The sequence below is a fragment of the Lissotriton helveticus genome, chromosome 3_1, assembly GCF_964261635.1.
Source record: "Lissotriton helveticus chromosome 3_1, aLisHel1.1, whole genome shotgun sequence".
Lineage (NCBI taxonomy): Eukaryota > Metazoa > Chordata > Amphibia > Caudata > Salamandridae > Lissotriton > Lissotriton helveticus.
Genome location: NC_136061.1, coordinates 684179462 through 684467819, shown reverse-complemented (window position 1 = coordinate 684467819; position 288358 = coordinate 684179462). Strand labels below are relative to the sequence as shown.

At 43.7% G+C, this 288358-nt stretch overlaps 1 pseudogene; it reads left to right on the top strand.

Moving 5' to 3' along the window:
- The first annotated feature begins 134520 nt into the window (after positions 1-134520).
- On the top strand, positions 134521-269463 carry LOC144823635 (uncharacterized; annotated as a pseudogene).
- The last annotated feature ends 18895 nt before the right edge of the window (positions 269464-288358 follow it).

Here is a 288358-nt window from a genome sequence, read left to right as displayed (position 1 = left end):
ATAGTACTCGTTTTGCCATGAAAAATAACTGTTCAATAAACAGAATTCCAACAATTGTATTATCAAGATTTTCAACTCATCAGGTTTGTCCGTTCTCAGAAGAGCCCACTCCATGGCTTCTATCCCTTGTTTGTGCGGTATTGATGTATATAACGCCGTTACATCTATTGTACACAATAACCATTCCATGCATTCGGTGGTATCCAACTCTACCAGACTTCTGAGGAAGTCTGATGTGTCCTGTAGGTAAGTAGACCAATTTTGGATGAACGGTTGCATATGTGTATCGATAAAGATGCCTGGGTTTTCAAATACTGATGAACAACCGGATACTATCGGCCTGAAAGGGGGATCATTGATGCTTTTGTGTATTTTCGGGAGAAAATAGATCTTTGGTCTCCTTGGGTATATTTGCCTGAGGTATCGCTTTGTGGTGTTGTCAATCCATTGCAATTCTTCTGCCTTATCCAAAATCTCATCCAAACTTTGGGTGATCATGGCTGTTGGATCTTGTCCTAATTTAACATAAGTGTTGCTGTCATTTACATGTTCGTCTCCCTTACTTATGTAGAACATAGAGTCCATGATTACAAGGCCTCCACCCTTGTCCGCTTTTTGTATCGTTATGTCTTTGTTCATTGATAGTCGTTTCAAAGTACTCTGTTCTGCTCTGGTCAAATTGTTCAATTTCCGTTTATAGTTGATTTTGTTTAAATCAGCTTTCACCAAAACTTCAAACGTATCCAGGATTTTATGTGATACTGGTGCCATAAACTGACTCTTAGGTTTAAAAAGTCTGTCTGTTTCTTCTGTTCTTTCAACGGGATTTACTATTGTGAAAAAATATTTCAATCTGAGCATTCTCATGAATTTAAAGAAAGAGATTTCCGTTTCTAGCTCATTCGATTGATATGTCTTGACAAATGAGATACCTTTGTTAAGAAGTTTTTCTTCAAAATCAGAGAGTGGGTAGTTTGAAATGTTCACGACAAGTTTTTCGTTTGACTCCGCAGTCCGGTTTTTTTCAATTGCTCCCTCTCTTTCTCTCTCTCTCCTTCCTTCTCCATCTCCCTTTCTTTTTCCTTTGCCTCTTCTTGTCTTATTTCTTGTTGTACTAAGTATATATCCGGTGGTTTGTGTGATGCTTGCTCCTTTGCTAAAAAAGAAGAAGAAGACGAAGCAAGTGGCGTTCCTGATGTACTTTCTATGATACTCAATGATGGAGCTATTAATTGCGATGATTGCGGTACTATCGTTTTACGGGCTATGTTCACATCACTGTCAGATACGACACTCTCTTCTGAAGAAGTTGGTTGTTGTTTTCTGCCTGTGAACCTTCTTTTTGCATAAACTTCTGCCCACGTGTATGTTTCATTAAGTTTATAATCGATAGTATCGCGTTTAAACTTTCTCAATTTTGTTTCTTGTAATTCTTTGCCGTACTTGTCTAACCGTATGTTTATATCTTCCAAAATTCTTTTCCATTGATCTTCGTCCAATCTTTCTGATAGTTCTTGTTTAGTAGTAAGAATTTCTTCCTCTAGCTCTCGTATCGTTTTTGCTAATTCCTCGACCAATAGTAGAATCAAATCCAAAGAACATTTGTTCAGGATCTCAAACCATTTTTCCATGAATTTTGGATTGCTGTTGAGTCTATATAACATGGGCCTGATGGCCAGTCGAAGCCCTCTGGGAATTCTTTTGACCCTATGATATTGGATCAAGGTTGTCGCATGCAGGCGTTGGTTCAATTCTCGTCTAGTTAGATATTCCAACTGTTTTAATTTTTGTTCAACTGATCCTCCTTGTGTATCGACTTTGGCACGTTATTTGATGAACGACCACTATTTGCATATAAAAGAGCACAAAACCTTAAGGAATTACTGAACCAACCTACGTTGTCGCAACGTGAATCTGCTTATAAAGGGACAACGAGGTGTTTTAATTGCAAGAACTGCAATAATGTAATTACTGGCAACATCTTATTGCACCCTAGAACTGGTGAAAAGATTCCGCTTAGACACTCCACCAATTGTGACTCAGAACACGTTGTATACTCAATAAAATGCCCATGTGGGCTGCTATATATCGGGAAAACCGATAGAAAAATGAAAATCAGGCTCAGTGAGCATAAAAGTCGGATTCGCAACAAAAATTTAACATCACCTTTAGCACAACATTGGATTGAAAAAAATCATAATATCGCGCAACTTCGATTCCAAATTATCGAGATAATACCCCAGAGATTGGGTATGAACAATGCAAAGATACTTCTACAGAGAGAAGCTTTCTGGATTCGAAAATTGCAAACGTTGGCCCCGACAGGATTGAATGACAAAATGGAGATGTCATGTTTCATATCAAATTTAACACACAAAACACTAGATTGGTAAAGCAAATTTCGCTCAGCTTAGATATATGAATCTGTTTAAGTAAATCACATTTTTTCAATACATGTCATAAAGTTCCATAATTGGTTCATAGCCAGATCAAGTGAGTGTCTAAACAGGTATTGTGTTTCAATTCAGACAAATTCATGCTGTTGATTATTTGGTTCAAAAAGATGTGTATTTAGATTGTAAATAGGCAGAAAAATATTGTATGCTAGTATTATGTTGTAAATAATTGGTTTTGAAGTAAGAGCGAAATGCAATATTCCATGTCGATCTAAACAAAATTTACAATAAGCTTCTATAATTCCTATGCACTGCTTAAGCTCATCCACGAGACTATCGTTTTTTACGTCTTCTTTTTTGTAAAAAACTTTATTGATTGAAAGTACATATAATATGTGTAAAGCGCACGGGCACTAATTCTATTAATTTTGCGTTCGGAATATTTTGCTTATTAAGTGTTCACCTTAAATACATTTATCCGTGCACTTGATGCACAAATACATAATCGTGCACAAATACATTCGCTTCTTGAGTAAGTTGAGGATAGGCTTTCCTTTCGAACATATCACCACGGGCTAAATTCAATAGTCTGTTGGCCATTTCTACTTTTCACTAATGTGAAAATTTAAAAAGTGAGGTAGGACGATAGTACCCGTTGGAAGTTTCCGCTTACGAACGAGGACGCAGAAAAGATACCGTGATAAGAATCACACGTTTTACAAACGGTAAGCCTTGAATTGGCGCATGTTGAAAGCACTACCTTTGGGTGCTTGCTTGAAAATTACGAACGGTATTGATTGGGCTTATTGTCTGTTCCGCCCGCAGTTTACGTGCACGAAAATGACAGCGAGGTCGACGCCTGCAATTTAGACCTGCAGGTAAACGCGCTCTAATTTTCCTATTATCTTATTGTGCTAATACACTGACACATACGTGTATTGATGGCAATCATTTATTCAACTTCAGGTTGTTTTCTTGTGGCAACCGGCTCGACACAACCCACGGGTGAGATCTTTATTCTTTTTCCCTTCAAAGATTAGACATGCATTAAAATATTGTTTGGGCATACGCAACGCATTGGCGTTTTTTTGATTATCGTTTCTTCAATTATTTTTTTGTCTCCTGTTAAACGCAGAATCATTGCCTCGAGCGAGCTTGAAGGTAACACTTTATTATCTTGTGTATATATACCCAAACAGTCGACAATGAATAAATCAGCATCGCTTTAAAAGATCAGATTATATGACATATTTACTTTGATTCTTCCACAGATAACTATTAGAAATAGTATAAGACATACCACAGGTTACACGTCTTTTCTTATGATTTAGGTAAGAATGGATAAAATATGGTTTTGAAAATCAGCAAGATGTCACATTGTTCACAATTTAATATTCTCCTTGTTTGTATTCCTTTTTTCACAGACCCCTGACGAAGGGGCAATTACGCCCCGAAATGCATTGGGTTTTCATTATATTTTGTGTTTGTAATCTTGTGTTTGGAGAAATTTGAGTCATGTATGATTTCATACAACTGTGAGAATTACAACATTGTTAAACAATGATATAGTTGATGACTACTTAAGAATTTTTGATATAAAGATATGTTGAAATAAACGAAATGGTTTAAAGGATTATTGTTCTACGTAGTGCGTACCAGAGTCCCAGTGGTTCACAACACTGGGCCACATACACATTTTAATAGTGGGCAGGCACTAATCTGGTACTGCACACCTACCGTCCAAACGTACAAAATAACACATAAACACGAGTGCAGAACCCTTCATTCATTCATACTTTTAGAAAGTTAACATTTTCATGTCCTAACCATTTGATGCCTGCAGCCTGTATCCTGGGTCCCATGAATAGGTGCAGCTGGCGGTTGGTCGTTGTGTATTGCTCCCAGACAGTAAGGTAAAGGGTGAATAGGTGTTATCAGTATAGGCCATCCTTTACAGGATGGGGGGCAGAGCTCTCACCTACCACACTAGCACATCACACAGACTCTGCTGCAGCACACTCACAAAGGGTTTCACAATAGTCTTTTTTGCCCCAGACAAACTGGGGATGGTGCCAGTGTAGGAAGGAAGCTTATTCCATGTACCTTTGTAGTGGGAAAAGTTCTAGAGGAATCCCCCTTCAAAGTGGGTACCACGTATAAATAATGGACCATCAAACCGTACTCTTACGTACACTTCTGGACCTGTGGAAGACTCAGAAAGACAGCTGTGCTGCTCTGCTGCAAGAAGGGCTGCTACTCTGTAGCTCCGTTACCCTGCTGTCTTAGTGGGAAGGACCTTACCTTGAACTCAGGATCATTAAGAGTGACTCCAAGGGCTAGTTAGCTGGCCTCCTGACCAGAGCTCAGGGACAGAAAAAGCTCCAACTACCTTGAATCCTGCACCTAACTCTGTCTGCTGTGAAAACCCCCCAGCAAATGATACTACGCCAATCCTGGACCCTCAGAAGTAGGCCTGAAGGTGCCCTGCCAGCCCAGCTGTGGTCATAGCAGATCTGATACAGCATGGTGCATCACCTTGCAGCTATGCATTGGAACTGCCGCTGTGTGACACATCCCCGACGCAGGACCCCGTAGCTACTTGGAACCGCCACTACGTGGTTCATCATCGATACAGAACCTCATATCACAGCCCTCCAGCATTTTGGACCCACAGCTGCACAGCACTCCCTCAATGCAGAACCTTGCATCGCAGCCGCAGCTCATCAGAACTGCTGATGAGGGACACATCCTTGACACGGTACCTCACAACGCTCCGCAACCAGGATTTATGGTACTTTGTTCAGCGGGCCTGACTTAATCCCTGTATCCGGCCCATGCTCCAACCCCCGTTGGCCTGAACTTGTGACTTTTTTCTGGTTTAGTGTGAACAGATAACCACAGTTTGTGCTTTGTTTTTTTAGGTACAATTTTTACCTAAACCTTTAAAATTGCATAACGGTTTAGGTAATACTAATTGGATTTTTGTCATTTTGGTGTCAAATAATTGATTCCATTTTACTACATTTTTTTTTATTGGTGTTGGATTTTTTTGGTCTTGTGTTTTTTCTTTATTACTGTGTCAGCAGGAACCTGTTATAAAAGAGAGATTAGAGAGAGAAGATTTACCGGAAATCAGATGATGGTCCCCATACTCCGCGCCACATGTAAGAGAAGCAAAAAGAGAAGAAGAACATAGAAAGAGAAGAAGTACAGGTAATACTACAAAGGTGACTACAACAGAATGTAGGTGGTAGAGAGATAAAGAAAGTAAAGAAGCAAGAACGAAGGAAGAAGGCAAAGTTGCGCTGCTGAGCGTGGCAGAGAAACGCAAAAGGAAATACCAGACTCAGCACTTTTCTGTCACACGGTTTGAGCAAACCAGAGGAAGAAACCCAGAGACCCTACAGCAGGCCAGTTTAATTGAACCATGTAGTACTGCCGCTGATGCAATTCTGGAAGAATGGGACCCCACAAACAGAAGACCGGAGACATCTACAGAACCCCACTGGTTTAACGCCATTACCGACCACATTCTAAGAGGAGCATGGCTTTCGCAGGTGTGTGCGAGGGTTCGAATTTGGAAGGGGGGATAGAAAAGGAGATAGGAGGTGGGAAAGCAGAAAAGGGTAAAATGGTACTGGGTTTGAGAAAAGCTTGCCTTGTACCACATATTGAAAGGATATCGTGGACTGGGAAAGGAGTTTGAGTGACCTCTTAAGCCTTACCTGCCAACTCACACGATATCGGATCCCATCACACGGTCTCCCGGTAAGGAGCCGATATCACACGGTGGAAGAGAAATGAGCTGAAAACCTCTGAGGTTTTGAACTGCTGATGTCCTTAGGGGGTGTGAAAACACACCAGGACATCGGCGCAAGCCTCAACAAGTTTTTTTTTATCAGGAGGAGGGGGCTTGCAGGCAGGGTGCGGTTCAAAAGTCCCTCAAAGGTACCCTGCCCCTTTATCACAAGGTGAGATTATTCTTCAAGTTGGCAGGTTTGGTAAACTATAATTTTAGAATGAGACAATGTTGAAACCTGAGATATTTTCGAGATGCTTTGTAATGCCTTAATTAAATTTTGTATACAATAATTTCATGAAAAGTACTTGCCGTTTTAGAACTCTTTACTAATAGCATTACTGCTTATATAGTGGCCCTGGGATATAAAAGGTATGAGCAGGATAATCCCAGGCAAGATAGCCAGAAAGGGGAACTCTGAGAAAGAGATAATGAAGGTCAACTAGAAAAGAAAAGTAGGCACAACTAGAAAATAATAATAGGAAGTGAAATAGACAATAGAGGGCAAGTAGGATAATATAAAGCTTTATGGAAGGAAATGCCTTAATGTGGGAATAGTTACCTATCCTTTGTTCTTTCAGAGGGCACCAGTGGGAGGACCAGAAGCCGTAAATAAAGAAGAGAGAAACAACACATACAATCAACGGAAGTATAATCTACTCCACGGCACATAAAAATACTAGGGCTGAGTCACAGAACTAATTTATGACAAATTCCTAAACTTACTACTTTTGGTATTCACAGAAGGCATTTAGTAGTCCTAAATTAGGATTTTGTCTTAAATTAGGAGTTTGTCCTAAATTAGGATTTTGTCCTAAATTAGGATTTTGTCTTAAATTATGATCTTGTCTTAAATTAGGATTTTGTCCTCAGTTAGGATTTTCTCTTAAATTAAATTTAAGAGTAACTTAAATTAAACTTAAATTTAACTTAAAACAAAAGCCTAATTTAAGACAAAATCCTAATTTAGGACAAAATCCTTATTTAGGACAAAATCCTAACTTAAAATCCTAATTTAGGACAAAATCCTAATTTAAGACAAAATCCTAATTTAGGACAAAATCCTAATTTAAGACAAAATCCTAATTTAGGACAAAATCATAATTTACGACTACTAAATGCCTTATGTGATTACCAAAAGTAGTACGTTTAGGATTGTGTCTTAAGGTAGTTCTGTGAATCGGGTCCATTATATCTACAAGAGAACTCATTCAAAGTTATATTCTTAACGTTAAACGCTAAAACCAGTAATACAAATAAAAGACTTCATAAGTACGGTGCAGCCAATGTTGTGGAACTCATCCGCTCACATATATGACATACTATTTGAAGTGCTGCATAAATATTTTACACATTGCCTCTAAGTTAAGCCTGACTGCTTCGTGTCAATCTACCAGAGAGTGGAGCACAAGTTAATTTGGTGCTTGGTTGTGTTTCACACTGACAAGAATGATGTTTCTGCTTGAGTACGGTTTTGCCCCTCAACCAGTAACCTAATATCCTACCCTTTGTTTTGTCCCACTCAAGTAATGCAAATTTACGCTAATTTGAGTTTTTCTTGTGAGTGGTAATTATTGTGCAGATAGAGCATGTGTAGTATCATCAGAAAGCAGGGGGATTTTACTGTTTTTTGTGTTAAATATTGAAGGACCAGCATAGGTGTGTGTGTGTGTGTGTATGTGTGCGTCTGTGTGTCTGTCTGACTGCATGTTTGTGTGTGAAGCAGTTAGAGAGGGCAAGAATAGAAGCAGTTGAAGCTTATTGAACCTGATTTCAGAAGACATGCTCCAAAGAATATTTTAGAACTCCGATAGCCAGATGTACAACCAATGTAAATTGCGACTCGCAATTTGCTCTCGATTGCGAGTCACAATTTACAATGTACAACAGTGTCAAAGACACTGATTGCGGTTCCCAATGGGGTTGCAAAATACGAGCCTCATGAATATTAATGAGGCACTCACAATTTGCGACCCTATTGGGAATAGCTGACCGACCCTGGGATGGTGGCCTGCTGGGCTCAGCAGAGCTGCATGTCTGGGATTGCTTTTCAATAAAGCTGTTTTTTTTTAAAATGCATCCTGTTTTCTGATAAAGGAAAACGGGATGCATTTAAAAAAAAAAAAGTAACATTTTGTAAGGGCAGGCAGTGGTCCCTGGGACCACTGCCTGCCCCTAAAAAATATTTTCCCCTGGGGACCCCTTCCCATTTGTGACTGCATTACTTTCCTCTTGAAGAGGGCAGTAAATTGTGAGTGTTTTGCGCATGCAATTTTCCATCATACACCTGAGTCTCCCTGGAGCCCCGTCTTTGCTAGATATATTGAGGACCTCCTAGGTTACTAACCTTTCAGATAAAATGGGTGCCAAACATTACTGTAACATTGTTTGCTTTGAACACTGCCTTAGTTAAACATCTCATGCAGAGCATCTCAGTGCCTGGATACCCTCGGGGATGATTAGTCGCCCTATACAAATACTGATTAATTGAGTTTTTGATGCTCTTTCCAGGAGATTGAGGGCTCAAGGCTAGGGTACGTGTAAAATTTGCAAAATTTCCTTTTATGTAGTGCAATTTTTATTTTTAAATTAAGTTAATTCATTAAAATGCTCATCTACCATTTAACACTATGGGCCATATTATCAAGAATGGCGATAACATTATCGCTGCTTTAGCGGCAGTAAACTGCCTCTAAAGCAACGAGAAGGGGCTTGATAATATGCCCTAGTGAATTCCCATAGAAGCCCAGGTTTTATGTCCTGAACACCAGAACCTGGTGTTCTATGGAAATTAAGAAGGGCATATTCTCAAGCCCCTTATCGCCGCTTTTGCGGCAGCTTCCTGCCACTAAAGCGGCGATAATGTTATCGCCGTTCTTGATAATATGGCCCTATATTTTGGCACAAAATTCGTCCTTGCTTCCATTTTGTACACAAAGAATGTATTTTGCACAAAAAATGGAAAAACTCAAATACCGCTGTAACACAGCGGGGTCACCTCGAAGTAATGAATATAAAGGAGTTAAAACTAGTAAAATGTTAAACACTACCTCTTCCTCTCCACAGAACGTTGAAACAGAGGTAGACACGCAATCCACACACTGGCCCTTTAATTCCGAATGGACTTCGGAGTGGGAGGAGTCTCTACAGGACACGGAAACCTCATATGCCGGGATGGACGAATCAAGGGTGTGCTTGTTCACCCAGAGCGAGGAAGGAGACGAGGAGGAAGACGGAAGCAGAGCGGAGCTAAAGAAGGACGTGTATCCCGAGGACGAGCGGAGAGACGGGAGAGAAGCAAGAAGAGGAGCGGTGCGACGGAAGACCGGGCCCGAGGAAAGACAGCCAGAGGACCGAACGGAGAACGGCAAGGAAGGAACGCCAGGAGGCCAACGACACCACGAGTCGCCCAGCCATACACCCGGGGGAGGTGTATGGCTTAACCAGGTGCGTGACAAGCTACGGGGTTGGGTCACTCGTAAAACCATAGCGTCGGACTAAACCCGGGATCCCATTCTCCCTGGTGGTTTTCCCCTACCCTGAGCACAAGAACCCTCACCTCGGCAATTAGTAACAGAGTATATCACGTGTGTTTGGTCCCTCACTCCCCTCCCTGTGAGCCACAACACAGAACGGATATTGATGCACCGTTTTCTTGCCTTTTGTTTTCCCGGTTACGGCCACTAAAGAACACCACGGAAGTAGACGGAGACCTTCCTCGGCGGGCACCCGACCGAGGACGAAGAGCCGACTCCACAGCTTCCGGCATCAGGAAAGCAGCAAGGAGCCGTTCTCCCAGACCGGCCCGAACCAATAGACAGAAAAGCTCAGATACACTATATTCTAAAATAAAGCCCAGAACTACTAGAATCAGCGTATTGCCTATTATTCCCGTAACCGCTACAGTGGTGGAGAATGCGGGCCTAGGCACCATCTGCGGAGTCAAGATGGAGACAGTTGTAGATCAGTTAGTAAAGGGGCAAGGACGAATTGAGTGGGTGTTAGAACAACATCTAGTATCCGCACAAGCCGACAGAGAAATACTAAGGAAAGCCATTGAAGAGAAACAGCCCTGGGTGGACCCAGTATCGAGGGGTGGAACAACGGAAAGAACCGTAACCCATGGGGCGCCGACAGTGTCTCTACAAAAGTATAGACAGGGAGAGGATCCCGACGCATTTTTGTTAAATTTTGAGAGGGCAGCAAGGGCCTGTGGCTGGCCCGTCGCAAAATGGCCATTCTTTTTGGCACCTCTCTTAGGCGGAGAAGCCCAGGCTGCTTACCAAGTAGCAAATCCAAGAGGAGACACCACCTATGTTGAAATCAAGAAAATAATCCTAGATCATTTGGGGTTAGATCCCGAGGCATATCGCCTAAAGTTCAGAAAAGAGAGAGGATCTGTAGGGGAAAATCCCAAGACTTTATTTGTGAGATTAAAAATGGCGGCAGACAAATGGCTAACACCTACCACCAGCACGAAAGAAGAAATACTCGACCGAATATACCTGGAACAATTTCTTGAGGCACTTCCCTATGCGACGCAAAAGTGGCTTCGACAACATAACAACTTAACAACCACTGAAGCAGTGGAGATGGCCTCATCATTTACCCGGGCTCAACCTAGGAATTTTCCGTGTGAGTTGGAAAGGAAGGGAGCTGTACGAATTGAGAAACCGGTGGCGCGAGGAAGAGATACCGTCCGCCCCCGTACATGGAGGAGTGAAAACACGGCAAATACTGGGCCGCAATGTTTCGATTGTGGCCAATGGGGACACATTGCCCGGATGTGTCCCAAGAGAAAGAATGAGGAAGAACCAATGGAGGTCGGGTACCTCCCTAGAGCTGTACTATTTTCCGCAGAGATGGGAGGCTCTTTTAGAGTAAGTGTGAAAGTCAATGGTCATGTATTGTCAGCTTTATTAGATTCGGGCTGCCGACAGTCGGTCATCCAAACTCCCTATGTCAGAACAGGACAATATATTTCACAAGGGTTAGTAAACATCAAATGTGTTCATGGGGACATTCGGCCATACCCTATTGCTGACATTGTAATTGAACAGACTGGGGAACCCCCGCAAACTGTTAGAGTAGGAGTAATGTCCAACCTACCCGAAGACCTCATAATTGGGACCGATAACCCTAGCTTCCTGAACATGTTCAAGGATAAACTCAACACAGTCTGTCATACAGGGAAGGAGGGTAACACCCTAATTGATCCTCCGCCTAGACACAGCCTCCAAGTTAGGTGCTTGACTAGTAACGCGACATCCCCCACTAAAGGTTCAGCGAAAGCAGCCGGTTATGATCTATACAGTGCATATGACTATGTGGTCCCTGCAAAAGGGAAGTCTCTTGTCAAAACTGACCTGCAAATTGCCGTCCCCCCCGGATGCTATGGTAGAATTGCTCCGCGATCAGGGCTAGCAGCTAAGCATTTTATTGACGTAGGGGCTGGGGTCATTGACGAGGATTATAGAGGGAACGTTGGAATCCTCCTGTTTAATTTTGGTACCGAACCCTTCCAAATACAAAAAGGAGATAGAGTGGCCCAATTGATTTGTGAGTGTATAGCTGAGACTAGGCTGGAAATACTCCACCAGCTGGAAGACACAGAAAGGGGCTCTGGTGGTTTTGGCTCTTCAGGCATACGTCCACAGCCAGTGGCCTCGCTCTTAAAACAGGACCCTTGGGTTATGGATAGAGGATTTAAATTTGCGCAAATCAGTGATCCCACTCTGTTCAACGCGTGGGAACAGGCGCATCAGAGGGCGGTGGACTCAAAAATTTTTCCTGGGTTTATTATCGATAATGACCTATTGTACAGAATAGGTGGCGAGGGACAGCCTGCCCAACTATTGGTACCTGCCTCATTCAGGGAGCAGGTCCTTTTCTTTGCTCACAGCCATCTCGTCGCCGGTCACTCCGGCGCCGAGAAAACTACGCAGAATATCCTCAGGCAATTTTTTTGGCCCGGTATTTACAGGGATACCGAATCTTACTGCAGGTCCTGTGAGATTTGCCAGAAGATGAATATGGTTAGACCACAGGCAGTCCCTTTGCAGCCATTGCCGGTCATTGGCAAACCTTTTGAGAGGGTCGGCATGGACCTCATCGGACCACTGCCTAAAACTAAAAAGGGGTTCCAACACATCTTGGTTGTGGTTGACTATGCCACGCGGTTCCCCGAGGCTTTTCCATTGTCTGTGGCCAATTCCAGACAGGTCGGTGACAAAATGATTGAGTTGTTTAGTAGGGTCGGTTTTCCGAAGGAGATTTTGACTGACCAAGGCACGCCATTTGTGTCTAAATTGATGAAGGAAATTTGTGAGACGTTGAACGTCCACCAGATCCGTACCTCGGTTTACCACCCACAGACGGACGGACTGGTGGAGCGCTACAATCGGACCCTGAAATCCACACTGCGTAAAATGATGGAGGTTAGTGGGGAAGATTGGGATAGGATGTTACCATTAGCACTATACGCCATTAGGGCTCAGAGACAGAGTAGTCTGGGGGTGTCGGCCTTCGAATTGCTTTATGGTCGGCAACCTCGCTCACTGCTGGAAATGACCAGGGATGCCTGGATTAATGAACAGGGGGAGGAAGCAAAGGCTACTCTTGAGTACGCCAGGGACCTGAAAGCCAAATTGGGTAAACTAAGGGAATTGGCGTTGGACCATCTAGAGCTTAATCAGCATAGACAGCGGACTAATTACGATAAAGGAAAAAAATGGAGACACCTTGTTGTTGGGGACTGGGCTTTGGTTCTCCTGCCATCTTCGTCCCATAAATTCAAGGCTGAGTGGATGGGCCCCTTTAAAGTGGTAGGGGTCATTGGGAGTACTAGTTATAGATTACAGGTGACACCACGGAAACAGCAATCCTATCATATAAATTTGCTAAAGAAGTGGTTGGGTCCTCCTCCTACGACCGTCCATGTGGCTACTACTCCTGGATTGGAAGGCTCTACTATTGACATGCTTGTTCATAATGACGAACTAAAGGCCCAACAACAAGTAGAGCTGAGGGGGACTTTAGAACTTTACGGGGATGTTTTTTCCAACAGACCTGGAAAGACCTCCCTGGCGGAACATTGTATTCACACTCCACCCAACAAAAAGGTTAGGATTAAACCTTACAGAATCCCCGAAGCCAGAAGAAATGCGATTAAGGCTGAAGTTGACGAAATGCTGAGATTGGGGGTGATTCGCCCATCAAAAAGCGATTGGTCGAGTCCCATTGTGATGGTCCCTAAACCTGATGGCAGTCGAAGGTTTTGCATGGACTTTAGGGCTCTTAATGAAATTTCACTCTTCGACGCTTATCCCATCCCAAGAGTGGACGAGTTAATTGAGCGACTAGGACAGGCCAAATACATCTCTACCCTAGACTTAACGAAAGGGTATTGGCAGGTGCCTCTGCGACCCGAAGACATCCCAAAAACGGCTTTCTCAACAGCGGAGGGTCATTTTGAATTCACGGTCCTTCCATTTGGACTTCATGGGGCGCCGGCTACATTTCAGCGCCTAATGAATAATGTTCTCGCAGGGTTGTCAGATTTTACATCGGCTTACCTGGATGACATTGTGATTTACAGTCCAGATTGGCAGTCTCACCTCCGACACCTATCTGTGGTTCTGCAAGCACTAAGAAAAGCTGGCCTCACTGTCAATGCTAAGAAATGCAAACTAGCTTTTAATAAAGTTAAATACCTTGGTTATGTCTTGGGGCATGGCTTGATCGAACCACAAATTGAGAAGGTCAGGGCCATTGCGGACACTCCATTCCCATCCACAAGACGGGAGTTGCGTTCCTTTCTGGGACTAGTGGGTTACTATAGACGCTTTATCCCACAGTTTGCGGACATTGCGGCCCCTCTCACTGACGCCCTGAAAAACGCTGGACGAGCGTCTTCACCGGTACGTCCCACAGTACCGATGCAGGAGGCATTTAGAGTTCTGAAGTCCGTAATTACTTCCACACCAGTTTTGGTTTCCCCTGATTTCACCCGACCGTTCTCATTACACACTGATGCTTCGGACTACGGGATTGGAGCAGTGCTCTCCCAAACTGGTCAGGATGGCCTCGATCACCCAATTTTATATGTCAGCCGGAAGTTGTTCCCTAGGGAATTGAAATATGCTACTGTCGAGAAAGAATGCTTGGCCATTAAATGGGCCATTGAAAAACTGGCGTATTACCTGGAAGGCCGCCGTTTTGAACTGTTCACTGATCACGCTCCCTTGCTCTGGATGGCACGCAATAAAGCCAATAATGCGAGAGTTTTGAGGTGGTTCCTCTCACTGCAACCATACTCCTTTTCTATACATCACCGCAAGGGCTGTGAGAATGTCGGGGCGGACTTCCTATCACGTCATCCACTCCCCGATCGTGAGTGTCCGGAGGGGGAGGTGTGTAACACAGCGGGGTCACCTCGAAGTAATGAATATAAAGGAGTTAAAACTAGTAAAATGTTAAACACTACCTCTTCCTCTCCACAGAACGTTGAAACAGAGGTAGACACGCAATCCACACACTGGCCCTTTAATTCCGAATGGACTTCGGAGTGGGAGGAGTCTCTACAGGACACGGAAACCTCATATGCCGGGATGGACGAATCAAGGGTGTGCTTGTTCACCCAGAGCGAGGAAGGAGACGAGGAGGAAGACGGAAGCAGAGCGGAGCTAAAGAAGGACGTGTATCCCGAGGACGAGCGGAGAGACGGGAGAGAAGCAAGAAGAGGAGCGGTGCGACGGAAGACCGGGCCCGAGGAAAGACAGCCAGAGGACCGAACGGAGAACGGCAAGGAAGGAACGCCAGGAGGCCAACGACACCACGAGTCGCCCAGCCATACACCCGGGGGAGGTGTATGGCTTAACCAGGTGCGTGACAAGCTACGGGGTTGGGTCACTCGTAAAACCATAGCGTCGGACTAAACCCGGGATCCCATTCTCCCTGGTGGTTTTCCCCTACCCTGAGCACAAGAACCCTCACCTCGGCAATTAGTAACAGAGTATATCACGTGTGTTTGGTCCCTCACTCCCCTCCCTGTGAGCCACAACACAGAACGGATATTGATGCACCGTTTTCTTGCCTTTTGTTTTCCCGGTTACGGCCACTAAAGAACACCACGGAAGTAGACGGAGACCTTCCTCGGCGGGCACCCGACCGAGGACGAAGAGCCGACTCCACAGCTTCCGGCATCAGGAAAGCAGCAAGGAGCCGTTCTCCCAGACCGGCCCGAACCAATAGACAGAAAAGCTCAGATACACTATATTCTAAAATAAAGCCCAGAACTACTAGAATCAGCGTATTGCCTATTATTCCCGTAACCGCTACAACCGCACACAACAGTCGCTAGCGTTTGTACCTAAATAGATTTGAAATTACACGATGTGACATAATGGCATATGCTTGAGAATTTTGCATCAAAAATATAATGCACAATGCCGGAAATTATGTAGCAAAAATACAGTCTAGGCCTATTTATTGCCAAGATTGCAACTGTGGAATCAGGAGAAACGGGTTGTAATTTCCGCTTTCCCACTTCTGCAAACTGTGTGATCCTAGGAAAATCTGTCGCCCTATGATTCAGTTAATCCGATTGAGAGATCTGTGACTGTTTAGAAACAGGATTAATACAGCCTCCGTAACTGGAATTTACAGTCATATGCTGTAGGTGAGGAAGTGGAATGGAACTTGGAAGAAATAACCTTATAGTGCTATTGTTTGAAAAGAGTTACTCTCCATCTTGCCTTGAAGGTTTTACAAGGCTCTACTTTAGCAGTCTACCACATCCTGTGTTTGGAAATGCATCCTAAGCTATTTTTATTACATTTGCTTTTAGGCAGCGAATACATGCATTTATAAGCAGCTCTAGAGTCAAAACAATTGTTATTGAGTTTACACAATGCTGGCAGTTGTCACCACTTATGATGCTGATGTCACTATTTATACATGGCTGAACATAAGCCCACCCCGCTCTACCTGGCTTGCTGCAACTTCTAACAGCCCACAGCATGCGCAGAAAAACGTTTGCAGATAAGTATGCGAGTTGCGAGTCTGCTTTTGATGCAAAAGATCCGTTTTTCAGGTTGTAATGCAGACCGCATTCTACTACACAGCCAAAGGAATGTATGTTCTGGACTTTTTTTTAATCTTGTCTCTTGTTTGCACAAAGCAGATCCGGATTTAAATTATTTGGAAGCAGGCTGGGCTAACATTAGATAGTAGTCTGGGCTGGTTGTCAGGTCTCCCGTCGGACACAGCTTCTCAGCGAGAGAATTCCCACACCTGCATCATTTCACTTGCTGTTGTTTCCGTTCATTACTGGCTCAGGTGTATCTCAAGGCTTGCTCATTTGACCACCTTTCTTCAAATTCAACCTCATCCCACTATCATACATCTCCAAATTCTTCAACCCAACGTGCTCCAACTCAAAGATAACACACAGATCATCCTAACACTGTAATAGCAAAAGGATCTAGATATCTCAGGACTTCTGAGCCATGGACAAATTAATGCTGAGTAAATCCTTTAAATATAATACTTCCAAAACTGAAATTCTTACCCTCTGGAAAACATAACATAGGTATTTGTAAAGCACACGTTCACCACTATGGGTATCTTGGCGCTGAATAACAGATGTTTGTCATTACTCGACGGTACTCATTTTATCGACCTCAGATGGATGAAAGGCTGAGTGAACCCACCGGGATTTGAACCTGTGACCATGAGGTCGAACACCTGCCCCTGCAGTAGAGGCAGTAGTCCACTGAGTCATCAGACCCTACAGTTTCCTGTCTCCCACAACTCAACTCCTCACTCGGGGCTTTAAGTGGGCCAGGTCCTAAAAGCAGGTGCCGAGACAGGTCACTATGGGGCTCTCCACTTTCACCCACTACTCTCAGAATGGATACAAAATCTTAACTCTGCAGCAGTTTACTATTTTTGATGTAACTTTTAATTGTTTGCAGATCTTTATTACAAAACTCAAAGTGCTTTACAGGACATCTTCATTTATTTTTTGGTATGCACGGATGATTAAGTGATTTGCCTAGAAACACAGGATGTTGAGCCGACGCTGAGACTCAAACTTACTTCCTCAGCTCCAAAGTTTGCAGCTCTAGCCATTAGGCCACAACCTCTCGTGCAAGAACTAAAGCATTTTCAATATTATATACAACAAAGCCATAGTTGTAAGTATGCATGTAGTATATCTATATTGTGCAGCTAACAACCTTTGACAAAGCTTATAGTCCTGGCTTGTTGTAGGTGTAATGCCACTTCTTGTGTTATATATGTGGCGGCAATAACAGAAGCAGCAAATACCAGCCGGGCGGCACAGTATGCTACGCACAGATTTTTAGCATACATGTTGTAAGCCACGCCCATAATTAGATCGGCCATGCCCCTTTGAGAGACCCCCCAGTTTTTTTTATCCCACTTAAGGCCCTGTCCTCACTGATAACATCAACTTAAGTAAGACATCTAGAAGTGATCGTGAATTTGAGCTTTTCTGTCGTCCTTAAAGTGAACCAAGCCACAAGAAGATGTTCACACCATCAAACTCTTTAACGCATCTCACCTCATCTAGGGTTCCCACAGAAGCAGCAGGCAAAAATAACCTTTTATCATATTTCATCTAAGATACAGAAATGGTCTCTAGCAGGTTATCCTACGCTACCTACTCCAATGACTGAAAAGGATATAAAATGTGCCCTGAAACCATATCCCCTGGTAGCATTATATCAATTGTCAAAGTATTTGTCTGGCTCCCTCTGGCCAGACCCTCCACTTTCAAAGCATCGTGTAGGACCATGATTCATCCAAGCAAATCTTAAAATATACTCACAGACCAGAACCTTCATTGCTAGATTAGTAACTCAGCTAATCAAATCCCTATAAGAGGCGCACATAAATAAAACATCATTTTCACTACAAGCACCAAAATTAGGGGATTCCATCCTGACAAAGACATGAAATATCCATGATCACTTGGAATTCAGTAAGGAGGTAAAGAGCTAGCTCTTTCTAAACAAATAATGCATAACTATACCAACCAAGAGATACATCCGGTCACCCACACTAGTAAAGTATAGACATCAGATATTTTTAGGCTAATCCACCCAATAACGGGTACCTAGTCTCCCCGTTTGATCACAACCTTAAATATCTCTCGCTCTATTTCATTCCACTCCATGCATAAGTGCAGATGCATGAGCACCTTGACATATCAAATACAACACCAAAATACTCCCTACATAAAACATGCTGACACCCATATCATTCCAAACAGACACACAGTAATATAAAGCTAAAGAATGTATATCCCTCTCTCCTAGTCTCTCTACTACATCCTTATGATCAGCAATAGATGACAGGATAAGAGCATCACTCTAGTCTTAACACAAAACAAAAACCTTTCCCCAAATGCAATACTGCAATCCATCATCTTTTCTAAGATATACAATCCATGATATAGCATGCTACCCATGAACTTTAGTTCCTTCCCAGGAATATGAAGCACTATATAAATACAACTGAGATCAAATAAAATGCATCCCAATATGCAGGAAAGCAGGGCATTGCCTGGATTGAAAACAAAAAGTGCAAAGGGAAAACATTTAGGGCCCGATGTAGGTAATTCTTATTTTCCACTTCTTAAATACCGAATTTTACCGATTCGGTATTTAAGAAGTGGTAAATATGAAGGGGGGAGATGTAGGTATTTCCAGATGTGTAAATACCGAATCTTTAAGATTCGGTATTTACCGAATCTGGAAATACCGAATCGGTATTTCCTATTGATTCCTATGGGCTGTGAAGCCCATAGGAATCAATGGGCAATACCGATTCTGTAATTACAGAATCGGTAATTACCGATTTTAGCAGGGGTGCAGGGGGTGTCACTTTTACACCCTCTGGCCCCCCAAAACAGGCTCGGGTGCCATGTGGCAGGCATACATGCCCCAAGGGCAGGTCTGCCTGTCATATGGCAGAGGTGTGCATGCACACATGTGCATGCACACCGGAATCGGTATTTTACCATCAAATAGGATTTGATGGTAAAATACCGATTTTGTAAGGCTTGTGGGACTCAGAAGAGTCCCATCTACATCTCAAATTTACCGAATCGGTAAAAATACCGATTCGGTATTTTACAGAATCGGTAAATTTACCGATCGGTAAATTTACCGATTCTGTAAAATTAAGGGCCCTACATACCATTTCTGGAATACCAGTCGGTAACGGCCGAAAATACCGATTTTCGGCCGTTACCCACCGACCTACATCTGGCCCTTAGAAACCAAAACGTGTCCATTAAAGTACCAACAGCTTGCAACAACTCCCTCAATGTTGCAGACAGATTCTGATTGATAAGGGGTAGACCGTCCCTGTCTCGAAGCCCTTATAGAAAAGCTCTATTTCCTCTCTTTGGGGTGCCAACTATTGTAAGCTGGGTTCTGGTATGGATAAGTAAACCTTTCTTTTTAAAGCTCCTTTGATATGAACCCTTGTGTTGCACTGCTGCCAGTGTGCAGCCTGATGTCAGCGGCTGAGGGTATCTCGGGCTGGTAATATTCATGGTAACTGCATAGCTGGGAAGCCTGTGAGAGTGCTGGTGGGCTGCCAAGCTTTCAACCTAAAGTTACCTTCAGCCGACCAGCCTTCTGCTGTTGTTCTCTACATTACATTTCGTCTCCCTGAGGGGTGTCTGTATCAGGAGATGCAATTGGTGCCTCTGTATTTCCAGTTCTTTCTCTCGCTCTCTCCCAGAAACCCTTGTGAGGATTTCCAAGGAATACTAGTTTACCAAATTTAAGGTAGCCATCACAGTATTGAAGTCTCTAAAAAATTTTCACAATCTGCTATGGACTCGTAGGTATTTCCTGTTCCTTTGACCTATATAACGAAGGGAGATTTGTTCATTGTTTTCTTCGCAATGCTTCATACAGACCTGTCATCTTTTTCCAGCGCTCCTGATTGAATAGCAGTTTTTCTCCTGGGGCTTTGTCAGTTATCACCTTATCCTTGTTCCTTCTGGTTGTTCTGCTCCTCAAGCCCCCTTATTTTTGTGGAAGCATCTCTGAAGTTTTTTTTCCTTCAGGCTTTTTCCTTCATTTGGGGCATTTCCAGGGAGACACCTTCTGTTTAGGCACTACTTAGTGTCAGCAGCAAGGTGGCTACTGTAAGGGGTCACCTATACCTCTGGCTAAGACTGCAAAGATCTGGGCTACTGGATTGAGATGCAGTCAAAGACTCTCCAGGCGTCAGCTTCATGACACCCTTGATGTGTCTGCCATCTTTGGGGGATAGCCATTTATCCCAGAAATACACACCAAAGACCCATTTGCCTTATATGCTCTGTCACTCTCTGTTTACAGAGTAACAGCTTAAAGGGCAAGGAACAACACTGAAAACATCTTCTGTGAGGTGTGCTTAGAAGCGATGAGCTACACAACTGAAAGAGGAGCTTAGATTTCAATGCAACTTTTGATCAGGTATCCTGGCGTGGTCTGAGCTACAGTTACGAGCAGTGAGCAATATATATATATATATATATATTTTTGGTCCTCATTTTCCACCATGGTTACAAGTGTAAAGGTCAAGAAGAAGCGACTTGCTCTCACAGTAAATGACTGGCAGGGGTTGTAATAGCTACGGTTCTGTCTCCCCACAGCAAGAAAAAAGCATTCTTCCAAAGACCCACACCACAAAAACCAAATAAGAGTGAATTGTGCTGCCATCATGCTCGGGAATCTAGCCAGAGTACCGGCAAGGGCGGAGGATAGAACCACAGCAGCGTAATCATTGGACCAGGGGGAAAGAAAAAGAAAAAAAACCCCGGTCACATTATTGGTCCCATTTCAGCAGATGCCAGAAAGATCTTTTATCTCGGTTCCCAGCCCTTACCAGATCAATTCTTTGATACTTGCAGAACCGAAGCTTGCCAGTCCATAAGGGAAGGTGGTAGTGGATCCTTCCATCTTTTACATATCTCCCTTCTTGCCAATAAGATTGAATAAAAGAGAAGATTTTTGGCAGGGCTCCGAGCTCCATCCATTACTCCAAAAATTACAAGAGGGAAATCAATCGAAATTTGTAGACCCAGAGATGACGCAAGTAGGTTACTGATGGCGCCCCAAAATGCTGTCATGAGAGGACATTCAAAGAACATATGAGCATCAGAGGCAGCTATTAAGCCACATCTGGCACATGCCACTGTGGTGCCTTGTACACATTTTGACAACCTCTGTGGGGAATAATATGCTCTATGAAGGGTAAAAAGGTGGTTTCTTCGCAGCCAGGCGGGCTTTACAATGTCCCACAAAACCTTGAATGATGTAAACTATAGATCTTGCAGATTGGGACAAACAAGTAAGGGACCCCACAACAGCTCAGGTTGATGAAATTCACTGTCAGATTCTTCTTGGATCAATTTGTACCATAGAGATATCTCCTTTTAGCTGGGTGGTTTTTCAAGTAGGAGTGATTCCAGCCGGCTGCCACCACCTACTGGAACTCTACTCCGGGGGGAGGCTTGTGAGACATAAGAGTGTGCCCAGCTAGTGATCTGAATATATTTGAATTTAGAAAAATTTGGCCCAATTCTTTCTTTTAGAACTTCCCATGGCAATAGGCTTCCCTCGACAAATAAATCTCCCCAAACCTCCAACCCTGCCTCCCTCAAAGGAACTGCCAAACTATCTTCCAGCCACCCAGGATTCCCGGGTGCCCCCTACAACGGGACCCTACTAGAGAAATATCCCAGCTTTATTGAAGTCCTCACCTTAAACCATATTTTTGCCATCCCCTGCAAAACCTTTAGTTTGATTTTCTTAAAAAACTTAGGATCTCCAAATCTAAACAAAAAACCAGCCTGAGCTACTTCTTCCCCTTCAAGTTAGGCTGAAAACATACTTCCAATACCAGAATCTGTAGGCCTCTTTAGCAACATACGAGCATGGGAAAGTTGGAACGCCCATGCGTACATTTGCAAATCTGGAGCTGCTAGACCACCTTTCTCCCTACTACGCCTACTGTTTTTCCATGCGGCGATCCTTGGGATATGTTTATCCCAGATAAAAGAAGTAATCTCTCCCTGTAATTTAGCTATGGATAACGGATCAAAAAAAAGTGGGATAGTATTAAATAAAAAAGAAACTTTCAGCAAAATAGTCATCTTAATTAAGTTGACTCTACCAACAAAGATAGAGGGAGTTGCGACCATGATCGCATGAGTCTGCGACAATCCTTTGCAACAGCAGTAAAGTTAGTTATGGCAATTTTGTTAATGTCTTTAACAATATTGAGACCTAAATAGCGCAGGCTCGAGCTGGGCTGTATTTCTGCACTACCGTCTACATCATTCCAAACAATCACCTCGGTCTTAGAGGCGTTGACCTCATACCCAGAAATTTCCCCAAACTCCAAAGCCAGCTTGATAGCTGCTGGGAAGGCTGTACGTATGTCCGAGGAGAAAATCAAGATGTCATCAGCGTACAGAGCCACTTTCCTTTCCCATCCCCTATACACAAACGATATGATGGATTTATCCTCCCTCAAAAGCTGAGCGAAGGGTTCTATGTATAAATCAAATAGGAGAGGGGAAAGGGGTCTGACCTGCCGCGTTCCCCTTGTGATGGAAAAAGGATCAGATAGTTCTCCATTCACCAGCACACTAGCTGTCGGATTTAGATATAGGAGTCTGACTGCTCGACGAAAGCTGTCACCAATATTAAACTTAGCCAAGACCCCCGACAGGTATGACCAATTCACCCTGTCGAAGGCCTTGGTTGCGTCGTGCGTCAGAACAGCCAGTGGAAGGGAGTCAGTTGTTGCCATATCGATAGCCCCTATCAAATCATAGGTCAATTCATATCATTGACGGCCCTTGACGAACCCCTTATGATCATGATGTAAAATATCAGGTGCAACTACACTCAACCTCCTTGCCAGGACAGTAGCAAAAACTTTATAATCTACATTCAAGATAGAAATAGGCCTATATGACCCACAGCACGATGCTGGCTTCCCCGGTTTTAAGATTAAAGTGATTGAAGCACTATCCCAGGATACTGGGGGAGATAGACCCTCTTGCAGTATTTGATTGAATAAGATAGTGAGAAATGGTACAATAGCATGTTCCAGGGCCCTGTAGATTTCAGCCGGGAGGCCGTCCGGTCCAGCAGCCTTCCCCTTCTTACTGCTCTGAATAGCAGCCCTGACTTCCTCCTCCGTAATAATGCTATCAAGGGAGGTCCGTTGCTCCGCGGCTAATGAAGGGAGAGAAACATCTCTCAACCAGTTTTTGATCTGTTCTTGGTCAAGCTTTTTATCTTCCTGATAGATGGCCTGAAAAAATTCTCTAAAAATTCTTCTAATGTCACCATCTGAAGAAAAAAGTACATTATTACACGTTATGGACTCAATGTTATTACGGACCTGGTCAGTTTTAGCCTTTCAGGCCAAAAGTTTCCCAGCTCCCTCACCGAATTGGAAATGGGCTATTTTGCTGACTTCCCATTTCTCAAGAAGTTGCTGATTTAAAACTGAGCCTAGCTGACCTTTTAGGGAAAGTAGCTTATTACATAGTGATTGTGTGGCATTACCAGATAAAGCCATATCCCAATCGATCTCAGCTTGCGTTTTCAGCATTTCAGCTTCTATTGAAGCTACTTCTTCTTTATATTGTTTCCTCCGGTATGAGACCTTGTTAGTAATAAGTCCTCTTAACCCCTTCGCTGCTAGGCCTTTTCCCCTCCTGTGCTAAGGCTTTTTTTGGCGTTTTGGGGTAGTGCGCGCTTAGGCCCTTGTAACTTTTTGACCACATAAGGTATCCACGCCAAATTTGCGTCCTTTTCTTCCAACATCATGTGGATTCTAAAGGCGCCCAGGGTTTGTGGATTCACTTGGAGGGGTCCCAGAAATTACCCAAAATATAGTGATTTGTTTGTTTTTTTCAGAAAAATGGGAAAAACGGGTTGCAAATGAAAGCCTCTGGGTTTTTCCCTGAAAATGTTATCAAAAAAGGGTTTGTGGGGCTGAAATCTCCATTTTCCCAGCTTTTAGGGAATGACAGTCTTTTGTCAGAGAACCGAAGTTTTTCACACAGTTTTGGCATTTGTCTGGGACATAGCCTATTTTTGCTATTTTTAGAGCTTTCCACTTCCTTCCAGTTAATGGTAGAAATGAGTTTGAAAGCAATAATGCATCCTGGAAAGCTGTACATTTTCGTAAAGTAGATAACATTCTGAATTCAGAAAGGGGTCATTTGTCTAAATCCATGAAGGTTTCTTTATAGAAACTAACAGTTAAATATTGGAATAATTGAAAATTTGTTGAAAAAAACAGCCTTTTGTCTCAACGTTTTCACCTATAACTTTTTCTAATTTTTACAGCTCTTGGAAAGCAATATACCATTACATCCGTTAGAATTTCCTGGTTGTGGGTATATATAGGACCAGTAGTTTCACCAAGAACCCGACGAACCCAGATCCAAAAACTGAGCAGCAACTTGCAATGGTATTTTTTCATTTACTGGGTATAGAGCACTTTGTCCTGGAAAATGTATACATGGAAAAATCTGTATGAAAGACACCTATGTATTTATGAATTGGGTACAAATTATAGAGTTCAGAAACAGTATATAATTGCACATTTTCAAAATTGGTAATACTCGTACTAGCATGAGAATTATTGGTCATTTTTCAAAAAGATTTTTTTTTTTACACAATGTCTTTTATTGAAAGGGAGAAATGCATGAAAGCTCAATTGGTAATAACAGTTGATTTACAAATCTGAACTACCCCAAGTCTCCCGATAAAAACGGTACCTCACTTGTGTGGGTCGGCCTTGTGCCTGCGACAGGAAACGGCACAAAATGCAACATTGTCACACCTAAATTTTGCAGTTACAAATTGACCCTTTTTTGGCAAAGTGCCTACCTATAGTTTTTGCACCCTAGCTCTGTCGGCACCTAGGGAAACCTAGCAAACCTATACGTTTTTGAAAAGTGGACACCCAGGGGAATTCAGGATGGGGTGAATCGACTGCCTACCACCAGGTTTTGTTACCCAGAATCCCTTGCAAAGCTAAGATTTTGACAAAAAAAACACATTTTCCTCACATTTCTGTGGTGGAAAGTTCAGGAATCTGCGTGGATCAACACATTTCCACCCACCCAGCGTTTCCCCAGGTCTCCCGAAAAAAATGGTACCTCACTTGCGTGGGTAGGCATAGTGGCTGCGACATGAAACAGCGCAAAACGCAACATGGTCGCACCTCAATTTCCCAGTGAAATCTAGCACGTTTTGGACAAAAAGACTACCTTTTGTTTTTGCGCCCTAGCTCTGCCAGCACCTAAGGAAACCTAGCAAACCTATACATTTCTGAAAAGTAGACACCCAGGGGAATTCAGGATGGGGTGACTCGTCTGCCTACACCCAGGTTTTGTTACCCAGAATCCCTTGCAAACCTAAAAATTGGACAAAAAAACACATTTTCCTCATATTTCTGTGGTGGAAAGTTCTGGAATCTGCGTGGATCAACACATTTCCACCCACCCAGCGTTCCCCCAGGTCTCCCGAAAAAAATGGTACCTCACTTGCGCAAGTGAAGTACCATTTTTATCGGGAGACCTTGGGGAACGCTGGGTGGGAGGTAATTTGTGTGAGCCCAGTGATGCCACGCTTTCCCACACTAAAAAGTGTGAAAAAAATGAATTTTTCCAGCTAAAATTGAGGTTTGCAAGGGATTCTGGGTAAAGGAACGTTGGAGGATCCACGCAAGCCATATCTCCCTGGACTCCCCCGGGTGTCTAGTTTTCAGAACTGTTTGGGTTTGGTAGTTTCCAAAGATGGCCACCGAGCCCCGGGCCAAAAACTTAGGTGCCCCCCCCCATAAAAATCAAGGGTTTATTGCTTCAGGGTATTTTAAATTCACCACCATACGATTTGGACCTTTTCCTGTTGTAGCCACTATGCCTACCTATGCAAGTGAGGTTCCGTTTTTATCGGGAGACCTGGGGGAACGCTGGGTGGGAAGTAATTTGTGTGAGCCCAGTGATGCCACGCTTTCCCACACTAAAACGTGTGAAAAAACGATTTTTTTTCTGCTAAAATTGAGGTTTGCAAGGGATTCTGGGTAAAGGAATGTTGGAGGATCCACGCAAGCCATACCTCCTTGGAAGCCCCCGGGTGTCTACTTTTCAGAAATGTGTGGGTTTGGTAGGTGTCCCTAGATGGCCGTCTAGCACGGGGCCAGAAACACCAAAAGCTGGTGGATTTGACGTCAAGTCCACCAGCTTTTGCAAGAGGGGTTACCTGGGTTTTTGGCCCCGTGCTAGACGGCCATCTAGGGAAACCTACCAAACCCACACATTTCTGAAAAGTAGACACCCGGGGGCTTCCAAGGAGGTATGGCTTGCGTGGATCCTCCAACGTTCCTTTACCCAGAATCCCTTGCAAACCTCAATTTTAGCAGAAAAAAATTAGTTTTTTCACACGTTTTAGTGTGGGAAAGCGTGGCATCACTGGGCTCACACAAATTACCTCCCACCCAGTGTTCCCCCAGGTCTCCCGATAAAAACGGTACCTCACTTGCGTAGGTAGGCATAGTGGCTACAACAGGAAAAGGTCCAAATCGTACGGTGGTGAATTTAAAATACCCTGAAGCAATAAAACCTTGATTTTTGGGGGGGGCACCTGAGTTTTTGGCCCGGGGCTCGGTGGCCATGTTTGGAAACTACCAAACCCAAACAGTTCTGAAAACTAGACACCCGGGGGAGTCCAGGGAGGTATGGCATGCGTGGGTCCCCCAATGTTTTCCTACCCAGAACTCCTTGCAAACCTTAAAATTAGGTAAAAATAGCAGGTTTCCAAACTTTTTTGCGTGGGATCGCCGTGCCGGCAAAAATGTCCTACCACCCAGCGTTCCCCTTGTTCTCCCGAGTAAAAGGATACCTCACTTGTGTGGGTGCCCCAAAGCAGAACAGGCCAAAAATGAATTTTAAAAAAAGTAGCATTTAAGGTTTACAAATTAAGCCCCTCTGCCTTAGTCACAGGCCTTTGGCCCACCCACACAAGTGAGGTATCATTTTACTCGGTAGAACAAGGGAAACGCTGGGTGGTAGGACATTTGTGCCGGCAGCGAGATCCCACCCAAAAAAGTACGGAAAAGTGGGCTTTTTGACCTAAATTGAAGGTTTGCAGAGGTTTCTGGGTAGGAAAACATTTGGGGACCCACGCATGCCATACCTCCCTGGACTCCCCCGGGTGTCTAGTTCTCAGAACTGTTTGGGTTTGGTAGTTTCCAAAGATGCCTGCCAAGCCCCGGGCCAAAAACTCATGGGAACCCCCTTGCAAAACAAAATTGTTTTGAATCAATTAAGTTTTCAGATGGAGAACGTGCGATTCAGGGGACAATATCGCATGAAAATTGTGACAGGCAATTTCAAGTTTGCAAGAGATTGTGCACAAAAAACAACAATAGAATTCACCAACAAGACATGACCATATACTGCCATGAATTGCCAATAATATCTAAATTTAGAAAGTTATTTATAGCTATAATATACACCATAACTGAGTTACTCAAAAGACAAAGAATCAAGCACGGCTATCTATTCATCAAAGACACACACATACAGGTTGGATTTGGCACGAGGGCGAGTGATGGTTCAGTACATAAAATTTTATTAACATGATATTTCAAAAAAATGAAATGCTCTGTTAATAAATAAATGCATAAAAACCGAACCAGTGACTCGCAACTCGTGAGCTGTAAAGCCACGACAAGGCACCAACCGTTTTACAGGCCAATCACGCACCTTTCATACCTGATACAAACAAGACCACTGACACCATCTGGAAGAAAAGCAACACATTACAACAATCACAATAAGGGACAAGGTACACCCTACTGCAGAAAGAGAATTTTTTTTTTTACTGCACAGCCATCTAATCCGCAAGCACACACACATACTGGTTGGATTTGGCACGAGGGTGAGTGATGATTCAGTACATACAATTGTAATCGCAAGTAATTTCTCAAAAAATGAAATACACTGCGTATAATTGAAAGTATGATTAACTGAACCACTGACTCACAGCTCGTGAGCTGTAAAGCCACGTCAAGGCACCAACCTCTTTACAGGCCATTCATACACCTTTCGTACGTGTGACACATTCAAAACATTCACACCGCCAGCCACGGACCCATCACATTTCAACACTCACACCAGCAAACAGCGCCATTCAAGGGCCCATCACTTTCACACGCCCACATTTCTGACACTGCAACTACACAAATTGATGGACTGCGTGGAGTGTCACTCAACTAGCAGTGTGTGTAGTGACCAACAGAAAGTAACTACTCACACACCGCCAGCCCAGCGCCAGTCCACCCACACCACCATCCAAGCACCAGACCATGCACACCGCCAGCCAAACACCACTCAGCGCACACCGGCAGCCAAGCACAACTCCGTGCACAGACAGCCAAGTACCACTCCACACACACCACCAGCCAAGCGCCACTCCACGCACACCGTCAGCCAAGCACCACTCCGTGCACAGACAGCTAAGCACCGCTCCACGCACACCCTCCAGCCAAGTACCACTCCACACACACCGCCAGCCAAACACCACTCCACACACACCACCAGCCAAACACCACTCCATGCACAGACAGCCAAGTACCACTCCACAAACACCACCAGCCAAGCGCCACTCCACACACACCGCCAGCCAAGCACCACTCCGTGCACAGACAGCCAAGTACTACTCCACAAACACCATCAGCCAAGCGCAACTCCACACACACCGCCAGCCAAGCACCACTCAACACACCGCCAGCCAAGCACCACTCCACACACACCGCCAGCCAAGCACTACTCCACACACACCGCCAGCCAAGCACCACTCCACACACACCGCCAGCCAAGCACCACTCCACACACACCACCAGCCAAGCACCACTCCACACACACACCGCCAGCCAAGCACCACTCCACACACACCGCCAGCCAAGCACCACTCCGTGCACAGACAGCCAAGTACCACTCCACGCACACCACCAGCCAAGCGCAACTCCACACACACCGCCAGCCAAGCACCAGCCGGCACACACCACAAACACATTTAGAATTCTTTTTTTGAAAATAACACTAAACAAATGGAAATACCTACAAATCAGCTAACACAAATTCTTAAAATAAAAACTTTGCACTAATGCCAATCCTTGAAACAAACTAAAAATATTTTACAGAATTCAGACCAGGCAATTCACTTTACAGCTCATTAAAACTCCCAAAAATTATTTTGCGTGTTGTACGATTTAAAACAAGCTGACAGACACAATGCAGGCTTAGAAGGACAGTCAGGACAGTATATACGAGACTCCTTCCGCACGCCTCTTAGCCAACAGACTCTACATCTTCTAGTCGGAAACTCTCTTGCGGTAGTGGAAGGAATACATTCAGGAAAGTGGCGATCTTTCAATCTAGCCACTTCCTCCACCACTCCAAATCTAGGAACACTTGCCTGCTCCACAAGTACAAGGCTGCCTATTATAGACTCCTGAAACTTAACAAAAGGCATCTTCTTCTCAGGACAAGACTTCTGGTACACAACAAAAGCATTAAAGGATGCCAAGTGGAACAGATGGATAGCCAACTTCTCGTACCAAACGTAAGCCTTTCGAAGAGCAACATAAGGTTCCAACCTCTGATCTACTCTGTCAACACCACCCATGAACTTATTGTAAGCTAAAATGCACACAGGTTTACGCACTTCAGCACCCTGACCCCAAACAGGCACAGGTTCTGTACTTTCATCGTGGATAGTAGTCAGCATGTACACATCTCTCTTGTCTGAAAACTTCACAGCTAGAAGCTCCCCACATCGCAATGCCGTAGACTGTCCCCGCACAAGCCTTTTGCAAACAAGTTCCTTTGGGAAACCTTTACGATTACTGCGCATTGTGCCACAAGCAACAGTGCCCACTTTGGCCAACTCCTGGAACAACCGCACACCAGTGTAGAAGTTATCTACATGTAAATGATGGCCTTTGTTAAATAATCCTCTACCTAGTTCCCACACAATTTTCTCATTCACTCCAAAAGTAGAAGGACAACCAGGAGGGTAAATGCTGGACTCCTTACCAGTATACACCCTGAAATTGTAGACATATCCAGTCTCACTGTCACACAGCATATACAGTTTGATTCCATAGCGTGCCCTCTTACTAGGAATGTATTGCCTAAAAACCAAGCGGCCCTTGAACAACACCAAAGACTCATCCACTGCAATTTCTTTACCAGGGACAAAGATCTCAGAAAAACGATCAACAAAGTGATCAAGGACAGGCCGAATTTTAAACAAACGGTCACAATCAGGGTGATCGCGTGACAACGCTAAACTATTATCAACAAAATGCATCATCCGAAGGAGAAGCATATACCGATCACGACTTATGACTGCTGGAAATATAGCTGTTGCCATCAACGGACTAGTGGACCAATATGAACTAATTGATGGCTTCCTTAGCAAGCCCATCAAAAAATGTAATCCCAAAAACTTCTTCATCTCTTCAACATTTGTTGGAGTCCACCGGATTGCTCTAGAATAGGGCTTAAGGCTGGCACTGTTGGCCCTCAAAAATTGTTCTGCATACAAATTGGTTTGCTCAACAATCTCTTGCAAAAACACATCGTCAAAAAACAACTGAAAAAAATTAATTGGCAGAAAATTCTCAGTATTCACTCTACACCCAGGAACACTAGTGAACTCTGGCAATGCCGGCTGCACCAAGCCAGGGGGAACCCAGAGGCCATCCCTATCAATGGGGGGAGCAGCCTCCCCAGCCTGCAGCCCAGAAGCCTCTTGCTGCTGTTCACCAACGGGAAGCCTAACAGCCACAGATACTTCTGGCTGCACAACACCAACAGAAGACATAGCATCCCCAGAGTGCTCTTCCTGCACTACACCAACGGGAAGCCCAGCAGCCTGAGATGCTTCTTGCTGCACTACACCACCGGGAAACCAAGCAGACCCAGATGCCTCTTGCCGCTCTACACCAATGGGAATCCTACCAGCCACAGATACTTCTGGCTGCACAACACCAACAGAAGACATAGCATCCCCAGAGGGCTCTTCCTGCACTACACCAACGGGAAGCCCAGCAGCCTGAGATGCTTCTTGCTTCTTGCTGCACTACACCACCGGGAAACCAAGCAGGCCCAGATGCCTCTTGCCGCTCTACACCAATGGGAAGCCTAACAGCCCCAGATGCCTCTTGCTGCACTACACCAGCAGGAAGATGAAAAGCACCAGATGCCCCTTTGCGCACCACAGCAATGTGAAGCCTTTTCGGTGCAGGCTCCAGCCCAGATGCCTCTTGCCGACGTAAAAAGAAAGGAAACCTTGCGGCCCTAGGCAGCAGCACAGGTGCCTCTTGGCCCACTACTGGCCCCTTAATGTCCTCCTCTACCATAGGCCCTTCATCAGCATTAGAAGAAGATTCATCATCCGATGATGATGATTCCATGCGAAGAGAAAACTCACCGCCTGAATCTTCTGCCCCTACCTGGGAGTCCGAATCGGACTCAGACTCTGAACCATGGTCAGAGGAAGACTCAAAAAGCAAACCAAGAACCTGCTGAGCAGTAATCCTGCGACTAGCCATTATCCTTACAAAGCAAGAAGACAAGTGAACAACAACCTACACTGTGCAAAGTAAGAAGTAAACAAGGTAAGGCTTTCACAAAAAGATAAATACAATCCAAAACAATTTCACTCTTACCAAATATAGCTACACTCACCAGCACCTACTCTGTTGAGACACAGCAAAAATAAATTATATCCCACTAGAAAGAAAAAAAATGACAGATTAGAAATGCCGAAAAAAAAAAAAAAACACAGAGCCACACAAACTGCTAGAAGTACAACCTTTTTCAATAAGACAAACATCAAGGGAAAGTAGTACAAAATACATTCACTTACCAAGCACAACCTGCAAACAGACACGCAACCTACATCAATCCAAACAGCAAAAGCCTGGAACAAGACAAAAATAGAGAAGAAAAAAAAATTACTACCACATTTCACAAGAAATATAACAATTAAAACAAAAACACACAAATTTGCCCCCCAAATTTAAATTCGGCCAGATGGGCCATCAAATAGGGCTTAGACCAATTGGGATTAGATGAGGTTTAACATCAAGACACTGGTTAATTTTTTGAATTTTTTTTACTGCCAGACCCCTTTGGTGCCAGTCAGTCTTTTGCTCCTACCAGTACCCCCATCACACAGGGACAGTAAGGACATTCATACACCTTTTGTACGTGTGACACATACAAATAAATTAACACCGCCAACCGCCAGCGCCATTCAAGGGCCCATCACTTTCACACGCCCACATATCTGACACAGCAACTACAGAAAATTATGGACTGCGTAGAGTGTCACTCAACTAGCAGTGTGTGTAGTGACCAACAGAAAGTAACTACTCACACACCGCCAGCCGAGTGCCAGTCCACCCACACCACCGTCCAAGCACCAGACCATGCACACCACCAGCCAAACACCACTCAGCACACACAGACAGCCAAGTACCACTCCACGCACACCACCAGCCAAGCGCCACTCCACGCACACCGCCAGCCAAGCACCACTCCGTGCACAGACAGCAAAGTAGCACTCCACGCACACCACCAGCCAAGCGCCACTCCACACACACCGCCAGCCAAGCACCACTCCGTGCATAGATAGCCAAGTACCCCTCCACGCACACCGCCAGCCAAACACCACTCAGCACACACCGACAGCCAAGTACCACTCCACACACACCGCCAGCCAAGCACCACTGCACGCACACCGCATGCCAAGCGCCACTCACCGCCAGCCAAGCACCGCTCCACGCACACCATCCAGCCAAGTACCACTCCCCACACACCGCCAGCCAAACACCACTCCACACACACCGCCAGCCAAGCACCACTCCGTTCATAGATAGCCAAGTACCCCTCCACGCACACCGCCAGCCAAACACCACTCAGCACACACCGACAGCAAAGTAGCACTCCACGCACACCACCAGCCAAGCGCCACTCCACACACACCGCCAGCCAAGCACCACTCCGTGCACAGACAGCACAGACAGCAAAGTAGCACTCCACACACACCACCAGCCAAGCGCCACTCCACACACACCGCCAGCCAAGCACCACTTCGTGCATAGATAGACAAGTACCCCTCCACGCAAACCGCCAGCCAAACACCACTCAGCGCACACCGACAGCCAAGTACCACTCCACACACACCGCCAGCCAAGCACCACTCCACGCACACCGCTAGCCAAGCGCCACTCACCGCCAGCCAAGCACCGCTCCACGCACACCATCCAGCCAAGTACCACTCCCCACACACACCACCAGCAAACACCACTCCGTGCACAGACAACCAAGTACCACTCCACGCACACCACCAGCCAAGCGCCACTCCACACACACCGCCAGCCAAGCAGCACTCCGTGCACAGACAGTAAAGTAGCACTCCACGCACACCACCAGCCAAGCGCCACTCCACACACACCGCCAGCCAAGCACTACTCCTTGCCCAAGGGGTCGCTCCCTAAAAACAAAATATTCCCTGGTGCTAGTGGGCATTTTCTGCCCCCCCCCCTGGGGGCAAAACGGCAAAAAAACGGGCCGATTTGCCCCCAGGGTGGACAGAAAAACAAAAACACAAGCATGGCCACCTGGAAGCGACCCTTAACCAAGGGGTCGCCTCCCAAAACAAACACATTGCCCCAACAAAAATCCCTGGTGCTAGTGGGTAATTTCTGCTCCCCCCTGGGGGCAAAATGGCCGAAAAATGGGCCGATTTCCCCCCAGGGGGGGCAGAAAAACATAAACATATTTGCTGACCGCCTGGAAGCGACCCTTGCCCAAGGGGTCGCTTCCTAAAAACTAAAATGAAATCCCTGGTGTCTAGTGGGCATTTTCTGTCCCCCCTGGGGGCAAAACGGCAAAAAAACCAGGCTGATTTGCCCCCAGGGGGGGCAGAAAAACGAAAACATATTTGCTGCCCGACTGGAAGCGACCCTTGCCCAAGGGGTCGCTTCCTAAAAACTAAAATGAAATCCCTGGTGTCTAGTGGGCATTTTCTGTCCCCCCTGGGGGCAAAACGGCAAAATAATTGGTCCGATTTGCCCCCAAGGGGGACAGAAAAATGTAAACAATAGCCATTGCCGCCATCTTGGCTATAAAAAATAACCCTGGTGCTAGTGGGGAATTTCTGCCCCCCCTGGGGGCAAAACGGCCGGAAAAACGGGCCGATTTCCCCCCAGGGGGGGCAGAAAAACAAAAACTTATTGGCAGCCCACCTGGAAGCAACCCTTGCCCAAGGGGTCGCTTCCTAAAAACTAAAATGAAATCCCTCGTGTCTAGTGGGGGCATTTCCGCCGCACGATCGCTACGCTGTGCGCGATCGTGAGGCAGAAATGCCCTGCAAAGAGACATCAGGGGAGAGGAAAATCTCTTTCCTCTCCCCTGATGCCTCTTCGCTGCCCCAAACCCCCGCCAGCCACGGAAAACCTACCTTTCTCTCCAGCGCTCGGGAAGCAAATGGCTTCCCGAGCGCTGGGAATCCCTGATGATGTCAGCGCGCGCTGTGCGCGCTGACGTCATCAGGGATTCCCATGGGGGGGCGGGGGCGGCAGCGGAAGCTCTTCCGCTGCCGCCCCCAGGGAAAAAACAAAGATCAGAGACCCTCGGGGGGAGCGCCAGCGCTTCCCCCGAGGGTGGGGCTGATGACGAGCTGGCCTTGTCATCAGCGCACCACAGGTAAGCGCGATGACGAGCCCAGCTCGTCATTAGCCCCGAAGGGGTTAAGAAGGCCTTAAAAGAGACCCACACAGTCCCAGGTGCTGCAGAACCAATATTATTCTGCATAAAGCACTGGGCTTCAGTTATAAGGAAGGAAATATCATCCGCTGCCGCTAATAGTGAACGATCGAAAGTCCAGGTTCTAAGAGAGACTTTGGAAAACCCAGTAAGTTCCATAAATACTGCAGAGTGGTCTGATAAATGAGATGGAAGGTAACAAATACTTTTAACAGAATCCGTCAGTCTACGACTGATTAACATAAAGTCGACCCAAGGGGTTTCTTTTCGTAACCAAAAATATCATCACCAGTCAAGAATCGACTTTATGAGCAGTGAGCAATATTACACAAGGGCTATCTCAACAGGTAGCATGAACATTCGGTAACTCTACCACAGAGCAGTGTGAACTTTCAAAACAAGCTGTGAGAAACTTTGCTTAAGAGCTGGGTCATGGGCTGATTACTGTATCAAGCGGCCACAAACAAGAATATCTAAAAATAGAATGAGCTTAGAAACAAGAATTGAGCAGACTTATTCATGATCTAAGCAATGATCATCTCTACATCAGGTGTCAGGAATCAACAACTCTGAGGAAGTAACCAGTATTGGCATGCACAATAAGATACAAAATCGGAAGACCACTGTTAGTCAGGTTTCCATTTTTAGATTATCTGTGTGTGGTCATGATCAATCAATCAATCAAGAATTTGTATAGTGCACTACTTACCCGTGAGGGTATCAATGCGCTGAGGGAAAAAAGAGGGGGGCACTACTTGTCGAACAGCCAGGTCTTGAGTAGCTTCCTGAAGGTCAGCAGGTCTTGGGTCTGTCATAGGCTCAGTGTGAGGGTGTTCTAGTTCTTGGCGGCGAGGTGGGAGAAGGATCTGGTGCCGGTGGTTGTTCTTCGGGTGCGAGGGACGGTGGAAAGGGCGAGGTCAGCGGAGCGGAACTGGCGGTTGGGGATGTAGAAGAAAAGTCATCTGTTGAGGTATGCTGGGCCGGTCTTGTGGAGTGCCTTGTGTGCGTGGATGACGAGCTCGAAGGAAATCCTCTTGTTGACGGGGAGCCAGTGCAGGTTTCTCAGGTGGGGGGTGATGTGGCTGTGGCATAGTACGTCAAGGATCAGGCGTGCAGAGGCTTTTTTAATGTGTTGCAGTCGTTTGATGAGCTTGGCCGGGGCTCCCACGTAGAGGGTGTTTCCATAGTCGAGTCCGCTACTGACGAGGGCCTGGGTGACTTTTCTTCTTGTATCTGTCGGGATCCACCTGTAGATCTTGCGGAGCATGCGGAGGGTGTTGAAGCAGGAGGAGGAGACTGCGTTGACCTGCTTGGTCATGAAGAGCATTGAGTCGAGGATGACTCCCAGGTTGCTTGCGTGGTCAGTGGATGTTGGAGCTGCCCCCAGTGCCGTAGGCCACCAGGAGTCGTCCCAGGCTAATATTGTTCTGACTGTTTAAAAATCTTATTTTGTTATTGCCACTTACGTGCACTTTGCTCCAGCTCTCACTCCCGGTCCACCGCAGCTTCTTTGTAGCTGTTTGAGTGTAGGAGAGGAGCGGAGGCATCTCCTTGAGATACTCACTTCCGGCAGTATTGAGGTAGGCATTCTAGTGGTTGGCCTCTTCTGCGCCAGGCTTCCCGCCTCTTACTCTATTTATTGCCGATATGGAGGCGTCGCGCAGCGGGCGCGCCAAAGGCAAAACCGTCTGCGCCCGTCCGCGCTTGGACGGGGCCCAGGGCCAGGACCCCTATCCTAGGACAATTAGAGCAAGCAGTGGAACAGGGGAAGATTAGATCAAGCTCGAGTAACCAGCTAAGGACCATTCAAAGTAATGTTAGCAACGGCAAGCAGGTCTGTCCTTATTTTAATTTGGAGATCCCCTTCAGTAAAGAGACAAATTCATGCACGATCAGTGGGTTCAGGTTAGAGGCCTATGACAAATTACCTAGACATCCTGCTGATCAATTCATGCATGATCAGTGGGTTCAGGTTAGATGCCTATGACAAATTACCTAGACATCCTGCTGATCATAGAAATAATATTATAATTTCAAAAACCTTCAAGAAGAAGGATAAGATTCACTCTGCTCTGATCAATGCACGCTCTCTCCCCAAACATAAATATGAGATTGCAAATTTGTTGGGTAACAATGATCTTGACGTACTGTTCATTACGGAAACTTGGGCTGATTCCTCATCTGGCCCACATTTCTGTATTGCCACTCCTGAGGGTTACTCTACGCATAGATGTGATAGAATTTTGGGGGATTTAAACTTCCATTTGGAAGCTCTCCCGGACAGAGACTCGGCAGCTCTCATCTCTAATTTAGAGGCCTTAGGTTTTTCTCAAAAAGTGGAAACACCCACTCACCTAGCTGGGCACACATTAGATGGTCTGTTCAAAAATAGTGATCACATTGCAATAAGAATGGTTCTCCCTTTGACATGGTTGGACCATTGTGCTGTACTATTTGACATCAGGATACTACAGCCTGTCTCTAGTCAGACCAATCCCATTCCCTCGACACAATTCAGAGCCTGGAGTAGCATAAATCAAACCCATCTTAGACAAGATTTAGTAGACTCTCAATCAGAGGTTGTTCTAGACCCGGAATTAGCCACAACTAACTATACATAATGGCTCCTAAATGCATTTACCAAATTGGTACTCTACAAGGCAGTCTCTAGAAATAGGAGGACCACCTCAGCGCCATAGTTTAACGAGGCACTTAGATTAGAGAAACAAAATTGCAGGAACCAGGAAAGACACTGGCGTCAAGAATACAACGACTTGGAGAAGACACGCTATAAAGCAGCACTGTTAAAGTATAAACGTCTCATAGTTACAGAAAAAAGCAATTACTATACCAGAACAATAGAAAGAGCACAAAACTCCACTAAACAACTGCTTCATGTAGTCTCCACTCTATCAGGGCCAGTGGTCAATACTATCAAAGAAGCCTCTCAATCACTTTGTGATTCAATAGCCACTTTTTTCCAAGACAAGGTGAGCCAAATCTATTAAAATTGTAATACTTCTACAGAGGACGTGAACCAGTTAGATGACAATAACATGATCAGAGAGTTTCCCAGTTTCATGGAATTTAAACCAGTGTCAGTGGAACTGGTCACTGATCTGATTAAAACCGTCAAATCAGGATCCTCGTCTGACCCATGCCCCCGTCAGTCTTAAAAACCATTCCGAACATAATAGGTACTAATTTAATGAGCATCTGCAACGCAATGTTTTACTCAGGCATTTACCATTCAATATGGAAAAAGCCATTATTCAACCGTTGCTAAAGAAAAACAATCTTGATCCAGGAGAAACTTAAAACTACAGATCAATTGCACGTTTACCTTTTCCACCAAAGATCTTTGAGAAAATTATGAATACCCAGTTAACGCAGTTTATAGAAGAGAATAAACTGTTAGCTGACACTCAATTCTGATTTAGGAAAGGACATGGCACGGAGATTGCTCTTATTAAAGCATTCGATGAAATCAGAATGGTGCTAAACAGAGGAGGTGCCGCAGTCCTGGTGCTTCTGGATTTGTCAGCAGCTTTTGACACGGTTGATCATGTCACCTTGATCTACCGTGTCTCAGTCCTAGGTGTCGGACGAAAGGCTAAGGCTCTTCTGTCCTCCTTTCTCTCCGAACAAACTCAGTCAGTCAGCATGGGCGACTATAATTCCTCAGTCTTTGCTCTTCGCTGTGGTGTTCCGCAGGGATCGTTGCTGAGCCCGACCCTGTTTAATGTATATGTGACGGACTTAGCATGAGTAATTAAGACTTTTGGAATGGGTCTCACGTCCTATGCCAATGATACACAACTTGTGTTAGCGGTGCATAAAGACGGCGTGGCAGTGGCGGCTGGCTTTCATGATGGCATGCTGGCCATCAGCTCGTGGATGGCAAACAATTGCCTTAAATTAAACTCGGATAAGATCGAGGTCATGGTTTTTGGCAACCTAACTCCCGGATGGTCTCCGACGTGGTGGGCAGAGGAATTGGGATTACTCCCCACTCCTGTTAAGAAGGCAAGAAACCTAGGCGTCATGTTTGACGAGCCTCACTTTAAAATAGCATATCAATGCGGTGGCCTCTTCGTCTTTTTACGTTCTAAGGAAGACAAAAAAGTTGCTACCCTATCTCCAGATGAGTGCTGGAAAAACTCTCATTAGTGCTCTAGTTATGTCAAGAGCTGATTATTGTAACGGCCTGTTAATTAACGCACAAGAAAATGTGATAAATAAGCTGCAAAGGATACAGAACGCAGCCGCTAGGATATTGTCGGGAACCCCAAAGTTTAAGCCAATTTCCAGTGTCAGGCGTCAACATCATTGGCTGCCCATAAAAAGCAGAACTAAATTTAAGGCGCCATGGATTGCTTATAAAGCAGTCCATGGCACAGGGCCTGAATATCTGAAAAAAGCCCTGCGAGCACATGCACCCAGCAGAGCCTTACGCTCAGCACCCGCTAATCTTCTTATTGTTCCCAGAACAAGCAAAGTTAACCGGGGCGACAGAAGATTTATTGTGGCAATGACTAAACTTTGAAACCTGCTCCCCCTACAAATCAAGACCTGTCAACACTATTATCATTTAGGAAACAAGTGAAAATCTGGCTATTCGAGCAATAAAAGCCTTCCTGCTATCCTTAAAGTCCATAGCGCTGAGACACCCTTCGGTATTTGCGGGCTCTATAAATTGTTAAATAAATAAATAAATAAATAAGGGTTGGAGCCGAGAATGAGGACCACCGTCTTGTCCGTGTTCAGCTTCAGTCAGCTGATCTTCATCCAGCCGGTGACGGCCTTCATTGCTTCGTGGTGGTTGGATGTGGCAGTGTGGGGGTCCTTGGTGAGGGAGAGGATCAGTTGAGTGTCGTTGGCGTAGGAGAATATGTTGAGGTCGTGCTGTCTGGCGACTTGTGCGAGCGGGGCCATATAGATGATCAACAGTGTCGGGCTGAGGGGCAATCACTGGGGTACTCCGCAGATGATCTTGGAGGCTTCGGATCGGAATGGGGGGAGGCGGACACTCTGGGTTCTGCCAGAGAGGAAGGAGGTGGTCCAATCCAGGGCCTTGTCTCAGATCCCTGCGTCATGGAGGTGTGTGCATTGTGTGCAGCGGCAGACAGTGTTGAAGGCGGCGGAGAGGTCCAGGAGGATGAGGGCCGCGGTCTCACCGTTGTCCAGCAGGGTCCTGATGTCGTCGGTGGCGGCGATGAGGGCACTCTTGGTGCTGTGGTTACTGCGTAACCCTGACTGTGATGGGTCTAGGGTGTTGTTTTCTTCGAGGTATCGGGTTAGCTGTCTGTTGACGATCTTCTTGATTACCTTGGCTGGGAATGGAAGCAGGGATATAGGCCGGAAGTTCTTGAGGTCTCTCCGGTCCGCCTTGTGTTTTTTGAGTAGGGTGTTGATCTCGGCGTGTTTCCAGCTCTCCGGGAAGGTCGCGGTCTTGAAGGAGAGATTGATGACGTTGCGAAGGTGGGGTGCAATGGAGCTGCTGGATTTGTTGGAGATGTGGTGCGGGAATGGGTCTGACGGGGAGCCAGAGTGGATTCTGCTCATGGTCTTGATAGTGTCATCGATGTCCACGTTGTCCCAGGCTGGCAGGGGTTCATGGTCGATGATGTGCGGAGGGTCTGGAGTGTCGATGTCTCTTGGAGCTGTCTGGTCGTTGAAGCTGTCGTGGATGTCAGCGATCTTGCGGTGGAAGAAGGTGGCGAGGGAATCGCACAGGGCTTGCGACGGCGGGATGTCGTTGATGTTGGAGTTGGGGTTGGAGAGTTCATTTACGATGTTGAAGAGCTCCTTGCTGTTGTATGCGTTGTTGTCGAAGCGGTCTTTGAAGGGGGTTCTCTTGGAAGACCTGATGAGATGATGGTGTTTGCGGATGGCGTCTATGTGGGCTGCAAGGCTGTCCGGTGTCTTTTCATTGTGTCGTTTCTTCTCTAGTTTCCAGCAGGTTCGCTTGGAGGCTAGGACTTCTGGGGTGAACCAGCTAGCTCTCTTTCTGGTGTCTTTGTGGATGGGTTTCTTCAGCAGGGAGAGGGTGTTGGCACAGTCGTCGATCCAGCGTCTAAGGTTGCGGGCAGCGTCGTCGATGTTGGAGGTGTCGTGGGTGGGCTGAGAGTGAGGTTTGTGTGTAGTTGGTCTTCGGTGATTTTGCTCCAGTAGCGGCAGGGGATCTGTTGGGTGCGGTGGTGTGTGGTGGGTTTTTGGAAGGTGAAGTGGATTGGGTGCGGTGGTGTGTGGTGGGTTTTTGGAAGGTGAAGTGGATGCAGCGGTGGTCGGTCCAGAGGAGTTCGGTGGTGTGGTTGAAGGAGACGTGGGAGCTTGGGGAGAAGACGGGGTCGAGTGTGTGGCCCGCGGAATGGGTAGGTGTTGTGACAAGCTGCCTCAGTCCGAGGTTGGCGAGGTTGTCAATCAGGGTGGTGGAGTTGCTGTCGTTGTTGTTCTCAAGGTGAAAGTTCAGTTCTCCGAGGAGGATGTAGTCGGTGGAGGTCAGGGCGTGCACGCAGATGAAGTCGGTAATGGAGTCGTTCAACTGGGGTCAGGGTCCGGGGGTTTGTAGACGAGGGTGCCTCTGAGGGTGGTGTTGGGGTCTGTGTGGATCGGGAAATGCATGTGTTCGGCGGTGCTCAGAGTGTTGTTGGTGCTGGTCAAGACCATGATGCTGTTCTTGTGGATGATGGCGATTCCTCCTCCGACTCCGTTGGTGCGATCTCTGCGGGTGATCTTGTAGCCGTCTGGGATGGCTATGGCAATATCGGGAGTTGAGGAGTCGTTCATACAGGTCTCTGTCTGGAAGGCGACGTCCAGGGATGATGTTTCGAGCAGGTGCGAGAGCTCGGTGGCGTGTTTGTGTACAGAGCGGGTGTTCAGTAGCATGCATTGGAGATGGTTGAGGTCTTTCTTGGCGGGTGGTTCGGCGGCTCTGAGGCTTGTGTAGCTGCAGTTCCGACAGGACTAATGGCACCTTGTGTTATAGGATTACAGAGGTCACCAGTCAGTGAACTGAAGACAGATGGTCAGTGCCACATGCCTTGTGCTCCCGAGGACAGCGGACCAAGATGTACTAGGTGTTTATTTTCTCTTTAACCCCTTTTTCCTCCTGCACAGTAACTTTAAATTTTGGTGTTCAATCCACATCTTATTTGACTGAAAGGAGAAGGAGTGGAATTAGTGTCAGAGTCCCTGGCTTGAATTTAAGTGAGCTCCTGACACCAGGTTAATCTTTTCTCTCCCAAAAAAGGAAGTGGCAGTGATTCTTGTGTGCATCACACCTTTGCTTGTTCCAGCTATTTACTCACTCCAGAACACACGTTATGTGCATTTCCATTGACGTCTGTTTCTATTCTTTTTCTTGGTTCATCTGTTCCTGTTGCCCTGTAGAAATTCAGGACAGTTTTTCTAAACGGGTAGATTTTCCTCTTTTTGAATATTCTTGCCTTCTCCTTGGGTTCTTCTTTCATCCTGCTCTAACCTGGACAAGGGAGTAAACCTTGGAAGCAGCAGACAGTATTTTCACGTCAAGAAGAAGCCTGCATCTTCATCTTCGCCAAAAAGGCTATTCCTTGACATTTGGACTCTGCAAACTGTAAAGGCAAGAAGTTATAAACCCCATCCAAGAATCTGTGAACTGTAAATGTCAGTATTGAAGAAGGCCTGCCTAGTGACTGTGAGAGTGAAAAGGATTTGTAATCCCACAGAAAACCCACTGAAGGGATATCAGAGCTGTGTTACAGTGTAATAGGATACATTATGTTTTATTCCAATTTCTACAATTGTTGTTAGCGTAGTAGATCATTTATTTTCCTTTCTAAGTTATTTTCTTAACAATATATCCTGTTTTGTGGCGTTCTTCCATCCCATATCCCAAATCCTCTGACGTGGCAGTTGTTTTATGCACAGTCGTACTGTGAGCAGTGCTAGCACAGCAGAACAGAAAGTGTTGTTTGTCTCCTCTTTCACTGAGAGAAAAGGGGACACACCAATGTCACTTTCACTTCTGCTGCACACAACATAAATCCGCCCAGGCATCTTGACAGCAGTGTTTTTGAGGTGAGGTGACGTGGGGGAAGAAACACAACCAACTAGCAAGCTGGACTAGCATTTCCAAAGAGTGCAGCAGGACAAACCGTTCCTTTGCTTTGTTGATTGAGGCTTCTCCTCTGAAAAGCTGGAGCTTTTCCGGGAAACAAATATGCAGCGCTTCAAAGATAGCGCTTGGCGGACAGCTTTAATGCATTTCTACGCTCGTGGTAATAAGAGCCATGGAATAATTTGTTAGAAATAAAGCATCCACAGTGATGTTAACATTACAGTGGCATGCTCCAGGGCACTGGTGAGCCAAACATTTCAACACTGAAATGGTAATGAATCATGCCACATGCCAACTAAAAACATTCAAGAGCACACATTAAACAGGACACCACGAGGATCCAGCATCACAGTTATGCTACATATGAACGTCAACAGGCTCCCGAAAGCACTCTCCGCCACATAACTATAAACACTAACCTAAACAGAGGGTAGACAGAACATCTAACATATAACCGACTGAGAGCAAATACACCAGTCGCCAGTCGCTAGATGCCACGCATTGTGGGGTATCCCGAGTTAGTTTGGGGCCTGGTGCTGACATCTCGTCGCAGCCTTATTGTAGGCCGTGCTTCTGCTGTCTACGATTCTGGATGGGGCGAGGTGGTGAATGCAGCTGTGCAGAGTGTTAGCAGCAGTTTGGACCAGAGTTAACTAAAACGTGTAGCAACTGTGTTTGGTAGACATAGTATGACCCAGCAGCGCTGATAATTCTCGCTGCTCACTGTGTGGACTCCTGGGACCTGGTGTTGTGTGGAGGGCCCTGGGGGTGGCAGCGCGACTTCCACCACGCGCCCCTGCTTGCTGCTGTGAGCTCGTCATATGGCTCTGTCACACGGAACCCATGCCTGATTCTAAGATGGCGCCTACCGCTGTCCCTGCCTGCTCATCAAGTGTGCTGTTACGACTGTTGCTTCGACTGGGGGGGTCTTGTGCTGCGGGCTAATCCTGGAGGGGACAGACATCTTGCACACCATGCTCCCCTGTGCCCTGCCCTAGCCCAGGACCCTCAGCCCTCCCAGACATCGGAGCTCAGGATCGGAGGCCCGAGGCATGACCCCCCAGCTCTCCCAGACATCGGAGCTCAGGTCTTTCTTCCCTGACCCCTGGTCTTCGGATTGATCTCTGCCCCAGCTCCTCATGGATGATAAGGCTGTGACTTTACTGCGGACTGCCTTTCTCCCCCACCCCCGGACTTGCTGGCTATGGCAGCCCTCTTCCTGGACTTTCGGACCTGGACCTCTGTGTTCTGTAATGCTGGCCACACACTGGACGGTATTTTCACCTCATGTCAGTACCTAAATAAAATTGACACTCTCCCGATCCCATGGTCAGACCACAAATTAGTTCAATTTACTCTAGAAATTAAAGAGGACACTGGGAGACCTGTGGAACACATTAAACAAACAACCTACCTTGAATGGTCTAAAATTGACAACCAGGCATTTATAGAAACACTCCAACCATCCCACCCCGTATTTGATGAAAACTGTAATATAGCCTGTTAACAATTCAACGAGTGGTTGGATAATGCAATCAAACTGACAGTCCCACGGAAAAAGGCTACTTTGAAAAGAAAAACCCCTTCAAAACCATGGTTCTCGGAAGCACTGAAAGCTCAAAAACAGACGTGTAGAAGAGCAGAGAAAAAGTGGCGAACCAATTACGATACCCACCTCAGACAAGAATACAAAGCTACCTTAGCCAGCTACAAGAAATTAATAATAACAGAAAAAAGTAAATACTTCATCCATAAAATCAATGAGTCTAAAAACTCTAGCAAAACCCTTTTTGACACTGTTAAAAAATTATCAAAATTTGAGAACAACAACTCAGAAGCACTGTCATCAGATTTCTGCAACGTACTAGGTGAATTCGTTGTCAGTAAAGTTTCATCAGTCTATGACTCCTTTAAAAATCATAACACGGAAACGGCAAAAAAGGATACTTCACACGTAATAAAACTGGTGAAACAACAAGACCAAACTACGACGTTCCTCTTCACCCCCCCTACAGCAGAACAGATCCAGAAAGAGGTTCATACCACTAACTCAGGTAGCCCAACGGACCCCTGTCCACCCAAAATAATGCAAATCTGCTCAGAACAGCTGAGTATAGTGCTAGAAAAACTATTCTCCCAAATTATCAATACCAACATCTTCCCAGATGACTGGAAAATGATATCAATCAGGCCGCTTTTAAAAAAACCCAACCTAGACTGCGAAACTCCAAATAACTATAGACCCATAGCCAGGATCCCTTTCGCCGCAAAAGTGTTGGAGAAACTGTTAAACAAACAGTTATCTCGATACCTGATGGACGGCAACTGGTTGGATCATTCTCAGTTCGGTTTCCGTGAAGGACATGGAATAGAGACTGCACTGATCACAGCAGTGGAAGAACTCAGGCAAATACTGGACAATGGATCGAAGGCCGCCTTGGTACTACTTGACCTAGCGGTGGCCTTCGATACAGTTAGCCACGAGATCCTTATAAAATGCCTGAAAACAGCAAAACTACACGACTCAGCTTGTGCCCTCATTGCTTCCTACTTAGAGAACAGAACTTTCTCAGTAGAATCGGGAGAAGCAAAATCCAACCTATTTAACCTACCATGCGGAGTCCCGCAGGGCTCCTCGATGAGCCCCACGCTTTTTAATCTATATGTGGCACCACTTGCACAAATAATAAGGAATTGTGGCTTCACCCCAATATCCTACACCGACGATACCCAAATCGTGGTGTCAATAAGTAAGGACGTAGAGAACACAGCAGAAAAATTTCAACTCTGCATGGTACAAATCAGCCAATGGATGAGAATGAACTGCCTAAAACTAAATGGGGACAAGAGTGAGATCATGATACTAGGAGGGGACACAAATATATGGTCCCACTCATGGTGGCCAAAAGATTTGGGAAGCTGCCCGAATCGTCAGAAAAGGTGAAAAACCTGGGAATCACTCTAGACACCAACCTCTCATTCAATGCCCAAGCCAGTAAGCTGGCATCATCACTTTGGTACATCCTAAAAATGATCAAGAAAATCCTACCGTACCTACCACATGACTCACGTAAGACAGTGGTAACAGCATTGGCCTTGTCCAGACTGGACTACGGGAACGGCCTATACGCCGGTGCGAGGAAGAAAATTCTACTCAAAGTTCAGCGCCTGCAGAATGCAGCAGCCTGGCTGATACTCGGAATACCAAAGTTTGACACAATTAGCCACAAACTAAAAAATCTGCACTGGCTACCAATTACTAAAAGGATACAATTCAAATCACTATGCCTAGCATACAAAGCAATCAACGGAACTGGATCACAATTTCTAAAAACCCATTTAAAACAATATGAACCAAATAGACTTCTCAGATCCAGCCAAATGAAAATCATCAGGGTCCCGAGCTCCAAGAGAGCTAACTGGGGCGGAAGAAGCTTCCTGGTACACACAGCAAGAATTTGGAACCAATTACCGCTAGACATAAAAATCAGCCCATCCTTGAAATCCTTTAGAAAGGAAGTTAAAACCTGGCTTTTCTCTGCACAGCTCTAATCAACATCTTCAAGAGCCAGTAGTACATCTTAGCGCCAAGACGCCCTCGGGCATTCGCGCACTCTACAAATAGATAAATCAAATCAAATCAAATCAAAATCATTTCCCCACCATTTTCTTTTATGACTCGCTTCTTCTTCTACCTTTCTCCTCCGCCATTTTAGTGATCTCTGACCTCCCCCCTCTGTTCTTGCGACCTTTTTATTGTCTCTCCTGTTGCCTCTGACACACTTCTCACTGTCTCAATCATTACTATCTGCTTCCCTCTCTCGTTTGTCTCGCTCTCCTGCCTTTCTCTGTCCCCCCCGCCCTGGGTGCTGTGACTGCAGCCCCCCTCCGACCCCACTTCATGGAACTGTGCTTTTCTGTATATAGAGATAACTCTAATCACTAGTATATGCAGTAGACCATTGTACTCTCTACCATTCCTATATTACTCTTAGAGTATATCCATTTGTATCCCTTCCCTGTGTATATAGAGATAACTCTAAACACTAGTATATGCAGTAGACCTTTGTATATCTACCATTCCTACGTGACTCTTAGAGTATATCCAGTCATATCCCTTCCCTATGTATATAGAGATAACTCTAATCACTAGTATATGCAGTAGACCGCTGTGCTCTCTACCATTCCTATGTGACTCTTAGAGTATATCCATTTGTATCCCTTCCCTACGTATATAGAGATAACTCTAATCACTAGTATATGCAGTAGACCTTTGTACTCTCTGCCATTCCTATGGGACTCTTAGAGTACATCCATTTGTATACCTTCCCTATGCATATAGAGACAACTCTAATCACTAGTATATGCAGTAGACCTCTGTATTATCTACCATTCCTATGTAACTCTTAGAGTATATCCATGTGTATCTCCTCCTTGTGTGACTTTACATCTTGTACATTTTGCAATTTTTTCTGTTTGTATCCTTTATGTAACGCATGTAATCCTAAGTCCTTATGTTTTTCAACTGGTTCTTAAGTAAAGCGCTCTGACACCTTCGGGTAAAGTTTGCGCTATATAAAATCGCATAAATAAAATAAAATAAATAAAATAAAATATCACTGTACACAGTAGCCCCTCAATCAAAGAATGCCATTCGCAGTTACTCATCTGCCGGGCAATGGCCGTGTCTTCCAGACTGGAAGATGCATAAGTCATCAAAGTCATAAAAAACACAATGAACATGACACAGTCACAGTACTGAGGAATGGTCCTAACCAGCGTACTGGCATTATAGATCACTGAATCAGAAAGCAATAGACTTCCCAGGATCAAGTTTTGAAAGAACCCGATGCTCCGGTAGCACTGTGCGGCCATTGCTCACTGTGCCACTGGATTCAAGCTAGCCTGGCTGAAGAAGGGTGACACACCCTGAAACCGGTCCCAGGATGCTTGTTTCCGGTCCAGGGAGGAACTGGCCTGGCAGTGGATTTAACCCATATCTTTTGACTGGGGGAAAATGTTTGCATTGTCAGCATTCTGTCCATCATTTGTTTGCTGTAACACTTTTTGCCCCAAGCGGGATGGGTATGCCTAAACGGGGGTTCCTTGCTCACTGTGCCACTGTATTCAAGTTAGCCTGGCTGAATACAGGTGACATACCCTGAAACCGGTCCCAGGATGCTTGTTTCCAGTCCAAGGAGGAACTGGCCTGGTAGTTTGGTCTGGACTGTTCCCATGGGGCACGGGGTCAAGACTGATTTGCATATGGCTGGGTCCAAACTGGGGTGGCGTAGTGGGCAAAAGAACGATGGATTTAACCCAGATATTTTGACTTGGCTAGAATGTTTGCATTGTCAGCATTCCGTCCATTATTTGTTTGCTGTAACACTTAACTGTGATAAAGGCACAGATATCCCATGGCAAGGCAAGGTGAGATCTAGTTTAAATGTGGTCACCTATGAGCATATCTTCGATAGCCCACAAAAAATTGAAACTGTAAATAAAAGAGTTCTGCGAGGGGCCTTATTTGCACTTTATAGAAAGGACAGCCTCGATAGGGAGTCCAGGAAGTCTACTGTAGTTTCTTTTATGACCATTGTTTGCTGGCCTGTTATCCTACTAAACCTATGGGACATTGGGAGCGGGGTCTCCATCTACGGGCTGGCACAGTGAAGTATGTATTGTGTTTTCCTATTGGTTTTCATATCAATCTTGATCAAATGCCATCCCCATGTGATGATCACTCAGGTCAAGCCACATAACACTTTTTATTTTTTTGTACATTTTACATGCAATACACAAGATTGTTTTTAACTCCTTTTTTTAAAAGGTACTCACTCATACATTACAGAGATGCATATAGGACTCTACTCAATCTGTTAGATGATGAATTAGTATTCCGTTTAGGTAATTTTCTGACAACTGCTTTTCGTGGACATAACACGATGCTCACTGTATAAACAATATCTTTACAGTTTTGTACTGATGGTTTTTACACATATCAGTTTTTATGGTCATCATAAACGTGTGTGTTTTTATGTATTACTTTATGATTTTGCCCTTTTATAGATACGTTTTATCCGAATAAAGTATTGCATTTAATTGGATTGGAAAGTTGCCTTCAGAGGTGCTAATTTTGCTTTTGGTAGGCCCATGAGGGTTGCACTACCATAATCTAGTTTGCAGATCACTAGTGCTTGAACTGCTGTCTTGAGATCAGCAGTTGGAATAAAAGGCTTTAGTTTCCTTGGAACCTGCAGTTGGTAGTTGGTGCCTCTTGTAGTGGTGCTAATGTGATCCTGCATAGAGAGGTGATTGTCCATGATTAGTCCTAGAGATTTAGCTGAAGTTTTGAGGTGTGGGGTAGAGGTCAAGGCTGTTACATTGCTGAGCCATTCTTTGATGTTCAGAGTGTGATTGGGAGGAGAGATTAGGAGAAATTCAGTTTTGAGGGCGTTACATTTGAGGTTGTTACATGTTAGAAAGCGTTGAGTTTTTGTTAGTGTAATGTTGCTCATGTCCTCTGGAGAGGCAATTTTTAGATTGAGTGGTGTATCATCAGCATAAGTATGGTATGATATGTTAGAGAGTTGAAGGATTTCAGACAGGGGTTCCACGAGCAAGTTGAAGAGGTTGAAGAAGAGAGAGGAGCCTTGAGGGATGCCAACCATCAATGGGGTTTGGATTGATAGAGTGTGATTGAACTTAACTCTTTAGTTCTAATATGTAAGAATGAGGAGAACCATTGTAACACAGTACCAGATAAGCCCATCCTGCATTCTAGGAGGTTCAAAAGATTCTCATGTTTAACGGTGTCAAACACAACTGACAGATCTAGGAGGATTAGTAAGGAGGATTTATTCTGGTCAAAAATGCTGAGGGCATCATCACTGATATGGACTAGGGTCGCTTCAGTACTGTGATTCGGCCTGAAACTAGATTGGTATTCGTCGAGGAGTTGGAATTGTTCTATGTGAATACATAACTGTTGGTGGATGCATTATTCTAGGAGCTTGGCCAAGCTTGAGATATTTGTAATAGGACGGTAGTTGTTGGGTTTTGACTGGTCAGCGTTGTTTTTTTTAGCATGGGGGTCATTTGACTATTTTTTCACAGTTTGGGATGCAGCTTTGTGTTAGAGAAGCATTAATAATCCCGGTTGATAAAAGAAGCAGGGACGGTTTGATCTCGCTGAGAAGTTTTGAAGGTAAGGGGTTGTTGTAGTGGTTAGAGTATTTCAGTGAGGATAATAGATTTGACATGTCAGATTTGTCGAAAGGCTTAAAGATGCACAAGAGGCATTGTTTTTGCTTTGAGGGAGTGACAAATGAAGTGGACACCTTGATAAAGGGGGAAGTGATATGGAGGGGCGACGATGGGTGTTAATTTGCTTCGTTTTCTCATTGAAGAAGGAAGCAAATACCTCACAATTGGGCGGGATTAAGATCGCAGCGAAAAGATGGTTGTATGTCCTATTAGTTTCATTTGTGATCAGCTTAAATAGTTTTATGGGACAGTTTTTGGCCATGTCAAGGTGTTGTGTGAAGAAGGCTGATTTGGATCTTTTGATATGTCTTTTGTAGGCTTTTTTTCTTAGTTTTAGTAGATTGAGATTGGTTGGAGAGGGAGAGAGCCTTGAAGATCTTTCGGCTGCTCTTAGTGAACTGTGTTTGTAGTTAAGGCTGTGATGAAAGCAGGTCTAGATGTTTTATCTTTATTCTTTTTTATTATCGGGGTGCAATGTCATCCATGATGTTGGACATGCAATTGATGTAGTGGTCAGTGAGGTCTTGTATGTCCGAGATGGAATTGGACAGGAATAGAATGTTGCTACTGAGAGTGGCTAGCATGAGTGGGTTGATGTTTCTGGTGTTTTTGGACCAACATTTAGCTTTCACAGGTTGGCCTTTACTGGTAACTATCCTTTAAGCTATGTGGAAGATAAAACTGTGGTGGTCTGTCCTGTCACAAGGTAGGATAGATTCAATTCGGATGGTATGCTCTTTTGCAATTATTAGGTCTAAAGCTGCCCTTTATAATGTGCAAAAACATCAGTTGATGGACAGAATGTAGAACAATGTCATACATTCACCCCAGTACAGAGATCTGGGCCTAAATCCATCGTTTTTTGGCTCACCACACCACCCCAGTTCACACATGGCCATATGCAAATCAGCCTTGACCTTGTGCCTCATGGGAACAGTCCAGCCCGAACTGCCAAGCCATCTCTTCCCTAGACCGGAATCAAGCATCCTAGGACCGGTTTTTGGCTATCAGCCGTCTTCAGCCAGGATTGCTTAACTCCAGTGGCGTGGAGAGCACGGGACTCACGTCTGAGCATACCGGTCTCACTCGGGGTGACAAATGCAAAAACAACAGTTGATGAACGGAATGCAGACCAATGTCATACATTCACCCCAGTACAGAGATCTGGGCCTAAATCCATCGTTTTTTTGCTCAACACACCACCCCAGTTCAGACATGGCCATATGCAAATCAGCCTTGACCCTGTGCCTCATGGGAACAGTCCAGCCCGAACTGCCAAGCCATGTCTTCCCTGGACCGGAATCAAGCATCCTAGGACCGGTTTCTGGCTATTAGCCGTCTTCATCCAGGATAGCTTGACTCCAGTGGCGTGGAGAGCACGAGACTCACGTCTGAGCATACCCGTCCCACTCGGGGTGACAAATGCAAAAACAACAGTTGATGGACAGAATGCACACAACAATGTCATACATTCACCACAGTACAGAGATCTGGGCCTAAATCCATTGTTTTTTTGCTCACCACACAACCCCAGTTCAGACATGGCCATATGCAAATCAGCCTTGACCCTGTACCTCATGGGAATAGTCCAGCCCGAACTGCCAAGCCATGTCTTCCCTGGACCGGAATCAAGCATCCTAGGACCGGTTTCTGGCTATCAGCCGTCTTCAGCCAGGTCCCTTGCTCACTCTACCACTGGATTCAAGATAGCCTGGCTGATGAGGATTATGAATCCGAAACCGGTCCCAGTATGCTTGTTTCCGGTCCAGGGAAGACATGGCTTGGCAGTTCGGGCTGGACTGCTCCCATGAGACACAGGGTCAGACTGATTTGCATATGGCCATGTCTGAACTGGGGTGGTGGAGTGAGCTAAAAAATGATGATGGATTAAACCCAGATCAGTTGACTTGGGGTGAGTGTTTGATTTGCTCAAGCACTCCATCCATCATCCGCTTTGTATCGCTTTGTTCGCCCTGAGTTGGCAGGGTATGCCCAGACGTGGGTCCCTTGCTCACTCTACCACTGTATTCAAGATAGCCTGGCTGATGAGGATTATAAATCCGAAACCGCTCCCAGGACGCCTGTTTCCGGTCTAGGGAAGACATGGCTTGGCAGTTCGGGCTGGACTGTTCCCATGAGGCACAGGGTCAGACTGATTTGCATATGGCCATGTCTGAACTGGGGTGGTGGAGTGAACTAAAAAATGATGATGGATTAAACCCAGATCAGTTGACTGGGGGTGAGTGTTTGATTTGCTCAAGCACTCCGTCCATCATCCCGTTTGTATCCCTTTATCATGTGTCAGGCTGCTGCAAGATTGAATTAGGTAGAGGTCATGGAGGAATGATTTGAACTTATTCAACAAAAGGGTAATTTGTGACGTTCCGTTGGATATTGAAGTCACCAAGAGAAATCTGTTTGTGTCTGACCTGTTGTTGATTGAAATGATCTCCATGATTTCTTCTAAGAATGTGTGATTATCACCAGGAGGGTGGTAGATCACATGCATTGTAAACAAGCTGTTGTCATTAGTTGAGATATTGATCCGCAGCTACTCACAAGAAGACAAAGTTCCTGTGTGAGATTGTTTTATCAGGAGATTGTTCCGATGAATACATGCAATACCCATACAGCCTGAGGGATCCAAATGAATAATGCAATAGCTGGGTGGGACTAGCATGTCCAAATGGGGTATGAGGATTCGTTAAACCTTGTTTCTGTGAGTAGTAAGAGATCCAGGTCATGAGTAAGGATATGTCGTGGGGCTGAACCTTGCATTCATCTGTGTTAAGTTGACATGAGCTTATTAGAAGTTTAAACGCCATTTTTCCTTTCTGCTGCCTTTTTGCACACGGCACACATTATATTAAATGTTTAGAGTCTAGCAGAGTGTTTTGCTTCACACGAGAATAATATGTTTTTCTATATTAGCAGCCTTGCTTGGTAAGCTTTGTCTGAACAGTGAGTGCCGAGGCCTTCAAGGTCATTTCAACACAGCGGTTGTTGTTCGGACTGATCAGAGCTCATTCTAGACATAACATATATGCAGCTGTGGCCACCTCTGATTTTGGCGCGTTCAATAAGGCACTGCATAGGCATGCTCAGACACACTTGGAGAACATTTGCATGCTGAGAGCTGGTGCAGAATCTGATGTGATCCATTTCTGCTAGTACCAGAGGTATGGGGCCGCCTTTGTAATCCCAAGAGACCTTCTGTAGATATAAAATAACCTACTAGCAAGGGAGGGTGAAATATAGGTATATTTTAAACCTGTTTCCATTTAGCATTATAATATGCTTTCTCCCTTTGTATTTTATGGAATAGTAACTATGCTGATAATCTTGTTGCTTATAATATGTCTGCTTGTATTAGCTAAGATACTGCACATGAGAACACGGCATTAGAAATAAATATTTCAAACTTGCACGTGTCTTCTTTTACTTCCCGTTTTGGACTGGTATGAGAGTATAATGAAAGAGTGTTCATGTGTTCCACATTGCATGAGGTAATCTAAGTTCTATGTTCTGGGTTGTCTAATCATTGGTGTTATGGAAGAGCCAATGAGACACTGATGCTAGTCTGGTAGGGGCTGTTGGGTACTAAGGTGAGTTTTGGCACACCCCAATTCGCTGAGGTCCCAAGTCTCTATGCACACTTCTGTGTAGGAGCAGAATCCCTGCTACAGATACGGTCAGAAATGTTGGCAGCATGCTTTGCAGCTGATCGACAATTGAGTAATGCCCATTTTATGTTAGTTTTGATAACAGGTGTAGGTGAATGAGATATGGGGACTAGTTTGAGGTTGGATTTAGTTATAGGGATGGGACCCTATGTGGGTGGGAGATGAATGTCTGGATTTTCCCCATGGGCATAGAGTGGTTGATAGGTGCCTGGTTATCGGAGGCGAGAAGGGAGAGGATGTAATTGTAAGATAAGTCACTAATCAGTCTATTGGGTCTGGGGGAGAGGTCAAGATTCCGGTTGCTTTTCCAAAAAGTAAAATGGGTTCTGGAATTGACCAGACTGACAGGAGTAGGGTGTTTGAGGCAAGGAATTATTATTTTGATTTGTGCTTTTGTGATCCAAATTAGAGGCAATGTGTATTATGTTTTGGATGTTGGTCCTCATCAGGTGTAGTTAATTGTTTAGTTCATATAGAGCGGAACTGATAGTGGAGGAGTTGTGTGTAGAGATTTGGCAGATGGTGGAGATTTTATCAGTTTGGGATGGTCCTGGGATGTAGGGCTGGGTTGTTGGTCAATGACCATGCAAAGTTGGATGTTTGGGGATAAGGTGTATGGAGGATTTTCGCAGTAGAGGAAATGTGGTGAGATCGAAATGGATCCTGTGTGGGGAGAGTATTGTTGCGAAGGGATCTTGTATTGTCTGCAGAAATTGGGGATGAATGATTGGAGACTGTGGTAAGCTACATCACAGTATCATATGCTAGATTGAGTGGGTAGGTGTTACTGTCTTTCCATGGATTGATATTGATGTTAGGTTTGCTTGTATATTGGGAAGGGTAGTTGGTAAGGGGATGGTGGTTCGTAGCATAATTGCACCTCTCCAGAGATGAGGTTGAGTTTATCACTGTAGTGATGAAGTGGCAGGGGTGAGAGTGATCATTCTTGCGGAGAGAGGGGCAGACAGGTTTATAATGTGGCATTGGGTGGGAGGCCAAAGAAGGAAGGAGTGTAAGGTATATGGTGATCACTCTGTAGGGTGGGGGATGGAGGCAGGGATGAAGGTGTGAGGGATGCTTCATTGCAGATCAAAGCTTTGATGAGGGGAAAGAGATCCTCAAAGAGCTCAAGATTGTGGTTGGATGATTTTGTAAGTATAGTGCAGTTGTTGTAGTTGGTAAAGGTGGTTTCCACCTTGTACACAGAAGAGGGTGTGATATTCAGTTTGAGCTGTGCGGTATCTTCCTGGTGGAAGTGACCTTGAGTGCAGAAGATAGGGCTAGGCCTGGGTGGTAAACTCTGCTCCACCAGCAAAGTTCACGGAGTTTTGCCACTCTGCGCTCCGCTTGGGCATGCAGAGTTTGTCAAAACTCCGCAATCCACCTGCAGAGTGAAGTTCACCAGTGCGCTCACCACACCAATGTATGTCGACCGCACACTCGGCCATTGCATTAAAGTGCCAGAGCAGTTTGATGATACTTGATGCACTCGATCCAGGGAAGTATATTCCATTAAGTGCCAAAAACCTTTTTTCCCTCGATCCATAGTGCTCTCTGATTCTCTGGTGTTTGTCCCTCGTGGATACTCAGGTGCTGTTACTGCGGCTGTCATTGCTATTTCTATAAGTCTTAGGGACCTCGTGCAGACCATCACTCCCCTGGGTGACTGGGATGTCATTCAGCTTCATGAAGAGTCAAAGCTGCCCTCCCCCGGATACTCTGGCGCTCTTTGTTACTGCGCTGGGGGCTCCCCTGACTGAGTTATTACATTTCAGCACTCAGCGCCACATGCCCCAACGCGAGAAGTTAGTCCGTGTGTGTATGGGCTGACCTGACTGTTCCGTTAAGTATAAGCAACCCCCAGTAAATAAATAAATAAACAACTCTATTGCACTGGTACTTCGCTGGGTAACTATTCCATTAAATACCAGAGGCCCCGATACTCACTACTCCAGCAAGCTGTCGTGGTAGAGATGTTTGCAGCAAGCCCTTAGCCCTGCCTCGTTTCTCCAGCCACTGCCAGAAGACCCTCCCTGACACTGCCCCCTTGTTATGGTAGTAAAAGTCATACTGGCTGCTGTTAAGGCATATGCTGCAAATAAATGGGTATGCTCGGGGTTACGTGTGTGAATACCTGTGTTGCTGCCTTGGCCAGACATCTTCCCTATATGCATATAATAAGTAACATTCATTTTGAAGAGCACTAAAGTCTGCTATTGAAAACCGCAGGATTTAAGCGCTATATCAAAACAACCAAACTATGCCTGTCATGCGTGCTCACCGCGTGACCGTGGCCAATGACTTCGGATTAGTTATTGATAGAGGACTGAATGTCGGCCACATTGCCCTCCTCCTCCTTGGCGGGGTTGCTGACCTTGATGTAGTTGGGATTCTCCCAAGGGTCCCACTCATCCTTGAAAGGGATCATCTCATCAGTGGCACACAATTCAGGGTCACTTTTGCCCCCTGCCCTGCTAGAAAGCTGTGGCATGCTGCCCCACTTGTGCCCACCCACACCCACTGGCAGAGCGAAGGAGTTAGGGGATGTTTTGGTGGTCCATACTGAGACTGGAATAAGAGAAAGCTGCAGATTTGGATCTGAGTTTTCCTCCCTGAAAACTTCCCTGTCCCTTAACTCATTAGCACTGCCAGCGGGTGTGGGTGGGCTTCAGTGCTGGTCTCCGGACCTCCCATTCTCACGGGGCACAGGGACTGAGCAACGCTTGTGTTGTGATTATGACTAAACGTGCCAGTGACTCAGAGGTGAGTTGTGGTGACCGGATAATTTGTCCTATTTGGACTGATGGTGACTGTTGTCCACCGCCATCTCAGTATATATTCATGAATCCTTTATTTCAGCCTTATGTGTGCCTATTTGTAGAGTTTACCTATTGGCTTTGGCATGATTCTGTGCCTTCTTTGCCTCTTTTCGGGCCTAGAGGCCTAAACTAGAGGGTAGCCATCTTTCCTTTGCAGTATCTACATATTTGCAGTGTTTGCCTATTGGCTTTGGCATGATTCTGTGCCTTCTTTGCCTCTTTTCGGGCCTAGAGGCCTAAACTAGAGAGAAGCCATCTTTGTTCTTGCTGACTGAGGCGCTTACAGGCCAAAGGTAATGCTTTGGTTATGATCTGTTGTTTACTCTTTGCAAACTGGAAGGAACCGGCTTCTATCAGAGGAATGTACTTCTTTTTTGTGCCCCAGACGCAACAACAGCTGGCCACTGGGGGTGCGTAAGGAGCACAGAGCTTGGTGCAGGAATCTGCTGGGAGGAGTCTGCCGGCTGGAAATTTCCAAGGGTAGAGAGCATTCTATATTACTGAAGTGCAAAGAAGTCAGCAGTGAGATGTTTTTTGGAGCTGAAGCAGTCAGATGGTTTTTGGAGCTGAAGCAGTGAGATGGTCTTCGAAGTTGGAGCAGTCAGTTGGTGTTCGGATGGTTCTTGGAGCAGTCAGATGATCTTTGGAGTTGGAACTGTCAGCTGGAGCTGCCAGTTTGTCAGAATGTGTTGAAGCAGTTGCCAGTCAGATGGAAGGGTTGGAGCTGCCAGTTGGAGCTTTTTGAGCAGTTGTACCAGTGGAGTGAAGTTAGCACGTTGGTGATGGTGCAAGAGAGAGAGTCCTGATTCCACCAGAGAGAGAGGAACAGACAGTTGGACCCTTCTTAACAGGGTGAGGTATTCTTAGTTAGTTTGCAACATATAATTAATCATTCACCCCCTTTTTGATTTCTAGGTGAAGTAACTCTTTCCTTTACTTTTCAGGCTATGCTTAGACTGTTAGGTGCTAATATGATTTCATAATGCAATGTTTTCCTTTGTCTTGTCATTCTATCATTGTGTCATAAAGAGCATTAGTTGTTTAGCTTCTCGTCATTTTATCATTGTGTAATAAAGAGACCCCTAATGCATTTGAGTATTATTAATATGATAGAGTTAACCTTTCTTCGAGCCAGATGCTGATGAACAGAAGGATGGGACATTCCCTTCTGAGAAGGTAACTGTTGACGGGGAAGAGTGTGGACCGAATTATAAAATAATTCTTCAATGAGGCTATTTGACCACTTTTGTGTGTGAGGATTGGATCTCCTGTCCTGCATATAATAACGACAATTCATATAAGATAGATACTTCCAGTAGATATGAGGTACTTAGGAAATTCCCCAAGAGAGAGAGAGAGAGAGGTATTAATAGGACCGTGGGGACACGTTAAAGAGAGATCGCTCAAGATAGGGCGTTAATGAGAACACCAATTGTGATTGGTGTGTAATGAGATTGCTCATGATAGGGCATTAGTGAGAACACCAATTGTGGATGGTGTGGTAGAGTGTGCTGCTCCCCGAGAAGCGAGGGGGTAGAGTAGTCCAGTCCGGATTGTTGTGGGGCTACAAGTGGGGACACTATAAAGCAGCTGCTCCCCGACCTGAGAGGGGGTAGACCAACCCGAGCCAGATTGCTGTGGGGTTGTACAGGTAAGATAATAGGATGTAGGATGGAATTCCGTAGTTTCTCTAGGATTTAGTAGTATATTATTGTATAAGTTGTACAGGTAAGATAATAGGATGTAGGATGGAATTCCGTAGTTTCTCTAGGATTTAGTAGTATATTAGTTGTATAAGCTTACATATATATTGTGGGTTCCCCATTCCCAGGTAAGTACCCCAGGTACTGTTGTAAATAGGGACTGGGAAGGGATGGAGTTACGTGATGACTGGGTTTGTGCTGTTTGGGTGAGCTGCTAACTTGGTCAGAAAATCTGGTCATTACATGAGTACAGCACAGGGATGTGTGTGTGAACTGAGAGGCAGCAAAGGTGCACACTCATCACATTCTCTGTTAAGGACTGGAACCAGTTAGGGTTTTTTCCTCTTTTTCCTTGGACAGCACTCTTTTTCTCAACTCGCCTTCTTTGTCCAGGAACAAAGCGCAACGAATGCCTCCGGGCATTCGTTGCGCTTTATAAGTTTTAAAATCAAATCAAATCAAGACAAGCTTTTTCTTTAAAGAAAGGTCCCAACAGAAGTTACGGTAGCTGCAAGGGAGTGATCATAGGTATACCCTATGAGGGGATGCTGCAAGTCCTACAGGGCTAGTGGGCGACCTAAGGGGCAACAGGCAACAACTAAGGGACAGGCATAAGAAAATCACCACCAACACAGTACTATACTGGTTAGGACCGGAAGTCCCGAGCCTCCCCGGCCTGTTTATTTATGCTCTGTGGCCACGCCTGGCCAGAGAGTGATACAAAGAGTGGGAGTGCTTCCTGCCTTCTCTCTGAGGGCAGAAACACTAGACTCTTACATCCCATTCCAACTCAGTTCTTTTAACAAACAAAACGATTAATGTCTTTAGCATACAAAATCAGCAAGTCTTTGATTGGGCCGAGGGTTGGGTCTCAGATTGTATGGTCGTTGACGGCCTCTGCGGTCATGTTCATAACTCACGGTCTCAGGCGATGATAAAGGTGGCACTGAGCTAGCTTCGGACAAACCGCTGAGATCAGCTGCTCCCATGGTGCTCTCCGCCTCCGGGATCAATGAGGGCTCCGACTGCGGCCATGCACCAGTTGTCGGTGGTATCTGTTTGAACCAGAACATGTTGCGTGTAACTACCTCGCCATCTCTCTCTGCAGTGACTGAGGTGCCCTTCGTGGACTTCACAATCCAGGGCTCCACTTCATCGGTGGTGCAGAATTTTCCCCCGGGTCGCCTCATCCGTATCAGCACGGAGTCCCCTGGGGTCAAAACCCAGGAGTGAGCTCTCCGTCGTCGACTGGCTCGGTCATTGTTGTGGCGTCTCCGTTCCTGGGTTGCTTGGGGGTCATATGGCTCTGGAGCCCAGATGTCAGCCATGGGTAGCATGTCTTGCCATGGGCCAGTTAGCATTAGCGACCATGGAGATCGCTGCCTGGTGGAGTGTGGAGTGCTCCTGTATTCTCGCAGGAAATGGTGAAGGGCTGTTTCTGGCTCCTTTTCCTCCACTGTGGCTATGCATAGCACCTTGTTGATGGTTCGCATGAAACGCTCGACTTCTCCGTTTGCTTGCGGCCACTGTGGCATGATTCTGTGGTGCCGGATCCCAAGTCCCTCCAAGAAGTCTTTAAACTCGCTCCCTTGAAACGGCGGTCCGTTATCCGTCTTGATGACGTGGGGCAAACCAAACAACGCAAAAGCTTTGGTCAGTATCGGCTGGACGTTGATGAAACTTGTTGATGGTGCGACTTCCACGATGGGGTACTTGGTGTAGCTGTCAACGAGAACAATGATGATCCGACCGTCAGGGAAACTTCCACAATCGAGGCTGACCCACGACCATGGTGAAGGTGCTGGGTCCTCTGTGATAACAGGGGCTGGGGTTTCCGAACTGCTAGTGAGCTGACAGGATCTGCAGTTGCGAACCAGGGTGTCTTCTCTCTCATCCTAGACTTCATCCTCTTCGTGCCCTGATGGCTTTCGTGGGCAAGGACGGTCGCTTGTTCTTGCAGGTCTTTCAGCATCACGATGCACGATCCTCTCAGTATGACTCCACCGTCAGTGATGCTCAGTTCGCCATGGACTCTCCAGATTTGCCCTAGCCGGGCCCTGTCATTTTCGCTCCAGCCTTGGATGTTTTTGAGGAAGCCATCCCACAACCCACTCGTCAGTGCCTGCACAACTCATTTGAGCACCGGATCGGCATCGATGTGGGCCGTAATCTCGTCGAGCAACATCGCCCGGGGACATGACCACTGGGCAACCCTGCTGACAAATTCTTCGGTCTGTGCCTCTTGCGTAACGTCTGGCTCGCTTGTTGGTGCAGGATGACGGGATAGGAAGTCCGCCGGATTTTTGGCTCCTGGGCGGTACACCAGGTCCATCTGATACTGTTGTATTTGGATGGCCCACCTTTCGATCCGTGGGGGCGGATGTGGGGCCGTACCTTTAAACAGAGGTAGGAGCGGTTGGTGATCAGTCACTACCCGGAACTGGTGTCCACCTATTTACAGGTGAAAGTGGTTACAAGCCCACTTCACGGCCGAAGCCTCCCTCTCGATTTGTGAGTATCGTGATTCTACCGAAGTGAGGGCCTTGCTTGTGAATGCCAATGGGGCCCAGACGCCTGGTTGCATTTCCTGGGTGAGTAGCGCCCCTAGCCCAACAGGGCTGGCATCGACTAGTATCTCGGTGGGTCTGGTAGTATCAAAATAGGCCATTGTGGTGCTATCCAGTAATGCTGTCTTTACTTGAGTGAATGCGTGGTCTTCATTGGCTGTCCATTTCCACGGGGTTTCCTTCTTCATGAGGTTCCGTAGTGGCTCGGCTATGGTTGCCAGGTTCGGAATAAATCTTGCACAGTATGTTGCCATTCCCAGGAAGCTCCTGACTTCAGATGCATTGGTCGGGGCAGGGGCGTCTTGAATGGCTTGCGACTTTCGGGGATCCACCTTGACTCCTTCAGCGCTGAATACGTACCCAAAGAAATCTATCGTCTGTTTGAAAAACTGACATTTTTCTTTCTGTAGGGTTACGCCGTGCTCAACCAACCACTGCAGTGTGGCTCTGAGTCGCCGGTGATGTTCTTCGACGGTTCGCGAATGGATTAAGATATCGTCACCGACGTTAAGGACCCCTTGCAATTCTGACAGGATTTCCTTCACTGCGTTCTGGAAGATTTCGGCCGCTGATGATATGCCGAAGTTGAGTCGCTTGTAGCGGCGGAGCCCTAGGTGAGTCGAGAAAGTTGTGATGTATCTGCTTTCCTCCGCCAATCTCAGCTGGTGATAGCCGGCATTAAGGTCAAGTTTGGAAAACCACTGCGACCCGTTCAGGTCGGCGAGAATGTCGTCGACAGTCGGCGTGTGATGTCTTTCCCGCTTAATGGCTCGATTAGGCATCCTCATGTCGATGCAGATTCTGATTTTGCCCGGTTGCTTCGGTTTTTCAGCTATGACCATGGGCGACACCCATGGAGTGGGGCCTGACACCTTTTCGATGACGCTTTGCTGTTCCAACTTTGATAGTTCCTGTTCCACCAGTGGCCTCAGAAGAAACGGGATTCGCCGATGTCGCAGCACTACGGGCTGCACGGCCTTGTCGATGTGAAGTTTTATAGGTTTCCTCTTGATGGTCCCCAGTCCCGTAAATAGCTGCGGGATCAGCTTGAGGATGTCTTCCGTCTGGAGCATCTTCACTGCATTCACGAACGCTATTAGTTGAAGGTCTTCTGCCGTGTGACACCCCACTAGCAGGTCTGCCTCCCTGTCGACGACATGAAACGTCATGGTCACTTCTTTGTCCTCCGCTTTGACTTGGACGACAATCTTTCCTCGGAGTGGAATAGGTTTTTGGCTCCCATAGGTGAGGATTCGGATCTTGGGTGGGGTGAGCTGTGGCCTCGGGCTTAGGTTGGTATAGTGCTGGATATCCATTACGTTGACTGTGGCTCCTGTGTCGATCAGCCCAGTTACCGAGGATCCATCTATTTCGATATTTTACTTTGGTTGTGGAATACGTCGGCGCTTGAGGTCGCTTGCAAAGGATACGAAATAGCACTCTTCGTCTTCGTCCGTTTAGGAGTCGTCTAGTCGATGGTGGCTGCGGGCTTTTATTTCGGCTGGACGGGAGGTTGTTGGTTCATCCAACGACAGGTGCCTCACTGCGCCGGCCATTGACTTCTTACCGGACGTGCTCTTGTTTCGAAATCCTCCTCTGCACATGCTTGAAAAATGGTTCGGGATTCCGCACTTGGAACATATTTTGCCTCTGGCAGGGCATCCGTCCGGATTGTGTTCTTCTCTCCCGCAGTACCCAAATGGGGCATGTCGTGTTGCTTTGGCGGGCCATTTCCCTCGTCCGCTTCGATTTGACGTGCGGACAGCGTCCACCCGTTCAGCCTTAACTTGTGCATGCGCGTCAGCTTGTGGGTTTAGTGCGTCTTCCATTGCTGTCGCCCTCACATCGGATAGCTCTTGCGAGCGTGCGAGTAGCAGGATTTCATCTAGAGTGATTCGTGGGTGCCGGAGTATGAGTGTCCTCAATGGCTTGTTTGGGCAACCTTGAATGAGCTGTGCTGTGACTTCCTTTGTTTGATCATCCTCCGTGCACGTACTCACTAACTCCCTTAGTCGTGTGTGGAAAGCATCCATGGTCTCACCTTCTCTCTGCCTGGACTGCCGAAATTTGAACCGCTCATAGTGAGGATTGAGCTGGGAGTCAAAATGGGCGTTCAATGCTCTCACCGCAGCGTCATAGTCATTGGGTGTACCTGTGTTCGGGAGGTGCGTAAACAGCTTCTAGATCTCGTCCCCACCAAAATGCAAAAGCAGTGACCTCTTGACTGCTCCATCGGTCTCACGGGTGGCGATAAAATAATTATTTAGGCGCCAGATCCATACTGCCCACCTCGGTGATGCTGTTGATGGTTCAATTAGTTTGCTGAATGGGGGCAGCGCTTGAATCTGAGAGTGTGCAGGCGGTGGGGGCGGTTGCGCTGGCTGCGCCACTTGCTGTTGGGCCGATGTGGCTGCTGGTGGGTTTGACATGCTAAGTGTGTGGAGGGCAAGATTTGTTGTACTTGCAAAGGCTTATTGTCAGCCGTGCACCTTGACCTCTGGCCGCTGGTGACTTGGTCCCTTCTCTCATTATTGCACTTGCCCAGGCTTGGGCGTTGCTTGATGTCCGTGCTTATGTGTGGCTTATCTGCTCTTTCAGTGTTTGTTGCTTTTGCCAATGTTTATTGTTATTTTCTTTTTCTCCCCTTTGCTGGCACAACCTTTGAAACTGCCCTGTTGTCTCTCTGGGCTCGCTGATTATTTTTGGGGTTAGGGGGCCCTGGCGCTGATGCTGCCTCGCAGGGCTCTTCTGTCCAGCACGTTATCCCCTTGAAGGGCCCGGCTCTCGTGTTGTTGGGGATCACGCCGGACGTCCGGTCTCCTCCTGCGCATGCGTGCACCTGATCTTGTGTCGCGGGCGTTGCCGTGCTGTCCGGGCGTCCTCCACGCTGCCAGTGGGTCTGCAATCGCGGCTGCTGGGCTGCGGTGTCGCTCACCTCTTCATGCGCGCGGGTGGGGCCACTTGGAGAGAGCACTCGCTGTCCTCCCTTTTCTCCCGCTTCCAGCTGAGGTGCGACGGTCTTCGCACCGCGAAATACCCAAACACGTCTCGGCTCCGCGCTCGCAGTGGCAGCGCTCAGGGTCGGTCCTTCGCACGGATCCCACTCTCGTCGCCAGTGTGGGGCTGCTGCAAGTCCTACAGGGCTAATGGGCAACCTAAGGGGCAACAGGCAACAACTGAGAGACAGGCATAAGAAAATCACCACCAACACAGTACTACACTGGTTAGGACCGGAAGTCCCGAGCGACCCGACCCGTTTATTTATGCTCTCTGGCCACACCTGGCCAGAGAGTGATACAAAGCGTGGGAGTGCTTCTTGCCTTCTCTCTGAGGGCAGAAACACTAGACTGTTACATCCTACACACAGGAAAAAACAGGAATACACTACCAGAGACAGTCTGATTCCCCTGCTTGCTTCCCCTCTCTCTCCACATAAACCTGAGTGAACCTCAATGATCCCCGTCTTCCCTGTCAGGGGCTTCCTGAAGAGAGGTAAGAGCGATGGCTTTTGTCTTGATGTTTTTGCAATACTGCGCCTGCTTGCAGAACCATGTGGAATTTGGCAGAATTTTTCAGAAACTCTGCGGAATTCGACGGAGTGAAACTCTGTGACTCTACTAAGGCCTAGATAGAGCCTCTCTCCATTGAGCATGGTGGTTTAAGAAAAATATTAGGCGGTTAATTATTGAGCCCCTGCTGATGCAAAAGTAGGAGCCCATGAAAAGAGTTTCTATGTTCATTCTGAGAATTTTGTGTTTGAAATCGTTTGCAGCCATTCTGATTAAGTTAGGTGAATAAACAATTTTGAATGAATTGTGACCGGCAGGTGATTGTAGAGGGGTTGGTGCCTTGATGCACGGTGAAACTTTCATTGTAAAAACATTGATCTGTGAGGGGTTAGTGAATATGGTGGGGAATAGCTGTTTAACAATGGCGAGGGAAAGAGCAGGAGTGGAGAAAAAGGCCATTAGTTAAAGGAAGACTACCATTATAGTGTGTATTGAGTGTGGTTCTAGTTCTAAAGTCCTATTTCTATTACTATGGCTAACTTGGGACAAGAATTTATGTAGCTCTCATTGTAAGCTCTTGGGATCATAGTATACAAGGGGAAATGTGCAGATAGGGATATGGTGCCAGTTAGCATGTGAGGCTTGTGGAAGTAAGGGTAGGTGAGATAACTTGTCTCTATATTAGAAAATATGATTAGATCTCTATGGTGACATTGGTGAGTTCTGTTTCCTTCAATATTGTACCATGGAGTAAGGTCTTCACTAATGTATGTGGGTGTACATCGAGTATTTGAGTTTGTACTGGAGCCAACCTAATTCAAGATAGCTGCAGAGTCTGGAGGTAAAAAGGAGGAGCTTGGAATCCAGTAGTCCTCTTTCAAATATTATGAGGGTGGGATGATGGAGCCGAAGAGAGTGAAGAGGAACTTCCATTTAGAGTTTGAGTGGAGAAATCTAGTGGGCCAGGGAAGCACTTATCCTTTATTAGTCTCTATGTAAGTCGGCGGAGCCCAGGCTCAGGCGAAGACAAGCTGATAATCAAAATGGTGGCCCTAACTTCCCTCTGTGATCAGGGAGAGTGTGACAAGCAAAGGAGAACAAAGCAATTTCTTGCAAAGGGGCAGACAAGGGTGATTAAAGCAACCATGCAGTCAGTTATCTTTGATCTGGTGGGCTTACAACAGGTCTGACTCATTGGGTGGTAAGATTATTGCAGCCCCTCGTCTCGTCATGCAGCACTAGCTCTAGCTTCAGGCACCCTCAGGGAATCCACATCATAGAGCCACAAATGAACAGGAAAAAACAGATGGTGGCCAAGAGCATTGTGCTAGATCATCGCCCAGTGCAATGGAATGATCAGAGTTGTGTCCCCATTATGGTCTGACTCTTAGTGAGCTAGGACTCCAGGGGAAGATTTCTCCACTGGAGTGTGAATCCCAGCGACTATGAGGATATGATACGCCTCCCAACGCCAACAGGGGCCTCCTGTGCCTCACCGTGCAGGGAGACTTGCCTTCTCAGTGGGCTTACTCACAACAAGCCAAGGACCTGGGGAAAACCGGACCAGCTGCGTCACCATTCATTCCATCATCGAACCCCTCCTCACCAGAGTCAAAGCCAGTGCAGTTGGCAGGCTCCCCAATCAAGGGCGGCCGCTTTATGAGTTATGTCTGTGAGGAGAAGTAAAGTTGAAGCGGGATCTCATGGAGCAAGAGTCGGCACCAGGGGGCCCAGTAAATCAGCGGCCAGTCTCAGAACAGGCATAGATCAGATCAGAGTGTGGTGAGCAGCCACCCATGAGGAGAGTCTTCCCCAAAAAAGTGGTCCAATGGCTCAGACAAGGAGGAGGGAGGCAGCTCGGCAGTCACTTTCAATTACCTAAACATACATGACTTATGTGAAAAGGAAAAGCACTGTGAAATATGCGATTTAGTTGATTGAAAAAGTTTGAGCCAGAAAGCATCAATAGATAGAAGGACAGAGAAAGAACATATGCATAAGGTCTGCTTTATAATGATTACATGACCAGAAATTTGTTTCACGATGAACATCAAATTTAGCATGGGTGGTAGGAGCAATTAGCATCATGTTATAGATAAAATATAAAGTCTGTATAGAACCAGCATTTTGTAAAGATTTATGAAGTTTAGACCATAATTTATTCCATAGTACATTTGACCATGTAATATTTAAATCTGATTCCCAAGGTAATTCAGTTTTTGATTTAGAATGGGTAGGCATGTTAGTGGTAAGGCATTTATAAATAAGGGCAGCTTTAGGGTCAGAGATTAATAATGTTGCTAATGTATTGCTTGGTATAGGTTGAGGGAAAACATCAAGAAAAAGAGTAAGAACATTCCCAATAGCAGCACAAAACTGTTGGTATATTTAAAAAAAAAAGGGTGAGGCAAGCTGAATTTTGCTTGGAAATCTGGAAAAAACAGACATAGGTTATTGTGAAACAACTGATGGATGTATAAAAGAATGCCAATCGGCATAGACAGGCATTTTGACCTGAAAATAATTATTTGTAAAATCCTGAATAGACATATTACAGAGTTTGGAAAGACTAGGATAAATAGTAACGAGAAGAGTGGGCATCCTTGTCTAACTACTCTAGATAAAGAAAAGTATGGGGGCATAGGTCACTTAGATATAAAGAGGTCTTGGGGCAGAATATAGTAATTAAATGTACTTTAACAACTGTGGATCAGACTGACACCAGCGAAGAGCCTTTTCTACAGAGATGCTCCTGTATGAGAAATACTCTTGAGTAAGTGGAGTAAGTGGGGTGTGAGTAAGGATGAAAAATTGATATAAAACCCCACAGGGAATCCATCAGGTCCAGGAGATTTGTTGTCTTTTAAAAGGTGAAAAGCATGAGCTATTTCCTGTTTTGTAATATCTCCTTTACACAAGCTGAGATTGATATAACTGGAAACGTTTTTAGGGGTAGAATTTAAGTCACTTTGAATATCTGTTAAATTGGGATCAGTGTCTGAGTGTACACATTTTGATAGAACTGAGTGAAAGCAAACAAAATGTCTGCATCTTTATGCACTAAAGTATTAGAGTCTGTAATGATATATGAAATTCTAGCACAGTTTATCTTATTTTTTAACTAACCAAGCAATAATTCCCCACATTTGTTTTGACCACCATAGTATTTAGTACTAGTTTTAAACAGTAAGGAAGAGGCTAGTTCTGTAGAAGGTTTATTAAATCCAAACTTAGCCTTAATCAGTTTACCCAGGGGTTCAGAGGAATTGGTTGCATAATCAGTGTTCTAGTTTAATTTATTGTGTAGCAAGTTGTAAATGTTTAATGGATGCTAGCGGTTATCTTGACACATAAGTAATGATATGGTCTCCTGCAGATGAGTTAGAGGCATCCTAAATGTATGCAAATGATTGCTGCTCAGATAGGTTAAATCAAAACAATTAATCAATAAAGTATTCAAAGGAAGAAACAAATGTGGGATCAGATAATAGAGCAGTGTTAAAGCACCATCTGTGGTTCTTTTTGTCAACAAAATCCAGATCTAAGGAAACAACAACAGGGCCATCCCTCAATATCAAAATAGCTTCAATCTCAGCATGCTGGAGGGATTGGGATATGGCAGGGTTTAGGAATATATAACCTCTCTCTGATTGTGATTAGTGATTAGTGAGTCGGGTAAAAGAATGTGTATTCCCTGGTTACTGGAGTGCACAACCATCGTTGTATAATGGCATTAGAGAACTGCTTCTGCATGGTGCTGGGAATATACTTGGCAAAGGAATTTCCGTTCAAGAATGGGTAATGAGTTTGGTTACAACCCCCAGCAAAAATGAAATAGTCATCTGAGTATATCATGTGTTTCTAGGTAAAATTCCAACGGAAAACATTATCAGACTATGAAGGACAATAAGCATTAACGATTGTAAGGGGTTTCTGATTAATAATTAATTTAACAATAATCTATCTGCCAGCATCATCTGATCCTTGAGATACAAGGGATATATATATAAATGTTTGTTACAAAGGATGATTGTATCATTATTTTTATTACAAGGAGGGGAAGAGAAAAACCCACCCAAGATTGTTTGATTTTCATAGATTCGTCTAGAGATAGATGCATTTTCTACAGTAAAACAATTTGAGGGTTAAGCTGCACTAAATTGGAGAGGACTTTTCTCTTTATAGGCATACCAAGTCCTTTAACTTGCCAAGTAACAATAGTAAATAGTCAGAACAATGAAATCATTATAAAAATGTAGTTTTTCTTCAAGATCACTAGTAGCAAGTATGCATGACAAAATCATGGCATCAAAAATGGACAAAAATGTAACAGAATGTTGAGACCAGTAGATAGGATTAAAAGAAATGAAAAATCAAAAAAGAATCGATAATAAACAAAAGGAAAAAAAGATGTTAGAGAGAATACAAGAAAACACAACAAAAGAAATAGCATCTTAGAGAAAATAAATAACATATACCTACACTTCCACACCAGTAAGATGGGGATAGTGGACCCATAAACAAACAAACATTTCACTACAAAGGAAGCTCGGACAATGACATTCGATACATAGGGTGTGAGGAAAACATATGGAAGATTAATCTAAAAAATGAGAAAGAAAACATACATACATTAGATACAAAGCAAGAACATGGATCACATTGGCATATTTGCATACATTAGGAATGACGTGAACTATGTAGTGAAAAACTAAGAAAAGTGAGATCCAGCTGTATCCATTGCTTCTCCCTTAAACTCATTGAGACAATTTTGCAGTTTGGCTGTTTTATCATATGTCGTAATCTTATTTTTGTGGGTCAATTTAAACAGACATGGATGAATCAAACCAAAACATTCCTTCTGTGATCTGCTGTGATTCTAGAAACATGCTTCAAAAAGGAACGACTGCTACCAAACCAGACAATCCTTTTCTTAGGTTTGACGACAGAAAGAACTTTAAATAGGTCAGTAAATTCCAAATAATAGGATAACACCTCTAGGTCTATTAGAGTGAGTACATTTATACTTGGACCTAGTCTATGTGCTATCTGTTTGTTGAAAAAAACCACCCTCTATACCAACTCCTTTAGGATGAAAGGAATGAAAGAAATAAACAGGGCCATCACTCTCTGCACCTTTTGGTAATCAATGAATTCTTTAATTTTTGTATCTGTTTCTGTTCTCTAAGTCTCCTGCTTGTCGCTTGAGCAGATCAATCTCTTTCTGCATGAAATCAATGTTAAGAGTTGCATTTTTGATGTCACTAACCTGCTGTTCAACCTCTACCACCCTTTCATCCAAAAAAATACCACTTATTGTCTAAAACGTGAAGGCGCGTTTCAGTCTCTTCCATGTAAGATTTAGGATCTCTAATCTTTTCTAGTAGTAAATAAATGGAGGAAATAGGCAACGTCTTGGTGGGAGACGGTGGATCCTTCTCTGACCTCTTATTGACATTAGAAGAGGGTGTGATCACATGACTAGATTTAGGAATCATCACAGGAGAGATGTCTATGGAAGAAGTAGCAGTGGCTTTCATTATCAAAGATTAAGTGATATGGGTTAATAAATCGTTGGGCAAAACTTGTGAAAAATTGGTAGCCAATTTATGTCTTCTGAGCTTCCCCATAAATAGGCACCAACTATGAAAGATATGAGTAGTTTGGTCGATTTTGCAGCATACAGGACAATATGTAGAGTTAGAATATAAAAGACTTTTAAATGATAAATTCAGTCAAAGACTCCTTAAACACAAAGGTGTAACAGTTTTTTATTTTGACCTAGATATTAGAAAAAACAAGTAAGGGGAGGCCAAAGCTGATCTACACAAGATGAAAGTAAATAAGCAGTCCCCAGGATAGAAGCACAGTGGTATCTAAGATGGCAGGTGCTTTTAAGGAGAAACAGCATGCACAGAGAGTTTCATAGCGACAGGACGCCAAGCCTGAAGAAAACACCACCATGGAGAGAGCATGATAAAGGAAGAGATTTCGCTATCTGTTATTGTTTAGAGGCACTTCTTCTGCTGCATTTTGTAGTGCAAGTCCCTACGTTCACCAGAACCCCGTCAGGCAGTACCCATCTTGTTGCAGCACCAAGCCACGCCCCCTTGAGTTAGACCTTTTATGTTGACTGTATTTTGTAATTTAATTTTGAATCTTGTCTCTACCTCTATGGGACTGTAAGTTTAACACTGTCCCCAACCCCCACAAACCAGGTGAGCAAATAATATGTCGATTTTCTAGACAACACTGTGCCCACAGGGTCATCTGGTATCATTATATGTAAATTACTGCCCACTACAAAATTCAAACAAATGTTAGGTACTCAGAAACCTAATTTTACTGTTCACAACAGATTGACACATAAATTGTAAAGAGGGTGAAAACTTGTCAAGATACTCAGATCATGTCTGGTGAGGCACATAAGAAGTCTACTGAGAGCAAAGAGCAATGTGATGACTGAGAATTTAAATGGAGATCACATCTACTGCAGGCCTCCCTTTGTGAGGTGGTCTGGCATTAGTGTGGAGAAATTAGTACTTTTCGCATTTTTTGTGCCAATGTGATAATAATAATAATAAGGTAGTTTATAAAGTGCCTGATTACGCCATCTCGGCGTGTCCCCGCGCTGTGAAGAGCAAAACCTGCCAAATATCATCCGCAGAAAACCTTTCCATATAAATGCGCCCCTAAATAGTAAACAGATGAGTTTTGAGGCGATTCCTGAACTTGGCCTAGGACCTTTCCAGTCTTAGATCCCTCGGGAGTTTATTCCAGCTGTGAGCGACTATGACTCTAAAAGAGCGTCCCCCCATTCTGGCTTTCTTGATCCGAGGGATTTCAAGCCGCCCTGCCCCACCTGAGCGTAGAGCTCTGCCTGGCACGTACCAAGTAACCAGGTCTCTCAGGTAAGAGGGGGCTTTGTGCCAGAGAGTACGATGGCATATTAGGAGGGATTTGAACAGGAATCTCTTCATGACCGGTAGCCAATGAAGTGCCGCAAGTGCAGGTTTAGAAGCTGTTCTTCTTGGAAGTCTTAAAACTAGCCTGGCAGCCGCATTTTGTAGAACTTGTAAACGTCCCATACTTTTTTCCAATGCACCCAGGTATAAGACATTCCCGTAATCCATTCGGGACGTGATGAGGGCCTGGGTCATTGTGCGACTTGCTTCTAGAGGGAGCAGATCCAAGGTCTTGTTTAGTGTTTTTAAAACACCAAAACATTTTCCCACGACACGCCGGATGTGCCCCTCAAAGGAAAGGGTAGGGTCCACCCATATCCCCAGGTTCTTAGCCTCCTTACAAGGAGTAGGAGTAGGGCCAAGACATTGTGGCCACCAATCATCCGTCCAACTGAGCCTATCTCCTCCGACCACAAGCACCTCGGTCTTTGCTCCATTTAGCTTTAGGCAATGCTTGTTCATCCAAGAGCCCAACGCCTGCATGCAGGCCTTAAAGTTGGACGCCTCAACCGATGGCGCTTGGGAAAGGGTGTCTTATGGGTGTCATCAGCGTAGGAGACTAACTCCACTCCAAACGCTTGCACCACCTCAGCCAAAGGGGCCATGTATAAATTAAATAAGGTGGGACTAAGGGCCGAACCCTGGGGCACCCCCTGTTCTAATGCTACCTCAGTGGACTGAAAGGAGCCCCGTTGGACCTGAAAGCTACGTCCCGTTTAGAAAGATTTCAACCAACCCAGTGCAGATCCTGTTACACCGCCTTTGTTCAGACACTGTAGCAAGGTGACATGAGCTACAGTGTTGAACGCTGCACTGAGGTCTAACATTACCAGTGCCATGGTGTGTCCGGCATCTGCACCTTGTCTTATGGTCTCTGTAGCTCTCAGCAGGGCGGTTTCGGTCGAGTAACCTGTGCGGAAGCCTGATTGCGAGGGATGTAGAAGATTCGCCTTCTCTAAATGAGCCATCAATTGAGTATTAACCACCTCCTCGGCCACATTAGCTAAGTACGGTAGCAGAGAAATCGGCCTAAGGTTCTCTAGGACTTCATGGCTAACATTGGGTTTCTTCCTAATTGGTAGGACTACTGCTTTCTTCCAAGCTACCGCAAGAGTCTGGGAAGCAAAGGAGATCTCAAGAACATGCCTAATATACGGCTCCAGGACCAGCAGGCTGTCTCCCAACATCCTAGGTGGCGCTGGATCCCTAGGGGATCCGGACTTGACACTGAAACATATACTACGCAGAACATCCGGAGGGGGAACTACAAATTGCTCCAAGCTCCTATCCGAACTACTTGACCCTGGCACTTCCTCAAAGGTCAACCCATTTTCAGGGCTGGTCGAGAAGGAGACATAGAAGTTCCTAACCTTCTTTGCAAAGTACTGCGCTACTCAACTGCATCCGATTACCGAGTCGTTGTCCGGTGCATTCGAGCTGGCAACCAAAGAGATCTGCTTAAAAATTTTAAAAAGTTCATTAGAGGAGTTCTCTGCTTCCCCAATTCTATTTTTATAATGGGTGGCCTTAGCTACTCTCAGCATCATTTGATATTTCCTCTGCGCCGCCCTATAGCAGCTCTTTTCCTTCATACAAAAGCACTTACGCCAGCTCCTCTCTAATCTCTTGCAGTCAGACCTGGCCGTCTGCAAGGCAGGTGTAAACCAGGGAGCAGATTTCCTAACTCTACTTCCCGGTCTAGTCGGGAGCAGCGGAGCCACCCCATTGAGGGCCCTAAGGATGCGCTCGTCTAGATTTCCATTAGTGCTATCACTGTCGGAGCCTCCCGGGGGTCCACCTTCCTGCATCAGCTTGTTAAAGGTGTCCTGCGAGAAGCTTTTCCATTTACAATGAGGATTGCTCTTATTTCCTCCCCTCTGTGTCTCTTCCGCCGCAACATTTATTTTAACGGGTACCAGGAAGTGGTCCTACAAGGGGATTGATAAAGGTGCATCCACCTCCAACCCGTCCCAACTGGCAAATACGGGATCTAGCAGATGGCCATGTTTGTGAGCGGGAGTAGTAATTTTCAGCTCCAATTGCATAGCCTGCAAATCCTGCCTTAAATTTACTGCCTCCTTAAGCGAGACATCTTCAAGATGTATATTCAGCTCCCCTAGCACAAGATGCCTGCTCCGCCTAATTGCCATATGGGCAATCCCTCCTGCATACTCATTCTGAAATTGCCAAGCGCCATAGGGGGACGGTAGAGGAGAATCCCTGTAATAGAGGTCTGCGGCCCTAATTTTAATCCCAAATAACCTGCCTCACAGTTATCCATTTCTAGGGATTCTAGAGTGCATTCAAGCGGGGCTTTAATAATTATTGCAATCCCCCCGCCCCTACCCATTGCTCTATCAATTCTAGCTATAGTATAACCGGGATGGAGAGCCTCTATGACATCCGGGTCTGAGTTATTCCCCAGCCATGTCTCCGTTAAAAAAAGTACGTCAAGCTTTTCATCTAAAAGGAGCTCCCAGATCTGGATACTATGCTTACTAAGGGATCTACAGTTCAGCAGTCCTCCACGTAGTATCCCAGTACCTTTTCCATTTGCCGGCTCTATCCTTCCCTTGAAGGAGCAGTTACGGCAGTCACTAAGTTTTATAGCCTCCATGGAGTGCATACACCGCTCAGATGGGAGTGGCCGCAGTAGGAGCAATTCCTGTCTCTCATAGTGTGTGGGACGCCGCTGAGATTGGGCAGGGGTTGTGGCCCCGGGCCCGTTCGGCCGCGGACGGGCGCAGACGGGCTTGCCTTTGGCCTTGCCTTCGGCGCACCGCCGGCGTGCCCACTGCGTGGCCGTTGTCCCACACACATTAAGTAGGGAATGGGGAGAGGCAACTAGAGTGCTGACCTGTCTGCAGTGTGCCCGGAAGTGCTGGGCTCCTCCTCACCCTCCGCATCAATCGTCCACAATGGACGCGGCTGATAGTTCAATTCCCCTTTGGCAGCCACCTGTCCAGAGTCCGACTGTGGTACACCACACAATTCAGTGGCCTCTTGGTTGTAACAGAAGCTGCCAGCATGTTCTAAAGACACCTAACACCATGGGCATGGGGAAGAACATCTTACAAACTATATTTGCCATGGGGCTCTGACATCAACACTCCTGTGTTTGTGAAATGGTCCTGTCTAACGATGACGTGAAGCTACACATTAAGCGAATTTCTCTGAAAATGTGCAGATTGGTAAACCTAAATACAATTTATCTCATATGTCCACTAGATCAAACACCCTTACATGCTGCTCCTCTTAGAATCAATCTCAAGCCACTAGGCTCAGTGACTCAGGTCTATCAGCTTCTTCCCCGAATCCTTACAATCGAATTTAAAGGAGTATATAGGATATCGAATATAAAGGAGCAAGGCGTGCAGAACAGAGAATCTGGCAGAATTCATTTATTACCATGTATTCATTAATGTTACCTGACAAACAAAGCCATGACATTCTCTTACCTTTTTTCTTTATTTCTGTTCTTTATTAACTCATAAATGAATTTGAAGCAAATAGCAATGAAGTGTGAGATGGTAAATGAAACCCTAGTTAGAAGGAATTGATGCTACACAGTGGTTTACCTCAGATGTATCTATCCTCTCAGTTTATTCTAAAGAGATGTGTCAGTAAAGATATCACAAGGAGGATGAAGTAAACAAGGCAGTAGTAGTGGTGCCTTTGAGGTATTTGTATCACATCATAGATTTACTCTTTTGTTTCTTATTAGGTATGGGTGTCAGGTTAGGAGGTGAATTCAAAATGTAGTTTATCTTTCACTTCCATGCCTGGTACTCTTTCAAGTTGAAATGTTTCATGAGTAGTTCTGTGCTAGACATAAGTTGTTTGAGAGGGTGATGAATGCATGTTCAATTGATAAACCTTCTGTCATGATATTGACAGTTAATCATTAGAGTAATTTGTCAAAAAATCTAATTGCAAATTAGGCAAATTTGATTGGTTTAGTTAACTAAAACCATAACAATATTTACAAAAAGAACAAACAAATTACATTTACTCACTTCATTTAAAATAAATCTAAAAGATAAATTCTTGCAAGTCGTTTCTTTAGGGTTAAAAGTTTTAAATGTTTTATATATATTTACAACTTTAATAAGCGTAGGCTAGCCCTCCCCTGCACTGACTATGTCATCCCTGCATCCTAAAGTTTGAGGTTGAAGTGATAACTTTTGAGTACTCAATCCCTAAACATTCAAGTGTGCAGGTAAAAGTGCGTACAAGGGACATTTCCACTCCATCAGGTTGAAATGACAGGGAAAACGGAAATGCATTTGTGAATAGAAATAAATGTCAGGCAGTACAACTAGGATTTTAAATTTGAGCGAATGCATGACGTTACAACGCATACATTTACAACGCATGCCTTTACAACGCAGTTTTTACATCGCAACATCCTTTACAAAACATACATTTACTTTGCATGCCATTACAAAAAAAATGTTTAAACTACATTTACAACGCATTCCATTACATCACATTATACCTTTACAACACATACCATTACATTGGATTTAAGTGTTGGATAGTGTAGGGGTACAATTTACTATTCTAACACCAGTCCCTTGGCAATACTTGGCTTACAAACACAGGCTATTTGTGGGGGTCAAGCACCCTTACAATCTTTCCTTGGCCTTTGCATGGTTTTCTATCAGTTTATGACACCATACACCTCTAAATCAGCGTTTGGTAGTGAGAATATTTAGGGCCTAGTCTTGATGAATGCCCAGGACACTCTAGGGTGATCAGAGGCAGAAACATATAAAAACAACAAAACACATGGGAAAGGTTAGGTTAAGACCTTTTTATTTTAGATTTGTGAATGGGATGTACCTATAATGTCAATAGTAACAATCCCTTACAGTTTTAATCCCTTGGCCCTACATATTTATTAGGAGAGGTGCAAACAAGTAGACTGACCCAGAATGGAGTAGAGAACTAATCCACACTTTGCACTGCAGTGACGAGGGCATACCTACATCTTCTAAAGAGCTCCGCAGATTCTCACTATGGACTGTAATATTCAGCCACGGTGACGTGTAGATCGCGTAATGAAGCATGGCTATTTAAGTGAGCTTTTGTCGTTCTTTTTAGGTTACAGGCTTAATGGCGCTTTTGCCTTCCATAATCAAGGAGCTTTGGTGCAGTCTCCTTCAGCCATTGGCTCCTTTGGCCCAGGAACCTTCGGCCTCTGGATTGAGACATTGTCAGTCACATCTTGGAACAACCCTGAAGAGTATTTTAGTCTCTCATTCTTTTTCTCTTTTGATGTATTCTTCCACCTCGATTAAACTGCATTTTACATCTCAAAAGTACATTCTCACTGAACTTTTAATTCTTTACCTCACCAATGCATTGAATACACAATGCTATCTTTTCTTTTTTATTTGTTTATATTGCAGTGCAGGAGTCATCCTTTTATTGCTGTTATCAGTATTTGAGTGTAAGCGTCAACCCTACTGACTTTTCCTAATGCTAATTATGAATAGTAACAGGCGAAGCTACACAGAATGACTGAAGTGAATGCATTCAGATTTAGACAGGGGAACTTCCTAATTGTGCATATTATAGTATAATTATACATTGTGTTTGCTGTTACCTACAATTAGCTGGATAATTGTAAAAGTAATTTCACTAAAACACATAAGGCAAAATGGCAAAGCTCCCCACTACTTTTGTTCCATGTCAAATTTCAATCTCACATTCATACAGCTTTGCTTTCAAATAGTGCTGTTAGTTGAATTTCCCAATAGGACGCAGTAAGGATTCTGCTTACTAACTATCCGTGTTCCTATGCTTTTTTAAAAACATCTACTTGCCCACACAATTATTGGTATGTTATGTTAAGTTATATTAGGTTAGGTTATGTTAGGTTAGATTATGTTAGGTTAGATTAAGTTATGTTATGTGTATTCGTAAAGCTCACTATCACACATGAGAGTATCCTGACACTGAGTAGGTGTATTTGTCCTTAGTCCTGCCTCTAGTAGTTTGGTTAATTGAAAAGCCAGGGCGTCAGCTTCTTGTGGATTTCAAGAACAGAGGAGGAGGCTCTCAGGTGGAGTTGTAGGCAATTCTATGCTCTAGGAGAGATGTAAGAGAGAACCCATCCTCCTGATCTGGCTAAGTGTATGCATGGAATGCGTGTGAGTAGGAGTCCTGAGGAGTGGACGGGTCTAAGTGGTTGGTCGAAGGAGATGTGACTGTTCAGGTAGGTGGGGCCTGAGTTGTGTAGTGCCTTGAATGTGTGTTTGTGGAGTTTGAATTAAGCATGTTTGTGTAGCACGAGCCAGTGGGATGTGATGTGATGTGAGTTCTATGTGGGAGGTTATGGATGAGTCTGGCTGCTGAGTTCTAGATGGTTTTTGTGGTGTTGCTATGTTCTTTATTGGAATGTGTTGGAGCCATTATGAGGTATGTAGAATGTTAGAGGCAGCAGGGTTCTTGGGGAGGCAGTTGGTTTTGAAGCCTGGATGTTATAGGCCGTGCTTGCTTTCCTGCTAAAGCAGAATTGAGATTAAAGGATACACTTCTTTACATATTTGCTTGGCGTGCTCTTTAACCACAAAGTTGGCGGTGGGCTCAACTCTGCAAGAACCAGCATGCGCGTGAGACATTGGATGTTGTATTCGGAATCAATGTGAAGTCCAATGAGTGTATTATTAAGATTGGATGAAGGGAAATTACCTGTTTTGAAAAGGAAGACGAGCAAATTCAAGGATATTTACAAGTCTGCACTGCGGTAAAGAACGGTCTTGAGAAGTGGTGTGTGGCAGAGCAACCACCTGCAGACTTGTTAATGAAGAGGAGCGCGAGGGGCTCTCTTGAGGCAGAGGAAGACAGCTGTGTGCACACACCGAGTAAAGCGACACACGTAAGGAGCGGCCATTTTGAGTAGGGAGTCGATACAGCTAAGGATGGAGGAAACATGCAAGTGTCACGCCGCAACGTGTCCAACGTGAGGACCAGCCATCATGGGTCGGGAAGGAATTACTAGATGTGGAAAATTCATTACGGTGATACGCACGCCAATCTTTAGTGTAGTGCGTTCACAGGCGGTGACGCGCACACCATTCAGAAGTGTTTTGGCAATAAGTTGACAAGCGGAAGGAGTATTATAACAGTGATGCGCACACCAGAAGGAATTAGGTGTATTCACACCCGGTGATATGCACACCAGTATTGGAGATTTGTGAAGCAGTAAAACACAATAAGGTTCTTTTTGATCAGGGATAATACGTTATTGGAGAAGTTAGACTACGTTGATGTGCACACCTTATTGACTGAGAGAATTCTTTCACCTGTGCACAGTTAATTGGGAGTTTTTGGGAGCTGGAACTATTTTGTTTAATTTTGTTTGGTGATTGTAACAAGTTTTGGGTAGTATAGTTTTGCCATATAGAATAGGAATTCTGTGTATAGAAAATATATTTAGCTGCAGTGATGTATGCAGCACAAATATTTACGTTGACTCCACCAATACCATTTTTGCCGTGTCCAGGGGAGACATGCATAAAGTGGCAACAATGGAAAGATTATATTGAGAATTATATGGTCATTATAAACAATGAAACATTGACACCTGAGTTAAAAAAGGGTATTCTTTTACATGCTTTAGAACTGGAGGGTATTAAGCAATACAATCAAATGGAGAAGAAAGTGAGGGGAGAAGAGGAGACTGATGTCTATGTTAATGCTTTCGATAATTTAGAAAAATATTATGCTCCTACTGTGTGTATTGCTATAGAGAGGTATACGTTTTTTTCGCAGGAAACAAGAACATATCGAAACAATTGATGATTATTTGGCTGTATTTTAAAAAATGGCAATACCATGCAGATTTGGGGCATTGCAGGAGGAATTGATAAGAGATCAAATTATCTTGCTATTTAATAATAAGAGAGCACAAGAGACATTATGGGCCATGGGAGATGGCACATGAAGTAAAATGTTGGCGGTTGTTAGGAAAGCAGAAGTGTTGTTGAGGTGTGCGAAGGCTGCTTTGGATGATAGTAAAGAACGTGATAATTTTTTTTTGTCTATAATAAGAAAAGTGCTATATCTGTTCAAAAGAATGTAGAGGGAAGTAAAGCTCAAGATGTAAAGGAACCAAGGAAATATTTTACTTCAGCAAAAGTGGAGTATAGGAGAGAAGCACAAAAAGGGTTAAGATGCTACAGCTGTGGTAGTCAGGAACACCTTGCAAACAGTAAACAGTGCAGAGCGAAGGATCAGAAGTGTTTGATTTGTGTGTTAATTGGACATTATTATGCACGTGGGTGTAGGAGGAGAGATAGGAGAGAAAGAGTTCAGTGTGTGACGGAGATTAAGAGAGAATATTCATCAGAGGAAGAACGGTATGAAAAATAGGATGATCTTGTAATAATAGTAAATGATGTAGTTTTGGATGTCGAAGATCAACGAAGGAACAAAGCCAAATGGAACAAACCCAAATGTGAAGTGGTGGTGGCAAGAGTTCCTGTAATTCTTGTAGCAGATGCAGGACCAATGTTCACAATCATAAATTTGGAGATGTAGACGAAGAAGTTTGATGGAATGATTGTTGGTGATGTGATTTTTTTTTTAATTAAGCCAGAAAGTTTTACTGGAGCGGCCAATACCTATGGTGGGGTGCAGAGATGTGTCTTTTTCTTTTAAAGGAAGAAAAGCTGAGGGTAGAATGTATGTGGCAGAACATGGACCCTGTGTTTTGGAATGGAGAGACCACCGAAAGGTTTGAGAGAATATCATTCTCAACCCAAAAAGTGTTAGTATTAGATCGAGGAAACACTGTGGGGGAGAAACTATGTGAAGAATTCAAAGGAGTATTTTTCCGGCAAGATTGGATTGGATTGTTAAAAGGGTTTACTCATAGGATTATAGTGAAAGAAAGTGTGGTTCCAGTGAATTTTAAAGTTAGAAATGTTCCTTTTGTGGTATGAGGTGAAATGGAAAAGGAATTGATCAGCTTGAAGGAGGCTGGTGTGATAGAACAAATAGAGACATCAGATTGGATGTTTCCGGTTGTGATGGCCAGGAAGTCCAATGGGAAAATTAGGATTTTGAGGGGTGTGAATCAGTAAATTCAAGTAGAAAAATGTCCCTTGCCAAAAATAGGAGAGTTATTGGCAAATTCAAAGGGAATGTGCTGGTGTTCAATGGTGGACTTATCATCGGCATATCACCAAGTTCAACTTCATGAGGAAAGCAGAAAGATTACAGCATTTGTTACACAGTTTGGATGTTTTCAGTATGTTAGGATGCCATTTGAACTGACTTCGGCAGCCTCAGTGTTCCAGAGGTTGATGAGTGAAATTCTGAAGAATGTCAAAGGAGTTGTGTATTTTCAGGATGATGTACTGATTATGGGGGAAAACAGGAAAGCACATGATCAAAGATTGAAGGAAGTCATGACAATTTTAGAAAAGAAGGGGTTAACAGCTGAATTTTCAAATTGTCTATTTGCACAAAACAAAGTGACTTATCTGGGTCATGTAATCGCAAAGGATGGCATTTCAGCAAAGAAAGAATTGCTAGAGGCTTTAAGGGATGCTCAGGAACCTGGAAATAAGGATGAATTACGCTCATTTCTGGGGCTCTCTGAATTTTATTCAAAATCTGTATGAAATTTTGCTGAAACATCGTATGATTTGAGACAAATTTTGAAAATGCAAAACAAATTTAAATGGACTGAAAAGTGTATGGAAAGTTTTGGCATGATAAAAGAGGAAATTTGTAATGCAGCACCTATTCAAGGTTATGATCCAGATCTACATAGCATACTTATGGTGGATGCAAGTGGGAAAGAATTGGGTGCAGTACTAGCTCAATGTGAGAATAGTGGAAAAGAAGCTGTGATTGGGTTTGCGTCTAGAACACCTGCCGAAGAAGTTTATTCAGTAAATGAGAGAGAGACTTGTGTGTGTGTGAGAGATGAAGCATTTCAGAGAGTTTGTGTGTGGTACAGAATTTGAGATCAGAAGTGATCACAAGCCTTTAGTGAGTTTACTTACCACTGAAGGGCTAGTGAAGGCATCAGCAAGGATTGCAAGGCTATTGATGAGACTGCAGAATTATAACTGTAGGATTAAGTATGTGCCAGGTGTACAGAACAAAGTGGTGGACTGTTTGAGTCGCATGCCATTACCTATTAAGGAGGCACCGAATAGTGAGTGGGATGATGACTAAATTGCATTCAAAGATGATGAAGGCTTGAATTCTATTGGAAGTGAGGAGTGGAAAGCTGAGTATGGAAAGGATGAATTGTTCGAAAAAGTGAAAGAATGTATTTTGAAAGGTTGGGGTGTTAAGAAGCCTGACCAAAGTGAGATGAGAAGTTTGTAGGAAATACATAGTGATTTGGGAGTGGAATCTGGTTTTGTGGTAAGGGCAGGGAAAGTTGTACCCCCCAAAGGTTTGAGAGAGAGAGTGAAGGAGTAATGTCAGTAGGGACATTTTGGAATTGTGAGGACAAAGAGAATAGTTAAATCTTTTTATTGGTGGCCAGGTGTGGATCTTGATGTAGAGAGAAGAGTGAGGGACTGTGAGCAGTGTGTCAATTCTGACAAACGTTTGCATACTTTATGACCTTCATTGATACCTGTGGAATGTCCCTAGATGGTGTGGGATAAGTTAGCAGTAGATTTTATGGGTCCATAAAGTCTGAGTCAGGAGAAAGTAAATACATCATTGTGTTGGTGGATTATTTCAGTAAGTGGGTTGAGTTGGAGGTAGTGGAAAGAGTGCATGCAGACACAGTTGTGAGATTTTTGGAGGAAGTATTTTTAAAGGAAGGGTTGCCAAAACAATTGCTGACTGACAATGGAGCGCATTTTACAGCATTTAATGTGCACGATATTCTGAAAAGGAATGGTGTGCGGCATGTGAAGACATTGGTGTATCATCCAGCTGGAAATGGTGCAGTTGAACGATTTATTTATTTATTTTTATTTATTTATTTGTATACTTATAAAGCGCGATCCTGTCACCCAAAGGGCATCCTGGCGCTTGAACTTCGGTCAACATCACTTTTTGCAGCTCAGACATTTTTTGGAAAGTGATGCGTTTTTAACGCTTTCCTGAACGGAAGGTAATCCCTATGGCTTCTCAGGGAGAGTGGCAGGGAGTTCCAAAGTTTAGCCGCTGCTACACTAAATGAGCGGCCGCCCATCCTAACTCTCTGAAACCTCGGGACCACCAGCAGTTGTGCCGAAGAAGAGCGGAGAGGCCGCGAGGCAGAGTACCAGGCAAAAATGTTCTGCAGTAACACTGGACCCTGTCGGTGTACTGCCTTAAATACCAGACAAGCCGCTTTATACAGTACACGCAAGTGCACCGGAAGCCAGTGAAGATCACTTAAAGCTAGGGTAGAGGAGCTAAAATTGGGGCGAGAGAGAGCCAGCTTAGCGGCCATATTCTGCACCCGTTGTAACTTCCCCACCAGAGTTTTTGGAGCCTCCAGAAGTAGCGCATTACAATAGTCTAAGCGACTTAGTATAGTCCCACGCACTACTTCTGGCCTGGCCTGAGCGGGGAGAAGGGGTAGAACTTTGCGCAGCATACGTAACAGCATCATGCACGTAGAGATGGTCTTGTTAACGTGCATATCAAGCTGTAAATTTGGGCCGAAGATCACCCCCAAGTTACGAGCTGACTCCGCCGCCGACACTGGCTCGGGAAAAGTCACAGGCCAAAAGTTCTCTGGAAGTACTCGCGGGATCCGGTCCATGGAGCAATGAAGCACCTCCGTCTTAGTGCTGTTAAATTGGAGGGAGTTAGCCCGCAACCACTCCGCTGTGGCTGCCATACAGCGATGGAAAGTCTCCAGTGGGACCGCGTTATTTCCTTCCAAAGAAAAGACCAGCTGGGTGTCATCAGCGTAATTAAAAGCTGAGACACCAAAAGATTTTATAAGCTGGACCAAAGGGCGGAGGTATAGATTAAAAAGTATAGGGCTGATGGCCGAGCCCTGAGGGACCCCCTGCCCTACTTTCCGTGGTTCCGATCGAAATGGAGGTAGCGAGACCAGCTGCTGCCGTGTTATTAAAGGTACCATTCAAATTTCATGTGAAAACACAAGTAATTGGGAAGTAGTGTTGAAAAAAATGTTGGGGGATACAGGATGACAGCGAGTTTGACATGTTTTTAGCCTCTTTGTATTGATGCATGGTAGGGAGCCTTTCTCGAAAGATAGCATTGGATGGATGAGTAGTTCACGACAAGTGGGGTGGTCCCCAGAAGAAGTCAAGAAGAATATCTTAAAAGCTCAAGGTGTGTATAAAAAGAATTATACTTGAGGAATTAATTTAAGGAAGAAACATTGTAGGTGAGAGAATGGGTGAAGGTAAGTAAGGTGGGAAGAGTTTCAAAAGGTCAGAGTGCATGTTCAGCGCCATTAAGGGCTGTGGAGTGTTTTATCCTGAGAAATTGCATTGTATATAGTTTTAAGTTTTGTTATTCAAATTGCTATGTTTTCCTCATTGTAGGTGGGAGGGGGATGTGTGGTGTTGCTGTGTTCTTTATTGGAATGTGTTGGTGCCAACATAAAGTATGTGGGGCAGCATGGTTCTTGGGGAGGCAGTTGGTTTTTAAGCCTAGATGTTATGGGAAGTGCTTGCTTTCTTGCTTAAGCGGAGTTGAGATTAAAGGCTATATTTCTTAACATAATTGCTTGGCATGATCTTTCACCACAGTTTATAGTCATCTAATGAGTTGTGAGATGATCTCAGCATCACGCATGTTCCCATAGTCCAACTTGCTGGTGACTAGGGTGTGAATGACAGTTTTCCTGGTGTTGCTTGGGAGACATTTGAAGATGTTCCTTGGCAACTTCAGGGTGTGGAAGCAGGATGCACTGACGAGCTCAGATGTCCACCAGTTGGAGTCCAATGGTGAGGTGTGCTTGCCGATGATCACTACTTCTGTCTTGTCAATATTGAGCTTGAGACAGTTGGCTTTCATCCTGTCAGTGACTTCCATCATGCAGGCAGTGAACTTGTTTCTTGTGTTGGCGGTCTTCTTAGAGAGGAAGAGTATGAGTGGTGTGTTGTTGGCTTGGATGACATTGGCCAGAAGGATCATATATGCATTGAAGAAGGTGGGCTGAGTGATGAACCTTGAGGCACTCCTCTGGTGAGTAAGGTGCCAGTCTAACAGGTAACATAAATTAAATTGACAATTATTCTTCTACAACTGAACCAAATCTGCACTCAATTCTAAAGATTGCCAGTCACACTTACCTCCGTCAATGGATGGCATGAGTATTTGGTCTAATATCTTTCTAGAGTTGCCGACTACCTTCAACTGAATTGTCCTTTGTATTCTGTTTTCATATCTTCCCAATTCATTATTAATTCCTTGCCTTGATCTAATAGTGTTCTTTCATTGCAGGGAAGAAGGCTTGCAAATGGATGCTCCTCTCCCTTTCGACTTAACCCCATAAATATTCTCCTGTGGGGTCCACCCAGGGGCTGATGCTAACACAAACCGTTTTAGGTCTAAAAGTGCACATTTTGCTGGACATTACTATGTCCATAGATTCTATTTTGGGAAAGATGGCAGCCGCTGAGGTGGCCGTGTGAGGTGTTCTGCCTATGACTCCGATTGACTGCCCCCGCCTGTGGTGATTACCTCCGAGATCGGTCCGGTGCTGTTAGCCTTGACGGAGCGGAGTTTTTTGGTATTCTTTCCTGGGCAGGTCGTGCTGGCTACAGCTCCCTGAGGAGTGATTCCCGGCTTGTTTGCAAAAGGCTCTCCGGCAGCCGGCGCCCGGCGCTTAGCGTTCGATTGGAGTGCATACAGCTGGCCGGTGAGGAGGGGCGAGGCAAACGCCGAACGCCAAATGCTCTGACCGCGCTGGGCTCAGCGCGGTCCTTTCACAGTTACAATCCATCGTGTTCTAGGACCTGCCGGAGAACAGACTGCTACAACTCGGCTCGAACGGCGGTATTTCGTGGTGTGTACCGTCTGAGAGCACATAGCATACTCCTGGACTTTCTGTGATTCAATCAATACACGCACCTTCCCGGTAAGAATGGCGCCGAAGGGCAGGGGCACTGCAAGGAACAGAGGGGGTGCACCGGCTGATACACCTACAGGAGGGGGGGCTGAGCATAGTGCTAACACGGACAGTGCTGATAACGCGCCTAAAACGAAAGGGAACACAACGAAAAGTGTAATGAAAAGTAGCATCGCAGGGGCTACTACTAAAACTGTCTTAGCTAGGGCTGATGCTGGTGTTGAAAGATTGGCCTCTGAAAATACCAATATTCAGATTCAGACTGGGTTGACAGCAGCATCATATGTACAAGGAGCCCCCCAGCGCCAGAATCTGAGTCAGAGTCAGTGCCAGGTCCTGGAGACGCCCATAAAGCAAAAGACTGTACCAGCAATCTTTGATAAGAAGAGCGGAGCAAACGTTAAGACGGTTTCTGAGCCAGACTTGGCGCTCGTTGGTGAACACGCGGGGGAAGCTACTGGGGGCCCCCCTAGTGCGCAACATTTGAGCTCTGCCACTGTTATTGCTACTCTTGGAGGGCCCTCGGATAGAGGGAGCTGTCATGATAGAAATGAAAACCCGGCAGTAAGGGGAGAGAATGCAGTGCCAATAATAGTAACAGCAATGGTGTCAGCATGTGGAGGGTGGCAGCTTATTGCAAGGATTTAACAGTGAGCCCCCCCTTCAGGGTATGGATAAGGGCACAGAATCTGAGTACGCTGGGTCAGATGGCAAATTTTACTCAATGTCAGACTTAACGACTGTGTCGGATAAGGAACATGACCTGGATAGCTCCAGTAATTTAGGTGAGTGGGGGGACCTCCCTGATGATAATGATGTGGATGAATACGAGCAATCTTTGTCTCATGATACTGTAAGGAAAACCGGGGAGACTTGCGAAGGCTTGCAGCGTGACCGGGAGCCGCCTTTAGCCCAGCTCAACCTAGATGAGGATTTTGAAGAGGACTCAATCACTCTTGGTCTGATTTATAAAACTATCATGGCTCATCGTAGTGAAACAAAAGCTGAGGGGTTACGCACTCAAGGAGCCGTAAGGAAACTTCAGAACACTGTACGACGCTTGGTGAAGACTTGCGCCGAAGTTACCATTTGGGTGGTTGAAGTAGAAGAAAGAGTGTCCTCTGTGGAGGACTCTCTAGTGAAGCAACAAACAGCTATACAAACTTTGGAAAAATCTAAGTCAGATATAGACTGGAAGCTAACGGACTTAGAGAACCGTGCGCGTCGTAATAATTTACGCGTACTAGGTACAGCTGAAACAAGAGAAGGGTCAGATCCGCGTAAATTCAGCGTTCAGCTGTTCAAAGAAGCCTTCCCAGAATTGAGTGTATGAAACTGGGAAATGGAAGTGATACGTGCACATAGGTTCCCCTTTGTGATGCGCCAACATGGGAAAGAACGGCAAGGTGACCAGAATTCATATCCCAGGGCAATACTAATATGTTTGAACAACTATCTGTTGCGCGAAGCACTCTACAATTTGGCACGCCCAGAAAAAAAACGGAGTGGTATGAGGTGTGAGTTTTTTGTCCACCTTGATTTTTGCCCTGCAACTGTGAATGAACGATGGCAATTGCGGAAATTGATTGCTCCTTTTCAAGCGAAGGGGGGCTCAGGTCTTCTTGCTCAACCCCTCTAAATTAAAGGTCATCTTCAAAGGTCAAACGAGGTATTTTACTTCTGGCAAGGCCGCACAGGACTATTTAATGGACTTGGAGAAGAGCGCCAAAAAGTAAAAGTATAGCACATGACGTAGTTGTAGTGGGCACGCTGCCACTCGGGTGGGGTGCGCTCTGTTTGCTTTATTCTTCAGGGAGGGTTTAATCACCATGTGGTTGCTTGCAGTTTTTTTCTTTTGAATGTTTTCCCTCTTTGAAGTGTGCGCAATGTTTTTTCTGAGATATAGTTGGATACTCTGTCTTTCTTTTTTTTCCCACTAAATAGGCAATGATGAAATTGTGCAAGTATGAAAAGGTGTAACCAGAATAATCAATGAGGGCAAATGTAATGGATTTTATGTAATTACACTTAATATGACGATGTCGGAAATCATGTGAATTTATAGTTCATAATATCATTTGGATAAAGACACGGTAGTAAAGGGTATGTTAATTTTCCCTGTTTTTACAGGGTTCGATGAGATATTCGTAGCCACAATAAGGGAAAGAGGGACACATGAGGGTGGCGGGGAGAGTCAATAGGGGGGGGTCGGTCAAAGCACCTTGACATCGCTGAGGACATGGTCCTTAAGCCTCACTTTGGGTGGGAGGGTCGGGGGAAGGGGGGGAAGGGGGTTTTGGGGTGGAGTTGGGGGCTGCTAATGGGAGGGGTGGGGGAGAAAAATACAAAATAATACATCAATATTGGTCGGAAATGAGTCACTTTGGTAAAAATATTTTTTTGCTTTCAGTTGGTATATGGAGCTAGTTTAGTGAAATATGATACAGTTAAATGGCTGGTAGGGGTATTAGGATAGGTACATTGAATGTTAAGGGGCTGAACTCAATAGATAAAAGACGCCGGGTTGCACAGGAATTACGTGCCCTTTACTGTGATATAATCTGTCTGCAAGAGACTCATATTGTATGGTCAAAACGCTGATTGCTCGAAGAGTTGGGATTTAATCTTATTGCTTGTACTAAGTATTCGGGTACGTCGAGATGGGTGGCAATTTTGGGAAAAAGCATATAGGTAAAATTCTAGTTGATGATTTAGGAAGATGGACAATTGCAGAATGTGTTGTAGGTCGGGTAACTTTTATGGTTTGTGCTGTTTATGGGGCAAATCTTGATGAAGCATCAACCTTAGAGTTTTTGAATGTTGAGTTAGCTACTTGGCCTACACCACTGATTCTTTGTGGAGACTTAAATATAAATCTATGTAATAAAGAAGAAAGATACAGTGGTCGGAAGCCACGGGTGTTCAAGGCATTGCAGGCATTAATGATGGTACATGGGTTGGTGGATGCATGGGCTTTCTTAAGGGGGTGGCTCCGGGGTACACATTTTTTCCTTTCCCCATCGCAAGTTAGTTCGGCTTGATTATTTTTTTATTCCTCAGTCATTGTTGAAATCGGCCGTCATTCAGGTCTACCCTAGAATCACGTCCGATCATGGACCGGTGGTTCTTTCTATAGCGGATATAGTAACCCCTATTAGACCAAGGGCATTCTCTTTTGATCGCAAGTTATTATTAGAGCAGCAATTCATTGAACACATGAAACAGTGGATTTAAAAAAAAAATTATATTAATCGTGGGACTAGCAGTGTGGGTAATGTCTGGGATTGTTTTAAAGCTGCATTTAGGGGGAGGCCCTGAGCTTTGATTTATACAATAAAAAAACAGGCGGCAAAACTTCAACAAGAGCTTTATAAAGAGCTAACAAAGGCTGAGGAATTATTGGTGCAGGGTATACGCTCTGGGTGGATATAGCGGATCAGATGACGGTAGTGGCTAGACTTAAAGCAAGGCTAAACCTTAAATGGTCGCAGGAAAGTGCAAAAAGTTTTTTTATTAAACAACAAATCCAGTATGAGTACGGGGAGGCAAGTGGCAGATGCCTTGCCCAGAAATTAAGGTTAAGGGAAGTAACACAGCAGATAGATAATATAGTAGACTCAAGAGGGAATCTAGCAGATAATGAAACCGGTATATTAGAGGCGTTTAGGCAATTTTATGAATCACTATACCAAGGAGATGAGTATGACACGGATAGGGCTGCTACTCTCATCGGTCAATATTGTACGGCAGATCTTCCTGTAGATGAAAGAGAAAGTCTAGAGGCACCTATTTCATTAGAAGAACTAGAATTGGCAGTGAGCTAGGGGCAAGGCCGCAGGACCAGATAAGTTACCCCTGGAAATTTACAAGACCTTTTTTTTCTGTTCTAAAAACTGATCTCCTTGCGACGATGAGAATTGCTCAGACAGGTGCACCTCCGGGGAGCTGGAGCGAGGCATGTATAGTAGTCTTTTATAAAAAAGGAAAACCTGCGAACCTTCCTGGGTCCTACCGGCCAATTTAGCTTTTGAATGCGGATGGGAAAATTTATTCGAAGATCTTGGCGAATAGGCTGTCTGGTGTGATCACTAATTTAGTCTCTACCAAACAGCATGGGTTTATCCCGCATCATGTCCGCCGGGTGATCACTTTATTTGATTTTGTCAATGTTACTCAGGAGCCATTATGTTTAATCTTATTGGATGCCGAAAAGGCTTTTGACCGGGTCTCATGGTGCTTTTTATGGGACGTAATGAGGCGAAGGGGGTTTGGCCCTGAGTTTATAACATCACTTCAGACGCTTTATTTTCAACCTACTGCCCGTATCAGTACCATGGGACTTGTGTCCGATCTGGTTCAAATACAGAGGGTTACCAGACAAGGTTGCCCCTGTTCTCCTCTTTTATTTTCATTGTATATTGAGCCCTTTTTAAGAATGTTGGAATCTAGTTCTAGGATTTCTCCGGTGGCTATGCAATTCAAGGTATTATACTATTTGCTTATGCGGACGATGTCGCAATTGTTACGCCATGCCCTGCAGCCGCAATGGAGGAGATCGAATGTTTAGCCGCGAATTTCGGTGCAGTTGCCGGCTATAAGTTGAATGCAGCCAAAACCCAATTATTATGTGCCAATCTGCCAAAGTACTCTCATTCGCGGGTTTGTAAAGAGGCTACTAATTTGGGTATTAAGCTAAGGGTGTCTTCAATGGCCCTGGTCAAGTCTAACTGGGAGGATCTAATATTAGGGGTGCGGAAACAGTTGGATCAGGCAAATGTCTACATCTTTCGTTAGTTGGGCGCTGTAGTCTATTAAAAATGATGATATTGCCACAAATATTATATTTTTTCAGGTGTGTCCCTTTAGAAATTTCTATAGCAAGCTTGGCACAGCTTCAGGCTCTTTGTATGCGCTTTATGTGGGCTGGGGGCAAGGCCCGCCGTGCCGGGCACTATATGATCTTACCAAGAAATTTAGGAGGTTGGTCGGTACCAGACTTTACTCTTTATTATTATGCCTGTATGCTTCAAGGCATGAATGTTCTGTTAACAGGGATAGGTCCTTCGAATTTGGCAGAGAGCCCGTCAATCTACCAGATCCTATTGGGCGTGAAGGCTAAAAACTGTTTGTTCTTACACCAGGAATGGAGTTATTATAAACGTACACGTTTTAAGGTCATGATCGCTGCATGCAAGATTTGGAGAACACTAAGGAGAATGTTTGGTATAGAGAAAATCTCTTGGTATACACCATTGACATCTCCTATATTCCTGCCAATCGACCTATGGGATCGGGTGGTGCATGTATGGTGGCAAAAAGGATTAAGGTTGTTGGGGGATTTTTATAGAGATGGCTGCTTTAAATCCTTTGAGCAACTCCGTGAGCAATACCATCTTCCCAGGGAGAATTTTGGAAGTACTTGCAAATCAGGACTTTTCTGTCTCAGAAAGCAACAAATCGTCAAGCTAACCCTTTGATAGAAGACAATATAAAAAATGCAAAAATAGGAGTGTTATATGGCCACATGTTAGGTACTAAGTCGAATGATTTAGATCAACAAAATTCTAAATGGGTGAATAAACTAGGGAGGCAGGATATACGGATAGAAATTTCTCTGGAGATGGCCATGAATTTATTTCTTTCGGCAAAGTTATATGCACAGCATTATAAATCTATCTTTAATTTATATTATACACCCGATAAGATCTCCAAATGGTAGGGCGATATTATAGGGAAATGTTTTCGGTGTGGATGTCCATCTGCGGATGACCTTCATATTTTTTTTGGGTGCCCGCGGCTAACATCTTTATTAACACAGATGGAGAATTATTTATCGGCCATCCTGGGTATGCCATTACAATTAAGTGCTACGCAGATATTATTAGGTGTAGAAATGGGGCCGGTAGCGCCAGATCTATTACAACAACATGCAAAGTTAATATTCTTAGTTACAGCTGTATATCGGCTTGTTATAGCTTCCTGGTGGCTGTATGCCCTTATGGGGCATAGAAAAAAGAAGCTTGGTCAACAAATTTGGGGCAGTGTCACTAACCATTTAGAGTCTGTTATTTGATTGTTTGTTTCATTATTCGCTTTTCCATGCAGTTTTACTGATATTTGTTGAATCTTGGACTATTTTACTGTATGGTTAATTCATTTTTGGCATGCTTATGTATGTACCGCGATTGATTTGCCTGTGTTTCATTTATTTTGCTCCTGGTCTATTTATGCTATGATTGTTAACAGTGTATATGTACTGTGTAAATTATGACTCTCTACCGACTAATTCATGTATTCTGCAAAAATAAATAAAAATAAAAAAAAACTATGTCCATAGATTCAGAATTTAAAACTATATTGGCAAAACCTTACTCTCTTGTAATTCTCTATTATGAATCAAATATTAGCAATGTCAAATTATATAAAAAGTGTATGATTACTGCATCGTTGAAGTCATCGAGATGATTTAAATGTTGCAGACAAGGGTTTATAGTTCTCTTCTGAAAGCAAAAGTCAGACATTATTATACGTTACTGAGTGCACATGATTCAAGGTTTACCTATCAATTCCCCAAATGGCTTACAGAATCATGCCATGCTGCAACATTTAATAGGACACTCAGCAGATACCAATTGGCGCTGAGTGTTGTCTATAGGATCAACAAATCTGAGAATCTAGCCAATACTGAAATAGTAGACACCATTTAAGAGGTTTTTTTTAATTGATGGCACTGCATAGTCACACCATTTGCCTTGTTATTCTCTTTTTTTTTAATTTGGAATTTAAATCAATATGACCACACATAACTATCCATTTCCTGGCTTTCTAGCATTAAGGTAACTTAGTACCGCCCATTACCCTCCTTTCTGTTTACTTGAAAAATGACTATGATGTACTGATTGATGATTCAGACATAATTTAATTACAAGACTGATTCACACAATGGCGTAACTACCACTGGTGCAGCGGCCCTGCCCTGAGGGGCCCATTGAACCTTGATAATGTCTGTATTTTGTTATCCCAATAGCAGCTATATGGGTCATTTTCCTTTTTTGCACTTGGACCCATGGCATCCTTCCCATGCTACTGGCTTCACAGTCTCCTCATCATCAATGTTATAAAACTTTAAAGTAGTGGGCAGAATCAGGGCCAGATTTAGCGCCGGTGGAGGCTGATGCAAAAGTCTTTTTTATCGGCCACCTCTTTCTCCACCAATTCTTTCATTACAGCCCTCCAACAGTGCCCCTCATCTCCCCATAGCACCTCTCTGACATGCATTTCATTTTTGTATAGCATTACTCATAGTACATTCACACTCAGTTCTGTGATCTGCAGGGTGCACATTCTTTGCAGCAGGTATATTAACCCTCTGTGCTACTTTATGGTGAGTCTAATCTGTCACTAGACAAAACTCTGATCTCTTCCCAGCAGGAACATGTATCACCAGAGTTATCTTGACATTTTAATTGTTGCATGTAACTGCTGGACACACACGGAACTCTGCAACATGGATTTTGTATAAGCCATAAGTAATATTTAAAGGCAGCACCCCCAAGGGTAGCCCCTGGTGTGACTGCACCACTCTCACCGCTGTACAGCCAACCCTGGGAGGTATGGCTGAACTAGTCCCACCCCCTTGAAATTACTCTAGGTTGCATTCTCTATATCGTTTTTTGTTGTTGCTCACTGTGCTGTTACAGACAGGGACAGACCCTATTTAAATTAGGATTGGCCCTTCTCCATTAAAAATAGGCTATCTCGAATTGATAGGCTACGTTCCCCTCTGAACATCAACAAAATCAAGGTCAGATTTGTTTTCTTGACAGTAATGCACCAGCAGCGTAAAAATGTGCCTTGTTGCACCATATTTACAAAGTGATGCATCTTGATAGATAGATCACTTTGTAAATGCCTGCGCCACATTATACTTGCGCCAGGTATAATGTATGAGGGGGGTGTTCTGACGCAAGAAAGGGCAGCAGAAGCGTTGCAGTGAAATCTATAAGATTTCACTGCACCACTTCTAGGATGCAAATGCGTCTATATTCTACGCCTGCCTCATGCCAGGCGTAAGACTGACGCAGGCACATTTCACATGGGACTTGCCCAAGTGAAATGACGCATTGCTCAAGTTGCGTCACTTTTGTTTCACACTCCAGTAATGCGTCATTTTTGCGCCTACAGATACGTCAGAAATAGTGATGTATCTGTAACTCCTTGCGACATGATGCGTCATACTGTGGTATCGCAAAGAGGGCGCAATGAAAAGTGCCGCATCGCTGTTTTCTCGCAGCGATGGGTCACTTTTTCTAAATGAGGCCCAAAATATTCATTATTCATCACAATGGGCAGCATTTCTATGTATTTCTGATTGCCTTAGGCTCCGAAATCCATTACACTGAATTTGTCCCATAGTTCAATTTCATTTTAACTTGTTATTAAACAAACCTCATTATGGAAGTAGGGAAAGTAGCACGCACACACACACACACACACCCACGTGCACACAATCACACACACACACACCCTCTTTCTTTCTCTTGATAGATATAGACAAAATATTCATTATTCGTCGCAATGGGCAGCATTTCTATGTATTTCTGATTGCCTGAGACTCCGAAATCCATTACACTGAATTTGTCCCATAGTTCAATTTAATTTTAACTCGTTATTAAACAAACCTCATTACGGAAGTAGGGAAAGTAGTACATTCCTAGAGACCCGACTAGTTTTCTGCTGATTGATGCTGCAGACAAGAAATTAAATTAAAATGCATGCAGAATTGTATATCTAGAACATTAATGTGATATTAAATCACATTTCTATTGCTTTTTAATGGAACATGAGCAGCGTGTTCATGTAATATGGTTTATATTTCAGAATCTTGATTGAGAACATACTGGGAGCACTTGCTCTTGCATTCGCATCCAATCTTGTAAGCTCAATAAAGTAGCTCTGATTGCTTCCTCCATTACAAGTGCTCGGAAGCGACTGTCGTTGAAAAGTGTGCAAGTGCATAAAGTGTACAAGTGGTTCCAGGTAGAGGGAACTAGCATTTTTTTGGGGGGGGGCTGAAGTTTTTTTTCCCCATCCAACTTTGACTCAGACCACGAAAGAAAAAAAAGACAGAAAGAATAGGAAGAAGAGGAAAATATAGGAAAACCAACAATGACAGTGGTAAAATGCAGTGAAGGAAAAGAACCTGAAATAAAGAGACAGGCAAAGAGGGGTGGTAGAAAAAGAGGTATAAAGCAGAATGACAGTGATTCTGCCCCCAACGTGAGAGTCATTTCTGGGGACAATGCAAATAGTAGTGTACTAGCATGCACACCACCATGCCTCAGCGCCTTTGCTCCTAAAAAAAGGATGAGCATGCCTTTTGGTGGCACTCGTAAAAGTCTTCCTTGTTCCTGTCTGCCCCTACATATACCGCTTCACTGGGGGCCAGGTGGCTGGGACCCAGAATGGCATGGCGAGCCTTCCCACACCTACTCATACGAGACTGTCTTGACTGACTTTGTGACTGCTTCAGGATACCCAGAGCAGTCTAGCAGACCTTTGCTCCACCTGTTTTACGAGCAGTAACGCACTTCAACGCCTCGACAGGGGTCGTAATCGTCATATAAAGATAATTACAATGCCCCTCATGCTATCCCCACTTGTACATTCACCTGGCAAGTGTCAACTTTGCAAGACACCCAGGACTCAGTTGGCTCACCCAGCTACCATGCCATCCTGCCATAGTACTGTACACATTAGCGGGTCCCACATACCCCTAAGAGGCCATCTGACCACCACACCACTCTGCTTTCGACAAGTATCGCTGAAGCAATCCACATTATCTTGAATTCCTGTGGCAGCATAAGCTCAAGGCCTAAGAAGGAAGACGCTTAACCGGCCACCCAAGCAGTGTCAGATAACCCAGTGGTGCAGCTAAATGACCAAGAGGTGGGTCATCTACTGAAGGCTTGAGTCTGCCTTAACTGCATGCCTGGCTCTTGCTTAGCTTGAAGTACTCTAAGGGGCAGATTTATGAAGGCCTTGCGCCGCCGGTGCGTCACTTTTAACATGGGAAAAAGTGACGCACCGGCGGCGCAGGGCCTTCATAAATCTGCCCCTAAGAGTCTAAAAACAAACTGAGTCTTCTCCTGACTTTGAAACCCCTTGGTTACTCTCATATCGTTAATCCCCAAACCCTCCTTGGTGAAGCAGGAAAAGAGGATGATCAGCAGCGAGGTGCTTATATTAGTTTACCCCCTACTGGCCCACTATCAACGGTGGAAGGAGCTGTAGGGTGGGGGGAGGAAGGGCTCTGTTAAAGCTGCCCATTCATCATATTGGGAGGGTGCATAACATCATCACTCTCAATGTAAGCAGGGAAAGCGCTGTTCAGAGTTCAGACAGTGTATACTTTAATTAGGGCATGTTTTTTTCGTTTCTGGTCTTAGCAGCAATACCTTCTTTGATTGTAGAAGGACGGGTGCAGGAGGATTTGTAATTGTATTTACATAGCGAGTACTACTTCTGATGAGGTGTCAAAACACTTTTCAGCAAGTAGCATGCTACTCCGGAACCCAAAAGGATTAGTGGAGGATTAGTATAGGGAAATGGGAGTTAATTTGAGCAGTGGACACGCAAGTCTTTTAGTTGTATTGAATGCACTTGTAGATATACTATTCATATCCTTCCTGTTATGCTCTAATTCTTCAACTGCGGCAGCCATCAGCCTGACTAAGTCACCACTTTCTGTTTTAGAGAGGGAATGTTTAGCACCCCTAAGCCTTAGAGACACTGATGGTATTAGAGGAGAAACCACTAAGGATAAAATAAAAATCCTTAGTTGGAATCTTGCGGGCATTCATAGGAAACTGGGCCTGCCTGAGTGGAGTGATCTGGTTGAAGCCCATAAGATCTGTATGTTCCAAGAGACCTGGAGTACAGAACCACTCCACCGGGTTGGGTTTGTTACCTTTTTTGTCCCAGCAGAGAAACCCATGCATGGGAAGGGGCGTCCCTCTGGGGGCCTTATTACTTGGGTAAGCATCTCCCTAAACTGCCGAATAACATCTAAGCAGATAAATAATCCAGATATCTTAGGCATTTCACTATGTAATCCCTGCAGAGGTCTGACTCTAGCTCTTTACAATGTTTATGCTAGAGGCACAAAAAATGGGTGCACCTCACCTGTAGTTTCCGATCTTGAGGTGCAACTTAGGGATTGCAAAGAAGCTGATCACACCCTAGTAGCAGGTGATTTTAATTGCACCTATGAGCCACTTCCTCTGGATGGCATCCCTGATCTGGGTGAAGAAGACAGTAGATGGGGTATCCCTTCACTTTCCATCCCCCCGATAAAGCGCTGGACCCGCAGTGCAGTGCAGTTAAATGCACTGACTCTGGAGTTTGGGCTAAGAGCCACCAATGGTCGTACATCTTCTGACCGGATGGGTGCCTCGACGTTCAACAGGGTTGGTCACACCTCGAGAATTGACTACATCCTGTTGGACTTGGGGCTTTGGAGCAGGGTCGAAGACATGACAGTCATACCGACTGTTGAGAGCGATCATAATTCGCTTTCCCTAATTATCACGAATCCCTGGTCTAATGAAGCATTGGTAGCACCTTCCAAATGCTTGCACAAGGTCACTGTCTCCTCCTGTGGAAGGCGATTAAAGTGGAATAAAGTTGCCAGTAACCCTGACAAACTTTCCAGTATTGAGGTGGTACTTGTGGCCTCACAAACAGAACTTGATACCATTGATTTAGCCACGACAGCGGGCAGGGTAACACCCATTTTTGAAGTGGCTGTCAAGACTATAGGGGAAGTTTTTTGGGTTAAGGGGAATGTAGGGAAGGCCATGTCCCAGAATAAAACCAAGGGGATGCACGGCTGGTATACAGTAGAATGTAGGAAAGCTAAGTCTCGGCTAATTGAGGCCGTTAAGGGTAAATCTCATTCCCAAATACAGTTAGCTAGGAAAGAATATAAGAAAATACTGGGGCTAGCAAAAAAGGAGTGGGAAGAGGCCTACTGGTCTATCCTTAAAGAAGCTAGCTCTAAGAAAGATTCAAAATGTTTTTGGGATACCATTAGAGCTCGTAATAGGCCTGATAGTGATTTCAGAATCAGAATCAGAATCATCTTTATTTCGATAGTTAAAAACTATCATAAAAAGTACATACACAAAACATATAAAATCCGATTCAGCATATACAATTTCAGTAAAAATCAATTTGGTTAAAACTAATCACAGTAAAAAATTTTGTAAAAGAGAAGAAGAATAAGAATTACAAAGATTTAGAAAAGATAGTCCAGGGGGCCTATGTCAATTAAAAAATATTAATTCATTCGTAGTTTCAGCCCCATTGAATTCAATCCCTCGTATTCCTCAGTTTAACAGCAATCTTCAAGAAACTGATAATACAACAAAGAGTCCTTGTGTCCATAGCTTTTTGGAGGAATAACAGAGCAGTTTTGGCTTGGGAGATTTTCGCCTCCTTTAAAATATTTACAATAAATCCTCTGCGGGGTAAACTATAAAAAGGACATAATAATACAAAATGAAGGGTGTCCTGCGGAGACCTATTGTCGCAGCCGCAGGCACCCTTCTGCTCAATTGTCCGGGTAAAACCCGATGGGTAAGCTAGGATATTTGGCAACAAATTGAGCCTAAAACGGGAAATTAAAAATCTCTCTTGCTGATTGTGCATTAAAAACAAATAGGGTTCCATACCCCTCTCATTACAGACAAGAGAGTAGGCTAAAACTGATTTTTTAGCAGAGTTTTCTTGTATTCTGGCCTGCTCATATTTATCATATAACTGCTTTTCGATCTTAAACCTGCAAGAGCTACTAATTTTAGTGGGGTCAGAAAAAACCCATTCTAACCCGATGGATTTTAAGGCATCACTAACATATTTGAGCCAGTCAATTAGCAACCACCTATCTCTCTTTAAACAGTCTGTGATGATCAATCTAGAAAGACCTGCATTCGGGTTTTGCCAAATCCGGAGCCAAGACAGGATAGGTTTGAGCTTAATCAAATCAGCTATAAACTGAAGACCCAGTTCCTTATGTGTGATGAAAGCAGGAACGCTCTGTGGCAATATTAACAGTTTTTTAAAAAACTTATCTTCCTCCACTTGGAGTAAGTGAGCATCCCTGAAACCCCACACCTCCGCCCCATACGTGGCCTTCGAAATACTGACTGCTCTATATAGTGTTACGACTTGTTCCGGAGACCAACGTCCCATCCTGCGGGCAAAATTAAGGATTGAGCCATTTGCCGCAACCAGCTTCCTTGACCTTTCCTCCAATAGTTGATTAAACCCCAATTGACCATCAAAGAGTACACCCAGGTAGGAAAAGGAGTTTACAAAATCAAACACATGTGCTCCTAATGAGAAAGAAAACTTTTTCAGGGGCTTTTTCCCTGCCACCATGATGAAAGATTTACTGAGGTTCACGGAGAGATCCAAACTCTCCATGAAGCTACCGAACCCCTCAATGAGGCACTGAAGACTGACCGCGGTTCTAGCAAGCAGGACGGCGTCATCCGCGTACAAAAGTACAGGTATCTGACGCCGTCCTGCTCTCGGGCAGTCCGTTCCCAGAGTCAGTAGTGCACTCTGCAGTCCATTAATGTAGAGGGAAAATAAAAAGGGAGCCAGGATACACCCCTGCCTCACCCCGCTAGAGCACGGGAAGGGATCAGTACTCGACCCTCCCGCGCTGTAGCGGACCTTGGCCGTGGTGTTCCAATGGAGCTCCCTTAAGATGTCAATCAAGTCTGATTCCATCCCTAACTCCTGCATCAGAGCCCACAGTTTGGATCTGTTCACATTATCAAAGGCTGCTGCTAAGTCCATGAACCCCATAAACAGGGTACCATTTTCGCTTTTAGTGTATTTAGCAGCCAGCAAATATAGATTAAGACATTGGTCACTCGTTGACCTACCCATTCTAAATCCATATTGAGTCTCCACCAGGGTGTTGTGGAGGTCAGTCCACTCAGATAGCCGGTTTAATATAACTCTCCCCAAAAGTTTTGCTGAGACGTCAATTAACAAAATTGGTCTGTAGCATTGTGGATTGTCCCTACAGCCTTTCTTATGAATAGGGACAATCACTGCTGTAGACCAAGAACGTGGGAGTCCTGTTTTAATGGCCGCGTTTAAGACTCTGGTCAAAATAGGTGCCCACAAGTCAGTTTTGCTCAGGAAGAGATCCGGCGGGGTCCCATCCGGCCCCGGAGCTTTATTTCTAGACAGTCCCTGGATGGCCTTCAGGACCTCGAGGAGTGAAAATTCCAGAACCACTTTGCTGCGGGCAAAACATGAGTCCTGCCTTGCCACCAATGTCTCATCATGTTGGTTATAAAGACCTTGGAAGTGGGTTATCCAGTCACCTGGGAGAATATTAGTGCCGATAGTTAATGCACTCGAGTCTTGGAGACCTGGTCTATTTATAATTCTCCAAAACTGAGTAAAGTCTCTGTTCTCCCCCGCTTCTCTAAGGTCTGCCCACACCTCCTTGTGTAGTTCCAACTTCCTTACCTTAACCTGGGCCTTATAGTTTTGCCTGCAGAGAGCTATTACCGTCTTATCTCTCGGGGAGTCCTTTAGGGCTTGTTTTAGCTCTCTAAGAGCCAAAGAGCACTTTGAATTAAACCATCTGGGAGAGGAATGTACTTTGAGGGGCTTTTTAGTTTTCAAAAGTCCCTCTGCCACCTTTGTTAGTGATTCAAACGCTACGACCACCTCCCTGTCTCCCATTTCTAAATCCAGACATACATCAATATAATTTTTACCATTCTTTATTAGGGAGCTATAAAAATCTAATGGGTTGATCGTGGACCATCTCAACCGCCTCCCTTGGTCTATAGGATAAATTACTGTGTCCCCTTTTTGCGAATTAGATACAATATTGGTGTGTTTTAATAAGAGAGTTAAGGGGTTGTGATCACTAAAAGGGCTCCACTCAATTTGAGCCTCCAAAATACTGTGTTTACCAAAAGCGGAAATCAATATGAAGTCTATAACAGAGGCACATCCTCTACCCTTAAATGTCGGTGTAACAGCCTCTCCTGGTTTGACTGACACTAAATCCATGGTATGAGACAGGGCAAAGGATTCACATACCTTCATTAGCATAGAGCCTTCTCTGCCATGGTCAAAATGTGGCCCACTTTCCCTCGGACATGATGACCAGTCAGGGGAAAACGTAAGTAGACTTGGACAAAGGTGACAATTGAAGTCCCCCATTAGTAAAACAGTCGGTTCAGGACCCGCTTTCCCTGACTCTAATTCATCCTTTAACCTTGTTTCCAGTTCAGTTATTACAGGACAATGACCATCCACGGGTCCAGAATTGTAAAAGTTCAAGATTAGGAGGCTCTGACCAGCTCCCTGAAATCTTATTGCCTGCAGGGTATCAGACACCCAGCCTAATTGAATCCAATTACCATTTATTACCGACTGTTGAGAGCGATCATAATTCGCTTTCCCTAATTATCACGAATCCCTGGTCTAATGAAGCATTGGTAGCACCTTCCAAATGCTTGCACAAGGTCACTGTCTCCTCCTGTGGAAGGCGATTAAAGTGGAATAAAGTTGCCAGTAACCCTGACAAACTTTCCAGTATTGAGGTGGTACTTGTGGCCTCACAAACAGAACTTGATACCATTGATTTAGCCACGACAGCGGGCAGGGTAACACCCATTTTTGAAGTGGCTGTCAAGACTATAGGGGAAGTTTTTTGGGTTAAGGGGAATGTAGGGAAGGCCATGTCCCAGAATAAAACCAAGGGGATGCACGGCTGGTATACAGTAGCATGTAGGAAAGCTAAGTCTCGGCTAATTGAGGCCGTTAAGGGTAAATCTCATTCCCAAATACAGTTAGCTAGGAAAGAATATAAGAAAATACTGGGGCTAGCAAAAAAGGAGTGGGAAGAGGCCTACTGGTCTATCCTTAAAGAAGCTAGCTCTAAGAAAGATTCAAAATGTTTTTGGGATACCATTAGAGCTCGTAATAGGCCTGATAGTGATTTAATAACCTGTAATATCCCAAGCCAGGCGTGGGTTAAACATTTTTCAAAGCTCTACACCCGCCAAGTTGACCAACCGCTGTTGAGCGACCCCCAAGGGGGGGTCGTGTCCCCATCATTCCTCCCTCCAATTTGGAACATCCAGCCTAGCGATTTCGACTTTACCATTAAGGAGGTCGAATATGCAATAGGCACTATTATTCCCCACAAAGCGGCTGGCCCGGACGGTATCCCTGGCGACCTCTTAAGATCAGACACCACAAAGTTGGGAAAATTGATCCATTCCCTACTTGTCGCTATCTGTAGGGGCGCCCCTGTCCCCTCCTCGTGGAAAGGGGCGGAGGTGGTCCCTATTTATAAAAAAGGCCCCAGAGAAGACCCGTCAAATTATAGGCCCATTAGCCTGTTAGATATCAGCCAAAAAGTAGTCGGCAAGGTTCTACTGGTAAGAATCCTAAACTGGGTAGAAGAAAACAAAATCCTTACTGACTACCAGGCGGGCTTTAGAGTGGGAACTGGGACAATTGAGCAAGCTTTTAGGCTCATGATGGTCTACTGGAAAATTGTGGTCATTGGCAAGGGCAGTCTTTATCTCGCGTTCATCGATTTAAAGACTGCCTTTGACCTTGTACCTAGGGAGACCCTGTGGAGCGTATTGGCCGATATGGGGTTGCCGCACTATTTGCTCGCACTACTTGTTAGGTTGCACGAAAATAGTTTTGCCCAGATTAGGTGGGGCCCAGGAGGGGAAAAAACTAATAGTATCCCAGTTGAGAGAGGAGTCCGCCAGGGATGCGTGTTAGCTCCCACCCTGTTCTCCCTTTACATCAATGGGGTGGTTGAGCACCTTCGAAAACACCCCTCAGATGAACCATCCCTGGCTGGTGAGCGTATACCAACCCTCCTCTTCGCGGATGATACGCTTTTAATATCCAAAACCCCAATAGGCCTCCAAAGACTCCTAAATAACTTTCAATCTTTTTGCGCTAATCGAGGCCTGGCAATCAACACAAGTAAAACAAAATATCTTGTACTGAATCCTCCGAAAAAACCAGTCCGCCCTCCTACCCTGAATGCTGAACCCCTGGAGAGGGTAGATGTCTTTGATTATCTTGGGATACGCCTTTTACATAAAATGGAATGGTCACCACACTTGGACAAAATGCTCCTAACCCATAAGAGAATAACAGGAGCTCTCTTGAAAGAACAACGCTCCTGTATAATAAGACCAATAGCTACAGTCTTGGAGATCTACTCGGCCAAGGGTGTTAGCTCTGCTCTCTATGGGGCCGAACTCTGGGGGTCATCCATTTCCGATGCTCGAGTAAGATCTGAGATGAAATTTTGTAGAGCGATTATGTCTTTACCGCAGGGCACTCCCACGGTCCCGCTAATGTTGGACTTAGGTTGTCGGCCAATTGATGACCTCGCAAAGTTTTGTCCACTTTTGCTATGGGCGCGTCTGTGGCGTGTGGAGGAACTCAGCAAATATGCCCAAGGCCTTGCAGAAATCATGTCACTTCCAGGGTGGCATAAAGTTAAATGGTTGAGAGACATGAAGTCGCTGCTATTGAATCTGGGCTTAAATGAAGCTTGGATAAATAGAACTTCACCCCCGAAGCTAACCCTCAAGAAACTCTACTGGGACTGGATCTCCACACAAAGAAACTCTAGTACCACTATGGGCAGACTTACGGAGGATTTCTTGAAGTTTAAAGATCAACCTAAACGGGAAGTGTACCTTGATATTATTGAAAAACCCTTCGATAGGGCTCTATATTTTAAATTTAGAGTAGGAACCCTCCCCCTTTATTCTTTTACTTCGAGTTGGAAATCCAGTGCACAATCTACAGAGCTTTGCCCAGCGTGTTTTGCTAAACCAGAGTCATTGGCACATTTTATGTTTGAATGTAGAGAGTACGTAACACCAAGGAGGGTTTGGCTTAAAAACTTATGCCGGCAGTTGGGTACCAAGAGTCATGTGAATGCAATCAGGATATTAATGTCTGATAGTCGTGCCACTTATGCTTGTGTCTTAGCCAAATTTCTAGCATGGGCTTGGTCCATTCGAACAAAAAGGCTAAAATTGACTGTTTAATTCTTCTTTAAAAATAAGCCGATTGCTTAACGAACTGTTTGTAAATTTGTAAAAAGGTTTACATATGCTTCTCTGATTTTATAAATTGTCCTATTGTGATTTATGTGTTGCTTTTATGATACATTTTTTAATCGAAATAAAGCCTTTTTGACTACTATTCATATTTACATATTTTGATAGATAAATATATGTATATATGTAAACATATATACACATACATACAAGAAGATAAGAGATTAAGAGCCCTCACCACCACCGACTGATAGACTCCCCTTCGTCCCCATCAGCAGCTTGTTTTCGGACCGAGTTGGGGCAAAATTGGAAGAGGGGCTTTCCTAGGCACAGAGGGATGAGTCCTGTTGTGGGTGAAGGATTCAAGGCTTATTACTTTGCGAGGCTCATGGCATTATGGGGCTGTCCCTTTCTTCCAGGTTGCGTGAAGTGCATATCACTAAGGTGCCTTCAAGAGCAAATGTAATCTTGAGGGAAGCTGCCAGCGGTGCGATGAGAGGGTGCCAAGGGTATAAGTTGTTATCGACATCCGTGGGTACTCAACTCATGCTTCATTCAAATCGGGGGCTCACTGTAGCAGGAGCTATTATTTGTAAGTCCGCACCCCATGTGGGACGCCAATAATACCTGCTATGCAGGGCAAGTTGAAAACGGGACTCAGCAGCAAGAACGTTTCTCAGGGGCCTGTGGGGAAATGGGTAGTGCATCTGCAGATTTTTTCACCATCACCAGATCAAGCTACATAAGGAGTCGAAAAACCTCACAGCCTTCCTTACCGTGGAGGGCACTTTTCGCTTCACAAAGTTGCCCTTTGGTTTGTCCTCCATGGCCAACGCTTTTCAGTGTATCATGTCCAAGGTTTTCAGGGGGTTGGACAACGTAAGGTTTTTACAGCACAACATCCTTGTTTTCAGGAGGTCTGTTCAAGAGCATAATAAGATGTTGAGGGAGGTCCTTTGCAAACTGAGGGAGGCTGGTCTTCCCCCGAGGAAGGATAAGTGCAGGTTTCTAGTGGAAGAAATTGAATATCTTGGCCATACCAATTCTGGGCAGGGTGTCCGTCTTAAGGTCGATCTCTTAGAGGCCATCAGGGATGCCTCCATTCCCCATGACATGGACTAGTTGCAGTTGTTCAATTTGTAAAGTGCTTTGCTGCCAAAACCGAGGCCCTCAGGATGAGGAAAGGGTGTTCTTTGTGTGGGGCAATGTCCAACATCATGCTTTTAATCTGATTAGGACGGACATTTGCAAGGCCAGGATTCTTGATACTCATCTTAAAACCTTTCTAACTGTTTATGCGAGTACTTGTGGTTTGGGGGCTGTGCATTCCCAAGTGCATGTGCGTGTTAAAAGAACAGTGGAGTTTGCCTCTCGCTCTTTGTCCGAATGCGAGAGTAACTATTCGCTCATTGAGCACGAGGCTCTGGAAGCGGTCTGGTCATTCAAGCATTTCAGGACCTTTTTGTGGGGTGTTGGTTTTTGTATTTACACTGACCACAAGCCCTTTATCAAGGTGTTGAGTCCTTGCGGTGTGGGTAAGGCTGTGCAAGACTGGCCAGACTTGTTTCTAGGCTCTAGGAATACTGGTACAGTGTGACTCACATTCAGGGGTGGAAAAATGCACAGGCCAATTGTCTGTCATGTTTGTCCTTGAAGGACACTGGTGAGCATAGTCTTGGTTCATCTTGGGAGCAAGATGGTGCTATGGCTTCTTTAAGGGATGTGGAGGAGTGCATTGGTTGTGCCTTCTCTGCTGATAAGTGGCATGAATTCATGGATCAGGACACTGTGTGAGTGTGGAGCATATGTTAGTTCTTGGGGAGCAGAGGGAGAGCACTTTGGCTCCCCCGGTTAGACCGTTTTTGAAGGTTTTTATATAAATTGAGCGTAAGTGACCCTAAAGTCCTCATGATGAATGATAAGTTTGTGTCACCCGAGGGCTTGAGGTCCAAGATTAACAAGCTCACTGGGAATTTCTGGTGGCCCTGCATGGATGAACAGCTCACGTACTGGGTTGTGGAGTGTGACGTGCAGGGCGAGTGAAAAGAGACCCAAGATGGGTAGTCATGCTGTTCTGGGTCACATCGAAGATCCTGGTGTACCCTGGAGTACTGTATGTTTAGACTTTATTGGGCCTATGCAGGGTGTGGAGGAACAGTTGAAGAATGCCTTGGTGTTGATTGATGCACATTCTAAGTGGCTTGTCGTAAGATTCATGTCTGACGTTACGACTAAGAGGACCATTGCCCAGCTGAAGGCCAGGTCAGGAAGAGGGTCTACCCTGCATCCTTGTTATTGACAATGGCACCCAACTTGTTTCGCATGAGATGAGGGACTTTCTAAGTAAATGTGGAATTATAAACCACCGCATGGCTCTTTACAACCCCCAAGCCAATGGCATGGTAGAGCGGGCTAATGGTCTGGTGAAGGGTACCATTTCCATGGCTTTACAGAGTGGGAAGGATGTCAGGAAGATGGTGAGTGAGATGGTTGGGGCTCATCACACGACCGCCCACAGTGCGACTGGGTTTACTCCATTTGAAAAGATGCATAGAAGAAAGACTGGCACCAAACTTTTACCTGCTTGGTTCGCCTCTCCTAGACTGGTATCAAACCTAGTGGATGGTTTCAAGTTTGACGACAGAGGTGTGTGTGCCATTGACTGGGTCAAAATTAAGCATGGAAGACCTTGCAAATGTTTGTCTAAGTTCTGGGTCCTTCAGAGTGTGGCAGGTTTTTGACAACTACGTGCTTCTTGATAATGGTAACAAATGGAAAAAACGCAAGGTTCCTCCACTAAGGTATTTGACCTGGCAGATTGTACACTTAGTAAGAAGGGGACAACAACTGTTGTAGAAGGGCGCCCAGCTGACTCCACCTTCACCTCCACCCATAAAACGGGTAAAAACAGATACACCCTAAGGAATGCTAAGTTTGGGAGGGGCACATTACAGTAGGGTTAATCAGAACCCTTTCAGCATAATTATTTCAACTGAGGTCAGTCTGGAAGGTGCCCATAACCAAAACCCTTCACAAGTAGTTACACGTAGGATTTCTAAAAGGGACATAAAATCATTGGTACCCTCTGCCAGCAAATCGGGAGACAGAGTAAAAATCACCCCTTCACTGAGGTCATACTTCAAGATTAAGAGCATAGGAGTCCCACAGTACCCAGACAATGGAACCCCCTATATTTTCCACTGAAATGTTATGTTATGTTATGTTAATTGGAGTTTTATTGAGCGCTCAGCTACTCATGCAGAGTGTCCCAGCGCTGCAGAGTGTCCCGGAATTGATGGAGTCATCAATGCCCACACAGCACACATCTCAGACCCCACATATTAATAACCGCTTCTCTCCTCTTGTGAATGACGACTGTGTCCATAAGCCCCCCCGTGGACTGTCCTACAGTTACTCCCGAGATAGAAGTAGGACGCGCTTTTAATAACACTGAAATCAAAGGGGAAAAGACAGGGAGAGACCTGAGCTTAGAGGGAGCAAGTTTGCCAGAAAAAGAAACTTTAAATATGGACATCACTTAGATTCTGCTCTCCCTATCAAACAACATCAAAGGGAAATTCGCTATTTCAGAGCAGAATCAAGCCAAAATTCAAGAAGCAAGTGAGGGTTGAGAGGAGAAGTTGGTTGACATCACAGAGAGACTTCTTATTATGGAAGCCTCCCTGGGGACCCTGCAAGAGGAAGTAAAGAGTAACCAGAAGGAGATGTTAGCCTTAAAGGCAGGGGAAAAGGAGCTGAGAGACAAACTTGAAGTGTTGGAATACAACTCTAGAAGAAATAATCTAAGGATCCTGAGTATTCCTAAAGGCACTGAGGGTGGCTTTGTAGTAGATTTACTTATAGAATATTTTCCAGAAGTGGCAAAATTACACTTAGAAAACAGGGGTGCATCGTGATCCTTCTAGAAGAATCCTCGAAAAAGGAAAGCTGAGGAAAATTCTGATAAATGTTCGAACTTACACAATCAAAGAACTAATCCTCACAGCCGCCCTTAGGGGTAAACATTTTAAAAAACAGGATCGGCCCTTTACGATAAGATCAGATATTTCCAAAGCTACTCAAACCCGCCAATGGAAATTAGGAAGGCACATTCAGGATTTGAAGGCTCTTGAAGCAATAGCACAGTTGAAATTCCCGGCGACTCTCAGAATAATGTGGAATAACAAAATGTATAATTTAAGAGAGGTACCCGAGGTGGAAAATCCTATCTCTCAGATTATGTCTCACAAAGACTCATAAAAACTTCTAACTCATTATACAGGTTGGAGGTACAAAGCTTTAATAGGGTATGATGGAATACCCTGTTTGGGTAAAAGGAGGGTTTCCTAGGGTGGGGGGGAGGAATGAAACACATACAATTGTACATGTTTCAATTTATTTGAGAACAGGGTGGGGAGCATTCAGGGAAAACAATATATGGTCCACATGTGTGCAAAGGAAAAGAATACTAGCATGGAGAGGGTGGTCTGAAGATTATCACAGTAGAGATAATGGAAAAGAATGGTCTGTAGCGTAAAAACACTCTCTTGCAATGTCAATACCCTAAGGGTAAATTCTAGACAAAGGAAGATTTTTGAATTCCTCAGACTCTCTGAAAATTATGTCATAATACTACAGGAGACACATTTACGACGGGAAGAGTTGCAGGGAGTTCTAGAGAGGAACAGATGGTTTAGCGACCGTGAATGCACAAATCAGTCCTGTAATGTGAAGAGGGTGGCAGTTCTATGCAAGAAATCTGCTCAAGCCAGGGTGGAGGGCTTTGCCACTGATTCAAGGGGTAGGTGGCTAATGAGCTATGCTAAAATTCATAATGCAGGTTATGCATTTGTGGCATATTATGGCCAAAAACAGATGACCCCTCACCACTTAGAGAACTATACCAACAGCTTCGTGAAACAAAATATCACATCATTAGAGGAGGAGATTTGAATACATTGTTGGATTCAATCCAGGATAAATCTACAGCCAGACCAACAGAGAATTCACCTAAAATGAGGGATTACGCTCACTATTTCATAACATTTCTAGCTTTGGTAGATATCTGGAGATTGAAAGTAGGACAGGAGAAATTGAATACCTTTCAGAATAAAAAGTTGACTCGCTCTTCTAGAATTGATTTCATCCTTATTGATCGGAAAATTAATAACAACATTATTAGTGCAGCACATGAACTTCACATTTATCAGATCATTCAGCGGTTAGAGATGTCGGTGGAGCCTCTGCTACTACAGACAAGGTGGACTCTGGGCAGAACTCTGTTAGGGGTTCCAAAAATAATAAAAACTCTTAAAGACAATACTGTTTTCTTCTTTAAACAAAATGAACATTCCGCCCCACCACAAATTTGTTTGAGATGCTTACAAAGCGTATCTCCGTGGGAAATTAGTTAGTATGGCAGCGTATTAGAGGAAGACTGGGAAGAACAAAGGGGCATATTATCAAGAACGGCGTTAGAAATTATCACCGGTTTAGCGGCAGAAAACTGTCGCTAAAACCGCGATAATGGGCTTGATAATATGCCCTGGAGAATTCCAATAGAAGTCCATGTTCTGGTGTGAACATGGGTTTCTATTGGAATATTGAGAGAAGCCAAGGCGATCTTATCAGATTATTTGGAAGGGAGGGGGAAACAGAGATGGGAGGTTAGCCGGTTGGGGAACCATGAATATGGGAAGGCTGTGGAAAGATGCTAGCATGGAAGGCAAGACAAGACTTTGTTAGATAAAGGAAGTAATAAACAACAAAACAAAAAGTAAATGCACAGAAGACCAATCAATTAGGGAAGATTTTTTAGGGTATTTCCTAGACTTATAGACAGATGACGTTGAAGAGACACATTCAGAAATGAGAGAATGGTTAAATCAGAACAAACTCCCCTTCCTAGATATTACTCAACAGGCAGCTCTCAATCAGGAGATCTCCACGTCGAAAATAGATAGCATCATTAATAACTTAAAAAACGGGAAAGCACCATGCCCTGATAGCCTACTTAATGAAGTATACAAAGTTTTGAAAAAGGATACCACCACCTTCCTTGCTGGCTTGCTCAATAATATATATACACAGCAAGCTCCCCTTCCGCCTACATGGAATGACGCAGTGATCACCTTGATACTGAAACCTGATAAAGACCTTAAAAATGTGAATCCTACAGGTCAATCTCTCTACACAAGTAATCCGGAGACATCACTGCCGGTAATTATGGAAGTAGCGGACAGTTTTGCAGAATATCGGGATATCTAGTCAATGAAGATAAGACTGAGACTATGCCATGGAATAGATCCATCCCAAGTCACCTCACGCATTTAGATAAAACAGAGATAAGACATCTAGGAATACGGGTGACAAAGGACTTGGAAGGACTTGGAAAAAACTGGCACATATCAACGTCAGTAGACTTATGCAGGAGACTAAAACACTTTTGCAAAGCTGGGATTCCATTCCGATTTTCAACCTAGGAAGGGCCAATTTAGTCAAAATGACTGTTCTCCTTAAATTCACTTTCCTTTTTAATGCTCTTTCCATATTCTATGGACAGCCTGGTTTGAGAAACTACATGGCCAACTCAGCAGTTTTATATGGAGGAGCAAGAGTGTGAGAAGCTCCTGGAAAGAACTTAGGATGAAAAAGTTGAAGGGTGGAATAGCGCTCCCTGATTTTCAATTGTACTATTGGGCGTTCTTTTTGAAAAATGCCAGACGACTGTTGATGGACACTCAGGACATGCCAATGAGATATAGAGCCCTAATAAACAACTTAGGAGAAGAAGGCAAATACTTTCTATTTAAATTTGGCCTTTATATTTAAAACAAATTACATTTAAGACTCTAATCGCAGCATGCAAAGTCTCGATTCAGGTCAGGAGAATCTTAGAGATCCCATACTATAGAAGCATGGCACCAATGTGATGATCTCCAGGAACCAGTCTTTTTCTGAGGGATAGCTTGGCGTCCCCTTTGTTAAATGCGGGTTAACTAAAATGGGGCCAACTCACTGAGCAAGGTGCCCTGGTACCGTGTCCTGCTCTGTGCCAAAGCACCAACTATAATCTATCTCGATTTAATTAATATCAGTTGGCGAGCTGGTCGCAAACCCAATCAAATTTAGGGCTGGAGACTGAAATCGAGAAGGAATTATTAGATACTCAAACGTACAGAGAGGAAGTCTCGAAGTGGTATGGGGCCTTTTGACTCTGCCTGAAGAGACTTGGAACCTGTGCATGCCAGGTTGCAATGTTCACAGCCTCTGGCAAGTATCTATTGCTACACTATAGTCATGAGTGATATCTGCACCACTCAGGAGGAACCATTTGTCCACTATAAACAGGGCTTACTGGTCCCCCAAGAAACTTGCTAAGATGGGAGGAAGCAAAAGAAGATGCTGACGGAAATGCCAAATGGAGAATGCGGATGGTATACACCTCTTTTGGCAGTGTCCGGTTATTCAGTCCTTCTGGCGAGATGTGGATGAAGTATTGAAAACAAATTTGGGGTTCAACCTTGAGGTAAGCCTACCCTTGATTATATTTTGAGTGTTGAAGAATGATAAGATTTCTCTGAGGAAAGGTATGGCATCACTACTCTTTATATTATTAACTATTGCACGTAGGGAAATCTGTTGTGGGGGTTGGCTAAGTTTCTCAAGCCACATAGCTAGATTAGATTGTCAGTTATGCTCGCATAAGAAAGAAAACAATGCGGGCCCCCTTTTTCACGTGGTTCCCGATAGTCTGATTGCTGGCACCACCTTGAAGGCTGGAATTGCAGAACTTCTGGGTTATAGAGCAACTAAGTCCAAGGATTAAGACAAATCTCAACAAGTTGGCGAGGCTAGTGGTGGCTACCATTAGACTACCATTAGACTCCTCCTCAACTGCTAGTTAAAGAAGGCTGGTCTTTGATGCCCAGATCGTGGAGTGTGTGTGGCGCCCATTTCCTTCAGACCTCCAGATAGATCTCGGCCTCTGCCTTTGTCATATATGAGGACGAAAATAAAAATAAAAAAAACATTGTGTTGTATTTCAAAGGGAAGGGTGTGAGCTCTAAAGAAACATAACCTGGGTGTGTCCGTTCTGGTGACAGTTTGAACAGGTTCATGTTGATGAGTGATGCGGAGTTGACCATCAATGGGTATGAGGCCATTGGATGGGTGGGCTTGGGGATGCTTCCACTTCTCTTCCCTGTGACCTTTCTTCCCATGTGGGTGCCAGAGTTTCCCGTTCACCTAGGTCTCGCAGACCACCTCGCAATTTGGAGGATTGTGTCCAAACATGAGGAGGGTTACCCCTTATCCTCATTAGTGGTACTTTGCTTCTTTTCATTTGCCTTGACTTGTACTTTCCCCATTGTTTTTCTTTTGTTTTTGCGTTGGGTTGTTCATTGTTGGGTAGAAGGGAGGGGGGGTGTTGTAATGTGGCACTTGCATTGTGCAGTGCTTTGCTGTACTTTTCTCCAGAGTTCTATCCCTCTGGAATGTCACGGTTGCGGGATGCCACCAGCAACAGTTGCTCCGTGGCTGGCGAAGGTGAGATCACTCTCCGTGCTGCTTGATGACAATAAAGCTGTGTTAAATTAACTCACTGTTGTCCGGTTTCTTTACCACAGAGTGCCATACTGGTCGTAGCCAAAATTTCCTTAGCGGTAGTAGCTTTTTGCAAATGCAAAGAACGTCTTCCCATGACTCTCTCAATTTGCACAGAAGCACGATTTTCTGTCGCCGTCATCCAGATTCCTTCTCCCATACCAATAAGATTTTAAAAGAATTCATCAGAATTGCAGACCCATTAGCTGTCCTTTCATGCTTGAACGAGGAGTAGAGACAGATAAGCTGGGATGACCCTGGCTCATATAGGGATGAGGCCCAGCTCCCGTGTGCCAACTTCTTCACAGCTTGTGCATTATGTTCCGTCGATAGAAGCCTTGCTTGCTTGGTAAGGAATTTAGCGGCCAAAGGCACCGGCAGGCCATTTGCCCAGATTTCTCTTGCCTCAAGGGCCTCCAAGGCATGATTTAGATACTTGTGCCAATCTGACTTCGGGTTTTATATCATTTCCCACATTGTGTTTTCTTAAAAATTTGTCATCGCCAGTTTGGCTTTAAAGCTCTAGGTAACAAACGTCACCTTTCATATCCAATGCTGTGAGGACAGCCCAAATTCTTGTTTAATTTGGGCATGCAACATGCAATTTGGGAGTGAAAACACTCTTCAATAGCAGGAGGACTGTGCCCTATCCAGTCAGTTGACCATTTTATCTCTAAATGTCATGCCCGAAGGTGATGGTAGGGAGAAACTTGCATCCAATTACCTTTAGAAGGGGGCAATTCTTTTACTTAACATGGACACTGAAGGTTTGGGGAGTGATAGTGTGGGCACCACCGAGCTGAAATGACAGTGTGCAGGCTTTTGGCAACCGAACTGTTACTGGAATATGCCGCATTTTCACCCAGGATCAAAGGGAGGGATAAACTGTATGTGGAGCTCCTTGCTTGCAGCCTTTCTTCTATGTTGCTTGGCGACTCTCCCCTCACCCTGTTTGACATCCAAGTGTAAGATGTATCCAGATGTTTGGTTGATTAATTGGTCGCCTCCACACAAGTTACATAATATGTTCGGTGAGCATCAAACTGGGTGGGCATTCCTTGCTACAGTTTTGTGAGTGTCCGCGTCCATAAGCAGTGTTGGGTAGGGGATGTGAGCTGCAATATCTGAATTGTCTGAGAGATCTAGGTTTATTACAAAGAGGATACCATTGGTAAAGGACAGCCTTACACAAGGCACCATGTATCCCATTCCAGTGATTTGCAAAATGTTATTTTCTGGATTAGCTTAATGTTTCTTATGGGTTTGGCTCACGCTTTGGCTCTTGGAGCCAAGCTGGAGACCTAGCTGCACTCTGCTCTTATTGTAAATTTGACTGCCTATCCACCTCTACTGTCACCACAGGCACCTGTCACCCTGACACTGCCCAGTACTTCACCCACATTGAAGTCTGCCAGAAGAAACCTTGTGGGACAACAAGAAAAAGAAAAGCCACTCAGGGCTGCCTTCCCTGGGCACAGTGGACCGTCCAGTGTACAATGATGATTGGACACTTACATCTGTGGCAAATTAGAGCAGATGTGAGATAAGACAAAGCCAAATGATACCTGAAAGCCAGACCCGAGGAGAGCTGTTGACAAGTCACTCTCGCATTCATCACACAACAAGTCCCCACATGGTCAGAGGCGTGGTGCTCCACAACTGATACCCGCTGTACATTCGACCTGGTTCAGCCGGCATCAGTGCTATTGCAGTCAAAAGAGTGCATTCTGATAAACGTGCTTGGGCACTTGCTCTTCTGGCCCCACAAGGTTCTGGTCTTGGCCAGGGTCAAGCATCCAATGCAATTTTTCAGTACAGCCTTGAAACCTTGGCCTGACCTGCACACTTTGGAACACCACAACTCCCATTTGTACTCCCTTCTCCACCCATGTATCAGTACCCACTAACTGTTGCAATCCACCAGGAGAACATCATTTGTTGTTCTTTCACAGTGAAAGGTACATCAAGCACTCTCAGCCTCACTGTCAACAAACAATATATTTAAAAGAAACATGTTCACCCACACTTCACCTTGAATGGAAAGACAGCTTTCTTGATAACTTAACTTGGAGGCCCTGCTGCAGCTCTGCAAAATCAATGTGGAAACCAGCTCCTACTAAGTAGAGGTCTCATCCTGCAGAAACAGCACATAAGTTTAACAGAGGTCTACAGAGCACAGCCACTTGTACAGACCCCAAATAAAATACACAGATCTAAGCTGATGCATGACAGAATTGGTCAAAAGATAAATGCAAACTATGTCCCTCCCATATCTATCTGTAAAAGACTGCATGCTGCAAAGGGCTACTACATTTTGTTCTTGATTAGCCAAGGAAACCATGAGTCCTTTCAGTAGCCACAGTGCCACCATGCACAGAATAGTTTGCGCGAAAGGTATCAAGTGACTCCAAAAAGAGTCCAGGCTAGGAGGAAAAAGGCACAAATGACAAAACAAAAACCTCCTGGCATTCTAGTTCTCGATTGAAAATGAAGATTAAAGCCAAAGTATGTTGCAACACTAGAGTATCCAAACCATCCCCAAGCAGAACAGGAGAGAAGCATGCCTGCAGAGGCGAATTATGGCACTGTAGTGGTACAGGAGGAATGAGAATGTGGTACTGCAGTGTTCTAAAAGAAAAAATATCCGTGGTCTGGTAGCAGTCCAGTGATCTTCCACTGCTGAGGCCCAGAAGAAGAGCGAAGCATGGCCACAACAGCCCAGAACAGAAAGTCGGCACTGGCCCAGAAGAAGAGAGTATGAATCTCCAAAGGCCTTAAAGAAATGAATTTGTCCCAGCAGCAAACCTTAAGAAAGGAATGCCACAGAAAAACCTCACGCTAGAAATAAAACCAACAACACAGTTATGCAAGTTAAAAACGACAGCATGACAATGCCACCAGTTGACAACTAAACTATACCTGGAAACAACATGAAAAGGAAGTCATGGTACCAACCGGAGAAGGCTAGTTGCTGGCTACACCCACACCAGCCTGGAATTAAGTATAATATGGGACACTGAACCTGAGCAGTCCAAGGATTACGTAACCCTACAGTGTGACACACCAATTCATCATCATGTCAAAGACCAGACACAGTGATGGTCTCTCTACTGTCACTACTTATTACCTTAGAAAACTGCACCTCCATGCAGTAGCCACAATACCACCCTGCATAGTCATATATGTGTGAAAGGTGTCAAGTGCCTTCTTAGCCCCGTAAATGCTGTGCCTATTTCCTCCTCACTTCAGAGCCCCTTTTAAGGGGTTTAGAGCACGTTGCACTTAGGCCTTCATATATTTTTCCCCAAAAAGTATCCAAGCCAAATTTGTGTCCATTTCCCAAATCCTGGTTTGTAGATTCATATGAAGAGAACTGAAAAAAATAGCTAAAATATTGCAACATTTTGGGAAAATACGAAGGAGTGCTTTGGTAGAAAGCATATGGTATTTTTCTAAAAATGGATCCACAAAACTTTACTGTGCTAAGATCACCATTTTCCCAACTTACCTGGTCTTTGGGTTTGAATAGCATTGAGGTTGTTCTGTTAAAGAAACACTAGTTGTACAACTTCTTAACAATAGTATTGACAGTTTAAGAATGGTCAGTAAAAAAAGCCTTGAAATGTGCATCGCTCGATTGGATATTGCGAAAAAGTTGTGTCTTTGTTTGGGGTGAGCAAAACACTCCTCAAGCAACAATCACAGTTTTTGTCAGGGGGAAACACAAACAGATTCCAAATTAACCTGCCCTTAACCCTCCGGTATTTTGGCACAAACAGTCAGGTTTAACTCAGATGCAATGGCCAATGTTTATAAGAAAATTCACACTATGCCCACTACTGTCCTTTTTTAGCACTTGCACACTTTTGGTTGCCTAGTGGCAACGCAGTCCCCCTTGCATCATGTTGTTGCAAGGGTGGTGAGTTGCAGGCAGGATTGTTTATGTGCAGGAAGGCACCCCATCCTGCACAAAAACAGTCTTTATAGACATTTGCCAGCCTGCCGCTCTTCCCTACAGGAGGTGTTTCCCCTCCTGAGGCTGGTCCATGATAGGGAGTGCCTGGGACATCCTCCCTCCCACCAGCAAACTACTGCACTACATTCCCCAGCAGCCCTGGAGGTGGGACTATCTGGGTTCCTGATTTCCATGCCTCCTGGTGCCATTATAGACCCCCTGCGGTTCCCGCATCGTAGTATGCACAGGTGACACCCAGGCAAAGCCTGGGCCAAGGGTTGGCCCGTGAACGCCCTTCATACCCCAGAGGAGGCTGGCTGGGCCACCGCTCTGCACCTGACTCCAGCCTAATGCACTGTGCCTGCCCCCCTTGTTCCTGCCCTGCCCCTCCTCCTGCGCTGCCCCTGAACTGCCTGCTGAACCTGTGCTGCCGCTCCCCCTGCAATGCCCCTGTGCTGACTGCTGTCCCTGCGCTGCAGCTGTCCCTGAGCTGTCCCTGCACTGCCTGCTGTTTCCACACAGCTGCTCCCCCTGCGCTGTCCCTGTGCTGCTAGCTGTCGGTACTCCTACGCTGTCGCTCACTCTGTGCTGTCCCTGTGCTGCCTGCTGTTGCTGTGCTGCCACTCCCCTTGCCTGCACGGCTTACTGCCCCTGCGCTGCCACTCCTCCTGCACTGTCTCTGGACTGCCCACTGTCCTTACGCATCTCTCACCAGGACCACCAACACACCGCCAGTTGGCCAACACCCCACACCAGGACCCCTGGCCCTCCTGCCACCTAACGGTATACGGCCAAGGAACTCCTGGACCCCAGATGCCAAAAGAACAGCTGCATCTCCTCCTCCCCACTATCCACCAAAGGACACTTCGCCTGCCGACACTGCCACTTCTCCTGTGACAAAACCTACGAAATATCCAGCACCACTCCTGCCCACAAGACCATTAACACCGGGCAACTGCTCCACTGTATCCTACTCAACGCCGACTCCCTCAGCAAATGCTACAGACATCTGGGATACGATCACCACCCTCGCTACGAACGTTCCCTTCATCCCCAAAATGAGGCACCATGCACGCTTGTAGTAACTTCCAGTGCTTGCACAAACCTTTGAAATCTGTTTCACTACAACGGGGCACACAGGCAAGTGGGCTTGCTGGGATCAGATCATTGATGTCAAGAAGGTCAAACGCCCCATGTTGGAGGTTGTCCAGGTGATGATGGACACTGGTGGGGCTGACCAGGGTGTTGCTTTTCCTTCAGGATTCAGTTTGCTTTATTCCAGTTTCATCAGTAGATTCCTTTGTTCCAGTTTTTTCAGCAGGTTCTTTACATTACATAGTCAACTACACATAGGTTCTTTTTCAATTCGACACCAAAATGGCCACCCAGGACGGAATAGGTTTGTAAGTATTTATTTGCACTAGCCAATGGTGAAATGAGGACCAAAAAAAATAAAAAAAATAAAAAAAAAGAGGTCAAAGCCTCCAAAGCTGTTGGTGGAAACTTTGGCTCAAAATCAAAGGGGAATGCTGGATGTCTCCCCTTGCCCCAGGAAGGGGCACCAAGCACACACAAGGCATCATCCTGAGAGGCCATCTGAAAAAGGGAACCTTCCCAAGAGGAGACTCGACCTGCATAGACACTAAATTCAACTACCAAGCCACAAATTCGGTGGCAGAGGGCCAGCTTATATAACCTTCTTGGCTTCTATCTCCAGAAATCAAAATAGTGTCTATTTCAACACTTAAACCTCCACAAAGGACTCTAGTGGTAAAGTAGGAACTGTTCAGGGATTTTGCTGAATCAATGATCATTCACAGTGCCAACAGCGATCAAGCCCTGATTGAATGGGAAGTCGACATTACTAGCTCCCCCAGTACGCCCAGTGGTGAGCCAGTCATAGCCACAAAATTGGAGGCACTTAAAAAACGGTATGGGGCACATGTATCCACTTTCAGTGAACACAAATGGAGCGCGCCAAATCAAGCTAGAATAGTATTATATCAGGGATAAGGACCTTCTCAATGCAATATTTAATCACCCCGTCTAAAGATCAACCTTTGTCTGCTCCAACTGGAAGCCCACATGAGTTATCGGCCTTAGGTGGGCACCAAGCCAATAGACCTCATGCCCTTATAGGAATAATGACTCCTGAAAATTGTTTGTTAAATTAAAAATGCCACTCAGAGAAGCCCATCTATGGTTTCAGCATCGACAGCTCAATGAATGTAGGCAAAACTGCAAGGAGAGGTGCATTGAGCTGGTGGTCTGCAATAGACAATACCCTGACAACCATGGGCCAAGCAGCTATGATGCATGCCGATAAATTAGACACACAAATACTAATTGTACAATAACTGGTGAATTACGTTAAATCTATTGACACTCTATTAGATAATTTAAAAGCTCTCATTGTGAAAGCACAGCAACTGCAGGATAAACCCCCTGGCCTATCTATTGTTCACTTCTTTTAGAGAAGATTATGGCTCTGCTAGGGATAATGTCTGACTTATTAAAACAGTGCAAATTGAGTAACTACAACTTCAGGCCAAGACTGAATCCTGAAATATGGGACACCAACAGCAGGTTAGCACAGACATTCTATCTGATCTGGCACCAGAAGTAGAATCCTTGGAAATATCAAAACCCTTTGGACACCTATCCACAGAGGGTGAAGTTAATTCCTCAGTTACCAAATCATTAAGTTCAATTAGTGGTGAACCACCCATGAACAAGCTTTCAAAGAAGAATACAAAACGTCTGAAGAAGTTAAGCAAAAAACATAAACACAAGATAAAATTAGATTAAAAAAAGTACCCTATAATCGAAAACACACTACAGGGGAACAAGACAATGAATACAACCCCATTGTAGTAGACATTTTTGGTCAAGGGCAGCTCTTCACAAAGTGGATGAAAACCTCCTCTTGAGGTCACAAAAACCACCCTCAGGAATGGAACAATTAACTTTACAGAGAACTCGGACCATGGTGATGAGGCAAACTGCTATTCAGCGAGTGTTCCAAAAATTACCCAGACAGAGGTAACCACCATTGGCTCAAGCATTGTGGCCTCAGGAGCTGAGATCAATCGTAAATATATGGAAAAGGCCAAATAAAGTAATGGCGAGGGGAAATCTACCCCACACTCTATTATGGAAACATACAGTATAGACTAGTTGTCTCAATGCTTTCATTCTACTAAAAGGGACTGTGTGCCTGCATTAAAAATACTTCACAAGCAATGGCCACTCAATCTCCCCCAACAAATACAAATTCATGTACTAATTCCAATAATTCAGATTGTAGAGCTAGACACAGCGAGACCGACAGATTTGGCTCAACTCCCCGTCCGCAAACACTCACCAGCTCTCCATCCTGTATGTGGGATTCCCTGACCGCACTTCTGCTAGTGTGTGTGCAGTAGTATGGTCAAGAAAGGCACATTTGGATGTCACACCCATCTCCACAAAGCAACACTCTGATCAGGAAGTAGAGAGCCTAGAGGAGACTCTTATATTCCATTCCAAATATACCTAAGGTGGCCACAAAGATATTTTTAACAGATACAACTTACTCAAACTTCTTTCAGCACTTACTTGCCTAGACACCCTCGAATCTAAAGATCTGAACTACATCATATTTATCCCAGGGACCAAGGATTGCCCAAAGGTGCCAACTAAAGTGTTGTTTTCAGAAGCTGAAATAGCAAGACTCGTGGAGGGCCACTCGAAAATACTGGCAAAATGGGGGATCGGCATTAGCAAAGTGACAAAACCAAAATATCCATGGCGTTCCTGCCAAAACCAGTCAGCAACATCGGCAGCAGGACCCTTTGCAGTCCTAAGGGTCCACAAAACCCAAGCTCTGGAATAGAGCAGATTTTCATTAAGAATGAGTATGTCGCAAACAAAAGAGCGTGCTAGTTCGCTCCCAGCTCATATTGAAATCCAATGAACTACTAAAAGAACCAACAAAACATTACCCCCAATAACATAATCTCCTCCACTTATAATTATGTACTGCAATTTTGACCCTGGAATACCCGAGGCCTCAATAACCTCTGGGCTAACAATGATGGGATGGAGGAAATTAGTAAAAATGTCATTGTTTTCTTGCAAGAAACTTGGCAGTTGATTGCTAAAAGATGGCAGGATGACTTTGATCTTTTTTACAGCAGCTGAATCTTCTGTCATTAGGGTCATTCTTCTGGAGGAGTTTCCATGTTGATACATAAATCCATGGACCTCATGGTAAAAGAACTCACAAGTGGCTTGGGGGGCATATGTCTTTGTGAAAGCAACAGCTGCAAACAAAGCATATTGTAGGAATGCACCTCCAATTGATATCAGAAGTATTTATATAAATCCTGGACAGTCAAGGAAAATAACAGCCACAGAAGACATTTTAAAAACCATCAAAATCCTAAGACAACAATATAATGCAGCCATGTGGCTGATAGAGCGTCATGTTATTCTAAAATTTGTGGGGGTGCATGATAATCACCGATAGTCAGCACCTCCATATGTAAAGGAGTGTATTAGCATGTAGTCATTAGAAAATGTAGTATTAATGCAGCATATCTTAGAGTGAATGGAAATGTAATCATGTTATTTGTGAAGTCTAATGTAGTGTTTATTAGAAAATGTATTTTAGATGATGCATAATGAATTAGTTCACGTAAAAAGTGACGCATTAGATTTAAATATGTATCATGTTAAAGTCTGCACGTGTAGGTTTGCTTATTTCTTTAAGAAAATGTAATGCATTAACTGGTTATAGATGTAATGTACTAATGTGTGATTTAAATGTGTAATGGCCTAATCTCATATACGTTTAGGAGAAGGCCTGCTCGTGATTTCTTATGTTAGCTGATTTTTGTAGGCCTGAAATGTAATTTTCTTGGGAAAGCTCTCTGTTGAAGGTAGTCGGAAGATTTTGTGTGCGTACAAAGTTGCTTCGTTCACATGCTTCTTGTTCCAGGTGCAAGAACGTACATCTCGTTAGGCAGAATAACCCTTTTGTTTGAGGAGTTAGGATGGTAGGATAAGCTGTCAAGGGAGTGCGCTGGAATGCAGATATGATACTTTCACCTGAGAAGGTGCCTGGGACCCAAGGACACTTCAACAGTTTTTGGATGAAGTTGGAGTTTCAATGGAAAAGTACAGGAGGAAGACCTGTCCGAAGGGTCGTGTAAAGGGCATTTTTGACTGTTTTGTGATTTTGTATTAGGGACAGTGCCCCGAGGGTTGGAGAGTCAGTCTTGAGCCGTTCATTTCAGTTTGGTTCTTAGTTAGTAATGGGCAGATTAGGAGAGAGGAAGTCAAGGAGAGAGATTTGGGTAAGAAGGAGCATCTTAGAACGTGCTCAATTGCTTTAGCTATCGAATCATGCAAAGTGAATGCACTTCTTAGGAAGTCTTCACTACTGACACCTTTTTCTCTCTTGCCTGGGAATGATGTTAAGTAGGGATGTCATTTAGCGACAGTGTAGGGACAAATTAATTGTTTTTGTTTTCTAGGCTAATGAAAACTAAGTTCGAGATTGGAGCAATCATTGGATGCCTGATGCTTTTAGAATTAACTAATCTTCTTATTCTGAGTCCGATGATACTCCAGCGTAGGATTATGTTTGTATTAGTGCCCATTTATTTTCTTAACCTATAGTTGAGGTGTCTGTATGTTCATTGATTTTTGGCTTTGTAATAAATCCCTTAACCTTTGATTTCGGAGTCAGTGGTCCTTTGGAGTTACAAAATTGAACAGGTTGATTATGTGGTAAGTTTGAGTTTTCTCCCCTTTACACTTCTTAGCAGATCCAGTCGGCCCAGGATTCTTATAATTGGCAAGGTAAGATAAAAGATTAGATAAGAATCCGGCGTTATCATGGCTAATGGTTGGAGATTTCAACATGTATCTATTAGGAACAGTGGAACCTGCCATAAGTCAACAGGAGGAAGACATCCCAGAGATTGTCTTGGGGAAAATCAAGAAGGACAAGGATGGATAAAAATTTGCCACGACTCTCAATTCACTGGGCCTCCAAACCCTCTACAACAGAGGCGTCCTGGATCAAACTCAATCTTCCACATGTATCACAAGCTAGAGCTCCTCTTTAATTGAATACATTTGGGTATCCACACAGAATTATCCTCAGACAAGTAATTTTAAAGTCCAAAAAAGTTAGGCCAGTGATCACACAAGGTTAATTTGCACTTTCTCCAAGACAGCTACCAGGCATCCACAAACTCAAAAAATTGACAACGAGGAGGGCATTTAAACACTTTTTAGAATAAAATGCTCTGCAAAGCCAACAGCCGTAAAAAAAAGGAAGAATTGATGAAAGCCCTATAAATAGGGTTATGGTAGCAGTCATCTTCTCTCTCTCACTGGGCCATGTTCATGGAACAGCTACTCAATATGTTCGCCGACAAGGAGAGAGTTGCGGGAAGCAAGCCAGCAAGTAACCATGGGGCATACTACCAAGGCGGGCAATATGTGATTATCGCCGCTAAGCGGAGATAATTCTATCGCCCTATTAGCAAGCTGTCGCTAACAGCAGTTAGCGACAGCTTGTAGGCGATAGCGAGCGGTATGGGGCCCGCTTTGCATGTCAGCGATATTTATCGCTAATAACATGCAAAGTGGGCGTACCCAACCTGTTAGTGACTGAAAGCAGTCGCTAACGTCGCTATCGCCTATTAGCAAGGCATGCGTAGCGATGGAAATATTCACGCTAAGTGCGAATATCTCCAAAAATTAACGCCTGCTCAGACCAGTTCTTAGCCATTATATCCAATTATATCCAATGGGAGTTGGATATTATGGCTAAGTCCTCATTAGCAATATTCACGCATTTCGCCGCTGACGCCGGATATTTTATCACTTTAGAGATAAATGTTGCTAATAGCACGTTATCTCTGCGATAATATCCGGCGATGCTTGGTGTTAAAAAACATACTAGCTAAGCCCAGTTAGCGATAAATATCGCTGGTTGTTGGTTATATTCCTGAGTTGAGAGCTCTAAATCAAAATCTGAATAAGCTCATGAGAATAGCCCGTAATAACTGCTTCACCCGCCATAAGAGTGAAAGAGATTCGGAATGCGAGGAAGGCCTGCAGAAGAAAAGTATGGGAATTGCTAGAGAAAATGAAGATAAGCTGTGGATTGAACACCATGAGGCCTCGAAAAAAATAACATTCTGCAAATTGGTCAAGAAACGATCAAACGGAAACAGTTTTAGGGTAGCTTCATCTATTACAGTGGATGGAATACATCTCCAATCTGTATTACATCATGTATAAGGGGACTGGCTTTGACCCCTTGCTGGCTGACAAATCTGGCCATTTTCATGGAAAACCTGAGCAATGGGGTGAAGCCATGGTCAGTAAAGAAAAGATCATTCTAATACTGGCTTAATATCGATCAGCAGGGGCCCGGGACCAAATGGTCTGCCCATCAGAATATTTAAATCTGCAACTGAGAAATGGGCCTCTTTAGTAAGCCCTCTTTTCAAGAAATGTATCTTGTCAAACAATGTGCCAGACAGCTGGAGTATATATTCCAATTCACAAAAAAGGTGCAAATAATCAACTAGCCATCTTTAGGTTAATGGCCCTGCTTGACATTGCTAGGAAATGTTTTGCAAAAGTTCTGAATAATGAGTTAGAGGAATGGGCCTCCTCGAAAGGCGGTAATTACCATCGCTCAGTCGGGCTTCGGATGAGGCCATGGCACTGTGGACAACTTAATCATTCTTTCCTCCTTGATCAAGGCCGCCTCCTTCAAAGACGCCCCTCCCCTGTACACAACACCGATTTTGCCACTACATTTGACAAAGTGGACAGATCGAGACTCTGGTAGAAGTTGCACAACTGGGGAATCCTGGAAACTCTACTGAGAGCCATTAGGAGCCTTTATACCAGGACTTGGATGAGTGTGGAAAATATAACCAAATAAAGCTACAACGCACAAGATTTGGACAATACTCATGTAAAACAGGGATGCATCTGTGCCCCACTTTTGTTTAATAAATATAAATAAAGCATTAGCTTCAGTTCCAGACTTCCTTCCCAGATTAGCGGGCATCCATATCCAATGCCTCCAGTATGCTGATGATACATTATTATTTGATCATACTGAATTGGGCTTCCAATGATACTGGGATGCACTTTCATTGTATTGCAAGGAAAACAGATTATCAGTAAATCATTCAAAAATGAAATTCATTGTCTGTGGAGCGAGCAACATCAATACTTCCAACAAATTCAAATTTGTCATGAACGATGTAAGTTTGGAGAACGTATCAAGCACTAAGAATTTGGGCATCTATTTCAACTAGCATGGCTCGCACTTATCACAGTTCTCCACCCTAAACGAAATCTCCCGTCCATTATTATGAGCTTCAAAAAACTGTCAAGAAAGATGCGTAGCACAGACCTTACAGGCATTTGTAAATGAATCGATGTCAAGTTCATGACAAGTTTAACCTACGGCTCACTGATATTCACAGATCATATCGCGACATGTCTCAAAAAGCACAAACCCGATGCTACAGACACCTGTTCCAGTTTCCTGAAGCCACTCCGTCCTCTCAAATACGACTGGAATTTCAGATTATGCAAACAATCAATCATGTTGAAAGATCAGTTTTTGGACTATTATGCTAAGATCAAGACAGCCCCCAAAGGATCCCTTAAAGAATTGTTATGGCTAGGCCTTCAGGATAACAAGCTTCAATGGGAACCCCACCAGAGGAACTCAATTAAACCTTTGGGCACACAGAGAATCTTTTAACAAAACCTGCCTCCAAAGTTAACCTCTAAAATTCGAGCCAAAAACGAAAAAATAAAATTGAGAGAAGACAGGCAAGAGCTAGCTCGAAAGCTCGAAGGCTCTGATAGTGGATAAGGCTTTTGATTGTTCCTCCTTTGCGGTGGACAACATGTTCCTCCTTTGCGGTGGACAACATTGCCGGCTGTGAAGCCTTAGGTTTTACGCTCCACCTATCGGCGTCCCAGACCTGTACAGGCATTCTCCTCTATAGACCCCCTGGCTCGGATGTATGACGTTATAACGCATACTTTTACTCCGCAGACCATTACAACGCGACTTTTACTCCGCATACCGTTACAACGCATAGCGCCTTGGGGCGCTGGATAGTGGTAAGTATAATTTACTATTCTAACTCCAGTCCCCGTGGACCCTAGGGAAGGTGTTGGATAGTAAATTATACTTATTCCCTATCCTAGAGCGCCCCCCAGCGCAATGCGTTGTAATGGTATGCGGAGTAATGGTCGCGTTGTAATGGTAGTGCGGAGTAAAAGATCCGTTGTAACGGGTGTATACCCCTGGCTCCATTGGGTCCTTTTTTGAGGATTTGCAGTCGGCCCTATCAGTACCATGCATGCGTTCAGCGCATTGCATGCTATTAGGCGACTTAAACTTGCATATGGACTGTCTTACTGACACTGAAGCTGACAAACTCCGTGATATCACGGCGATGTTAGGGCTAGCCCCTTCTATCCACAGCCCCACTCACGTGAAAGGCCACACGTTAGATGTTATTTTTTCCTCCATGCCTATTGAGGCGTCCCCGCCACTCCCGGTCCTTTGGTCAGATCATTATCTGATAAACTTTGCCTTAATGCTTGACTCTAAACCTAGCCAAAGGGCTCCTAAGGTAGGGTCCCGGCAGTCCAGAGCTTTCCATCTAGTGACAGCAGATATGCTCTCCGATGCTCTTGGCCAATACCCGTGTCATCTGACCGGGGTTCTGGAAGCCGATTTAATCCTGGTCCAGAACTGGATGCAGGCAAGATTCGAGGAGCTGGCCCCTCTGAGGGCTGCTAGAACAGCCCCTGACCTCAACTCTGCTCCTTGGTTCTCTTCCACTCTACGCATAATGCGACAAGACTGCAAGAAGTTGGAAAGGCGCTGGCGGCGCAAGTATGATCTTGTGGAGAAAACGAAATACCGCGACGCGATAAAGGCATACTACAAACAGATTGCCGCAGCCAAAACGAGTTATCTCGAACGGAGAATCGACAAAGCCGATAATACCAGCCGGGAACTCTTTAGAATTGTGAAGGAGTTTGTCAATCCAGTTGCACACACGGAGGAATGGATCAAACAGCTGGCAGACTTTTTTGTGGCAAAAATTCTAAAGATTCAGGACACCTTTCCACCTGTGGACTCCCGCATGGCCGACGCCGCTTTAGGGGGTAAGCCGACCTATTTAGATCCCTCTCAGGCTAACTCAGGGCCCACTCTATCTGTCTTCCCCCAGCTGTCCTGCGAAACTTCGCTGGAGCTGCTATCTCGGATGAAATCTGGCTCGCCACTGGATGCCTGTCCGGCGAAATGCCTGGGCAGGGTGGCTTCAGCGTTGAACAGCTTGCTGAACCCCCTGCTGAATCTATCACTGAGCTCGGGGGTGGTCCCACGACAGTGGAAACACGCACTCATTCTGCCGCTGATTAAGAAGCCTCTGCTTGACCCGCTGCAATGGGCTAACTACCGTCCGATCTCCCTCCTCCCTGCTCTGGCGAAGGTGTTGGAGAAACATGTGCAGCATACTCTATCCACCTTTATTGAGAACAACAATCTGCTGCATGACTCCCAGTCCGGCTTTCGTGCAAATTACAGCACGGAGACCGCTCTGGTTGAGGTTACTGACGCCATCAGGGAGACACTCGATCATGGGGGAATGGCGATGTTAGTCATGTTGGACCTATCGGCGGCGTTCGACACCGTCCCACACGCTGGCCTTCTCTCAAGACTCAGGGAGATTGGTCTGCGAGGGACGGTGCTGGACTGGTTTCAATCCTTTCTTGCCGACCGCCGACAGGTGATCTGGGCTCCGCCGTTCTCGGCCGAAATGCCTTCGCTAGAGGTGGGGGTGCCTCAAGGATCTATCTTGAGCCCCACCATTTTCAACATATATATGGCCCCTCTAGCGGAGGTAGCAGAGGCGTTTGGGGCCCGGGTCATCTCATACGCTGATGACACCCAGCTCTTGTTCACCTGCAGGAAGGGAGAGGTCTTCAACGGCGGCAGAATCAAGGACTGTCTAAGCGCAGTCTTTGCGTGGTTTCAGCGGCACAGCCTGAAATGCAACTCAGACAAGTCTGAGCTGCTCTTTTTCGGCTGTGCCCCAGACCCGGGCTGGAAGACATGGTGGCCCCAGGACATGTTCCCCCCAGAGACACCTTCCGCTCAAGTAAAAAATCTCGGAGTGGTGTTTGATGACGACCTCTCTTTTCGTCCTCACATCCTGGGATTAGCAGGGAAATGTTTCAGCATCCTCAAGATGCTTAGGAAATTTCTTCCCCTGCTTTCACTGCAGTACCGTAGGAATGTAGTTCAGGCGTTGGTGGGATCACGCCTCGACTATGCAAATGCGCTCTTTGCGGGCCTACCTAAATATCTGTTATCTAGGCTGCAGATGGTACAGAATTCGGCGGCCAGAGCCATCTATGGCCTGCCCAGGAGAGCCAGTGCCTCAGCGCTCTTGGCCAGGCTGCACTGGCTGCCTATCGCTGGGAGAATTAGATTTAAACTCCTCACTTTGGCGTTTAAAGCTCTCCATGCGATCGGCCCTCACTATCTGAGGAAGCGTACTGCTTTCTATGTGCCACGGAGGTCTTTGCGGTCGGCGGAACTGGCCAAAATGGAGGTGCCTGTGGTCAAACGTGTCCGGATGGGAGGTCGCTCCTTCCAACACGTGACAGCTTGCCTGTGGAACGAACTCCCACTTTCCCTTCGGAAAGCAAGCAGCCTCTTGGCTTTCAGGAAGGAGCTGAAGACTCTGCTCTTCACCAAGTAACCCGCGATAACTGTAGTGTGTCTGCCTTGGTTTTTTTCTGTTTCTAGGGGCCTCTTTGCTAAAGCGCCGGGACACCTTTTGGGGTAGCCGTGCGCTCTAAAAGTTTGGCTTACATTAACATTAACATTACATTAACAAAGCAGAAATCTGTGCGTTTTTCTGTCAAGATCTGGAAAAAGCTTCACAACTATCCAGCCCTATGAAAGTGGCATTCAAAAAAGAACTTATGAGGCTGAGATGCGGACTGATACCTTTAAAAGCAAAATCATACACATTTGAGCGTTAAAAGGCTCTTCTGACCATAATTGTGGACTGTGCAATTTTAAGCAGGAATCATTGATACACATTGTTTGCCATTGTCCTTGCTTGAAAGGTCGAATGTGTTACTGGTTAAGGCCAATATTTTGACACTTGGACGTATAGAAACAATATTTCAAAGCTATTACTGCATGTTTGAGTGTAGTAGATGCACAGCTCTCAGGTAGGTGTGTGAAATTCCTCAGGAAAGCACTTAAGTTATTGAACGCAAGCCCTGCAGGTTGCTAAAGTGGCAACCTGCTTGTCTCCATTCAACCCTAGCCTAAGAATTGCTGCCGCTGGGACTTCTTCCTGCCAAATGTATTTACAAAGTGCACTTTACCATCTACACGTTTAAGCCTGATGAGATTGTACTGTGCACTTTAATTACCGGCCTCTAACCTTGTTGTTACACCTTGGCCAGGGCTAATGGAGATTAGGTTTGGTAGACCCCCAGCTATCACAAAAACACTTTTTGAATTTGATGGGTATTCTCCTAGCTCTTCAAGCCTAACGAAATTGCTTAGTACACATTGCCAATTAGTTTAGGAACTTGTTCTTTTAGGCTGGCCAGGACTAGTGCGTGTTAGACTTGATACACCCTTAGATACTGCAAAATGCCCTTTATGAACCTGGTTTGCTTTTTAAATTTCATGAAATTGCACATTACACTTTATTTAACAGTCTTTATCATCGGACTCTTTAACCCGGGGACGTCTGACGTCACAGTGGGCATGTGCGGAGGCCGGCCGGGGGCTGCCCAAACCACGGCCACTCATTATTTCACCCACACCGCGGCGGAATTCACGCCTGCGTCAACGGGTTAAGCGGTTGAGATTGCATTGTGCACTTTAATCACTGGTCTATAGGTGTGTTGTTACATTCTTGGCTAGGACAAGTGGGGATTAGTTTTGGTAGACCATCTGTTACAGTAAAATCACTTTATAAATTTGATGGGAGGCCTCTTGGCTTTTGAAGCCTAACCAAATTGCTTAGTGCATGTTAACAATCGGTTTACGAACTTGCTCAAAAAGGTTGGCTAGGGCTAGTGTGAGGTAGGCCTGATGGGCACTCTGATACTGTAACATGCATTGTACGAACCTGGTTTGCTTTTTTAGTCCAATGAAATAGCACAGTGCACATTATTTACTAGCCCACTGTCTGGTTAGGACTAGTTTGAGCTGGGGTCGGGTGCTCTTTGTTATTGTAGAATGGCCTTTATAATCTAATGGGCATCCCCCTGGCTTTTGATGACGGATGACTTTTATGATTGTAAATTCAATCGAATAAAGTTTCTTGAACTGAACTGATGACGGATGAAATTACTCAGTGCACTTTATTACCTGGTCTACACTTTGGGCCGCAAAGGGACATTTGGCCCGTTTGCAACCGTAAAACATGGATGCACAATGTACTAACCCTATTTTACGAGTTGCTACTCTATTAACGACTCGCAAAATAGGGTTAGCGACTCGCTATTAGGAAGGGGCGTGCCAAGGGAGTCCCTTCCTAATAGCGAGTGCAAATGCCATGTATGAGTGTTTGCGGTCACAAAAAACTCGCAGTTTACCACCTACTTCAAGCAGGTGGTAAACCATTCACAAACGGGAATGTGAATGGGTGTGCAAATATTTTTCCAGCGCAGGCAGTGGTCCCAGGGACCACTGCCTGCCCTTAAAAAATGAAACTGAAATGTTTCATTTTTCTTTTTTAAATGAATCCCGTTTTCCTTTAAGGAAAACGGGATGCATTTTTAAAAAAAACTGCTTTATTGACAAAGCAGTCCCAAGTCATGGTGGTCTGCTGACACCAGCAGGCCACCATCCCTGGGAGTGCTCGCCATTCCCGATGGGGTCACAAACTGCGACAGCCTTATTAATGTTCATGAGGCATGCAATTTGTGACCCCATTTGAAATCACAAACAGTGTCTAAGACACTGTTGTACATTGAATTTTGCGACTCACAAATTGCAACTATCAATTAGTAATTATTATTTGCAATTGTGTAATTAATTTTAGGTGTGTGTTGTGGTGTTTATATATGTAAATGGTGTGAAAGGTGGTAAGTAATTAATTTTTGATTGATTAATTAATACATAATAATAAAGTAATTTTTATTAAGTATTTAGTAATTATTAAATGTAATTGTGTAATTAAATTTAGGTGTGTGTTGTGGATATTATAGTGCTGAATAATGTGTAAATAATTTTGTTAATAATAATATATTTAAATGTATATATTAATTATGTTAATATTGGAAATTAAATTTAATAAAAATGTTGATGGTTTTGTTTTTTATTGTTTTGTTACCCAGCGCCTTCCCTACTGTTGCACTCACAGGAGTGGGAACAGTAATTTTTACCCCTCCTCTATCCCGTGCTTTTCTTACTGTTGCACTCACTAGAGTGGGAATAATATTTTTTACCCCTACGCTATCCAACGCTTTCCCTACTGTTGCACTCATTGGAGTGGGAATAGTCATTTTTAGCCCTCCTCTAGCCAGCACTTTCCCTACTGTTGCACTCACTGGAGTGGGAATAGTAATATTTACCCCTGCGCTATCCAGCGCTTTCCCTACTGTTGCACTCACTGGAGTGGGAATATTAATTTTTACCTTTAGGCTATCCAACGCTTTCCCTATTGTTGCAATCATTGGAGTTGGAATAGTAATTTGTATCCCTCCGCTATCCAGCATTTTCTCTACTGTTGCACTCACTGGAGTGGGAATAGTAAATTTTACCCCTCCGCTATCCAGCACTTTCCCTACTGTTGCACTCATTGGAGTGAGAATAGTAATTTTTACCCCTACGCTATCCAGCGCTTTCCCTACTGTTGCACTCACTAGAGTGGGAATAGTAAATGTTACCCCTCCGGTATCCAGCACTTTCCCTACTGTTGCACTCATTGTAGTGGGAATAGTAATTTTTACCCCCTCGCTATCCAACGTTTTAACTACTAATGTTTTTATTTTCTTATTAAATGTATGTATTATTATTTTTTTAAATAGTTTAATGTGTTCATTAAATAGAGAATATTTTATTTTACATTATTTATATATGTGTTTATTTTACTTTTATATCAATAAAAAAGTTTATAAATTAAAGATAATAGTAATAAAATGTATTTAACTAAATATATGTATATGTACATATTTTGTGTGTTTATATTTATTAAATTAAGTTTATTTGTTATAATTAGTTAGAATATATATTACATTTAATGTATTTTGTTAGTAATATTATTATTATTTAATTAATTTAATTTAAGTTATGTTATTATTTAAAGTCGATATTTTTTACATCTATAATGTTTACATCGATATTTTTGAGTCGATATTATTGTACTTACCTGTTTAAATATAGGGAGTCCATATTTTGGTAATCGATATTTTGACATCGATATTTTTTTCATCTATGTTTTTTAAATCAATATTTAAACATGGAACCGTCCAGAATACAGCAGCATTCCTCCTGAAGGCAGTGTTTTTAATTGGGTTTTGCTGATGCCAAGCAGGTTAAGATTGTACTTTTTCATCTCCGCTGCCACATGGTCTGCCATGCCTGTCCTACATGGTCCTCATGTTCCATGTCCCGATGCTGTTGGGCTTGGTCAAAAGTAGGTGGATCGGCTTTGTGGCATCCAGGTATCTCTGGCCTACACCACAAGGTATAATAGCTTTCTGTGAAGGAGACTCTTCTCTTCCCAAAGCCAGGATGTTGCCTGGTCTTTTGCGTGACGTTTCTGTAGCTGGGATTTTTTTACATGGTGGGGTAGCCCACGCATAACACCCTCCTCCTTTTGCAGCTGGGCTGGGACGGGCCATGAAAAAGAGGATCAACATGAATACTATCCAGTGCTCCGCACCTACACATGACAGCAACAAGGAGAAAGAACAGTTTTACAACAGACTCCAGTCCATCCTAAAGGAATGCCAAAAGAGAGACATCACAATACTGGTGAAGGCACTCAACACCAAGACTGGAAGCGACAGCACAGGTACAAAGAAATCATGGGCAACTATGGCCTTGGTGACATGTACAAGTGTGATGAAAGGGTTGCAGATCTTTGTGTCCAGAACAGCCTAGTGATTAGTGGTAGTGTATTCCCACACAAAAAAATACCAAGGCAGTGTGGGTGTCACAAGACTATTCAACAGAGAATCAGATCAACTACTTCTGCAATTCCCATAAGTTCTGGAGGTCCATGCGGGATATGAGAGCGATGAGAAGGTCGGATGTGGCATCAAACCATCACCTTGTCATGCCCAGGCTAAAGCTAAAGCTGAAGAAAGCATGGATGGAATAGACAATCCAACACCAGCGATATAACACCAACCTCCTCGAAGATGCCCAGAAATGGAGTGAATAATTAGCCACCCCCAGTGACAAGTTTCAAGTCCTGCAAGATTTAGAGGACAACAGAGTTGCAGTAGAAAGTCAGTGGGAGAAGATAAAAGAAACAGAGGCATCAACCTGCCTTGCAGAACAGTGTCATAGGAAACATCAGCATAATGAAAGGATCTCCACCAAGACTCTCTGCAAAATCCAAGAAACAATGGAAAAGAAGGTTGCAGTCAACACCAGCCGAACAAAAGCAGAAAGAGTGAAAGGTCAAGACGAATACACCAAAATCAACATGAAAGCAAAGAAAAATTTAAGAGCAGATAAGGGAAGATTCATCGATGGTCTTACCACAGAAGCCCAGGAAGCAGCAAGCCATGGAAAATTGAAAGAACACTGCAACAGAACAAGGAAACTCTCCAGCATATATAGGAAGCCAGAAAGACGTGTTAAAGAAAAAGCTGGGAAGACTATCAAGCGTAACAGAGGCCAACAACGAAGATGGGTGGAGTACTAGGAAGAACTGCTGAACCAGCAAGTGCCACAGTCTCCACCAGACATACAGCCAGCTGACAAGGACTTGCCAATTGACTTCAGCAGCCAACCGAGGAAGAAATACGGCAAGCAATCAAAGATCTGGGAAATGGGAAGTCAGCGGGACCTGACAACTTTCCTGCAGAGGTACTGAAGGCAGAATTGGAAACATTAGTAGACATGCTCTACCCCATGTTTGGAAGGATCTAGAAGAGGAAAAGGTGACGTCAGACTGGACTGAGGGATATCGCACATCAAGATCCGCAAGAAGGTTGAACTGAGTTACCATGCAAATTATATAGGGATAACTCTTCTATTAACCCCAAGCAAAGTGTTCAACAGAGTTATCCTGAACAGAATGAAGGAACAAGTCAATGTTCAGGTGCAGGACCAGCAAGTTGGCTTCTGCAAAGATATATCATGACAGAGCAAATTGCAACACTGCGCATCATCGTTGAGCAGTCGATTGAATTGAACTCCCTCCCTCTACGTCAACTTCATCGACTATGACAGAAAGATCCTTTGGAAACTCCCCTGTCACTATGGTGTGTCAGAAAGACTTGTAGAAATCACCAAAAACTCTTACAATGGAAAGTCCTGCAAGATAGTCCATGCAGGACAATTCACGGAAGCCTTTCAAGTGAGGACCAGAGTCCACCTGGGTTGTTTGCTCACTCCTTTTCTCTTCCTGCTAGCCATAGACATGATCATGGAGACATTCACAGCAAGGAGATGAAATGGACGCAGTTTGATGACCGGGACTTCGCAAATGATCTGGCCCTACTCTCCCATACCCATCTGCAGATGCAAGAGAAGACCAACAATGTGAAAGCCGTGTCAGCACAACTTGGCCTTGGCATCCCAAGGGGAAAAACCAAGAGCCTGACGATTTCTCTTTCTACTAGCCATAGACAGATAAAACCAATATCCTGAGGATTTCTCTTCCTGATAGCCATAGACAGGATCATAAAGACATTCACTGCAAGGATAAGAAATGGACTCAGTTCTATGACCTGAACTTTGCAAAGGACTTCGCCCTACTCTCTCATATGCATCTGCCGATGCAACAGAAGACCAACAATTTGACATCCATGTCAGCACAACTTGGCCTCAACATCCCCAGGGGGAAAACCAAGAACCTGAAGGCTAACAAGACCAGTGCAACTGCAGTCACTCTTGCAGGCAATGCACTGGAAGATGTTGAGGCCTTCACCTCCCTGGGCAGTGTCATAGAAAAGCAGGGCAGCACAGATGCTGATGTCAAGGCACGAACCGGGAAAGCAAGGGCTGCCTTCATTCACTTACTTAACGCTGTAAACCAAAATCAGGCTTTTTAACACCAACGTAAAATTGGTTCTTCTACATGGAGCAGGAACTTGGACGATAACAGTGACCACCACCAACAAAAGCCAGACCTTCATCAATACCTTTCTGAGGAAAATCCTCCAAATCCGCTGACCAAACACCATCAACAACATCAACCTGTGACAGCAGACCGTCCAACTTTCTGCTCATGAAGATACAATGAAAAGTTGCTTGGCCTGGATAGGGCACACCCTCCACAAGCCCGCGTCAAATGCCACCAAGTAAGCCGTAATCTGGAATCCTCAATTGAAAAGGAATAGAGGATGGCCAAGAAACATCTTGTACAAAGGCCTCAAAGCTGACTGTAAGGAAATGGGTTACATCTGGAGTCAGATTGAAAAGCCCAGGGCTGAGATGGCTGGAGAGTCCTTGTTGATGGCCTATACCCCAGAAGGGATAGTAGACATCAGTAAGTACTCCTCCCTCCCGGCTCCTTACTTAAGGGGACCGTAGGGGACCACAGAGTGTGACCGCTCAGCCCTCCACAGGGCTTGGTCGCCCCACTCACTGCTGCCGCTCCTGCCTGCCTTTGCCGCCTCCTGCCTGCAGATTCCTTCGCTCGCTGCCCGCTGCTCCTGGGAATTTCCCGCTGCTCCTGGGAATTTCCCGCTGCCCGCTGCTTCTTGGAATTTCCCGCCGCTGCCTCCCTGCAGCCCGCCCCCCTGTGAATCCATTCGCCGCCCCGCTCCCGCCACCCAGCTGCTCCTCCCTCCCGGCTCCTACTTATGACGCCCCCAGAGCGACCGCGCAGCGGGAGCGCCGATTGAGCGCCGAAGGTGCGCCATAGGTAAGCCCGTCTGTGCCCGTCCGCGCCTGTCCCGCGCCCAGTGCCAGGACCCCTGGCGCTCCCCGCCGAGGCAAGACGACCCGACTGACCTACGACGCCGCCACTCTCAACGCACTCAATGCCGGCCGGACCCACGCCTGCTGCCGAGCCACCCCGAGACGCACCCACGGACCCTTCACCTGCTGCACCTGCAAGTTCACCTGCCTCGCACCCGCCAAGACAAACACCAGCAGCAACCACCTCAAGTGCATCCTGATCAACACCCGCTCTGTCCACAGACACGCCGTGGAACTCTGGAACCTCCTCGACGCTACATCACTGGACGTCGCCTTCCTCACGGAAACCTGGATGAACGCCTCCTCTGCACCCGACATCGCCATCGCCATCCCGGACGGGTACAAGATCATCAGGAGGGACCGCATCAACCAGACCGGAGGTGGCATCGCCATCTTCCACAGGAACACCATCCGCATCACGACCGACACCAACGACTCCTTCGCCGCAGCCGAACATCTCCACTTCCAGATTCACACTGACCCTAAGACGACCCTCAGAGGCACCCTCGTCTACAGACCCCCGGGACCACGCACACAATTCAGCGAAGACATCACAGACTGCATCAGCCCGCACGCCCTCCCATCCACTGACTACATCCTCCTCGGGGACCTCAACTTCCACCTGGAGAACAACAAGGACCGCAACACCACCGCCCTGCTGGAAAACCTCGCCAACCTCGGACTCAAGCAACTGGTCAACACCCCCACCCACTACGCCGGCCACACGCTTGATCCCGTCTTCTCTTCCAGTAAGTACATCACCTTCAGCCACGCCACCGGACTCACAGCCGACCACAGCTGCGTCCACTTAAGCTTCAAAAGATCCATGACCCACCACCACCTGCAACAGGTACCTCACAGGAATTGGAGCAAGATCACCGCAGACCAGCTCACCACCTCCCTCAGCCAGAGCCCACCCGCCAACACAACGGACCCCAACGAAGCAGCCCGCAACTTCACACAGTGGCTGACCGCCTGCGCCGATGACCTCGCGCCACTTAAGAACCCTCCCAGCAGACCCAGAAGCAAGAAGGCATCCTGGTTCACCGACGACCTCAAGGACTCCAAGAAGACCTGCCGCACCCTCGAGAAAGCCTGGCTCCTCGACCGGACCACCGACAACATGACCGCCCTCAAACACGCTACCTGCAAGCACCACCAGCTCGTCTGCACCACCAAGAAGAAATCCCTGAAGGAACGACTGGAAAACAACGCCCACGACAGCAAAGAGCTCTTCACTATCGTCAAGGAGTTCTCCAACCACAGCACCGGCACCAACGACATCACTCCGTCTGCGACTCCCTCACCTCGTTCTTCCACCGCAAGATCGCCGACATCCACAACAGCTTCGGTGCCCCACCCACGCACCCAACCGTCGAACCAATGCCCCCCACCACCACCCTTCGCACCTGGACCACGGTGACCACCGAAGACACAGCCCGCACGATGAACACCATCCACTCCGGATCACCGACCGACCCCTGCCCACACCACGTCTTCAACAAGGCCGACTCCACCATCGCACCCCAACTCCGGAACATCATCAACGCCTCCTTCAACACCGCCACCTTCCCGGAGAGCTGGAAGCACGCCGAGATCAGCGCCCTCCTGAAGAAACCTACAGCGGACCCCACCGATCTCAAAAACTTTCACCCCATCTCGCTCCTCCCTTTTCCTGCTAAAGTCATCGAGAAGATCGTCAACAGGCAGCTGACCGCCTTCCTCGAGACGAACGGATCCCTCGACCCCTCGCAGTCCGGCTTCAGAGCCAACCACAGCACCGAGACCGTCCTCATCGCAGCCATCGACGACATCCGGACCCTGCTCGACAAGGGGGAAACAGTGGCCCTCATCCTCCTGGACCTCTCCGCTGCGTTCGACACGGTCTGCCACCGCACTCTAGTCCAGCGCCTCAGCAACATCGGTATCCAAGAGAAGGCACTGGAGTGGATCATCTCGTTCCTCGCCGGAAGAACACAAAGAGTCCGCCTCCCCCCGTTTCGCTCCGAGGCCACCGAAGTCATCTGCGGCGTCCCGCAAGATTCTTCACTCAGCCCCACCCTCTTCAACATCTACATGAAACCTCTCGCAGCCATCGCACGCCAGCACAACCTCAAAATCATCTCTTACGCCGACGACACCCAGCTGATCCTCTCCCTCACCAGAGACCCCGACACCGCCAGAACCTGCCTACATGAAGGGATGAAAGACGTCGCCGAGTGGATGAAGGACAGCCGCCTGAAACTGAACTCGGACAAGACGGAAGTCCTCATCCTGGGATCTTCGCCCTCCGCCTGAGACGACTCCTGGTGGCCCCCAGCCCTGGGCACCGCACACAAGCCAACCGACCACGCACGCAACCTGGGCTTCATCCTGGATCCCTCCCTCTCGATGACCAGACAAGTCAACGCCGTCTCCTCATCATGCTTCAACACCCTGTGTATGCTTCGCAAGATCTTCCGCTGGATCCCGACCGAGACCAGGAAGACTGTCACCCAGGCACTCGTCACCAGCCGACTGGACTACGGAAACGCCCTCTACGCCGGAACCACAGCCAAGCTACAGAAAAGACTCCAGCGCATCCAGAACGCCTCCGCCCGACTCATCCTGGATGTCCCCCGACGCAGCCACATCTCCAGCCACCTGAGGAACCTGCACTGGCTCCCCGTCGACAAGAGGATCACGTTCTGGCTCCTCACCCACGCACACAAGTCTCTCCACGACCTGGGCCCCAAGTACCTCAATGACCGCCTGACCTTCTACACGCCCACCCGCCAGCTACGGTCCACCAGCCTCGCCCTCGCAGCCGTACCACGCATCCGAAGAGCCACCGCCGGAGGAAGATCCTTCTCTTACCTGGCTGCCAAGACTTGGAACTACCTCCCCATCCACCTTCGGCTGACCCAGGACCATCTCGCCTTCAGGAAACAACTCAAGACCTGGCTGTTCGAGCAGTAGCATACCCCTCCCCCCAAGCGCCTTGAGACCCTCCCGGGTGAGTAGTGCGCTATACAAATGGCATGATTGATTGATTAAGTAAGGAGAATGGTGGAAATCATAAATTGTGATTACATTGAGATTGTAATCATTTAGCGTACACCTGAGAGCTGGCTGTCATTAATGCAGATATTTACATAAGGAAATAAGGGCACTTGAGTGCTGAGAGAATACATTTGTTAGTGAAGGAAATCTAGTGTTTGTACCTACTAGCCTCTATTTTGCCTCTCTTTCGCCTAGGGGCCCTTGCTGCATTGTTTAAGTATCCAGATATTCACCAATAATGTGGCAGCCACTGGTGCATGGAGCGACTCAAGCACAACTGCTTTTATCGTCATGATGCTTTCCTGCTGCGTGTGGCCTGACCCCAAGATTGCGCCCATGCTACTTCGTGATTTCAACCTGCTCTGCTTTGCTCCGTTGCCCTTTGCAATTTAATGGCTCATAGGTCAGTCTCCAGCCTTTGGGAACAGTACTTAACCTTCAGATAACCAGCATTCTCCGAGGGTCTTTATTGCCAAACGTTTTGGATGTAAAACGCTGTTTGCCATTTGATCTCCTCTGCATACCAGAACGGTAACCTCCTAGTTTGCATGTCATTGATGCCAGAGTCTATAATGGAATGACCCCTTTGCTTTTGAGGACTGTAGGACCCGGAGGGAATGGCACATAGGGTGAGACCTAATGGTGGCAGCACAAAGCAGCAGCAGAAGAGCCTGAGAATGGTGGGCAGCCTGAGAAACAAGGGAAGCAGTTTTGATCTCAGATGATGCAATAGCAATCCTTTGCCTGACCCTAAGATGGCTGCCACAGTTTTCCCTACCACCGGACTCCAACCAGACCTTGATCACATCCCCCTTCAGCCTAATTGGCAGCACCAGCTCCTTCTCTGGTTTGTTTTTACTCCCACCCCTCCACCTCCTTCTTTACCTCTATCCGCTAGTGGGGACATGCTCTTCCACTACTTGACTCTGTTACTGTAACCTATGTATCTATTCAAAATGGTTTTTCCCTAACGTTGAGACCTGAGCAACATGGCTGGTGCCCGGTGGAGCTGCTAGACAGCTAATGAGGAGATTGGCCCTGGTTTCCCCCCTCGACCGTCACCTACCCAGCCGGACACTGGACACAGTTCTTCCTCGTCTCCCTGCTATGGCTTCTTCCTCCCCTCCTTTCCCACAAATTCTCTCAACCTCGTTGTTTGTTTACTGTACCTTATTCCGCCTTTGTAACTGATGTAATTTGTAATGCAATGTTCCTCTGGTTTAGCGCTCTGATACATCCGGGTCTAGCCAGCACTATATAAACCTTTTTAGATGTACATTGTATTGCAACGATCCTCTGGATAAGCGCTCTGATACCTCCGGGTCTAGCCACCGCTATATAAACTTCTTAAATCAAATAAATTCAAAACTGGTTTTCCTGAGACCTGAGCAACAAGGCTGATGTCCGGTGGAGCTTCTAGACAGCTAATGAGGAGATCGGCCCTAGTTGCCCCTTGATCGTCACCTACCCAGCCGGACATTGGACACAGTTCCTCCTCATCTCCCCGTTATTAACCCTTCCTCCCCTCCCTCCTACGAATTCTTGCAACATTGTTTATGTGTACTGTACCTTACTATGCTCTTGTAACTGATGTAACTTCTAACGCAATGTTCCTAAATGTAAAGCGCTCTGATACTCTCTTGGGTCAAGTTCGCGCTATATAAAACTTTATAAATATATAAATAAATTCCTTCAATGTGGAGAGTGGACAACACATTCTCCTCCCAGGGCCTGATGTTGATGGTCCTGGAGACTCACCACCATTCACCAGGGCATCTTGTTGTGCCCTCTAAGTGACTGAATGGACTCTCCCCCACTAGTGATTCCACTACTTGCAAATGTCCTCCAGTGAGTGTGTGGTGTTAGAGACAGCATTCCCATTATCCACATATCTAGCCCATATTTTCCTTATCTGGCTTATGGATGTTGTCTTGACTAGTGCTCCAAACAACCCTAATTATCTCATCTACCATCACAGTTAGCTCATTATCTGAGATCTGGTTTGCCTTCTACCAGCCATGTCTACAGGTGTTGTCGAAGACTTGATTTTGGGCAAGTGTGTCTTAAAAGACGTGTCTACTGTCAGAAATACTGTCTGCATTTGCTGTCCTTTGTCTTGAAAATCCCTGTGTCCCATTGTGATGGCACACAGCTAAATATTTCAGTTTAGCTCTTGGGTTTCAATATTATTGATTTACGTAATAGTAAATATTGTGGACCAGGTATCCTTGCTCTGGTTCCCCAATTGTTTTGCCTGCATGTCTCCTGTTTTTGATGACTGTTTTTGGTGGCACATTAGGACCCTCCACAATTTACCACTGATTTCAACGGTAAACATCCATTACAAACCAGTCATTGCAACGACCTACCTTTACAACAAACTTTTACAACGCAACTGCCTTTACATCGCATGACATTTCTTTTCTTTTATTTAAACAGTTTTATGTAGCGCTGGCAAGACCCAAGGGTATCAGAGCGCTTTACAGGAGATGGACAAGATCAAATGATATAATATTACGCTCGAACAAAAAGGAACAGGAAAAATAAGAGAACAAAAAGTAAAGGACAATAAAGGTATAGGCAGTAACATAAAGAACCAATTCGGGGATTGGATGACTGGAAGAACGCGCTTGTGTAGCTTTCTTTATAACCAAGGGAGGAACCAGCCTGAGGGTATTTGAGCTTCTCAGTTCTCTGGAGCAGCCAGCTTTGTGAAGTTTTTGGGAGAGATAGAGTGGGGTTTGAGGATGCAGGTGGAGCCATTGGAGATCCTTGAGGATGGGAGAGATGTGATCTAGTCTCTTAGAATCAGAGATAAGCCTGGCCGCGAGGTTAAGGACTGACTTGATTGGGGCTAGGTGGACTTTAGGTGTACCTAAGAGCAGAGCATTACCATAGTCGAGTCTAGAGAGAACTAAAGATTGAACAACAGATTTAAAGTCATCAACAGGGATGAAGGGTTTGATTTTTTTGAGGTGAAGAAGTGAAAAGAGAGCTCCTTTGGCAGCGATTTTTATGTGAGAGGAAAGGCTGATATTTTGGTCAATGCTAATTCCGAGAGACTTGGCTGAGCTAGAGGTGGAAAGGGAGCAGTTGAGAGCATTAAGATCAGGGAGCCAGTGTTGAATGGAGAGCCGGTTATTTTTAGGGGCAAAGAGAATGACCTTTTTTTTTTTTAGGGTTGAGTTTAAGGTGGTTGAGATGGAACCATTGTTGGATCTTAGTCAGGGTGTCGTTGAGGTGCAAAATGTCTGAATGGGATTTGATTTTACAGTAAAGTTGGGTGTCATCTGCGTAGCGGTAGTAATTGATACCAGCTTTCTTTAGAATGAGGGTGAGGGGCTCCATGAAGAGGTTAAATAAAGAAGGAGAGAGAATAGACCCCTGGGGAACACCCAAGGAGACAGGCATATGTTTAGAGAAGCAACTGCTGATTTTGATTTGTTGGGATCTGTGCTGGAAGAAGGAAGTGAACCATTCAAGAACGGGACCATTGAGGCCAAACCGAACTTTGAGGGTTTGAATAGGGCAGAGTGGTTGACAGTATCGAAGGCAGCAGAAAGGTCAAGAAGGATAAAAAGGGAGGCCTCACCCTTGTCAAGGGAGTGATGGATGTCATCAACTATGTTGAGCATTGCAGTTTCAGTGCTACAACCATTTTGTAAACCTGACTGTAAAACATCAAGAAGGCAAAATGAGTCAATGTGTTTGTCTAGTTGGAGCAGGACGCATTTTCGAGGGCTTTGGAGAGAAGAGGTAGATTGGAGATTGTTAAATTGTTAGATTGTTAAGGTCATTAGGGTCAGCTGAAGCATTTTTGAGGATGGGTGACATTTTGGCCCAACTGTAGGGAAACAGGGACACAACCCGTGGCCATGGAGGAGTTGATGATGGTAGTCCAATATGCTTAAGGAGTGGGCGAAGGAGAGAAGGTGGCAAGGGTGAGAGGACAAGGAGGGGGAGACACATTGCGGGAGGGGAGTTGAGGCAAAAGATGCTTCAATCTTGGCAATTTTTTCAGAGAAGAAATTTGCAATTACTTCACAATTCCCGGTGGTGGCGGTCAACTTGGGGGTGGCAGAAGCAGATTGTTTTTTGATAATGTTGAATAATTCCCTAGATCTATTCTTGGCTCGATCAAGTTGAGCGCGGAAGAAGGAGGCCTTTTCACTAAGGATGTGTTTTTTGTAGTTATACCTAGCGGATCAGAGGAGGGCGAGTTTAGAGGGAGAGGGGTGTTGTCTCCAAGAGCGCTCGGACATTCTGAGTGCACGTCTCTCATTGTTGAGTTCAACATTTTTGCAGTTTTAATTTGGCTGGAGCAATTTCGTCAAGGACTTCGGTGATTGTTTTGTTGTAGTGTTCAGTAATATCATTAGCATTTTGTGAGGGAGGAGGAAGTTGAAGTTTAGTTTTGAGTTTAGACTCTAGTATGCCAGGGGGAATAAGGTGAAGGGTTCTGGTTAATTTCTTAAGTTTAAGGTTTGTGGGGGGAGGCGGAGGAGTAAAGCTGTTGATCTTGAAGAGGATAAGGTGATGGTCCGACCAATCAATGGGGACAATGTGCGAGAGGGAGGCTAAATCTTTGCTAGTGATGATTGCATCTAGCGTTGCTCCTTTGTCGTGCGTAGGGGAGTGGCAGAGTTGGATCAAGTCCGTAACGGCAAGGAGGTCTTTAAGGGTTAAAACCGAGGGGTCATTGTTATTGTTCCAGTGTATATTGAAGTCTCCGAGGAAAATGTTATTGGAGTAGGAAATCGAGGCTTGGGAAAGTAGGTCAGACAGTTCATCTACAAACGATATAGGGTCACCAGAGGGGTGATAGATATTATGTAGCCGAATAGGGGGGGGCTGAACTTTAAGTTCAGCTACAAGGTATTTGAAAGTGGTTTGGTCAGAGTTCTTGACAAGTGAGAGAGGGAGGTCATCTTTATAGATCATGGCTAGGACCCCCACCCCCGAGTTTTGACAGACCTACCTTTTCTGAGGATATAGTAGCCAGGGGGGGAGAGCATAGGAATGTGAGATTCACCAGTCAAAGGGTTGGGGGGGGTAGGAATTATTTGGGACCCCTAGGTCCAGGGAGGAAGTGTGGGTAGGCGTGAGGGGAGGGATGGGAAGGCAGTTACGAGGGAGACCATCGTAGAGGACAACCATTACAACATGTCACTACAACGCCTGCCATTACAACACATACCGTTACAACGCATTCCATTACAACGCATTATAAGGTAGGTAATGGAGATTTCTTTAGCATTAGGGTGGGTACGGGTTTTGGGGTACATGGGAATAGAACTTTTTACCCCTGCACTATACAATACTTTCCCTACTGTTGCACTCACTGGAGTGGGAATAGTAATTTTTACCCTTACACTATCCAACACTTATTAATTTTTACCCCTACACTATCCAACACTTACCCTACTGTTGCCCTAAAAGTATTATGCGTTGTAATGGTATGCATTGTAATGGAATGCATTGTAATAGTAGTTTTAAAAAATGAGTTTTAATGTCATGCATTGTAAAATCATGCAATGTAATTGTAGTTGTGATGTAAAGACTGCTTTGTAAAAGCATGCGTTGTAACGTCATATATTTCTACCAGGGCTAAGGTGCTTGTGCTCTCGCCCTAAAACTTTGCCTTCTTTCCATTTGACACATTTGATGTTCCTGTAAGTCCCTCGTAAAGTGGTACTATCTCTACTTGGGGCCTGTAAATTAAATGCTATTAGTAGGCTTGCAGTGCTGAGTGTGCCACCCAGTTAAGTAGCCCTTTAAATATGTCTCTGGCTTGCCATTGCAGCCTGAATGTGCAATTCTTAACCGCCATTTCACCTGGAAAAAGAAACCTTTTGCCTGGCTCAAATCTTTCTTTTTAATACATATATGTCAACCTAGAATAGGCCCTAAACAGCCACAGGGCAGGGTGCAGTATATTTAAAAGGTTCGACATATACTTTTAACTTTTACGTGCTCTGGTAGGGAAAACTCTTAAATTTGTTTTTTATGACTGCAAGGCCTACCTCTCCCATGGGATAGGATTGGGCTACATTCTTACATTTAAGTGATAACTTTCTATTGGTAGCAGGTAGGGAATTTCAGTTTGGTCACCGAAGAATTGTAATGGGATGCTGAACAATGCAACCATTCACCCCAGTCACAAAGATCTGGGATTGAGCCATCGTTTGTTTGCTTGCCAGCCCAGTTTGGACCCAGCCTTATGCAAATCAGTCTTGAACCTGCTCCACATGGGAACAGTCCAGCCCGAACTGCCAAGTCATGTCCTCCCTGGACTGGAAACAAACATCCTGGGACCAGTTTTGGGGCAACACTCCTCTTCAGCCAGGCTAACTTGAATCCAGGAGCCCATTGAGGTTGTATGATGTTACACCGCGATCAAAATGATCGCGGTACATCACAACGCATCTTTTACAAAGCAAGTCGTTACCACGGCTTGCGCTGTAGGGTGCTGGACTTAGGAATAGTAAGATTTACTATTCCAACTCCAGCCTACATACAGTAGGGAAGGTGTTGGAATAGTAAATCTACTATTCCTTAGTCTAGCGCGCCCTCCAGCGCAAGTCGTGGTAACGACTTGCGTTGTAAAAGATGCGTCGTAATAGCACCGCGGTGTTTTGACCGCGTTGTGATGGATGTTTACCCCCAGTGAGCACGACCCATGTCTGGGCATACTCTTCCCACGTAGGGTGACAAAAGCAAAAAGAGCAAATGATGGACGGAATGCTGAACAATGCTTGCTTGAATTCAGTGGCGCACCTTATTACATTTAATATGTCTAGATGTAGCTGGCAGTTGGTCTTTGTGTGTTGCTTCCAGACAGTGAGACAAAGGGGTATAGGTGTTGTCAGGATGGGTCACCTCTGTCCGGATTAGAGAAAGGAGATCTTACCTACCCTATTTGCACACCTCAAAGACTCTGCCTCAGGACACTAACAAAGGGGTTCACACTAGTCTTTTGTGCCCCTAGGCAAGCTGGATCCAGCACAGGGAGGAAGAAATTCAAAACACCTCTGTAGAGAAGGCACTCTCCCACTTCAAAATATGCACCAGGTTTAAATATTGGACCCTCAGACCCAACTCTTCAGTGCACTTCTGGACCGGTGGAAGACTCAGAAAAAAGACTGCTGTACTGCAAGGCTGCAAAGAGGCTGCCCTGCCACCCTTCAACCCTGCTGCCCTCCTATGCGAGAGAGGAGGATTGGACCTGCCTCTTGAACCTAGAACCACCAGATTGACTCCAAGGGCTAGTTGACTGGCCTCCTGGTCTGACCCTCAGAGACAGTAAAAGCCCCAAACATCTTGAGCCCTGATCCATAGAGGTCGGCCTGAACTTGTGCCTTAGTCCTGATTCGGTGAGACTAGATAACTACAGTTGGCATTTTGTGTTGTTAAGCACTATTTTACCAAAACGTTTTAAACTGCATATATCCAATTTTACAAATTGAATTTGGTTTTAGTTTTAAATAATGTATTACAGTTTACTCTATTTTCCTACGTTGGTTTCGGAGTTTTCTTGTGCTGCATAAATACTTTACCCATGCCTCAACTTAAGCCTGACTGATTTGTGCCATGCTACCAGAGGGTTAAGCAGAGGTTAATTTTGGGTTTGCTTGTGTTTCACCCTGACACTCTACTCAACCAGTAACCCAATGTTTTACAAATATATTCTCAAAGGTGACTTGGAATGTTTGGGACGTTTTCAAAGCTTAATGGAGGTTAGTTTGCAGTAATAAGTTGACTATCTTCTGGAACTGTTTACCATCTTTGATTTGATTGGTGTAATACCTACCACTTTGCCTCTTTACTGTTGTTTCTATGTCATATTTGTTATTAGAATGCCAAGATCGTCACTCTAGGCATTTGGACAATGCTTTTTTTGGTTCGTTCTTATGAGTATCAAAGTTGATACCTATGCAGCTAAATGAAAATGGTCTTCAAATTGATGCCCAATTGAAAGTATATCTCAGAACAGAAAACTGGTATCTCATTTTACTAAAAGAAAGTCTAATAGCACCCAAAATGTCCTTAATGCAAGATCAATTGAAAGATGGTGCCTGGAGACCTAGAATGGAAGCATCAGAGATTAGTTCTGCAGATAAACATTTTGCCTGGCTTCCTGTCACCTGCTTTTGATTCAACTGAAGGAAGAGCACAGCATTACAGATTAAAACTGTGCCTAGCTGCCAGTCCCCTGGTCTCTACTTGCAACTAAAGGTGGCCCAAGAAACCATCATCCCAGATAAACAATGACTCAACTGCTAGTCCCCTACTCTCAGATTACAGCTAATTGAAGTTCACCTGGAGAGGGGGGGGGGGGGGCAGCGGTGAAGAGTTACACAGGGTGGCCAATTCGTTCTTGTGCTATCAATGTAATAAACTACCAAGCACTTCGTCTCCATATGCATATATATGGTATTTTTGGTTAGCAAGCCTAACCTAAAGGTAATCATTCAATGAGTGGCACGAAAGGTTATTAGAGTGTCGGAACAGAAGTGAAACACTACTCCACTGTAATGCAATATTCTTTATAGAAGTGTTTTTCCTATTATGTCCTTAAATTGGAGTAGCATTTGAAGAGAGGGATGGAAAATCGTGATGGATGTTGTTCCAGATCCTGGCTGTCTAGAAATAAAAGGCCTGCAACTTGATGTTGTTTTCCCTTCTCAGTCTCCAACTTGATGCTGTCCAGCTTGATGTTGTCCTGTTGAGCTCAGAGCCATCAGAAATGGTGAGATTGTATGTAAGAGAAGCATGAGAGATCATTTTGATGATTTTGTAAATGATGCAATTGGTTCCATCAGGATAGTGGTGATGTTATCCCATTTCTTTCAGACCTGGGTGAGAGGTGCTGCGGCATGTAGGATGCATTTTATGGGGGAAAATGTGAAGTCTGGGAGCCCATGGAGTAGGGTGTTACTACCATTGAGATGCAACAGTATAAGGGCTTAAAAGAAATAGTTTCACTTTCTTTAGAAGTGAGAGATGGTAGTAGTCTGACATTGTTGCCAATGTCTTGCTTGAGAGTGAGGTTGGTGTCCAGGGTAAATCCGAGTGACTTGTCATTCAGTGAAAGTTGGGGTTTGATGCTGTCATGGTCCATGCCATTGAGCAACATTTGTACAATTTCTTGCTTGATGTTGTTTGTAGACACAGGGAATCTGTCTTGGTAGAGATGAGAAGGCAGGTACTGGACATCCAGTTCTGCACAAGGTGTCGGCGCTGTTTGAGACATAGGATGATTGGAGCAGAGGGGACATTTAGGTAGATTTGTGTATTGGCAGTATATTAGTGGATTATGCTATTATCTGTGAATAGAGCCCCAAGGGGTCCATTTAGGGGGAGAAAATGACAGTTTACAGTATGGAACCTCGCAGTGTCGGCTGGCAGAGAACAAAGCTGGCGGGACGGAGGTGTGGAACAACAAATAAAACTAAACAACACTTACCTTTTTGCCAGCCTCTTTCTCTCCTCAGCTGCAGTCCCTTCTCATGGCTGCCTTATCCTCAGCTCCGGTCCCGGAAGCACACGGACTCTCTCCCCTAAGCCAATCACAATGGTGCAATGCAGCGTGGTGATTGGTCTGAGCGCAAGGTTTGGCACTCAGACTGGCAGTGGGACCTTGTGCATGTTCCTCACCAGGCTGTGTATTGCAGCCTGGTGGGGAACATGCAAAGTGCGCATGACCCAAGACGGCTGTCCAAACCATCATGTGCACTTTGAGTGTGCCCACCACTCCTCCCCGTGTGACCGCTGCCCAGCTTTAACCTGGCCCCGTAGTGAAAAATAAAACGATAATTGCGAGGTTATTATCATTGTATTTTTCTCTTTTCAAGCTCTGAAAACAGTGGGCAACGCTCCTCCGCCTTAGAGGAGGAGCTGCCCATGGAACCCTGTAGGACTCTGCAGATGATAGGGGTCTCTTACTCTCACATGTACTTGGTGCCAGTTTGGCTAGGGTCTGAGCCATGACCATGAAAACTGCTCACTTGACGGGTGCACTTCCACCTTTAGGCACCTTTGGTTGCCTTAGAGGGGACTGCGTCAGAACTTCCTGCTCCAAATGCTTGGTCTTCTTTGGCCTAGAAGGGATAGGAGAAATGTAGGGACAAGCGATAATTATCGCTAAACGCGCTTAGCGCGTTTTTCATTATTGCCGTCTATCGCTGGAATATATTGCCGTGTTAGCGGCATATCAGCAACGTTTAGCTCACAGGCGATGTAAAATCCTGCGATAACCGGCAATTACATTGGAAATGCAGTGCTAATTGTACATCACTACTGAACAGCTTGCTAATAGGCAAGTTTGCACTTAACCATTCAATCCACCTCCCATGTTAATGATGGTTAAGTCAAGAATAAAGTAGGTGTTAAAATCCTGCGATAACCCTTCTTAGCGTGACTTTTTTTATCGCATCGCGGGTCCAGGGCTGCATTGTAAATAGTGAGTAGTTGTGTCTGCGTCTTTTTCCATGTAGGTTTAGGGAGGAACGCCCACTTTGCATGTCATTAGCGATATATATCGCTGACATGCAAAGAGGAGAAAAGACGGCTGCTAACTCAAGGAAACATGTGTTAGTGTGTCCTTGATAATAGAGAGATAATTAGGAGCCCAAATACCGGTCGGTAACAGCCGAATTCGGCCGTTACCGACCGGTATTAGGGTTTTCTGATGTAGGGGGCCTATATTTTACCGATTCTGTAAATTTACCGAATCGGTAAATTTACAGAATCGGTAGAATACCGAATCAGTATATTTACCGATTCGGTAAATCCATATCTAGATGACACTCCTGAGAGTGCCACAGGCACTTAAGAGTCGGTATTTTACCACACAATCCTATTGTGTGGTAAAATACCGAATTCAGGTGTGCATGCACATCTGTGCATGCACACTGTGCAATGTGACACACAGACATGCCCTTAGGGCATGTATGTGTGCCACATGTCACACATGCCTGATCTTGGGGTGCTAGAGGGTGTCAAAGTGACACCCCCTGCACCCTTGCAGCATTCGGTATGTACCGAATCGGTAAATACCAATTCGGTATTGCCCATTGATTCCTATGGGCTTCAAGGCCCATAGGAATCAATGGGCAATACCGAATCGGTATTTACTGATTCGGTAAATACCGAATATTACCGATTCGGTAAATCAAAAATAAAATTTACCTACATCTCCCACCTCCAAATTTACCAATTCATAAATACCGAATCGGTAAAGTTCGGTATTTATGAGTCGGTAAATTGAAGTTACCTACATCTGGCCCTTTATTGCCGCTTTTCGGCCGAAAACTTTCGCTAAAAGCGGCGAAATTGGGCTTGATAATATGCCCCTTTGACTTTTAAATGTTGTGTAGTTTTTGCTCAGGTTGCCAAGTTTACATTTCTTTCGCCTCTCATGGTGCGCATTTGTACAGGAATAGGCAGCATCACAGCCTTTTAAAAAAAAGTGCGTGGCTTGACCACGAAGACAGACCACCTACTGACATCGCCAGGGAGTCTGAGCGCTAGGAGCTACAAAGCGCGTCTTGAGATAGCGCTGGTGCATGCGTTTTACAGCGCAATTTAATTCTGTTTTAAATACCCGTTTTTGTCATTTGATTTGATTTATGTGCCTTCTACCCTGCTTTTAACCCACTTACCCTCACAATAATCGTGAACCACCGCATTTTGCGGGTCCTTCTCTCCCCCGGCGGCCATCTTGGGTAGGGAGGTTGGGACGTCTGGCGGCGCCATCTTTGTTGCCGCACTAGCGTTTCCAACAGCGCTATTTAGGGCGGGCAAATCAGCAGCTCTGTCTTGACCACGAAGACAGACCACCTACTGACATCGCCAGGGAGTCTGAGCGCTAGGAGCTACAAAGCGCGTCTTGAGATAGCGCTGGTGCATGCGTTTTACAGCGCAATTTAATTCTGTTTTAAATACCCGTTTTTGTCATTTGATTTGATTTATGTGCCTTCTACCCTGCTTTTAACCCACTTACCCTCACAATAATCGTGAACCACCGCATTTTGCGGGTCCTTCTCTCCCCCGGCGGCCATCTTGGGTAGGGAGGTTGGGACGTCTGGCGGCGCCATCTTTGTTGCCGCACTAGCGTTTCCAACAGCGCTATTTAGGGCGGGCAAATCAGCAGCTCTGTCTTGACCACGAAGACAGACCACCTACTGACATCGCCAGGGAGTCTGAGCGATAGGAGCTACAAAGCGCGTCTTGAGATAGCGCTGGTGCATGCGTTTTACAGCGCAATTTAATTCTGTTTTAAATACCCGTTTTTGTCATTTGATTTGATTTATGTGCCTTCTACCCTGCTTTTAACCCACTTACCCTCACAATAATCGTGAACCACCGCATTTTGCGGGTCCTTCTCTCCCCCGGCGGCCATCTTGGGTAGGGAGGTTGGGACGTCTGGCGGCGCCATCTTTGTTGCCGCACTAGCATTTCCAACAGCGCTATTTAAGGGCGGCCATGCTAACGCGCAGCGTTCGCGCGCAGCGTTCGCGCGCAGCGTGAGCACGCCGGAGTCACGCCAGAGTCCAGCCCGTCTGCGCCCGTCCGCGCACGAACGGGCGCAGGGGCTGGGAACTCTGGCAACCGGGCCTCCTTTACGTGGGACGACTTGTTCTGCTTGAATGGAATGACCCATTCCCTAGACCCAGTTACGGTAGCCAGACTAAACGACCTGGGTATTTATACTTCGAATATAGGTAAATCAACTACGGACCACACCCTGAAACTGGTCAGTCTAAATACAAGGTCCATGCAATGTCATTGCCTTGAAATTTTTACCCTGCTCCAAGACGAAGACATCGATATTCTGTCTTTGACTGAGACGTGGCTTGGGGATAACTCGCTACCCGATATAGTAGCCGCTGTTCCGCTTGGCTATGATATACACTGGCACAACCGCGTTGGAAATGTCCGTGGAGGTGGTGTGGCAATTTTGTTTAAAAAGCATTTTATAGCAACCAAAATATTGGCACATACCTTCGATCGGGCTGACACGATTGCCGTAAAATTTATGTTTAATAACCTGTGTTTAACTATCTTTACTGTTTATCGCCCACCCAACTCTACTTCGGCTTTTAATGACGGTTTTATGGCTACTATGTCAGATTTGTGCTCTCGGTACAAAAATATAATTGTCACAGGGGATTTTAACCTTCATTGGGACAAGGAAAAGAAAGACTCTGCAGCGGAATCAGTAGAGACTTCTATGTCCTCTTTGGGCTTTAGACAATTGGTAAACTCCATTACGCACATAAAGGGTCATACTCTTGACCTGATATGGACCTTAGATCCCAAGATCAGTGTTACGAAAATACTCCCTTGTATATGGTCAGATCATCATCTGATTTATTGCGAGGTCCCTATCGATAAAAAACTCATGCAATCAGGTTCTAACGTTAAATGGGCCGCAAATGGAAAGATGTGGACTTAGAATCCCTGACCATCAAACTTGCGGATCTTTTGCAACCCATAATCCCTGATGCTAATATAGATCAGGAGTGTAATGCTCTAATGGATTGCTTAATTGGAGCAATAAATCAGATTGCCCCTGAGAAACTTATAAAAATGTTGAAAGAATTTGGAGGAGGAAAAAAGACGATACATCCTATGAGGACTATAGGAAACTGTTTCACGTCTATAAAAAATATATACAGGAAGCTAAGGCCTCTTTCTACGAGAAGCGGATTAATGAAGCAGACAATGTCCAAAAGGAAAATTTTAAGATACTTACTGAACTGACGAAGAGAGCTCAAGTTATAGACACTACCATCAGTTGTGATGTCTTTCTGACATACTTCCTGGATAAGGTTGACCTTATTTTAAAAGAGATAACAAATGCCATCCCAGGCCCTATAGGTCCACAGACATTCCAAACTCCAGCTGGAACATATATGTCTAAATTCCCTCAACTAGATGCACTGGGCCTGGAAGTCTTGATGAGGAAAGTAAAGTCAGGATCCCCAGCGGATCCATGTCCCCCAAGTGTATTTCGCCTAGCTCGCCTTAGTCTAGAGGATCACATCCTAGCGATGTTGAATAAATCACTAGATACAGGCCGACTACCAGCCAGCTTTAAGGAAGCTAGGGTGAAACCACTATTGAAGAAAGCTGGGGCTGACCCCAAAGTGCTGAAAAACTATAGACCCATCTCCCAGCTGCCATACCTGTCCAAAGTCTTGGAACAACATGTGTTGATATCGCTGACCTCGTTTCTGGACACTAACCATCTTCTCCACGAGATGCAGGCAGGGTTTCGCGCACATCACAGCACCGAGTTAGTCATGCTCTCGGTGCTGGATGATTTAAGAATGATGGCTGACAGTAAAAAACCTAGCGCACTGATACTTTTAGACCTGTCAGCAGCGTTTGATACTGTCAGCCATCCTCTACTCTTGGACAGGTTGGCTGGCTTTGGGTTCAGAGACTCAGCATATGACTGGCTGGAATCCTTCCTGCTGGGGAGAACCCAGAGAATTCAGCTGGGAGATATGGTTTCAGGAGTGGGAGAACTTACCTGCGGGGTCCCTCAAGGCTCTGCATTGTCCCCCCTCCTATTCAACCTGTATCTACAACCCTTAATAAAAACTCTGACTGAGATGGGTTGCCGCGTATTTAATTACGCGGATGATACTCAGCTACTTCTAAGCATGGAGGACACAGAACGGGCCCAGCTACAAGCACAGGAGGTACTTCGATATACAGTTAAATGGATGTCAAGTAACCTCCTCAAGATCAACCCCGAGAAAACCGAGGTGTTGATAGTCTCATCCACTTGTTCGCCTTGGAGCGACCTGTATTGGCCACAGGAACTGGGCCCCACCCCTAAACCAGCTGACTCGGTAAAAAGCCTTGGCATCAAGATAGATAGTGCCCTATCAATGAAGTGCCAAGTCTCTACCGTGGTTGGAGTCTGCAATGGCCTTTTGAGACAGTTGCGTAAACTAGTCCCACTTTTGTCCCAATCCATGCTCCGTACCGTAGTCTCGGCTACCATACTCTCGAGACTCGACTACGGGAATGTTCTTTACCTGGGCCTACCAAAGACACTAACTAACAGACTGCAGGTGGTTCAAAATGATGCAGCACGACTCATTTTTAAATTGCCGCGGAACTCCCATGCCTCTCCGCTGCTACAGAACCTGCACTGGTTGCCAGTGATACAAAGGTCCATCTTTAAAAGTCTCTGCATAGCCCATAAATCCATCTATGGTCAAGCCCCTGCATATGTTAAGGAAAGGTTGGAGATCTATCGACCTGAAAGAAGACTGAGATCGGCGGAAGCACAACTGCTAGTATGCCCTCGGTTCAAATTAGCCACAAAAGGAGGCAGAGCATTTTCAGTTTTGCTGCCAAAAATCTGGAATGAATTACCTGAAGCCCTGCGCAGGGATGGTAACAGGCTTCACTTCAGGAAAACTCTAAAAACTATTCTGTTTAAGGCAGCGTTGAATTTAGTTTAGTCTGCTCCTCCCTCCAATGTTGATTAGGCTGTTATGTTTTTTATGGTCAAAGCGCCTTGAGACCTGCCGGTGAGTTGGCGCTATACAAGCACATATTAACAATAACAATAACAATACTGCTCATGTCACACATTCTGCCATATGGATTAATAGACTGTCCCTCATTACCTGCTTTTTGGTGAACACATAGCCCATACCTAGGTGTCCCTCTTGATTGTGTAGTGTTTGTGCAGCTGCCTAAATAATGCAGTCGTGATTAAAATGATAATCTGCATGTCTGTCTCTCATACCTTCTATTCCATCACAATGCAAGGCACAGAGTATTGTCGAAATAAAGGGAGATGATGTACCCTTACAACCAGAGCTGCCGACTTTGCAGCTGGGGAACTAGGTTTGATCCTTGACCTCGGCTCAACATCCTGTGATTCTGGGCAAATCACTTAATCGTCCGTGCCTACCAAAAATGAATGTGTTCTTGTGTAACGTAACTGGTGCTCATATAAGGCGCTCAAATATCTTCGGGTCGAGTTCGCGCTATATAAATCTGCAACAAAAAAAAGTGTACCCCTCTGGTCGCTCCAGCATATTAATAATTCCACATTCATAACATGGCATCAAACACCTACTTCTTTCAATCACAGCAATTTTAACACTGTCAGCAGGTATCCCACAACGGTTTTTGCATGCTATGCATCTGCAATTTCTTCTGTGCCCCTCGTCGACGTATGAACGGCTACACACATGCTACACAATATCATTAAACCTTTTTTGGAACTTGATTCACTGACTCCATGCATGCGGACAAGGACGGCTGGGCGGAAAGTGTAACAACTGGCATTCCTTGACCTTTGAATATCAGTGCGAGTGGCGTTGCAAGGAAGTAAGGAGGCGGCGCCTTTCTTTTAGTAAAAGGCCAGGATATTTTTAGGCTTACAGTAACAAAAGCATGTGCACTGCTGCAAGCTGCAGCTGTCCCCGTGCACACAAACACACAGAGTGCACGTAATGAAGCAAATCGTGAATGTGTATGTGCATTGGTGTGAGGCAGTGGTCAATATATCTAATGATTAAAAGGCAACTTTACAGTGAGGAAAAAAATAAGCAATCAGACGTCTTCAAATCCGACAATGTTTTGAACAATGTTAATGGGTTAATGTGATCCCAAGAGGGGAGCATTTAGAGTTGGGTTGAACCCTCCTCAGCACAATGTAGACATTAGTGAGACAGCTGATGAGAAAGAGGAAGAGAGGCAAAGAATCCAAAAAAGAAGGCGATAAAGTAGATTTTTTATGACCGCAATGCAGGAACTATGCTAGAGCCCACATAACAGAGTATTACACAAAATGAAAATAATATAAACAGCCTCTTAGTATTGAAAGGGCCTAAAGCAACGTTCATCAAAGAAAAGGAAGAGTGGGTAGACGTGATTGCCAACTGAGGGAGTGGCTGCAAATGAAAAGTTCCCAACTTATTACTGACTCAATATGAACTTGTACAGCTCATTCAATAGAACTTTGCCAACCTTGATTGCTCATTGAGTCAATAGAAACAGTGTAGCCTCAGGGATAGAGGTGCTTTATTAGGCCTCTTGGTTTTAGATTTATGGACTTTGAGACAAAGCAAACACAAGGAGATGATGGACGGAGCACTGAAACTTTTCAGACACTCACCCCCGTCACAGATCTGGGTTGAATCCATCATTGTTCTTTAGCTCACTTTGCTACAGCACTTCAGACCGAGGCATATGCAAATCAGTCTTGACCCTGTTTCTCATGTGAACAATCCAGCCTGAACTGCCAAGCCAGGACTTCTCCGGACCAGAAACAAGCATCCTGGGACCAGTTTCATAGTAACCTCCCTCATTGGCCAGGCTAACTTGAAACCAGTAGCAAAGCACCCACATCTGGGCATACCCAGCCAACTTAGGGCAAACAAAGAAAACACAACGAGATGATGGACGGAGCGCTGAATCTTTTCAGACAATCGACCCCAGTCTCAGATTAAACCCAGATCTGTTACTGGGGATGAATGATTGACAATGTTCAACATTCAGTCTGTCTTCTTTTTGTGTTGCATTTTCACCCTAAGTTCAAAAGACCAAGGCCACATTCTATTCCAGTCTGATCTCGTCAAGCCCCAATCCCCCTAAAACCATCTTTTCCCTTACAAAAGACATGGAGGTCAATGACATCATATCTTCCAATACACAATGCGAGTCACTGGCGAAACATTTTATCAATAAGGTGGAACACAATTACAGTGCACCCGACAGAAGGAAGGGAGTCTCCAAAGCTTTAGAGAACCCCACTATGACAGTCCAATCTCATTCCTTACACAATCTGCCATCCATGTCCCGTTAAGACATGGATGGCAAATCAGGCTCCCCTGATGATCCTTTAAAACATGACCTTTTTAGGAAATTCCTTGACTGCCTCTTGACTGAGGGTCTGGAATTGATAAACATGTCACTCCAAACCACAATGATCCCCAAATCATGAAAGCAGGCTAAGGTTATTCCTTTGCTGAAAAAGCCCACACTAGACTCGTCGCTGCCAGGGAACTTTTGTCCTATTTCTCTGCTTCCATATTTGGCCAAGTTATGGAGTCTTGTGTAAATATTGCTCTGACCAAGTATTTGGAAGCAAATGAGATTCTGGACAGGTCTCAAAATGGTTTCCGGCCCAGACACAGTACTGAATCGTCTTTACTGGCAGTAACAGAGCAGCTATGGACCATGTTAGATGAGGGCAACACCTCAGCACTGATGTTATTAGACCTCAGTGCGACCTTTGAACGGTCTCCCATAAAATTCTTCTTCAACGGCTTGAGGAAATCGGGGTCAAGGGCAATGCCCTGGCCTGGTTTGCATCTTTCTTGGCCGATTGCTCTTTTCAGGTCTCTGCCCCTCCCTATCTGTCCAGCATCTATCCTCTTGGTTGTGGTGTCCCGTAGGGTTCCGCCATGAGCCCTACATTGTTCAACGTATACGTCCACCCATTGGGCCTGTTGGCTAAAGCATGGAACATCAATATGGTATCTTATGCTGGCGATACCCAAATGGTATTTACCTTTTCTGAACAGGACCAAGTGAAATTCCAAGAGGATCTTCTGGCCATCTCAGACTGGATGGCAAATAATTGGTTGCACCTGAACTCTTCTTAGTCTGAGGTACTCTTGGGGGGTCATGATACCCATCAATGGAACAACCAATGGTGGCCTACGGCTCTAGGTACTCCCCTCTTACCGAAAACCGTAGTCAAGATCTTAGGGGTCCTGTTGGTCAATGGCCTCTCATTTGCGAACCACGCAAAAAAGTGGTGGGGACTTGTTTTGGCCTCTTATGTGGCCTGAAACCCATCTTGGGATACTTCGATGCACCCATCCGCCAAACGATCATTCAATCTGTAGTGTAGTCTTGATTAGACTATTGCAATGGGCTCTTACTCGGCGTGAACAAATCCATGACTAAAAGACTCCAACGGGTGCAGAATGCGGCAGCCCACACTCTTTTTGCCCTACCAAAGCACTACCATGCCTCTAATCTTCTTTGCCGTCTTCACTGGTTGCCGATTGAACAGATAGTGTAAAAACCTGAGGCGGGTCGGGGGCAATCGATATTTGCCCGGCGGTATTGCCTCTGTGACCCTCTAGTTATTTAATCAATGAAGAGGCAGGCGCTGGAGACTGGAAAGCAGGAAACAAGGTTTTTATTCTCTCCGGAGGAGAACACAACGAAACGGACAGAAGGTATCGTTCTGAGGTGCTCTAACTGCATCCCTGAGGCCTGGCCTCTTATACACAAGTTTATGACTTTATTGTACATTACACATTCATGTTAAAGCTTTGATGTATGAAAAAGACATTCCCGGAACTCTCTTTGAGCCCGTTCCCACACACATTTACAGTCGAAGTCCCCACCCTAGTCACAACAGGTGATGAGTATCACGCAGCTCGATATTCCGCCGATTCACGGAATGTGGGGGTTTGATCGGATCTCATGGAGTGGGGGCTTTGATCAACCCGGGGATCCTTTGATGGGGGAAGCTTTCTATTGTACGGGGAGGGGCAAGGGATGGTATCGGCAGAGCTGGGTGTCGGCCTGGGAACGGGGAAGACAAAACGGGCACACGGGGAAAAAGGGGGTTTGCATCTAAGGGCCGGAGATCATGAAAGGGAAGCAGGGAGGTGTCGCGCTGGGAACAGGATGAGGGCCTGGGGCAGAGCAGCGCCGAAGAGGGGTTTATGACTCAAGGCAGGTGCAAGCAGGGGGTGGTCAGCGTGCAGGCTTAGTGAAGGCGAAAGGCTATGTCAGGGGCCAGCGGCATGCAAAAGGGTTCGTTCTGATCGGGGCATCTAACAAAATGGCGGGCGCGCACGACAAAAGTGTGGCATCAGGGGAAGAGGCAAGATGGCGCAGATAATGTTCACCAAAACGTACTAATTTTCAACAGTCCTCCCTTTAACATATTCAAGACATCTTGCTGGTTCATTTTCTACTCGGTTCTATTGTGGTGGGCATGAGAAAGAAAACGGTAGGAACCCTAGATGAAAAGAGTCGTAAACAATACATTTTAACATTTCTAGTTTTTAGGAGGTGGGCCTATTTGATAAACTTTGATCAATTTGTCTAGCAGGAAAGTCATAGAAATGCAATACAAAAACGATTCTGTAGCGAGAGCAAGTATTTCATACAGGCAGGTGATTACATATATATCAGGTTCGGATTGGAGCATGATCAATACAATGGCGGCTGGGAGAGAAATGAGGTCTAGTAGAAACGGCGATTGGGGATGTCAAATGTTCTTTGCTGCCTTTCGTTGGCGCTGTTGAGCACCGGCGGTGGAGCTACGAGTCCAGCTCGGTTCTAAGTTCTGCGTTGCAGGGCACGACCCTTTCCTCGCGTTCCTGGTCGGAAAGGTCCCTTTCGCCCTGTGTCCTTTGAGGTGTTTGTCAGAAAGTTCAGATGGAAGAAGAGCGTACAAAACAGTCCATAGGGTAGGTCAGAGGAAAAGGGGGATGGAGCAAGGCCAAATTAGGAACAAACTAGGGGAACGAGAGACTTCAAATAGGCGGGCGTGTGACCGAATTCAGAGAGCGGGGACTTGTCGACAGACACTGGACATCGAGCAGGGGCATCAGGTCGACCCTTTCTTCTCATGTTGTCGAAAACAGTGCCTCGTCCTGCAGCTCTTTTCTGTCGTGGTCTCGCCTTGGCTAATGTCGCAGGTGTTCCTTAGTCTGTAGTCAGGCCTCGTGCTCCCACATCCGGTCCTTCTCTCCTCCAACAGCAGTACCCTTAAACAAGTTTGAAAAGACAGTCTTTAGAGAATTTGCAGATGAAGATAATCAAAAAGTCTATTTCTCTCCCAGCTCCAGGCAAAGAATGAAAAAATGCCCGTTCTATTAGTGTTCACAACTGGCATATGAATGACCGGTGACGGGCCTGTTGGATTTACTATGACTTTCCTTTAAAATTATTTATCACAGTCACGACAGTTCATCTGATGGTGACCCACCTTCGTGAGACGTTAACATGGTACTATACAGGTATTTTGCTGAGAGACGAACATGGCTAAACATTTCCTTTCTATCGATGCATCCTGCCTTTTAACTACTACGGGGTTCATTTCGATGATTTCTTTACCTTGGACTAGTCTGGTAACCTTGTAAAACGTCATTCTGGATCCTACGTAACCTTTTACAGCCCGATTACTTAATTAGGAAGGACAGGGGTTTTATGGGGAACAACCAGGGACATAGGAAACTTGTGGTAAGGGCATAAATCGACCCATCTCTCACAACCGGAAATGAGGGGTAGTTTCATAATTCCAGTTTTTGGGCGGCTGATACAGGGGAGGTAACAGGGGTGATCATTTTTCCGGTTTGGGTATTGCGACAATTCGGGGAGGGGAGGGTCGCGTATTCTGAGGTCCTTGTTTTATACCATAGGAGCCGTCGACATGTAGTTCCCTTATTTCGGGCCAGATTAGGGAACCTCTGTCGTCTTACCTGTCCTTTCCCTTACGGCCCAACCTCGGTTCATTGACTTCTAGCGGAAAAGGAGAGGTAATGACGCGGTCTCAGGGTGTTTGTATTAAAGACAAGTTTTTGTGCAAATACTGACGGTATTTGAAGCCAATTAGGTGGTGTGCTAGGGGTGGCAATCTGCCAATTTCGGGGCTAATCACTCGGAAGAGTGGGAGTGCAAAAATAGAGGGAGAGAGGGAGAGAGAGAGAGAGAGAGAGAGAGAGAGAGAGAGAGAGAGAGAGAGAGAGAGAGAGAGAGAGAGAGTGCAACGGCAGGTTAAATAGTATACGTGCGACAGAGAGGGTGGCGGTGTATTCAAGAAAGGCTATTTAGTGCATTACACAGTAAAGGGCATTCACGGGTCTGCGTTAGAATCTTGTAATCATGCAGTTTGAGCATTAGACAGGGTAGAGGGGACGTGCCTTGAGAAAAAGGAAAGAAGAAAGGAGGTACCATTTTGTCGTACTTCTCGCATTCTCGGTCCTTCGACCAGTTGGGTCGACGCCTCAGTCACGCACACACATTCCCTCATAGTTTCGCATCATACGTGACATGGGTTCATTCGTCCAGTCTGGTTTAAGGGTGATCACTTTTTATCAGGTTGTGCTAATTTTTCGGGTTTGTTCGATACGTGAGTAGTTTGCAGGCGTGCTTAGACACCACCTTGCGGTGCTAGTCCGCTTCGTGTATTAGACATGGCAAGGCTTCAGATCTTCGCCACACCTTGGCTGTAATCTCTGATGTAACCTGCAGAGGGAGGAAAAAGGGGGTGGGGGAGACAGCATTCGCGCATATTCAAACACATGGGTTCATAAGTCCTTTACTTACCTCTTACTCGTCTTTCCTCCTCGGGGCAGGGTCCCCGGGGATATGGTTTCTGGAGTCGAGGGGGGTAGTGTGTCCATATAGGTCGTGTGCGGGGAAACGTAAAAAGGTAACCGGAGGTGCTTAGTGCGAGGTATCTAGTCAAAGGATGTATCTCACTATCGGGATCCTTAAACCTCTTTCAACGCTGTGGCGTTCTAAGGTTCTTCGGTTCTTGGGTCAGCTCCGTTCCCTGATACTTTGGAACGTTGTACTTTATCACATTTACATTATTTCATTTCACCCTCCTTTTACATTCCCTCATTTACACCGTTCGTTTTACCCATCCTTGGAAGTCAAGGTCTTCCTCTACGCGAGAGTTCATGAGTCAGTCGCGTACTTTGAAGGCGGAGTGTCGTGTTGTCGATCCGATCCGTCCTCCAGGGCTGGGCAACCATCTTCTTTTAACCTTAAAGAGAGAGCAGAGTAGGGTGCACAGAAAAGAACTTTCCCACCGATCCCACATTTTAAAATAAAGCATGCAATACCCGTCCAAAGTTTCAAAAACTTTATTTTGCAAAATCATTTCAGCATGTGGGTTATGAGGGTGCGGTCGTATTTGGCCGGTCGTGGCAATGGCTAAAGTGTGTACAGTGGGGGGGTGTCGTTTGCAGCAATAAAAACATCGGAAAGTTTTACTCATTCATTTGTAAGAAACTAAAACGTCTATTAATTGGCTGGGGGTTCGGGGGCATTTATTTTCATAATTTAGAAGCATAATCATAATAGTGGTAATCAGATTTCCTATATGCATACCGTACGTGTGCGTCGTAAATGAGGTTTACATCAGTTATAAAAATATAATACATTGTACATTTGTAATCAACATTTGTAACGGGGATCCTTTCATACTGTTCGTCGAGTGAGTTCTCCTTGTCTTTTCTAGCCAAGTGTACAAAGGATCATATAAAATCTCAGAACATCAAGTTTATATCAGTGCGAAGGAACACCACGAGGTGTTCGTAAGTTCCGATTGATACCAGCGCCATTTTGGGCGGGGCCGGCTCAGTCCGGAAGCAGCATCAGGGGGAAATGTTTCCCATTACTGGCAGTTTGGACCAGAGTCCTTTTCGGCAGTTCTAGAATTCATGCTAACAGAAGGAGTGGCAATGTCATGTTTGTTTCGTTGGCGATCAAGGCAGCCGTCCCTTACCGGAAGCCTGCGAAGGCCGAAGGTTCCGCCGGGGACCTTTGTAGGATCTTCAAGGCTGTGGAGATGCTGTCGGAGATGGGGGCTCGTGCTCCAGGGGGCAAATGTTCGAGTTATGTTGCTGGTCAAAGTTACTCTAGTGGCCGGGGCCCGCCTTCCAGCGGACCCAGACGCCATTTTGAGGCCCTACAGGGGCCACTCTCGTCGAGTTTGCAAGAGTGGGAGAGATCCTTCAGAGTGAAAGGAAGAGGTCTCTGTTTTGTGAAAGCGGGACGTTCGGCTGGGGTGCAGCTGTGATGCCCCCACCTGGGGGGCGAGGGAGACTGGTTCGCATCGTCTCCTTCTCCCGGTGCACTCCAGGCCGCTCCTTTTCATCGCCCCGCATGAAGGTTTCTCCACATCCGGTGTTCCCCAAGACCTGTGCTCGGTGCTGTGGGAGTATGGCCACCATTGCACGTTCGGTGCTGCGCAAGTACTGGGGTGCCACCATGGTGTGTTCGGTGCTGTGGAAGTATTGGCACCATCGCCTGACTGGGGGTGTTCGGCGTCGGGCCGGGGGCTGGGAAACCTCCTATCGGTGGAGGTGGGAGAGGCTCGTCCGCGTCGCCTCTCCCTCCCAGCCCAACTTGGACAAATTGTTGTGGAGGTACGTGCAGGACATCCCGCCGTCCAGGGCTGCTGCGGCTGTGACGGAAGAGAAAAGGAAGAGGTGCCTCGTTCTTCTCTGGACATGTGGCGGGACTGCTTAAGTCTATCCAGGCCCGTTGCGGCTGGCCGAGGAGACATGTGGCGGAACTACCTACAACTGCCCAGGCTGCTGGCTCCTGCCTCTCCTCCGGCTCCCCCATACGTTAAGATTTCCTGACCAAGAGTTGGCGGCCGGGCCCGCCTTATATGGGTTGCCGTTGGTTGGGCGTAGCCGTAACCCTGCCCTATTTTGGAAGGTTCCAGAATGAGGGGGGGGGGGGGGGCGAATGTTCTGTTTGACTTTCATTTTCTACAGTTTACCGTTATTATTCCTTGTTTGTTGTGTTAAATTAAAAGTTCAAGTTCATTAATGGTCTACGGATTTTGTTTTACCATTTCTTTCTTTTCAGGTTGTTTTTATGCTAAGTTTCAGCTAACAGAGGTTGAGTAACACGGAAACACGTGTAGAGGGATGACGCAGATTTGTACATTACATACACACAAACTCAGACGGGGGGGGGACAGTGCAAGTACGACATACAAAGACCCAAGACGAATATAAAACAGTTATTGGTCATAATTATCTCTTTCCGTCTGTGAATTTGAAACGAGGCTGGGTTCCCGTTTTGACGTTGCCCGACCTAGGAGAACTTGAGCATGCCGCTGAAATTGTCCTGGCGAAATCTGTGCCATCGGGCATAATCAAACGTGGTGGTTCTGTCTGGTCTGTCTATGTAAGTCGGGTTCTTCTTTGTCTCGCGCTTTTTCTTGTACTGCCGGTCTGTCGTTCCTGTCGGCCCTTTGCCTTTACTCACGCTCAGTAGAGTCGGGCATTGGGCTTTCCAGTGTCCGACATACCCACAAAAAGCGCATTGGGCTGGCCCTAAGTCTGGTCGTCTTTTGCATAGTGTCGGGGGATAAGTTGTGGGTAGCGATGTCCTGGGGTTGTCCTGTCGGTATATTTCTCTATTTGGTTTGTCCTCGTCTTTTCTCTGTCGTTGCATAGCCTCTCTGCGCCACATACCGAGACTGTCGAGCATAATTGGCGTTGTCTTATTATTTCGAAGGGCTATTTCTAACGTTTCTATTTTATCAAGGTCAAAGGATCCTGCCAGTGGCCACTGTTTGTCTTGACTATCTTCGGTATACCTGTGCCACAATTTATTATAGGCTATGGTGACTAATCCATAGTTTATGAACATGTCCTTATTAGGGGTGCCTTCTAGTGGAGCTATATGGTCCACCTCTAATAAACGGTCCGGGCTAAACAGGCTACTAATCAGTGGGGAGAAGACAGACATGACGGCTCGTAACGAAGGACTAAAAAGTCAGCACTGCCTATCTTATCACTAGGTGCAAAGACCGGACAGAATATTTCTATTCACCGTTGTTTGCAGGCAGTGAATACCTCATGGATCAAAAATAATAAAAAAGACCAATAAATAACAATGGGGAGAATGAGTAGGTCCGCAAAGATCTGCGTTACCTACCCTTTTCACTATCTGCAAAAAGGGTGGTCTCTTCCCTGTTTGCAGACAGGGAATCTCCAGGAAACAATAGTTTGCGAACAACAGTTCAGTTTCAAGTAATTATTGAGTGGGGGAGAAAAAATAAGCACGGCTGCTGCCCTACCTATCCTCCACTGCTTGCAAAGAGAGAGCCCGTTGTTTCTCCGTTTGTAGACAGTGAATCTCCAAATAAAATAAAAAGAGCAATACTAGTATTTTTGAACAATCAAGCAATCAAGCAATTATTTCGCAACTTGTCGTGATTACACGACCTTACCCGGACCATGTGGACAGTTTCTTGTCTTCCGAATCCAGCGCCCGATCGTCCTCTTTTTCTCGTATTTCTCACGGCACTCCTGATGGTCCCCAGTCAGGACCGTAGATCACTCGAGAGAGGTCTGTTCGGAACTAGTGAAGTTCGGATGATCGGCTGCCAGACGAGGGTCTATTGGGCAAGAGCTCTCCCGATCGTTGCAGTCGTTCACTCTGTCGTCGGGACCTCTCCCACTGGATCCACGAGTCGCTGATGGGCCCCACGCTTGGGACGCCAATTGTAAAAACCTGAGGCGGGTCGGGGGCAATCGATATTTCCCCGGCGGTATTGCCTCTGTGACCCTCTAGTTATTTAATCAATGAAGAGGCAGGCGCTGGAGACTGGAAAGCAGGAAACAAGGTTTTTATTCTCTCCGGAGGAGAACACAACGAAACGGACAGAAGGTATCGTTCTGAGGTGCTCTAACTGCATCCCTGAGGCCTGGCCTCTTATACACAAGTTTATGACTTTATTGTACATTACACATTCATGTTAAAGCTTTGATGTATGAAAAAGACATTCCCGGAACTCTCTTTGAGCCCGTTCCCACACACATTTACAGTCGAAGTCCCCACCCTAGTCACAACAGGTGATGAGTATCACGCAGCTGGATATTCCGCCGATTCACGGAATGTGGGGGTTTGATCGGATCTCATGGAGTGGGGGCTTTGATCAACCCGGGGATCCTTTGATGGGGGAAGCTTTCTATTGTACGGGGAGGGGCAAGGGATGGTATCGGCAGAGCTGGGTGTCGGCCTGGGAACGGGGAAGACAAAACGGGCACACGGGGAAAAAGGGGGTTTGCATCTAAGGGCCGGAGATCATGAAAGGGAAGCAGGGAGGTGTCGCGCTGGGAACAGGATGAGGGCCTGGGGCAGAGCAGCGCCGAAGAGGGGTTTATGACTCAAGGCAGGTGCAAGCAGGGGGTGGTCAGCGTGCAGGCTTAGTGAAGGCGAAAGGCTATGTCAGGGGCCAGCGGCATGCAAAAGGGTTCGTTCTGATCGGGGCATCTAACAAAATGGCGGGCGCGCACGACAAAAGTGTGGCATCAGGGGAAGAGGCAAGATGGCGCAGATAATGTTCACCAAAACGTACTAATTTTCAACATAGTCCATGTTAAGACTCTCTGCATTACGTACAAGATTCTACGTGGCCAAGGCCCTCAAATCCTGCAAGGGCTCTGTTCACCATAAGTTCCGACTCAAGCCCTACATTGCACTGTCTTGCACCTGGCTTGTACCCCCGAGTGTGCAGGTGGAGAGCAGGGGGACACTCCTTTAGGGCAATGGCCCCTGCCCTTTGGAATGCTGCTCCTCTTGCTGCTCGAAGCACACAAGATCACTGGGCATTTAGGAAATTGATTAAAACCTGGCTTTTCTCTACTCTTTAGTTTTCCTCTCTATAGCTGCCTGTCTGTCAGCGTTGGGGCAGCCATGCGTTTTATAAGTTTGTTTAACATAACATAAGTGGGAAGAGTATGCCCACATGTGGGTCACGTGCTCGCTCCGCCACCGGTTTCAAGCTACCCTGGTTGATATGGGGTGATGGCCCAAAATTGGTCTCAGAATGCTTGTTTTCTGGTCCAGGGAGGACCTGGCCTGGCTGTTCGGGCTGGACTGTTCCCATGGGGAACAGTGTCAAATCTGATTTGCATATGGTTGGTTCCAAGCTGGTATGGCGTGGTGAGCAAAATAACAATGGATTAAACCCAGATCTGTGACTGGGGGTGAATGTTGAACATTCCTTCCATCAGCTTTTTGTGGTACTTTGAGAGAAACCCGACTGCATGAGGTCTGGTTTGGTGTCACCTGCAAGATAAAACTACTATCTGAAGCTAGAGAAATATTTGTGATATTTAAAGACAAAGCTTGCTATTGTAATATCACGATGCAGTAAAAGTTCTCTCTGGAACAAGCTAGTCATCCAATCATATGCTGACTGCTTATTTGCCTTTGACCTTAATCAGCGCTACACTGCCTTTCAGCAAGATTTGAGCTATACAAATACCACATGCATAAACAGTACCCCTTCCGTTCATGCTCTTATACCACAGATCAAATTCTAGGGACTTAATTCTACAAGGCTTGTGTAACCTGAGGGACAGCTCTATGTGAAATACGAACCTATAAGGTTTATATCATTCAATTGATAATTTTCTAGGAGGAGGTGGTAATGACCCCTTAAAGTTTGACTAATCAGTGCCATTTCAGAAACCCCACTTTAGAAAGGTAAACAACCTTTACCACGAAGTTTTTACCACGCGGTACCTTTACCACGCGGCCGTTACAACGCAAGTCGTTACCACGACTTGCGCTGGAGGGCGCTGTGGGATAAGGAATTTTATAAATTTATATTCCAACACCTTCCCTACTGTTACGGGGACTGGTGTTGGAATATAAAATTATAAAAATCCTAAATCCGCGCCCTCCAACGCAAGTCGTGGTAACGACTTGCGTTGTAGCGGCCGCGTGGTAAAGGTATGCGTTGTTACAACCTGCGTTGTAACAACGTACATCCCTTTAGAAAACCTAGGAAAGCCTCTGTAGAGAGGCACCATTAGCCATTAAAATTCTCAGAGCGAAATCTCCTACAAGGTTTGCCTTCTGCTGCTGACCTACTGTTTCTAGAAATTCACCATTAGGAATAAATAGTTGCCATCAATTCCTAGTGGCTTTAGACCACTGACGTGGCTTAACCCTAACAGGAAGACCTAATCCTTATCTTGACCCCACCACCCTCCCCTGACTGCTACCTACCAGGTGCGGCTCCTCCCCTTGGGCGGAGGAGCGTCGCTCAGCAGAAACATTAAATGGTAATAACTTCCTTTTTATGTTTGGTTGTGGGCGGGAGAGGTGGGCGGGGCTGCTCTGAGAGCAGGGGAGGAGAGACGTGGGGAGCCTGCCCACTCCCCAGTGCTCAAAGACTGTTTGGTTGCCCAAAGCAGTCATGCAGACTCTGCCTTTTCTCCATGTAGGCTGCATGCAGTCTACATGGAGAAAATGGCCTCCTCGTTCACCCCTTGCTGGTCGGCGTCCCGATGAATCACAGCACTGCTTGAGCAGTGTTGTGATTGGCTTCGGGGAGGGAGGGAGCCTGGCTGCCTGCTTCTGCTTCCTGTTCCTGTGGAGCAGGAGAGCAGAGAAGACGCAGGACCTGGGACCCCGCCAGGTAAGTTTATCTTTTTTAAATGTTTTTATTAAATTACCCCCCTCCCCTGCCTGTGCGATTTCCACCTCCCTGTGCGACCCCGCGACACTCCACTCGTGAGTCGTGCCAGCCACGACTACTACCTACACCCATTTTTGGGGGGGGACAGTGGTTTATAAATCTCGTACTAAACCCGAAGTTGTCATAGGCTATAAATGAGCACCAGTTGCATTATACAAGGACACATTCATTTTTTGTAAGGCACAGGGAGATTAAGTGATTTGGTCAGAATCACAGGATGTTGAGCATCCCTGCCGAGACTCGAACCTAGTCTCCCAGCTTCGAGGTCGACAACTCCAGCCGGAAGGTCTCATCCTGGTATATCTTGCACACTTGTGTTGGCTTGAGTCATCATACCCATATGTGGCATGTGGAGCGCTCTTGAGGTGGAAGCACATTATTCTACCCTTGATGCCGCTTGATGAAAACAAATGAAAGCCGTTGAGGAAAACTGATTTTTGCAGTTACTTTAAACTTGTTTTGGGAACTTAAAATTGCTTAGCAATTGAAGATCACTTGAATTAGCCCTGGTACAAGAAGGCAATACTATGAAAACAGAGGCTGGCAGACAGACATGTCTTTCTTTTAACCTCTGTATGTGAGTAAGTATCCATCGATATCGAAATATATATTTTACACAGGCACACATAAACATACATGAAAGAGACAAGTACAGAGAGAAAATAATTTTAAGAAGAAAGACATTGTTGCACTACAACTTTGTAGCCTTTACAGAGGGCACTGCTACCTAGGAATGTGTTCTTTGAAACGGTATGCCCTTGTGTGACATCATGTTCTGAAACGTATGGATCCTTGACCTAATGCACAGAGTTCTAGCAAAGAGCAGTCCTCCTGTTACTCCCTTGTGCTTCGTTACAACAACTCGGAATGTGCGGGGGCAGAGACGAGCCCAGCCCAGGCAGGACAGAATGTCTCCTCTCTCCCTGCGGTGTTGCCATCAGCTGAACCCCCTGCCTCCCGTCTGCGAAAGAGGTGACCTGAGTGTGTCGCCTGCACACACAATATGAAGACCATTTTTAATATAAACAATACATAAAAAAGACATATTTTTGTTCCCACGGTTTAAATCTGTGCATTTTATATAATTGATTATCTATATTGTAATGAATTTATGTGTTATTGTCATATAACATACGGTATGAAGAGATATTTTTAATGTATTGTTTATATTAATAATGGCCTTCATATTGTAATAAACTATGTTTTTAACTATTTCAAATTAAAATTGTATTTATGTTTTTGTATGTGTTACACTGAGTTCATAGTATAGTAGTGTGTATTATATGATGTGTGTATCTTGAGATTTGCAACAATTGTAATACTATAATTGCCTAGGGATTTGTTTTCCATTGCATTATTGGAACCCCACTCCCACTCAAACCTTTGAACACCTATCATCAGAGTTCTCCATCCATAAATTACAATTCTTCCGATATCTACAACGGTGTCATGCATTTGACACATATGGAGACAAACTGGATACAAGCTCTAAATTTAAATCCCTAGACCATAAGCTCATAATGGAATTCCATGAAGAAGGACATCGCCAGAATTTACAAATCCCTAGTACTAAATAATCCTGACCCCTTCTAAGATCTATGAGTTTAGTGGGAGCAGGAAACTAGAAGCATGGAAGAGGAGGAATAGATGGAGTCCAAAATGGATGAGCATATCCTCGATTTCCTCTCTCTTCCGATTAATCCAATTCAGATATTTCCACAGGAGGTATTAGAATGCTGAAAAAGTGTGAAAAATGGGAAGAAGTTCCAATTCCACGGTCTGCAATGCAAATCTAGTTTAGGTATCCATTTCCAAGTTATATGGGAAGGAACCTTCTATTAAAGGCCACTATGCACTTATACACATTTTAGAGCAGGCCACAGGTATATCAATAACACTGGTTCTCAAGATGGAAATACTGGGCTTGTCAGGCAACTGGGAGTGGCCCCGAGTAGCATGCTCATTGATCTCTATGACCAATTAGTGTGGGGAAGGGCTATTACTAGCCATTGGCATTTAAACATGTCTCCTCACATAAGTGAATAGCCTACAGGAAGGAACTGCTGCACGGGGGTGGAGGAGTTGGTCAATAAGGCGGGGAGATGTGTAAAGAAGCACAAGACCATATGTGGTGCTGTCGGTTTTATTTTCATGATGTACTGACCGACATATAATGTCACCCGAATTGTGGCAAAGCAAATTCATTTCATGGGTAGTAGTGGTTGATAATTAAGTGTACATTGCACATGACTGTGCAGCTGCTGTATTCTGATGGCTATATGTTTAAAATTAATATAAAATGTTTATAAAAACGAGCTTAAGTATCACGTGATTGTGTCAGTCAGTTATTAACTTGAGCACTAAAATATGTGGACTGGCATCTATTTTTCTTCATCAGACTTTGAACCATAGGAAGAGAAAGCACAACACTACAGTCAGGGAGACAAAGATGAAAAACAGTGACAAAAAAGAACACAGGGATGAAGAAGAACCTGAAAGTCTGAGAAAGAGGGACCAAGGGTGTCTGGTGGTGGATAAAAGATGCATCAAGATTATGTAGCCTTGGTATTTGACATTCTAGCATTCAATAGCACCGGCCATGGGCCTATTAATAAAACGTTGGGTCTGGCCTTCTTCTTTTACAAATTAAACACTGGTAGGTGGTTTGCATTTTATATCCAGTTAATGTGCGTGAATGGACAGATAAACACCATATTTGCTCTTTTATCCACGATTCTGATCACAGTTCATATAGTTTTTTCTTTCCACTCTCCCCACATGTGATTTCAGGTACAAGTTCACTGAATAGACTCAAGGGGACTGTTAGAACTGGCACCTTGGCGTGGGTCTCCCTTCCATTTTTTGCTGTTGCCTCATGTGTTTTTGCTGGTTATAGATGCTTTGGGCACCGTGCCACTGCCATTCAGTGCCACAGTGCAAGTACACCCTATGGTAAATTGATGTATGGATTAGTGATTCCATGATTGGTTGGTTTGGTTTACTTGTCAGATCCTAGTACAGTGCACTGAGTGTGCCCAGGGCTTGTAAACTAAATACTGCTGGTGGGCTTACAGCACTGGTTGTGCCACCCACAGAGGCAGCCTGCAAAAGTGTGTCTCAGGACTGCCATAGCAGAGCCTGTGGGCTGTCTGGTACTGCCATGCTGACTGTGCTGACTGGGCAGTGGACACACTTGCCAGTCCCTAAACCTTCCCTTTTCTGCATATTAGTCACCCATATGGTAGGCCCAAGGGCATGGTGAACTGTAGGCAAAAGGTAGAACATGTCCTGATGTGTGTGGCATATACTAATACTGAATTACAGCAATTTTTGTTTTTTACAATTGCAAGGGCACCTGTTTCCCATAGGCCAGAATGGACAGTTTGATTATAACATCTTATAATCTCAACTGACTCAGGGAACTAGGAAGAAATTTAAGTTTAGTATGCCTGAACTCAGAATGATAAAAGGCATCTTTCAGTAAAGTTGGTTTTAACATTCTTTGTTTGAAAATACCACTTTTAGAAAACAGATATTTTCTTGCCTAACCCTCCAAGCCTGCCTCTGCCAGGTTTTGTATTGCTTGTCTGGAGTTTAAGTGACAGGGGCTGGGGGATTCCAGGAGACAGGGTGAGTCAGCGCAAGGCTGAATAGAGAGATCTGCATGTAGATGGGTGGGAGGAGTTGCATCTGGGACCTGAAGAGGGCTGTGCCTTCCCTCCACAATGCAGACTTCACCTCCTGTGGTGCGTCTGATGTCCCTGGCCTACACTGTCAAAGGAAAGAAGGAGTGTTGTCAACAATGTGCTCCAGAACTGACCAGAGCTGGTTTGGACTAGGCAAAGGCCTCTCTGCCTTCAGAAAACGAATGAAAATGTGCATAAAAGACGGGACCGAAACCCCAGAACTTTAGATCACTTTTGGGAAACAAGAAGAAACCTTTGCTGAGGAGAGGAACCAGATGATCTGAGGAAGAGACTATCCCTAAGCTGAGTGCTGTCTGTGGGATTGGCCTGCAGTGGTTGCCTGACTGCTAAAGAAAGGAGAAAGGACTTTGTGCTACTTTTATTCAACTTGTGAAGGATCTCCAAGGGCTTGAGACAGAGCTTGGCACCTGCTGAAGTCTAAGGGACAACAACCTTCACCCACCAGCTCCCCCAGAGTTCTTTGGAAGTGCCTGCAGTTGTGTTGGGTTTTCTGAGGGACTGTGTGGCGCATGGAGTTTTAAGCGCGACTCACGAAGAAGAAGCGTGTCGCCGCCGCAGCCGTTGTCGTTGCATAACTGAAGAAGGGAGTTGCCACTGACGCTTCACCTCGCAGAAGCGGCTCGCATCCCCGGAGAAGAGTGTCACCGTCGCCTAAGATGCCGTTGCATCATCGGGAAGCGTGTCGCCACCGCAGCCGCTGTCGTCGCATAACTGAAGAAGGGTGTCACCGCTGCAGCTGTTGCACTGCATCGCCAAAGCATCTCGCATCACCGGAGAAGAGTGTCGCCCTCACATCAGACACCGTCGCATCACTGGTGAAGCGTGTAGCAGGACCTGTCGCAGCTCAGAAGAATCGTTGAGTCACTGCACGGCCGTCGGGCATGCACGCATCTTGTCGCATCAAGGAGAAGACGCCATTTTTGTTTCATTGCTCCGGATCTTCATCGCATCACAGTGCTGCTGGTCGCATCACCACGGAAGCGCAGTAAGAAACTGACGCTTCACTTCCCCTTGCTGAGAAGAACCAAAACATCCCCAACGCATCAGTAGGAACCCAATGCATCACCGTTCTTGCATGTAAGGAACTGACGCATCACCTTCCCTGCAACACTTTCGTTGTATAGCGTTAGGCGTCCAAAGGTACATTGAACCCAACGTTTGGTATTTACCACCCAAAGAGACCTATGCTATTTCTACCATTTTTAAAGTACAGTAGTGTGGATTTTTGTCGTTTGTGGTCTTGTGTTACGTCTGTATAAAAATACTTATTTTTATACTACAACTTGTGTGGTGTCCCTCTGTAGTGTTGTCACAGGTTTACTGTATGTGTTCACAAATGCTTTACATACTGCATCTGAGATAAGCCTGCCTGCTCAAGCCAAGCTACCAAGAGGGTGAGCAGGGGTTATTTAGGAGTGTACCCCCTTACCCTGACTAGACACAAGGGTCCCTATTTGGTCAAAGGTATCTACCTCTGCCTACTGGACATCCCCAAATCTATCATTGATGGTCAGTGGTGAGGATTTGGACTTGCATTTGTGATTCATATACAGTGATTGGTGAACACTACTAGTGAGTGCAGACCAAACGCGACCAGATACTTTTGGTAGATAGTTTTTCCTGGGATTTTCTATTTTTGCCAAAAACTGCCAAGTTTAACCATCATGGAGAAAGCAGCATCCATAGCATCTGTTGATTTTAATTGGGAAGAGGAGAAACTAGAATGCTACAATGTGAGACAGCTATAGGACTTCTGCGGGAAATTTAAAGTTGCTATGACTAGTCTCACCAAGAAGGATGAGTTCCAAAAGGCACTGAGGGCCTCGGTTGAAGCAAGGAATACCCCGAGAATGAGGAGGGGGCTGAATATGCAGATGAGCAGCTTGATGGCCATTGGGTCCGGGGGAAGGAGAGCAACCTCCCCAGTAGGTAGCAGTGTTTCTGCCAAAGGCCTGTCCCCAGAGGAGTTAGAGGACAGGAAGGAGTGTTTGATGCATGAGATGGAACTGGTCAAGCTCAAGTCAAGTGGGCAGTTAGAATTTGATTTGCAAACTAAGAAATTGTTCCTAAAGGAAAAGAGGATGCAATCGGAGCATGAAAAAAGTTTGAGGGAGATGGAATTGAAAGCTAGAAACTTAGAGATTACTCCCTCTGGTGGGGAGTGGTTTAAGGCCTATGAGGTAGCCATGTCTTCCCACTGGGTCCCTGAGAGAGATTGGGGAGCGGGGTTGTGGGGGCGGTTCCTTAGTGAGGGGTGGGATACACTGTTAAACTTGCCCTCTGAAGTCCATAATTCTTATAGCCATATGAAAGAAGCATTGATGTCCAGGTATGGGTTGACTCCTGAATTGTACAGACAGAGGTTTAGAAATTGCAAGAAGATGGAGTCAGCACATGTGTAGAATAGGTAACTTTCTTTTATAGAGAATTGGATGGTTGGGTGAAGAGTAGCAAAGTTAATGATTTTGAGGGGCTCTTTGATTTAATTGCTTGGGAGCATTTGTCAAGTAATTGTTTTCTAGAGCTACCCCAGCACCTGACTGATAGCAGGCTGACTAACTCTAGGAAGCTTGCTGAGAAGGCAGACCGCTGGGTGAGCACCCAGGTCCACAATGGTCACGTGGTAGACTCAGAGAGTGGACAGGGTCCGCAGCAGAAGAGTGGGGGGGACAAGGGTAAACAGAGGGAGTTCCAGAAAAGGCCCCAAACTAATTCCCAAGGGAACCAAGGGAAAGGTTCCCAGCCTCCCCCAGAGAATAAGCAAGGGGCCCGACAGGTAGAACTGTTCCCAGGGGACCCCGGAGGTGCTTCACATGTGGTGAAGTGGGCCATAAGTCTGTTGATCCCCAGTGCCCATAGTTTGGAAAGACAGCACCATCTGGTGCTCTACCCCGGCAGATGACGAGTGTAGACCTTGGGGAAGAGATGGGTGTCAAAGGTGGGTGGGGTTCCGCAGATATGTCCCTTGTCTCTTTAGGAGACTGTGAGGTGGTCCCCAGGACCCAACGGCCTGATAACACTAAGAAGGACAGGCAATGGATGACCATCAATGGCCATAGAGTGGAGGCTCCTCGAGACACAGCAGCCAGTGTGACAGCCATCAAGTGTAACCTGGTGTCTGAAGAGCAGGTTGTCCCCAATGCATTTTACCCAGTTGTTGCCACTGACAACACAAGGAGCCACTGCAAGGTGGCTCAGGTTCCCTTTGAGTGGGGGGGTCTCTGGTACTCTTCAAGTAGCTGTGAGACCAGCCATGCCTGTTGACTGTTTGTTGGGGAATGATTTGGAGAGCTCACTTTGGACTAAGGTGGAGCAAAGTGTTCATTTGGAGATGTTGGGTCTGCCTGACTGGGCGTGTGTGACCACACGGTCCATGGCAGCCAGTAAGGGTGTTCAAGAGGACCTGGAGCCTGAGAGGGGGGCCCAGGTGCCTCTCTCAAAGAGAAGAGGCAGGGGGCACTGGAAACCGGCCCCCGAAGTTCCCACGGTCCAGGAGGAGGCAGACCTTGAGGGGTATGCCCTGGAACCTACAGGGGGACAGATAGCTGAACTGGGGGACCTGCCTGAGCTGACCCATTGGCAGCAGGAAGGAGGACCCTCCATGGAAGAGTTCTGCAAGAAGCAGAAGAAGTGCCCTTTTCTTGTGGGTCTGCGGCAGCAGGCTGCAGACCAGGCACGGGTGATCAGTCTGGATCACATTGGCTCTACTGGGAGAATGACCTCCTGCATACTGAGCCTAAGATTGCTGAGCCTGGGACAGCCCGTGTGCTGGTGGTACCCCAGCGCTTCATAGCCTTCCTACTTGTGCTGGCTCATGTTGTGCCTTTAGCAGGACATTTGCTGCAGGACAAGACCTTTGAGAGGCTTGTCACCCACTTTTATTGGCCCCAAATTTGCAAGAGTTCAGACACTAATTGCAGGACCTGTCAGACTTACCAGACAAGTGGAAAGAGTGGGAGTAAGCAGAAGGCTCCTCACCAGCCATTCCTTGTGGTCAGCACCCTCTTTAAATGGGTGGGTATTGACATTGTGGGGCCTCTGGACCCCAAGACAGCCATGGGCAACAGGTTCATCCTGGTCGTGGTGAACCATGCCACCCGGTACCTGGAAGCCGGTATACAACCTTTACCACGCATTTTTTACCACGCAAAACCATTACAACGATGGTATTACAACGCAAACCATTACAACGCATTGCGCTGGGGGGCGCTCTAGGATAGGGAATAAGTTTAATTTTCTATCCAACACCTTCACTAGTGTCCACGGGGACTGGAGTTGGAATAGAAAATTATACTTACCACTATCAGCACCTCTAAGCGCTATGCGTTGTAAAGGTATGCGTGGTAAAAACCACGTTCTAAAGGTATGCGTGGTAAAAGTATGCGTTGTAACGTCATACATCCCTGGAAGCCATACCTCTGAGGACAGTGACGGCCCCCATGGTGGGATGGACACTGATGGAAATTTTCTCCCTTGTGGGGTTCCCTAGAGAGGTGGTGTCTGACCTGGCTACAAACTTATTTTCCAAGTATATTAAGTCCCTGTGGCAGGAGTGTGGGGTAACTTATAAGTTCACCACTCCTTACCACCCCTAAGGAAATGGGTTGGTTGAGAGATTCAACCGAACCCTAAAAGGCATGATTATGGATCTTGAGGAACCTCTGAGGCATAAGTGGGGCGCCCTCTTACTATTCCTGCTCTTTGCATACCGTGAGGTGCCGAATAAATCTCTAGGGTTCAGCCCCTTTGAGCTTCTCTGTGGTCACCCAGTGAGAGGACCTCTGAGTCTGGTCAAGGAAGGCTGAAAGCAATCTTCCAGGAAACCTCCTCAGGAAGTATATAGATACATGCTGGCCTTCAAGAACCAGACTAGGCATTTCAGGCAACTAGCTGAGGCAAATCTGGAAGCCAGCCAGGAGGAGATGAAGCCGTGGTATCACCAGAATGCCATGCTGGTAGAGCTTCAGCCTGTTCAGAAAGTGTGGGTCATGGCCCCACTGGAACCCTGTGCACTCCAGGATAAGTGGACCGGACCATTTGAGGTGGTGGAGCGCAAAAGTCCCTTTGCCTACTTGGTGGACTTGAGCTCTCCCAGGAACCCCTTGAGGGTCCTGCATGTCAACCTCCTGAAACCCCACTTGGAGAGGTCCGAAGTGAGCATGCTCTTAGCGACAGATGCTGGAATGGAGGAGGAGATGGAGCCCCTTCCTGACCTCCTGTTGGCGACAGAGCGAGATGGGTCAGTGGATGGTGTGAACCTCTCTTCCACCCTGAGCAACAGAATGACTGCTGCCAGTTGCTGGGACAGTTTTCTTATCTGTTCTCCTTGATTCCCAGTGTCACTGATTGGTGCATCCATGACGTGGACACTGAAGACAGCCCACCTGCGAAGCACAAAACTTACAGGGTGACTGACAGGGTAAGAGCATGCATCAAGGAGGAGGTCTCCAAGATGCTTGCGTTAGGGGTGATTGACTCCTCTAACAGTCCTTGGGCCAGCCCAGTGGTCTTGGTGCCAAAGGCTGCCGCACCATGTGCCACGCCAGAACTCCGGTTCTGTGTGGACTACCGAGGGCTCAATTCAGTCACGAGGACTGATGCGCACCCCATCCCCAGGGCTGATGAGCTCATCGATCGGTTAGGGTCTGCCCGGTACCTCAGCACGTTTGATCTAAAGACTGGGTACTGGCAGATCACCTTGACTGATGGGCATGGGAGAGGTCAGCATTCTCCACACCAGATGGGCACAACCAGTTCTGGGTTATGCCTTTTGGGATGAAGAATGCCCCTGCCACCTTTTAGAGGTTGGTCAACCAGGTGTTGGTTGGAGTGGAAGAGTTCAGTGCTGCCTACTTGGATGACATTGCAATGTTCAGCACCAGTTGAGAAGATCATCTGCGCCACCTCTGGAAGTGTTGATGGCGCTGCGGAGGGGAGGCCTCACAATCAAGGCGAGTAAGTGACAGATCGGGCAGGGTTCTGTGGTGTACTTGGGACACCAGGTTGGGAGCAGCCAGGTGGTGCCCCTACAGCCCAAGATTGAGACCATCCTGGCTTGGGAGCCCCCCAAGACACAGACTTAGGTGAGAGCCTTTTTAGGACTCACTGGGGATTACAGGAGGTTTGTCAAGGGGTATAGAAGCATTGTTGCACCCTTGACAGGGCTGACTTCCAGGAAGCAGCCCAAGAAAGTGCTTTGGACAGACACCTGTCAGAAAGCTTTTGAGGACCTAAAAACTGTCATGTGCACAGCACCTGTGCCCCTGGCACCCAACTTCTCAAAAGAGTTTATCATTCAGACAGATGCTTTAAAGAATGGTGTGGGGGCTCTTTTGTCACAGATAAATGAGGAGGGCATAGATCAACCCGTAGCCTTCATCAGTAGGAGGTTACTTCCATGGGAACATAGGTGGAGTGGGATTGAGCGTGAGGCATTTGCTGTGGTCTTGGCACTGAAGCAGTTGAGACCATACCTGTTTGGGACTCACTTCCAGGTTCAGACAGACCACATGCCCCTCAGATGGTTGATGCAGATGAGGGGTGAGAATCCAAAGCTGTTGAGGTGGTCCATTTCCCTACAGGGGATGGATTTCACGGTGGAACACCGCCCTCTTACAGAACACGCCAATGCTGATGGTGTGTCCAGATTTTTCCGCCTTAGTGATGAGAACTCCCAATAGGTAGGGGAATTCTCCCCACATTTCAGCTGGGATGGAACACGTTTCAGATCTGGCACCTTGGCGTGGATCTCCCTTTCATTTTTTGTTGCCTCGTGTGTTTTTGCTGGTTATAGATGATTTGGGCACTCTGCCCCTGCTATTCAGTGCCAGAGTGCAAGTGCTCCCTATGGTAAATTGTATCAATTAGGGATTCCATGAATGGCTGGTTTCGTTTACTTGTCAGACCCTAGCAGTGCACTGAGTGTGCCCAGGGCTTGTAAACTAAATACTGCTGGTGGGCTTGCAGCACTGGTTGTGCCACCCACAGAAGCAGCCAGTAAAGGTGTGTCTCAGGTCTGCCATTAAGGAGCCTGTGTGCAGTCTGGTACTGCCATGCTGACTGGGCAAGTGCACCCACTTGCCAGTCCCTAAACAACAACAACAACAAAGGAGTTTATAAAGCGCCTGGTGACGCCATCACGGCGTGTCCCCGCTAAACCTTCCCTTTTCTGCATATTAGTCACCCCTATGGTAGGCCCAAGGGCAGGGTGCATTGTAGGCAAAAGGTAGGACATGGCCTGATGTGTGTGGCGTATTCTAATAGTGAATTACAACCATTTTCGCTTTTCACTATTGCAAGGCTACCTGTTCCCCATAGGCCAGAATGGGCAGTTTGATTATAACATCTTATAATCCTAATTGACTCAGAGAACTAGGTAGATGTTCGAGGTTTGGTATGCCTGAACTCAGAATGATAAAATGCATCTTTTAGTGAAGTTTGTTTTAACATTCTGTGTTTGAAAACACCACTTTTAGAAAGCAGGTATTTTCTTGCCTAACCATCCAAGCCTGCCTCTGCTAGGTTGTGTATTACTTGTCTGGAGTTTGAGTGGCAGGGGCTGGGGGATTCCAGGAGACAGGGTAAGTCAGCACAGGGCTGAATAGAGAGATCTGCATGTAGATGGGTGGGAGGAGTTGCATCACGAGTTGCATCTGTATGGATTGTAAGTGGGTGTTTAGATGGCTGTATATGTTCTGTGCAAATGTTATAATGATTGCATAGTTACAGCCTTGTTAATTGCATAAGTCAATAGTTAGTAATTAGGTGATTAGATGAATGTATACGTAGTGCCTGCCTACTTCAATGACTACATAATTTCTGCCTGCCTGATTGCAAGAGTACATGTGTAGTTTCGGGATAATTGGATATCTCCATGGATAGTGAATCACTGATTTGATAATTGCCTGAGTAGTGGCTGGGTGATTCCATTAGTTCTTAAATATTGCCTGACTGACTGACAAAGTACCTTCATTGCTGTTAGATACATAACATTTGTCATTATATCTCTGACTCATTGGTTATCTCCTTCTTTCAGTATCAAACTACCTGTTTCACTGTATGCATGCTTTTCTTCTACGCTATGTGTGAGTCACACATGATATATAATTGCATACATGGCCCTCTAGAAAAATACATTGGTGTGTTACTGAGCATGCATATGCATCAGTAAGTTTCTGAAATGGAAAACAACATTTTGAAATTTTTCAAAGCAAAAAACCTTTTGTGAATGGCATACCTACATCAGTTCTTAAATACCCTGTATGCTTCTAAAACATATATTTAGCATTTCACAAACAAAAGTTATTCTCTAAATGAAGCTGGCATAAGAATTCTCGAGGCATTATCCACTATTAATTCTTCTCAATTTTAAACAAAGCATGTTAAAAGAAAAACACTACCCTCACCATATACATGAAATTTCCATCAGCCTTACTGAACATAGATCAACATGTAAACATATAAATGGCATTTATTAATAGATGTACACCTTCAAGCGATCTTTCCTACAATATATACCTCTCTGAATCTTTAAGCAAACTCAAAAGTCCCACTGTATATATAACTATGTGCAAGAACAAAAATAATATCATTCTCATCATTTAAGCATATGCAAGTGGGTCATATAAGTTAAAATATACATATACAGGCGGACAACATGTTCTCATCTTTTATTTATCACTACACTTTTCCTGTTTAATATTATTACTAAAAGTACTACAACGCCCAGAATGCAAATGACAGATGATGTTTAGACATTTTAAACATTTTTAGTTCCTCATTGTAACTTTCCACAAGACTATACTGTTTTCTTATTCCCAAAACATTCACCAATGACTTCTTAAACACATACCCTCTAATACAGACAGTTCAACTGATATATTTTGTCTCATCACTGTGATACTCCTTTTAATGAAACTCCCATAAACATCTTTATTTCTGATGTAAATTGTTAATATAATTACAAAGTTATATATATTCCACTGAATTCAGTTTGTAGATTATATTGTTGTTTTAGCTCTTTCTGCATAGTTGTGACACTGTCAAGATTTGTAAAAACTAAGCAGAAGAATAGTACACCACTCTCCTACCAGGCAACTCTCAAATGGCAAGCTCTTCAACGTTCCACTCCATCATAATGAGACAAGAAGCAAATGAAATCATGTCTTTCTTTTTAAACTACTGCATCTCCACTTGTGAATGGTTAGCATCTGTTAACGCTTTCCCTCTCTTTCAAACCGAGGTTCCTGTTGGTGCGTTTTCGTGATGTTTTCGTATTGATTGTGGAGAACTAGCGAAAAATGGGAGTTTCAAACCTATGTCTAACTTAATTTTTCTGATATTGAAATACTACACAACAGTTTATTACATAGTCCTAAGTTGGAAATTAAAACTTGCCATTACTTACACTGTGTCATCACTCCTTAACTTTTAAAAAAAATGATCTGTCTCTTTAACAAACTTCCCCCAATACTGTCTTAGCTCAGTGTACCTTGCAACCCAGTAGAGCCAGTAGGTAAAAAGTTCACAGCACATTCTAGAAGGAACATGCTGCTTACAAATAAGATACAACAGGTGTGCTTTACTCCACAGATTCAAAACATCTGTATTTCATTTATTTTCTTAAACAACAGCCAATAATAAGATTTCATGCAAATGCATCCAACACACTACCTAATTTAATTCACTTTCATGCTGACCGCATCCAATGAAATATATACATATATATAATGATAATTCTCTAAATTTACAGTTCACTTGTTACATGAACCAAAAGACATTAGACTTTCTTGATGTAAGATTGGAAGTAAAAGAAGGGAAATTGCAGAGCACTCTATTCCGCAAATCCACAGCAGGAAACAGCCTCCTGCATGCGGAGAGTTGCCATCCCCCAACTTAATACGTAGTATCCCTTTGGGGGAATTGATCAGAGCAAAACGCAATTGTAGTACATCTGAAGGCTTTGAAAAAGAAAAAAAGATTATGAATCAGAGATTCTCAGAACGAGGATATAGCCAAACTATAATCAAGCAGGCAGAAGACAAAGTAAATGCCATGATTAGAAATGATTTGCTTATTCCAAAAGAACGTCAGAATCAGGACCAAATCAGATTAATTACTAACTATGATAGCCAGTCATGGGAGGTGAGACGCAGTCTCAAAAAATACTGGGATGTGCTCAAACTGGACAAAGACCTAAAAGAAACCATCCATGAGAACCCGTCGATAACATTTAGAAAGGCGAAGTCTCTGAAAGACACCTTAAGTACCACTCTAATCAAAGAACATCAGAAATCTAATCATGTACAAGGATTTTTTCCTTGAAGGAAATGCAAGGCATGTAGATATAGTCAAAATTGTAAAACCTTGAAAATTTCAAAAGATCGAGGAGCTCATAAAATTGTAAAACATCTAAGCTGCAATACAGAGTATGCAATATATGCACTACAGTGCCCTTGCAACAAATTTTACATAGGGTGCACAACCAAACAGGCTAAACTGAGGATTCTAGAACACCAGAGAGCTATAAAAAAACTTGAATCATCAATATCCGGTGGCCAGACACTTTGCGGCTGAACATAACCAAAATCCTAACTTAATGAAGTTTTATGTACTGGACTGTATTGACAATACAGAAAGGGGAGGCAATAGATGGTTAGAATTGAGAAAACTTGAGTCCAAATACATTATAAAATACAACACAACACAACCCACAGGCCATAACTTAGGGGAGAAATTAGCAGTTCATCTATACCCCTAAGTATAAGCTGTACATTGTGATTATGCCTCGCTGCTGCTTATGGGAATCTTCATTCTTTTAATTGTAATAATGTTTTTAAATTTTTGACATGTGATCGTTACATATGTAATTTTACCAAGTAAATCGTTGCATTGTCCTTTCTTTAAAGAAATTGGATCTAACTGTTTAATATGCAGGAGAGCTATAGCCCATTGGGGCAATATGTGTGGTTGAATTGGAATATTACATAATCCAGGTTACAATATAAGAAGTGTCTATGAAAAGACATTGGACAATAGCCCATTTGGGCAATACTGATGACTCTCGTTTTCAACCTGGACTATTTTGGATGTTTCCAAATACCTTATTTTGTTAAACTGCCAGTCCTGCAGAATGTATAAAGTTACAATATTGCAAACTTTATTGTTCCCTACAAGCCCTCATATGCAACAATGTAACGTTGATACATATTTCTTTTATGTTTACTGATCATGTGGTTCTTTTGAAAAAATGTAATTCTCACTTTAAAAAGAATGGCTGTGTATTGAAACTCCACCCGTGAGCAAGAGGTCGGCTGACCTCGAAACGCGTAGGGTGATTTTTTTCTGTGGCAATAAACCTGCACTGCACTAACATTGGGTCCTTGACGCTGGTTTCTTTTCTGAATAAAAGTTGGACCAGGAGTTTAGGATATATATATATATATATATATATATATATATATATATATATATATATATATATATATATATATTCACTGAAAAAACCATAGGTTATAGACCATATATAGTTAGGAATTAGCATTTACAAAACCTTGAAAATTCACTGAAAAAACCATAGGTTATAGACCATATATAGTTAGGGATTAGCATTTACAAAACCTTATTTTACTCACACAAAACCAATGAAATTCCATATATAGTTAGTTGTACTAACTATATATCGCGCACCCGCAATCCACTGCTGATCATGTCACATATTACATCATTCATGACATGGTCAGTGACATCACTGATGACATCACTGATGACATCTCAAATGACATCACTGATGACATCACTGATGACATCTCAAATGACATCACTGATGACATCACTGATAAAATCTCATTTGACATTACGGATCACATCACTGATGACATCATTCATGTGATAATACGATGAACCTCTTCAGACTCTAATAAAACCTTAGATACACTCAGTGTAAACAGACACTCACAGACTGTCACTCATCCATGGAGTTACTTACACACCTAGTCAGTCATGCAAAGAATCAATCACAGCTCCATTTTCACAACTATACAGTTATACACACCTTATTTATTCAAACATATACTAAAACATATTTACTCACTTATACAATCCTGGATACAAGTGCACAATGATCCATACAGCTACTCACACATTCACTGGCTCTTATGCACAGTTATTTATATATGTCAACTCTCACATGTACTGTATTTTACATATGTACTTACTTTGACATGTAGCACTGAGATATCTATTCACTCACCAATACAGTCATGCACACAGTCAACCGCCCATACAGCTGTTTCCACATGCACTTTTGAACCCATACATCTATGCACAGAGTCATACACCTCCCAGCCACCCACACACACTCCCAGTTTCCCATACAAATGCTTGGGCAACCAATCAATAACCCATATAGTTACTCTTATAGCTACTGATCAACACATGCAGCAGTTTACAGAACAACAGACATAATGATGCACAAATTAAGACAGTTTAGTCACTAACCCATGCACTCAGTGAGACACATTTAACCACTCACTCATACAGTCAGTCATGCACTTACTAAATCCTTCATCCAGACACTTATACATCCACTCATTCTTAAATATTTAAGACATATTTTAACTTTACAGAAAAATACAGTCACTGGATGTTGTCATCAGTGATGTCATCAGTGATGTCATTTGAGATGTCATCAGTGATGTCATCAGTGATGTCATTTGAGATGTCATCAGTGATGTCATCAGTGATGTCACTGACCATGTCATGAATGATGTAATATGTGACATGATCAGCAGTGGATTGCGGGTGCGCGATATATAGTTAGTACAACTAACTATATATGGAATTTCATTGGTTTTGTGTGAGTAAAATAAGGTTTTGTAAATGCTAATCCCTAACTATATATGGTCTATAACCTATGGTTTTTTCAGTGAATTTTCAAGGTTTTGTAAATGCTAATTCCTAACTATATATGGTCTATAACCTATGGTTTTTTCAGTGAATTTCATTGGTTTTTTAACAGCTAATATCAAAACCTTTACAATGTATTCTTCTTTAAATAGAAAAATATTTTTTACATGTTTTTAATACAATTTTTTTTTAAATTATTTTTATTGTTTCGCTCCCGGTACGCGAACCGGTTAGCTTCCCGTTAGCTCAATTCGGAGGCGCGACCCGGTCCGCGAACCGGTAAACGTTCCGTTTGCGCACCTTTCGCGTTAGAAAACAACATCGTGACGCGTCGCGTCAGCATGACGTTTCGCGTTCTCGCGTAATACGTCATATTACGTGCTACGTTAGCGTACCCGGAAGCGCAGCGGTACGCGAACCGGAAGCGATCCGCGGCGCGGCGCCGACCGCGTAACGTAAACACAGCAGGTCATGTGACTCGGTAATAACACTTTTCATTGGTTCATTTCACTTTTGGTTTCCTAATGATGTAATACTAGGTCATGTGATCTAAAATGAACACTTTTCATTGGTTTAGAACTTTTGCTTTTCCCAAATGATGAAAACCCCTCCATCTTTCCTCACTCTGACTTTCATCTTGGTGAGAGAAAGACCCTTTATTTACACTTTGACATGGCTTCATTAGTAGCTTCAGCTGGTTCTAACCCACCACCTCCACCAAATCCAAGAAAGAGAGGACCACCTGCTGAAGTAATTTTGCAAGAAGAGGAAGAACAGGAAGAGGAGGAAGAGGAGGAAGAGCCAAGGTTTTTGCCAGAGGAGCCCAGGAGGTACAATCGAAAAGAGAATTACATTTGGCAATTCTATAGAATTCCTGAGGGGCAAAAAAAAGTGAATGCACGCTACGTGTTTTGCCGTATATGCGGTGATAGATTGTCAAGGGGAACTGAAAAAAAATACAGTTACGGCAATCACACTATGCATCGGCATATGAGTAGGTGGCACCCAAATAATTATAGTGCTGCCCAGCTACGTGATGAGCAACAAAATCCCCTCCCAATGGCAAGAAGATCGGTTGTTCCAGAGGTGTCGGGACCAGAGGCGAGGGAGATGATCCCAAACATTCAAATGTTGTTTGGGCACGTGAAGCAAGTGTGCGTGCACTGCGGCGATTTCATCTGCTACAGGGAAAGTAGCATCATTTTGATTATGAGAGCTATTCAGAATCATGTTAATGTTTGTCCGAAATGCCCCAAAAAATAAATTCTTTTTTTTTTGTTGCTCCTGTTGAGCCCTTTACAATGGATCGTTTTTGTTTCCCCCCCCCAAAAAAACCAAAAAAAATATAAAAACGTTCAGAAAATACAAAAAAAGTAAAAAAATGTTTAAAAAATACTAAAAAAAATATAAAACAACAAAAACATTAAAAAAAAAGTTCTTTTCAGAACTACCTCCCCATTATAAAAAAATTGGTAGAATATTTGGAACTCTGCCAACCTCTATTTCTCTTAGTTCGCTCCCCGGAGCGCTACCCGGTACGCGTACCGGAAGCTAACCAAAAAAAATATTTTTTAAAAAAAAGAACAGTAAGTATAAGGTAAGCAAACAGACAGTTATGTGAAAAGAAAGACAGCTCTAGGGAGTAAACAAGAGATACTGTTACCTACAATCCACTGCTGATGATGTCACATATTACATCATTCATGACATGGTCAGTAACATCAACAGCAGTGGATTGCGGGTAACAGTATCCTTAGTTTACTCCCTATAGCTGTCTTTCTTTTAACATAACTGTCTGTTTCCTTCCCTTATAGTTACTGTTCTTTTTTTAAAAATTTTTTTTTGATCAGTCATAAACAGTGACATTAATAGAAACAGAGAGAGTGAACAAGAGTGAAGAACTATGGTCCTCCTCAGCCACCCTCAGAAAACCAAGGGGGTCAAGATACATCTACCGTGCCCCCTTCTACCCATTCTGAACATTATTTGCCCTCCATCTTGTATCTTGATTCGACCGAAACACAAAATGGTGGACTCCCGTAACGCTGCTGGTTTGCGAACCGGGCCACTTCCCGGGAAGCGGTCCAAAAAAAAAGGTGGGAAAGTAATTCACAGACACTAAGAGTAATAGAGACGGAGTGAGTGAACAAGACTGAGGAACTATGAGAACAGAGGGACTGAGAAAAAGAGTGGAAGGAGTTGAGTAAGTAGGTAATAGAGAAAGGAATGAGGAAAGTAGCAAAGGCAGGAAACTGAGGGTTAAAGAAGTGAAGCAGTGGATCTAATAGTAGGTGAATGTGATAGAAATGTAACGAAAAGAGTACAACTATTTACCTTATAATTGCCGTTAAATTAATCACTTTTTATTTTTATACTTTCAATCTGTGAAAGAGAGAACCAACATTTGAAAAATATTAAAACATGTATTTAAAAATTACAAAAGACAAGGGAAAAGATTGAAGGACAAATAGTTTTTCAACAACTTTGACACTGACAGAAGCTTCTGCTTCTCCAGGTCCCCTACACAGTCCTAAAGATATACATTTTAAACTAACAGTATCTTGATGCAGATGAAGTGAGGCCTATCTTACAACATGGTGCATCTTTTGCATTGCTCTTGTTTCAGAAAAGTGTCGCTTCAGGATGCCAATAACATGTCTCCTATCCAGAGATTTGTTTGAGGTGAGGCCTACTCAGAGTTCAAGATGAGATTTACACTTGTTGAAGTGTACAGAGGAGATAATATCTGTGAAAGTCTACCAATGAAGTGAGTCATGTCCACTGCACTCTTCAACAAAGTAGAAACCTCCTATGTTTCCCTGGACAGACCTAAACTTGATCTGCACAATGTGATTCATAATGATAGGAAACACAGGTGATGTAATTGAAATATGTGCAATTTATTTTGCTCATTTCACAATCACATCACTTGTGTTTCCTTTGCTTAGGTATCTCATTGTGCAGATGTAGTCCAGCATATGAAAGAATACGTAGAAGTGCAGCACTGCATGCAACAACTTTGACACTTACAGAAGCCTCACCTTCTCCATGCCTCCTACACAGTTCTACATATACATCATAAATGCAAACAGTACAGAATTAATTATACATGTTAAATGGTTTATTTTTGCTGTTCTCAGAATGTATCAAAATTCACTAAAAACAGTGACTTGAAGGTATTCATCATGTAACAGCGGGGAAAAAAAAACACAATCAAAATGATTGTGTTTAAAAAACCCATACAACATCAGAAATCAAAATTCAGAACTCCTTAAAGTTAACTTACTTTCCATGACGTCCAAGGATGTCCTATGAACAGCTTACACTCTTTTGTGCTGTTATTACTTTCAGCCCGCCACTTTCTGAAAGAAAACCTCCATCGTTTTTAAAAACACGTTACATGCAATAAATGACTTCTTGCTCTCTACCACAATTTTCCACAAGGCCAAATCTAGTCAGAGCCATTTATAACTCTTGGATTTCTTGTAAGCCAATCCCATCATTTGGCATTTCCGCAACTTTCAGAATTAAAATGTTGAAGATCATTTTCACAATCCTGGAATAGTAATATCTTCCCCTTCTTGCTCAGTCATGTTCTAAATTTCCTATGACACTGATACTGCTTAATATGAAGCAGACTTACACTACCTCTATGACTACTACAATTATTTAATTCTCTACATCACTTTTAATCACAAAGCAATGTAAAACAGTAGACAGCATTGCAGACTTACATTCCCTCTACTCCATGTTTTGATTGGCTGCTTCAATTAGCTTATAAAAAGAAACAGTTTTTCTGAACTCATTCAAAGTGCACATATATCTCCATGATGTCCAGTCCTATGATTAGAAGTTATGTCTCTGAACTACACTTATCCTCAAGGCCAAATTGTGTAGGAGCCATTAGAACTTCTTGAAATTCCACAGAGCACATCCCGAGATTATTTCCCTAAAATTTTGGTTTTAAAAACACCAGGTAAGAGTTTTTAAGGTCATACGGCAATTTTTTTTTGAAAATTAAAACAGAATCATTGCAGAATGACCAGCCATTTCTAGACTTTAAATAAGCTGTGTAATGTCCTGATGTTATTGAAGGGCCGTCATGATATATAATTGCTGTAGTTACAAAAGTCCTTCCTGATATTGACAACTGCGAAGCTACAAAATTTTTTATTAAAGTTGTCAATTTTGTTCCATCAGGCCTACATCGTTGGAACATTAAAATGACGTACTGGCCATATGTTCGTATAAATAATGTGGACATCATTTCAGATTTACATTGGCTACACTCCATGTTGTGATTAGCAGCTTTTACTAGCTTATTAAAGGAGACTGATTTACTGTCTGGCAAAGTTAAATATATAAATCTTTCTGAGTCTACACTAGTAGTACTTGATACCATACAGTTCTCGCAGTCATGCTGCCATTGATAAGAAAGCCCAAACAGCTGATCTACATCTACACCTTCAGCATGTAATACATCAAGCATATACATTAAAAACTCCTGACAATCTTGCTGAATATTTTGAGAGAATTGTGTTTGGCCTGAACATCTGTCTAACAGATTTCGAATTTCAGACACACTTTCTATGTTTCTTCTATCAGTGGTACATTTCTCTAACACAGAATTTAACAAACTGCAAAATCTTTGATCAGAATTGACCACAATCTCTTCTTTTACATTTTTTAGAGAAAACAAAACATTAATTACTACATTAGCATAGCAGTTGACACCAGAACTGTTTTCAAACTGAAAACCAACAACATCTTCAACAGAATCCTTTTTGTTTCTGCTTGTAATTTTAGGTTCATTGACTTTTTGTCTTTTTGCTACAACCTCCCCAGTATTGTTCTCATTTCTTCGTTTCCGGCCTACCACACGTTTCTCAAACAAAGGAAACTGAGGCAAATGTGGCGCATACTCTCTTCTTAACCTATTGTATTCCTTAACACAATCTAGATCTGCACAAATGTTTGTGACATCACACTCAATCAAGTACAATCCCGATAAAGTTCTAACTCGTGACAATGCCACATATGCCATACCCTCCTTGAACACAGAACTGCCAATATTCACCAATGCACTGTCTACACTTAAACCTTGCGATTTATGGATTGTCACCGCATATGCCAAGCAAACAGGAAACTGCTTACGGCGAACATATAAGTCTTTTACAAGCAAAAATCTAGCAGAACAACGAGCAATTAGCTGTACTTCCTCAATGCCATCAAATTTAATTTTTAAAAATTCAATTCCATCTCTATTTCTGTATTTCACAAAATCAACAACATTACCCATTGATCCATTTACCAGACCTCTTTCAACATGTAAATTCCGTCTTAAAATTATACGGCAGTTCAAGCACACATTCAGAGTCTTTTCAAAACCTGCAGTTTTAGATATACTCTTCTCTAATGAATCCAATTTTGTTTTCAGATTCTCAGACAAAATAATTGTTGATCCCATATGCTCTACTCTATCAATAGCTTCCAGTTTCACAATCTCTTGCTTTTCTAAATGCAACATTTTGTTGTTAAATTTGGCACATTCTGCAAGAGTTGGCATCAAACATATTCCAGATTTCTTTTCAGTAATTTTCTGAAAAATATTCTCAGGCACAACATCTTGTTCTGGATATAAATTTGACAGTAATCGTGCATGTAAAACTTCTTTCCCATGCTCGGTCACTTTTCCAATTCTAACATCTTGTAGAATAGTCTTGTAAACTTCATCCTTCGCCTGACGCATATTTTCATGCAGTTCAGCATAATTGAAGTTTAACCATATATTGACGTTGCCAATGCTGCCTAGGCACATCCTGGTATCTTCATGCGTGAGCATTTTGAACACAGGTTGCCCTTTCACTGGTGTCAGCTGCAGAAGATCTCCGAAAACAATGATGTGTTTGCCACCAAATAACACATCATACTCTGTTTTGAGAACTTCTTGCATCCTCAAATGCACAAAGGCAAGCATGACATTGGAAACCATGCTTACTTCGTCAATGATAAGAAGTTTCATTTTCCTCAAGATTCTTGAAACTTCAAAACAAGCATCTCCAGATAGCTTGTGATATTCTAATTTGTTGTCATGCTCCACTGGCAGCATCAGTAAACGATGTAAAGTAATCCCTTTAATATTATGTGCTGCCAGTCCAGTTGGAGCAATGACAACACAAGACAGCGATGACTCTGTCCTTTCCTGCAAATAGCATGAAATTGCTTTAATGAGGAAACTTTTTCCAGTTCCCGCTTCTCCACTCACGTACAGTCGGACAGGCTTCAACGACGTACATGAGCACTCTTTCTTATCATGACTTAATCCATGATCAATTTGCATGGTAACTTCGTCATATATTTTCCTCTGCTCAACGTTGAGTTGCCTTTCCAACTCTTCTAAGTTAACCGCATCCTCTTGAGCATGTGCCATGGCTCTTTCCACTTCATTCATAGCAGTGGCAGCTTCATTTTCGATAACAGGTCCTCCTAGTGGATCCTGACTCAATGAAGCAGAACTCTGACTGTCCTGAGAACTGTCTCTGGCAATCTCGGCTGCAATCGTTGCTTCCTGCTCAATTTCCGCATTCAACATTTCTACATATTTGGGAAAAGCAGGACATTCTATGGTCTCCTTGGCGGCATTGAAAGAGTCTTCGTAACAGAGAAAATCTCCAAGCAGTTCCTCTTCTGCACGCCAAGGCTTGAAAAGTTGCAAAAGTGCTAAATAGAAAAACTCATTTTTTTCAGGAGATTCGCCACTCAATTTTCGATGGTTTACCAAGTGGCATTTTCTTTGCTTGACCAGACATCCCTCACTTCCTATTACAGCATACACTCCTTTCTCAGTATCTTCTTTGATGTTCCTCTTGAATATGTAATTTTGCAGAACCTCATACAGACAAACATTCTCGAGGTGACTGCTTCGATTTGGATAATATGTATCCAACATGTTTGTCTTCAAAATGTCGGTACTGTTTGGCTCCTTTTCCGCCAAATACTCAATTTCCCGCACAGGTTTGAGAACTCGATTACGCGTTGCAGCAAGACCAAGACTCGCCCAAACGATACTCCTGGACTTGGCATAGAGACTTGCTGAAGACAACCGGTCAGAACATTCGTACGCTCCGATTTCTCGATGCGACAACATCTTCAGACTGAAACTGTACAACTTCTTGCTGAGGCTCTTTTCATGGGAAATGTCCTCCCACATATCCTTCAATTCTGTCTTCTCTTTTTTGGTGATGTAAGACGTCACATACCGAGCCACAGCCATACAGTTATCAGCCACAAACTGTATATCCATGTTAGCATTCCACATGGACAAAATCACCGGGTTGTAGTCGTTGATGTACTTGGACTCTTCGTTCCTCTTCAAATTGTAAGTGTTTTTAGGTGATTTCTTCATGACATTGTGTCGCAACGAAGACATCAAACTGTTTACTCTTCCTTTAGAAATCACCGGTCGTGGAAAGCCGAAACGACATTTAGTGTAGAACTTGTCTTTGTTTCGGAATTTACGACGGCAGTACTTTCCACATCGATGGCTTTGGAAACGCAGAACTTTTTCTCTTAGGCTTTTCTTCTCCTTTGCGTTTGGAACAGCACACGTAGAATACTGTTGGATGAAACTCATCACTGAGTCTTCTGGATCCGTTCCAAATTTAGGTGCATCCTTGATCCACAGCAACATATGTATATGAGGAGCACCTCTTGCTTGGTACTCCTTTCTCCAGAAGAAATCCAACACCTCTTCAAGAGGTGGATTCTTCTTATTCATGATGAAAGACATCATAGCTTCAAATCTATGATTGAAGTACCTACATACATTGACTGGATCCAAAGAGCACAGTTCTCCAGGCGTCTTGAATTCGATGTTATCTACGTTAGCATTTGCCTCTCGTAGAAATTCAAGTAAGTCTTCCCAGCCATACTCGGCACAGCTCAGAGTGAGGAACCATGTGGGAGTACCTAAGTTCCTCAGCATACATTTTAAATCACCATGACGACGGTACCAGTACTCATTAGTACCACGCTGACACGCCATGAGATTAATCAGGTGAGAATCCAAAATACTATCTTGGACATTGACTTTATCCATAAAGTCACTTGCCGAGATGTTTTGCATGTGTATACCACTTTTCAAGATGTGGTTCACTGCATATGACAGTCCAGACAGATCGCTTTCAAACAGGAGATGAAACAAATAAGGAATGCATTGTCGAAACCTAGCATCTCCTGCATACAATCGCAAAGTCCGGTATTCAGAAGCAGGAATTTGATGAGGTCGCTCATCATATCTTCCTCCCTGACCTGTTGGAAAAAGCTGTGGGAAACACCGAGCTTCCAAACTTTCCTCCCAAATACTAATGGGACTCCCTTTGGCTTGTTTCATTTGAAACAACTCAATAGCATTCCCCATGACTTCCTTGGAATGCAAAGGATGAACACTATAATGTTCATATATTTCTTCACTAGTAGAGGGTTCTACTTTCTCAATTTGACCAGCACACAAATCGCTATCCTCTTCCTCACTTACTTCCTCTTCTGCAACATATACATTCTTATAGTATTTATTATTTTTTTTCAAATACAATGTTGCCTTTTTAACTTTCCTAACATCTACTAAATCTTGCCATATTTTCTTATTCTTTGTCGGAACCCCATTAACTAAGATAACCAGAGGTTCCTCTTCCACTTTTTCTACTCCAATTGTGTTAATGTTTTTCTTGAAATCTAGAGGCAAATAAACAACTCTTCCCTTTAATCCTCTCTGTAAATCAGATGGAGGCAATTTCCCTGTCTTTGGCTCCATTCTTACAATAGCCTGAAAGGGATGGATACTTTGAATCAAAATAGATTCATAAGTATTTAAGTCCTTCAATTCAGAAGGAATCTCAACCAATTCCAGATTATTATGAACTGCTCTAGCAGGCATCTAGTTTTGTTTTAATTTGTTACAACAATAAGTACACACACGTTGATCCAATCCCAAATCAAAACAATTTTCTACCATCAAGTATGTTGCAAAATCCTTCCATTCACTATTATTTTCCCTTTCACTTTTTGCATATAAATCCACTAACTTAGTCTGATTCTTATAATAAGTGCGTCGACAACACACACAAGTGAAATTAGGCCTCTCACTTGATTTCACGTCAAACGTCGCAATTTCCCTCTGGAAATTATCTGTACTGGAAACCTGTACACTATCTTCCACATGACCCTCTACTTCTTGCTCAATTTCAACATTCTCCTCTTTACTTCCAAAGTAACAAAACTCAATTTCTTCACATATATTCTTCACATCTATTTCAGAACCATGCAAAAGAGCAGCGCATAATTGTTTCAGCATAATTGCTGGACTCTTAGCATAATACAACATTCTAACTAATTTCCTCACTTTGTTATGATGCACTGCTAGCATCCTGAAATGATGAAAAACACTCTGGCATACTCTCCTGGAAAGACAAGCCAGTGAATGACCATGCAAACCTGTCACTTCTCTTACTCTGCAAGGATCTAATTCTTGCAACAACATCATTTTCTGCTTCAAACTTTTTTTGTTAAATGACCGTACAAAATCACAAAGCAAATTGATGGAATCCTGTCGCACACTGCAAATACTACTACACTTCCAGGTGTACACAGGACCCTTAGCACGTCTTCCTAAAACCTCATTACCTAACACCTCTTCTGCCTCTGTTGTCACAAGTTTTTCTTTTTCAACTGGACAACCATCTTTCACTTCATAAGCACGACCACTGGTGTCAACTGCATGCACCAAATCATTATCCTGGAAATAACTCTCCTCATTAAAAAATGCCTCACAGCTTGAACTATGCATCCATTCTCCAGAAAAAACTTCACAAAAATTACTACGATTAACTATTCTCTTCCATCTACTATTTCTTTTGAAATCAAAAATTGCCTTGTTTAGCTTCCTAATTCTATTGATTATCAAAATAAATAACTTACGTTTAATTTCAAATGCCTGATCAATAACTTTCTCAACTTTTTTTTTTCTCTTATAAAAAACTAGTTTCTGTTGACCTTTCTTAATATTTTTTAACAAATTGCCAATTATCCTGTTGCGGAACATTCGTTTACGAATCTCCCTAAACTGTTGTTTCCTTCTACTATCATGCACAGATTTATCTCTTGCTCTAGCAGTAACATTTTTCATTGTCCTTTTCTTTCCATTTGATTTCCTTCTCGTTTTATGGACTGAAACATTTTCTGTAGTAATATTTTTTTTAATACAAATATTTCTTATGAAATATTTAGAGCTCTTACCCGGTGCTTTCTTCGTGGCTAGAGAAATCTTTTTGTTAGAGGACTGCTGCGTTTTTTTTTTCACCTGCTGTCTTTGACGTTTTGCAGCCTTTATCTGTCTTTCTATTGTAGGCATGGTGAAATCTTGAAATGATCTGCAGTTGAATCTGTGGAAAAATATAATAAAAAATGTTATTAAACATTATTACCAAACAGTAAATCAGTAACAGTGATCAAAAACTTAACACACTACTTGACATTTTAATTTGAAGATTTTTTAGTCATTGGCAATTTTACAATACAGAAATACCAGAAAAGAAATGACATTTATATTTATGTTACCTATGCTATTTTATATGTGAATCTGATCTAATTTTATGAGCATATTTTAATATTTTATTGAAGACACTACACATAACCTGTTTTTGAAGGTGTCTTTATTTTTAAATTAAACGGTTTACCTTTTTACTTTTTATTAATTATAAATTTTAAAAATAAATGTTTATATTTCCAAAGGCTCAAGCAGGTCAGCTTCCCATCCTATATCATATAATTCGGACAAATCTGCATCCTCATCACGCTCTTCTTCATCCTCAGGATTTAAATCATCCAAAGGATCAACATCCACTGATGTTTCAATTACAAGTTCAATGATGAGGTCAAAATCAACTGATTGCAGATTGTCGCTCATGTTGATGTTGTCTTTATCTTTAAAGAAAGATAACAACAATGAGATGTTGCAGAGTAAGAGACAAATCTCAGAGATTATAATAGTAAAATTGTTTAACAAGATTAACATTTTGCAGCTATTATTTAGCCATGTCCAGCAATGCTGAGCAGGTGAAGCCTATGTCTAATTTTTCACTGAACAGGACTCATCTCTTCTTAACCTTGAATAAGCCTCACCGACTCTGTGTCCCCTGCACATACTTAAATGTAAAGGGGCAGATTTATATTAAATGGCACATCCCCAGGCATGCACCAGTTAACGTGCACCACTGCTCTGCCACCCATGGTGTGCCGCATTTACAATCAGATAGGAGAAAGCTGCGTCAAAACCCTGCGCCTGCTTGAAGCTGGCATAGGTCTTGACGCAGCATTGTGGAGATGGGGCACCCCTGAGCCTTGCTGGAGCTGCATCGCACTTGCGATACAACTCCAGCAATGCGCCACCTTTACGGCACAGATGCGTCACGCATCTGTGCCGTTTTTGCCCCATGCTGCGCCGCATTGTAAATGCAGCACACCATGGGTGGCGGAACAGCGGCGCAGGATGACTGGCACATCCCTGGTGATGCACCAGTCATCATAAATCTATCCCTAAGCTTCTTATCTTGTTACAGATGAACTGCCATATGTATCATCAAAATATTTTACATTTTCTAAATAGCGAATTTTAAGGAATAAATAGCGATTCTTTACCATTCCTAATTTGCGATGAGCAAATTGCTAATTGCAAGTTACCCATTCATTTCCATGGGCTAGGAGGCTCATAGGAATGAAGGTTTAATTTGCGATTAGCAATTTGCTCATCACAAAATAGGAATTTTTCCAAGGGTGCAGGGGTGTCTCAAGAACACCCTGCTGCACCCCTGAAAAACAAATTTGGGGGCATATGGCACACATACATGCCCTAAGGGCATGTGTTGGCGTCATATGGCACCTTTTGTTTTTTTGAAAAAAAGCTTTTTGAAAAGAATTCACAAATTACCACCAATTTACCACAATAGTTTACAAATCCTTAATGTCATTTTTTACATAGTTTTTGTTTGATACATTGCATTTAAGTAGTCACAAAATTTGCAAATCCTTCAGTGCAATTGCAAAATAAGGAATAGCAAATTTTGCTACTCCTTATTTTGCATCAAACTTGTTTGATACATACCATTTGTCTAATTAACATTCGCAAAGGCCGAAATTCGTAGAATTTTGATCTTTGAAAATGCTAATTAGCTTGATACATATGGCCCCAAGTGAGGCCTGTCTTGCGACATGTTGCATCTTTTGCATCACTGCTGCTTGGGTTTTATGTGGTACGTTTTTTTTACACCATGACATATCTGCCTAAATGCATCAATTTGTAATGTTGTCGCCTCATAGCAAATCTTTTGCACCACCGCTGCATCATAAAAGTGACGCACAGTGGCACAAAAGAGGCATACACCTATCATAAATCTGTCCCTAGCATTTTAAATGATTAATCCAGGATGACAATAAAGTGTGTCCTATCCAGAGGTTTGTTTAAGGTGAGGCCTACTCAGGATTGCAGATTAAAGTTACGCTTGATGAAGAATACAGAGGAGATAATACATGTAAAGGCCTACCAATGAAGTAAGTAATGTGCACTTTATTGCGCCAGTCATCATAAATGTATCCCTAAGCTTCTTATCTTGTTACAGATGAACCAACATATGTACCATCAAACTATTTTGCATTTCCTAAATAGCAAATTTTAAGGAATAAATAGCAATTCTTTACTATTCCTAATTTGCAATGAGCAAATTGCTAATTGCAAATTACCCATTCATTTCCATGGGCTAGGAGGCTCATAGGAATGAAGGTTGCAATTTGTGATTAGCAATTAGCTCATCACAAAATAGGATTTTTTTCAAGCGTGCAGGGGTATCTCAAGAACACCCTGCTGCACCCCTGAAAAAGAAATTTGGGAGCATATGGCACACCTACATGCCCTAAGGGCATGTATGGGCGTCATATGGGACCTTTTGTTTTTTAGAAAAAAATGCTTTTTGAAAAGAATTCACAAATTACCACAAACTAGAAGTTGGTGGTAGTTTCCAAATCCTTAATATCATTTTTTACATATTTTTTGTTTGATACATTGCATTTAAGGAATCGCAAATTTTGAATTATTGACATTTTAAGTCATTTCCACATGTGCAGTGTTTTCAAAATATGATTTGAAAATCGTTTTTGGGGAAAAGTAATGGTTTGCAAATATATGACAAGGACATAATGGTGTATGCTTCTCTATAAGGCATTTCAGTGTCTCTGATGTCATTTTTCCCATATTACAATATAAGACCTTTCCCCATGGAGCACATTCCTTGTAAATATGCTCCCACCTGTGCATTGCGAATTTAGATTTTGACTGTTTGAGTCACATAGCCATGTTAAAAGTGACCCAAAAAAATTGCAAACGTTTTAAAATAACACATTCATGTGTCTTAAGGACATTTTAAGTCATTTCCCCATGGACAATGTTTTCTAAGTGGCGCAAAAGAGGCATACACCTATCATAAATCTGTCCCTAGCATTTTAAATGATTAATACAGGATAACAATAAGATGTAGCCTATCCAGAGGTTTGTTTAAAGTGAGGCCTACTCAGGATTGCAGATTAAAGTTACGCTTGATGAAGAATACAGAGGAGATAATACATGTAAAGCTCTACCAATGAAGTAAGTGATGTCTACTTCATTGCGCCAGTCAGCATAAATGAATCCATAAGCTTCTTATCTTGTTAGACATCAACCGCCATATGTATCATATAACTATTTTGCATTTCCAAAAAAGCGAATTTTAAGGAATAAATAGCGATTCTTTACCATTCCAAATTTGCGATGAGAAAATTGCTAATTGCTATTTTACCCATTCATTTCCATGGGCTAGGAGGCTCATATAAATGAAGGTGCAATTTGCGATTAACAATTTGCTCATCACAAATTAGGAATTTATTCCAAAGGTGCAGGGGTGTCTCAAGAACACCCTGCTGCACCCCTAAAAAAGAAATTTGGGGGCATATGGCGCACATAAATTTTAACAACATTCCTTTACCTCAACAACGATTTTCAAATCATAACTTCAAAACACTACACATGGGAAAATTACTTAAATTGTCCTTAAGACACATAAAAGCGTTTTTTGATTGGCTTTCCTGCATGGTAGGGTCACTTTTAACATGGCTATGTAACACAAACATTCAAAATCTAAATTTTCCATGCACATGTGGGAGCATATTTACAAGCAATTTGCGCCACAGAGAAAGGTCTTACACTGAAATGAGAAAAATAACATCAGGGACAGTCAATTGCCTTATAAAGAAGCATACACCATTATGTCCTTGTCATGAATTTAAAAACAATTCCTTTTCCCCAAAAACGATTTTCAAATCATAATTTCTAAACACTGCACATGGGAAAATGACTTAAAATGTCATTAAAACACATGAAAGCATTTTTTGATTGCCTTTCCAGCATGGTTGGGTCACTTTTAACATGGCTATGTAACACAAACATTCAAAATCAAAATTTTCCATACACATGTGAGAGCATATTTACAAGCAATTTGCGCCACATAAATCATAATTTTCTCCTTAAAGCACACTATTCTCTATCTAAATTAAAGAAATATTTTCTCACCTTAGCAAATACTTTGAGTTTGAAAACAGTCTCAGAAACACACCAATTTGTCTTCAGCAGAGCAAAAGGTATGCACTCCAGAGTCTGCAGCTATCAAAAGCACAGAAATGCTGTAATTCTTCACACATATTTCTCATGTCACCCAATCAAAACTCTTCCCTCACTTTTTTTCAAATGAAAACCCTTCCCCCTCTGCCCTTTCTGCCTATTTTCCATAGCAACCACCTCTTGGAAGACTTCTGGTGTTTGCAAGTTCACACAACAATGTTGCAATTGAACTCTGAACTCTCAGTGCACCTGCATATCCAGTGCATTCTTTCATTTAATGATTTTTTATTGACCACTCAAAATACATCTTTCAAAGAACACATCTGTGCACCCTAACTTTCTGTTTTCATCAATCAAAATCCACCAATCACTGTTACTGCTTCATGAACACAGAAACTCCACAGTTTTTTTTTCATTTTACACTCTCATTTTTTCAACTGCCATTTCATTGCCACACTTCATCTGACTGCAGGAGAACCTTCTCTCACCATGTTTTCTGTCTGGATTGTTGGTCATAGTTATATTCACTGGGCTCAAAGGTACGTTGAAAGCAGGAATTTACCTAACCTCAATTTACAAGATGTGGAAATTAAGTGGTTTGGCCACAGAGGATTAAAATGTCACCAATTGATACCATTGGTGAAAACCTTTATGCATTTGCCAAAACCTGACCTGTTAATTGTGCACTGTGGAGGTAATGACTTGGGCACTTTGACTGGTGTAGGTCTGGAAATGCTTTTAAAGGACACCTTTGAGCAATTAATGGCACTTTTTCCTCAGACTGCCTTGGTATATTCAAATATATGCCAAAGACAGAAATGGAGGTGGTCAAACCAATTTTGTCCACAAATTGAGAAGTCGAGGAAGCATGTAAACAAATCTGTTTCAGCTTACATGAGAGACCATGGAATGGGCTCCCTGTACAACAATAACTTGCGTTACTACATGCAAGATATCTACAGAGGAGATGGAGTTCACTTCTCAGATGAGGGCAACAGAATTTTCACTCTGAATTTAAGAATGTGCATTGGTACCTAATAATAAGTACCTAAATGTACCATAAACCCAAAAGCTCTTCTCAGAGCTACCCTACATCTGATCACTCACAATTATTATTTTACTCTAACATTTTTCACTAATTTCCAACAAAGTACGCTCCCTGGTAGGCGAACCGGGAGCTAACCTCGCGAAATTTTTTTTCAAAATGTTTTTTTTTCGCACATATAAGCCTCCTCAGCCACCCTCAGAAAACCTAGGGGGTCAAGATAACTCTACTGTGCCCCCTTCTACCCATTCTGAACATTATTTGCCCTCCATCTTGTATCTTAATTCGACCGAAACACAAAATGGTGGACTCCCGGAACGCTTAAGGTTCGCGAACCGGGGAAGCGCACCATCAAAAAAGGTGGGAAAGTAGTTCACAGAAAAGCCACTGGAGACAATTTCACCAAATATAGATTAGCTCATACTACATACCAATCCCTACCATTTTCACAAATTTGATTGGAATTCCATTTAGTCATTTAGCCTGTAGACCTCTCTAAATACCCTGAGGTAAATTACTTCACAAAACACATCTGAAGTGTTGGAATTGACAACCAATGAAAATGTTACTTTCATTTTCTATTTTTTTTACCTGACATTTCATTGGTTATATACCTGAATATATATAAATAAAAAGAAACAGTTTTTCTGAACTCATTCAAAGTGCATCACTGATGACATCTCAAATGACATCACTGATGACATCACTGATAAAATCTCATTTGACATTACTGATCACATCACTGATGACATCATTCATGTGATAATACGATGAACCTCTTCAGACTCTAATATAACCTTAGATACACTCAGTGTAAACAGACACTCACAGACTGTCACTCATCCATGGAGTTACTTACACACCTAGTCAGTCATGCAAAGAATCAATCACAGCTCCATTTTCACAACTATACAGTTATACACACCTTATTTATTCAAACATATACTAAAACATATTTACTCACTTATACAATCCTGGATACAAGTGCACAATGATCCATACAGCTACTCACACATTCACTGGCTCTTATGCACAGTTATTTATATATGTCAACTCTCACATGTACTGTATTTTACATATGTACTTACTTTGACATGTAGCACTGAGCTATCTATTCACTCACCAATACAGTCATGCACACAGTCAACCGCCCATACAGCTGTTTCCACATGCACTTTTGAACCCATACATCTATGCACAGAGTCATACACCTCCCAGCCACCCACACACACTCCCAGTTTCCCATACAAATGCTTGGGCAACCAATCAATAACCCATATAATTACTCATATAGCTACTGATCAACACATGCAGCAGTTTACAGAACAACAGACATAATGATGCACAAATTAAGACAGTTTAGTCACTAACCCATGCACTCAGTGAGACACATTTAACCACTCACTCATACAGTCAGTCATGCACTTACTAAATCCTTCATCCAGACACTTATACATCCACTCATTCTTAAATATGTAAGACATATTTTAACTTTACAGAAAAATACAGTCACTGGATGTTGTCATCAGTGATGTCATCAGTGATGTCATTTGAGATGTCATCAGTGATGTCATCAGTGATGTCATTTGAGATGTCATCAGTGATGTCATCAGTGATGTCACTGACCATGTCATGAATGATGTAATATGTGACATGATCAGCAGTGGATTGCGGGTGCGCGATATATAGTTAGTACAACTAACTATATATGGAATTTCATTGGTTTTGTGTGAGTAAAATAAGGTTTTGTAAATGCTAATCCCTAACTATATATGGTCTATAACCTATGGTTTTTTCAGTGAATTTTCAAGGTTTTGTAAATGCTAATTCCTAACTATATATGGTCTATAACCTATGGTTTTTTCAGTGAATTTCATTGGTTTTTTAACAGCTAATATCAAAACCTTTACAATGTATTCTTCTTTAAATAGAAAAATATTTTTTACATGTTTTTAATACAATTTTTTTTTTAATTATTTTTATTGTTTCGCTCCCGGTACGCGAACCGGTTAGCTTCCCGTTAGCTCAATTCGGAGGCGCGACCCGGTCCGCGAACCGGTAAACGTTCCGTTTGCGCACCTTTCGCGTTAGAAAACAACATCGTGACGCGTCGCGTCAGCATGACGTTTCGCGTTCTCGCGTAATACGTCATATTACGTGCTACGTTAGCGTACCCGGAAGCGCAGCGGTACGCGAACCGGAAGCGATCCGCGGCGCGGCGCCGACCGCGTAACGTAAACACAGCAGGTCATGTGACTCGGTAATAACACTTTTCATTGGTTCATTTCACTTTTGGTTTCCTAATGATGTAATACTAGGTCATGTGATCTAAAATGAACACTTTTCATTGGTTTAGAACTTTTGCTTTTCCCAAATGATGAAAACCCCTCCTTCTTTCCTCACTCTGACTTTCATCTTGGTGAGAGAAAGACCCTTTATTTACACTTTGACATGGCTTCATTAGTAGCTTCAGCTGGTTCTAACCCACCACCTCCACCAAATCCAAGAAAGAGAGGACCACCTGCTGAAGTAATTTTGCAAGAAGAGGAAGAACAGGAAGAGGAGGAAGAGGAGGAAGAGCCAAGGTTTTTGCCAGAGGAGCCCAGGAGGTACAATCGAAAAGAGAATTACATTTGGCAATTCTATAGAATTCCTGAGGGGCAAAAAAAAGTGAATGCACGCTACGTGTTTTGCCGTATATGCGGTGATAGATTGTCAAGGGGAACTGAAAAAAAATACAGTTACGGCAATCACACTATGCATCGGCATATGAGTAGGTGGCACCCAAATAATTATAGTGCTGCCCAGCTACGTGATGAGCAACAAAATCCCCTCCCAATGGCAAGAATATCGGTTGTTCCAGAGGTGTCGGGACCAGAGGCGAGGGAGATGATCCCAAACATTCAAATGTTGTTTGGGCACGTGAAGCAAGTGTGCGTGCACTGCGGCGATTTCATCTGCTACAGGGAAAGTAGCATCATTTTGATTATGAGAGCTATTCAGAATCATGTTAATGTTTGTCCGAAATGCCCCAAAAAATAAATTCTTTTTTTTTTGTTGCTCCTGTTGAGCCCTTTACAATGGATCGTTTTTGTTTCCCCCCCCCAAAAAAACCAAAAAAAATATAAAAACGTTCAGAAAATACAAAAAAAGTAAAAAAATGTTTAAAAAATACTAAAAAAAATATAAAACAACAAAAACATTAAAAAAAAAGTTCTTTTCAGAACTACCTCCCCATTATAAAAAAATTGGTAGAATATTTGGAACTCTGCCAACCTCTATTTCTCTTAGTTCGCTCCCCGGAGCGCTACCCGGTACGCGTACCGGAAGCTAACCAAAAAAAATATTTTTTTAAAAAAAGAACAGTAAGTATAAGGTAAGCAAACAGACAGTTATGTGAAAAGAAAGACAGCTCTAGGGAGTAAACAAGAGATACTGTTACCTACAATCCACTGCTGATGATGTCACATATTACATCATTCATGACATGGTCAGTAACATCAACAGCAGTGGATTGCGGGTAACAGTATCCTTAGTTTACTCCCTATAGCTGTCTTTCTTTTAACATAACTGTCTGTTTCCTTCCCTTATAGTTACTGTTCTTTTTTTAAAAAAATTTTTTTGATCAGTCATAAACAGTGACATTAATAGAAACAGAGAGAGTGAACAAGAGTGAAGAACTATGGTCCTCCTCAGCCACCCTCAGAAAACCAAGGGGGTCAAGATACATCTACCGTGCCCCCTTCTACCCATTCTGAACATTATTTGCCCTCCATCTTGTATCTTGATTCGACCGAAACACAAAATGGTGGACTCCCGTAACGCTGCTGGTTTGCGAACCGGGCCACTTCCCGGGAAGCGGTCCAAAAAAAAAGGTGGGAAAGTAATTTACAGACACTAAGAGTAATAGAGACGGAGTGAGTGAACAAGACTGAGGAACTATGAGAACAGAGGGACTGAGAAAAAGAGTGGAAGGAGTTGAGTAAGTAGGTAATAGAGAAAGGAATGAGGAAAGTAGCAAAGGCAGGAAACTGAGGGTTAAAGAAGTGAAGCAGTGGATCTAATAGTAGGTGAATGTGATAGAAATGTAACGAAAAGAGTACAACTATTTACCTTATAATTGCCGTTAAATTAATCACTTTTTATTTTTATACTTTCAATCTGTGAAAGAGAGAACCAACATTTGAAAAATATTAAAACATGTATTTAAAAATTACAAAAGACAAGGGAAAAGATTGAAGGACAAATAGTTTTTCAACAACTTTGACACTGACAGAAGCTTCTGCTTCTCCAGGTCCCCTACACAGTCCTAAAGATATACATTTTAAACTAACAGTATCTTGATGCAGATGAAGTGAGGCCTATCTTACAACGTGGTGCATCTTTTGCATTGCTCTTGTTTCAGAAAAGTGTCGCTTCAGGATGCCAATAACATGTCTCCTATCCAGAGATTTGTTTGAGGTGAGGCCTACTCAGAGTTCAAGATGAGATTTACACTTGTTGAAGTGTACAGAGGAGATAATATCTGTGAAAGTCTACCAATGAAGTGAGTCATGTCCACTGCACTCTTCAACAAAGTAGAAACCTCCTATGTTTCCCTGGACAGACCTAAACTTGATCTGCACAATGTGATTCATAATGATAGGAAACACAGGTGATGTAATTGAAATATGTGCAATTTATTTTGCTCATTTCACAATCACATCACTTGTGTTTCCTTTGCTTAGGTATCTCATTGTGCAGATGTAGTCCAGCATATGAAAGAATACGTAGAAGTGCAGCACTGCATGCAACAACTTTGACACTTACAGAAGCCTCACCTTCTCCATGCCTCCTACACAGTTCTACATATACATCATAAATGCAAACAGTACAGAATTAATTATACATGTTAAATGGTTTATTTTTGCTGTTCTCAGAATGTATCAAAATTCACTAAAAACAGTGACTTGAAGGTATTCATCATGTAACAGCGGGGAAAAAAAACACAATCAAAATGATTGTGTTTAAAAAACCCATACAACATCAGAAATCAAAATTCAGAACTCCTTAAAGTTAACTTACTTTCCATGACGTCCAAGGATGTCCTATGAACAGCTTACACTCTTTTGTGCTGTTATTACTTTCAGCCCGCCACTTTCTGAAAGAAAACCTCCATCGTTTTTAAAAACACGTTACATGCAATAAATGACTTCTTGCTCTCTACCACAATTTTCCACAAGGCCAAATCTAGTCAGAGCCATTTATAACTCTTGGATTTCTTGTAAGCCAATCCCATCATTTGGCATTTCCGCAACTTTCAGAATTAAAATGTTGAAGATCATTTTCACAATCCTGGAATAGTAATATCTTCCCCTTCTTGCTCAGTCATGTTCTACATTTCCTATGACACTGATACTGCTTAATATGAAGCAGACTTACACTACCTCTATGACTACTACAATTATTTAATTCTCTACATCACTTTTAATCACAAAGCAATGTAAAACAGTAGACAGCATTGCAGACTTACATTCCCTCTACTCCATGTTTTGATTGGCTGCTTCAATTAGCTTATAAAAAGAAACAGTTTTTCTGAACTCATTCAAAGTGCACATATATCTCCATGATGTCCAGTCCTATGATTAGAAGTTATGTCTCTGAACTACACTTATCCTCAAGGCCAAATTGTGTAGGAGCCATTAGAACTTCTTGAAATTCCACAGAGCACATCCCGAGATTATTTCCCTAAAATTTTGGTTTTAAAAACACCAGGTAAGAGTTTTTAAGGTCATACGGCAATTTTTTTTTGAAAATTAAAACAGAATCATTGCAGAATGACCAGCCATTTCTAGACTTTAAATAAGCTGTGTAATGTCCTGATGTTATTGAAGGGCCGTCATGATATATAATTGCTGTAGTTACAAAAGTCCTTCCTGATATTGACAACTGCGAAGCTACAAAATTTTTTATTAAAGTTGTCAATTTTGTTCCATCAGGCCTACATCGTTGGAACATTAAAATGACGTACTGGCCATATGTTCGTATAAATAATGTGGACATCATTTCAGATTTACATTGGCTACACTCCATGTTGTGATTAGCAGCTTTTACTAGCTTATTAAAGGAGACTGATTTACTGTCTGGCAAAGTTAAATATATAAATCTTTCTGAGTCTACACTAGTAGTACTTGATACCATACAGTTCTCGCAGTCATGCTGCCATTGATAAGAAAGCCCAAACAGCTGATCTACATCTACACCTTCAGCATGTAATACATCAAGCATATACATTAAAAACTCCTGACAATCTTGCTGAATATTTTGAGAGAATTGTGTTTGGCCTGAACATCTGTCTAACAGATTTCGAATTTCAGACACACTTTCTATGTTTCTTCTATCAGTGGTACATTTCTCTAACACAGAATTTAACAAACTGCAAAATCTTTGATCAGAATTGACCACAATCTCTTCTTTTACATTTTTTAGAGAAAACAAAACATTAATTACTACATTAGCATAGCAGTTGACACCAGAACTGTTTTCAAACTGAAAACCAACAACATCTTCAACAGAATCCTTTTTGTTTCTGCTTGTAATTTTAGGTTCATTGACTTTTTGTCTTTTTGCTACAACCTCCCCAGTATTGTTCTCATTTCTTCGTTTCCGGCCTACCACACGTTTCTCAAACAAAGGAAACTGAGGCAAATGTGGCGCATACTCTCTTCTTAACCTATTGTATTCCTTAACACAATCTAGATCTGCACAAATGTTTGTGACATCACACTCAATCAAGTACAATCCCGATAAAGTTCTAACTCGTGACAATGCCACATATGCCATACCCTCCTTGAACACAGAACTGCCAATATTCACCAATGCACTGTCTACACTTAAACCTTGCGATTTATGGATTGTCACCGCATATGCCAAGCAAACAGGAAACTGCTTACGGCGAACATATAAGTCTTTTACAAGCAAAAATCTAGCAGAACAACAAGCAATTAGCTGTACTTCCTCAATGCCATCAAATATAATTTTTAAAAATTCAATTCCATCTCTATTTCTGTATTTCACAAAATCAACAACATTACCCATTGATCCATTTACCAGACCTCTTTCAACATGTAAATTCCTTCTTAAAATTATACGGCAGTTCAAGCACACATTCAGAGTCTTTTCAAAACCTGCAGTTTTAGATATACTCTTCTCTAATGAATCCAATTTTGTTTTCAGATTCTCAGACAAAATAATTGTTGATCCCATATGCTCTACTCTATCAATAGCTTCCAGTTTCACAATCTCTTGCTTTTCTAAATGCAACATTTTGTTGTTAAATTTGGCACATTCTGCAAGAGTTGGCATCAAACATATTCCAGATTTCTTTTCAGTAATTTTCTGAAAAATATTCTCAGGCACAACATCTTGTTCTGGATATAAATTTGACAGTAATCGTGCATGTAAAACTTCTTTCCCATGCTCGGTCACTTTTCCAATTCTAACATCTTGTAGAATAGTCTTGTAAACTTCATCCTTCGCCTGACGCATATTTTCATGCAGTTCAGCATAATTGAAGTTTAACCATATATTGACGTTGCCAATGCTGCCTAGGCACTTCCTGGTATCTTCATGCGTGAGCATTTTGAACACAGGTTGCCCTTTCACTGGTGTCAGCTGCAGAAGATCTCCGAAAACAATGATGTGTTTGCCACCAAATAACACATCATACTCTGTTTTGAGAACTTCTTGCATCCTCAAATGCACAAAGGCAAGCATGACATTGGAAACCATGCTTACTTCGTCAATGATAAGAAGTTTCATTTTCCTCAAGATTCTTGAAACTTCAAAACAAGCATCTCCAGATAGCTTGTGATATTCTAATTTGTTGTCATGCTCCACTGGCAGCATCAGTAAACGATGTAAAGTAATCCCTTTAATATTATGTGCTGCCAGTCCAGTTGGAGCAGTGACAACACAAGACAGCGATGACTCTGTCCTTTCCTGCAAATAGCATGAAATTGCTTTAATGAGGAAACTTTTTCCAGTTCCCGCTTCTCCACTCACGTACAGTCGGACAGGCTTCAACGACGTACATGAGCACTCTTTCTTATCATGACTTAATCCATGATCAATTTGCATGGTAACTTCGTCATATATTTTCCTCTGCTCAACGTTGAGTTGCCTTTCCAACTCTTCTAAGTTAACCGCATCCTCTTGAGCATGTGCCATGGCTCTTTCCACTTCATTCATAGCAGTGGCAGCTTCATTTTCGATAACAGGTCCTCCTAGTGGATCCTGACTCAATGAAGCAGAACTCTGACTGTCCTGAGAACTGTCTCTGGCAATCTCGGCTGCAATCGTTGCTTCCTGCTCAATTTCCGCATTCAACATTTCTACATATTTGGGAAAAGCAGGACATTCTATGGTCTCCTTGGCGGCATTGAAAGAGTCTTCGTAACAGAGAAAATCTCCAAGCAGTTCCTCTTCTGCACGCCAAGGCTTGAAAAGTTGCAAAAGTGCTAAATAGAAAAACTCCTTTTTTTTCAGGAGATTCGCCACTCAATTTTCGATGGTTTACCAAGTGGCATTTTCTTTGCTTGACCAGACATCCCTCACTTCCTATTACAGCATACACTCCTTTCTCAGTATCTTCTTTGATGTTCCTCTTGAATATGTAATTTTGCAGAACCTCATACAGACAAACATTCTCGAGGTGACTGCTTCGATTTGGATAATATGTATCCAACATGTTTGTCTTCAAAATGTCGGTACTGTTTGGCTCCTTTTCCGCCAAATACTCAATTTCCCGCACAGGTTTGAGAACTCGATTACGCGTTGCAGCAAGACCAAGACTCGCCCAAACGATACTCCTGGACTTGGCATAGAGACTTGCTGAAGACAACCGGTCAGAACATTCGTACGCTCCGATTTCTCGATGCGACAACATCTTCAGACTGAAACTGTACAACTTCTTGCTGAGGCTCTTTTCATGGGAAATGTCCTCCCACATATCCTTCAATTCTGTCTTCTCTTTTTTGGTGATGTAAGACGTCACATACCGAGCCACAGCCATACAGTTATCAGCCACAAACTGTATATCCATGTTAGCATTCCACATGGACAAAATCACCGGGTTGTAGTCGTTGATGTACTTGGACTCTTCGTTCCTCTTCAAATTGTAAGTGTTTTTAGGTGATTTCTTCATGACATTGTGTCGCAACGAAGACATCAAACTGTTTACTCTTCCTTTAGAAATCACCGGTCATGGAAAGCCGAAACGACATTTAGTGTAGAACTTGTCTTTGTTTCGGAATTTACGACGGCAGTACTTTCCACATCGATGGCTTTGGAAACGCAGAACTTTTTCTCTTAGGCTTTTCTTCTCCTTTGCGTTTGGAACAGCACACGTAGAATACTGTTGGATGAAACTCATCACTGAGTCTTCTGGATCCGTTCCAAATTTAGGTGCATCCTTGATCCACAGCAACATATGTATATGAGGAGCACCTCTTGCTTGGTACTCCTTTCTCCAGAAGAAATCCAACACCTCTCCAAGAGGTGGATTCTTCTTATTCATGATGAAAGACATCATAGCTTCAAATCTATGATTGAAGTACCTACATACATTGACTGGATCCAAAGAGCACAGTTCTCCAGGCGTCTTGAATTCGATGTTATCTACGTTAGCATTTGCCTCTCGTAGAAATTCAAGTAAGTCTTCCCAGCCATACTCGGCACAGCTCAGAGTGAGGAACCATGTGGGAGTACCTAAGTTCCTCAGCATACATTTTAAATCACCATGACGACGGTACCAGTACTCATTAGTACCACGCTGACACGCCATGAGATTAATCAGGTGAGAATCCAAAATACTATCTTGGACATTGACTTTATCCATAAAGTCACTTGCCGAGATGTTTTGCATGTGTATACCACTTTTCAAGATGTGGTTCACTGCATATGACAGTCCAGACAGATCGCTTTCAAACAGGAGATGAAACAAATAAGGAATGCATTGTCGAAACCTAGCATCTCCTGCATACAATCGCAAAGTCCGGTATTCAGAAGCAGGAATTTGATGAGGTCGCTCATCATATCTTCCTCCCTGACCTGTTGGAAAAAGCTGTGGGAAACACCGAGCTTCCAAACTTTCCTCCCAAACACTAATGGGACTCCCTTTGGCTTGTTTCATTTGAAACAACTCAATAGCATTCCCCATGACTTCCTTGGAATGCAAAGGATGAACACTATAATGTTCATATATTTCTTCACTAGTAGAGGGTTCTACTTTCTCAATTTGACCAGCACACAAATCGCTATCCTCTTCCTCACTTACTTCCTCTTCTGCAACATATACATTCTTATAGTATTTATTATTTTTTTTCAAATACAATGTTGCCTTTTTAACTTTCCTAACATCTACTAAATCTTGCCATATTTTCTTATTCTTTGTCGGAACCCCATTAACTAAGATAACCAGAGGTTCCTCTTCCACTTTTTCTACTCCAATTGTGTTAATGTTTTTCTTGAAATCTAGAGGCAAATAAACAACTCTTCCCTTTAATCCTCTCTGTAAATCAGATGGAGGCAATTTCCCCGTCTTTGGCTCCATTCTTACAATAGCCTGAAAGGGATGGATACTTTGAATCAAAATAGATTCATAAGTATTTAAGTCCTTCAATTCAGAAGGAATCTCAACCAATTCCTGATTATTATGAACTGCTCTAGCAGGCATCTGGTTTTGTTTTAATTTGTTACAACAATAAGTACACACACGTTGATCCAATCCCAAATCAAAACAATTTTCTACCATCAAGTATGTTGCAAAATCCTTCCATTCACTATTATTTTCCCTTTCACTTTTTGCATATAAATCCACTAACTTAGTCTGATTCTTATAATAAGTGCGTCGACAACACACACAAGTGAAATTAGGCCTCTCACTTGATTTCACGTCAAACGTCGCAATTTCCCTCTGGAAATTATCTGTACTGGAAACCTGTACACTATCTTCCACATGACCCTCTACTTCTTGCTCAATTTCAACATTCTCCTCTTTACTTCCAAAGTAACAAAACTCAATTTCTTCACATATATTCTTCACATCTATTTCAGAACCATGCAAAAGAGCAGCGCATAATTGTTTCAGCATAATTGCTGGACTCTTAGCATAATACAACATTCTAACTAATTTCCTCACTTTGGTATGATGCACTGCTAGCATCCTGAAATGATGAAAAACACTCTGGCATACTCTCCTGGAAAGACAAGCCAGTGAATGACCATGCAAACCTGTCACTTCTCTTACTCTGCAAGGATCTAATTCTTGCAACAACATCATTTTCTGCTTCAAACTTTTTTTGTTAAATGACCGTACAAAATCACAAAGCAAATTGATGGAATCCTGTCGCACACTGCAAATACTACTACACTTCCAGGTGTACACAGGACCCTTAGCACGTCTTCCTAAAACCTCATTACCTAACACCTCTTCTGCCTCTGTTGTCACAAGTTTTTCTTTTTCAACTGGACAACCATCTTTCACTTCATAAGCACGACCACTGGTGTCAACTGCATGCACCAAATCATTATCCTGGAAATAACTCTCCTCATTAAATAATGCCTCACAGCTTGAACTATGCATCCATTCTCCAGAAAAAACTTCACAAAAATTACTACGATTAACTATTCTCTTCCATCTACTATTTCTTTTGAAATCAAAAATTGCCTTGTTTAGCTTCCTAATTCTATTGATTATCAAAATAAATAACTTACGTTTAATTTCAAATGCCTGATCAATAACTTTCTCAACTTTTTTTTTTCTCTTATAAAAAACTAGTTTCTGTTGACCTTTCTTAATATTTTTTAACAAATTGCCAATTATCCTGTTGCGGAACATTCGTTTACGAATCTCCCTAAACTGTTGTTTCCTTCTACTATCATGCACAGATTTATCTCTTGCTCTAGCAGTAACATTTTTCATTGTCCTTTTCTTTCCATTTGATTTCCTTCTCGTTTTATGGACTGAAACATTTTCTGTAGTAATATTTTTTTTAATACAAATATTTCTTATGAAATATTTAGAGCTCTTACCCGGTGCTTTCTTCGTGGCTAGAGAAATCTTTTTGTTAGAGGACTGCTGAGTTTTTTTTTTCACCTGCTGTCTTTGACGTTTTGCAGCCTTTATCTGTCTTTCTATTGTAGGCATGGTGAAATCTTGAAATGATCTGCAGTTGAATCTGTGGAAAAATATAATAAAAAATGTTATTAAACATTATTACCAAACAGTAAATCAGTAACAGTGATCAAAAACTTAACACACTACTTGACATTTTAATTTGAAGATTTTTTAGTCATTGGCAATTTTACAATACAGAAATACCAGAAAAGAAATGACATTTATATTTATGTTACCTATGCTATTTTATATGTGAATCTGATCTAATTTTATGAGCATATTTTAATATTTTATTGAAGACACTACACATAACCTGTTTTTGAAGGTGTCTTTATTTTTAAATTAAACGGTTTACCTTTTTACTTTTTATTAATTATAAATTTTAAAAATAAATGTTTATATTTCCAAAGGCTCAAGCAGGTCAGCTTCCCATCCTATATCATATAATTCGGACAAATCTGCATCCTCATCACGCTCTTCTTCATCCTCAGGATTTAAATCATCCAAAGGATCAACATCCACTGATGTTTCAATTACAAGTTCAATGATGAGGTCAAAATCAACTGATTGCAGATTGTCGCTCATGTTGATGTTGTCTTTATCTTTAAAGAAAGATAACAACAATGAGATGTTGCAGAGTAAGAGACAAATCTCAGAGATTATAATAGTAAAATTGTTTAACAAGATTAACATTTTGCAGCTATTATTTAGCCATGTCCAGCAATGCTGAGCAGGTGAAGCCTATGTCTAATTTTTCACTGAACAGGACTCATCTCTTCTTAACCTTGAATAAGCCTCACCGACTCTGTGTCCCCTGCACATACTTAAATGTAAAGGGGCAGATTTATATTAAATGGCACATCCCCAGGCATGCACCAGTTAACGTGCACCACTGCTCTGCCACCCATGGTGTGCCGCATTTACAATCAGATAGGAGAAAGCTGCGTCAAAACCCTGCACCTGCTTGAAGCTGGCATAGGTCTTGACGCAGCATTGTGGAGATGGGGCACCCCTGAGCCTTGCTGGAGCTGCATCGCACTTGCGATACAACTCCAGCAATGCGCCACCTTTACGGCACAGATGCGTCACGCATCTGTGCCGTTTTTGCCCCATGCTGCGCCGCATTGTAAATGCAGCACACCATGGGTGGCGGAACAGCGGCGCAGGATGACTGGCACATCCCTGGTGATGCACCAGTCATCATAAATCTATCCCTAAGCTTCTTATCTTGTTACAGATGAACTGCCATATGTATCATCAAAATATTTTACATTTTCTAAATAGCGAATTTTAAGGAATAAATAGCGATTCTTTACCATTCCTAATTTGCGATGAGCAAATTGCTAATTGCAAGTTACCCATTCATTTCCATGGGCTAGGAGGCTCATAGGAATGAAGGTTTAATTTGCGATTAGCAATTTGCTCATCACAAAATAGGAATTTTTCCAAGGGTGCAGGGGTGTCTCAAGAACACCCTGCTGCACCCCTGAAAAACAAATTTGGGGGCATATGGCACACATACATGCCCTAAGGGCATGTGTTGGCGTCATATGGCACCTTTTGTTTTTTTGAAAAAAAGCTTTTTGAAAAGAATTCACAAATTACCACCAATTTACCACAATAGTTTACAAATCCTTAATGTCATTTTTTACATAGTTTTTGTTTGATACATTGCATTTAAGTAGTCACAAAATTTGCAAATCCTTCAGTGCAATTGCAAAATAAGGAATAGCAAATTTTGCTACTCCTTATTTTGCATCAAACTTGTTTGATACATACCATTTGTCTAATTAACATTCGCAAAGGCCGAAATTCGTAGAATTTTGATCTTTGCAAATGCTAATTAGCTTGATACATATGGCCCCAAGTGAGGCCTGTCTTGCGACATGTTGCATCTTTTGCATCACTGCTGCTTGGGTTTTATGTGGTACGTTTTTTTTACACCATGACATATCTGCCTAAATGCATCAATTTGTAATGTTGTCGCCTCATAGCAAATCTTTTGCACCACCGCTGCATCATAAAAGTGACGCACAGTGGCACAAAAGAGGCATACACCTATCATAAATCTGTCCCTAGCATTTTAAATGATTAATCCAGGATGACAATAAAGTGTGTCCTATCCAGAGGTTTGTTTAAGGTGAGGCCTACTCAGGATTGCAGATTAAAGTTACGCTTGATGAAGAATACAGAGGAGATAATACATGTAAAGGCCTACCAATGAAGTAAGTAATGTGCACTTTATTGCGCCAGTCATCATAAATGTATCCCTAAGCTTCTTATCTTGTTACAGATGAACCACCATATGTACCATCAAACTATTTTGCATTTCCTAAATAGCAAATTTTAAGGAATAAATAGCAATTCTTTACTATTCCTAATTTGCAATGAGCAAATTGCTAATTGCAAATTACCCATTCATTTCCATGGGCTAGGAGGCTCATAGGAATGAAGGTTGCAATTTGTGATTAGCAATTAGCTCATCACAAAATAGGATTTTTTTCAAGCGTGCAGGGGTATCTCAAGAACACCCTGCTGCACCCCTGAAAAAGAAATTTGGGAGCATATGGCACACCTACATGCCCTAAGGGCATGTATGGGCGTCATATGGGACCTTTTGTTTTTTAGAAAAAAATGCTTTTTGAAAAGAATTCACAAATTACCACAAACTAGAAGTTGGTGGTAGTTTCCAAATCCTTAATATCATTTTTTACATATTTTTTGTTTGATACATTGCATTTAAGGAATCGCAAATTTTGAATTATTGACATTTTAAGTCATTTCCACATGTGCAGTGTTTTCAAAATATGATTTGAAAATCGTTTTTGGGGAAAAGTAATGGTTTGCAAATTTATGACAAGGACATAATGGTGTATGCTTCTCTATAAGGCATTTCAGTGTCTCTGATGTCATTTTTCCCATATTACAATATAAGACCTTTCCCCATGGAGCACATTCCTTGTAAATATGCTCCCACCTGTGCATTGCGAATTTAGATTTTGACTGTTTGAGTCACATAGCCATGTTAAAAGTGACCCAAAAAAATTGCAAACGTTTTAAAATAACACATTCATGTGTCTTAAGGACATTTTAAGTCATTTCCCCATGGACAATGTTTTCTAAGTGGCGCAAAAGAGGCATACACCTATCATAAATCTGTCCCTAGCATTTTAAATGATTAATACAGGATAACAATAAGATGTAGCCTATCCAGAGGTTTGTTTAAAGTGAGGCCTACTCAGGATTGCAGATTAAAGTTACGCTTGATGAAGAATACAGAGGAGATAATACATGTAAAGCTCTACCAATGAAGTAAGTGATGTCTACTTCATTGCGCCAGTCAGCATAAATGAATCCATAAGCTTCTTATCTTGTTAGACATCAACCGCCATATGTATCATATAACTATTTTGCATTTCCAAAAAAGCGAATTTTAAGGAATAAATAGCGATTCTTTACCATTCCAAATTTGCGATGAGAAAATTGCTAATTGCTATTTTACCCATTCATTTCCATGGGCTAGGAGGCTCATATAAATGAAGGTGCAATTTGCGATTAACAATTTGCTCATCACAAATTAGGAATTTATTCCAAAGGTGCAGGGGTGTCTCAAGAACACCCTGCTGCACCCCTAAAAAAGAAATTTGGGGGCATATGGCGCACATAAATTTTAACAACATTCCTTTACCTCAACAACGATTTTCAAATCATAACTTCAAAACACTACACATGGGAAAATTACTTAAATTGTCCTTAAGACACATAAAAGCGTTTTTTGATTGGCTTTCCTGCATGGTAGGGTCACTTTTAACATGGCTATGTAACACAAACATTCAAAATCTAAATTTTCCATGCACATGTGGGAGCATATTTACAAGCAATTTGCGCCACAGAGAAATGTCTTACACTAAAATGAGAAAAATAACATCAGGGACAGTCAATTGCCTTATAAAGAACCACACACCATTATGTCCTTGTCATGAATTTAAAAACAATTCCTTTTCCCCAAAAACGATTTTCAAATCATAATTTCAAAACACTGCACATGAGAAAATGACTTAAAATGTCATTAAAACACATGAAAGCGTTTTTTGATTGCCTTTCGAGCATGGTTGGGTCACTTTTAACATGGCTATGTAACACAAACATTCAAAATCAAAATTTTCCATGCACATGTGGAAGCATATTTACAAGCAATTTGCGCCACAGAGAAAGGTCTTACACTGAAATGAGAAAAATAACATCAGGGACAGTCAATTGCCTTATAAAGAAGCATACACCATTATGTCCTTGTCATGAATTTAAAAACAATTCCTTTTCCCCAAAAACGATTTCCAAATCATAATTTCTAAACACTGCACATGGGAAAATGAATTAAAATGTCATTAAAACACATGAAAGCATTTTTTGATTGCCTTTCCAGCATGGTTGGGTCACTTTTAACATGGCTATGTAACACAAACATTCAAAATCAAAATTTTCCATACACATGTGAGAGCATATTTACAAGCAATTTGCGCCACATAAATCATAATTTTCTCCTTAAAGCACACTATTCTCTATCTAAATTAAAGAAATATTTTCTCACCTTAGCAAATACTTTGAGTTTGAAAACAGTCTCAGAAACACACCAATTTGTCTTCAGCAGAGCAAAAGGTATGCACTCCAGAGTCTGCAGCTATCAAAAGCACAGAAATGCTGTAATTCTTCACACATATTTCTCATGTCACCCAATCAAAACTCTTCCCTCACTTTTTTTCAAATGAAAACCCTTCCCCCTCTGCCCTTTCTGCCTATTTTCCATAGCAACCACCTCTTGGAAGACTTCTGGTGTTTGCAAGTTCACACAACAATGTTGCAATTGAACTCTGAACTCTCAGTGCACCTGCATAGCCAGTGCATTCTTTCATTTAATGATTTTTTATTGACCACTCAAAATACATCTTTCAAAGAACACATCTGTGCACCCTAACTTTCTGTTTTCATCAATCAAAATCCACCAATCACTGTTACTGCTTCATGAACACAGAAACTCCACAGTTATTTTTTCATTTTACACTCTCATTTTTTCAACTGCCATTTCATTGCCACACTTCATCTGACTGCAGGAGAACCTTCTCTCACCATGTTTTCTGTCTGGATTGTTGGTCATAGTTATATTCACTGGGCTCAAAGGTACGTTGAAAGCAGGAATTTACCTAACCTCAATTTACAAGATGTGGAAATTAAGTGGTTTGGCCACAGAGGATTAAAATGTCACCAATTGATACCATTGGTGAAAACCTTTATGCATTTGCCAAAACCTGACCTGTTAATTGTGCACTGTGGAGGTAATGACTTGGGCACTTTGACTGGTGTAGGTCTGGAAATGCTTTTAAAGGACACCTTTGAGCAATTAATGGCACTTTTTCCTCAGACTGCCTTGGTATATTCAAATATATGCCAAAGACAGAAATGGAGGTGGTCAAACCAATTTTGTCCACAAATTGAGAAGTCGAGGAAGCATGTAAACAAATCTGTTTCAGCTTACATGAGAGACCATGGAATGGGCTCCCTGTACAACAATAACTTGCGTTACTACATGCAAGATATCTACAGAGGAGATGGAGTTCACTTCTCAGATGAGGGCAACAGAATTTTCACTCTGAATTTAAGAATGTGCATTGGTACCTACTTATAAGTACCTAAATGTACCATAAACCCAAAAGCTCTTCTCAGAGCTACCCTACATCTGATCACTCACAATTATTATTTTACTCTAACATTTTTCACTAATTTCCAACAAAGTACGCTCCCTGGTACGCGAACCGGGAGCTAACCTCGCGAATTTTTTTTTAAAAATGTTTTTTTTTCGCACATATAAGCCTCCTCAGCCACCCTCAGAAAACCTAGGGGGTCAAGATAACTCTACCGTGCCCCCTTCTACCCATTCTGAACATTATTTGCCCTCCATCTTGTATCTTAATTCGACCGAAACACAAAATGGTGGACTCCCGGAACGCTTAAGGTTCGCGAACCGGGGAAGCGCACCATCAAAAAAGGTGGGAAAGTAGTTCACAGAAAAGCCACTGGAGACAATTTCACCAAATATAGATTAGCTCATACTACATACCAATCCCTACCATTTTCACAAATTTGATTGGAATTCCATTTAGTCATTTAGCCTGTAGACCTCTCTAAATACCCTGAGGTAAATTACTTCACAAAACACATCTGAAGTGTTGGAATTGACAACCAATGAAAATGTTACTTTCATTTTCTATTTTTTTTACCTGACATTTCATTGGTTATATACCTGAATATATATAAATAAAAAGAAACAGTTTTTCTGAACTCATTCAAAGTGCATCACTGATGACATCTCAAATGACATCACTGATGACATCACTGATAAAATCTCATTTGACATTACTGATCACATCACTGATGACATCATTCATGTGATAATACGATGAACCTCTTCAGACTCTAATATAACCTTAGATACACTCAGTGTAAACAGACACTCACAGACTGTCACTCATCCATGGAGTTACTTACACACCTAGTCAGTCATGCAAAGAATCAATCACAGCTCCATTTTCACAACTATACAGTTATACACACCTTATTTATTCAAACATATACTAAAACATATTTACTCACTTATACAATCCTGGATACAAGTGCACAATGATCCATACAGCTACTCACACATTCACTGGCTCTTATGCACAGTTATTTATATATGTCAACTCTCACATGTACTGTATTTTACATATGTACTTACTTTGACATGTAGCACTGAGATATCTATTCACTCACCAATACAGTCATGCACACAGTCAACTGCCCATACAGCTGTTTCCACATGCACTTTTGAACCCATACATCTATGCACAGAGTCATACACCTCCCAGCCACCCACACACACTCCCAGTTTCCCATACAAATGCTTGGGCAACCAATCAATAACCCATATAGTTACTCATATAGCTACTGATCAACACATGCAGCAGTTTACAGAACAACAGACATAATGATGCACAAATTAAGACAGTTTAGTCACTAACCCATGCACTCAGTGAGACACATTTAACCACTCACTCATACAGTCAGTCATGCACTTACTAAATCCTTCATCCAGACACTTATACATCCACTCATTCTTAAATATGTAAGACATATTTTAACTTTACAGAAAAATACAGTCACTGGATGTTGTCATCAGTGATGTCATCAGTGATGTCATTTGAGATGTCATCAGTGATGTCATCAGTGATGTCATTTGAGATGTCATCAGTGATGTCATCAGTGATGTCACTGACCATGTCATGAATGATGTAATATGTGACATGATCAGCAGTGGATTGCGGGTGCGCGATATATAGTTAGTACAACTAACTATATATGGAATTTCATTGGTTTTGTGTGAGTAAAATAAGGTTTTGTAAATGCTAATCCCTAACTATATATGGTCTATAACCTATGGTTTTTTCAGTGAATTTTCAAGGTTTTGTAAATGCTAATTCCTAACTATATATGGTCTATAACCTATGGTTTTTTCAGTGAATTTCATTGGTTTTTTAACAGCTAATATCAAAACCTTTACAATGTATTCTTCTTTAAATAGAAAAATATTTTTTACATGTTTTTAATACAATTTTTTTTTAATTATTTTTATTGTTTCGCTCCCGGTACGCGAACCGGTTAGCTTCCCGTTAGCTCAATTCGGAGGCGCGACCCGGTCCGCGAACCGGTAAACGTTCCGTTTGCGCACCTTTCGCGTTAGAAAACAACATCGTGACGCGTCGCGTCAGCATGACGTTTCGCGTTCTCGCGTAATACGTCATATTACGTGCTACGTTAGCGTACCCGGAAGCGCAGCGGTACGCGAACCGGAAGCGATCCGCGGCGCGGCGCCGACCGCGTAACGTAAACACAGCAGGTCATGTGACTCGGTAATAACACTTTTCATTGGTTCATTTCACTTTTGGTTTCCTAATGATGTAATACTAGGTCATGTGATCTAAAATGAACACTTTTCATTGGTTTAGAACTTTTGCTTTTCCCAAATGATGAAAACCCCTCCTTCTTTCCTCACTCTGACTTTCATCTTGGTGAGAGAAAGACCCTTTATTTACACTTTGACATGGCTTCATTAGTAGCTTCAGCTGGTTCTAACCCACCACCTCCACCAAATCCAAGAAAGAGAGGACCACCTGCTGAAGTAATTTTGCAAGAAGAGGAAGAACAGGAAGAGGAGGAAGAGCCAAGGTTTTTGCCAGAGGAGCCCAGGAGGTACAATCGAAAAGAGAATTACATTTGGCAATTCTATAGAATTCCTGAGGGGCAAAAAAAAGTGAATGCACGCTACGTGTTTTGCCGTATATGCGGTGATAGATTGTCAAGGGGAACTGAAAAAAAATACAGTTACGGCAATCACACTATGCATCGGCATATGAGTAGGTGGCACCCAAATAATTATAGTGCTGCCCAGCTACGTGATGAGCAACAAAATCCCCTCCCAATGGCAAGAAGATCGGTTGTTCCAGAGGTGTCGGGACCAGAGGCGAGGGAGATGATCCCAAACATTCAAATGTTGTTTGGGCACGTGAAGCAAGTGTGCGTGCACTGCGGCGATTTCATCTGCTACAGGGAAAGTAGCATCATTTTGATTATGAGAGCTATTCAGAATCATGTTAATGTTTGTCCGAAATGCCCCAAAAAATAAATTCTTTTTTTTTTGTTGCTCCTGTTGAGCCCTTTACAATGGATCGTTTTTGTTTCCCCCCCCCCCAAAAAAACCAAAAAAAATATAAAAACGTTCAGAAAATACAAAAAAAGTAAAAAAATGTTTAAAAAATACTAAAAAAATATAAAACAACAAAAACATAAAAAAAAAAGTTCTTTTCAGAACTACCTCCCCATTATAAAAAAATTGGTAGAATATTTGGAACTCTGCCAACCTCTATTTCTCTTAGTTCGCTCCCCGGAGCGCTACCCGGTACGCGTACCGGAAGCTAACCAAAAAAAATATTTTTTTAAAAAAAGAACAGTAAGTATAAGGTAAGCAAACAGACAGTTATGTGAAAAGAAAGACAGCTCTAGGGAGTAAACAAGAGATACTGTTACCTACAATCCACTGCTGATGATGTCACATATTACATCATTCATGACATGGTCAGTAACATCAACAGCAGTGGATTGCGGGTAACAGTATCCTTAGTTTACTCCCTATAGCTGTCTTTCTTTTAACATAACTGTCTGTTTCCTTCCCTTATAGTTACTGTTCTTTTTTTTAAAAATTTTTTTTGATCAGTCATAAACAGTGACATTAATAGAAACAGAGAGAGTGAACAAGAGTGAAGAACTATGGTCCTCCTCAGCCACCCTCAGAAAACCAAGGGGGTCAAGATACATCTACCGTGCCCCCTTCTACCCATTCTGAACATTATTTGCCCTCCATCTTGTATCTTGATTCGACCGAAACACAAAATGGTGGACTCCCATAACGCTGCTGGTTTGCGAACCGGGCCACTTCCCGGGAAGCGGTCCAAAAAAAAAGGTGGGAAAGTAATTCACAGACACTAAGAGTAATAGAGACGGAGTGAGTGAACAAGACTGAGGAACTATGAGAACAGAGGGACTGAGAAAAAGAGTGGAAGGAGTTGAGTAAGTAGGTAATAGAGAAAGGAATGAGGAAAGTAGCAAAGGCAGGAAACTGAGGGTTAAAGAAGTGAAGCAGTGGATCTAATAGTAGGTGAATGTGATAGAAATGTAACGAAAAGAGTACAACTATTTACCTTATAATTGCCGTTAAATTAATCACTTTTTATTTTTATACTTTCAATCTGTGAAAGAGAGAACCAACATTTGAAAAATATTAAAACATGTATTTAAAAATTACAAAAGACAAGGGAAAAGATTGAAGGACAAATAGTTTTTCAACAACTTTGACACTGACAGAAGCTTTTGCTTCTCCAGGTCCCCTACACAGTCCTAAAGATATACATTTTAAACTAACAGTATCTTGATGCAGATGAAGTGAGGCCTATCTTACAACATGGTGCATCTTTTGCATTGCTCTTGTTTCAGAAAAGTGTCGCTTCAGGATGCCAATAACATGTCTCCTATCCAGAGATTTGTTTGAGGTGAGGCCTACTCAGAGTTCAAGATGAGATTTACACTTGTTGAAGTGTACAGAGGAGATAATATCTGTGAAAGTCTACCAATGAAGTGAGTCATGTCCACTGCACTCTTCAACAAAGTAGAAACCTCCTATGTTTCCCTGGACAGACCTAAACTTGATCTGCACAATGTGATTCATAATGATAGGAAACACAGGTGATGTAATTGAAATATGTGCAATTTATTTTGCTCATTTCACAATCACATCACTTGTGTTTCCTTTGCTTAGGTATCTCATTGTGCAGATGTAGTCCAGCATATGAAAGAATACGTAGAAGTGCAGCACTGCATGCAACAACTTTGACACTTACAGAAGCCTCACCTTCTCCATGCCTCCTACACAGTTCTACATATACATCATAAATGCAAACAGTACAGAATTAATTATACATGTTAAATGGTTTATTTTTGCTGTTCTCAGAATGTATCAAAATTCACTAAAAACAGTGACTTGAAGGTATTCATCATGTAACAGCGGGGAAAAAAAAACACAATCAAAATGATTGTGTTTAAAAAACCCATACAACATCAGAAATCAAAATTCAGAACTCCTTAAAGTTAACTTACTTTCCATGACGTCCAAGGATGTCCTATGAACAGCTTACACTCTTTTGTGCTGTTATTACTTTCAGCCCGCCACTTTCTGAAAGAAAACCTCCATCGTTTTTAAAAACACGTTACATGCAATAAATGACTTCTTGCTCTCTACCACAATTTTCCACAAGGCCAAATCTAGTCAGAGCCATTTATAACTCTTGGATTTCTTGTAAGCCAATCCCATCATTTGGCATTTCCGCAACTTTCAGAATTAAAATGTTGAAGATAATTTTCACAATCCTGGAATAGTAATATCTTCCCCTTCTTGCTCAGTCATGTTCTACATTTCCTATGACACTGATACTGCTTAATATGAAGCAGACTTACACTACCTCTATGACTACTACAATTATTTAATTCTCTACATCACTTTTAATCACAAAGCAATGTAAAACAGTAGACAGCATTGCAGACTTACATTCCCTCTACTCCATGTTTTGATTGGCTGCTTCAATTAGCTTATAAAAAGAAACAGTTTTTCTGAACTCATTCAAAGTGCACATATATCTCCATGATGTCCAGTCCTATGATTAGAAGTTATGTCTCTGAACTACACTTATCCTCAAGGCCAAATTGTGTAGGAGCCATTAGAACTTCTTGAAATTCCACAGAGCACATCCCGAGATTATTTCCCTAAAATTTTGGTTTTAAAAACACCAGGTAAGAGTTTTTAAGGTCATACGGCAATTTGTTTTTGAAAATTAAAACAGAATCATTGCAGAATGACCAGCCATTTCTAGACTTTAAATAAGCTGTGTAATGTCCTGATGTTATTGAAGGGCCGTCATGATATATAATTGCTGTAGTTACAAAAGTCCTTCCTGATATTGACAACTGCGAAGCTACAAATTTTTTTATTAAAGTTGTCAATTTTGTTCCATCAGGCCTACATCGTTGGAACATTAAAATGACGTACTGGCCATATGTTCGTATAAATAATGTGGACATCATTTCAGATTTACATTGGCTACACTCCATGTTGTGATTAGCAGCTTTTACTAGCTTATTAAAGGAGACTGATTTACTGTCTGGCAAAGTTAAATATATAAATCTTTCTGAGTCTACACTAGTAGTACTTGATACCATACAGTTCTCGCAGTCATGCTGCCATTGATAAGAAAGCCCAAACAGCTGATCTACATCTACACCTTCAGCATGTAATACATCAAGCATATACATTAAAAACTCCTGACAATCTTGCTGAATATTTTGAGAGAATTGTGTTTGGCCTGAACATCTGTCTAACAGATTTCGAATTTCAGACACACTTTCTATGTTTCTTCTATCAGTGGTACATTTCTCTAACACAGAATTTAACAAACTGCAAAATCTTTGATCAGAATTGACCACAATCTCTTCTTTTACATTTTTTAGAGAAAACAAAACATTAATTACTACATTAGCATAGCAGTTGACACCAGAATTGTTTTCAAACTGAAAACCAACAACATCTTCAACAGAATCCTTTTTGTTTCTGCTTGTAATTTTAGGTTCATTGACTTTTTGTCTTTTTGCTACAACCTCCCCAGTATTGTTCTCATTTCTTCGTTTCCGGCCTACCACACGTTTCTCAAACAAAGGAAACTGAGGCAAATGTGGCGCATACTCTCTTCTTAACCTATTGTATTCCTTAACACAATCTAGATCTGCACAAATGTTTGTGACATCACACTCAATCAAGTACAATCCCGATAAAGTTCTAACTCGTGACAATGCCACATATGCCATACCCTCCTTGAACACAGAACTGCCAATATTCACCAATGCACTGTCTACACTTAAACCTTGCGATTTATGGATTGTCACCGCATATGCCAAGCAAACAGGAAACTGCTTACGGCGAACATATAAGTCTTTTACAAGCAAAAATCTAGCAGAACAACAAGCAATTAGCTGTACTTCCTCAATGCCATCAAATTTAATTTTTAAAAATTCAATTCCATCTCTATTTCTGTATTTCACAAAATCAACAACATTACCCATTGATCCATTTACCAGACCTCTTTCAACATGTAAATTCCTTCTTAAAATTATACGGCAGTTCAAGCACACATTCAGAGTCTTTTCAAAACCTGCAGTTTTAGATATACTCTTCTCTAATGAATCCAATTTTGTTTTCAGATTCTCAGACAAAATAATTGTTGATCCCATATGCTCTACTCTATCAATAGCTTCCAGTTTCACAATCTCTTGCTTTTCTAAATGCAACATTTTGTTGTTAAATTTGGCACATTCTGCAAGAGTTGGCATCAAACATATTCCAGATTTCTTTTCAGTAATTTTCTGAAAAATATTCTCAGGCACAACATCTTGTTCTGGATATAAATTTGACAGTAATCGTGCATGTAAAACTTCTTTCCCATGCTCGGTCACTTTTCCAATTCTAACATCTTGTAGAATAGTCTTGTAAACTTCATCCTTCGCCTGACGCATATTTTCATGCAGTTCAGCATAATTGAAGTTTAACCATATATTGACGTTGCCAATGCTGCCTAGGCACTTCCTGGTATCTTCATGCGTGAGCATTTTGAACACAGGTTGCCCTTTCACTGGTGTCAGCTGCAGAAGATCTCCGAAAACAATGATGTGTTTGCCACCAAATAACACATCATACTCTGTTTTGAGAACTTCTTGCATCCTCAAATGCACAAAGGCAAGCATGACATTGGAAACCATGCTTACTTCGTCAATGATAAGAAGTTTCATTTTCCTCAAGATTCTTGAAACTTCAAAACAAGCATCTCCAGATAGCTTGTGATATTCTAATTTGTTGTCATGCTCCACTGGCAGCATCAGTAAACGATGTAAAGTAATCCCTTTAATATTATGTGCTGCCAGTCCAGTTGGAGCAGTGACAACACAAGACAGCGATGACTCTGTCCTTTCCTGCAAATAGCATGAAATTGCTTTAATGAGGAAACTTTTTCCAGTTCCCGCTTCTCCACTCACGTACAGTCGGACAGGCTTCAACGACGTACATGAGCACTCTTTCTTATCATGACTTAATCCATGATCAATTTGCATGGTAACTTCGTCATATATTTTCCTCTGCTCAACGTTGAGTTGCCTTTCCAACTCTTCTAAGTTAACCGCATCCTCTTGAGCATGTGCCATGGCTCTTTCCACTTCATTCATAGCAGTGGCAGCTTCATTTTCGATAACAGGTCCTCCTAGTGGATCCTGACTCAATGAAGCAGAACTCTGACTGTCCTGAGAACTGTCTCTGGCAATCTCGGCTGCAATCGTTGCTTCCTGCTCAATTTCCGCATTCAACATTTCTACATATTTGGGAAAAGCAGGACATTCTATGGTCTCCTTGGCGGCATTGAAAGAGTCTTCGTAACAGAGAAAATCTCCAAGCAGTTCCTCTTCTGCACGCCAAGGCTTGAAAAGTTGCAAAAGTGCTAAATAGAAAAACTCCTTTTTTTCAGGAGATTCGCCACTCAATTTTCGATGGTTTACCAAGTGGCATTTTCTTTGCTTGACCAGACATCCCTCACTTCCTATTACAGCATACACTCCTTTCTCAGTATCTTCTTTGAGGTTCCTCTTGAATATGTAATTTTGCAGAACCTCATACAGACAAACATTCTCGAGGTGACTGCTTCGATTTGGATAATATGTATCCAACATGTTTGTCTTCAAAATGTCGGTACTGTTTGGCTCCTTTTCCGCCAAATACTCAATTTCCCGCACAGGTTTGAGAACTCGATTACGCGTTGCAGCAAGACCAAGACTCGCCCAAACGATACTCCTGGACTTGGCATAGAGACTTGCTGAAGACAACCGGTCAGAACATTCGTACGCTCCGATTTCTCGATGCGACAACATCTTCAGACTGAAACTGTACAACTTCTTGCTGAGGCTCTTTTCATGGGAAATGTCCTCCCACATATCCTTCAATTCTGTCTTCTCTTTTTTGGTGATGTAAGACGTCACATACCGAGCCACAGCCATACAGTTATCAGCCACAAACTGTATATCCATGTTAGCATTCCACATGGACAAAATCACCGGGTTGTAGTCGTTGATGTACTTGGACTCTTCGTTCCTCTTCAAATTGTAAGTGTTTTTAGGTGATTTCTTCATGACATTGTGTCGCAACGAAGACATCAAACTGTTTACTCTTCCTTTAGAAATCACCGGTCGTGGAAAGCCGAAACGACATTTAGTGTAGAACTTGTCTTTGTTTCGGAATTTACGACGGCAGTACTTTCCACATCGATGGCTTTGGAAACGCAGAACTTTTTCTCTTAGGCTTTTCTTCTCCTTTGCGTTTGGAACAGCACACGTAGAATACTGTTGGATGAAACTCATCACTGAGTCTTCTGGATCCGTTCCAAATTTAGGTGCATCCTTGATCCACAGCAACATATGTATATGAGGAGCACCTCTTGCTTGGTACTCCTTTCTCCAGAAGAAATCCAACACCTCTCCAAGAGGTGGATTCTTCTTATTCATGATGAAAGACATCATAGCTTCAAATCTATGATTGAAGTACCTACATACATTGACTGGATCCAAAGAGCACAGTTCTCCAGGCGTCTTGAATTCGATGTTATCTACGTTAGCATTTGCCTCTCGTAGAAATTCAAGTAAGTCTTCCCAGCCATACTCGGCACAGCTCAGAGTGAGGAACCATGTGGGAGTACCTAAGTTCCTCAGCATACATTTTAAATCACCATGACGACGGTACCAGTACTCATTAGTACCACGCTGACACGCCATGAGATTAATCAGGTGAGAATCCAAAATACTATCTTGGACATTGACTTTATCCATAAAGTCACTTGCCGAGATGTTTTGCATGTGTATACCACTTTTCAAGATGTGGTTCACTGCATATGACAGTCCAGACAGATCGCTTTCAAACAGGAGATGAAACAAATAAGGAATGCATTGTCGAAACCTAGCATCTCCTGCATACAATCGCAAAGTCCGGTATTCAGAAGCAGGAATTTGATGAGGTCGCTCATCATATCTTCCTCCCTGACCTGTTGGAAAAAGCTGTGGGAAACACCGAGCTTCCAAACTTTCCTCCCAAACACTAATGGGACTCCCTTTGGCTTGTTTCATTTGAAACAACTCAATAGCATTCCCCATGACTTCCTTGGAATGCAAAGGATGAACACTATAATGTTCATATATTTCTTCACTAGTAGAGGGTTCTACTTTCTCAATTTGACCAGCACACAAATCGCTATCCTCTTCCTCACTTACTTCCTCTTCTGCAACATATACATTCTTATAGTATTTATTATTTTTTTTCAAATACAATGTTGCCTTTTTAACTTTCCTAACATCTACTAAATCTTGCCATATTTTCTTATTCTTTGTCGGAACCCCATTAACTAAGATAACCAGAGGTTCCTCTTCCACTTTTTCTACTCCAATTGTGTTAATGTTTTTCTTGAAATCTAGAGGCAAATAAACAACTCTTCCCTTTAATCCTCTCTGTAAATCAGATGGAGGCAATTTCCCTGTCTTTGGCTCCATTCTTACAATAGCCTGAAAGGGATGGATACTTTGAATCAAAATAGATTCATAAGTATTTAAGTCCTTCAATTCAGAAGGAATCTCAACCAATTCCAGATTATTATGAACTGCTCTAGCAGGCATCTGGTTTTGTTTTAATTTGTTACAACAATAAGTACACACACGTTGATCCAATCCCAAATCAAAACAATTTTCTACCATCAAGTATGTTGCAAAATCCTTCCATTCACTATTATTTTCCCTTTCACTTTTTGCATATAAATCCACTAACTTAGTCTGATTCTTATAATAAGTGCGTCGACAACACACACAAGTGAAATTAGGCCTCTCACTTGATTTCACGTCAAACGTCGCAATTTCCCTCTGGAAATTATCTGTACTGGAAACCTGTACACTATCTTCCACATGACCCTCTACTTCTTGCTCAATTTCAACATTCTCCTCTTTACTTCCAAAGTAACAAAACTCAATTTCTTCACATATATTCTTCACATCTATTTCAGAACCATGCAAAAGAGCAGCGCATAATTGTTTCAGCATAATTGCTGGACTCTTAGCATAATACAACATTCTAACTAATTTCCTCACTTTGTTATGATGCACTGCTAGCATCCTGAAATGATGAAAAACACTCTGGCATACTCTCCTGGAAAGACAAGCCAGTGAATGACCATGCAAACCTGTCACTTCTCTTACTCTGCAAGGATCTAATTCTTGCAACAACATCATTTTCTGCTTCAAACTTTTTTTGTTAAATGACCGTACAAAATCACAAAGCAAATTGATGGAATCCTGTCGCACACTGCAAATACTACTACACTTCCAGGTGTACACAGGACCCTTAGCACGTCTTCCTAAAACCTCATTACCTAACACCTCTTCTGCCTCTGTTGTCACAAGTTTTTCTTTTTCAACTGGACAACCATCTTTCACTTCATAAGCACGACCACTGGTGTCAACTGCATGCACCAAATCATTATCCTGGAAATAACTCTCCTCATTAAATAATGCCTCACAGCTTGAACTATGCATCCATTCTCCAGAAAAAACTTCACAAAAATTACTACGATTAACTATTCTCTTCCATCTACTATTTCTTTTGAAATCAAAAATTGCCTTGTTTAGCTTCCTAATTCTATTGATTATCAAAATAAATAACTTACGTTTAATTTCAAATGCCTGATCAATAACTTTCTCAACTTTTTTTTTCTCTTATAAAAAACTAGTTTCTGTTGACCTTTCTTAATATTTTTTAACAAATTGCCAATTATCCTGTTGCGGAACATTCGTTTACGAATCTCCCTAAACTGTTGTTTCCTTCTACTGTTCCTTCTACTGTTTCCTTCTTTCTTTCCATTTGATTTCCTTCTCGTTTTATGGACTGAAACATTTTCTGTAGTAATATTTTTTTTAATACAAATATTTCTTATGAAATATTTAGAGCTCTTACCCGGTGCTTTCTTCGTGGCTAGAGAAATCTTTTTGTTAGAGGACTGCTGCGTTTTTTTTTCACCTGCTATCTTTGACGTTTTGCAGCCTTTATCTGTCTTTCTATTGTAGGCATGGTGAAATCTTGAAATGATCTGCAGTTGAATCTGTGGAAAAATATAATAAAAAATGTTATTAAACATTATTACCAAACAGTAAATCAGTAACAGTGATCAAAAACTTAACACACTACTTGACATTTTAATTTGAAGATTTTTTAGTCATTGGCAATTTTACAATACAGAAATACCAGAAAAGAAATGACATTTATATTTATGTTACCTATGCTATTTTATATGTGAATCTGATCTAATTTTATGAGCATATTTTAATATTTTATTGAAGACACTACACATAACCTGTTTTTGAAGGTGTCTTTATTTTTAAATTAAACGGTTTACCTTTTTACTTTTTATTAATTATAAATTTTAAAAATAAATGTTTATATTTCCAAAGGCTCAAGCAGGTCAGCTTCCCATCCTATATCATATAATTCGGACAAATCTGCATCCTCATCACGCTCTTCTTCATCCTCAGGATTTAAATCATCCAAAGGATCAACATCCACTGATGTTTCAATTACAAGTTCAATGATGAGGTCAAAATCAACTGATTGCAGATTGTCGCTCATGTTGATGTTGTCTTTATCTTTAAAGAAAGATAACAACAATGAGATGTTGCAGAGTAAGAGACAAATCTCAGAGATTATAATAGTAAAATTGTTTAACAAGATTAACATTTTGCAGCTATTATTTAGCCATGTCCAGCAATGCTGAGCAGGTGAAGCCTATGTCTAATTTTTCACTGAACAGGACTCATCTCTTCTTAACCTTGAATAAGCCTCACCGACTCTGTGTCCCCTGCACATACTTAAATGTAAAGGGGCAGATTTATATTAAATGGCACATCCCCAGGCATGCACCAGTTAACGTGCACCACTGCTCTGCCACCCATGGTGTGCCGCATTTACAATCAGATAGGAGAAAGCTGCGTCAAAACCCTGCGCCTGCTTGAAGCTGGCATAGGTCTTGACGCAGCATTGTGGAGATGGGGCACCCCTGAGCCTTGCTGGAGCTGCATCGCACTTGCGATACAACTCCAGCAATGCGCCACCTTTACGGCACAGATGCGTCACGCATCTGTGCCGTTTTTGCCCCATGCTGCGCCGCATTGTAAATGCAGCACACCATGGGTGGCGGAACAGCGGCGCAGGATGACTGGCACATCCCTGGTGATGCACCAGTCATCATAAATCTATCCCTAAGCTTCTTATCTTGTTACAGATGAACTGCCATATGTATCATCAAAATATTTTACATTTTCTAAATAGCGAATTTTAAGGAATAAATAGCGATTCTTTACCATTCCTAATTTGCGATGAGCAAATTGCTAATTGCAAGTTACCCATTCATTTCCATGGGCTAGGAGGCTCATAGGAATGAAGGTTTAATTTGCGATTAGCAATTTGCTCATCACAAAATAGGAATTTTTCCAAGGGTGCAGGGGTGTCTCAAGAACACCCTGCTGCACCCCTGAAAAACAAATTTGGGGGCATATGGCACACATACATGCCCTAAGGGCATGTGTTGGCGTCATATGGCACCTTTTGTTTTTTTGAAAAAAAGCTTTTTGAAAAGAATTCACAAATTACCACCAATTTACCACAATAGTTTACAAATCCTTAATGTCATTTTTTACATAGTTTTTGTTTGATACATTGCATTTAAGTAGTCACAAAATTTGCAAATCCTTCAGTGCAATTGCAAAATAAGGAATAGCAAATTTTGCTACTCCTTATTTTGCATCAAACTTGTTTGATACATACCATTTGTCTAATTAACATTCGCAAAGGCCGAAATTCGTAGAATTTTGATCTTTGCAAATGCTAATTAGCTTGATACATATGGCCCCAAGTGAGGCCTGTCTTGCGACATGTTGCATCTTTTGCATCACTGCTGCTTGGGTTTTATGTGGTACGTTTTTTTTACACCATGACATATCTGCCTAAATGCATCAATTTGTAATGTTGTCGCCTCATAGCAAATCATTTGCACCACCGCTGCATCATAAAAGTGACGCACAGTGGCACAAAAGAGGCATACACCTATCATAAATCTGTCCCTAGCATTTTAAATGATTAATCCAGGATGACAATAAAGTGTGTCCTATCCAGAGGTTTGTTTAAGGTGAGGCCTTCTCAGGATTGCAGATTAAAGTTACGCTTGATGAAGAATACAGAGGAGATAATACATGTAAAGGCCTACCAATGAAGTAAGTAATGTGCACTTTATTGCGCCAGTCATCATAAATGTATCCCTAAGCTTCTTATCTTGTTACAGATGAACCACCATATGTACCATCAAACTATTTTGCATTTCCTAAATAGCAAATTTTAAGGAATAAATAGCAATTCTTTACTATTCCTAATTTGCAATGAGCAAATTGCTAATTGCAAATTACCCATTCATTTCCATGGGCTAGGAGGCTCATAGGAATGAAGGTTGCAATTTGTGATTAGCAATTAGCTCATCACAAAATAGGATTTTTTCCAAGCGTGCAGGGGTATCTCAAGAACACCCTGCTGCACCCCTGAAAAAGAAATTTGGGAGCATATGGCACACCTACATGCCCTAAGGGCATGTATGGGCATCATATGGGACCTTTTGTTTTTTAGAAAAAAATGCTTTTTGAAAAGAATTCACAAATTACCACAAACTAGAAGTTGGTGGTAGTTTCCAAATCCTTAATATCATTTTTTACATATTTTTTGTTTGATACATTGCATTTAAGGAATCGCAAATTTTGAATTATTGACATTTTAAGTCATTTCCACATGTGCAGTGTTTTCAAAATATGATTTGAAAATCGTTTTTGGGGAAAAGTAATGGTTTGCAAATTTATGACAAGGACATAATGGTGTATGCTTCTCTATAAGGCATTTCAGTGTCTCTGATGTCATTTTTCCCATATTACAATATAAGACCTTTCCCCATGGAGCACATTCCTTGTAAATATGCTCCCACCTGTGCATTGCGAATTTAGATTTTGACTGTTTGAGTCACATAGCCATGTTAAAAGTGACCCAAAAAAATTGCAAACGTTTTAAAATAACACATTCATGTGTCTTAAGGACATTTTAAGTCATTTCCCCATGGACAATGTTTTCTAAGTGGCGCAAAAGAGGCATACACCTATCATAAATCTGTCCCTAGCATTTTAAATGATTAATACAGGATAACAATAAGATGTAGCCTATCCAGAGGTTTGTTTAAAGTGAGGCCTACTCAGGATTGCAGATTAAAGTTACGCTTGATGAAGAATACAGAGGAGATAATACATGTAAAGCTCTACCAATGAAGTAAGTGATGTCTACTTCATTGCGCCAGTCAGCATAAATGAATCCATAAGCTTCTTATCTTGTTAGACATCAACCGCCATATGTATCATATAACTATTTTGCATTTCCAAAAAAGCGAATTTTAAGGAATAAATAGCGATTCTTTACCATTCCAAATTTGCGATGAGAAAATTGCTAATTGCTATTTTACCCATTCATTTCCATGGGTTAGGAGGCTCATATAAATGAAGGTGCAATTTGCGATTAACAATTTGCTCATCACAAATTAGGAATTTATTCCAAAGGTGCAGGGGTGTCTCAAGAACACCCTGCTGCACCCCTAAAAAAGAAATTTGGGGGCATATGGCGCACATAAATTTTAACAACATTCCTTTACCTCAACAACGATTTTCAAATCATAACTTCAAAACACTACACATGGGAAAATTACTTAAATTGTCCTTAAGACACATAAAAGCGTTTTTTGATTGGCTTTCCTGCATGGTAGGGTCACTTTTAACATGGCTATGTAACACAAACATTCAAAATCTAAATTTTCCATGCACATGTGGGAGCATATTTACAAGCAATTTGCGCCACAGAGAAATGTCTTACACTAAAATGAGAAAAATAACATCAGGGACAGTCAATTGCCTTATAAAGAACCATACACCATTATGTCCTTGTCATGAATTTAAAAACAATTCCTTTTCCCCAAAAACGATTTTCAAATCATAATTTCAAAACACTGCACATGAGAAAATGACTTAAAATGTCATTAAAACACATGAAAGCTTTTTTTGATTGCCTTTCGAGCATGGTTGGGTCACTTTTAACATGGCTATGTAACACAAACATTCAAAATCAAAATTTTCCATGCACATGTGGAAGCATATTTACAAGCAATTTGCGCCACAGAGAAAGGTCTTACACTGAAATGAGAAAAATAACATCAGGGACAGTCAATTGCCTTATAAAGAAGCATACACCATTATGTCCTTGTCATGAATTTAAAAACAATTCCTTTTCCCCAAAAACGATTTTCAAATCATAATTTCTAAACACTGCACATGGGAAAATGACTTAAAATGTCATTAAAACACATGAAAGCATTTTTTGATTGCCTTTCCAGCATGGTTGGGTCACTTTTAACATGGCTATGTAACACAAACATTCAAAATCAAAATTTTCCATACACATGTGAGAGCATATTTACAAGCAATTTGCGCCACATAAATCATAATTTTCTCCTTAAAGCACACTATTCTCTATCTAAATTAAAGAAATATTTTCTCACCTTAGCAAATACTTTGAGTTTGAAAACAGTCTCAGAAACACACCAATTTGTCTTCAGCAGAGCAAAAGGTATGCACTCCAGAGTCTGCAGCTATCAAAAGCACAGAAATGCTGTAATTCTTCACACATATTTCTCATGTCACCCAATCAAAACTCTTCCCTCACTTTTTTTCAAATGAAAACCCTTCCCCCTCTGCCCTTTCTGCCTATTTTCCATAGCAACCACCTCTTGGAAGACTTCTGGTGTTTGCAAGTTCACACAACAATGTTGCAATTGAACTCTGAACTCTCAGTGCACCTGCATATCCAGTGCATTCTTTCATTTAATGATTTTTTATTGACCACTCAAAATACATCTTTCAAAGAACACATCTGTGCACCCTAACTTTCTGTTTTCATCAATCAAAATCCACCAATCACTGTTACTGCTTCATGAACACAGAAACTCCACAGTTTTTTTTTCATTTTACACTCTCATTTTTTCAACTGCCATTTCATTGCCACACTTCATCTGACTGCAGGAGAACCTTCTCTCACCATGTTTTCTGTCTGGATTGTTGGTCATAGTTATATTCACTGGGCTCAAAGGTACGTTGAAAGCAGGAATTTACCTAACCTCAATTTACAAGATGTGGAAATTAAGTGGTTTGGCCACAGAGGATTAAAATGTCACCAATTGATACCATTGGTGAAAACCTTTATGCATTTGCCAAAACCTGACCTGTTAATTGTGCACTGTGGAGGTAATGACTTGGGCACTTTGACTGGTGTAGGTCTGGAAATGCTTTTAAAGGACACCTTTGAGCAATTAATGGCACTTTTTCCTCAGACTGCCTTGGTATATTCAAATATATGCCAAAGACAGAAATGGAGGTGGTCAAACCAATTTTGTCCACAAATTGAGAAGTCGAGGAAGCATGTAAACAAATCTGTTTCAGCTTACATGAGAGACCATGGAATGGGCTCCCTGTACAACAATAACTTGCGTTACTACATGCAAGATATCTACAGAGGAGATGGAGTTCACTTCTCAGATGAGGGCAACAGAGTTTTCACTCTGAATTTAAGAATGTGCATTGGTACCTACTTATAAGTACCTAAATGTACCATAAACCCAAAAGCTCTTCTCAGAGCTACCCTACATCTAATCACTCACAATTATTATTTTACTCTAACTTTTTTCACTAATTTTCAACAAAGTACGCTCCCTGGGGCGCTACCCGGAACGCGTACCGGGAGCTAACCTCGCGAAATTTTTTTTAAAAAATGTTTTTTTTTCGCACATATAAGCCTCCTCAGCCACCCTCAGAAAACCTAGGGGGTCAAGATAACTCTACCGTGCCCCCTTCTACCCATTCTGAACATTATTTGCCCTCCATCTTGTATCTTAATTCGACCGAAACACAAAATGGTGGACTCCCGGAACGCTTAAGGCTCGCGAACCGAGGCGCTCAACGGTTCGCGTACCGGGTCGCTCCCTGGGAAGATAAAGGAAATAAAAAATAATCAACAAAACCAACAATCAATTAACATACAGCATTTGAAAAGTCTATCATTCATTTTTCATTGTAGTACGCTCCCCAGAACGCTTCCCGGTTCGCGGACCGGGCGCTACCCACGCAAAAAAACAAAAAAAATTAATTTTTTTTTGCCCCGCGGGGCCCTTTTAAAGCCTCCACATTAAACCTAGGGGGTCAGCGAGGATCTACTATGCCCCCTTATGGTTATTTCCCCCTTTGTTTTGGCCTCCTCTTGTCTCTTGATCCTACCGAGAGACAAGATGGCGGCCGCTCCGGACTGTTTAGAATGTTGACAGACACCGGAGAGCCAATCAGCTTCGCTACGCGAAGTTCCGATACGCGTAAGGTCCGCGAACCGGGGCGCTGCCTGGTCCGCGCTTACAGATATATATCTTTTTTTAAACGTTAATTTCTCAAAATCCACTGCAGCACATATATTGAGACCTACAAAAGGCACATCGGGCTACCAGTCCCTACAATTTTGCCAAGTTTCGTGCAAATCCATTCAGCCGTTCGGGCTAAAAGTGAGGCTAACCGCCCTATGGAAAACTCAATGTTAAAAACACGTTTTGGGACCCCCCTTTTTTCTCGGCCCCCCCTGGACGAACCCCCCCCAAATTTTCAGGGGCTGCTCAGAAACAAAATGTTCCATTTTCCAGAAAATTTCAGCAAATTCCGTCCACAAACGCCAAAGTTATTAGACATAGAATTTTCAAAAATCCCATAGGGAAAAAATCCTAACTATATATACCTACTGGCGACCGCCAGTAGGTAATATATATATATATATATATATATGTATATATATATATATATATATATATATATATATATGTATATATGTATATATACGCCGAAAACTCCTACTGCTGCTGCTTTTCCCTCGCAAGATGCACACAGAGAGCACGGACCACAAAGCTGTTTTCAAATGCCTTTTAGTTTATTTGTATGGTCAGTAACAAACAAACGCTTGTAGTGCTTGGAAGGCACAATGCGGCGCCCCCCCCAACCTGGAGTGTCTCGAAAGGTAATGGGGAGAGGGAGCAGACAGTATGTTTGCTTAAAGGATTGCTAAGCAGTGACGAAAGCCAACCTATGTTTTCCCGCAAATTTTAAAGGAACAAACAAAGTAACAACGGCATTACCATGTGCGAGGATGGGACATTGTACCTTAATCTGACTGCTTGTGAGTTCCTCATTGCGGGACGTAGTGCACTGTGTCCGAGGTCTCAAGGCTGGGAGCATAGCGACATTTACCATTGGAGGAACTTTCCCTGTCCGCTTCTCCTGAGAACGACTCCCATCCAATGAGAACACTCGGGTGGTATTTAAACAGAAGCTCCGCGGCAAACTCACCTTGGCACAGTCAGCAACTACCCGGCACTGATGAGGCACACGCCGAAACGCGTCTGCCGGATGCTGATAATTTGTGGACATCGCGAAGCTTGGAAAATGTGCACCGGTGGAATAAAATCACTGTTGGTAACCTGAGCATGTGTCAGACCTGTCTTTGAGTGAAGCAGAATTGGAGTAGTATATATATATATATATATATATATATATATATAGTATATATATATATATACGCCGAAAACTCCTACTGCTGCTGCTTTTCCCTCGCAAGATGCACACAGAGAGCACGGACCACAAAGCTGTTTTCAAATGCCTTTTAGTTTATTTGTATGGTCAGTAACAAACAAACGCTGGCAGCCATGCAGCGTTTCGTCCCTGCCGGGGGGACTTGATCACATGACGCTTCACTACCAATGGCAATTCTTTAAATAGTTAATCACTTTTTTTCATTTTTTGTCGTTTTTTTCATTTTGTCATACTTTTTGATTTACCAAAACTTTACTCATTGAACTGGCAATGACACTGACGTGCTGTTTAAAGTGTACAGAAAACAGACCGTTATTAACATGACATAAAATTGCTGTTAGTAATAATTTATATTTTTGACATTGGTTGGTATAAGGCATGGAGTAGTAGTTACTGCGCTAGGTTAAACACATACAATTATTGCATTAATGCAATTTTTGTTTCAAGTATCTTTGTACTGGCGTAAATGCCGGATTTTGTGTATATACAAAAGGAATTTAGAACGTATTTTCAAATATATATATATATACACACATACAAATATATATATATATATATATTATCTACTGGCGGTCGCCAGTAGGTAGTTATAGTTAGGACCAATTATCCACAGGAAAACCGCAACATTCTATTGGCAATAACTTTGGCGTCGATTTATAAATCTTCTTGAAATTTTCCAAACTTTTGGTAAGCTCAGTTCTGCTCCTTCTCTGAAAGTTTGGGGGTGATTGGTGAAGCGGAGCTGAGAAAAAACGGGGGTCCCAAAACATGTTTTCCCCATGCAATTTCCCATAGGACCTTTAGCCACGGCTACAGCTCGAACGGCTGAACGGAATTACACCAAATTTAACAGAGAGGTAGTCCTCAGTTCCGACTTGTGCCTTTTGCATTTCTGGTGTCAATCTGTTCAGTAGTTTCTTTGAAAATTATGGTTAAAGTCATTTATATATCAATGGGCGGGAGGATCTGCGGATTGTGCAATGATTGGCGTTGTAGAATAAGCACACCGTCCCGATCAATTCTAATTGGCTGTCAAGCGGTTGTAAACATTCAAAATCAGGAACTGTTGGCAGCCATTTTGTGCCTCGGTAGAAGCGAGGCTGAGGAAGTCATTGAAACATGTGTGCAATGTGTGAAAAGGGGGCAGGGTAGACACACCCTGACTCCCTAGGCCTGCTCAGGGGGTCACATAAGGACCCGTAGGGACAAAAAAGTAGGATAGTATTTTTCTCTTTAAAAAAAGTCACAGGATGCGCGTAGAATCCGCGCATTTCGCCGCCGAAAAAAAAGAAGCATGTATTTTTGAGATATACATCAAGCTTATGTGTATAGATGTTAGGGGGCTCTAAAAAGAGCCTTTGTGTATTTTGAGAGATTTTAGTACTTACAAGTAAGTACCGATGCAGAGTCTAAAGTTCATGAGAAAGACTCTGTTCCCTTCATCTGTAAAATGTACAGCATCTCTCCTATAGATGCCATGCATATTGAAACGCAGATTTTTGTGGTATATGGACACCAAGAAACACTATACTTAAGGTAGGGTCAGAGGTCACAGTTTAAAGACAAATCTGTATAGACAGCCCCATCTTAAACTTGTAAATACACAAAATATACCGACGTCTCCTGAAGAAGAACACAGAAATACTAAACTAATCAAGACTCTAGAAAGTAAGCATGGGCGTAAAATCCGTTCCGCTCGCGGATTTTGCAGATTTTCGGCAAATTCGCAATCGCAAACTCTTGCAAATTTGCCGAAAATTCGTAAATCCGTGCGAAGCGGATTTTTTGCTTGGTCGCACTTGCCAACTAGAATACTATACAATTTTGCGGCGCGCAGCGTTCGCTTACCGTCATTCAGCGTTTGCAGAGTTGTTTTTCTCCATGTTTGCGTGTGCTGCGCCATTTTGGATCTTGCTGCGGGATCCCGCGGGAGTTTGTCGACGTCATCGCGGCTTGCCACCTTGCACAGCGAGAGTTTGGCAACTCGAGTACGTCTTAAAGGCCCGTGATCACGCATCGCGGGAGTAAACACTTGCGAACACGTAGATGCGGCGGGCAGCGACAATCTCGCAATTGCGAGATTGCAAAATTAGCAATTTCGCACAAGAAATCCACCAGCAGGCAGCATAAACCTTGAAAATTATGTATGTATGTATGTATAGCATATTTGTTAAGCGCGACTGTCACCCGGCGGGTATCCTGGCGCTGTGATCTTTCAAGGTCTGTACACGCAAAACATTACTGCGACGTCAGGCTACAATGTCCTTGGAAACAGAAAAGTTTTTAATCCCTTTCTAAAAGAGGGGAGATCTTCTGAGCTTCAGAGAGACAGTGGCAGCGCGTTCCATGCCCTAGATGCAGTATAGCCGAAAGAACGGCCACCCATCCGTATTCTCCGGATCTTAGGAACTGTCACTAAGTAAGCCGAGGCAGAACGAAGAGATCTGGTGGGGGTATACCAGCAGAACATTTCCTGCAGGGAAGTCGGGCCCAAACCCTGTAGAGCCCGAAAGAATAAGCACCCGGCCTTAAATTCAACACGCTGGGGAATGGGTAACCAATGAAGATCCCTAAGTGCGGCTGAAGAGGAATCAAGGCGCCGGCGGGAAAGTGCCAGTTTTGCTGCAAAGTTTTGGACCCGCTGCAGTTTGCCCAGTAAGGTGAGAGGTGCCCCCAGAAGTAGTGCGTTGCAGTAATCAAGTCTTCTCAAGATGATACTCCGCACTACTTCTGGTCTGGCATGGGTCGGGAGCAGTGGAACGATCTTTCGTAAAGTACGCAACAGCATCATGCAGATGAATACTGTTTTATTTACGAAACCATCCAGTTGTAGATTGGATTCCATCCTCACTCCCAAATTTCGAACAGAGTCAGCTGCAGATGCCGTGCCCTGAAAGGATACGGGCCAGAAGTCTTGCGGAAGAGGATGCTGGATACGATCTGCAGAACAGTAGAGCACCTCAGTTTTTGAACTGTTAAATTGTAAGGAGTTATTGCCCAGCCATTCCGCCGTGGAAACCATACAGTGATGGAAGGTCTGCTGTGACACTGCATCCTTGCCCTCGAAAGAGAAGATGAGTTGTGTGTCATCAGCGTAGTTGGTGACTGCGATGCCAAAAGATTTAATAAGTTTGATCAAGGGACGGAGGTAAAGATTAAAAAGAATAGGACTGACGGCTGAGCCCTGGGGTACACCCTGCTCAACCCTTTTAATGGTGGACTTAAAGGGAGGCAGGGTGACTACCTGATGTCTGTTGGCAAGATACGAAGCCAGCCAGTCCAGGGCCAGACCCGCCACCCCGGCCTCCTTCAGTCTCCTGATCAAAATATTGATTGAATTATGATTTTTATCAAAATAACTCCTCAGGTTGACATTTGCCTGCACTTTTTTTGCAAGGAGTCCATTTTGGGGAGGGGAGGGGGTGGGAGGAAGGAAGTGCCCCACAGTCTCCAACTTCCTGTTCCTGTCCAGCAGCCTCCTCCCAGTGCTTTCTTCATGTGCTGGTCACTTTGATTTGGATCTTGACCTGGAAGGGTTACTTTTTGTGGATGCTGCTGGATATTTGGATTTTTGCAAAACTGAAAGCACTCAGCAGGTGCAAAAGTTCAATCTTAACATTAGTAACCATTCCCTCTACTGCTTCCTGAGGGGCCCCTCCAGAGTTCAGTTGCCTACTTGCAACTATTCTATGAACCTCCTCTGACCCTCATAGCAGGCTCAGAGAATAGCTACAAGTGTGCCAAAGGTCCTGCTAAAAGAAATTAGACTGCAACAGAAAGCAATTACAGATAAGGAAACAGGTGCCAGACTGGAAGTTCAAATTCAGTGACACATTAATCAATCAGCCCCTAATTCATTCATGTCAGTTGAGGCAGGGCAGGTGTGCTTTTCCCCCCATAATCTACAGTGATGAAACACAGGGTGGCATGGGTGAGCCAGAGGGTGGCAGTGGTGAAACAGAGGGTGGCAGTGGTGAAAAAGAGGGTGCTGTGATGAACCAGACGTAGAAACAACATGGTCGCGACCGTTGCTACCCGACAAGTGAGTTCGCGTTTGCGAACTGGTAAAAAACCCTCGCGAAACGGCAGAAACACTTGCGACACCAAAAAAAAAAAAATCCGCTAAATTCGCGAGAGTTCGCGGATTTTGCGGATTGCAAATCCGTAAATATGCAATTTCGTGGATTGCCAATTCGCAAAATCCGCCCATACATCAATACTTTACGTGGATTCCCATCAAACACCATACCAGGTGACAAGCTTCATCCTCTGGGTATCCTTTAGCAGAGCTGATACTCCATTATGGTATTGGAGGAGCTCAAGAATGTAATCAAAGGTATAGATACAGATATGAGCAAATGTAATATGGTCAAATGTATGGGAAAAAGTGCAATGCAAAAAAAGTGAGTGAATATTAAAATTGAAGCGTAACCAGACCACCAGCTTTATTCATGTCTGATAGATCAAAAGTTAAAAACAGTGCAGTAATGTAATGTAATGTAATGTATGTATACTTGTAAAGCGCACTGCTACCTCGTTACGTGGTGTCCTGGCACTGTATTCCGCTGGGGAACCCGTCCTGGCTTTCCCTGTGAGAGGGCACCCCAAGGTGAAGCCAGGCATCCCTGGCGTTGCTGGGGCCGTTGTGGAGATTAAGCAAGCTATTGCCCAGAGTTGCAGTGAGACAGTCTCGGTAGATGACCGTCCTCTATTAATCAAATGGTCAACCTATCCCCAAATGATTAAGGCTAATGAGATGAAATGCGTCTGGAAGTGATTGAAAACTGCCGCCCTATGTCTAATAAAGAGCCATGTTGTCTCCGATGTCGAGTCTTGGCATTTCATTGTGCTGTGGATATATATATATATCCCTGCTTGTGGCTCCTTCCTTTCACTTCGCTGGAGGGCTTATGCTGATATTACGTGTCAGCCAGAGACACGTTAAGGAGCCCCGTTCCGTCAAGTGGCTGCCTGCTTTTCTGGTTCTGCGCATGCAGACTAACGGAGTTTGCTCAGGTATGGGCTAACAGGCAGCCCACCAACTGAGCGCCGATATGCGAGGGACACTGCTGAAGTGCAGACTGTGACTACACGGGAGTGTTGGTGCAATCTCGCTGACCTATGAACCAGCTACACGGCGCCCTGCGGGTTGGAACGTTATGCGGGGACTCGAGGGGCCAGGACGTTCAAATAGCGTCTTCATCAAGTTTGCCCAGCTCTCCAAACGCCAACAAACTATATGAAATACTTTGGTTTCTCACATCACGCAAAACCAGACATATAGCATTCTGGGAGTTGGAGTCCTACTGTCTGCAACTTGCCGGATGATCACATGGTTGGGGCGGCGTTTGGCACGGACATTTAATCTGGACATTACGGATATGAGGCGCGGCAGCAAGAGGTGTCTGAAGAAGGAGGCAGTCCGAAATGCATTACACCGAAGCTGTCCAGTTTCCATTAAAGAACCCCACTTGAATATCCCTGCTTTGTGGCTCCTTCCTTTTACTTTGCTGGAGGGCTTATGCTGATATATATATATATATATATATATATATATATTCACTGAAAAAACCATAGGTTATAGACCATATATAGTTAGGGCTTAGCATTTAAAAAACCTTATTTTACTCACACAAAACCATTGAAATTCCATATATAGTTAGTTGCACTAACTATATATCGCGCACCCGCAATCCACTGCTGATGATGTCACATATTACATCATTCATGACATGGTCAGTGACATCACTGATGACATCACTGATGACATCTCAAATGACATCACTGATGACATCACTGATGACATCACTGATGACATCTCAAATGACATCACTGATGACATCACTGATGACATCTCATTTGACATTACTGATCACATCACTGATGACATCATTCATGTGATAATACGATGAACCTCTTCAGACTCTAATATAACCTTAGATACACTCAGTGTAAACAGACACTCACAGACTGTCACTCATCCATGGAGTTACTCAGACACTTAGTCAGTCATGCAAAGAATCAATCACACCTCCATTTCCTCAACTATACAGTTATACACACCTTACTTATTCAAACATATACTAACACATATTTACTCTCTTTTACAATGCCTGATACAAGTACACAATGATCCATACAGCCACTCACACATTCACTGGCTCTTATGCACAGTTATTTATATATGTCAACTGTCACATGTACTGTGTTTTACATATGTACTTACTTTGACATGTAGCACTGAGATATCCATTCACTCACCAATGCACTCAGTCAACCGCCCATACAGGTGTTTCCACATGCACTTTTGAACCCATACATCTATTGAATTAACTGCTAACACATCTATGCACAGAGTCATACACCTCCCAGCCACCCACACACACACACTCAGTCTCCCATACAAATACTTGGGCAACCAATCAATAACCCATATACTTACTCATATAGCTACTGATCAACACATGCAGCAGTTTACAGAACAACAGACATAATGATGCACAAATTAAGACAGTTTAGTCACTAACTCATGCACTCAGTGACACACATTTATTCATTCACTCATACAGTCAATCATGCACCTAATAAATCCTTCATCCAGACACTTATACATCCACTCATTCTTCAATATGTAAGACATATTTTAACTTTACAGAAACATACAGTCACTGGATGTTGTCATCAGTGATGTCATTTGAGATGTCATCAGTGATGTCATCAGTGATGTCATTTGAGATGTCATCAGTGATGTCATCAGTGATGTCACTGACCATGTCATGAATGATGTAATATGTGACATCATCAGCAGTGGATTGCGGGTGCGCGATATATAGTTAGTGCAACTAACTATATATGGAATTTCAATGGTTTTGTGTGAGTAAAATAAGGTTTTTTAAATGCTAAGCCCTAACTATATATGGTCTATAACCTATGCTTTTTTCAGTGAATTTTCAAGGTTTTTTAAATGCTAATTCCTAACTATATATGGTCTCTAACCTATGGTTTTTTCAGTGAATTTCAATGGTTTTTTAATAGCAAATATCATAAGCTGTCGAATGTCAAGTACGTGGTAAGTAAAAACATTTTCGTGTTTATGCACACTGATCTGCTTTGAATGCTGCCCCCCCCCTCCCCCTCATTTCTATTAGGAGTACTCTCTCTTTGCAGATAGTGAAGGGTAGTTAACGCAGGCCTTTGCCCCCGTTGTAATCCGTCGTGCCTGCTTCTCTCTCCATTTGATTGATTGTTATCCAAGCATTTACTGTTTTAGAATTGGTTCTCTTTGGTTCATTCTCTATTTACAAACAAGCACAGAGTCGCAATACTCTGTTTAGTCTTTGCAGATAGCGAAAAATCGTGTAAAAAAACAAAAGGAATCGAGCAAAATCAGTAGGCCACTAATGGGATCTCTTTTTGACCTCGCTAAAATAGAAACATTAGGAACAACCCCTCATGACAATCACGAAACTATTGAGATGAACTGAACTCCACACCATGATGGCTGCAATACAGCTCGGCTCCGCCACCCACCCCGCCCAAAATAACGATAAACTCTATGCAAATATTACAAATATATACAACACACCAGCAAAGTAACAGGGTAAAACATTTTATTAAACAACTATTTACATAACTATTTTATACTTTTTGTTGCCCGATCCGGCTAGCTCAATCGATCGAGCATGAAACTCATGCACTCTGATGGTTCAAAGTTTTGAGGAGTGCTTGTAACACTGTCTGAAGCCTATTTGCACTTGCTTCAGCTTCACTATTGTCAAAGTAAAGTGGGGACTGTTTGAGGACGTGACTGCATTTGTGAACAATGTAATGCGGTGCCACCCTGAACCGCTTGACGGAGGCCCCCGAGGGACGGTGTGATGGCGCGGACTCGGAGGGGGCGCTTGGCTCCGGCTCCCTCCCCAAGTCGTGTTCTCCTGGTGTAGCCTGAGATCGCCCCCGACATAGGTGGCCGGCTCCCGGGATCAAGCGGAACTTTTTGCCTTTTGGTAACTTTTCCATTCTTGACCTTGTCCCACAATCCGTTTCACCTAAAGACACGCTGTAGTGGGTCGCCCCTTTACCATTTCAGTTGCCATTCCGCCCGCTTTTGCTACACTGTGCCTCTTCCGCTATTCAGCTGTTTACCGCCCGCTCTTTCGACTACAGCGTCTCGCTCACCATGTAGTTGAGTTGCTCCCGCTCTTGCGGTGCAGCGATAGCCGGCTGCCACAGTACTCTCAAAATGGCGGCCGGCTCTTCAGATTTGGGCGTGGTCCACTAAAATTGCCCTGCGACACCTTGGAACTCGGACGCTTGTCTGCTAGAGATTGGGCTCCATTTTCGAAAGCGTCCCCTCAGCCTTGAAGATTCTACAAAAGTCTTGGGGGCCCCCGACTCCCGCAGGCTTCTGGTGGAGAGCGGCTAGCATTATTGCTCGTCGAATGGCCACGACGGAGCTACGAAATGGTGGTGCTCTCATGCTAACGCCAGCTTCAGTCTGAAACATCCAGAAACACTGTAGACTACCAATTCGATCAGTTCCGGTAGCGCCCCAACGTGACCCGGTAGAGAAGAACTAGCCCTCCCCTCTTTCACTGATGGTTCTTGTTGCCTGTCCCTTCTGTTGTCATTTAACAGAACTATTTAGCCTGCTGAAAGGGGTTGTGTTCCGACCGCTGGTTGGTGGAGACATTTTGACTATATTCTAGACCTGCGTTGTCGCGTAATGCGTCATATGACGCGGCGCGTTAGCGCATCCGGAAGTGATCCGGGGCGCGACGCGCAGCGCGTAACGTAAGCATAACAGGTCATGTGACTTGTTAATAAAACTTTTCATTGGTTCATTTTACTTTTCTTATTCTAATGATGCTTTCGAACATTATTTTTTCTTAAATATATGTTATAATGTTCCAGGCTAATGTACTTTCCCGGAAAATTTACAACTGTCCTGCAAGTAAAATATATTCCTTTTTCGAGAAAAAGGGCGTTTCTTCGTCCCATGACGGAGCCGTTGAGCAAAAGAGGGTCGGCCTGCTGTCTTAGTCGCCGATACGCCTGAATATGAGATTCTTATCGATCACTTTATGTTGCAGGAGTAGAAAACACAACAGCCCTTGACCATTTATCTTTACTGCGTTCCTGCGTATTATACCTTTTACCCTTCATGTAATTGGTACGCTTTATTTCACTTGCCTTTTACTGATTCTAAAACAGTGACTATTATTAAAAACTTGTATATACTACTACCATGATTTCTTTTAAAAACCTTTATTGTGAAAATGTCATTATACAAATACGGGCCTATAACCACGTGGGCCGGCCATGGAGCAAACTGTAATCGTATATGATTAGTAGACATTTACACTGTAGAGGAACGTAACGGGCGGGCCATTAGGTTGCAAGAACTAAAGTGTCTAACAGTTGCGGAATCGGTGGACGTACATTTTATAATTAAAATACGACAGGGCCACTTACAATAAAATTATCTAGATATACATTTGCGGGCAAGTACCATGGGTGATGTTAATTCGAACTTTCAATAGTACAGTAATCAATAACACATCAGAACTTAATATCAATAGGGATATCAAAATATTCAATCTATTCTCGTCCCCGCCCGCCATGTGCTTCAAAACTGCATACGTATCTCGTGATATCAAGGTTGTGCAACCAGTACACAACAAGGAGTTACGAGTCCCATTTATTCCGGCGCCATTTTGGGCAAAGACGGGCAGGTCCAGGATATAGTCAAAATGTCTCTACCAACCATCGACTATGATGATGTTCATATGCTGTATTTATTAGAGTAACACTCATCTGTCCACATGAAATTAATTTGCCACAATCTAAACATGTCATTTTAATCTTTCCAAAGTTCTTCTAAATATTTGGGACCGTTTCCCTTGCCTCTGATGCTGTCAGTGCCACTTCTTTGATGAATGTACTGGCAGGTCGGGGGTTCTCCTCCAAATCTCTCTTTTATGCAGCACTATAATTAATCGGTGCCACCTCTCCATATGACGATGCATGGTATAGTTACCATAACTATATTTTTTTTCGGTTCCTCTGGAGAGTACATCGTGGCAGATGAAGCGTGTAACGTACCGGGCATTTACCTTTTTTTGCATGTAGAGGAAAGGAAAAAAAATTCGAGCGTCCGAGTTCTAAGGTGTCCCAGGGCCATTTTAGTGGACCAGGCCCAAATCCAAAGAACAGGCCGCCATTTTGAGAGTCCTCTTGCAGCCGCCTGTCGCTGTAGCATCAAGAGCGGCCGAAACTCAGCTGAATGGCAACTGAAACGGTAAAGGGGCGCCCCACTACAGCAGACGAGCCTCCACCTAGGAAGGCCCGTTCACGCCGCCTCCCCCCCCCCCTTCGGGCACCCCACGCCGTTATTCGGAGCAGGATTGTAGGATGGCCACACCAGTACGGCAACTTGCTAGACACCACCTCGGTGCCTACCGAATCTCAGCGCCTTGTGGTGTCTTCTATTCAGAAAACATTGTTGTGCTGCCTTCGACCTATTCGCCGCAAGTGCGCACGCAACTCAGCTGCATAGCTTGCTAGACACCACCTCGGTGCTAACCGAATCTCAGCGCCTTGTGGTGTCTTCTATTCCGAAAATATTGTTGCGCTGCCTTTGGCCCCATTCGCACATCGGTCCGCTACTGACGCCATCTCACAGGCCAACGGGGCGCCCCACGCCGACTTTCAGCATTGTAGGATGGCCACACCAGTGCGACAACTTGCTGGACACCACCTCGGTGCCATCCGGATCTTGGCGCGTTGTTCTGCCTTCGGCCTATTCGCACATCGGTCCGCTACTGACGCCGCCTCACGTGCCAACGGATTTTCTACGCTTTTTATACCCTATGCCGCATAACAGGTCATGTGACTTGTTTATAAAACTTTTCATTGGTTCATTTTACTTTTGGTGTCCTAATGATGGAAGGCTTGATCATATGACCTAAAAATAACACTTTTCATTGGATGAAAACTATTTTTTTTTCCCAAACGATGAAAGCCCCACCTTGTTTCTGGATGTTTAAGACTGAAGCTGGCGTCAGCATGAAAGCACCACCATCTCGTGGCTCCGTCGTGGTCATTCCGCGAGCAATCATGGCAGCCGCTCCCCACCGGAAGCCTACAGGAGTCGGGGGCCCCCAAGACTTTTGTAGAATCCTCAAGGCGGAGGGGACGCTTTCGAGAATGGGGTCCAAGACCTAGCAGACAAGCGTCCGATTTCCAAGGTGTCCCAGGGCCATTTCAATGGACCAGGCCCAAAAAGGAAAGAGCCTGCCGCCATTTTGAGAGTCCTGTGACAGCCGCCTATCGCTGCACCGCAAGAGTGGGCGCAACTCAGCTGAATTGCGGATTTTGACACAGTGGAACAAAAGCGGACGGAATGGCAACTGAAACGGTAAAGGGGCGCCCCACTACAGCAGACGAGGCTCCACCTGGGGAGGCCCGTTCACGCCGCCTCCCCCCCCCCCCGGGGCGCCCCACGCCGTTATTCGGAGGGCGGCAACTCAGCTGAATTGCGGATTTTGACACAGTGGACCAAAAGCGGACGGAATGGCAGCTGAAACGGTAAAGGGGCGCCCCACTACAGCAGACGAGGCTCCACCTGGGGAGGCCCGTTCACGCCGCCTCCCCCCCCCCCCGGGGCGCCCCACGCCGTTATTCGGAGGGCGGCAACTTACTGGACATCACCTTGGTGCCATCGTTCTGCTGCCTTGGAACTATTCGCACAACAGACCGCTACTGATGACCCACCCCCCGCGACGCCCCACGCCGGATACCGAAATCAGTGCGGCACCCAGGCAACATTACCTGGGTGGACGTTGTGCTGCCTTGGGACTATTCGCACAACCGACCGCTACTTCCTTCTTTTTCCCTAAAAATGTTTAAATGTTTTTACTGTTTTTGTTTTGTTGTATAGTTAGTTATTAAAGTTTTATAATCCTACTACTTTGTTGGAGTGCTATATATTTTTAATGTGACACATAATTGTAAAAACTTTGATGTACAAAGAGTCATCCCTGGAATCTTCCGCTTCAGGCTCGGTCCCCTCCCCAATCACAATACAGGATGGTTTTCAGATAGTAGGAACGCGTGTGGTGTGACGGATCTCATCGGGTGTGGGCCTTGATCTACTATAACTCCTTTGAAGAGGGGTAATTCTTTACAGCTGGGGCCATAAACTACATCTGCAGGGCTAGCTGATAGCCTGGGACCGGCCTGGACAATCGGACACAGAGGAAGAGGAGTGTCAGAGGGTGCGGTAGTGAATAGGGTGAAAGGGAGGTGTCGGGCGGGCACAGGGTGTGATTCTCAGGGAAGAGCAGCGCAGATGGGGGGAGGTTTATTGCCCATGCATAAGACAGAGAGCGGGGGTGACCAGTGCCTGGGGGAGATGCTTGCGAGGGTGGGGAGCCATGCTAAGGATCGACAGCGTGCACAGAGTGGGTCTGGTCAAGTCATCTAAAATGGCTGCCGTGCACGACAAAAGTGTGGCATTTGAAAAAAGGCAAGATGGCGCAGACAATGTTTTTCAACACTTCCTGATTTCCTTCGAATCGAACGTTAACAGACGTTGGGGCATATTACCAAAGTTAAGCGATATTTATCCCTAACGATGCTTAGCAACGAATTTTTTACCGCTAAGCATCGTCAGAAATTATCGCAGATAAACCTTGCTATTATCAAGGTTTATCGCAAATGCGATAAAAATCGGCCGCCATGCATGAATATCGCTGAAAAGTCCGCGATATTCATGCATTACCGAGCTAATGCTCTTAGCCATGTTATCCACCTCCCATTGGATAACATGGCTAAGAACTGCTCAGGGCAGGTGTTACTTTTTGGAGATATTCGCGCTAAGCGCGAATATCTCCAAAAGTTGGTAATAGGAGATAGCGATGTTAGCGACTGTTTCCAGTCGCTAACATCTTGGCATGCCCACTTTGCATGTCATTAGTGATAAATATCACTGACATGCAAAGTGGGGTCCAAGATGGTCACTATCTCCTACTAGCGGTCGCTAACTGGTGTTAGCGACAGCTAGGTAATACGGAGATAATTTTATCTCCGCTTTCTTGGCTTTTAAAGCCAAAAAAGCGGAGATAAACCCCCTTGATAATATGCCCCGTTATCTCTCCCACACTACCGGTCCCCCTGGGCTTAAACGCCGAGATGGTAGGGACTGCATCCCGTGAAGATAGGCCGAGACGTCACTCAGCAGAAAAAAAAGTAAAAAAAAGTCTATAAACATACAATAAGTTAAAAGCCAATCATTCTTCATTCCTTGTAGTACGCTCCCCAGTCCGCTTCCCGTTACGCTAACCGGGCGCACCCCACCAAAAAAAAGCCTCCACATCAAACCTATGGGGTCAGGGAGGATCTACTATGCCCCCTTATGGTCATTTGCCCCTTCGCTTTGGCCTCCTCTTGTCTCTCGATCCTACCGAGAGACAAGATGGCGGCCGCTACGGACTGTTTGGAATGTTTACAGACGCCGGAGAACCAATCAGCTTCGCTTCACAAAGCTCCGTAACACGAAAAGTACGCGAACTGGAGCGCTGCACGTTCCGCTGTTACAGATATATATCTTTTTTTGAACGTTAATTTCTCAAAATCCACTGGAGCACATATATTGAGACCTAGCAAAGGCACATCGGGCTACCAGTCCCTACAATTTTGCCAAGTTTCGTGCAAATCCATTCAGCCGTTCGATTATTATTATTTATTTATTTTTTTGCCCCGCGGGGCCCTTTTAACACCTCCACATCAAACCTAGGGGGTCAGGGAGGATCTACTATGCCCCCTTATGGTCATTTTCCCCTTCGCTTTGGCCTCCTCTTGTCTCTCGATCCTACCGAGAGACAAGATGGCGGCCGCTACGGACTGTTTGGAATGTTTACAGACGCCGGAGAACCAATCAGCTTCGCTTCACAAAGCTCCGTAACACGAAAAGTACGCGAACTGGAGCGCTGCACGTTCCGCTGTTACAGATATATATCTTTTTTTGAACGTTAATTTCTCAAAATCCACTGGAGCACATATATTGAGACCTAGCAAAGGCACATCGGGCTACCAGTCCCTACAATTTTGCCAAGTTTCGTGCAAATCCATTCAGCCGTTCGATTATTATTATTTTTTTTTTTTTTTGCCCCGCGGGGCCCTTTTAAAACCTCCACATCAAACCTAGGGGGTCAGGGAGGATCTACTATGCCCCCTTATGGTCATTTTCCCCTTCGCTTTGGCCTCCTCTTGTCTCTCGATCCTACCGAGAGACAAGATGGCGGCCGCTACGGACTGTTTGGAATGTTTACAGACGCCGGAGAACCAATCAGCTTCGCTTCACAAAGCTCCATAACGCGAAAAGTACGCGAACTGGAGCGCTGCCCGGTCCGCTGTTACAGATATATATCTTTTTTTGAACGTTAATTTCTCAAAATCCACTGGAGCACATATATTGAGACCTAGCAAAGGCACATCGGGCTACCAGTCCCTACAATTTTGCCAAGTTTCGTGCAAATCCATTCAGCCGTTCGGGCTAAAAGTGAGGCCAACCGCCCTATGGAAAACTCAATGTTAAAAACACGTTTTGGGACCCCCCTTTTTTCTCGGCCCCCCCTTGACGAAACCCCCCCAAATTTTCAGAGGCTACTCAGAAACATAATGTTCCATTTTCCTGAAAATTTCAGCCAATTCCGTCCACAAACGCCAAAGTTATTAGACATAGAATTTTCAAAAATCCCATAGACAAAAAATCCTAACTATATATACCTACTGGCGACCGCCAGTAGGTAATATATATATATATATATATATATATATATATATATATATATATATATATATATATATATATATATATATATATATATATATATATATATATATGTATATATGTATTTTTTTTTTTAAACCACCTCAATTTTAATAGCTTTTACCTTTATATATATATATATATATATATATTTTAAACCACCTCAATTTTAATAGCTTTTTCTTTGGAAAACTACCACATCCAGCTCCAGCCTTCTCCTGACGGCTATTGCTTCTTTACTTCAAAGTGCTTAGAGTGTGGATTGTGGGCCACAGCTAAATCTATTGGGCTAAGGAGGCTGAAAAAAAGAAAGGTATTGACAGGGACATGTGTCTGCCAAATGTGCAGATTACTTGGTTTGGACAGAGAGGTTTAAAGTTTCATCAGTTGCTGGCTTTGGTTAAATCCATTGTGGGTTTCCAAGCTCATCACCTCATGATTGTGCACTGTGGTGGCAACGACCTAGGCACATTGACTGGGGTAGGGCTGGAAATCCTAGTGAAAGAAACCTTTGTAGAACTGATGTCGCTTTTCCCTCACATTGTCTGCTCAAAGCCAAAGCTTCCCTGAGTGCTCGGCTCAACGACCACACATCACCCAGCTTCAGTGCTGCTTGATAACAAAGCTTTCTCTGAGTGAGGAGATCAACAACGACAAATTACCTGCGAATCCCTTGGAGCAACAACGATGCATCGCCTCCCTGCTCCTCACAACTCTGCATCGATGCAGCCCCCGTCCAAAGGAATTGTTCAGTGGGCCATGGCTGATACTGTGCTCCATCGCAGATGGCACTGTTAAAATCTGGATTGTGGCGTAAACATTATCGGCGCCATCTTGTCCTTTTCAGATCCATACGTGCGCGTAAGCAGCAACCATTTTGATTGCCATGGCCTCTCTGCCCACTCCCGATAGCCAGCGTCTCTCTCTCCCCCTCACTCCCCAGCCTCGCAAGCATCCCCGACAGCCCCCGGTCTCTCCTGCTTGGGTCATAAACGCACCTCCAGCGCGACCCTGTCTCCGAGCCACATCCCGTGCTGAACCCCCCTCACTCTTTCATCTCATTCATAGAACAGGCCCTTTTGATAACCTCTTCCTCCCTGCCCGATTGTCCGGCCTGACCCCAGGCCATCACCTAGCTCAACAGATGCAGTTTATTGCCCCCTACAGTAGGACCTCGCCCCACATCAAAGGAGCGGGGATTAATCAATGCCTTCACACCCCTAGATCCGACCGATCGCCCACATTCCTGTTCCCAGCGGAATGTCCAGCTGCGCGATAGCCATCATGCTGAGATTTGGGTGGGGACCTCTACTGTAGATATGTGTGAGAACGGGCCTGAACCGGGGATTCCAAAGATGCCTTTTTGAACTTCAAAGCAATACCGCGGATGTTATAAATGTAATAAAGCCATAAACCTGTGTATAAGAGGCCAGGCCTCAGAGATGCGGAGAGAGCACCTCGAGAAGATACCCTGTTGTCTGATTTGACGTGTTCTGCCCCGTCGGAATAAACTCCTGTTTCCTGCCTTCCAGTCTCCAGCGCCTGCCTCTTTATTTGGTAACCGTGAGTTGGGTGAGAGGCGGCTAACGCCGGGCAAACCTTGAAAAGGGGTAATCGACCTGATCTGCCTCACCCCTTTTCCTCAATTGGCGTCCCAAACGTGGGGCCCATCAGCGACACGTGGATCCAGTGGGAGAGGTCCTGACGACGGAGTGAACGACTGCAACGATCGGGAAGTGCACCTGCCCGATAGACCCTCGTCTGGCAGCCGATCATCCGAACTTCACTGGTTCCGAGCAGACCTCTCTCGAGTGATCTACGGTCCTGACTGGGAACCATCAGGAGTGCCACGACAGAAGATAGAGGACGATCGGGCGCTGGAATCGGAAGACAGGAAACTGTGCTTGCGGTCCGGGTAAGGTCGTGTAACACGACAGACTGTGAAATATTTGATAGATTGATTGGAAAATACTAGTATTACTCTCCGAATTGTTGGTTCTCTTGGAGATTCTCTGTCTGCAAACGGAGAGGAATAGAAAGTATTCTCTCTTCCTTTGCAGGTAGTGAAGGGTAGGTAACGCAGGCCTTTGCACCCGTTGTAATCTGTCGTGCCTATCTTTCTCCCCCACTGATTGATTGTTTGCCCGAACATTGTTTGTTCGAGGATTGTTTTCTCGAGAATTCTCTGTCTACAAACGGGGAAGGATAAAAGTATTCTGTCCTCCTTTGCAGATAGTGAAGAATAGGTAACGCAGGCCTTTGCCCCCGTTGTAACCCGTCGTGCCTATTTCTTTCTCGCCACTGATTGTTTGATTGAACGGACATTAATTGTTCGATATTGGTTCTTTGGAGGTATTCTCTGCTTACAAATAACGTGGAACAGAGATATTCTGTCTAGTCTTTGTAAGCAGTGAAAGGGTAGGTAGCGCTGGCTTTTGCCCCTGTTGTAACCCGTCGCGCCTATTTGATTCCTCATTTGATTGATTGATTGTTTGTCTGAACATTGACTGTTTGGAATTGGTTCTCTCTTTGGGTATTCCCTATTTGCGAATACTGTAGAATAGAAATATTCTGTCTAGTCTTCGCAAAGTAGTGAAGGATAGGTAGTGCAGACTTTTGTCCCCATTGTAACCCGTCATGCCTATCTTCTCCCCATTGTTCAGTAGTTGGTTCAGCCCGGACCGCTTATTAGAGGTGGATCATCCGGCTCCTCTGGAGGGCACCCCTAATAAGGATATGTTTTTAAAGTATGGACTAGTCGCCGTAGCTTATAGTAAGTTATGGCATAAATATACTAAAAAGGATCAGGAAAGTCAGTGGCCACTGATAGCATCCTTCGATGACGCAAAAATAAGCGTGCTGGAAACAGCCCTTTGTAACAATAAAACAACGCCCACTATGCTTGATAGTTTCGGCATGTGGCGCAAGGAGACGGAACAACGAAAGAAAAGAAACGAAGTCAGACTAGAGAAAGAATTGCGAAAAGCAGCTCATTTAGCCGCGAGCAAGTTGAAAGAAGAGATAAAGGAAAGAGAGGGAGCTAGACTGAAGCAAGAATCCGAGACATCGAGCCAATGTCCCGTTAGAACACCCTCTACGCTTTACCCTGAGCTACCTTCGAAGCAGCGAGCGAACGATGATCTACTGCTAGGTCCCCCGATCATGTACATGCCCCCTCCATACGCCCCTTCCCAACCTCTAGTGCAACGCACGCAACCCCCTAGCACAGATGAGAGCAGTGCCAGAGCCTCGGTCCTCACGGCCTCCGCGCCGGCCGAGCCCCTTGTACTCAGCGCAGCGCAAGCAGCAACATTAGATGAGCCCGAAACTGAGAAGAAAGACTCTGCTATGCTAGGCTCCATCGATTGAGTAAGAATGAACGAGCAGGGATTGATAAGATCGTAAAGACGCTAGTAGAACGAAAAGAAAACGAAGATTACGTGACAGATATATGCAATACATATGCTGATAACCACAAACGACACTTTGTTGCACGTTTCTGTTACCACACCCTTAACGCCTATGAAGACCGGTATCGTAACAAAGGTCCTGAAAGCCTAACGACACTGTATAGAAAAGTCGACATTGGAGACGAGGGCGAAGGTGATGTAACGGACCTCTTCTCGTGCACGCTTGAAGTCTTCCGCCACCTCACTGAACAAAGATTAGAAGCCGACACCACGACCCCTGTAGCGACTGAACCTCAAACCGAGAGAACTGACACCATGATGCCAATAAGAGAAGCGGCACCTTATTGGGTCCCCTCACGAGGACAGGGAACACACGACGTTATTAACCACCAAGATGCGAGAGGGAGGGTAGTGTACAACTGGGTCTACCAACCCTGGGATCGGCAAGACATCCTGACTTTCCGAAAGTCCTTGCCCGATCTACGAAAGAACCCCACTGCCTTCTACACAGAATTAGGTACCGCCTTGGGTTCGACGATTATGACCCTAGCGGACATCGACTTGTTTTTCGGGCTATGTCTGCCAGCTGATGTGTGGAAGCAAATCCGGAAAGTCGACCACCTCGAGCTGTTCGGACATACCTGGTCACAACTCGATGGCATAGACAAACAGCGAGAGCCCGGACAGAAACCCTTGAAATCGATTCTAGACCTGCCAGACAAAATAGTACTAAAACTGAAAACCATAGTACCAGAAAAGAAGGTGGACTGGTCGATAGTAACGGCTTGCTGCCAGAAACCACAGGAAGACGCCTCCGAATATTTCTCCCGGTTCGAAACGGTGTTCTCCGATTACAGTGGCCAGGACATGACCTCTGCGACCGGACAGCACTTGTTCGTCCAGAACTTTGTAAAAGGCCTGACACCAGAAGTCTCGCAAAAACTGCAGACTAGTGAAAGTAGTTGGGCTGCCTCCAAACCCGCGGCTATCCTTCAGATGGCTCAATACTACGAACGGCAAAAGAACGAGAACGATAGGGCGACTGAGAAAAAGAAAAAGGACTTGAAAGAACGAGTGATGATTGCTCAATTGCAAGGAGTGACGACAGGAAGGGAACAGTATAGAGGAAACTACCAGTCGAATGCTCCTAGAAATCCACCCCCTAGAGACCGCACACCCGCACCCGGCGCTCCACGAACAGACCTCGATGAGAACCAGTGTGCGTTTTGCAAAGGATTTGGGCATTGGAAGTCCCAGTGCCCGGTCCTGCTAGAAATGTACAAAAATAGGGACGCAAAAGACGTAGCGGGTGGGCCGAAAAATAGAGGACAGGGACGAGGGCACGCAAACGACGCCAGAAATGACAGATCAGGCAGACCGAACACTTTTGACCACCCCCGACAGAACCAATGCCAGCAGACTGACTGTGACGATGCCCGCGACTGGGCATAGGACTGCCTAGGGCAAGGGAGGGATCCAGTCGAGCTCTATGTTGACCAGCAAGGTCCTTATGTCACCGCTAAGGTACTAGGTACGAAGTCTCCATTTCTGGTAGACACTGGCGCGACACGTAGTGCGTTATCTAAACGACTGATTCCAAGGGCACCCTTGTCTGGCTCACACATAACATCAATAGGCTTTGATGGAACGCCCTCCACTAACCCCTTATCCGCACCGGTTTCCTTCGACTTGGACAGTAACCCCACTGACACGACGTTTCTGCTTTCCTCCAACACCCCCGATGCCATTATGGGACTTGACTTACTGAAGCATTTCCGAGCTACTATCAGGTGTTCACAGGACGGAGTTCGAGTCATTCTGTACGATAACCCGACTTTGCTCAGACCTCATCCCGCACGACACATGTTCTCCATCTCTGACGCTGACGCATCCTTACTTGACTCTCTACCTCTGTATCTGTGGGCTAAAACTGACGCTGACGTAGGACGAATGATGATCGACCCCGTGCACATAACTGTTCGCCAAGATGCGATACTCCCAAAACTCCCACAGTATCGGATATCGCCCGAAGGTGAGAAGGCATTGGTAATGATAATCCAGTCCCTGGTAGAGGCAGGAGTGGTAGAGGAAGTAGTCAGCAATATTTGCAACAGTCCTATCCTACCCATTGTGAAGAAGCAGGGCGAGGGAGATGAGAAAGCGTACCGCTTCATCATCGACCTTCGAGAGGTCAACAAGGTAGTTGTACCTCAGTACCCCGTAGTCTCAGATATCGCCACCATTCTGACCCTGATTCCTTCCACAGCCACCACCTTCACTGTAATAGACCTCAAGAACGCTTTCTTCTCCATCCCCATCCACCCAGACAGCCGCTACCTTTTCGGCTTCACGTTAAAATCCCGCTCATATAGATTTTGTAGAGCTCCCCAAGGTTACACAGAAAGTCCCAGCATCTATAGCCAGGCCCTCAAGAGACAGCTGGATGCCGTTCAGCTACCGGAGGGAGTGGTGTTGATACAGTACGTCGATGACATCCTTTTGGCGGCCGACACCACTCCACTTGCAGTCACAGCCACCATCCAACTCTTGCACTTCCTTGCGGAAAATGGCCACAAGGTCTCCAAGAGAAAGTTGCAATTCTGCCAACCCCAGGTCACCTACCTAGGCCACCCCTTGTCCAAAGACGGGAGAAAGCTTACACCCGATCGAATTCAGGTCATTCTAGAAACCCCTGTCCCAAAGACCCAGAAACAAGTCCGCTCCCTGGTAGGCCTCACCTCCTTCTGCCGGCAGTGGTTGCCAAATTTCAGCCTCATTGTAAAGCCACTACTTTCCCTACTAGCCAAAGATGTCCCCTTCCCACTCCCATGGACCCCCGAATGCCAATCTTCCTTCAAAGAACTTCGAGACGCCCTTTGTTCTGCACCAGTCCTAGGAACCCCCGATTACACCAAGCCCTTCTCTCTCTACACTCACGAAAGGGAGGGGTGCGCTTTGTCTGTCCTGACTCAAACTATTGGCCCCAAGCAACGACCATGTGCCTATTTCTCTGCCACCCTTGACCCCGTAGCGAGAGCCTTGCCTGCCTGCCTTCGAGCCGTAGCTGCCGCCGCTGTCTCTATCCGACAAAGTGAGGGGATCGTACTATCGAATTCCCTCACGGTATTAGTGCCCCATGCTGTTGACACCCTCCTGAACCAGACTAAGACGCAACACCTGACTAGCGCACGACTGACTGGATACGAACTGACTCTGCTTGCACCCCACATCACGCTGAAAAGATGCACCACACTGAACCCAGCCACCTTGTTGCCTCTGCCCGAAAACGACCCAAATGTCCCCCCTATACATGACTGTGTGACCCTCACAGACGAACAGACTAGGAGTAGAGTTGACCTCCGAGACACCGCCTTCACAGACCCTGGCGGAGAGCTATGGGTAGACGGCTCTTGCATCAAACTCTCCGACGGCACCACCTCAGCTGCCTATGCAGTAACGACAGCCCGATCAGTAATTGAGACAGCCCGCATCACACAAAAGGGGATTCCTGACGTCCCACGGCATGCCCATCCTCCACGGAGATCTAGTCTCCGCCCTGATTGAAGCAGTTCTCCTCCCCAAACGATTAGCCGTAATCAAATGCCAGGCACACAGGAAGGTGACAGACTTAGTCGGACAGGGAAACGCACTGGCCGACATCACTGCCCGAACCACAGCTGAGAATAGGACGACGACACGCATGTATGTGACCAGGTCACAAGCAGAAAAATGGACTGACGCTAGGGAAACGATTAGGGACATCCAGTCGGCCAGCACACCTCACGAACTGACTGAGTGGGCACGGATAGGCTTAAAAGACGATGAAGGCTGCTGGCGGACAAAAGACACAAACAAATGGTTGCTGCCTGACTCGTACCTGATTCCCATACTGACTATGGCACACTCCCCCGCACACATAGGATCTGCCCCCATGATCGAACTCATCTCCAAGGTCTGGCACAACGACAAAATCCCCGACTCAGCCAGACGCCTGGTCCAGCAATGCCTTATCTGCCTGCATCACAACCCTGGGAAAGGAACTGTGGTACCCCGGGGAGGGTTTGGGGTCCCCGACCATCCCTTTGAGGTCCTCCAGATGGACTACATCCAACTAGAAAGATGCCAAAGCCTGAAGTATGTATTAGTCATTGTGTGTGCCTTCAGCAAATGGGTAGAAGCCTATCCAACCCGTGATAACACTGCCATGACCACTGCCAAGGTACTACTGAAAGAGTTTTTCCCTCGCTACGGTCTTTGTCGAATTCTATGGAGCGACAACGGCCCCCACTTCATAGCTGAAGTTATCCAACTAATCTTGAAAGGGTTGGGTGTAAAACAGAGGTTTCATGCAGTCTTTCACCCCCAATCTGCTGGCTTAGTTGAGCGACACAGTGCCACACTGAAACTAAAACTGTCGAAGATAGTGGCCACCACAGGACTTAAATGGCCAGATGCCCTCCCACTGGCATTGCTATCGATGCGCTCCACTCCCACTAAGCACCATTTGACCCCCTACGAGGTTGTATTTGGGCGACCGATGAACCTCTGGACTGCCCCTAAACCTACCTCCATTCACGACGTCCCGGATGTCCTACTGTCTGATTACTTGTGCAAATTGACTAAAACGTTGTCTGTCATTCATCAGCAGGTGCAGCAGGCCATCCCCGATGCTTCCAGGGGTCCGGGTCACGATATCCAACCGGGGGATTATGTGCTGATCCGAAATTTCCAACGGGCAAAGAGTCTGGAACCCCGGTGGACGGACCCCTGGCAAGTACTGATCACCACCCGGACGGCTCTTCGAGTGGAGGGGAAACGACACTGGCTGAATGCACACCACTGTAAGAAGGTCTCCTCTACCTTGGCCACGACAGAAAACGTCAGCAGCCAAGAAGAGCTCCTGAACAAAGACCGGCCATCACTGAACTGTTATCCTGATACCGAGGCACTCGAACTTGCAAAATTCTCTGATCCCACTGTGCCATCCAGGGAAGGGTATTTCCTGCGTCGAAAGGAGGGAGCTTCGGCTAAGTAGACCACGGACTAAGTTGAATCTCAGAACGGTAGCCTAAACACAACCAAGGGTTACCCGGAGAGAAGCTAAACGAAGTCTGCGGTTCTGCCCACTACCGAGCACCTCGAAGATGATGGAAGCGCCAGATAAGAAGATGATGGAAGCGCCAGATAAGAAGATGATGGAAGCAACCGGAAATACCCACTACAGGAACCCAAAGACTGACAGTATGCACAAATCAAAGACAATTGCCCTTTTCATTGTCCTCCTCTTTTGCCTCCTCCTCATGACTTCCTTCTGGATCTGTTTTCTTTTTTCCATTAAGTCACATACATCAAGTAATGAGATCGTGTCTTATGTCTAAAAAAACACTGAAATTAATTGGAGATTAATGTGATGCTATAGTTAGGTATTGTAATAAGATCTTAGCTTATGTTAAAAAAAACTAGACATTTTGTGAAATAAACAATGGTTAAAGTGGCATTACAGTTACGTGATGAAATAAAATACAAACTAATGTTTAACAACAACAAAAACATTACAAGTCACCAGTTCTAGTTTGCTTTACTCACTATAACGTGCACCCCTGACATGCCCTTCTTATTAAATCATGCCCCTGAGGGCTCCTCTTTATGGACTCAGGGGCTGTGCCCCACCCCCTGTTGTCTGGTCAGTTTGTTTTTATTATGCCAAGAGTGAAAAATAATCTATTATTCACTCTTGGTATTACCAAAATGCTGACCTCCTTCTGGTCTGGCAACAACCGCTTTCCGATGGCTGGTGCAGGAGCATGAAGGCACCTGCACTAGCCCTCAGAGAGTGATTACCAGGAATGGAGTAATTCCAGCCTTGTCCTTGGGGCCCTGGCATGCCTCTGGGCCTTCCCCATTTGTGACGTGCTAAGCATCAGAGCTAAAGATAGACATAGGCACTGCAGGCTTAAGCTTGTGACTACACACACATCAGCCTGTCAACTCACCCTTTCCCAATTCATCACACAGTTGTGAAAGGGTGGAGTGAAAACCCAGAGACTGAAACATGGTCCCTTCAACGGCGCAGGTTTGAGGTTTAAGTTTCATGCCCCAGCGCCAGAAGCTGAAAGGGCAAAAGTCCAGATGAGACCTGCAGCAAGGTAAGTTAAAAAAAGGTTTAAAACTTTTAAAAGATGTGTGCAATGCACATGGGTAAGAATGCTTGTATGTGGGTAAGAGTGTGTTTGTAGGAATTTGGATTATTATTGGTTGGGGGTGAAACCCTACTCAAGCAGAAACCACAATTCCAGTGAGGGTGAAGTCAAAAGCAAATTTACCTGTGTTTAACCCTCTGGTAGCTTTGCACAAAACTAGGCAGGCTCAACTTAGAAGTAATGTGTAAATTATTTATGCAGTACTTTGAACTGTAATGAAGTGAAACCACAACACAAGAAAAGTCCCACACGCTATAGTAAAATAGAGTAAAATGTAAACAATTATTTGAGACCAAAATGGCAAAATTCCAATTAGTAGAACCAGAGATAGGCAATTTTAAACATTTAGGTAAAAATAGTGCTTTGAAGGACAAAGTACCTACTGGGGTTATCTAGGTGTGCTGGACTAGGACAAAGTCATTTCAGGTCAATCGCAATGGAGCATGGGTTGGATACAGGCACCAAGGCCCTGAACAAAGTACCTTAAATCCTGATTGCGGCGCGTTGCGACATCCTGCGTTGAGAATGCGTCCAGTTGCGGTGGTTCATAAAAGCTGTTGGCCTATAAAGCTGTTGACAAGGCTTGCGATGCTCAGTCCTGCATCGTCATCAAGGATACTATTGGCAACAGCCTGTGGTGTGAAGCTCTGTGAAGGGCATGTTTAGGGCAGCGTCGATTCTAGGAGATGCAGGCTGTGATGCAAAGTCATTTGTTGGAAAGTGGCATTCAGTGGTGGTTCTGATGCACAGCTGTGAGGAGATGCATTGTGCTATGTCTGTTCTGCCCAAGAAACCACAGCTGGTCTTGCAGAGCACCTTTAGGCCCACTTCCAAGTGGCTTGGACTAGGATGGCATCATTTAAAGTGGCTAAAATCACTGCAGACAGAGCCTTGGTGGTGGCTTCAAGGTGGTAAGGGCCTTTTCTGTGCCTGAGATTCTGATCAGGAGGCCTGCCAACTAGCCCTTGGAGTCACTGTAATGGTATTTGGTTCAAGATGCAAATCCAGTTCTTTTTCCTCAGTCAGCAGGGCAACAGAGTAGCAGAGCAGCAGGGCAGCAGCGCAGCAGACCTTCTTGCAACAGAGCGGCACAGCAGTCCTTCTGAGTCTTCCACAGGAACAGTTGGGTCTAAGGGTCCCAGATTTATAGATGGTGCCAGTTTTGAAGTAGGAGAAGCTTCTGGAGGTAGGTACCCACCAACAGAGGTGTTTGGAATTTGCCTCATCCCTGCCCTAGCCACGTCATGTCTGGGAGCACAAAAACTAATGTGAAAAGGCTTTGACTAAGTGTGCTTTGTCAAAGCCTTTATGATGTGCAAGTGTGGTAGGTGACAGCTCCACCCCCTATGAAGTCAGAGATGGATCATCCTGCAAACATCTATTCCCTCTTTGTCTCACTGTCTAGGAGAAACTGCCAGCTAGACTTAGTTATGTGACCCAGGATACAGGCAGCAAGTACCAAATGGTTGGAACAAGAAACTGTTTGACTTTAGCATTAAAAAGGGTTTTCAATTACAATTCTTCAGATACGAAACTCCATATTCCTACTGACTCCTGTTAGACTCGGGATCTCAGGTTGGTTGAGGTAGGTACACTAGGCCAAATAGGGACCCTTGTTTCAACATCAGGGAAAGGAAGGAAACCTTCTGAGATAGCCCCCGCTCACCCCCTTGGTAGCTTGGCACGAGCAGCCAGGCTTATCTTCAAGGAAAATGTGTAAAGTATTTGCAACCACGCTCACAGCAACCCAATGATGACACCACAAATGGACTCCACACGAGTTTCATAAAAACGAGTATAAATTTATTTTAAAAGAAATACGATAAGACCACACAATATAAATCCAACATATGCGTATTTGTAATATTCCTCATGGCCGTTTGTTAGGCCAGCCAGTCCTTATAAGTTCTGGCGATATTAATGAGCACTTCTAAACTTTCCACTGCAGTCCTAATACAATGTTATGTAGTTCGTAATGCTAGAATCAGGCACTTTGCAATGTAACAATAATGCAATGCGTAATGCAACAATGAGGCACTTTGCAATATAAGAATAATGCAGTGCGTAACGCAACAAGCAGGTACTTCGTTAAGCAGAAATAATGCATTGTGTAATACACTAACTAGGTAGTTCGTTGTGCAGGAATAATGCACTGCGTAATACGCTAATCAAGTAGTTTGTTATGCAGAAGCAATGCAATGCGTCATACGACAACCAGGTAGTCGTTATGAAGAAATGATGCAATGTGTAATACGACAATCAGGTACTTCATTATACAGAAATAGTGCAATGCGTAATACACTCCAGCACCAATCACAGTGCCTTAGGCGGTCTCTCCGCTACTCCTTCTGACTTGTGGTCAGCCTCTGTCAACAGTTGCCCCCAACACGGGTAAGTGGTAACAAAAAGTGGAGCTCCGCACTCCGGTCCCGGTATTGCCACTCCCTTGGCAAGTACGGGCCGCGACACGAGCCGAAGCAGAGGCTCGTGCTGCCGCAATGAGCGGGGCAGAGAGTGCCTCCCTCCATGCCCGCACCCCGCCCAAGGCGGAGACACATGTTACCTGGGAGGCGCAACTTCGCTCTCCTCTCCGCTTCCAGTGACTTGGGCCTCCGATGTAATCTTTGTGAATTCTGGGCAGCGGACATAGATCCTCCCTCGACGAGGTTGGCTTGAGGGCCTGCTCTGGCAACGGCAGGCTCGGGCCAGCGACTCAGCTCCTCCGGGGCTGCTGGTCCGGGCCGCTACTGCTACGAAGATCTCAGGCTGCCACAGGGCACACGCACACAGCGTCGCTGAGACTCACTTGAGTTTTGGGTGCACGATCACGGGGCACTCCTCACGTAGGTCTCAGGCTGCATGAAGCACACGCACACAGCATCGCTGAGACTCACTTTAACTCCGGGTGCACAATAACAAGGCAATCCTCACAAAGGTCTCAGGCTGAACAAAGCACACGCACACAGCGTCGCTGAATCTCACTTGAATTCCAGTGCACACAATAACAGGACAATCCTCATGAAGAGCTCAGCCTGCAAAAAGCACCTGCACACAGTGTCGCTGATCCTCGCTTGGACTTCAGGTGCCCACGATCACAGGGCACTTCTTACAAGGGTCTCAGGCTGCAACAAGCACATGTACACAGCATCACTGAGACTCTCCTGGAAACGTTTGTGTTCCTGAGTTTCCGCAACAGGGAGCCAGCTCACCTCAAGCCCTTGGGTATAAGTTACTTCAGGACACAGCACAGAAAAGTCCTTTCGAGCAGTGAGACAAAGCACACAGCAAAGTCCATTTAGCCTCTCCTTGTTTAAAACAGCAAAGTGCAGGCCAGCCCCAGAACACACAGCAAGGGTCAGGCCTTTCCTTCAGTCTATTCAGTTGTTTCTTCCTTGGCAAAGGTTCCTCTTGACGACGAAGTAGCTTCGGTCTTGTTCACTATTGATCAAACCATCTCTCCAAAGTTCATGGGCTTCAGCTCTCATAGTTCTACCCGTAAATTTCTTAGAAGTTTTTGTGCTCAAGGGGGCACTGACCCCTGTTTAAACCAGTTCTGGGTGACTCCCTGCCAGTGACACCATCTTCCTTTGATTAGAGAGGGTCTGGATTCGAAATCACTCAGCAGGAGATGAGACAATTGTATTATAGCAGCAGCCCAGGCCTCTTCACCTCTAGGGGCTACACCTTCCCCTACACTCCAGATGCAGGTCATCCTGTTGCTGTCTCACCTCCAACCCTGGGTCAAGACATTCCTCCGATCCTATCCCTTTCAAATCCAGACAGTCAATCCACAACCAGGCAGAGACACACAGAAATGTTAGTCCACAAAAGCCCAGCCACTTCTAAAAGAGTGGCTTGTAAACATATAATGCAAAAATCACCTTCATAAAAAGATGTGTTATTACGTTGTGAGTTCAAGCACACTACACGTCACCTCTCCATCTTAAGCCTTTGGGAAGATAGGCTTGAAAACATATTGCACAGCTCCCCATTCTATTCTATGGGCAAGAAGGCCTTTCAACAGTGAAAAACGAAATGGAGATTATTTCACTGTCAGGACATGCTACACACCTTAGTACATGTCCTACCTTTCACATGCACTCTACCCTGCCCAGTGGGTACCCTGGACCTACCACAGGGGTGTCAGATGTGCATAGAAAGGGAAGGGTAAGGTCTGGCAAGTGATTGCACTTGTCAGAACAACATTGCAGTTTAACAAACTGCGCGCATGCACTGCAATGACAGGCCTGATTTTCCTCTTTAAGGCTACTTTCATGTGTGGGTGGAACAATGAGTGCTGCAGGCCCACTAGTAGCATTTGAATTACCAGCCCTGGCACACATAGTGCACTTTACTAGGGACTTCAAAAGTAAGGCAAACATACCAATAATGGACAACCAATTACCATTATACTTTATACAGGGAGCACTTGCACTTTGACACTGATCAGCAGTGACAAAGTGTCCCAAGCATCTAAGTTGGCAACACCATGTCAAAAAAAGGTCTAGGGAGAAATCAAAACGTTTAGGGAACTTTAGCCATAAAGGGTCAAGTTCAACAACTCCCAAATGAAAGATTTAAACTCATCAAATGTACTAAGGTAACCGAATGCTATCCTATGGGAGAGGAATGCTTTGTAGTAGTGAAAAACAAATGTAAGAGTTTTTCACTACCAGGACATGTAAAAGATAAAAGTACATGTTCATTATTTTAAATACACAGCACCCTGCCCTATGGGTTGCTTAGGGCTTACCCTAGGGGTGACAAATGTATTAACAAGGAAGGCTTAGGCATAGCAAATGGTTTATTTTTCCAGTTCAAAATGGCAGTTTAAACTGTACAGACACAGGCTGCAATGACTGAACTGAGACATGTTTTAAAGCTACTTAATTGGGTGTCACAACCAATGCTGCCAGCCCTCTTGTAGCATTTAATTTACAGGCCCTGGGTACATGTAGAAGCACTTTACTAGACGTGGTAGGCCGAGGTGTAGTATGTTACCTTATTTACTGTTGTATGATGTTGTAAGCTCTTGCTGTGTTGTAGCTCTGTATTAGTCAGTCTGCATTGTGGGGTTAGGTAGGTGTTTGTATTCAGTAGGTGGAATTATGCTTGAGGAACATTCCATGTAGGGCCATTTATTGCTGGCTGACTGAGTAGAGGGCACACTATAGTATGGGGCTACTGATACGTAATAAACTTCATTTACAAGAACATCAACGGTCTCTGTATGGATCTCTACATAATTATTAGCAACAAGGATGGATGATTTGGACCTAAACACTGTCGAGAAGCCCTAACCATAAATTACATGACGGTGCAGTGGAAGAATTTCGTAATCCTGTTAATGGATTTCATTGGATTTGTCAGTGCTACACTCATGGGGGCTTGCTGATTCTGTGCATAGGTTGGAGAGCAATTGCTTTTTACTCAGTTTTGATATTTTGTTTGTACTTACTGGGATCAGCACTACAGTTGAAGTCAGCACGTGACCCTTGCGAGCAGGCCTCCACCTGTATTCTCCTCCTTGAGCGGTGTGTGACCATTGCATGAGCCAGTCGCGGTCTCTGGAGGTAAGAGCGGTGGGGATGGGTGGGGGGGATTTAGAAGGACGATGACAAGGGGAAATTAATTATTTATTTAATTTCCCCTTGTCATCGTCCATCGAAATCCCCCCGCACTCGGCCCTGCCACCCCACCGCTCTTACCTGCAGCAGCCCAGGCTGGCATGTGCAGTCTTGTCTGCCTCACAAGCATCCTTCTTTGCTGTGTGGATGTCATAATCATCACATCTTGAGTTTCAATTTCTTTCATGCTCTGGTTAAAGGCCTATTTTATACAAAATAGACCTCAAAGTGCATGTTGTCACGTCATCTCATTGGAAACGCCATATTGGAAGTGATTGTGCTTTCACCATTTCTGCTACGGACTAGTGGTGCTCGGTGATGGGCACACAGCTCTCTCTTAAATAAATTCTGCAGTTTAATTAAAAGTTACACAGCTTGCATTCTCATCGGTGATTCACACACCATTTGAAGATTTTGCTTCACACTTTAAAAGTTCTAGTGGGATTCTTTCCACATTTACCTTAGAAGAGGTATTAAGATCATAGCATTCATTGTTTTGTCATTTTTTTAACTTGAAGGAGTCTGTGTTGGTTGTGTTCCTGTGTTTTAAGTTATGACTACACAACACGTTGTTGTTCAAACACAGCCATTTCTACAATCTTCTGGTAAACCAGTTGTGAAATGGCACACATCATACAGAAATTTCAAGAACTATCTTTTGGACATAGATGCTAGAAAACTTCATCCAAAAAGGATTAAGCAAAGTAGTGATGTACGGTTTGAGGTTTTTAGCGGCATCTTGTGATTGTGGGCGAAGCATTGACACATATCTTCAGCACCAACTGGTTTTAGGCTGCTTCAACAAAAAGATACAGGAAAGACTTTTACGCATGTGTAATCCCTCTTTACCCGAATTGATTGGTATTACTAAAGGGGTAGAAAGGTCAATTTTATCAGGAAAAGTGTTATCGACTAGCAAAGGGGAAACAAGTGTAACAGCGGTACGTGTGGATAATAAAAGAGAGAACAAAGTGCGATTGTAAGTAGGGATGCTCGTGATAAAAAGGATGGTCAAAAATGCAGTATTTTTATCGCTGTGGGTTACAATCCCATTTAAGCACGTATCCTAATTGTGCTGCTGCTAAATGCAAGTGTCTGAAATGTGAAACATTGTTAAAATTTTTCTAAGATGTGCAGATACAAAGAAAATGGGAGTTTTGGGAGTAACCAGAAAAAATGCAAGTGTGTCTACTGTGCAGATTGATGAAGAGGATATGTTGGAAGAATGTCAACACAGGTTTGAAGAGGTTGTCCTTACCATTATGTCTAACAATTGTTATAAGATTAGAGGACTGTTTTGAGTCATAGACATTGGTACCAAATGTGTGCCTGTAATGGCTGATTCAGGATCTCCAATTACAATTCTATATCTCTCCACTTTTCAGGAGAATTGGAAGGATAAGCAATCATTTGAATGTGATATATCACCTTAAGCTTTCACCTTAAGGTGTTTGGGGGGGTTGAAGATACAAATATCTGGTTGGTTGAAGGATATATTAAAATTCAAGGGAAAAAAGATTCTCACTAAAATTTACGTTGCTGTGGGGTGCAAGGATATGTTTGGTTGGATGTATCGGCCTCGGTTGTGAATCATTCTGAAACCAGGGTCTCTGTAACTGGTACAATTGAATCCTGATTGGATGGAGGAGGATTCCCAAGATTCGTGAATTTTCTGTGTAAAATCTTCATCTTTGAACATCAACATGTTTGAGGTAGAAAACGTTGAACCTTTACTTAGAGATTATGACAAAGTTTTCAGGGACGAGATTGGCTGTGGGAAAGGATTTTTACATGATATAAGATTGAAAGAGAATGAGAAACTGGTAACCCACAAAGTCAGGAATGTGCCTTTGAGTGTCTGGAAGGACCTCAAAGCATTGCTAGATAGGATATATGAGGATAAAATCTTTGCTCCAGTGGAATGTGCTGAATGGATTTCAAGTATTGCTATTGCAAGAAAAAAAAACTCAGAGATTGGGTTGTTTGCAGATCTTTGTTCGCTGAACAAGAACATCATTGTGGAGTGTCATCTACTCCCAAAAATACCGGAGATGCTTGCACAAATAGGAGATGCGTCTGTTTTTAGTGCCATCAAATTAAAATCTGTGTATCAGTGGAATAGATTGACAAATGAGTCCCAGCATTTAGCAACATTCATTCCCCTTTTTGGAACTTTCAAGTACCTAAGGCTGCTGTTTGAGTTAGTATCTGCTGCTAGCATCTTTCAAGGACTTATGGATGGGTTGTTTGAAGGTATGGAAGGTGTAATAACTTATCAAGATGATATTCTAATTTTTGCTGCTAATATAACTCAGCATGACTTGATTTTACGCACAGTATTGAATGTTCTTCAGGAGCGCTGTATGACCATACGTAAGGATAAATTGAAATTTAGAGTATATGAGATTGAATATTTAGGCCACTGGGTGTCTACAAGTGGCATTAGCCAAAAGAAGATTTGCTAAGAGCAAGCAAAGAGGCTCCCACACCCAAGGATGAGGGCAGTTTACGATCTTTCTCGGTGAATACCATGCCATATTTGTTTGTTGGTTCAGTGTGATAGCTGAACCTTCTAAGAAGTTTTTAAGGAAAAATAAGAAATTTTGTTGGTCAGGAGAACAAAAAGAAGCTGTAAAACTGTTTATTCATGGTAAAACATGTGAGGTTACTGTAGATGCAGGTGTGTATGGTCCAGGTGCTGTATCAAAAGATTTCATGGAAAAGAGAGATGCTACGTTACAATATATAGTACCATAGAAGGGGAAATCTTAGCTTGCGTTTGGGCTATAGGTGGATTCAAATCGTATTTATAGGGTTAAAAGATTAAAATATTGATGTATCATAAACCATTAGTCTATCTGATGAGTGACAAGGGTGTTGGCAAGTCATCTGCAAGGCTGGTCAGCTTAATAACTAGATTACAGAAATTTGACTACGAAATAGCATATGTGTCTGGTACTTTGAACGTACGCGCTGACTGTTTGTCATGGCTCCCAATGAAGGGCAGTGACAGAGAGGATGAGTGTTTGCCAGATGAATGTGTGGTAGCCGTTGTTGATGCACTTGAAAGGTGTTGTGCTGCTATATCTCCAGGAAGAATGGCATAATGAGTGTGCGAAGGACAGTCAGTATCAAGAGCTTTTTAAGCATATTTGTGGCAGTGAGTTTAGGAACATCACCAATGTTTCTGTTGGCATCAGAGATTTTCTATCATATATTAACTGAGTTGCGTGTTGAATCTGGGATCATTCTACATGGTAGTCTTATTGTACCACCTGAAACTTTGAGGAAAAGGTAAATAAATATAGCACACGAGGGGCATATTGGTTTAACATCTACAAAAAAAGTGTTCAATAATTACTGGTGGCCACATGGCCACCATGGGGGAGACTCACATACAATCTTGCCATAAATGCCTATTGTCTGATAAAAGTTGGCACTTTAGTAGAACTTCTTTGATTAATATTCAGATGCCTGAACAACCTTGGGATAAAGTAACTGTTGTATTTTTTGGACCGTTTGGTTGCTTAGCAAATGTTCACAGTTAGTTTATTGATCTGATTGACTATTTTTCCAAATGGCTTAATTTTATAGCTGTAAGAGATATCTCCAGTAAGGTAACAATTGAGTTTCTGGATGATGTTTTTTTCTGCAAGGGGTACTGAAGATCTTAGTATTGGACAATGGTACAAAACTAGTATTGGCTAAAATGTGTGGGTTTCTTAACGTTAATGGTGTAACTAAGTACAAAGTTGCTCTTTATTCACTTGTGGAAAGGGCAAACAGAATTATTAAAGAAGGAATTCAAAGAGCTATATCTGCTAAGTTTGCTTTATATAAATATTTGAAAGACAAGATTAGTTGTTATCACAATTCCCTCGTTCAACAATGATGGCAACACAGTTTGAGCTCTTGTGGAGGACAGAAGGGATCTCAAAGATATTTCGGGCATGGATGGCTCCTGAAAAGAATGAAGCATTTAGGGATCTTTCAGAAGTGAGAAACAATGTGCAAACAATTCAGTCAAAAAGAAAGGTATTCTATGATGAAAAAAATATCAGGTTAAAAGTAATAACATTGAAGTTGGGGATTGGATACTTATAGAAAAGACTAGGTGGGTTCGTAAAGACCTTTCCAGATTTCAAAAACCTCTTCTTGTGGAAAAAGTAGGAAAAAATACGGGGCCTCATTTATGAAAAGTGACGCATCACTGCATGAAAACAGCGATGCGCCACTTTTCTTTGCGCCCTCCTTGCGACTTTATGGATGCGTCATATTTACAGTATGAAGCATTGTGTCGCAAGGAGTTATAGATACGTCAGTGTTGGAGTTGGCCCCTTTTGCAGGGTCATTCCTGAACTTTTTGCCTTCCTACTCTAATTTTTCTGACCTGTTGTGGGCTGTTTTATGACTCTGGGCACTTTGCCACTGCTGATCAGGGCTAAAGTGCATATGCTCACCCTATTGTAAATGGATGAATGGATTGGTAAATCCATGATTGGCTGGTTTGGTTTACCTGTCAGGCCCTATTACAGTGCACCAGGAGTGCCCAGGGCTGCTAATCCAAATGCTGCTATTGGGCTTGCAGAACTGGTTGTACCACCCACAGAAGCTGGGTACGGCACCCACTTGCCAGTCCCTAAACCTTCCCTTTTCTTCATATCAGACACCCCTATGGTGGGCACAAGGACAGGGTGCATTGTAAGTATAAGGTAGGACATGCCCTGGTGTGTGTGGCATGTCCTAATAGTGAATTACAGCCATTTTCGTTTTTCACTATTGCAAGGCTACCTGTTCTCCATAGGCCAGACTGGGCAGTTAGATTATTACAATTTATAATCATAACTGACTCAGGGAACATGGTAGAAATTCGAGTTTAGTATGCCTGGACTCAGAATGATAAAATACATCTTTTAGTGAAGTTGGTTTTAACATTCTGTGTTTGAAAATACAACTTTTAGAAAGTAGGTATTTTATTGTCTAACTATCGATGCCTGCCTCTGCTAGGTTGTGTATTCCTTGTCTGGCGTTTGAGTGACAGGCTGGGGGATTCCAAGTGACAAAGTGAGTCAGCCCAGTGGTGAATAGAGAGATCTGCATCTAGATAGGAGGGAGGAGCTGCACCTGGGACCTGAATAGGGCTATGCCTTCCCTCCACAATGGCGGCTCCACCCCTGTGGTGCGTCTGATGTCTCTGCCCTGCACTGTGAAAGGAGAGAAGGAGTCATGTCAACAGAGTGCTCCAGGGTGTGCCTTCCCTCCACAATGCTGGCTCCACCTCCTGTGGGGCGTTTGATGTTTCTGCCCTGCACTGTGAAAGGAAAGAAGGAGTCATGTAAACAGAGCGCTCCAGAATTGGTTTGGACTGGGCAAAGGCCCCTCTGCCCTCAGAGGACAAAAGATTCTGGGGTATGAATATTGGGACCCTGATCACAAGAAATTAAATCACTTTGGGACAAACAAGAAGAAACCTTTGCTGAGGAGAGGAACCTGAAGAAACTGAGGAGAGACTATCCCTAAGCTGAAGTGCTAATTGGGGGATTGGCATGCAGTGGTTGCCTGGCTGCCAAAGAAAGGAGAAAGGGACTATGTGTACTTTCATCAACTTGTAAGGATCTCCAAGGGCTTGGAACAGAGCTTGCCCCCTGCTGAAGTCTCAGGGACAACAGACTTCAACACCCAGCTTCCCAGAGATCCTTGGGAAGTGCCTGCTGCTGTTTTGGGCCTTCTGAGGGACTGTGTGTTGTAAGGAGCTGGAAGGAGCGACTCAAGAGGAAGAAGCGTGTCGCCGTCACTGCTGCTGCCGTCGCATCTTGGATGTCGCCGCTGTAGCTGTCGTATTGCACCGCATCGAGAGAAGCGTCTAGCAATGAAGAGGAAGCGCGTCGCCGTCGCTGCTGCTGTCGTATCTTGGATGTCGCCGCTGTAGCTGTAGTATTGCACAGCATCGAGAGAAGCGCCTCGCATGAAGGAGAAGCGTGTCGCAGTCGCTGCTGCTGCCATCGCATCTTGGATGTTGCTGCTGTAGCTGTCGTATTGCACCGCATCAAGAAAAGCGTCTCACATCCACGGAGAAGCATGCCGCCATCAGAGCTGCTTGGATGTCGCCCCTGTAGTTGTCGCATTGTGCAGAAGCGTCTCGCAACGTCGGAGAAGAGTGTCGCAGCCGAAGCTGTTGTTGTCACATCGCGGAACAAGGGTGTCGCCGCTGCAGACTTCTCGCATCATCGGAGAAGCGTGCCGCATCGGGAAGATTTTCACGTCTTTATTTCTTTGCACCAGAACTTTGCCGCATTTCCATCGCTGCAACACCTTTGTTGTGGGAGCGTATCGCATCGTAAGGTACATTGACTTAAAGTGTCGCATTTTAAGAACTGAACAGAACTAATCTAAACTACCATTTTAAGTACAGTATTGTGGATTTTTGTTGTTTATGGCCTTGTGATAAGTCTATATAAAGAATACTTATTTTTAATATATAACTGTGTGGTGTCCATCTGTAGTGTTGTCACTGGATTACTGAATGTGGTCACAAATGCTTTACACACTGCCTCTGAGATAAGACTGTCTGCTCGTGCCAAGCTAACAAGGGGGTGAGCAGGGGTTATTTTAGGAGAGTATCTCCTTACCTTGACTAGAGGCAAGTGTCCCTATTTGTCACAAGTACCTACCTGTGCCAACTAGAGACCTCCAAATCTAACCGTCAGTATTTCTGAAGTATCTGTAGGCTAAAAAATGACGCATTGCTGGAGTGTGTCACAAAAGTGACACAACCACAGCAATGTGTCCTTTCACATGTGGCAAGCCCCATGTGAAAGGGCCTGCGTCAGTCTTACACCTGCTGAGAGGCAGGCGTAAGATATTGACGCAATGGCATCCTAGAAGTGACGCCGTGAAATCTCATAGATTTCACTGCGTCACTTCTACGAGGCTTACTTGCGTGGGAACGCCCCCTGCATGCATTATACCTGACGCACTTATAATGTAGTGCAGGGGTTTACAAAGTGACGCATCTCCTTAGATGCTTCACTTTGTAAATAGAATGCAACAGGGGGCATGTTTTACGCTGCCGCTGCGTCACAAAAAGTGACGCAACAGCAGCGCAAAACAGATGCATGGCCTCATAAATAAGGCCCACAGTCTTTCTCAAAGATAGATAATGGTGGACCTTGAATAAAGTAATCTTGATCACGGCTTCCCACGCATGCATATTGTGTGGTGGGTCAGATAACAATGCCATTGAAAAGAGTCAGTTATCTGGCACCAGTTATTTACAGGAAGGTGAAGGAGGAACAAATTTCCTTGGTGATGCTACTTATTCTATGGTGAGGAGTCGAGTTAATTATAGATCTTCTCCTGAACAAGGCAAGGAAGGGGTAAAAGAAAGTGCTGCTCTTAGATCTGACAGAAAAACGTTGATACCACAAAAATTCAAAGATTCTGTAATGTAAAAAGTAATGTTTTTTGGGGGGGAAGGGGAGATGGGGTAGGCTGAGGTGTAGAACTTTACCTAGTACTTTACCTTATTTACTGCTGTATAATATAGTATGCTCTTGCTGTGTTGTGGCTTACATAGGTATTTGCATTCTGTAAGTGGAATTATGCATGGGGAACATTCCATGTAGGGCAGTTGATGGCTGGTTAACTGAGCAGAGAACGCAGTATGGTGCGGGGCTTCTGACACATAATAAACTTAATTTACAATTACAATTACATCAACAGTCTCTGTGTGGATCTGTACACTAGGGATTTACAAGTAAATTAAAATAGGCACTTGGGTGTAAGATCATGTTACCATGTTTTAGGGAGTGAGAACACGCACTTTAGCATGAATCAGCAGTGGTAAAGTGCACAGTCCTAAGCCAGCAAAACTGGAGGCAAAGGCAAAATGTTTGTGAGAAGACCACCCAAAGGCTGACAAGTCTAACACTGTTGTCCTGAGAGAAAACACGTGGGAGCATGTGTGTGTGTGTGTGTGTGTGAGTGAAAGGGAGAGAATCCATGGAGGGAGTCAGTCAGTTAGAACGAGTGATATGAAGAGTGAGTATGAGCAAGAATGAATGATAGAGAGTGTGAAAGAATGATACCGAGTGTTAATGTAAGGGAGGATGACAGTGAGATTTACTATGTAAGACTAAGCGAATCACAGTCTCTGAGTAAGTCAGAATGAGTGAGACAGAGTGGGAATCAGTGAGACTGATTTTGTAAGTGTGAGTCTGAATGGGTGGGACTTAGTGGGAATGAGTGAGAATGATTGAGATAAGGTGATTTGGCGAAGCTGAATTAATCAGAGTAAGATTGCTTGACTGGGAAAGAGTGAAAATGAGTGGGACTCAGTGAGACTGACTGAGACGGTGTTATTGAATTAGTCTCACTCACAGTCTCAATGAGTCATGGAGAGAGTGAGATTGAGTGAGTCAGAGAATGAGTGAGACTGACTGAGTCAGGGAAGGAATAAGGAAGAGTGAGTCAGAATGAGTGGGACTAAGTGGAAACAAGTGTGACTGAGTGAGGCTAGGGGAATCAGACTGAGATTGACTGATAGGTGAGTCAGAGTGAGATTGAATAAGTGAGAATTTGGGGTACACCAGACAAATTGGCAGAAGTTGTAATGCGGAATTCTGTCCAAAATCTGCCAATCGCTGCAAGGTGGAATTTTTTTTCCTGCAAGGATCCAGAAATGGGAGCTGGCAAGCATGAGCGAGATTTGATGTTATATACGATGATTTTCAAAAGCAGGCAGTCGCCGATGGTCATGGTCAGAGGGCTACATCTTGAGTAGATTTGTTGCCACTTGTGCAGCAGCGAAATCAACTCGAATGGCTGTGTGCTCTTGGGCACCAGATGGTGCTGTTCACGCTGATTTTTCAGTCCTGCTCGCGCTACTGGCAATAAGTTGCAGCATATTTTTCACAGAGTGAAACTCCATGATTTCCGCCCACCACTAGTGAGAATGAGTGGGCCTGAGTGAAAATGAATTAGATTGGGTGAGACTGACTTAGACTGAGGGCAGAGTCAGCACAAGTAGGAATTCTAAGCACACGCGGCTCTGGGCATAGCAGTTGCAATACACCCCGATGCAAGAAAGAGATTCTCCGGTGCAAGAAGCCGGAGGAGCAATTCTCCTGACATAAAAACAGGAATCAACTATGGTAATACTACACAAATGGTGTGAGTAAATAGTTCTTTGTTTATTTGTATGTGAGTCCTGACGAAAGCTCTATAGACCCCTAGGGCCCAGAGAGCAGAAACATGTTGACGCTGTATATATAACACTGCCAGATCCGGTAACTCGATCTATAAATAGTACCCATTCATTTTATGCCGATCTGGAAATCACACCAATATTAAAAGTTTTCAAGGGTGATTTGCCAGTCTTTTTAACAATGTTTTCCTTTTTTGGAGAATTTAATTTGCACACTTTTTTCCTCACTACTCTGGACACTGCACAATAGACCAGAGGTGCCTCGGGTTGAGGCGGGCAATACCGCTACTTTGGAGTACCCGATGATAACTGCCAACAACCCTAATGCGGGCGGATGAAACAGATATACCGCATAAGTACATCAGCATTGGGTTTTTTGAGGTTACTCTAATAACTTTCTATACCAATGGTCTAGAGGTGTAACAAGTGTCTGTTTCTCTTTTTGATTAATTACTGACTTAGACTGACTGCAGGGCCGGCTCTAGGCTCACGGAGGCCCTGAGCAGGGAGTGTAGGTAGGGGGCCCGAGTATTATTATCCACTAATACTGTAAATAATTCTGCCGACAGCAGTGAACATTCAACGCTACATACCATATGTTAAAAAGTAAAGCGTACCAGTCTTTTCTTTTTTCTTTTAATTATTCACAATGTTCCAAACTACGTATCCCATAATGCCACTTAATGGCTAAATATGGGCTAGTATAAATATGGAAACGGTAGAAGGACTTACTAACCGTGACCAAAGCCTTGTTTGGCTGAAACTCGTTGGTGGGGTAAACGTTGGATTAAAGGCTTCCAAAGTACCCGGTTGTGCCGCCTCCTTTGTTCTAAAATATTATATTGGGTCAGGATCCGACCCCTGGGTCGAGCACACGCTGTGAAGCGCTCTCTGTAAGCTATTTGGGATCACATTGTTGAAAAATACAAAGCGGAGATGAGCGCCTGACTCCCGATGTCAAAAGCAATCTAAGACGACACCCTCGTATCGCTGGGCGGAAGACATCGCCGTGAGGCGCTGCTGATTTAAGACCCACAACGAGGTGAGTGAAGCAGTGAACTTTTTCTGTTTATCAAGTCGGGAATCGAAGCGGCTGAAAGTAAGCCTGTGAAAGGGACGCCGCGTACGTAAACATTACGGGCGGCTTGCAAGCTTAATAAAGACCGGAGAAAAACGCCTTTCACACGAACAAATAATCTGTTTACCCTTAAAGTAAAAGGTGCGCTAAGAAGGAAATAAATATAGAAATGGAAGCGCGTGCTGCGAAAAGGGCTTCCAAAGCATCTGTAATGTTCAAAACAGGCGAGCAGAATGGTGGTGAAAGCAACCGTAAAACAAAAATACCGGAGAATGATAAAGCAACGCTCAAACAACAAATCAATATATTGGAGCGTCAATACAAAAAAGAAATTAATAAAAGCTGGGAAATTATAGCACTGGAAAACTACATCGAGGTAAAACGTATCCCTCGTGGACTTAGGATCTTTACTATGCCCACACACCCTGAAACAAAAGAAGAACTATTGGACGAGTGGGTTGAAAATAATACTGAATGCTCACTGAATATGATGCGCATCCTGATCAAACATGCTAAAATTGACATTGATGAAATAACACTGAAAATCAAGGATTTGGAAGAAACATTGTTAAAGGAAACTAACCAAGAGGAAATTACCAAACTAAGGAAAGAAATGGAGGCAAGATTAGATCATTATGAGAAAGAGATTGAGGAACGCAAAGAGCGCAAATTCAGACGTGATGAGCAAGACTACCTACACGGGAGAATCTTAACTTTTGCAAGACGTTATGACAATCTAAAAAAAAATTACTCCATGCAAAAAATGGTATCAAGTGCCAGCGAGTCAGATGTGAGTGAGAATGAATTGTCAAGAGACACAAATCAAACCAAAAAGATGTCTTTTTTAGAGGAGGTGAGATTGACATAACGCGAGGCGGAGGAAGGGGAAGAAGAGCGTATCAAGGCAGGGGCAGAGGAAGAGACAAAATCAACAAGCCCCCGCACCAGCACCAGAAAAACCCGCAGATCAAAACGTAAGAAGACAGTATCCCATACGCAACCGGAAGTAACAAACCTGATCATCAACCTCTCCAGTTATCAACTAACCGACACAGAGAACACCGTACTTAATAAAGGACTATCATTCTGCCCAGACTCACACTTTGATTATACTCAAGTAAGGATAGACATGTATAAGTTCATCAGAAAATTGAAATTAGCAAAAGTACATGCCAATAAAACACTCAGCATTGAAAACACCAACACTATGGAAACATTGGAAGAGGAAACCATTTCCACCACGATCTAACAACTACCAGACCTACGACGTACGTTTGAGAATTTGTTCGAACAAGAGAGCAATATAATATCAGATAAGCAAATGCTAGGACAAATGAACATACAAACTAATAAAAGACCAGAGACAGGATTAAAAAGAAAATCCAGATACTATCCCATACTTTCACCAGGGAACAAAATTGACCTGTTCTTAGATGCCATGACTCAAGAACTGGAAAAATTGACTAAAGTAAGAAATAAAAAAACAAGAGAAAACCTGACCATCGTAGAACGACAAGCAATCAAACATTTTATGGAGAATGAGAAAATAACGATTAAACCTGCTGATAAGGGGGGGAATATCGTTATAATGGAGACAACGGATTACATATGTGAAGCCATGAGACAGCTGAATATAGAACAGAACTATTCTAAGCTCAAGAACAATCCAATCCTGAAAATGACAAATGAGCTAAAAGAAAACATAAACACATGGCATGCAAAAGGACTGCTCAATGACAATGAAAAAAAGTTTTTAACGATCGAATTTCCCACGACACCTTGCATATACTTCCTACCGAAGGTGCACAAAACTCTAATAAATCCTCCTGGGAGACCGATCGTTTCATCATGCGACTCACTATATGAAAATGTCTCCAAATATGTAGACACATTCCTCGCTCCAATTGCTCAAACCATGCCATCATACCTTAAAGATACAGGAGATTTTCTAAGGATCCTGATGGATGTAACATGGAATCCAGGACACCTGTTAGTAACAATAGATGTCGTATCCCTGTACACTTCTATAAGACATGACATAGGATTGAAGGCATGTCAACATTTCTTGAAACAACGTAACATCACTGAACTGGAACACACAACAATGCTGTTAAAGATGATTGGTATGTGTTTAAAAAACAATGTCTTTCTCTTCAACAATGAGCTATATGAACAAGAATGCGGGACAGCCATGGGGATTTCTTTTTCCCCCAATTACGCTAACATCACCATGGGCTGGTGGGAAAAGACAATTGCGTAGAATTGTAACAATCAATCGGATCTGGATCGTATCATTTTATGGGTACGTTACATCGACGACCTATTTTTAATCTGGAACGGAACAGATCAAGAATTCAAGGAATATTTCTCCAGGTTGAATGACAATGATATAGGATTACGCTACATACCATATGTTAAAAAGTAAAGCGCACCAGTCTTTTTTTTTTTCTTTTAATTATTCACAATGTTCCAAACTACGTATCCCATAATGCCACTTAATGGCTAAATATGGGCTAGTATAAATATGGAAACAGTAGAAGGACTTACTAACCGTGACCAAAGCCTTGTTTGGCTGAAACGCGTTGGTGGGGTAAACGTTGGATTAAAGGCTTCCAAAGTACCCGGTTGTGCCGCCTCCTTTGTTCTAAAATATTATATTGGGTCAGGATCCGACCCCTGGGCCGAGCACACGCTGTGAAGCGCTCTCAGTAAGCTATTTGGGATCACATTGTTGAAATGAATGTATATATATACACATATATATATATATATATATATATATATATATATATATATATATATATATATATTCACTGAAAAAACCATAGGTTAGAGACCATATATAGTTAGCTGGACATTTTATTGACATAAAACCAATGAAATTCCATATATAGTTAGTTGCACTAACTATATATCGCGCACCCGCAATCCACTGCTGATGATGTCACATATTACATCATTCATGACATGGTCAGTGACATCACTGATGACATCACTGATGACATCTCAAATGACATCACTGATGACATCACTGATGACATCTCAAATGACATCACTGATGACATCTTCTAGTGTCTGTGTGTTTTTGTAAAGTTTAAATATGTTTTACATATTGAAGAATGAGTGGATGTATGGAAGACTGAGTGTGTGTGTGGCTGGCTGGGAGGTGTGTGACTCTGTGCCTATCAATGTGTACTTGTATCAGTGATTGTATAAGAGAGTAAGTATGTGTTAGTATATGTGTGAAAAGTATGGTGTTCTGTGTTTAACTGTATAGATGAGGAAATCGAAGTGTGATTGATTCTTCACAGGACTGACTAGGTGTATGAGTGCATATGATAGTGTTGTAATAATGAGTGACTGTATGTATGAGTGATTGTATGGGTGAATGAGTGAATGTGTGTGTAGACGTAGGAATCAGTGAGTGCGTATGTAGTAACTGGTATTGGTGTGTCATGATGTCATCAGTGATGTCATTTGAGATGTCATCAGTGATGTCATTTGAGATGTCATCAGTGATGTCACTGAAGTATGGTGTTCTGTGTTTAACTGTATAGATGAGGAAATGGAAGTGTGATTGATTCTTTACAGGACTGACTAGGTGTGTGAGTAACTCCATGGATGAGTGGCAGTGTGTGAGTGTCTGCATAGGTGTATGAGTGCATATGATAGTGTTGTAATAATGAGTGACTGTATGTATGAGTGATTGTATGGGTGAATGAGTGAATGTGTGTGTAGACGTAGGAATCAGTGAGTGCGTATGTAGTAACTGGTATTGGTGTGTCATGATGTCATCAGTGATGTCATTTGAGATGTCATCAGTGATGTCATTTGAGATGTCATCAGTGATGTCACTGAAGTATGGTGTTCTGTGTTTAACTGTATAGATGAGGAAATGGAAGTGTGATTGATTCTTTACAGGACTGACTAGGTGTGTGAGTAACTCCATGGATGAGTGGCAGTGTGTGAGTGTCTGCATAGGTGTATGAGTGCATATGATAGTGTTGTAATAATGAGTGACTGTATGTATGAGTGATTGTATGGGTGAATGAGTGAATGTGTGTGTAGACGTAGGAATCAGTGAGTGCGTATGTAGTAACTGGTATTGGTGTGTCATGATGTCATCAGTGATGTCATTTGAGATGTCATCAGTGATGTCATCAGTGATGTCACTGACCATGTCATGAATGATGTAATATGTGACATCATCAGCAGTGGATTGCGGGTGCGCGATATATAGTTAGTGCAACTAACTATATATGGAATTTCATTGGTTTTATGTCAATAAAATGTCCAGCTAACTATATATGGTCTCTAACCTATGGTTTTTTCAGTGAATTTTCAAGGTTTTGTAAATGCAAATTCCTAACTATATATGGTCTATAACCTATGGTTTTTTCAGAGAATTTCATTGGTTTTTTAAAAGCTAATATCTATAGCTGTAAAATATATTCTTTATTACGTGACGTATCACGTAGCCACGTGAGACGCCTCATGACGCGTCGCATAACCGTGACGTATCGGCTCTGCAGCGCAAACAAAACCCGTAACGTAAGCGTGCCGGAGCACGCTTACAGATATATATATTTTTTTTAACCTTAATTAGAAAAAATCCACACGTGCACATATCTTGAGGCCTTGCAAAGGCATATCAAACAAACAGTCCCTACAATTTTGCCAAGTTTGCTGGAAATCTATTCCCTTAATTTTTTTTTTACTGTTTCTCTTGGTTTTCCCCTTGTTACGCTTACCAGGACGCTACCCGGTACGCGAACCGGACGCTCCAAAAACACAAGATGGCGGACTCCCGTTACGCTGCCGGTTAGCTGCCCGGTTCGCGTAACGGGAAGCGCCTCTACCGCGAAAAATCGCGGGGGACTTTAATATCCCCCTCATCAATCCTAGGGGGTCAGGAGGGGTTTACCTTGCCCCCTTTCCTTCATTTCCCCCTTCTTTTTTCACCACATCTTGTCTCTCGAACCTACCGAGAGACAAGATGGCGGCCGCTCCGGACTGTTTACAATGTTGACAGCTACGCTGCCGGTTAGCTGCCCGGTTAGCTGCCCGGTGAGCTGCCCGGTGAGCTGCCCGGTTCGCGTACCGGGACGCGCCTCTACGGCGTAAAATCGCAAAAAAAAAAAACATTATTTTTTGCCCCGCGGGGCACTTTAATATCCCCCCTCATCAATCCTAGGGGGTCAGGAGTGGTCTACCTTGCCCCCTTTCCTTCATTTCCCCCTTCATTTTTCACCACATCTTGTCTCTCGATCGTACCGAGAGACAAGATGGCGGCCGCTCCGGACTGTTTAGAATGTTGACAGACACCGGAGAGCCAATCAGCTTCGCTTCGTGAAGTTCCGTTACGCGTCAGGTACGTGAACCGGGGCGCTAACCGGAGCGCTGTTACAGATATATATATTTTTTTAAACGTTAATTTCTCAAAATCCACTGGAGCACATATATTGAGACATAGCAAAGGCACGTCGGGCAAACCATATCTACAATTTTGCCAAGTTTCATGTAAATCTATTCAGCCGTTCGAGCTAAAAGTGAGTCCAACCGCCCTATGGAAAAATGAATGGGAAAAACGCGTTTTGGGACCCCCCTTTTTTCTCGGCCCCCCCTTGACGAAACCCCCCCAAATTTTCGGGGGCTGCTCAGAAACAAACTGTGCCATTTTCCTGAAAATTTCAGCCAATTCCGTCTACAAATGCCAAAGTTATTAGACATAGAATTTTCAGAAATCCCATAGAGAAAAAATCCTAACTATATATACCCACTGGCTATCGCCAGTAGGTAATATACATATATAAACATATATAATCTGCATATCTATATAAATATAAATGCATGCATACATATACATATATGCATACATATGCATGTTATTTACATGAAAGTTTTAAAAACACTAATAAAAGCAAAGCTAAAAAGCCACCTCATTACAAACAGAATGGCTTTAACTTAAACGAGGGCGAGATCTATTGCATTTTCAATGCTTGTTTACTTTGGTTCTATCAAGAAGGCATTCAGATGTGTCACACATTTGCCATAAATTCTGAATGTTAGCACTCTAGTTGCTCATTAGATCACTGTAGTAAAGCTAGTGCTCACTAGGGAAGTCTGCTGCTAATCATGGTTTGCAGCCATTTTCCCGCATTTTTTATCCCTCAGACTTTCAGTCCGCATACCATTATCCCGCAAGGTCATTGACCTCGCATACCATTATCCCGCATTTTTTCAAAACGCATGTGCATTTATCGCGCATGCCTTTACAAAAAATTACGTTTTAAAGGCATGTATGGTAAATGCATTTGCGTTGTGAAAACCACGATGACGAGAGAGGTAAGTGGGTTTGTGTTAATTTTTTCGTGGGTTAGTGATTGTGTAGTGTAGTGTAGTGTTGTGTAGTGTAGTGTTGTGTTAGTGTAGTGTAGAGTTGTGGTGGTTGTTTAGTGTAGGGTCATGCTGGGGGTAGTGTTTTAGGGTTTAGGGTTGTGTTGTAGTGTTTGCATAGTGTAGGGTCATGCTGGGGGTAGTGTTTTAGGGTTTAGGGTAGTGTTGTAGTGTTTGCGTAGTGTAGGGTCATGCTGGGGGTAGTGTTTTAGGGTTTAGGGTTGTGTTGTAGTGTTTGCGTAGTGTAGGGTCATGCTGGGGCTAGTGTTTTAGGGTTTAGGGTAGTGTTGTAGTGTTTGCGTAGTGTAGGGTCATGCTGGGCGTAGTGTTTTAGGGTTTAGGATAGTGTTGTAGTGTTTGCGTAGTGTAGGGTCATGCTGGGGGTAGTGTTTTAGGGTTTTGGGTAGTGTTGTAGTGTTTGCGTAGTGTAGGGTCATGCTGGGGTGTAGTATTTTAGGGTTTAGGGTAGTGTTGTAGTGTTTGCGTAGTGTAGGGTCATGCTGGGGGTAGTGTTTTAGGGTTTTGGGTAGTGTTGTAGTGTTTGCGTAGTGTAGGGTCATGCTGGGGGTAGTGTTTTAGGGTTTTGGGTAGTGTTGTAGTGTTTGCGTAGTGTAGGGTCATGCTGGGGTGTAGTGTTTTAGGGTTTTGGGTAGTGTTGTAGTGTTTGCGTAGTGTAGGGTCATGCTGGGGTGTAGTGTTTTAGGGTATTGGGTAGTGTTGTAGTGTTTGCGTAGTGTAGGGTCATGCTGGGGGTAGTGTTTTAGGGTTTTGGGTAGTGTTGTAGTGTTTGCGTAGTGTAGGGTCATGCTGGGGGTAGTGTTTTAGGGTTTTGGGTAGTGTCGTAGTGTTTTCGTAGTGTAGGGTCATGCTGGGGGGTAGTGTTTTGGGTAGTGTTGTAGTGTTTGCGTAGTGTAGGGTCATGCTGGGGGTAGTGTTTTAGGGTTTTGGGTAGTGTTGTAGTGTTTGCGTAGTGTAGGGTCATGCTGGGGGTAGTGTTTTAGGGTTTAGGGTAGTGTTGTAGTGTTTGCGTAGTGTAGGGTCATGCTGGGGGTAGTGTTTTAGGGTTTAGGGTAGTGTTGTAGTGTTTGCGTAGTGTAGGGTCATGCTGGGGGTAGTGTTTTAGGGTTTAGGGTAGTGTTGTAGTGTTTGCGTAGTGTAGGGTCATGCTGGGGGTAGTGTTTTAGGGTTTAGGGTAGTGTTGTAGTGTTTGCGTAGTGTAGGGTCATGCTGGGGTAGTGTTTTAGGGTTTAGGGTAGTGTTGTAGTGTTTGCGTAGTGTAGGGTCATGCTGGGGTGTAGTGTTTTAGGGTTTTGGGTAGTGTTGTAGTGTTTGTGTAGTGTAGGGTCATGCTGGGGGTAGTGTTTTAGGGTTTTGGGTAGTGTTGTAGTGTTTGCGTAGTGTAGGGTCATGCTGGGGGTAGTGTTTTAGGGTTTAGGGTAGTGTTGTAGTGTTTGCGTAGTGTAGGGTCATGCTGGGGGTAGTGTTTTAGGGTTTAGGGTAGTGTTGTAGTGTTTGCGTAGTGTAGGGTCATGCTGGGGGTAGTGTTTTAGGGTTTAGGGTAGTGTTGTAGTGTTTGCGTAGTGTAGGGTCATGCTGGGGGTAGTGTTTTAGGGTTTAGGGTAGTGTTGTAGTGTTTGCGTAGTGTAGGGTCATGCTGGGGGTAGTGTTTTAGGGTTTAGGGTTGTGTTGTAGTGTTTGCGTAGTGTAGGGTCATGCTGGGGGTAGTGTTTTAGGGTTTAGGGTTGTGTTGTAGTGTTTGTGTAGTGTAGGGTCATGCTGGGGGTAGTGTTTTAGGGTTTAGGGTAGTGTTGTAGTGTTTGCGTAGTGTAGGGTCATGCTGGGGTGTAGTGTTTTAGGGTTTTGGGTAGTGTTGTAGTGTTTGCGTAGTGTAGGGTCATGCTGGGGGTAGTGTTTTAGGGTTTAGGGTAGTGTTGTAGTGTTTGTGTAGTGTAGGGTCATGCTGGGGGTAGTGTTTTAGGGTTTAGGGTAGTTTAGTTGTTTAGTGTATGCTAAAGGCATATTCGTTCTAAAAGTTTCCGTTATTTTAATTTGCGGCCTAATAGTACATGCGGGATTATTTTTGCGGACGGATGGTATGCGGGATTTCGTCATATATTCGCTAATCATACTTTCTATGGCAAAATGAACCCCCTCATTTTGTTCCTTTTTAAATTATATGTTTTAATGGTTACCACTTTATTCCAATCAAGATGGCTTCAGGTGTGCCATACCTTTGTAATAAGTAGGACTGTTAGCACTCTAGTTGTTCTTTAGAACACTCTGGGACATTCTGTCATTGGGCTATAGTTGGGCTACATCTGACTGATATTTGGGCTACATTTGTTTTTTTTTGTCTCTGGTGGCCATCTTTGGGCTACATTGGGCTACATTTGGGCTCCAACATATATATAGCCCAATGTAGCCCAATATATATTTTTCAAAGTTAATTTTCGTAAAAACCACTGGAGCCTATATCTTGAGACATAGCAAAGGCACATCGGGCTACCAGTCCCTACAATTTTGCCAAGTTTGGTGTAAATCCATTCAGCCGTTCAGGCTAAAAGTGAGGCCAACCGCCCTATGGAAAATTGCATGGGAAAAACACGTTTTGGGACCCCCCTTTTTTCTCGGCCCCCCCTTGACAAAACCCCCCCAAATTGTCAGGGGCTGCTCAGAAACAAAATGTTCCATTTTCCTGAAGATTTCAGCCAATTCTGTCCTCAAACGCCAAAGTTATTCGACATAGAATTTTCAAAAATCCCATAGGAAAAAAACTCCTAACTATATATACCTACTGGCTATCGCCAGTAGGTAATATATATATATATATATATATATATATATATATATATATATATATATATATTCACTGAAAAAACCATAGGTTATAGACCATATATAGTTAGGAATTAGCATTTAAAAAACCTTATTTTACTCACACAAAACCATTGAAATTCCATATATAGTTAGTTGCACTAACTATATATCGCGCACCCGCAATCCACTGCTGATGATGTCACATATTACATCATTCATGACATGGTCAGTGACATCACTGATGACATCACTGATGACAACATCCAGTGATTATGTGTTTCTGTAAAGTTTAAATATGTTTTACATATTGAAGAATGAGTGGATGTATAAGTGTCTGAATGAAGGTTTTAGTAGGTGCGTGATTGACTGTATGAGTGAGTGATTAAATGCGTCTTACTGAATGCACGGGTTAGTGACTAAACTGTCTGAAAGTGTGCATCAGTATGTCTGTTGTTGTGCAAGCTGCTGCATGTGTTGATCAGTAGCTATATAAGTAGCTATATGGGTTATTGATTGGTTGCACAAGTATTTGTATGGGAGACTGAGTGTGTGTATGGCTGGCTGGGAGGTGTGTGACTCTGTGCAGATCAATGTGTACTTGTATCAGTGATTCTATAAGAGAGTAACTATGTGTTAGTATATGTTTCAAAAATGTAAGGTGTTCTGTGTTTAACTGTATAGATGAGAAAATGGAAGTGTGATTGATTCTTTTCAGGACTGACTAGGTGTGTGAGTAACTCCATGGATGAGTGGCAGAGTGTGAGTGTCTGTATAGGTGTATGAGTGCATATGATAGTGTTG